The sequence below is a fragment of the Ceratocystis lukuohia genome (genome assembly GCF_044167205.1).
Source record: "Ceratocystis lukuohia strain C4212 chromosome Unknown Supercontig3_pilon, whole genome shotgun sequence".
Classification (NCBI taxonomy): Eukaryota; Fungi; Ascomycota; class Sordariomycetes; order Microascales; family Ceratocystidaceae; genus Ceratocystis; species Ceratocystis lukuohia.
Genome location: NW_027263522.1, coordinates 3,306,077 through 3,509,197, shown reverse-complemented (window position 1 = coordinate 3,509,197; position 203,121 = coordinate 3,306,077). Strand labels below are relative to the sequence as shown.

General features: G+C 49.4%; 40 protein-coding genes across 40 annotated transcripts; 15 read left to right on the top strand and 25 right to left on the bottom strand.

Moving 5' to 3' along the window:
• Nucleotides 1–21,981: 21,981 nt before the first annotated feature.
• On the bottom strand, nt 21,982–24,053 carry HOO65_030889 (carboxylesterase; the record flags this gene model as incomplete). The annotated part of the gene is made up of 6 exons (XM_071001998.1): nt 21,982–22,607; nt 22,676–23,096; nt 23,158–23,347; nt 23,440–23,501; nt 23,564–23,794; nt 23,862–24,053. 6 exons carry the CDS (start codon nt 24,051–24,053, stop codon nt 21,982–21,984), a joined length of 1,722 nt encoding a protein of 573 aa, XP_070860568.1.
• A 3,002-nt stretch (nt 24,054–27,055) lies between these two features.
• On the top strand, nt 27,056–31,454 carry HOO65_030888 (F-box domain-containing protein; the record flags this gene model as incomplete). The annotated part of the gene is made up of 5 exons (XM_071001778.1): nt 27,056–27,276; nt 27,416–29,869; nt 30,379–30,538; nt 30,732–31,337; nt 31,437–31,454. 5 exons carry the CDS (start codon nt 27,056–27,058, stop codon nt 31,452–31,454), a joined length of 3,459 nt encoding a protein of 1,152 aa, XP_070860567.1.
• Nucleotides 31,455–31,778: 324 nt separating this feature from the next.
• Nucleotides 31,779–33,299, bottom strand: HOO65_030887 (uncharacterized protein; the record flags this gene model as incomplete). Its single annotated transcript, XM_071000514.1, has 1 exon — nt 31,779–33,299. One exon carries the CDS (start codon nt 33,297–33,299, stop codon nt 31,779–31,781), a length of 1,521 nt encoding a protein of 506 aa, XP_070860566.1.
• Nucleotides 33,300–38,653: 5,354 nt separating this feature from the next.
• Nucleotides 38,654–41,139, bottom strand: HOO65_030886 (Transcriptional regulatory protein pro1; the record flags this gene model as incomplete). The annotated part of the gene is made up of 2 exons (XM_071001924.1): nt 38,654–40,766; nt 40,910–41,139. 2 exons carry the CDS (start codon nt 41,137–41,139, stop codon nt 38,654–38,656), a joined length of 2,343 nt encoding a protein of 780 aa, XP_070860565.1.
• Nucleotides 41,140–62,355: 21,216 nt separating this feature from the next.
• HOO65_030885 (PH domain-containing protein) lies at nt 62,356–65,710 on the top strand (the record flags this gene model as incomplete). Its single annotated transcript, XM_071001821.1, has 4 exons — nt 62,356–62,411; nt 62,465–62,597; nt 62,649–64,069; nt 64,120–65,710. 4 exons carry the CDS (start codon nt 62,356–62,358, stop codon nt 65,708–65,710), a joined length of 3,201 nt encoding a protein of 1,066 aa, XP_070860564.1.
• An 878-nt stretch (nt 65,711–66,588) lies between these two features.
• Nucleotides 66,589–67,591, bottom strand: HOO65_030884 (mitochondrial 37S ribosomal protein mS42; the record flags this gene model as incomplete). The annotated part of the gene is made up of 3 exons (XM_071002306.1): nt 66,589–66,750; nt 66,792–67,234; nt 67,327–67,591. 3 exons carry the CDS (start codon nt 67,589–67,591, stop codon nt 66,589–66,591), a joined length of 870 nt encoding a protein of 289 aa, XP_070860563.1.
• Nucleotides 67,592–69,099: 1,508 nt separating this feature from the next.
• Nucleotides 69,100–70,484, top strand: HOO65_030883 (Vacuolar membrane protein; the record flags this gene model as incomplete). Its single annotated transcript, XM_071002202.1, has 2 exons — nt 69,100–69,789; nt 69,870–70,484. The coding sequence occupies 2 exons, from the start codon at nt 69,100–69,102 to the stop codon at nt 70,482–70,484; spliced, it is 1,305 nt and encodes a 434-aa protein (XP_070860562.1).
• A 1,335-nt stretch (nt 70,485–71,819) lies between these two features.
• On the bottom strand, nt 71,820–73,720 carry HOO65_030882 (fibroin-3 related protein; the record flags this gene model as incomplete). Its single annotated transcript, XM_071002042.1, has 3 exons — nt 71,820–73,289; nt 73,347–73,410; nt 73,488–73,720. 3 exons carry the CDS (start codon nt 73,718–73,720, stop codon nt 71,820–71,822), a joined length of 1,767 nt encoding a protein of 588 aa, XP_070860561.1.
• A 5,509-nt stretch (nt 73,721–79,229) lies between these two features.
• HOO65_030881 (uncharacterized protein) lies at nt 79,230–79,750 on the bottom strand (the record flags this gene model as incomplete). Its single annotated transcript, XM_071002419.1, has 2 exons — nt 79,230–79,617; nt 79,719–79,750. The coding sequence occupies 2 exons, from the start codon at nt 79,748–79,750 to the stop codon at nt 79,230–79,232; spliced, it is 420 nt and encodes a 139-aa protein (XP_070860560.1).
• A 2,413-nt stretch (nt 79,751–82,163) lies between these two features.
• On the bottom strand, nt 82,164–84,302 carry HOO65_030880 (CCR4-NOT transcription complex; the record flags this gene model as incomplete). Its single annotated transcript, XM_071001979.1, has 3 exons — nt 82,164–82,735; nt 82,950–83,970; nt 84,048–84,302. 3 exons carry the CDS (start codon nt 84,300–84,302, stop codon nt 82,164–82,166), a joined length of 1,848 nt encoding a protein of 615 aa, XP_070860559.1.
• A 1,377-nt stretch (nt 84,303–85,679) lies between these two features.
• Nucleotides 85,680–86,496, top strand: HOO65_030879 (D-tyrosyl-tRNA(Tyr) deacylase; the record flags this gene model as incomplete). The annotated part of the gene is made up of 5 exons (XM_071002360.1): nt 85,680–85,686; nt 85,779–85,960; nt 86,033–86,075; nt 86,189–86,382; nt 86,440–86,496. 5 exons carry the CDS (start codon nt 85,680–85,682, stop codon nt 86,494–86,496), a joined length of 483 nt encoding a protein of 160 aa, XP_070860558.1.
• Nucleotides 86,497–87,132: 636 nt separating this feature from the next.
• On the top strand, nt 87,133–88,359 carry HOO65_030878 (peptidyl-prolyl cis-trans isomerase; the record flags this gene model as incomplete). Its single annotated transcript, XM_071002245.1, has 2 exons — nt 87,133–87,481; nt 87,587–88,359. The coding sequence occupies 2 exons, from the start codon at nt 87,133–87,135 to the stop codon at nt 88,357–88,359; spliced, it is 1,122 nt and encodes a 373-aa protein (XP_070860557.1).
• Nucleotides 88,360–89,037: 678 nt separating this feature from the next.
• On the bottom strand, nt 89,038–93,429 carry HOO65_030877 (Inhibitory regulator protein BUD2/CLA2; the record flags this gene model as incomplete). Its single annotated transcript, XM_071000513.1, has 1 exon — nt 89,038–93,429. The coding sequence occupies one exon, from the start codon at nt 93,427–93,429 to the stop codon at nt 89,038–89,040; it is 4,392 nt and encodes a 1,463-aa protein (XP_070860556.1).
• A 2,560-nt stretch (nt 93,430–95,989) lies between these two features.
• On the top strand, nt 95,990–96,358 carry HOO65_030876 (Protein kinase; the record flags this gene model as incomplete). The annotated part of the gene is made up of 2 exons (XM_071002436.1): nt 95,990–95,992; nt 96,062–96,358. 2 exons carry the CDS (start codon nt 95,990–95,992, stop codon nt 96,356–96,358), a joined length of 300 nt encoding a protein of 99 aa, XP_070860555.1.
• A 376-nt stretch (nt 96,359–96,734) lies between these two features.
• HOO65_030875 (Transporter particle component) lies at nt 96,735–97,510 on the bottom strand (the record flags this gene model as incomplete). The annotated part of the gene is made up of 2 exons (XM_071002372.1): nt 96,735–97,185; nt 97,308–97,510. The coding sequence occupies 2 exons, from the start codon at nt 97,508–97,510 to the stop codon at nt 96,735–96,737; spliced, it is 654 nt and encodes a 217-aa protein (XP_070860554.1).
• Nucleotides 97,511–98,000: 490 nt separating this feature from the next.
• Nucleotides 98,001–99,106, bottom strand: HOO65_030874 (CRAL/TRIO domain-containing protein; the record flags this gene model as incomplete). Its single annotated transcript, XM_071002283.1, has 3 exons — nt 98,001–98,407; nt 98,478–98,958; nt 99,095–99,106. The coding sequence occupies 3 exons, from the start codon at nt 99,104–99,106 to the stop codon at nt 98,001–98,003; spliced, it is 900 nt and encodes a 299-aa protein (XP_070860553.1).
• Nucleotides 99,107–99,839: 733 nt separating this feature from the next.
• On the bottom strand, nt 99,840–101,776 carry HOO65_030873 (Chromatin assembly factor 1 subunit A; the record flags this gene model as incomplete). Its single annotated transcript, XM_071002033.1, has 3 exons — nt 99,840–100,273; nt 100,360–101,550; nt 101,617–101,776. The coding sequence occupies 3 exons, from the start codon at nt 101,774–101,776 to the stop codon at nt 99,840–99,842; spliced, it is 1,785 nt and encodes a 594-aa protein (XP_070860552.1).
• Nucleotides 101,777–103,224: 1,448 nt separating this feature from the next.
• On the bottom strand, nt 103,225–104,436 carry HOO65_030872 (uncharacterized protein; the record flags this gene model as incomplete). Its single annotated transcript, XM_071000512.1, has 1 exon — nt 103,225–104,436. The coding sequence occupies one exon, from the start codon at nt 104,434–104,436 to the stop codon at nt 103,225–103,227; it is 1,212 nt and encodes a 403-aa protein (XP_070860551.1).
• A 10,253-nt stretch (nt 104,437–114,689) lies between these two features.
• On the top strand, nt 114,690–116,669 carry HOO65_030871 (HET-domain-containing protein; the record flags this gene model as incomplete). Its single annotated transcript, XM_071000511.1, has 1 exon — nt 114,690–116,669. The coding sequence occupies one exon, from the start codon at nt 114,690–114,692 to the stop codon at nt 116,667–116,669; it is 1,980 nt and encodes a 659-aa protein (XP_070860550.1).
• Nucleotides 116,670–117,567: 898 nt separating this feature from the next.
• On the top strand, nt 117,568–119,422 carry HOO65_030870 (Vacuolar aminopeptidase 1; the record flags this gene model as incomplete). The annotated part of the gene is made up of 2 exons (XM_071002053.1): nt 117,568–118,035; nt 118,124–119,422. 2 exons carry the CDS (start codon nt 117,568–117,570, stop codon nt 119,420–119,422), a joined length of 1,767 nt encoding a protein of 588 aa, XP_070860549.1.
• Nucleotides 119,423–119,763: 341 nt separating this feature from the next.
• HOO65_030869 (EXS family protein) lies at nt 119,764–123,197 on the bottom strand (the record flags this gene model as incomplete). The annotated part of the gene is made up of 3 exons (XM_071001816.1): nt 119,764–120,870; nt 121,181–123,084; nt 123,158–123,197. The coding sequence occupies 3 exons, from the start codon at nt 123,195–123,197 to the stop codon at nt 119,764–119,766; spliced, it is 3,051 nt and encodes a 1,016-aa protein (XP_070860548.1).
• Nucleotides 123,198–127,305: 4,108 nt separating this feature from the next.
• On the bottom strand, nt 127,306–129,132 carry HOO65_030868 (Platelet-activating factor acetylhydrolase; the record flags this gene model as incomplete). The annotated part of the gene is made up of 3 exons (XM_071002060.1): nt 127,306–128,708; nt 128,782–128,807; nt 128,870–129,132. 3 exons carry the CDS (start codon nt 129,130–129,132, stop codon nt 127,306–127,308), a joined length of 1,692 nt encoding a protein of 563 aa, XP_070860547.1.
• A 2,278-nt stretch (nt 129,133–131,410) lies between these two features.
• On the bottom strand, nt 131,411–132,730 carry HOO65_030867 (uncharacterized protein; the record flags this gene model as incomplete). The annotated part of the gene is made up of 1 exon (XM_071000510.1): nt 131,411–132,730. The coding sequence occupies one exon, from the start codon at nt 132,728–132,730 to the stop codon at nt 131,411–131,413; it is 1,320 nt and encodes a 439-aa protein (XP_070860546.1).
• Nucleotides 132,731–133,333: 603 nt separating this feature from the next.
• Nucleotides 133,334–134,422, top strand: HOO65_030866 (glycoside hydrolase family 18 protein; the record flags this gene model as incomplete). The annotated part of the gene is made up of 1 exon (XM_071000509.1): nt 133,334–134,422. The coding sequence occupies one exon, from the start codon at nt 133,334–133,336 to the stop codon at nt 134,420–134,422; it is 1,089 nt and encodes a 362-aa protein (XP_070860545.1).
• Nucleotides 134,423–134,634: 212 nt separating this feature from the next.
• HOO65_030865 (UbiD family decarboxylase) lies at nt 134,635–138,021 on the bottom strand (the record flags this gene model as incomplete). The annotated part of the gene is made up of 1 exon (XM_071000508.1): nt 134,635–138,021. One exon carries the CDS (start codon nt 138,019–138,021, stop codon nt 134,635–134,637), a length of 3,387 nt encoding a protein of 1,128 aa, XP_070860544.1.
• A 1,655-nt stretch (nt 138,022–139,676) lies between these two features.
• On the bottom strand, nt 139,677–141,674 carry HOO65_030864 (ubiquitin hydrolase; the record flags this gene model as incomplete). Its single annotated transcript, XM_071000507.1, has 1 exon — nt 139,677–141,674. One exon carries the CDS (start codon nt 141,672–141,674, stop codon nt 139,677–139,679), a length of 1,998 nt encoding a protein of 665 aa, XP_070860543.1.
• Nucleotides 141,675–142,671: 997 nt separating this feature from the next.
• Nucleotides 142,672–143,337, top strand: HOO65_030863 (Alb1-domain-containing protein; the record flags this gene model as incomplete). The annotated part of the gene is made up of 2 exons (XM_071002399.1): nt 142,672–142,705; nt 142,769–143,337. The coding sequence occupies 2 exons, from the start codon at nt 142,672–142,674 to the stop codon at nt 143,335–143,337; spliced, it is 603 nt and encodes a 200-aa protein (XP_070860542.1).
• Nucleotides 143,338–143,762: 425 nt separating this feature from the next.
• On the top strand, nt 143,763–145,265 carry HOO65_030862 (micro-fibrillar-associated protein 1; the record flags this gene model as incomplete). The annotated part of the gene is made up of 1 exon (XM_071000506.1): nt 143,763–145,265. One exon carries the CDS (start codon nt 143,763–143,765, stop codon nt 145,263–145,265), a length of 1,503 nt encoding a protein of 500 aa, XP_070860541.1.
• A 173-nt stretch (nt 145,266–145,438) lies between these two features.
• On the bottom strand, nt 145,439–147,690 carry HOO65_030861 (DNA polymerase alpha subunit B; the record flags this gene model as incomplete). The annotated part of the gene is made up of 4 exons (XM_071001958.1): nt 145,439–145,609; nt 145,676–147,002; nt 147,073–147,231; nt 147,326–147,690. The coding sequence occupies 4 exons, from the start codon at nt 147,688–147,690 to the stop codon at nt 145,439–145,441; spliced, it is 2,022 nt and encodes a 673-aa protein (XP_070860540.1).
• Nucleotides 147,691–148,368: 678 nt separating this feature from the next.
• HOO65_030860 (GATA transcription factor) lies at nt 148,369–152,612 on the bottom strand (the record flags this gene model as incomplete). The annotated part of the gene is made up of 3 exons (XM_071001781.1): nt 148,369–149,630; nt 149,691–152,402; nt 152,525–152,612. 3 exons carry the CDS (start codon nt 152,610–152,612, stop codon nt 148,369–148,371), a joined length of 4,062 nt encoding a protein of 1,353 aa, XP_070860539.1.
• A 2,026-nt stretch (nt 152,613–154,638) lies between these two features.
• On the bottom strand, nt 154,639–156,264 carry HOO65_030859 (mitochondrial 37S ribosomal protein mS47; the record flags this gene model as incomplete). Its single annotated transcript, XM_071000505.1, has 1 exon — nt 154,639–156,264. The coding sequence occupies one exon, from the start codon at nt 156,262–156,264 to the stop codon at nt 154,639–154,641; it is 1,626 nt and encodes a 541-aa protein (XP_070860538.1).
• A 665-nt stretch (nt 156,265–156,929) lies between these two features.
• On the top strand, nt 156,930–157,499 carry HOO65_030858 (Small nuclear ribonucleoprotein Sm D2; the record flags this gene model as incomplete). The annotated part of the gene is made up of 4 exons (XM_071002414.1): nt 156,930–156,949; nt 157,020–157,052; nt 157,119–157,376; nt 157,457–157,499. The coding sequence occupies 4 exons, from the start codon at nt 156,930–156,932 to the stop codon at nt 157,497–157,499; spliced, it is 354 nt and encodes a 117-aa protein (XP_070860537.1).
• Nucleotides 157,500–158,107: 608 nt separating this feature from the next.
• Nucleotides 158,108–159,924, bottom strand: HOO65_030857 (Dihydroxyacetone kinase 1; the record flags this gene model as incomplete). Its single annotated transcript, XM_071002066.1, has 2 exons — nt 158,108–158,583; nt 158,649–159,924. The coding sequence occupies 2 exons, from the start codon at nt 159,922–159,924 to the stop codon at nt 158,108–158,110; spliced, it is 1,752 nt and encodes a 583-aa protein (XP_070860536.1).
• A 1,842-nt stretch (nt 159,925–161,766) lies between these two features.
• On the bottom strand, nt 161,767–163,276 carry HOO65_030856 (Mannan endo-1,6-alpha-mannosidase DCW1; the record flags this gene model as incomplete). The annotated part of the gene is made up of 3 exons (XM_071002161.1): nt 161,767–162,950; nt 163,023–163,127; nt 163,189–163,276. 3 exons carry the CDS (start codon nt 163,274–163,276, stop codon nt 161,767–161,769), a joined length of 1,377 nt encoding a protein of 458 aa, XP_070860535.1.
• Nucleotides 163,277–169,286: 6,010 nt separating this feature from the next.
• HOO65_030855 (putative inositol polyphosphate 5-phosphatase) lies at nt 169,287–172,688 on the bottom strand (the record flags this gene model as incomplete). Its single annotated transcript, XM_071000504.1, has 1 exon — nt 169,287–172,688. One exon carries the CDS (start codon nt 172,686–172,688, stop codon nt 169,287–169,289), a length of 3,402 nt encoding a protein of 1,133 aa, XP_070860534.1.
• A 2,972-nt stretch (nt 172,689–175,660) lies between these two features.
• Nucleotides 175,661–176,293, top strand: HOO65_030854 (uncharacterized protein; the record flags this gene model as incomplete). Its single annotated transcript, XM_071002406.1, has 4 exons — nt 175,661–175,669; nt 175,820–175,833; nt 175,963–175,988; nt 176,097–176,293. The coding sequence occupies 4 exons, from the start codon at nt 175,661–175,663 to the stop codon at nt 176,291–176,293; spliced, it is 246 nt and encodes an 81-aa protein (XP_070860533.1).
• Nucleotides 176,294–176,919: 626 nt separating this feature from the next.
• HOO65_030853 (Calcium homeostasis endoplasmic reticulum protein) lies at nt 176,920–178,640 on the top strand (the record flags this gene model as incomplete). The annotated part of the gene is made up of 3 exons (XM_071002090.1): nt 176,920–177,069; nt 177,329–178,094; nt 178,168–178,640. The coding sequence occupies 3 exons, from the start codon at nt 176,920–176,922 to the stop codon at nt 178,638–178,640; spliced, it is 1,389 nt and encodes a 462-aa protein (XP_070860532.1).
• Nucleotides 178,641–180,028: 1,388 nt separating this feature from the next.
• HOO65_030852 (Protein phosphatase 2A regulatory B subunit) lies at nt 180,029–182,459 on the bottom strand (the record flags this gene model as incomplete). Its single annotated transcript, XM_071001932.1, has 5 exons — nt 180,029–180,395; nt 180,445–180,743; nt 180,860–181,819; nt 181,971–182,303; nt 182,436–182,459. 5 exons carry the CDS (start codon nt 182,457–182,459, stop codon nt 180,029–180,031), a joined length of 1,983 nt encoding a protein of 660 aa, XP_070860531.1.
• A 1,536-nt stretch (nt 182,460–183,995) lies between these two features.
• Nucleotides 183,996–186,379, top strand: HOO65_030851 (Transcription factor tau subunit sfc1; the record flags this gene model as incomplete). Its single annotated transcript, XM_071001939.1, has 4 exons — nt 183,996–184,235; nt 184,311–184,647; nt 184,709–184,786; nt 184,848–186,379. 4 exons carry the CDS (start codon nt 183,996–183,998, stop codon nt 186,377–186,379), a joined length of 2,187 nt encoding a protein of 728 aa, XP_070860530.1.
• A 927-nt stretch (nt 186,380–187,306) lies between these two features.
• On the bottom strand, nt 187,307–190,570 carry HOO65_030850 (phosphatidylinositol-specific phospholipase c; the record flags this gene model as incomplete). Its single annotated transcript, XM_071000503.1, has 1 exon — nt 187,307–190,570. One exon carries the CDS (start codon nt 190,568–190,570, stop codon nt 187,307–187,309), a length of 3,264 nt encoding a protein of 1,087 aa, XP_070860529.1.
• Between the last annotated feature and the right edge of the window lie 12,551 nt (nt 190,571–203,121).

Sequence of the window (203,121 nt, the reverse complement as noted above, 5' to 3'; positions counted from 1 at the left end):
GAACCAAACATGAGCGTCGCTCGTTGCCAAATGCAGTGATATTGAGCTACGTGGAGGCATCTTGATTTGCAAGAGGCAATGAGGCGCCAGATGGCTTATTACCCACAACCAAGTCTTCACTTTTGGGATCTATTCTACTGAGTGGGCCTGGGGCGTTGCTTGCAATGTACGGTATATTGGAGCTGGCCAAGCGAGAGCCGGTGCCTTGGGATCTCAGGTGGCAGAAACCCGGGCCCAAGATTTCGTGATAATTATACAGGGACTTTGCAGGCCTAGATGCAAAAAGAGAAACAAGAACACATCTGTAGCTTTGAAATTACACTCGACTGCCCTAGCCCTAGTCAGCAGGTGCATGAAAAACTCTTCACTCCTACATTAGTGAGGTTATGGCTTGTTCCTGGTTACATGCATGCAACGAATATGAATACGGTTGTTGTATGTAAGTACTTTAAGGCAATACTGCAATATAAGGCGTGTATTAATGACAGGCATAGCTCGACTATCTAGCATCGCAGTGCCGGATAAAAGCCATAGTGTGAAACAGGCAAAATTTGGGCCTGGTAACCCGAGCACAACACACACACACGCAAGCTGTGCCCTGCTTTGTCATCTGCTACTCCTCATGTCCGTATTATTGCTATGATCAGCTAATACGAGATGTGATATAGCACTGTCCATGTAGCAGTAATGCTTACTTGTGCTTTTATGTCGAACTGTTGTTGGCTTAGTGCTGCCATGCAACCCTAACCCCACTGGCCCCACCAAATCCGAAACAGCCCCACTCTGGAGCCAATCCACGGGAAAGGCAGGTTTGTCCGTTTTGGGACTTGTCCTTGATACCCGTTACTAGATCTAATTGTCTAACTTCAACTTTGACGGGCCTCATAATCCGGCCTAGACTAGCCCAAAGAGAAAAACCATCCTGCTTGCCAAGATCACCAAAATCCAATGTTCAATATAGCAAGCGGGGTGCTGCTACTAGGACCGGGTTTGGGGGAAGAGGGCTTTTCTGTGTGATGATACCAGGCTCGGGAGTGAGATAAAGGGCCAGGAGGATTGGCAGGAAGAATGGGCTAGGACGGGGACAGGTGAAAATGAGGAGGAACTGGAGAGATTGAGGGTCTGTAGCGTATTAATGTGACGTGGATCAAGCATTCATGAAGGGCGTCAGATTCTTGCCGTATCAAGACAAGTTACGGCCGCTGAACAGAGGGCTGAGCAGTTCAAGCAGACGTCGGGGCGTGGGATCTCAAAGAGAGAAAGCGAGAGAGAGTGTGAGTGAGAAAGAACACGAAAGAAAGAAGGGCTTTGAGGGAAAAGCCAGCAAGGTACGGGGAGCCAGTGCCATAGCATAGACTAAGATTGGACGCATCTATTGCGCCCGCTGCTACCTTGTCGATCACAAACACCGTCTATACTTTTTTGTATGTATGCGTGCAACGTAAATCGCGGGCAAGAGGTGGTCGCCGACACAAAATTCACCAGTCCATCTTTCAATGGCCCGGCTAGAGTTTCTGTCCATTGGGCGAGACGGGGAAAGGGAGGGCTACAACGAGAAGCCCGGGTCTCAAGAACTCGTGCTAGTGTTCTACATGAAAGTCGTATACTACTACGCCTGGCCCATCTCCGAGTTGTGGCCACTCACGAGCACAGCAAGAAGCCAAAGTTCTAGAACTCTGGATTTGCCCATGTTCTAGCTGAACTTGTAAATTTTGAAGGGGTTAAAGGCCTACATTAGCGAGAGCAAGGCGAAGGCTCACTGCGAAGACCTGCCTACCAGTTAGAAAGCGTAGACTGGGGCGCTGATGGTCAAGAGGAGCACGAAAGAAAACAGCTATCCGCAGCTTTGCGGCAAAGTCCATCCATCATCCATCATCCATCCATCCACTGGGCTTGGCCAATATTAAGCAAAAAGCTGAAAGTGCCCAGTAATCTGGCTTGGGATTGTTTGGCGAAGGTCCCAAGGCTGTGGCAATGGGGGTAGACGTTCCTGTCCATCCTGCCTACCAACCAAGCAAATTCAGGGCGCTGATTTGGACCTCCATGTTCTGGCTCCTTGGGAGAATCCTACATACCGGAGATACGGCGAATGGTCCGGGCCTCAGGGTGAGACCCAGGATAATGGCAAGGTGAGACTGGCGTCCCATTATACCTGGGGTGCAGGGAGGGGAGAGGGAGGGCTCTGAGATGCTGTGTACACAATGCTGACGAAAGCGCCGGAGATAAGTGAGGCCTGGGTCTTCTCGCAACGGTGGCGTCCGCACCGATGCTGCTGACTGTGGCGAGGGCTATACCGTTTCTCGCATTGCTTTTTATTGATTTATTACACTTTGCTTGCTGCCATTTTCTTGGTTGCTTGGCTACTTGATCACCTACCCGGCCTGGGTCTGGTTCAGCGTGCAGGAAACGGGTCGTGCGCCACCACAGACAACTTACCCACGATTGTGGTCAGCAGAACAGGGCCTCTGAAAACAGGGTCTATAGAGCGAGGTCCAGGGCCTGGTCGCTACAATCATAGCGGTCAAACAGGGCCTAGCATGCACTAGAATAAGCCACGGTCTGCCCGCTCACCCTCCCGCCTGCCAGACGCAGAAACAAGAAACGAACAGGGCCAAACCCCAACCACAGGGCGAGGTAAGGGGAAATTGCCACTCTCACTTCCAAACTTGCGGTTAGGCTTGATCTCGTTTTGGCAGACGCACTGCCCTAGTCGCCCGGGGAGGCCTGTAAATATAGGGCACGCGCACCAAGCTACAGGGCCCACAGACAATAAACAATGGTATGGTCCCCTCCCAAGATTGCTTCTGCGGGTGTCTTGGTCCTATTCTTTTCTGTTTTCTTTTTTTTTGCTCTCAAGTGGCAGTTGGTTCTGTCCTGGGGGTTCCGCCGAGAAAATCTAGACTCTTCTGCATACACGCGAAAATCTATCCTGGTTGGTATGGCTCTTTGGAGACATCGGATGTCGGTGGCTGCAATGTTTTCTTTTTCGTAGGGAATCTTGAAGCCATCGCGTTGGCGATCTTAACAGCGCAACGTATTGGAAGCACATATGGTATGGTATGGGGTAAATCAGTAGCGATATGCGGGATTACGGCAGCAAATGTCGCAAGTCGGGTTGATTTGAAGTAGCCCGTGCCGTATCATGTTGCCTGGCTTCGTTTTTGGGGTCCTTGATCGGGTTGCATCAACTTCCACAGGCGACCGGAGCCCGGTGAGGATTTGCACTATGCAGGCTTCAACCCCGTTGCCTATTCTGTCTATAGAGGAACTTGGGGCCTTGGCCTGGATATTTTGCCTGCTGATCATCAGGTGGTGGATGAAGAGCAATGGGGAGGGGAGGGGAGGGGATAGCGAACAGGACAGGACTGAAGCATTTCCTCACACTCCCCCCGGCCTCAGGCTTACAAGTGATACATCAACTCATTCATCATCCATCTTTCCACCATCTCTCTGCACTTCCGGTCACTTTTCCTTGCAAGGCATTTTCTTGTCCTTTTTTTTTTTCTTCTTTTCTTTTTCTCATTCCCTCTTGTCTCGAAAGGATCCAACAAGAAGCAGCGGCACTGAAGCCGCCATGAGACTAATGCTACATCGCATCCTAGACCCCAGGCTAAACAAGCCATGAAGATAGACGGTGTGGTATGGTATCAAAAAGGAACGCGTATTGTGAATATAAGATGAGCAAGGTACTAGGTTGGTGACACCATTTCTGTTAAAGCACGATGGGCATGAAAAATGAAAAAAAAAAAAAACTGAAGTCAACGGTGGGCCTTGTGCCTGGCTCATTGATTCCTTCCAAGGAGAGGGGGGGGGGGTGTTGGCTCGTCGTAGCTTGCTCTAGACGGCAGATATTTGCGAAGTTGAACTTGAATATATTTAACGTCGATTTTTGCGAAGGGGAAGAGGAAGAGGAATGAAAGCTTCAGCAAGGGTTCGGCGGGCTTGATCCCAGGTGGCTGGACTAGTCGACAGCACAGGAACAGGAGGCACAACGCCGAATGAACAAAGGCGATGATGCGCCAGAGCAACGACAGCTTGGCCGCACAAAATAAACGCGTGCTTCATAAGGGAGCTGTGACAGGCCCTTTTGGCTACCCGTTCCTGCATTTGATCGTGCTCCGTGGTTCGAGGCCTGTAGACCCTATGTTAAATATGGGCTGGTGTATTTGCAGGCTCGATTATGCGCTGGGCTGTTGGAGGCTACACTGCTTACACCCCATTGCACATAGTGTTATCCGTACATGTGCTCAGAGACCTCTCGAGTGACAATCTCTGCTCCTTCGGCCTGGCAAATCTTTTGCTGCGTTTTGTCACAATCCGAGCCGGTTTTCTTGCCAGCCAGGATCCTTTTGTGCTTGTGCTATCCAATCAGCGGTCAAGACTGCAGCACAGCATGATATTCTCTTCGGGATCTAGTCAGGGGCCCCTGGACACTAAATCCGCTTCTTTTGTTCTTCCTGTCCACACCACTACTTGGACGGCTTGATGTCTTGTGCGAGGCATAAAATGAATTTCGACTGTTGTAGTGGGAATAATTGTGATCTACGCCATTCAAGACGTTGGTCGCATAAATAGGCCAGTAGAATTACTGGATCGAGGAACTTGGAGAGGCCGCACGAAAGATGGATGCTTACCCCCATATGCAGCGCATTTAGGTAGTTGCTCGTGCATGTGCATGTGCATGTGCATACTGACTACAGCAGAGAGAGGGAAGGGCGGGGGCACAGCTAACTTGCTTCTATCAAGGCACCGCCAACGCTTTATCCAGGCAACATGACAAGAGCAACACCAAAACCTTCACACGGCCTGTTCGTGCCGGAGATAAGATCACGATCAAGGCCCAGGCAATGGCCTAGAAGCAAAAAGGAACCATAGAAAAAAAAAAAGAAAAAAAAAGCGGGAAGACCCAGCCAAGGAATAGCTGAACAATGAGGAGCGGGCGATACCATACGGACCGCGACGGGCATCAAAAGAAAAGAAACCCACAAGACAAGCACAATAGCTACTACCACTACGCTACCACTACGGCTACGCTGACGAGGACTGGGTTTCTACGGGAAGTCCTACAACAAAAAAGGGAGAGGCCTCGCTTTCTTCAAACATGTACCTTGCTGCCCTGCACCCGCCTCCGCTTTACTGCGCCCGCCAGGACGCTCGGCAGCCTGAGGCCTTTGTTCTTGAGCCATTGGTGCTAGTACACATTCGTGATAGGCGGCGACTGTGAAAGGCGGTGAGGTTGCAGACCGCATCCTCAAGCTAACCACGTCGAGCACGGCTTGGACCATGGATTTTGGAGAAACAGTAAAGCAGAGACGAGAAAACAGACGCATATTCGCACACAAGTATTCTATCGGTGTAGTCACAGAAGGGCGGCAGCTTTTGTGAGAGGTCGCAAAGGCCACACATATCCTTGTCAAAGAATCAAAAACACCAAGACGCACCAGCCAATATCATATTCTGTATTGCAACGTCCTTCCTTCTCTGATACAAGCTTAGATACCAGCTGTTTAGCGGCCCAGATTAAACTCTCTCCCGTCCCCATGGCGCCTCCCTCTGCGCCCAGGATTCAGTGATCAACACACAGAGCGAAGCTTGGCCTGTCTGACTGACCTTTTGACCTGTCTGGCGGGCGTTTTCTGGCTTCAGAACCTTGATAACAGCCAAGGTAACGCTAAATTGGGACAAATTGCACATTGGCCCAGGACCCATGGGAATGACACTGCTCAAGCTACACATCCCGTCGCACCCGCTGGAGCCCAGCTGATCTGATGGGGGTAAGGGAGTGTGTCTTGTATCGACTGGGCTGGCCATCTCGCATTTCTCTAGCTGATTGGCTTTCCGGACGAGCTTGCTGGAATTACCACAGGCTAACCCTGCGACCCCTTCTCATCTTTTGGTCCTCTTGTACACACCCTTCCATTCTCATACGCACTTATTACCTCACCGGAAGTTACGCCCCGGGAGGGGGGGGGAGAGAAGCGGAGAGGAGAGGAGAGGAGAGGAGACCAGAGGACCGACAGGGAAAGGCCCAGCTGCCGGATTAGGGAAGTATTCTTCTTTCAGAGGCCAGTATAGAGCAAAAGCCTAGACCCCAGCCTGAATAAGCAGACTTAGTCTTCATCGTATCTTGGTACCATTTAGTCCTATATACTCATCTTCGAAGCGGGCTAATTATGAAAGAAATAATCCTATGCCTAGCCTGACCAGGATTGAGCGTGATCCCAACCCTTTCTGCTCTTTGTGGGGTTGAGAGGAATGCCAGGAACAGGAACCCTATGTTGGAAGTACTCTGTTGCCAGCTCCGGTCCACACCAGCGGGCCTTCTGGAAACTTGCCTTTCCACTTAGGGGAGGGAGGGGGGAGGCGAGCAGCACTTCTTGCCCTTTGTAAACTAGCCAGTTCGGGACTCAACTGAAAGGTAGCGCTGTGTGGCTTGACGGAGAATCCGGGTGGCTTTTTCTGTAAGCAGATCAAGTGCTCGGCTTTTGCAGGTCTAAGCAGCCCTTCCTGCTCTTTGCACTCACGACGGGGCTGGCTATGCATAAGATCATAAGTCGCAGACGAATAAACAAGACGTGTGACTTGAACGCTCTTGACAGTTGACGGCACGTGCGCCGGGCCCGAATTATCCTTTCTGGCACTATTGTGCTGCCTTTCACTATGTTTGGTCCCCCTCCTCGCCTAGGGACTCGCTTGCACCTGACGACAAGAACCTTTGGGTATAGAGCATCTTAAAGAGCATGAATGAGAAACACTCCGAGATCCTTTGTGCGTGGAAAGGCCCTGCACAAGTTATATATTTTTTTTCTGCTCCCCTTCATAGCAAGGATATTAATACACGGAAGAATAACAAAGAGGAAGGATAAAAAAAACCCTCATCCTCCCATTGCATTATGTATGGAGGCGGTATGTGTCGAGTGTGCAAGCCTCTGGCCTTTATGTTCGGGCTATATTTTACAGTCCGCGCTAGCTTGCACGCATTATGCTGTGCTCTGCTGTCCGTGTCTGTAGGTTAGTCATAATTCATATTTCTTTCAATCTGTCACGCAAAGGCCAAGGCCAAGTCAATGCAGCAGATGCTAAGGTTTTGCTTCCTTTCCCAGGCCAGGCTTGCTTGCCGTGCGGTGCAGCACCGGGCCGCCTGTTAGTACTTATCCAGGTAGAGGCGGGCACAACGTGTGCGTATGTACGGATAGGCATATACGCCCTGTTTTCCTTGCCCTTCCAGTGCACCTCTATTTATCTATTGGCCTTTGGCAGCATGTCGCATATGCTCATGGGCGACTCAGAAAACTGCAACAGTGCAGACAATGCCCTGCTTGCACACACTTCCTGCCGCGACATTTTGTGACACCCATCCATCCCCTCAACTTTATGATGCTTATCCAGGCTGCTTCCCGGCTGGCTGCCAGCCAGCACAACCCATGAGCACTTCGGTCGGGTCCTCCCAATAGCGGCCGTGTAGCGCAATTTTCTTTTTGATCAGGGCCGTCCCATTCTTTCTCTCACGCTGCTGGGTTACTGGATGGTCAGTGCGAAACTGTTTATGCCACAGGACCTGTTGGCCTGAATAGTAGGTAACAAAAACACCCAGAGGTAGGGATAATGCGAAGCGGTAGCAAATAAGCAATCAAGATCAAGCATGCTCGCTTTGCTCTGTCTAATTATACTGTTACCGTGATAGCGGGTTTGTCTGAGAGAAAGTAGCATTGACAAGCCCAAAAAAAGAGTCAGCATATAACAGTGGTGTCTCAACCCCCAATATTGGTGTGGACATGGTATGGGGTTCTTTACTTTAGGCTTGGGCCAAAGCAGGCCTAGCATGATACAGGCGGTCTTTATTAGCCCATCAATTGCACAGTAATTAGAAGGCAGGCTGTCATTAAATTGGCAGCTCGACTAGAGTTGCCAGGCGCGGGCCCTGTGACAGCCCCTGTAGCAGGCCCTGCCATATGTGGTCAAATAGTGGCGTTATAGTGCACACCACCCATCAGCACACCTGCATAACAGCCCACCCACCCAGAATATCGCTATGCTGCGCTGCCCTCGGCCATCGCAATATCGTCCCCGGCTAAATAGGTAGGTGGCCAGCAACGGGCACCCGACTTCGCCCACCTGCTGATTCCGCCGGTAGTATTGCTAATGTTTTCTCATTGTCACGGCCAGGTCTCTCACAGCCAAGTCTCTGCTGTGGGCTTCGCCCACTCCCACCCTCCTTCTCGTCTCCACACACTGCGCTCTCTGTATCTCCCCATATCTCTCTCTCTCTCTCTCTTTCGGGTACCTCTACCTCTTCTTGTTTGAACAGATTAGGAAATGGCCCGGTCTCGCTACAACTGTGATTTTGCGTGTCTAGGAACGGAAATCCGAGCGCCAAACAAAAAGACGTGGTGCGCACGGACGAGGCCGCAAAGCTCTGCCGTGAGGGGCATGGACCAGATTATATGAAGGCGTGCTATAGGCAACGCTAATAATTCGGCCCAGCGTGACCAGACCCCAGCACACCAGACACTCACGCGTACACACCCTCTGCAATTCCTGTCTGTCTCTCAGTCGTCAATGCTTCTTGTAATAGAATCAGTACGAGCTGCTGCCGGAACTTCGCACAGCCGAGGATCAACGGAGCCATCCCTCTTTCTGTTCTTGCAATATTACCAAGCTGGTAGCGCCCCTACTCGCACCTTTTGTCCATTCCCAGGCGCCGTGGTGTTATTAGTTGTGTCCCATTAACGCATGTGGTGGTGATCTTACTATACCGACCGCCCTTACGATTTTTCCCAGGCAAGAAGGGGAAGCAAAATTCTCCTTTGCGACCGCAAAGGTTACGCTCTTCTCCTTTCCTCTCTAATACTCCGGAGGCTGGGCCGAGGAGAAGACAAGATGGGGAGGCACCACAACTAGAGTGGCCTCGGTAGCAAAACACGGCTATACGGAGGCAGTAGTATTGAAACCAGAGATTCTTCTTTTTATTTCCTTTTTTATTTTCTCCGTGGAAAATAGATGCAACCCCCAATGATCGTAAAGCATTGCCGCAGCAAATCTACAGCTTAGTGGTACGCGAGAACAAACAATCTTGAAATCTTCCGGGCTTGCTTCCCCCTCCAACACATATGCTGCCGATACGGCGCCAGACGATCCGCCGCTGCATAAACGGCCCAGAAAGCCCTCGCTAATACCCATCCATAGATCGCACAAAGTACCAACCAATAACTGGACTGTGGAAGAAGCACGTACAGACTCGAGCCTGGGATGGTCCTGAGGTTGCAGCAGTCTATCTCGCCTATTATCAAAGCTAGCATTTCAGATAACAGGTCACTTTTACAGTGGCCAGATCCCACATTCCTAGCCCATCTCAGCCTTGCCAGCCCAAAACTCTGGTTCTGTAGTAAGGTTGGTTCGAGTCATGCTAACCACTAGTAGTTAGGAGGACCTTTGCCTCGCACTAGATCAAGTTTTAATCGATGGCGTGAGCGAGCCGGCTCAGGGTCTGCTAACCCTTTTCTGTTCTTTAGAAGACACACGCTGGGCGTCTCGGTCTCTTGTGGCCGTCTATCTACTGTTACGTTATTGCTTGCATTTGTCGCCTGCAACTGTAATCTGCCGTAATATACTCTGTAACAGAGCATTGGTCAACTGCTGCTCCTGGCAAGCACTCCACTGATACCTAGCAGCCCTCCCCCCCCAATTTGCATCCCTAGCAACCACTGAAGCTCACGTATTCACCGCCTAGGATCGCACTCAAGGGCGCTCAAACCACACTTAAATCCCACGTACTTGGGTACGACGTGCCCTACGACCATGGCCGTACAAAGCTATACGTATCAATACAATGCAGTGCAGTGCAGTACAATACAGTGCAGTGCAATACAACACAATACAGTGCAATACAACACAATCCAATCCAATACAATCAATACCTATCCGCTCTTTTCTTTGCTGCGGTCCTGCGGCATGGATATCACATGGTAGCAGTGCTGCAACCCTAAATGCCTATAATATTGGTTTTCAGTGGAGTGGGCGACGGAGGAGCTGTTCGTCCTTATGCTTTGACCTACACGATAAGGCTGGACGCTCAGAGCGCAGGGGACACACTGGTATGGTCTCGCTCGTTTCCTTGTTCCATTTTCCTTCGACTTCATTCTTTTTCCTCCGAACTTGATCGTGACCCTTTTGGCCTAGGGCTTTGGCTTCTTTCCACGGCTTCCTTGGATTAATTTAGGCCTTCTTTCCAAGCAACTTCATTTTTCATTTGCGGGGCCGTGTGCAATGCTGTGTTTCATGTTGGCCCAAGAATGCTACTAAGAAGCCCTCGCCCCTCTTCCCAAGAATCCCCAAACCGTCCTTTTTGGACTTCGAGAAGAACTGCGTGGACAAGACCGGGCCAATCAACGATAGCAGGACGAGACGAGACGGCCAGTCTAAGCAGCAGAGAGTTAGCGTGGGACCCATTTCATGGCTAGCGTCGTCGCTTACTTTGGGGTGCTTTGATGGACCGGGAGCGGCCTTAGCTTTCAGGGACTCGTGGGGTTTGGGGGCCTTTGCTGGAATCTCAATTCAGCCTTGGTCGTTTGTGTGCAGTACCAGCTCATCGCAAGACACGAGCAAAAACCTTGCGGGACTCGCGGGACGGCCAGGTCAGGGCCAAAGAGCGACTAGATCCAGTCCGGCGGGTCTACGCTGGCATGGGTGCTGGAGCACCAACTTTTGTAATTGTTCTCGTGATGCTGACATTCGCCTTGTAGTATTGGAGAGTCTTGGTCCTAATTTTCGAGCCTCTGAGCACTGCCTAGGCTCCCGGGGATGATCTGTGGTAAGTTTCCTCTGGATTTCCAAGGCCACGCAAGACGGAGGGAGTCCTTGGATTGAACAAGTTACTGACTTAAGTCCGACTGGTCAGCGTGATCAACCAATGCTCATCCATCCATCCATCCTACCTAACTCTCTGCTATTCTATAGGCAGGCAAGCAGGCAGGAGGAAGCAAGGCCAATTCGAGATACGATACTATGTTTAAAATAAAAAAGAAAACTGCTCTAGTCTAGGGAGGGTGGAAAGTACACATAATTGTGCCAAGCCGGCGCGATCTTCTTGTTCTCTAGTCTTGATGAGAAAAGAAGCCTTGCCTTTGTTGGGATAAGCTCGAACGCTGTCTCGGGGAAAATTCCCTCGTTGTAGACAAGAAAAGATGTGTTGCATCAATAGTCTCTCAGTCTGTATCTATGGCTTCCCCCAGAGCTTCCGTTTCTCGTTCCAGCCTTAGTGTCATCGCCAGATTGGCCTACAGAATGCGTTTTTGCCTTACAGGATCTCCAACACGAGACACAACACAAGGCTCGACCAAAGCAGACGACGAAGACATAGCGTACTCGTACTCCCTGCGTCGATTGAGCGTGCGGCGCCCAGAAACCCCGACACGGACGTAGCGCACCATGGCGCAGCATGGCAATGTCTATCTATCTAGCAATACCAACAGAAGCAGTGCAGCAGCCTGCTTGCAACGTTTTATGCAGGTACAAAGTCTTAGCACCTATGTTCTCTCGCCCCCTCCCCCGTCTTCATGTTCCATGTTTCATCCAACAAAGCCCGAATCGTGATAACGTGGAATCCCATCGCAACATGACCAAAATGGGCTTCGCTATATTAAGAGGAAGGCTGGCCTTGAACAAAGGCCGCGTGAAGGTCGTATTGGGAAGAATGAAAATCAAGTTAGAAGGAAAATTAGAAGGGCGACGGACAGCCAAGAGCCTTAACACGCTGTGATAATAGCTCTACTACAGGGTATGTCGCTACATGATAAACGAGTATATGCAGCTCTGTGAAAGGTTGGAGGTCACGTCGTCGACCTCAGTCCGAAAAGAGAAACGGAGGGGTCCAAGACCACCTGGAAATGGATTCGGCCTGCAGAGTTACCGCGCGAGGGCCTGCATGAAGCTGTGCGTGCAGTGGAGGAGGAGGGCTATGGCACAAGAGGTGAGAGGGACGATTGTTGTTTTTATTTTTGTCATTAGTAATATTCTTTTTTTTTTTTTTAGGGATCCATAAGGGTCTAAAGGTACACGCAATAAATGCAGTGCAGAAAAAGTGGACTGATATCAGTCATGATGTAGGGGTGCTTATTGGTTGTCTTCCCATTAAGGTTAAGTTATTCCAGGGTTGTTGCACTGTACCAAGCTGGTCTTTGCTTCTGAAAGCCTGGCCTCCATACACTAAAGTTTAAGCCAGGTAAGGCCGCGAAGCCTGCTGATCCATGGCTGCCTCTTCCCTATAGCTGCAGAGGGGGGTCTGTTACAGTGGAATCCGCCTTGCTATTGTGCTGTCTGTGGCTGCTAGTGGCTGGGACATGCAGTGCGCAAGTATACAATCCATGCTATACAGCTATACAGGCTCAGGCAAAGACTGGAGATTGCACGGGGGGGAGAGGTGGTGTATAGTCAGCCGATGCTGCAACAACACAAGGCAGCACACATGCAGCAGTGCAGAGACCAGCAAATCCAACAGAACAGCAAACCGACCGACTTTAGCTTCAAACACGCTCTTTTCATGCTATTGCACTACTGCAACGCTTAGACGTTTTCCTGTGAATAAAAGGTTTGGGACTTCGACGCTAGGCAAGATTGAGATATCCAATGGGCTCTCAAAAGAGAAGGGAATCATAAGATACGAGCAAAATAAATAATGTGCCAGCCAGTATTCACCGACGCGTTGCAACGCAACGCAACGCAACGCAACACGACGCAACACAATGCAATGCATGCATGTAAACTTGGATATGAGTAATAGGGGAGGGGGGGGGGATGAGAAGGGATGAGAAGATGTCGCAAGTGCCTATAGCGAAGGAGATCGTGGGGAGTTCCTAGAGCGCCAGTATCACGAGGACACAGGCCAAAGCAAGCAAAATAGGCAGCACGATGCTAGAGCGAGGGAGCTGCCCGGCTAAAAACCAACCAACCGCATTGGTGTGGCATAATAGATAGCACTTATCTACCACGGACCTGTACCTAGCAAGCCCTGACCTGGGCAGGCCGCAACGAGAGGTGTGGATGATGCCCGCACTGGCCTTCTTTTAATCGCCCGATTCTCCGGCTGCCCTCAATCTTGCTGCCTCTCTCATCGACTCGCCGCTCCTAGAAAACGAGGGAGGAAAGTGCACGGGCACGGGAAAGGATGGCATTCAAAGCGCTGCGGCGGGAGCAGCACTCTACGTGGCGATCTAGCGTTCTCTGGCAAAATATCTGTTTTTTTCCTGTTCCTTTTTTTTCAGACTTTTTTTTTTCTCTCTCGCTGGATACTTGGAGCTCGGTTTCCTACTCGTAGATGCCCCATATATTGGACCGAGCTATCCGGCTTTGTAATGCTGTCGTCTTGGTAATGTGGCCTGTGAACAGCTTCTGCTAGGTGACTCCTGTCATGTCGTTTGTTTGTTCCTCGCTTGTGTGCTTGAGCTCGGGGCCACCAGCCCCACTTTCACACAGCTAGTAATGCCTATTGACAGCGGGTCCCCGCCCCGAAGAGACCTAGGGGACGAGGAATTGTTTCTCTTCCATTTCCGTTTTGTTTTTTGGGGTTCCGTATAGTAGCACTATGGCTCGCTACAGGAACAAGAACGCCATGTGTACAGTTTATTTTTGTAGTCATGCAAACTCAATATACCTGGGATGCTTAAGTCTAGGCCTATTGAGGTTGCGCCCCCCCCCCCCCCCCCCCATCACCCCTTTGGGCTATAAGTCCATTAGTTATTGTGCTAAATCTCAGGTATGTCTTAACGACCCGCGTGCTATTAATTATGCAAGATCCACTGCCATAGCACACCGCAGCAAAACCCGGCCTTCTCATATCGAAAAGAGGCACTGCAAGGCTTGAAATGGACGTATTGGGACATCCAACTGCACATCCGCATCCCAATCTTAATCTCATGCAATAGCACACCGCAATAAAGGATTCATTTTTGGAATTGCAGCCCTAGCCTGGCCTGGCCTGACTGGTATCTCGAGCTGCTATAGCGAGCCTCCTGGCTGTTTTCGTTTTCAATGTCCACATAGCTCGCATCGTTTATGGGACGGGGATTCTGATGGTTGGCTTGGTGTGTGACAAGGAGACCAGGGGCGGCTGATGTTTCTTAGCCCTAGGCATAGTATACTAGGAGCTGCTGCTGGTTAGAAAGCGTTGCTGATGCGATCAAAGACCCAAATGTCACAACCGATCCAGGCACACCCTTCATTTCACCAACTAAGGCTTGGGGACATATCGGGCTTTCAGGCACCGACGGAGCTTAATACCAGCTCGCCTGGTAAAGTTCGTATACGGGTTCAGTAGAAGCGATGCAAGCCGTAAAGTCCTATTACAATCCTGCCGAAGGGAGAGAGAACAAAACGGGTAAATGTACGCTCCTTTATATGCTCACTTTGGAAAAGGGTAAAACCCTTACGGTCGCGTATCTGCCGTGAGAGACCTGTGTCCGCCCTTGCTGTGGTTGGGTTGGCATTTGATCGTACAAATGAGATGGTTTCCTTTTGAAATAGGCGAAATCGCCCTTTCTCGAGACTCTCGATGTAAGTTGTCGCCTCCGCGTCCGTCTAGTTTTATCAGGCAAATATAATTAACACAACGCAGTCGCAGTCGCAGATGCCCAAGGGATATAATGCTGCTGTGTGTGTGATGCCAAATAGCAAACAGACGAAAGAAGCTCGTCCCGCTTACTGGTGCTGATGAGACACTCCCGAGCCGGAAGTTGGAGCCTAACCTGAAATGGCCGTAGGAACGACTATGAGCCTCCGCTGACGGAACTGCTATGCCCAAGACGCCTGCATGTGTCCGTGGAGGGGAGAGAACCCAGCATGTGGTGTCTCAACGACTTGTCCCATTTTGTGTGATAGGGATAGGACAGGCAGCAGAAACTGTGATTCGCCAAGTTCATTTCACATCCACCGCTAGCTGAACAAAGAAAAAGACCTTTGCTACGGGAATATAATTCGTTCCGTGTGCTTGTTTGGCAGAAAGGTGACTTATGGCGAAGACAGGTTCTCCATGTTCCATGCCAAATGGAGACCACGATGCGCGGAGGCGGGCCTGGAGTCTCTCTTCCATCACACACTACACTATGCGGGAAGATGAATACGGCCTGTTTGCCCTTCCTGTCACAGTCGCATATCACAAGGGCGCTAGCCTATCAGGACGAAGATGACAGAAAGGTAACAGCAAAATACCGGAACTGAGGCCATGCTTTGCAATTGGACAAATAGCATCAGAACAGCAGGAGAATGGTGTGAAGCATTATAAACATGTCACATGTGACAGCTGCAATATGGGCGGCAGCACAGCAAAAGGGGGGAATATGATAGGACGAAAAAGTCTTTGGGCGGTCCATTGTGCTCATAGTACGGAGCCTACCGTTTATGCTTCTGTTGAACAGCCGTGATAGTGACTTGTGCCTGCTTATGCTTACGACTAATTTGACGACAGTCACAAGTCATTCGCCCGGCTCGTACGCACAAGTACACATCACCCGTCCAATTGCACACTTGTAAATCATGGGTGGGTAGCATAGCGGCAATGCATTGAGGAACAAGTTATGAAGGTGCAGAGGGAAAACAGGAAAGAAGAGAAGAAGAGATTCCAAAAAGAGAAGCTTTAACAGCAATCAGTGATACCAGTCACACGAGGCAAGACGCAATTTCGGCGATACCCTCTCAGTGGTGGGCCAGGCGCCTATCCGCTTTCTGGTTCGACAGGCAAACGCCGTGGCTGAAAAAGCAGAGCAAAGAATGCGAAAAGATCGTGACAATTTCGTTCGGCGTGCCCTATCTCTTGCGCTATCAGTGGAGACACAGCTTTGGGCTGTCTTTTTTATGGGGCCTCTTTTGTGCCGTTTACCGCCGACCCAAAGAAGGAAGAAGGGAAGCTAAATCACACAGCAACACAATTTCCAAGAACAGAAAGAACACCAATAAAAACGCACACAAAATACGCAGACCGCAAACCCTGCGCACAAACCCTCTCACAAACCGAGAGACTGCTCAAATTCATCCGGAAGTTGCACCGTGCTGATGTGGCTGAAGCACCCTCCTTCTCTCTCCCCACATGAGGCCTGCCACTTATCCATTTTCCACACTCAACCTATCAAATATCAAAGTCCCGCAGTATGTGATTGCTCGCTTTGCTTTACTTGGCTTTCTTGTTCCGGGCAAAGCTTATTGACAAGCAGAGGTATGGCACTGTTCTGTGCTCTGGATTGTTTTGTCTATTTCGAGAACAGGGGATGATTTCCGGGCCAGGCGGTGGACCGCCCGTCTAGCTCAGTGGTGCCATTGGCAAGTTGAGTAGACATGAGTGGTCGTTGAGCTGGGCTGGGAGGGAGATGCCGTCAATCTGCTGATGCCGCCCCCCCCCCCCCAAATATGTTGATAGGGCGTTGCCCGTTGTCACTGGGTTATAGGCCACAGTGACAGCAAGGAGGACCGCCTCGCATCTACATCCTGTCTTGGTTCCGGTGCACCGTGTTCATGTCTGTTGGGGCGCGAGGGTGATCGATTTTGGCCCGAGCCAAAGCTAGCCTTGTGGATGAGCCGGACATGGTGCATTGATGGGTAATGTAATTTTCCGTGCTCTGCATCCGGCCCCATTTGCCCGCTCGCACCACGGGACAATAACGGCACGGAGTGGGCGGCAGATACAGGGCACGCGCTGAACATGGAGCCAGGCCCCAGGCAACAATGAAATGAGCGCTGTCTATGGTGATCTAGACCGTACAAACATGTGCGCACACTTTTAGAACCCATAATGTCTTGGCCTGGCTGAAGCAGTAGGGCAAGTTGCCACCACGACTTAGTCGGAGTCTGAGAGCGTACCGAAAATCTACAAAGTCTAGACACTAGTGATGCAGCGCAAAGCCACCGCCGCAGAAGCCAAAGTCGAGGCTAAGATGCTGAAAATAGCACACACATACATGCAACACGCATACACATCACGCAACCACATCTTGGCTAACGCACAGGCTGTGGATATGGGCGTGGAAGAAACAAGACAGACAGGCAGGAGTGTCGGAGGCAAAAAGAAGAAGCCAAAAAAAAACAAAGATACAATTAAACTTGTATCTCTCGCGCCTCTCTACGGGGCAAATCGTCTCGGATCGCAAGGCGTTGAGCCATCCTTTTCCCCCCTTCTCCTTCAAAATTACGAGGATGGGGCCCAGGTACATACATGCAGTTTGATAGAAACGGGCAGACGGGCACGAATTGTCAGACAAGAGACAAGGTCTCAAGCTCTAAGGGCGAAGAACTAAAGACCAAAGGGCAAAATAACTTATACCAGACTAGGCACTGTTGGCGAGTGCTTAGATCACATGAGGGAGGGGCATCATAGCTCAGTGCTTCATATACAGCTTGTACCCCGTATGTACATGTCCTCGTTCACACACCATAAATCGCACGAAAGATACGGCATTTCAACTTCGCAGGATAGAATGACGCCGCCAAGAATGGAATCCCAAACCATCAGGAACTATCGAGCTCTAGATGGACCTGGTCTCTTGCCCGTACTACCAAACCGCTAGACTAACGCCCTTTGATATTATGTGTGTATACACATGAACGCACACATCTCTTACAACTCTCGGCCGTCTTTTTTAGGCGTCCGTTCGCCGTCATGCGCGCGCTGTGTACCATGGGCTTGGCTTTGGCATAGTCTCCTCTCTGACTTATGTCCCAGTCTTAGCACATCCGTCCATCTTACGCCTCTGATAACGAAGATACAGATCTCACGAAGGGCTTCTTGGAGATGGGGGTGAAGAAACTAAGGTCCCAGGAACATGGACGGACCAAGCCAAAGAAGTGAAATCCGCGCTGAGGCGCCAGGCGGGAAGCTCCTTTAGTGTCCTTTTTTCCATTGTTCTTGTTCTAGATGTGGACTTACTTGCTAAGCCCGTGTGGTTTTGTTCTGTTTCATAGTGTCTCTGCTTGGCGTTGAACTCGGTTTAGCCTTTTTAGTTGTAGTCTACCCCCTAGACACGCTCGGTATGCTGCCGGCTTCCGTGGCTTTCTTTGACTTTGACTGCTGGTACTTTTGGAGAATGGGCTTCTGAGTAAGGGAAGCAATTGGGGCCAATAAGTAGCTGGCTTATTAAGACGGATGCCAGCTTACGAGCAAGGGAAAAAGCACTCGTAACTCGGCTAGAATGGCCTATGATATTACAACGCTTGAGTCTGGCCTGGTAGGTCGGCATTTGAAGTCGGGGCTCAAAATCCAGCCGGTGCCGTGATTGCACCCATCCAGATGGAGCTCCAAGAACGGGTGATATTTCATCTGTCCTAATGGGGGCATCAGCCACCAAGGATAGCTTTTGCTTACCCTTTTAGCGGGCGGAAACGATCGAGACCTGCGCTCTCCTGCAGCCTAGAATTTGGCCTGGTGATCGGTGATAAGGGATGCGTATTTGAGTCCGTCGCCGAACAGTAATCTTTAGCTAGACCAAGTCATCCATGGAGATTCCGCAGCATCTAAACTCCGTGAAAGAGAAAAACAGCTCTAGTTGCTAGTCGATGCGGGGGCGCGGGCGGTGGCCACAACCACCGCCTGACTGGTACGGCTAGTCCTCCCAGCTGCGCTCACAGCTGGGGGAGTAGGGGAAATAGAGGGACTTTTACTGTTTTGCTGTAGCTCAACTAGGCGGATATCTGGAGGCCTCGAAAGCCCAAAGCTAATTCGATTGATAGGCTTCGGATACACCCTTAGTGCCGGAGTTTAAGCCATGGCAAGACGCCACCATAACCACAATAAGCTTGTTAATTATGCCGCAGATTGAGAAGCTGACAGCACTGGAATTAGCCCGATATTACATATGCCCATCTAGATCTGGGTAGCCAGAAGTCAAATCGCTTGGAGGAGAAACAGTGTCGGCTCAGGCCGGGCCCAGCAGAACGGGTTTCTCCAATAGCAGGATTCAGTCAGTATCTTTGCATGGGCATGTGGGAGACCCGATTACTCATGATAATGGCCGTTTGTTGCCTAGTCGCGGACTTTGTGAGCGTCTGTGACGTGAAGGCTTTACTTGTTCCGTCCAACCTGAGCATAAGTCGTGAAGGGAAATCATGGGAGCTCTCCCAAGGATCGCTCCATGACGCTGTTGCGATATTTGTCCCTACATAAGGGCGGACCAACATAGACATGCGGTGGGTTTGCCTCTACATTGTCTTTCTACTTGAAGATTCGACACGCGGATAGCTGGTTGTAGCATTGCTTGGCTAGTGTCTAGCAAGCGTCGACACCAGCCACATACTTGAATGGAAGAACGGCGAGCGGCAAGAATCAACAATAGCCCACACAATAAAGGGACGGCCTGTAGCCTATTTTGGCATATCTGCCGACGGGCAATGGGTAAATAAGAGGGAGTAGGACGGGCTGGGCTGCTTGGTTTACGCTCTATATTCTGACAGGCACGCACTAGGATTAAGATGAGGGGAAGAGGGGTGATGATAGAAAATGAGTAGCAGAAATAGGGACAGAAACCAGGCGTAATACTACAAATCTAGAGCCCAGAAAACGCAATCTCGAAATTTAGGCTTTCAGTTTATTTGATGTAGCGGTGGCGTCTCCATCTTGCTCCTCTCAATTTGAGCTCTTTCACCATGTCTTAGTGTGTGTCTCATTCTCCAACGATTTTAGCATCAGTTGCAATCATTATACCCACGGCTATCCAAGCATATAACCTCTATGCCAAAACAGTAGCCGAAAGAAGTGCAGCGCAGCCAACCTTAACTGCCGAGGGGGTGGGAGTTTTGGAACGCCATTTCGGCCATCTTAGCTGCGTTCTTGGTGCTGATTATTTGCGGGCGCCAGCGGACAAGCGAAAGAAGAAGCTTCCTACGGTCTTTATCCTCCGAATTAGTTTGGTTGTGCCTTTGTACCTTGCGCCTAGCTGACATGTCGTCAAAAACCAGGTTGACAGCATGTGACAAGGCCCGCATTGCGGCAAAGCCCTAGAAGCCAAGAAGTTGTAGCTGAGTGAAGCCCACCGCGACCCCTGTGTCGCTCGCCTGTGGCCCTGTAATCTAGCGGCTGTAACCCTGTGACTGACTAGTAGAACGGCTGACCCTAAGGGTTGCTGACCAGAGCTTATCACATACATGTGACAGGTGACAAAATGGCTGTGAGGACACAGATCACAACCAACGGAAGGGAGATAGGAAGACAAGATCGGACAGGTTCGTTCCGTGTGTGATGGCGGACTTTAATTGTCGCCCGTAGCCAGATGTGCGCACATTTACAAACTGAGCTCAGCTGAACAAGGGCGCTATAACGCTCCCGGAAGCAACGTGTCGCAGGCGCAAACTGCAGGCGTCTTTGCGCTATAAACTATCCTTTCCAGGCTGAGAGGCGCCCAAAAAGCCCTACTGAGAGACAGTGAGGACGCTGGCTTTGTCTTAGGCTACTCTAAGCAGTAGTTTTTTGAGACCAGAAAACGAGACTAGACCGCAAGTAAGCAAAGATAAAACGGCATAAAAGCCTATGGAAAATGGGCAAAATAACAAAGATAAGCTTGCGTGCACTTATGTAAATGTATGTGTCTATCAAGAGACCCTGCAGACTTTCTGGTGGTGGGGTGAGTGGGACAGTAGCGGTTTTGGCCTAACCTGTCTTACTTTGGTCGGTGCCCGTGGTCCGTGGAAGACGCCTAGTCTTGAGGCTAAGGCTGAATGAGGTTGGACTATACACTGCGCCAGAAAGCACCCGCTGATCTAGCGCCAAGTAGGATTGCAAATAGAGAGAGACCTAGATCAGAGCTGGACAGCAGTTGGAAGGCAGGAGGAGGGTAGGCCCTATAGTTTTGGCTACTTGCCACTGTGAGCCAGTGCTGATAGCCATAGAGACATGGGAATGATCCTAAAGCAGGCCAAGGCTCTTAGGGATGCCCTAAACTCAATGACTTGTCTCTCCTCACCAGCTGGGGGTTGTCCCAATCGTATCGAGCGGCGCTAGATCTCTAGTATGTGGACTAGTTTATCCATGGTTTAGCCGTCGTATCAGCCACCAATCAACGGATAGACTGTGGCTGCCAAGGGACTTCCCGTGCTTCACACAGCCTCAATACTACTCATTTTTTTGCCTGGTATGGCACCTTTCTTGGCTCCTGGTTGTCTCTCAGCCAAATATGGAATTTTCCCTAGAAGACCAAGCTGGTCAAAACCACTCACACTAATTCTGGCTTTAGCCAAGGTTGGGGAGGGGTGTGCGTGCGTGTGTGTGTGATCAATAAGTTAACGTTCTTTCTTTAGTACACTTCTAGATAGTATCTCCGTTTCATGGCACCGCCCCATCTCCGTATTGCCCCCCCCTCCCCGGATGTCGCAGCAAGCTGGTGTGTCAGACCAAGACACATGATGAAGCAACAACAAAAGATCAGGCACTAAATCAGAGCTGCTGGCGTTATCGTGCTATCGCACTCCACTGCACGCTGCAAAGCCTCCCAATGTAGCTAGACATTCTAGCTTGGCCCCCCCCCCCCCCCGTCTTGGGGGCATGACCATGCACTGTACTATTCAAGCTGTAGGAGTTTAGCTACGATCCATGGAATATCCGGACTGCTTTCTCGGGCTGCCTTCTCGGGCGAGTTCCAAACACTAGGTACAGCATGGAGTATCCAGAGGATCGGCTACCAGCATACCCGGTAACCGTTAGCCACGAGCATTAGCTGTAGCGGACAGCGGCCAGCCTTCGTGGAGCTATAGGGCCATGGGACTAGAGTAACCGAATGCAAGGCGGCCTTACCAAGGGAGAGTGTGTGAGCGAGTGAGAGAGAGACAGATACAGATGAAACTAGGGCGGACGAAATGAAACGAAACGAAACAAAACGAAGTGGTGCCATAGAGAGTTAGCCCCTCTGTGGTCCGAGAAAGCTCACGGTCTACGGCGCTCCTTTGATTCATTATATCTGCAGTCTATTATTATATACAAAGAAGAAAGCTACACGGATACTATATTGCGTCATCAAGTCACGAAAGAAGAGACTCCTTCAACAGCCGATCCCAGTCACTACATCGCGATCGGAAGGTCTGTGTGAGCTCTTCATGTCTGGTGTTGTTTAGCTCTAGAACTAGCCTTGAGGCCTGCTGTCCTGGAACCCACGTATCCCACTCCAGGGCTCCGTCCTCCTTGAGGGTATTTGGGTTTTGCGTCCGCAGAAACGAAATGAGATAAGACATGACTGCGGTCACCATTGGCGCATTGTAGGTAGTATAGCTCTGGGATACGGTCGTAGACATTGATCGAGCGCCAAAGAAAGCAGGCAGGTCAGCCGAGTGTGGTACACCAAAGCCCTGTTTTACCTCGGCCTCATCAGTTACGTTGTAGCGGTACATCCAAAGGGCAGGGCCGTTCATTGTAGCAAGGCTAGAGGCGATGGCATTGCCAGTGACTAAAGACGGGCAGTCAAATATCACGTCCCCATAGGCCAGGCTTGCGGTAGGAAACCACGCGCTGCGACCCTGGATCTCGGGGGCCTGGGGATAGGCTTTGGTGATGGTGTCTGTCCATGAGCTGTTGTAACGGGCCAAGTTATTGGATAAAAAGTTGGTGACCTCTGCTTGAGTTTTAGCATCAACGGCAAATAGAGATCCCTCTATGATTCTCAGGTTAGCCACGGTATCGCAGGTTTAAAAAAACAGGCTTGATCAGTACTCTACTCACCATTCGTCACTGTCCCAATTAGTGTTGGGACTTTGACATAATGCCCAGCCCCGAAGGCCAACATCAAGTCCTCCGAGACGAAGTCTCCGTCAACCGTGGGCGACCAATAGAAGACAGGTATGCCGTTCTTGTTAGGGAAGTTGTAGACCCCGTTGACCTTTTTCTGCAGAGTGTCTACGTCGATATTTCTAAGACATGAAAGAACGTCTGTATGTGATCCGCAGCCTGCAAGCTCTGCAGTCTTGTTGAACTGCCATTCGGACTCTACGACAGTCAGCTCGGTTGGGTAATATGGCGACTCGAGGACTGCTGAGCTGAAGAGCTTGTCATCGCGGCCACCGTAGGCGGTTAGGTGGTGGGCTACTGAGCCACCACCGGCTGAGTGGCCATGAAGCATGACCTTTTCGGGATCCCCACCAAACTAATGAGTGAGTGTTAGCATACCAAGTATACACGAGCCAAGGGAAGAGGAATAAACGTACAGCTTCAATATGCTTCTGCACCCACTCCATAAGGAAGCGCTGGTCCAACAGTCCGGCGTTCAGGGCACCGTCTGCCTTGATCTTTTCGCTGGCTAAGAATCCAAACAAAGACACGCGGTAGTTGAACGTTACCACAATCGCATTGTACCCTGATTTTTCAATGACTTCAGACCCAAGGACATAGGGGGCACTATTCGAGTTGTATCCACCCCCTGTACAAAGAGCCATACGGGGAGTTTTGTCCGAGCCGTGACCTTTCGGGGTGCCCAAACATTCACGAACAGACAGTCTTCACTTTGATCGGCGGGCATTCCGGCGCTGGTACCATAGCATGCCTTGCCAAACTATATGCGTTTTTTTAGAGACAGGAGCCTTTGACATTTGATAGTTTGATTTGTAGACTTACGCCAGTGGCTTTTTGGATGTTAGACATAGTTTCTAGCTCGATGGGCGCTCGCCACCGCAGATCACCTAGAGGCGCCTTGGCATATCGCATACCAGTGAATTGTGCGATACCATTGGGCTGCCATTTCCCTTGATATGTTGTGTAACCAAGGTTGACTACGGGCCCAGCGGAATCATCTCCAAGAAGTGCTTTGTCACCAGCTACTGTCCCACTGGGGACTCCTGTCCCGGACTTGATTCAATCGTTAGTACGAAGCGCGCTGGCAAAAAGGATGTATGCTTGCAACCCTTGGACTTACAGAAATCTTGTCGCCGTCGGATGACGACGTGGCTCTGGAAACAAACACGGCGGTGAGTACAATTGCCGTTATCAAAACTCCCGCAATGCATAGAGCCACGCGCCGATTAGGAACTATCCGTGCAAGCCATCCTTTGCGCGGATTCTTCGTGACGTCACCAGACTTATTAACGCTGAGGTATTCGGGATCCATGGTTCCTGCTAAGAAAAAGAAGAGTAAAATGTAAGGTATAATCTTCTTTTTTTCCAGCCAAGACCTCCCGACATTGGCGCCTGTTCCTCGGATCGGAGAGACAGGAAAAGCGGTAGATACAATCAGCACTGCGGAGGAATGATTGTACTTGCCGCGTGAGACTTGTCGCTGAGAGTCTCCCTCGGTAGGTGAGGCAAAAAACAGGAGGATAAAGCCCAATGGGCAAGGTGCAGATCGCGACCGTTTTAACAGGACAATCCCCAGGTGGTTGTAAGGTTTTGTCGCCATATCTGATCACGTGATTACAGGCATCATCATGTAGTGCTGCCTCCCATGTTGCTATTTTGAGTTTCGAATATGTGCCACCATCACTATTTTTCTCACAACGAGGTGGCAAGGATTTTAATGGGCGGCTGAAGGGCGATGTTTTTACACAGCCAATATCGGTTTGATCTTGTGTGCTTGTTTTAGAGCCCCTATTGAGCCAAAAGGCCCAATCAAAACAGGGGGGGATGGACTTGGCGAGGCATTAGCTCGGGACCGCTCTATGAGGTTGATAATGTACATTGTGCACAGCCAGACGTTTGTCGTGACATGAGAGTAATGCCATAAAAGAGGAAACCAAGCAACGAGGACATGAACGAGGATATGAGGGTATGAGGGTATGAGGATATGAGGATAGGGATAGGAAAGGACCTGGATGAAGGCGCAGTAGCATGGTCTGTTACAGATACAAGAAAAGGAACAGAAGAACAAAGGTCAAAGGTCAAAGGAAAGTGAGGAAAGGAGGCCGGGCGGGATATAACGGACACCGGCTTCTACTACAGCCCACAAAGCAGGCAAATAAAAAGCAGTTGCTATTCTTAGCTACGCGGATATTAACCCTAAAATGTCTGGTTTTAGGCTTAATATGCGATGGCTGAACAATAGACATCTCGGCTCAACAAGATTTTCACTGCCAGATTGAAGCGGTGTGTCTTAGATTAAAACATGATAGGTGCATAGGCAATATTTCCTATCAATATCGCATCAGACGACTACTTGCAAGAGAAAAGGCGGAAGTTTTGTGGAATGCAGTTTAAGGAGGCATGAAAAACGAGGCCTTTAACAGCTATGCGCGTAGTTGGTAGTAGGCTAAAGCTTATCCCTTTGACAACTTTGCCCGGCTCAGGCTGGCTTGAGATGATGAGGCGGCAGATGCTGTGTAGTACTGACGCATATGGATCATGTATATGACGGGTTTGATTGGGGAGACAAAGGGATGGGCCTAAGACAGGTAAGCCGGGTATGAAAGGCAAACGGGAGACAGGATGCGCGTAAGAGATGTACTGAAAGGACGTTGTGGTAGCTGCAGGCCCACCCACCACAAGTTTTGCAAGACTGATTGCAAGCTTTCAAGGTAGGGTTTGTGCAGATTACATTGCAAAGGATTGCAACGATGTTCGCCCTGAAGAGATGGAGTTTTTCTGGTGTTGCAGTTTGCTTGCAGCTGTGCTGTTACAGACAGCGGGAAAAAAAAAGCAAAGGGTGTCACTGTGCAGCAACGACGATGATTTGATTTGGCGAGAGGAGGGAGGGCACTCTAGCCTCTGGGGGTTGCTGGTAAGACGGCTTGTTGGGGGCGAAAGGGAGGAAAGAGGGGAATAGCGATGCAGACATGATGGTTGGTTAGAAGATGCGCAAGAGAGCAAGACAGGAGAGGCGGGCAAGGACAAAGGCAAGCTGTGCTAGGAAGCAGAGGGAGGGCAGGCGTGGGACATGAGCCTGGCTAGGCATATTGTTGGCTGGCGGCCGACTCAATGACTGGGCCTTGATAGTGAAAACTGCCAGTCTTCTTTGGGCCGAGGCGGAGTGGATGTACGTATGGATGGATGGATGGATGCGTGATGTGTAGACAGGTCAGTGTGTATGTATGTGTGATGTATGCGTGTGCGTGTTGTCTGCGTATGATGATGTCTTGTATGCGTATGCTATGCTATGCCTGTGCCTTAGTATTGCCCTCTGTATAGCAGGCAATGCAACGATAGCCAGCACCAGCGCCAGCACCAAAACGCCCGCTTTTGTGTGTGTTTTTTATTTTTTATTTTTTAATTTTTATTTTAATTTTTTTTGGTTGCGCATTCTTGTGCCCGCCATCCTCTGCTTTTTGCCGGGTTGCCTTTTCTCTTTCTTCTTGATCCTATCTCTCTTTTCGCCTTTCCGCTTTCCATCATGTGGTGAATGTGATTGATTTCCATTCTTTCGTTCTTGGGAGGTGATGCGCGTACATCTCTTCCTTTTGCTTCCCTCTCTGGCCTTGTCGTCATCCTCTTAATGCCCTGCTATTACCGGTGATATTTGCTGCTTTATTCTGTGATTTTCTTTCTCTATTTCTCCTCGCTCTTTGTCTGCATGTTAAAAACTGCCTTCTATCTATCTGCATGCGAGATCGTGCAAGGCTAGACCAGGCCTCTCTCTGTTGTTTGTTGATAGTCACATTCTCGGCGTCTGGAAGGGGCGGCCGTTTCCGTTCTCCCTGTTTTCCGACTGTGCCTAGCTATTGTTTGGCCCAAGCCTCTTTTCTGCCTGTTCGTATTTATTCCTTTCCATTCTTCTTCATCTTTTACCTGCGTGTCCCTCTTTGCTATATTGCTCGTCTTGCGGTATCTACATCTCTACTACTAAGCTTTGCTTGCACTGTCCTGATCGCCAGTAGCTTCTTTGTCTTCCTTGCTCTTTGTTGTGCCTTGTTCTTCCCCAACCGCTAAACCAAGCTATGACATTTCTTGTTGTTAGCTTGGTATCTGCAGCGCTCAGCATCTCCAGGTCTTAGGCGATGTTGGTTGCTCTTTGTTATAAGAGCGTCTGGTACTAAAAAAAGACCGATAAACTGGCCTTTCCAACTAACCACGGCATAGTGTTTTGTTGATACTCGCCGTATTGTGCGACGGTGTCAAACTCTCCATCCCATCGCCGTTCTGCATTTCCGTCTTTCCTAAAGCGTCTGGCCATTCTGTTCTGCCATGGACGCAGTGACAGTAGTGACGTATGAGGCCGAGCTTGAGTCAAACTCAGCTCCAGCCCTAGCTTTTATGCCAGCCTCACCCCCAGCCTCATCTTCAGCGCCCTCTTCAGCCTCAGCCTCGCGACGACCTTCTCCCAAACTGCACTCTTCCCGCCAGAAAATCGGGCCCGAAAGTCAAGGCCCAGCCATACATCGTCTTCCTGATGAAATAATCCAGCAGTAAGTGCCCTCTGTCCTCTGTTGTATCCCCAAAATCTGATTTGCACTGATCCATGCCCTGTTCCCGCTGCTCCCGCTACCTATGCCTCTGTAATACAGGCCCTCACCCGCTGACGCAATGCCCTGTATGCGGCTGTAGGATCATCACAGCTGCCGATCCCAACACCTTTGCTTCTCTCTCGCTGCTTAACCGTCGCTGGCATCGCATCTCCCAGCAAGCTTCGCTCTATGCTCTTAAACTGTCGCAATGCCTGTCCTTTGTCGCATCACACGAGTCCTTTTGTCCACACAGTGCGCTAGCCGACGACCTCCCACGATTACGTCGCTTGTTTGCCCTCCAGGCCAAGCAGAACCTTTTTGATGCCTATCTGCGTCCATCCATCACCGAGATAAAGCTCATATCTACCACGTTCGGCTCCGCTTCAGCCCCTGCCGGCGAGGGTCTTCAGTTCTGCCCATCCCCGCAAGGACATAATATTCTGGCCTACAACTCGTCTCGCATCTATGTTATCGATGTCAGAAACCAGGATGCCAAAGTTGTCAGAGAGCTCGCTACGCTTAGACGTCCCCGCTCAGCATGTATCAAGGATGATGGGACGCTGCTGGCCGTGCTTTCTACAGAATCTCAGATCGACATATATGACCTCACTCAGTCTCCGCCAAAACGCAAACAATCGCTGTTCCCAGACAACCCGCCACGAACAATCGCCCTGTCACCCTGTGGAGCAGTTCTGGCCACTGCATATGAGGGAGGCATCGAAGTGCTGGATTTGCATTCTGACGCGCTTGTTACCGGCCGCCGTGCCGTGAAATGCGACACGGTTGACTCCCTCGCTTTTTCTTTCGACAGCACCCAAATTCTCGGCACTACCCTCAACTCCAACTCGGCTCCGCCAAGCACTGTAGTAATCACAGCCCCATACTATGACCCAAGCACTTCTACCGAGGGCAGCAGCAGCTCTTTGTGGACTACGTCGATTCTCTTCCCCAACACTAGCCGGGACTGCAGTCACTCTGTCTTGATACAGCATACCAGCCAAGACGAAGCCGCCTATGCCTTTACTTACGACCGGAATTTTGAAACATTTCGGGCGGTGCGTGTCGATGACTTGCGCAGCAGCACAACCTACTTTACCGGCCCCTTACCGCACCACCAACCGAATGCCGATCCCAAGATCATGCCTTGCACTATTCCCGCGGCCACGTATCACGGTGATCTGGTGTCCTCAGGGTTCTCTGGCCGGGATGTCTGGGTTTACGGCGTGCCTGAAGATTTGGACGCCATACCGCGTTTCCTTTCTAAAACACAGGCCCAGGATCGACCAGGTGGCAGTTTAGGCAGCAAAAACAGCAGCGTGTCTAACCGTTCATCTCCTGGCCCGGCATCGCAGGTCCCGCAATGGCAGAAGCTTTTTGATAAGCACCCTAACCCAAACACTTTTGTGAGAGGCTTCAAGATAGCCGAGCTGCAGGGCGTATCAAATGTCAAATTTGTACAGGGCTTTGGTGGCCCTAACCGCATTCAAGAACGACTCGTGATTGCAGCCCGCAGCGCTACGGTTGATATTGACAAGGACGATGTAAACTTCGTTGATGGCGGCCGAATCATGCTTGTCGACTTTGACTACAGCATGAATAATGGGGTTACAAAGCATATTGAAATTGAACTTGGTGCCCCAGAGGCGGAAGTGCTAGAAGAGGAAGTCCGCGACTTAGATACCGAGGTCGATATAGTGCGGAGGCGTACTGTTGCTAGGAATAATGGAGGCGCACGAAGCTCGCTTCTTCGAATTTCGACAACTCCCGCAACTATAGGCTCTACCCAAGTGTCTCCTACCTTCCTCTCTGCTCCACTAATTGAAGCCTCATTTCGAGATATGGCCGACGACGACGATGATGATCCATTGGTCCCTAGACGTCTCAACGCAGCAGCTCTGTCTCTCTCCAGAGTCGCCTCGCCACATATTGACAACACGCCGTCTCTCGATGCTGATTTATGGGAGGCTCTCGATGCGCCCTACTCTCATCAAAACCCCCGCTCCACAAACACCCTTCGGCGTGCCGCTACGGCTGCTGCTGCGAGTCGTAGACTGCGAGTTGCTACTACACCGCGCGTTACGCATCGTAGAGCTAATGGTCGCTACGAACACCCTCATGAAAGCGATGCCGATAACTGGGTCCCTCCACCTCCCCCGTATCACAAAGATGACCCTGGCTCTGTGCCTAACTTTATGCGCCAGCCAGCTATTACTCCGCTTCCTAACGGAAGCCATACGCAATCTCCAAATAGCGTTGCATTGAATATTCCGACTATCGAGGGAGGAAATACTCCTAGTACAGCAGCTAGATCATCACCCACTGTTGCGTCGATGTCAACCATATCACCGATAGCCTTATCGCACCCACAGGTTGCAGCTGTATCTAGTGTACAGCATATAGTCGGTGATACGACGCCAGTTCAACATCTGCAGCAGTCGCAGTTCGCTGGCGGTCAAAGCCTAACCGGTAGACAGACATCTACCCCGACAACCATGGATGAAGCAAGGATGGCGCCAAGGACTGAAATCTCTGGTACTTCATATCCAAGCCCTAGGTCTGCCAGCACACCGGGACTCCGTAACAGCCAGTCTAGACAGTTCCATGATACGGAGCGCGGAATTACACAAGACCTGAGACTCATGGGCACCAGAATGTCGCTTGATGAGGGGAGAATGCGGCCATACAGCTCGCCTGAGAACAGGCCTTTTGGGTCTAGGCACTCACTCAATTCAAGACCATTTGACCGTGGATTATCACAAGATAGAAGGCTTTTTGGCTCTAGGTTGTCTCTAGACGAACGTTTTGTTTCCACTAGCGACCTTTTTAGGGGCCAACCCCATAGCTCAAGACGCTCGCTTGATGCTAGATCAATGTTCCCCCCAATTGTCACTAGATATAGACCGGCAATCCCTAGCTCTGACACCAGAGCCGTTTCTATTACCAGTCAGACGCGCTCTGTTAGTATGCCTGAACCCTGTTCCTCTATTCCACCTCAATCCCCACCAATGCCTATTGGCTCAAGCACATTTTCGCCGGGTGGAAGTGATGACTATGATCCGCCAGCAGTCTGGATGACACCTCGTTCTGGAACAAGCAGCTTTGCTACATTCACCGAAACTCCAGAGGCGCGCCAGCCTCTGGACCATCAAGCTTTGCTTGGGGAAACATCTACCTCGAGCTCCTCCTCACATCCATCGACCTCCTTAGGACGGACAGTATTGCCGTACTTGAATGTTGATAGCTCGCGATTTAAAATTCCCCGCGTCCCCGTTGCCTCTCGTAGTCTAGTTGAGCCACCTAGAAGCTGGTCCACTATTTTGCCCCCTCTGCCTCCTTATTCGCACTCGTCACATTCACCTCACTCGCGCAGCTATAGTGGGAACTTGCCTATCAGCTCAAGCTCTACGTCAATGCAGTTTACAGTGATGAGCGATATGCCACTGATGTCTACCTCTACGCCTACAGGAAATTTGATTGTACCCGATACTCCTTTGCTCATTAGCACACCGTCAGGAATCACGGGTGGTGCTGATCCTATTAGCCCCTCTGATGTCCAACCTCGGCCCGAAATGCGGATTCATGCGCCTGTTGCACGTCGCCCTCGGCCTAGTGGCCGGCGAGGAGTTGCCCGTCGGCTGGAAGACTCCTTGGAGCCACGTAACTCGTCATCCTCGTCCCGAGACCTGGCTCCTTTACCGATTTTCCCCCCAATACCTAGTCAATCTGAGCAGATGAATCCAGCTTCAGCCCGCCATCTGTCGGCTTGGCTGACGTCGTCATCAAAACTACGAAACAAGTCGGCTACGGCTATACGCCGGACACGGAGCAATGCTAGCCGGGCATCGCGTAGCGCAGCTATAAATGTGCGTGGCCTAAAGCATAAAAAGCAAAAGGAACAGAAGAAGGCATTGAGTACCGCCAGTACGGCGGGTGCGCGACGTAAGAAAAAAAGCCGTGACGCGGATGATGGCAGCGTTGGCACATGGACAGATACAACTCGAGAATTTACGCCATGGGTAGGAGTGAGTGCATCAGATCGTGATGGGAAGAAGTGTTTGGTTATGTGAAACTGGCCCAACATTGAGACAAGGCGACGGTGCTGCTCTACTACAATATTGAAGGAATACGGTCAGATGTAGCCTGTATAGCATATACAGCTGGACCGGCTATACAAGCATGATGCAATTTAGTAAGGATATGTTATTAAAGTAAAAAAGACCCATTGAATAACCAAGCCATACTGGGGCTTCTTGCAACACTAAGGAAAGCTATAATATGATGCCGATAATAACCACGGACTGACAAAAGAAAGGAAAAGCAAAAAGACAAGGGGTATTTCTGACGATGAAAGAAACAAAGGAACCAAAGTAAAGAAAGATTAGATCACGGGGAGAAGCATTTGGTGGGCGATTCTCTGCTGGTAGCAGGAACGAAGCTGGCCGTGCAGGCTAGTCTCGAGGACTTCAGCCCCGATACGGCATATACGGCTGGCCACTCTGTACATTCGGTACGCCAGCTTCATGCATCATAAATGTCATGGTTGTGTCGCGTTGGCTGCTACTGGCCATGCCATCGCTGCGATAGACGCCCAGACCTGGATGCATCTGGGACATGCTTGGACGCAAGGCCACCTTCTGGTCCACCAGACGGATCGTTGGCGTGTTACGGTCTAGCCGATAATTCTGGTGACCTAGAGGCATGTTTTCAGAGTATGGCGGAGTCACTTGCAGCGGCGCAGGGACGAGCGAGTCATGGCTCGCTGCATAGTTTCGCGGGGCATGGGTCATGGCCGCGGGCGGGGCAACAGGTACGGCACCGTGGTGGGCCGAGATAGTTAGCCCGTCCGTCTGGCTAATATTGCCGTGGCCGTGGTCGTTGCGCCGGGCGTAAGTCTCGTAACGCGGCGAGTTGGCTGGCGAGATTCTATCGTCTGCATCGCTGCTGCTACTGCTACTGCCCGACGGCTTGCGGATGAAGTCAGTGCGAAGAAGCCCACCAGTGAGGATTCCCATGGGGTTGCTAATCTGGCTGCCAGACAATGGACCACTGGATTTCGAGCCGTTGCGCGAGTGACCATGTGAATGCAAGTAAGTTGGACTGGTGGAACGGCCGCCCATGAGAGGGGGGTCGCCTGATGCAAGAGCACCGTTGATGGAAATTCGGGGATTCCGTTTGCGGCGGATCCAGAGAAAGATGAATGCAAATAACACGAGGCCACTGATGGCTCCTATTACGCCACCAACGATTTTGCCAGTCGAGGATGAAGACGATGGTGTTGCTGTTGAGGTTGGTGAGGATACAGTCTCAATGCTGGTGGGAGATGGCAAGACGGCAAAGGGCGAGGAGGGATAAATGGGACCGGCGGAGGCGGAGGCGCTCACTGATGAGGTAGGCCGCGGTGAAAGCGACGTGGACGTCATTTCCGATTTTGTGTCGTGAGTGGTTGTGGCCCTGGCCGCGGATGTCGACACGCTTGAGGTGGAGGCTGAAGACGATGATGTCGTGAGCTTGGAACTTGATGAACTCAGGACGATGCCATCGGGCAGCACGGACTGGTCGCTCTTCATGACACACACAGGCATATCAGCGCTGGTCTCGCACTGGTATCCAAAGGGACAGCAGGCCTGGCCACAGGTCGGCAGCTTGTAGTCCAGCAACGTAGTCTTGACAATAGCAGACATGTTGAAGCTGGGGCTTTGCAGGCCGATGTCGCAGACAATGGGCAAGATGCGCTTGCATGTTGAGCCGCCTGGACAGCAGATAGCAGTCGTATTAGCGGCCAGCGCAAGACAGGCATAATTGGTGGGGCAGCAAAAGTTAGAGGGCAGCGATGCCGAGCATGATGTGAGTGAGGCAGCGACACAGGTGTCGGAACGAGTGAATAGACTGGCAGAGGAGGGGGCCGGAGAGAGGGATGTTAATGGAATGGAGGAGGAGAAACCAGCGAGAGCCAGCAGACGGAGAGCCTGTGACGGCCTTGTCATGGCTGGTGAGGATCTGGTGGGAGATCGTGTGGAAGAGGTATGAGAGAGTGGAAGCTGAGTAGAGCTGGAAGAGGATAAACGAATAGAGGACGAACGATATGGTCCAAAATGGCGATCAGGTGGTTGGGCTGAGGGTAGTATCAAAAGACAGGACGGTGTCTTTCTTCCAATGTCTAGACGGGCGAGTGACTGTAACAGGCGAATGGGCGTGAGTATGAGTAATTAGAGAACACAAGTAAAGACAATAATAGTGGTATAATAGCATAGGAAAGAATATAAAACAGACAAAGACGAAAACATCAGAAGGAAATGGAAGGCTAATCTTTTGTCGTCTGTCGTTTTGTCTGTTTGCCTGCCTGTCTGCCGACTTCCATCTCGACTTGTCTAGTTTCACAGACGACCTGCTACAAGCGCCAGGAACTTTTCTTGCCAGCAAGGGCATTTGGGGAGATGCAGGCAGGTCCTGTAGTGGGACAGCCAGACTCCCAGAATAACGACTGCATGGTTCCACCAGCACGCACTGCGCTGCCCCCCGGCAGTGATGGGGATAAGGGCTTTACTGGTCGCGGTGGACGGCTGCGGTTGCCACTTGCTATATCTAGCGTTTCGTCCAGTGTTTGTCGGCAGTTAAGTGCAAAGATTTCTAGCCAAACAAAGGGCTGCCTATGGGGTGGCCTTCAGACCAGAACATGTGGTAGGCTGTGAAAACAAGCAAGCAAGGATGGCCCCATGTCATCCAATCATTTCAAATGAGCCTGAGGCATTAGCTCCTACTGCTATCAGATTAGCATGTGCTACCGGCGTGGAACGGAAAAGCTAGGTGGCTTTCTGTTTATCGTCTTGGTGGGTTTTGGATAGACTCAGACTAGCAATGGCTTTTGGGAAGCCGCCGTGGCTCTCCTCGCTTGTAGGTTTCCTGGGGGTTGTGCCTTTGAGCGCTTGCAAGTCTCGCCGCCCTTGTAGAACGGCGTCAAAGAGAGTCCGTACGATGACATACAGGCATAGACATATAAAAGAACAGAAATAGATGCACAGTCTGTCTGTCGGCCCGCCCCTGGACTGTCTGTCCCACAGTCATACATAATACAAGATATGTGAGCCAGAGGACAGGGACAAGAATAAAGTCTGTCCTGCCGGCACTTCAGCACTTTAGCGCCTCCGTATGCAAATGCAACATGCTATTGGCTAGCAATAGGCCCCACCTGTTTAGGGGTTAAGCCATGGAATGCAGACTAGCTAGGGTTAAGCCATGCAGATTGCCGAAGAGAACAGCGAAGAGGTTTGGTTGGCTGGCGGTTACGGATGAGAGAGTCTTTTTTTGCTACATGAGACAGCCGGTTGTGCTAGGATAGGGTATAGTACAGGGATTAGGACGATGCGAGAAGTTGTTGGAAGAGAAGAGAAGAAGAGAAGGGGGACAGGTAGAGTCCGACTGACGATTTAGTGACCTGTCTCAAATCTGCATAGACCATGAAGACAAGGACATGTTTCCAGCGCAGTCTAGAAAAGAAAGAGAAAGAAAGAAAGAAAGCTATTGAGGAAGAAGATAGACTGTTGGCCCATCGCTCGCCTCTCTAGCTGCCTCTTGCCATATGAAGTGAAGGGGATAAAAGAGAGCCGTCTGCACTCTCATAGAGCAGACAGCCCTGGGCGGTAGGATAGCCTTCTTGACGTCTACGAGTCTGGATGTAAAATCGCAGTATGCTCTTTAACGCCTAGATATTGATAATTTGTACCTGCTGGCAAAAACGAACTTGAATATATCTTACGCACGCCTACCTGCTGGCTTTCCATAATAGCATGATCGCGTGCTCTAGAAAGGGGTGGCCTGGGTGGTGCCGTGTTCCGATACCAATCACGGGCAGGTGTGCATCGGCTTCGAGGTTCTCCTGCGGCTTTTCGGTGTGGGAAGAGGGTTTGGCTTTGCAGCCAGGAGGCTTTCCCGCCAGACGCTTCTAGGCTGCAGTGCAGTGTACCAGGAAGATGCTTTCCCGCAAGCTCCTAGAACTGTGGACAATCACGGCTGGATGGTAACGCCATGGAATTCGTAGATGCCTCTATGGCTAGTCCTGGCTGCCAGGGCATCCCCAGACTCTGCCCTGTCCTGGCCTTTGTAATTGGGCATGCAATACCCTTCTTGCTTTTTCCATGACATTTGGTGCTTGATATGTAGTGGGCCTTTCATCTATCTTCGTGCCCCAGCTAGGTGAGTGCAGATTCTGAACTCGCTCCTTGGCGCCCGCTGGCCTTCGGCCTCAATTTTGTGTCCCTTTCCATCCGAGCTGGAAGCACTTTGCGTAACTTTGCCATTGCTAGATTGTAGCGTAGTTCTAGCAGTGTGTTCTTCATCTAGCGTATGCGAGTGTATGACTTCCCTTCGCGTACCATCCCCCTAGAGGAGTTCGATTAGTGGGAAGCCTGCTGGATGGTTGGGGCATTCCCTTAGTGCCGTGCAATGTATAGATATTAGCCGTATCTGTCCACTTAAAACATGTAGCTAGATATATTGGCTCGCTGCCTGCCCAGTTGGCGGCCACTGTTGCGCTCTTGGTGCCTATGTTAACGGTGAGATTGGCAGACCCCGTGAGGGAGAGTTTCCTATGAGGGCGGTGTCTTCTGCACATACACTCACTCCTATCTCGTTTATGAAGTTTCTGAGCCTTCTGAACAACATTGTTGGCCAGCCTGTTCCCCACCAACTGTCGTTCTATTCTATCCTCTCTAGGTCGACTGCGTCGAAGGCTTCCTCCATGCCGAGCGCGAAAATCAGTATTGCCTTTTTCCGTTCTTGGGCGCCCTCTATCCATAGCTGTCTAGCTACCGCTTTCTTTTCTCCCTAGGCCCTTGCCCAGTGTGGGAGAGGCGAAGTTTGACAATATGAACGTGGTGTCCCGGCTTTGGGATTGACAAGAAGGTGGCTTTCTTGAAGGCATTCAGATGGCATTTGGCTTCTAGGCAGATATGTTGCTTAGTCTTGTTGCAGCCTTGCCCAGTAGCTTCTAGGCTCATTGGAGATACCGTGTGTCTCCCTAGTGCCGTGTTTGCAGGTCTTCATATGGCCACCTCCACTTTCTAGGACAAAAGGGGCCGCCCCGGGATAGGCTCGCGCAATTGTCATTGTGAGCCTGTGTGAGGCTTTGTATGGGCCTCGAGGAGAAGGGCCACAGATTCTGCAGTGCAGGCTCACGCAAGAGCTAAATGCATCTGCCGGCTTCTCCATTGCCCATTAGATTGCGCAAGACACATCTTTCGCTTGCTTGAGTCCTGCCAAAATCTTTCTCGCGAGGGCTTTTGTCGCCTACATGGAGACAGCCCATTGCATTTCCTTCCATTCTCCCATGTACGCGAAATGTTGCGTCGGCCATCTTTCTGTGGTGACTGCTTCTTGTCGTTCTCATATTGGCGTTGCGATCTGCACTTGTCATTCCACCCCACCACTGCTCGAGTTTGCTATTGGGAGATAGATGTGCCTAGCGCCTCTTCCGATACTGCAATCAGTCATCTGCGTTTCCCATACGGCCATTGTTCTCTGTGGCTTTTGTTCAAGAGAGGTGGTTTCTCTTGAGCTTGAGTTGAATATAGTCAACGTTTATGGGAGGTAATTTTTCTCTTTTGAATTTGGATTTAGATACCGGAATCACTAAGATCAATTAACGCGCTTCTTTTTCTCCCTTTTAAGCCCCAATACGAGACGAATTTCCCGCCAAGCCATGCGCAGTGGTAAACCACTGTCGAAACTCACCATGGTGTAGCTGGTTATCACGTTCGACTGTAATCTGTAAGAATGCCATCGAAAGGTCACCGATTCGACTTCGGTTGGTGAGAACACCTCTTTTTTTTTATGGCACTTCAACGATATCACGTGATAATACAGAGACTAGAGCAGCATAGCAACATTGCTGCCATTGACCACCACAACTGCCGTAATGTGTCTCACTTTCACAGGACCTTTTTCTTTGTTTTTTTACACTTCTGTCCACCGCCCCTCCGCCAAATCCGGACTTATCTCCCTCAGGTCCCTCATCCCTTCAAATCTCAATATAAACTGCTTAGACCCCGCCGTCTAGTATGGATTACATTGCTTCTTTTTTTCCCCTGCGTCCTCTTTCTTCATGCTAGCGTGCACGCTTGTTGCGCGATGCCGGCCGGCCTAAGCATGTTCCCGCTGTTGATTCCAAATCATGCGGGGTGGAAAGAGGTGACTCTTCGGCGCATTAGAAAGCAAGGGCGAAAAAGAAGAAAGAAAAGAAGACAAGAACAAAGCAAAGGACACCCATATCCATGCACATCGCTCACTGACTGTCTCACTGTGTGGAGCCTAAGCAATGCAATGCTCCTGTAAGCTGCAAGTTGGGCCACTAAAAGCTACTGTGCAGAGGCAAAGGAGGGGTGTTGGAGGAGTTATATGGAAAGAGTTGGTGCAGGAATGGGACGAGGCGAAGGGGAAGGAGCTGCTCAGTATGCAGCATCTACGAACACTAGCATCCAATAATAAGGTTGCAGTGCGTTCAACGAGAATGTAGTATGCATTGTCGAAATATAGCACCTATAGTAGCAGAGGAGGAGGAGGAGTCACGGGATACGAAGGCTTGGCCTAAAGTACAGACAGACAGACAGACAGACATACACGAGGCTAGGAAAAAGGAAAATAGGAGGAAAAAATATTTTGTAATATTGAGGCGCGCCAAAAGCCAACAGACTTTTCTCATCACGAACAATAACTATGGAAGGAAAAAGAAAAAAAAAAAAAGAATAAAAGAAAAATACCACCCTTGATTCTATCCAGCCAGCCAAGCCTGGTGAACATGATAAACGCCGAGAACCCATCCCTAGAAAGAGACCCCAACAAAAAACAAAACGAAACCAAAAGACAGAAAAGAACCATTGAGATCCGTAGCATTTCGTAGACCTCGTAAGTATAAGAAAGGAAATGTGAAAAAAGGAAGGATAAAGATAGCGGGTATAAGGAAGAGCAGCCAGGCTGAACGTTCGTCCACCAGATACAGAAATGTAGAAGAGAAAACCGGCTCAAGTCTTCCGAGACATTGCTTCTGAGCAGGCGCCGTCTAATTATGAAAACAAAAGGAAAACGAAGAATAGGAATAAAGAATAAGAAGAAAAACAAAAACAAAAACAGACAACGGTTGGTGGTATATAGCCAGAAAACGCCAGAGAAGAGAACGCCGAGCAAAGCAAAAGAAGAACAGAAAAGCGAGGCAGCCATCGTCCTGCAAGATTCGGCGATCGCCGGCCAATCAGGGAAAGACGACAGGAGAGGCAACTACTTCCAGAAGCAGTTGCGCAAAGAAAAAGAAAAGAAGCAAAACACTGCAGTTGCCCCAGACTGCCATCCCCTACATAATGAGCAGGTCCCAGCCCTTGACAGCCATCACATCCCGCCAGTGGATATAGGGCAGGGCCTCGGAGCCATGGGGCCCGCATGTGCCGCTGGCTGCCGACTGAGCCTGGGCCAGCATAGCAGCCTCAGTCTGGCTCCAAACCTCATGCAGGATGACAACAACCTGGCTGATGGCGCCCAGATGGGCCTGCTCGCCCATGGCTCCCATGCGCCCTTCAAACACGGCGCGGAACGAGCTCTGAGGCAAGGCCACCGACCCGCCAACCAGATAGACCCAAGCAAGGCTGCGGTCGTACCCAGGAGGAATGAATTGCAGCACGTTGGTCAGCTTCTCAACCAGGCCAATGCACGACGTCTGGCTGGGTGCGAAGCCAGGCACCAGACTGCACAGATAGATGCGGGCGGCAAGGCGGAAAGCAGCGGTAACGTTGCGCGAGAGCTGCTGTGGCGAAAGAGCGCCCGAGACCGTGTACGGCGACTTGGGAGTGGCTGCCGCTCCGTCGGCCTGCTCAGTCATGGTGATCTGGTCACCGAGCACGTGAACGTGCTGGCAAATGCTAATGTCATCCATGCCGTCGGTCTTGAGGGCTTCTAGGCAGGCGATCTCGCTGATCAGGTACATCACGCGATCCTCGCAGCCCATCAAGTCGCGCAGGCCAAGCGACGAGGCAGGGTGGGCCAGGTGCTTTTCGCGATAGGTGTGGGCGAATGCAGGCGCTTGTCCCTTCATGGTGGCCCCTAGAATGTCGATCCACGACAAGAGCGTTGTGTTGAAGGAAGTAGAAGCGGAAGCAGAGGCAACACTGGCAAACGGCTCATGGGCAGCATCGGATGAGGAAGAGGTGGAAGGAGCACTGCTCTCTTCAGTCTTGATCTCATTGATGGTGCCGTCAGCCTGGGCAGGAAGACCCAGCTTGGATGCTACACTCATAGCCGCCTGTACGTGCTGGTGCCACGGTATGTGGCTGAGTGACTCGTCAATAGTACCCACCACACACTGGAAGAAAACAAGGGCAAGCGTCACATCAAGAACCTCACCATGGGCCTCGTCTTCAGACAGCGCGCGGCACAGCATAGACACAGTTTGGCACAGGTGGTTGGTGATGGCCTCATCTAGCTCAGGGTTTGCGCCCTGAGTAGCCTTGAGGTGCTGAGCAGCAATGGATAGGCAGCAGTGCAAGTAGCACTTGTTGGCTTGCAGAGCCGGCAGGATCAGATCGGTGGCTGATTGTACTTGCTGGCTGCTGTCCAAAATTGGGAAAATGGTAGGCAGGACAGCCTTGATGAAATGGTCCAGCAGCACCTGGTCGTTCTCGTCCAGCTCAACCTCAATGGCCAATGTACTGCAGCTGGTCTGGGAAGGAATGCCACTAATGTCGCCCTCAAAGTTGAAGAAGTTGCAGCCCAGTGCACCTTCGCCCAGACTTTCTTCAGACGACTCGGTGAATACATGTTGTGAAGACTCCCAGTCTGGCCCCAACACGCCGCCGACCTGCGGGGGAGTGTTGAAGCTACTAAAGGTAGACACAGTGGACTCACGCATGGTGGGCACGTCGTCGACAAACATCTGACGTTCCGTCTTGATGTCAATCTCATAGGGTGCATAGCCTGACCCAGTCCCAAACAAAAGCTCGGGGTTGCAGTATGCGGCGCTTGGCTGATTGCCAAACATCACGATGTCTGGCGGGCTGCTGAAGCCAGCAGTGCTAAAGCCAGCCATGGACATCGCTCCTGTGGCGGGATCAGGGACACTGAACTGCGAGTCAATGCTCGACGAGCGGTCCCGATCCATGGGGTCTGAGAATGTAGTGCTAGTAGGCACAGAGTGGCTGAGGAGGGGAGGCGACGAAGTAGTCATGGGAAGCTGGACAGACATAGACATGGGCATAGGCATAGCCATTGGCACAGACATTGAGGAGTCAGGCATTGGGCGGGCAGACTTCTCTGACATCTTCTTGCGCTTGATGATGATCTTGATTTCCTCCTTTTGCTTGCGGCGCATGTCATTGTTACTCCACCACATAGGACGTTTGTATTCGCAGGTCAGGCCGAGATGTTTGCAGGCAGTGCAGAGAGGAGTTCCCTCATCGCATTTCTTGCGCCGCAATCTGCAAGTGTAGCAACCTGTTATATGGGGAGGGAAGAGAGAAGATGTGTGTCAGTAGAAGTCACACGATAAAAGCAGGAGAAAGGGCAAGGGGAGTAGGGAGTAGGAGGAGAGAGAGAGAGTCAAAGCCTACCTGTTCTTGACCGACGATGCATCTGCGTCTTGGACTTGCCATTGCCATTGCCAGTAGCAACACCAGAGCTAGAGGTCTTTGAAGCTTTGGCCTTTGCCGAGGCAGTAGACATAGGAGCAACAGCCATGGCTGGAGCTGAGGCTGAAGCTGAAGAAGAAACTAAGGGTGATGATGACGATAAGGAAGAAGAGAGGGAAGAAGACTTGGTTGTGTGCTTGGTGGGTGCTGAGGCAGAGCGCATGTTGTCAGCGTGCAGGAAAGCGGGTTGGTGATGCTGATGCTGATGGTTGGGGGGTAGCGTCGCCATTTGTATGTCCAGCCTGGATTTGTAGAGAAAACATTTTAACAGTTAATTAATGTATAAGAGACGGACACGACATGAAAATAAGAGGAAAAAAAGAGAAAAAAGAAATGAAGAAAAAAAGCCTTGTCCAACTACAAGCAAAACTTGATAGAGGAGCTTGTCTATGCATGTAGATGAGAGGAAAGGGGAGGGGTGCAAAAAGAGATGGAGGGAACACAGGCAGGGGACCAAGAGCAGAGCAAATCAAAGAAACCGTAAGAGGTCGAGTCTTCACACAGTGCCTGTCGTTCCTATATGGCACTGCAGGGTCTCTTGTTGAACAGCTTAGCTGGCAGAGAGGCAGGGAAGAGAGGAGGGGGAGGGTGATTGGGGGGTGTGGGATGAGAAGGGGTGTGTGGATGAGTGGCTATAACATACATATATTGTTGACCAGGTTGGAGCGTCCTCGAACAGGTCACACTGTATCTTTTGTAAAATGGGCTTTGTCGAGAAGAGACTGTATTAAAGTCGAGCAGGAAATAGCCAACGGGGGAGAGAGGAATAGTGAAAGACAGAAGAGAGAGGATTCTAATCCCAGCTATTGTGTCTAATACAGTGAAAGAAGAGAGCAAATCAGATCATACGGCCTGGGGCGCACTGATTAGAGAAATATATAGAGCAAGGGAATTATAAACGACAATGGATGGAAGAGAAAGCGAGGCCGACAAAAAGGGCTCACAGCTCGCAGAGGTCGGGGCTAGAAGACTCAGGGCAAGCGAACTCGAGGCAAGCCAAGGACAGGCTCTCACTGGTCACTCTCGAAACAGAGGCGAAGTGACGATATGATATCAAGCCAGATAGACGAGGCCAATGAAGCAAGGAGCGAAAATTAGGAAGAATAAACAAATAGAATAAAGATATAGACGGATAGCAAGACCGGCTTGCTGAAAAATAAAGATAGACTAGGGCAGAGGGGGAGCGGCCGATGATAGTAAGACAGACAAGAAACAAACACGGGCGAAGAAGTAAAGAAAGGAGGAAGGAAAAGGGAGAGAGATGGAGATGGAATGGAGACTTCAAGACAGTTCTCGAGATGCAAAGAGAGACCGGCCACAACGACCGCCTTATATTCAGGCTGGCTGTGAGCTAGCTGCCCATCTTAGCCAAAAGCCATGCAGCCCATTCTGGAGTTTGTTTCTTTTCTTAGAACAAGCTCGCATTCTCTGTCAAGTAGAGCCCAGAACCAAAAATAAGCCTATAATGCATACTCACTCCAGCAGGTTCTACTGTTGGTTGATGGGCCAGCCAACAAGCGGGGATTAGGGGAAAGTCGCCATAGACAGAATCCCAGCGCTTACAAGCAGTCATCCGCATTACTTGGTGCAGAAATCTCGAGGCTGCAGCTAAGAAGGTAAGGCCGCATAAGAAGGTTCATATGCGCCCAAGGAAGCCGGGGGGGGATCACTCTGCTAGAACAAGGTCTCAACTCATGCTATGTCCGTATGTCCCCATATTCCTGCTGTCCTGCTGGTGGTGCTATATTTAGAAATATGCAGTTGAGATCTTTTGACTTTAGGTTTTTTCGTGTTTACCCATAGTCTACTGACCCGTGGAGGAAGAAACTAGAAAGAAAGAACAAAAGAAAGAAACTACGAAAGAAGAAAAGAACGAAGGGACGAAAGGGGAGAAGAAACACAGACTGTTCTTCATGCTTGGCGAGCCCTTGCGCTGTTGTTTCCGTAGACTGTCTCTGGCTGCCTGGCTCCCTTGTGCAATCAGCACAGATCTTGTCAATATGGGATACAGTCGAAGTGACGAGGCCCTAGCTCGCCGGCTAGCCTTTTCTGCTTGCTCTCTGGCTCTTTCATTCTCTCCATCTCAGCCCTTGGAATATCGCACTTTCCATCTCCTATGCCTTGTCCAGCTCCGGATCCTCAGCCCCATCTCTTCCTGTCACTGATATTCCTTGACAGGGCTCAAGCGCCAGACGCCGGCCGCACAGTCCTAAGCCTGGGCCACAAGCAAACCAGACATGAGAAAGTGCAAAGCTTGGCTCCAAGCCGGTGTCCAAGAATACAGACCAACTAGGTAGGTGCTGCTGTGTTTTGTTTCCTTGCGGTGTCTACAGCTTGGGCTCTGCTGGTTTCTTCGTCCACGCTGGTTCCGCAGCTTAGCACGCATATCTTATGACATGTATGACAGGAGGACAGACGAAGGCCAGCACGGGATATCCTTGTGTCCGTTTTGGTCTGTGTGGCAATGAGGTTGGCGGTTTCCTATGCAGGGATCCTGCTGCTTGTTAGGGTAGACCCTAAAGACGCTTTCGCAGGGTTATAGGAAAGAGCCAATTATCTTGAACAATGCCTCTTCTCCCCGTCATCTAATCTCGCAGCCAACAGCTGAACTTGGAGGGAAGTTTGTGGCCAAGTTTTGCCGATAATTTCAAGAGCCCTCTGTTAAATTGGCATCGTGATTCCCAAGTGTTCCTGGGGAAGGAGAGAGCGTAAGAGCACTGCCTCGAAGAAAAAAACGAGTCTGCCTTCTAGACAGGCCCTCATGCGATTGATTGCTGTCTCGCATTGGGGCCTGGTTCAACGGGCGGGGAGGCGAGGCGCTGGCAAAAGTCCAATTAGAACAGATCCATCTAGCCTGCATTTACAGCCAGTTAGAAGCCGAGAACGAACTATGCCTGGGATACAGGGGATGACAGAGGAGAAGCAAGGGCAAGGGCAAGGGCAAGGGGAAAGGAGAGAAAGGAAGATGAGGGGGAAGAGGGAGAGGGAGAGGAGGGAAATTATTGCACGATGATGTCAAAAGAAGTCTGGAGGTAGACGAGGTGAGGCAAGCTAAGGGCAGAGATGGGATAAGTGAGAAGCTGCAGCATCCCCGGCCGGTGTCAAGAAACAAGGCGGCCATAGATGTCGTCACAATCGCAACAGGGAAGCTAGCAGCACACTTGACAGAGAAACACACATGCAGTGTAGTAAATAAATGCGCACTACCTACATGCTTGGAGAAGAGCCAGCAAGTAAGCACGGGATCAACCGGCTCTAGCGCAGTGTCTCGTGACCAGGGATCCTGAACAAACTAAAAAGCATCACTTTGCAGGTTTTCTCCTATTTGGCTTTTTCTTTTTCTTTTTTTATTCTTTTTTTTATTCTTTTTTTTTTTTTGCTTAGACGGGAATCCACACCAATAAGCTAACCAGCCAATCACGGTGCCCCAAACAGCCGCACAAAAGTTGGAAATATCGGCTAGCTTGAAGGGGGGGCATTCGAACAGCAACAGGCGAGACAACACAAAAAATAAATCCAAAAGAAAAGTGCGAAAGCGAAAACGGCCAGGCGACTTATTCTTTGTTAGACCGCGTCACACAGCTTCGCCAACATACATTTAGCCAAAATTCTCACGGAATAGGTGGGTGGGGTGTGGTTGGCCAAATGGGCCATGTACTTTGGAGGCGAGATGCATAATAGGTGCAGGTGTAAAATGTGACCTGCCGTCCGTTCATCATGACTAATGGGTACTTTTTGGGTTGTATCTTCTTGCCTTTCAGTCGCTATCCTCGTTGGCCAGTGGTCGGTGTCTTACACACACAACCACCGCCAAGCACCCGAAACAAAGCCACCGCCCGAAACGCAAGCACGTCTTTGCTCCTTTGCCAACTTCACAGCCAACTGCTTGTGAGACGGCTATAGGCTCACATAACCCCCCCAAAACGCGTCGCCATAATAGTTTAGTGGTTAGAATACGTCGTTGTGGTCCTGTCCTTAGGCTCCCCAAGTAGTCCGACGTGACCCATGTTCGATTCATGGTTATGGCAGCATCGCAAGCAAGAAGTGCACATGGCCGTCGCCGCATCGCGAAACGGCCTCTTTTTTTTGGTTTTCTTTTCTTGAGTTAGTTCTCGGCCTCGCTCTCGCTCTCGCTCTCGCCCTCGCCCTCGTCCATCATCATCCCCAATTCTCCCCCTGTCGTGTTATGACATTCCCCTTTTAGCATAGTATCCACCCACGTTCCTCTATCACATACAACCCTATCCTTCAGTGTCACAGTGATATTGGATTCATCTTGCCTACTTGTTGATTGGCCCGTCACTTTTCTCTTCCCTCAGCCTTTTTGTTTCTTGTTTGCCGTTTAAGGATTCGATATTTTCCAGTGTCTCTTCTCTCTTTTCTTCTCTCCTCTCCTCTATAAAAGCCAAGCCCAAAGGCCGGGGAGTACAGCCAGGCGCACGCAAAGTGCAGGCCGCATCGCATCCATTACCATTTGTCCTCTGCCCCTATGTCTCTGTGCAGTTTTGTGGTATTTCCTTCCTCATTGGGATAGCCAATACAAGTCGCCGTCATAATATAGGTGTGATGGCCTGATCAGAACAAAGATATTGTGTGATTGGGGGAAGGGGAGGAGGGGGAGAGAACAGAAAATAAGCAAAGGGTCCTCATGTCTTGCCTTGCCTGGCTTGGCCTTTTTTTTTTTTCTTTCCTGTCAAGAGAACAATGCAAAGTCTCCAAGCCCATTATAACTGTGCTTGCCCTTCCTTACCTGTCAAACTAAAACCAAAATGAAGAACCGGATCTTCTTTCTTTTCTGTTCGCTACTCAACCCTTGGCACTTCGCATTTGCGCAATGGAGACGGGCCACAGCATGCTGCAGGAAAAAATAAAAAAAATAAAAAAATAAAAACCTTTCTGCTCGGCAAACCCTAACTCTCCATGTCTCCACTTCTTTATTCGGATTGACTTGACGAGGGTCTGGAAGGGGGAGTTCAGCTGTGCAAAAGTCCAGCGCTCAGTGCAACCAACGCCCACCATGCTCCACGATCCTATTCTTTCTCTGATCTATTCATCCGCGAGACTAGGATTCTGATATTGACTAGGCATACAGGCTTCCATTATTGGCCAGCTTTGCAGCAGAGCCAAGATGGAGTATGCAGTAATCAAGCCGTCGTTACAGCGTAAGTTGGTCCGGTTACAGGGCCATCCACCACCCACTACCACCTTGCTAGGGCTATAAGAGAAGACAGCAAGCAGCTGGAGGTCTCGAGCCTCTTTATCGCGTCTCCGTTCTTGTCCTTGCTTTCCCTTTCCCTTGCTCGCGAGCAAGCTATTACATCAGACGCAGAGACACAGCACCTGGGTCTGAGTACATCGGCCGGTTTACGTAGTACCGTTGTGGTTTATGGTGTTAGCATGCATATCCAGTTCCATAAAGTGCACAGTTGCGGTCGTGGCTTCAGATCAAGTGGAAGAGTCTTCCGTCTCTTCCCCTCACCATCAGCCCAGCCCAGCCCAGCGCGGACGGGTTCTGGACAGCTAGAATGGCCCGTTGTCAATAGACGACTGCATCCGCCAGGCATGCAATCCCGCCTTCTTTGCCCGCGGTGGCTTCTTTTTTTGAAACATTGAAGCCGTTGTTAACATCAAGATCGACGTCCAGCAGCGTTAGGACGCAAAGCAATAGTCGTTTAAACACCAGCATGGATGATGGCCGTCGCTACCCGCACCCGGTGCAAGGATCATGGGCATTGGGGCAATTTATTAAGAAGACAGGGAAGAAGGGAAAACAATCAAACAGAAGATGCCGGTGGCTTGCTTGCGTTCTCTTTGCTTCATCCGCTGAGGAAAAAGAAAAAAAAAGAAAGAAAAAAAAGAGAAAGAGAAGAGAAGAGAAAGAGAAGAAAAGTCTGTCTTCCACCCCCAGCGCGCGCTGCCGTAACTCATATCACTCATGCTAAGACCCCTCCCTTTCCGCTTTTCCCGCAAGCTTACCCTCGCTGGTGCGCACAGATCAATATCGTAAACAGCATGTTTCGGCGTTGGAAGACGACGATGAGTTGTGCCTCTCTCTTCTGCACACATCTACTGCAGCTTAGACAAAAGGCATCCGAGTGCGTATGGACCAGGCATAGGCATGCCTTTGTACATACGCACACAGAGCAAACACGCATCAGATGTATGTACGCTACGGTCGATATGCTCACAGCAGTGCGCAAGTCTTATAAACTAGCACAGGTCTCGTGACCAACATAAATGTTGTATGCATGATATCCATCGCTTTCTGGCAGGCGGTGTGCATACGTGCGTACGGCAACACAAGTGCCTGCATGTCTTTACACATCAGAGAGAGATCGACGGGAAGAGAGAGGCCAAGATGTTACTAGTGTCTTTCGCTCCTCTCACTCTTTCTTTTCGCTCCCCAACTCGCCCACTCGCTTGTCTTTTATCTCCTCCATCCGCTAACCCACTACGCTTGATCCAAGCTCAACGCCCCAACCGAGCGCCAATGCCAACGAGTCCAGTTCCGGAAGAGTCAAGCCCCCCCCCCCCCCCCCCGGCCGAGAGAGCAAGAGAAGAGGGAATCGGAGGGGGGAAGGGAAAAGAAATGCATAATAAAATTGGTATAAAAAAGATAAGAGAACGCACATCAGACTCAGGGTATTGAATCCTGGCTGGAAAGCTAGGCTGTTACATGGGGAGGGGGGAGGGGGGAGGGGCCTGTTGCACATTGTGTACATGTTAGCCCTCTAAATCCTCCAAGATAGTGGTGTTTGGGCAAAGAACAGACAGGAAGCAAAGCCGCCCGCGCAGCGTCTTTTTGCGAAGCGGGAAGCAGAGGATAGGGCAAAGCATAGAAGAGGGAAAATAGGAAAAGAGACAAACCGCGAGTAGACAGAATCGATATGAGAAACAAAGTTGATGGCTTTGTACTACTACTTGGGGCTAGATTACTTGATTGGCCTGGCTTACGAGGTGAGGTATCTTTGCACAATGCCCTACCGCCTTCTGCAGCTTCTAGGAGACTTCTAGGAGCCCTGCCATGGACAGGACCTGGCCTCGATTGCATATCGAGGGCCGCTACAACACCACTATGCGCATAGTTGGCTAGCAACATTGTCGCGTCACATTATAGCACATCACATCACATCACATCACATAAAATCCTCGCCACGGGCCAACCCTTCCTCAAGTCAGCTCTAGCTTCAAGGCTAAAGAATATCTAAAAAGGCGCTAACTTTTGTTCCTAACGTCACTTGTGTAAGTCAAGTGTAAGCAAGGCGAAGCATATATGTCCATGTAGTCGCGTAAGAACTTGCCAAAAAGACCCTCGTTATAGCAATAAACGAAAGCTAGTCTGCGCGCAGCGAATCATGTCTCCAGGCTTCTTTGTATAAGCTACTGCAGAATCAGATAAGTCCGGTTTGCCCGTCAGTCTTTTTTTTCGGACTTGTCTGTGGACTGCTGATTAGAGGAAATGATTGAAGTGAACTGAGACATTCTAATCTTCTTCAGACTGGCTTGCCTTAGGGTTGTAGGGGAGAGTGTGGAGGGCAGCCAGAACAGCCTGGCCCTGATTCTTGTGCATACAGGTTTCTGCCAGTCCTGTTTTATCGTTTTCTGCTGCGTGCTACCCCCTGCCACGCATAGGGACAAGAACCAAAAGTCTCTTTGTCCAACAAGGCCGTTCAACAAGGCCGCCCAAGTTCCTATTCTAATCTTGGTTAGTGTTCTGCGAGGCTGCCACCCACCGATTTCCCCTTCCATGACTACTGCTGACGCCGTAAGAACTCCTGTCTCATATCCCACATGCAGACCACAGCCTGCAGGCTGCTGCACGCAGATAGTATTCATGTTTCTGCGTGTGAGAGCATCTGGATGTGTGTATCAATGCATGTGAAAGCAAAGGCCACTCAGGCCAGCTTGGCTAGTTAGCTGGCTAGCTAGCTGATGGCTGACATACAGCATTGGACATTTTATCGGAAGGCCAGAGCGCCCACAGGCCAAGGCGGGAGAGCTGGGGACGGACGGGGAGATAACGAAGAGTAGAAGAGTAGAAGAGCGAGAAAAGAAACAGGCCGCCTGGACATGAAAAAAATGGCCTCACGCCGCCTAACCTGGTATGAGTTCTAGAGCTTCAAGCCACAATAATTGAGGAGAAGCACGGTATTTTCCTGCATGGCCTAGTGTGTTGTCTTAAGCCAAGTCTCAAAAAAGAAGAAAAAGAAAAAAAAAAAGGAAAAGAAAAAAAGAAAACGATATATACAGTGCTCTTTACTGTACAGTGCAGGCAAGGTCGAGCGGGGCAGTTGGCTTCGAAGTCATACGTCCGTCCCTCTTCCCCATGTCAAGCCTTGAGCACAGACCATCTTTTGTTTTTATTTCTTATTTTATCCAATTTATCTTGGCTGTACTTCAAACCCCTGCTTTTCTTCCTTCGCTTGTTACTGGCCGTGATCGTCCCCTTCTTGTCCGCTCTCTGTCTTCCCTGTCTTGCAAACTTTGTTCCTTGCTGTTTTCCTCAACTTCTTCATGTTTAGTTAGCTTGATCCTTAGCTCAACAACTCGCTTCGCTGATTTCGAAGAGTCCGCTCTTCTATTTCCTCTCTGGCTCGCTGCCTAGACATACTTCATTTAACATTCCCAAGGCCTAGACTCGCACCCCCAGAGCTCTGCTTGGTGAGTCGACTAGGCTGTCATATAATAGACACCCCGGTCCGGGGATCTCGGCGATTTGTAGGAATAGTAATGGTAGTATTGGTGGTAGTATTGGTGGTAGTATTGGTGGTAGTATTGGTGGTAGTAGTAGCAGTAGTAGTAGCAGTAGTAGTAGCAGCAGTAGCAGTAGCAGTAGTAGTAGCAGTAGCAGTAGCAGTAGCAGCAATAGTAGCACTATCCCTCCATATATCAACGCAGCGGACTACGGATATACATTGCTGCTACACCCACATGTTTTACTCGGATCAGGGTATTTACTCACGGGCTTCAAGTCGATGCGAGCCTGTAGGCGAGAAAAAGAAGCGAAGTGCGGGAGGCCAAGACGAAAAGAACGAGTACACTTTAGGCAAAGCGAGCTGCTGATTTGCCATGCTCATGTTGATCGATTATTATCCAGGGCTGGACCCGGGCTGGGATATAGTGATCCGGAAAGAAACAGAGAGGGGGGGGGGGGGGACTGGACAGTTAGTTGATTTGCTCCAATGTTGCCCTGAAACCTGGGCGTTAGCCTTATTCACTCTGACATGACTGCTTTTCTCATTAAATCAAAGCTGACCTAGACTCGACGAATGGGCGCGGACTGTGCAAGGGGCTGGAAGTGACAATGAACACATGGGGAGATCAATGATGCTGGAATAAGAACAGACACGAAAACAACCTCTAATTCGAGTTTTCACTAGGTCTGCGGCTACAAGTGATTGGCTGGGACCATTTCGTACGTATCATGATATAAAATTACTATGAGCTAAGCCATTAGCTAGGTAAATAGACAAAGGCAAGAACCTATAGGTCCTATGATGCAGTTGCCTTTCGTATTATTGTCAGAGGAATTTTAATTTTGTGTGCGTTTGTGTGTGTGTGTGTTTGCACGAGACGAAGCCCTATTAAGCACATCTAAATCCGGTTGTCAGCTATTATTTCCTTGGCGGTTGATTATCTATCAAGACAAACTTTCGGTGAAAGCTTTTCTTCGCCTAGAAGGCAAGCTGACAACCTGTTTTTTCCCTTTTCGCCCACAAACAAGACATGAGAGACGAGAAACAGCCATCGACACACAGACACACGCAGACAAATTATTTTCAGCATACGTCATATGAAAATCACTTTATAGGCGTTTCCCCCGTTGAGCTGTGCCCCGTTTCATCATTAAGTTCATCACAGCGCGATACTTATGCTCCTACAGCTCGGCAAAATTTCTAATCTCTTCTTCATCACCATTCCATCGGCCGGCCAGTGGGCCTTTTGTACTTCCTATTTTCCATTGTTGTCCTCAGTCTTTCATCCCATGTCAATTTCCGCTCCCTTGCCCTTATCATCTCTTCGCCATCGTCATGCTGCGCTCTGAAATCATAGCTTAACGCACCCTCGCTATCATAGGCGGATGGCTGGGGGGGGGGTTCTCCAAGAGCCCATGCTTGTCTTCACGTCCTGAAAAGACACCTAAGCAATTTATCTCGAGATCCATGCTTTCTCCTCCCTTGCTTCCCTTTTTCGTTTCTTGTTGAACTATGCCACCCATAGCCATGCTAATTTTTTTTCTGACTGTCTGACCTTTCTTTACCCTTGCAACAGGCCCAAAGCCGCTGTCTTCTTACCCCCACTCATGAACTCATCTCCCTGCGATCAAGTTGCAGGGAACTTAGCCCTCTTTAGCAGAGCCAAGTGTTTTTTTCTTTTCTGAAATGTCCTACGGAGACATGGAATCAGCGCCCCGACTTCCTGTATGACTTTTGTGCACAATCAAACCAAGACAAACCTGGCTATCGCCTTTTCCCTCTTAGTTTTTTTTTTCTGGCAGTCTAATTTTGGCATAGGGCTACTTTCTTGTCTTAAATACAGAAGAAACAGCAACACCATCCTTTCCTCTTGGTGAGTGGGTGACTTGCACAACCTTTGCCTAGCCTGGGCCCCACCTCTTCGATATTAATAATACCTTACTCAAGCCATGCCAACCCAAACTTGCAATTGGTTTGGCAGAGACAAAAAAATAATCATAGAAAAAGAAGGGGAAGAGGAAAAATACCTCTTTCTGACCTCACCCCCTTTCCTGGTAATTTGCCTGCTTACACCAGTGGTGCTGCTTACAGCTGCGAGGACGTCGAGGGCTTTTTACCTTTGTCCTTCTTGCTTAGCTTGATCAAAACAGAACAGAGAGGGCTAGTTTCGACACTTAACCGCTACAAGACAAGTGGCCCTGATGACGGCCCTTTTGCACTCTCTAATAGAGCCCGCAACTAAACCTAATGCACATGGAACTTATTCCGGAATAAACTAGGTCCTACTTATCTCTCTAGAAAACAAGCCGGTTAGTCGCTATGTTTTCATCTTTTGTTTTCCATCGCCTTGCATAGTCTAACCCCTCAGTGGAGCTCGCTTTGTGCCCCACAAAGCTTTCTGTCACTGACTCTTGTTATCTGGCTCATACCTAATACCATAAGAGAGCATGAAAAAACCGGCTTTTTGGTGGGTTGCACATAGACACAAAGAAGAAGTCCAAAGCGAAGTGGAGGGGGTGTGGAAACTCCACACCAATTTAGCGGGCGAAAATACGCTGTGCCTTTTGGGGCACGGTTTGGGCAGAAAATACCTGTGGCTTGCAACTGGTTTTCTGAGTACCTCCGCTGTAAAGTAAGCTGCAAAGGAAGTATTACTGCATAGATGCACCTTTATCTCGCCTCCATCTCGCTACAGGCTCTTCCTTTCGGCATTAGAATATTAATAGGCTCTACAGACGCTCTACAGGCGGGAACCAATTCATAGCCACCCTCTGGAATGTGCTATTAACAGGCAGTGCTTCCTCTGTACAGACATGCATGTACAGGTAGATTGTGCTATGCCTGGATACAGTTGTCAGGAATGTTATACACTACAACCTGTAGACAGTGCCACTATCGTTTCCGCTTCCTCTTCCTCCCACCATTTCAATCCCAAGATATATGTTGTGTAATAGAGTTAAGACACGCTTTTGGTTCTTTTGATTCGGCTCGGTTTCTTTCCTGGTAGAGCTGTTCTTGTCTTTCCCTCTAACAAGCCAGCTTTCGTGTCTTGAGAGCGAAATTCTTCTCTTGCGTTTGCCACGTTCCATCAACGGCCACTTATGGCTGCTCCATGGCCTGATGTTTTGGTGCCAGCCTCCACCCTTTAAAGTCTCGTATCGCCATGGCAAGGCGGATCAACATAACCTAACATCCAACCTAACCTCCACTCTCCCCTCTCTCTCCCCTATCATCCCCCATCCCCTCATACTACTCAACTGACCAAAAGGGAGGGGTAGGTTCCTATGAAAAGAAAGTTTCTGTCTTGGCATTGCGAAAGACAAGAAAAGGAAGTCGCTAGTAGCAGCATAGCTATGCTACTAGAAGAAAAAAAGGAAAATGAAAATGAGGTTAGCTCCTTCGAGTGAAGGAGAGCCTTAAGCCGGGGGAGGGGAGGGGAAAGGGGGCCGGGGCCCAGGTCTGTCTAAGACAAAAGAAAGAAAGTTGGGCCACTGTTTCTTGGTTTACTTGATAATCGATATAGACTAGGCTGTATTGATCAAAGGTACTGCTTTGTTACTTGGAAGTCCAGCATGATCAATCTCCTTCTGTCTATCTCTCTTGATTGCCCATTGGCAGCCCCTTCATCTTTCTCTTTATTTCACCACTATCGATATATATCCATACGTACTCATGAGGCCCCCGCCCCTTCGCCCCACTTTCAATTGCCCTCTACCTCCCTTCCGCCCTCCTGTCTGACCGAGGAGCGCTCAAGCCCGCTCGCCAGCCCCTCTATTCTGCTCCCGTCTCTTCCTTCGCCCTCCTTTCGATCCTCCCTTTACCCCCGCCTCATACCCCCACTCCCTTCCCTCCGACGGATACTCACATGTCCGGGCGAAATCCCGCTGCCCGCGAGAACGGCATGCCAAAAAGCCAAGTTAGCTCACCTGCCTCAACACCAAGAGAGGTCGGTATCACTTGTACCTTTCTCTCCAACCCCGTCTTCTCTCCTTCAGCTGCCACCCGTGTACTACATGCCTTCGTATTTTGTAGTCCCGTCTAGATGTTGCACCAGTTTGTCTCTTCCTCTTTCTTTTTTTTTTTTTTTCTTTGTGCTCTATATTTACACATGTGCACCGATAACTGCACATTGCCGTTTGTCATGATACAACATAGTTTACCCTCCCATCCACGTTTATGTGCATGCTCACGTCCCCCGCCATCTATCTGGGTGGCAGTCGTCTCATACAGATTATCAGCCAGGCTGGAAGACACTTTTTGGTATTCTTGCACACACAGTATATTGACAAAAGCAGCCTTTCTAAATCCTATCTTGTGTTCCCAGCTTGAAGTCCCATACGTGTTGCGTTGCTTCTATTTCGTTCGGGAACTCACAGTGATATATATAACCAACCACTCTACGAAAGAGTCATATTAAGCCATCTTGATTGAAAAAGAAAAAAGAGTGGCTGGACTTGGGTCTAGCTAGTAAAGAGGAAGAGAAAAGGATCTTGAGAACTGAGTGGTTGAGATTTTTAGCAGTGTCGCGAGTGAGTGTGGAATGCGCGCATTGAAACTCTGTCTATCTTGTAAGTGGTCTCAGCCATGTTACCCTAACCCTAATGGGGAGCATGATCAACATCAGGTCCTTTACAGCATGGAACTCGCTTGTCACGAAACAGCGAGTTATTGGAAATGGTCGCCTCGGCGGCCTGGGGTTTGCGCAATCTCGAGTTCTAGGGGGACCTTGTTCATAGTCAATACGTTTGATGAAGGGTAAAAAAGTAAGGCTTAAGTTGGGTGTTGGGCATTGAAATGGATACTGTGGTTTGCGACGATGCAAAGTCTATTCCATTCTTTTCTTTCAGCTGCAAAAAAAAAGCCACATACAAGATTGCTTCTTCCCGAGCCCTGTTTGGATTCTCGCATGTTCCCATACCCAGAAGGGAAGCACTTGCAGAGCCATGACTACAAAAAAGGACAGAAAAGCAGGGAAGAAGGGCTCGGACATGGTCTATGGGGAAGCAACCTTGGCATGTCACTGTAAGAGAGAAGTAAGGCATTGAGCTAGAGGAACGGGAGAGGAAAAGGAAAAGGGAAGGGAAAGAAGAACAAGGACGGGGGCCTATAGAGAGCGGATATGCTAGGCATTTGGAATCATTTTCTACCGGGTGCTCGAAGAGCAAGAAGTTGAAGAAAGTCCAGGCTTTGCAGAACTTAATGGACGCTATAACTAGGCAGAAGAAGCCGAGAACAGCAGAAGAAAAGCATGGGACAATGAATGGGAATATGAACGCAGGAACTTGGAGCAGCAGCAGCATAACGCATACAGGCGAAGATGAAGAAGAAGAGAGTGCTGAGATAGCAAGCTAAAAGGATTTGTGCATAGTTGTTTTTTTCTTTTTTCTTTTTTTTTTTTTTCTTTTTCTCAAAAATGAATAGCGGTGAGACTGGGTTGGAGGAATAAATTCCTTGTTCTTCTTCTGATTTACTTGCCATGGCCGACAAGCTTCTCTGCTCGAGTCGAAGAGAACGGGGGGTAGATTGTGCATTTTTGCTCGCTTGCTGTGAACAATGTGATGAGATGAACCTGCAGCAATGCAGCGCAGCCACAGCCTGGCCGAGGCGGCCTGAAAGAAGAGGAGGGAGGGGAGGAGAGAGAGAAATAAAACATGCGAGTTGAGGGAACAAGAAGAAGAAGACGATGACGACCAAGAAGAAGGCTGGGTGGAGGCGAGGCGTGGACGAGGATTTCATTCTATGTCTGCGACCATTTTTGGCGGCTATCACCAAGGCATCTCCAGACAGATGAGTCTCACCTAGCTTTCTTGAGTCTAGTGCTTTTTCTGGCCTGTGTCGTCTTGATGGCAAATGCGCTACGGGAAGGATGGGGGTTGAGCATAATCGTGAACAAGGTCCAGGCATCTTATTATCTACGCTCTTGGCTGGCAGGCGACAGAGACCTGGGTAGAGCCGGATTGGTGCACACTGGCACTAGAGATGTGACTTGCAGCTAGTTATTCTTTCTTTATGTTGTCTGCACGAAAGGCAATGCCACAAATTGTCATAGAAACAATGCAGCATTGCCATTCTTGAGTGTACGTAGCTGGTGTGGGAGTGGCCTTGATAGCAAGTAGCATGGGAATGAGCACATGATGAGCGGCCGATTTTTACCATCCATATTATAGGACGGCACGGAAACAAGCCAGAGCCAATAACAAAGAACATCAGGGCGAATGGGCTATTCTATGTTCCTTTATTTGCTCACGCTTAATCTCTCTGAATGACGCAAGTAAAGGCGGGCAGACTCGACATCCAATCATTGGCATTTTGGCCAGGTTATACGCACCAAAAGGTGGAGGATTAGGAGGCCAGAGAGGGCTGCAGGCGAAAAAAACGAAGACAAGAGTTCTGGAACTTGGGTAGCAAAAAGAGGGAAAAAGAAAAGGCGAGAAGACGGGAATAACTGGAGGGTTAACTGAGAAGAAAAGAGACGAGGTCTACCAGGGGTTATCCTAGTGACCAAGCCAGCTAGGGTTACCCATGGAGCTAGACATCTATAATGGTATCCACTTGGGTAGTGACGTACATAGGTTTTACAGGGGGCTTACTCTGCGTGTAAGTCAACGAGAAATAGATGTGAGGAAATGCTGTAAAACAGGGCAAGAAATATCTGAGGAACAAGACAGTAGGCCAGGTTGGTGAGAAGACACTGATTTTCCGGTTTTCTTCTCCTCCTCCTTCTGCCGGCACTCTGCTATTTTGTTGATTTTTTTGTCACTTTTCTTAAAAATATTCCTTTCTCTTTTGGACTGGTGCTTACTACACATATTGCTGCTATATTTGGCTATTGTGCCTGAAGGGCCTTGCATTCTTATCACCCATTCAAGTCGTCGTCATCTTCCTACCAGTCTTTGCATTGGTATTGGCCCGTTTATCTGCCTGTATAAGTAGAGGGGCAGAGCATTGATCCTAAATAGAGAGCAGGCTTCGCCAAAAATCTACCAACTGCCCAATGACACGCCGATATCAGCCTAGATCTGGCACGGCACGGGAATAAGATAGGGGCAGCAGTAATGATGGATGGCACTTCGCGGTGACATCTGGAAACTAGACAAGCCGTGGTTACTCACAAAAGAGAACATGATCACGAGATAGGATTGCCATGCAGAGACCTTTTTGGGAATAGAGCGAGTGAGCTATTGCCCGCCTCTTGCCATGACTTGTGACCAAGTGATTGATTGTGATTTGGCATCCATACGAGAATCTATAATACTTGAAACATGAGGCAGCGGCCTGACTGGCTTGCAAGAAACAAAAAGGTCGACGGAACGGAAAGGCGGGGTGGGAAAGGGAATGGGAAAGAGCCAACAGCAGCATACTATCCCGGTCGGCTACTAGCAGCATGGCTGAGGCACAGCGGGCTTTTCCTGGCGCTAGAGGTTCAAAAGGCCCCTCTAAAGAGCCCAGGCTGCGATACAGATGTTGGGTGCAGACGCAGGTATGGTCCGATAGATATGACAGTGTGGTGTTGTCAAACAGCCGGACATATCTTGTGTTCTTGTGGAAAGACTACCTACCGCTGGTGGAGGGGGTGGTCTTTTACCTATGTCATGGCATTTGTGGGACGGAGACGAGCAGTCTGGAAAACAGGGTGGCCGACGCCGGGTGTCTTTCTTCTGTGGGCGGATGTTTTCTAGGACGCTGCGAGGTTTCATTGGATCTGGTTGTACATGCCATGCTGATGGCGCTTCTTGAGATTGGCCCAACAATACAGCGCGCTACGGCAGAGTGTACGGCAGAATATTCACTACATTATGTACGCCGATGGGGTTTGGGATGCATACACAGCATAGGCATTTGGGCAAAAGGTGGCAGGGTGGAGAGTAGTCAGTGAGTTGCAAGGAGGCTGTACCCAGCCCAGCCTCAACCAGGTCTTTAGATGAGGAATTTGCTGCTGATACTGCTGCTACCACAGCAGATGTGTACCTACAGCCGCTGCAAGCGATCTGTATACCAGTACCAAGGCCAGAAAAGGGCACCTATGCATCTTGGTGGCTGGCTTGATATGTGGTAGACACAGCAAGCAGCAAGAATGTACACGTGTAAGTATGTATGTACGTACGTTTGTATGTAGGTGCACAGTGGCTTCATACAGGAACTCCAACAACACTGCTGCTGTGTACTGCTTGCATGTAGTCGTCGGGTGTCTCAGTAATGTCTTGGTCTTGGTCTTGGTCTTGGTTCATGATAATTTTGCCAGCGAGAAGATCGCCGTCTCCATGTCTTGATCTTCCTTTGTTTTCTCTGCAGCGCCCTCCTCTTTCTCTCGAGAGAGAGGCACCAAAACAAGATGAGGTCACTCAAGGTGATCAATAGTCAGACTTGCAGAGAGGAAAAAGAGAGGGGTAGAGCCTACATGGACGAGGACAAGGGTGCATGCGTGTGCATATGCCTGTGCTTGTGCTCGTTTAAACGTAGGTGTCCTCGTTCTTCTCATATGCTCGTTCATCTCACCTCACCGTCTTTTTGAGAGAAAAAAAAAAAAAAAAGATCAAGTGCGCTAGAAACTCCCCACTTGATGGCCATACAGATCTTCCTTCAAGTCTGAATATTGTCCAATGTCTAATAATAGAGCTACAGAGAGAGACAGCCAACAGCGTGCATATGTGTGTGTGTGTGTGTGTGTGTGCATGGAGATATGAGAGAAGAAGCGGCACGCGACTTCGAGGAGGAGGAGGAGGAGGAAGCGAGACCTTTTGACTTTTGGTTGGGGGAGGATTGCTGCAGCCAAGAACGTGAAAAGAAAGGCTGATTTCATAGATGGTGCTGTGTTATCTGACATAGGGTTGAAGAACATGGCTAGATAAAGTGCTGTACACTGGTCATTTTACATGATTATTGGGCCAATGGGCAGCCCCTAGGGTAAATGAGGCGATATAATGCTAACATGTGAATATGGAGCGCAGCCAGTCAGAGCCAACGGATGCTGAATTCCAGCCAGGCAAAGGAGCTGCAACAATATGGGCTGTATAGTTAAATAGTTAAATATGTATATGTCAGCTCACTTATAGCTATAATTATCTGTAAGGGTATGGCCTCGCCGGGCAACGTGGACTAGACTCCGGATGAGACACAGTGATGTGATGTGATGGTTAAGGGTGGGAAACAAGCGTACCCCTCTTTTGGATGTGACAGTCTTTGTGTTTGGCAAGAAATATAGAACCCTTTTTTGTTTGTTCTCATGTCAATGGAAATGACAAGTCAGCCCGGGCGACGCTTCCGTGAGCTATAGTGCAATGTGGTTAGGGTTAAGGGCCGAGGGCCATGTAAGTGACCTTCTCTTGCTGCTACTTTGACCCGTATACTTGTGCTCTCTTTACCCCCCCCTCCCCCATTATATTATTAGGTGATATTTTCTTCTCGCTTGGCTTTTTAGATTTCAATACCTGTGTAGAAGTAGAAATAAGAAAATTAATCTCGGCGCTTAGACTGCCATCTTGGTTGGTCAAACAAAGCCTGTCCTGTGATGTTCCTCCCATCTGCAGCCAATCATGTATCTGTATCGAGGACCACACACTTATATTGCAAGATTTATCTTGGCCCCCGTTTTACATCCCCTTCCCTGCTCTCCCATGCTCTTTCCGTCTTCCTGCTCGCGGGCTTTGGCAAGGGTACAAGGAACAATACATTTGCTTGACTTGCAAGAGCACAAGATGCACGCAAGTACGAGCTAGTCTCAACAAGACTGGATATAAGAGAGACAGGATCTGGAGGATAGGCTGGTGCTCTAATCTTAAGTCGTTTTCGTTTTTATTGCCTAGATAGGAAAAGAGGCAAAAAGAGAACAAACGAAGGAGGAGGTCTCTTTGGGGCCATACCCTCTCCATTGCCCAGCCACCTGGTTGATTTGACTTGGTGTTGTCCCTAGGCAGCTCTCATAAGAGATATGGTTTGCTGTGGTGGTCCCAAGGCATGAAGCAAAGCTTGTTCCAGATACCAATCTAGTGCGTGACATATGCGCTAGTCTATGGCCTACTTGTAGAGCCAGCCGGCCATAGAGTCTGAACGAAAGCCAGAGCCGGAGCCAGCCAACCTGTTTGCATATCTGGTCTGGTCTGACACATTCACATTGCATTGCAGGTGGTGAGAAAGAAGATTGAGACAAGGATGCAGAGAGGGCCAAGGAGCAGAGGGGGGGGAACAATGAGGGAAAAAAGGAGGGACAGCAGCTGAGTTGCCATATTGGATGCGAGACTTTCGTGTCTGCATCTGTATCTACGTCCAAATCGTGGAAGATAACATGTGTACAATTGCAAGTAAATCATCCTGATCTATGCACTATGCACACACACACACACACACACATACTAAATGCCGTTCTACTACGTCTGTGAAGCACGGCTATGCCATAAATGCACTACACACACGCAACGCTCTGCATAAAGGTGCAGACATGAGTGCGGAAAAACAAGAATAAAACAGGACAGACAGTCACTGCACAGCCTGCAGACGGAAAGCCAGATCCGCGCGTTGTCTTATTAAAACATTACTTATATTGCGATGGAGCAGGCGAGGGTGGGCTGGTAGGCCCTTGAGTGGTAGGATAGTCGGGGTTGTTTGCGGGTTTAGGACGATGAAGAGCCACAAGGAACCATCACGGTATGATTGGAAGCACCCACCCGGCGGCTGCAGTAGCAATGGATGTAGGGAAGAAACAGCAACAGCCGGGGTGAAGGGGGTGGAGAGGAGGCGAGGAGGGCAGAGCGGAGGATAGGAGGAACAGCGAGGCAACAGTGGGTTAGCTGTAGGCTATATTTGGATAGTAGCCGTGGGCCATCCGACCATTTACGCTCCATTTAACGATGTAGAGCAGCTGAGAAGGCTATGGCAGCATTGCGTGCTGCATCTGTTTGGCCGAGAGCGAGTTGTCTGCTGCCCGTTGTCTTCCTTCCTGTTTTTTTTTTCCCTAGCCTGTGCCGCTTTGCCTGTGCTTGAGTTGCCGTTGTCCTCTTAGGATTGCCATTTTGGTGTTTCTGCAGCTCGAAGATAGGCCGGAGATTGAGCACTTTTGCCTGTTTGTCCTGCCTCGATAATGGCCCTGCCGTCTACTCAGAGCAGCGAATGATGGCTATTGGCTGAAGGGCTGTAAGAGGGCAGGTAAGAAGATGAAGAGGGGGAGATGAGGGGACAGTGACGGGTAGACAAGGGCAGAAGTTGTTGTGCGTGATTAAGGCATAAGTTGAACAAGGAAGACGAGAGAGAGAGAAAGGCGAGGGGGGAGGGGGGAGGGGAGGGAAGGAGAAATTCCTCCCGGATGAGCCATGCGAGAGAGAGAGAGGGATGGCAAAGGCAGCAGAGAACGTTGTTGCCGAAGCTAGGAGGCTGGAGAGAATGGAGCGGATATTGCTCTATTCGCAATCTAAGCAAGCAGCGGATGCAAGAAGCGCGTGAGTTGAAACGAAACAAAGGCAGATATAGAGATAGAGATGCGGAGGCAAAGACAAGGACAGAGAGACAAAGACAGACAGAGTCAGAGACAAAGGCAGAGAACGAGTCCAGAGCGAACTAGGTAATTGCCCAAACTGCTTTGCTTCTGACCAGCCCAACATGGTAAGCGCCGCTGCATGAATTCCTTTTAGCCTTCTTTTTAATTCTTCCAAAAAATAATATTGGTTCTTTCCATTTTCAAAGATGCTCCCAATTTAATTTAATTTATATTATTTTATATAATTTTACACAATTTTACACAATTTTATATCATTTTTTCTACTTCTCGTCTCCCTAGACCCCTGTGCCTTTTCTCTTGCATCTCCATCGCATCTCTCTAAATAAGAGATAAAACAGCTCTCCAGAGCTGCTCTAGTTTGTACGTGTTTTATCTTCTGCAATATATCCCACTACGTATACGCATGTAAGTCTCATACGCCACTATCTCAATAACCACACCCTCTCTCTCTCTCTCTATCTCCTTGTCTCTCCCTCCGTGCCTCGTCCTCGTCCTCGTCTTCTTTCTTCCTCCAGCCTTGGTACCCATGCTTCTTTTTTCTTCTCCTTCTTAGCCGTGTATCACTTATACTCACTTCTACAGCCACTTCTATCCTCTCCTTCCCCTCCCTCTCTCAATACTTAATGTGCTTCATGTCCTCTCTACGCGCCCAAGTCCACAGACATCGGAGTTTATACCTCTTTTTTTCCTGTCTCTTTTTTATTAATCTCTATTTTATTTCCTTTTTTGTTTCTCGTTTCTCGTTTCTTGTGCTCATTAGTTAGGCCTTGCCTTCACTCCAACTTGCCGTGATCTCCCTCACTCCTGTTCGTCCTGTATTAACTGGACATCATCTAGACCCCTCAATCTAAGCTGGCCCCTTCTTTTCCTTGTTATACTCATCTCTCTGCTGCTGCTGCTGCTGCTGCTACTGCTGCTTCGTCTCTTCTGCAGAGGACTCCCGTCTCTACTTGTCTCAACATCTATATCACTAAGCGGTTCATCAAACACATCGTCTCTTCTCTTCCGCTCCAACGTCCTGGTCTTGTTTGTATCTTCTGTTACTATCATCAGTCTGCTTTGCCTCTTATGAGAACCAGTCTGCGCAAATGGTATATCCTCCCCCTTCTTCCCCTCCACATGGCTTTTACTTTACCATCATCGGCTTCTGACAATTCCATCTCTCTCGTTTGCTGTTTGTAGGACTTCCAGCACCATGGCTACCGTCATAGCCATTCCCCCTCTAGCTATGAAATGCTGGAGCGCACCGGAGTCAACAGACATGACCCGTACCTCTCTGTGAATAAAGACGCTTATGTCTCCAGGCGTCCCGAGTCTGTGGTCACCGAGTTCGTTGATGTCGACTGGATTGAGGACTACAATGACATGCCACTAGACCTGGACGACGAAGATGCTTCCAGCGAGTACGGGAACTCGGCTCGTAATAGCTTGGACTCGGTATGATGCTCTCCCCCCCAGCCCTGCTGCTCTCTCTCCTCTTCAGAATAGACACATGCTAATCTTGCCTTCTCTATATCCTTCTCCCTCCCATCACAGGGTAGCAAAAGCATGACTACCGTCTCATCCTATGATGAAGCTTCAACCCCTAGATCAAGTGCCAGCCATGAAACCTTTGCCGCTGTGCACAATGGCCACATGGCTGATACTGAGGTTGTCTCCTTCTATTCCCGCCCTAAAATCTCTATTTCCGCACCCAAGGCCCTTGAGGACTCCGCTGCCCACAGCCAGCCGGTAGAAGGCCCCCGAGGACCTCACTTGTTCCATCTGAACACTTCTTCCTTCCAAACAGAAGACTACGTCCTTTCCTTGTCTCCTCTAACTCCTTTAGCTGAGACCAGGCCAGCAACCACCGATAGCCTCGCCGAGGGGGGAAGAACGGCTTCCTGGCCAGATATTGAGTTCGAAAAGCCCCCTGTGAACACATTTGAAGAGCCAATTCACAGACAGCAGCCACGGATGCAACGACAGATCACTCGAGACTATTTTACCAATGCTGAGCTAGACCCGCTAAGACTGGCCCTCTGGAGCCCGGAAATGGTGGCCCAGTCCATGCTCAATGCTGGTGTCGAGATGAGTGTTGCCCACAAGTTCATTGAGCACGACATCGACGGTTCCATTATGGGCACGCTCAAGTTCCAGGACCTCAAGGAGCTGGGCATTCCGTCATTTGGCATGCGTACTGTGATATGGAACCAAATCAAGGTTTTGTGCTCGCTCAAGCCCACATCTCCTATTCCCTTGACGCCTATCGAGGCTCCTGTCACCGCCATTCCTCAGGGCGTTTTTGGGGGTCGCCGCCACCAGGCAGTAGCTGCCTCTCCTATCTCTGCCGCCTCTCCCACTCTCACAATGAAGCAGTCAGTGCCGTCACGCCGCCCATCGCGGAGACCTCGCACGGGCCGCAATGCTAAGCCAGGGGCAAACGATATCATTTCACCGTTGGACTCCGTTTCCATCGTTGGTATTGAACAAGTCATCCCTAAGCCGCACCGCTGTGAAAAGGGCGAAAAGTGCCGCAAGTTCCGCAGACAGAAGAACTTGATTGAGCAGTTCCGCCGAGAACATCCTGGGGCTATTGAGGTCGATAGCCAACATCTGCTCATCGCTGGCGACCCGGGAAACCCAAACACCGCGCCACGTCTTGACCTTTGCTCGCCCATCACCCCTACAGTTGCGTCCCCTACAGTTGACTTTGGCCCCTCCTCGGTCGACAAAGCGTCTTCAGTAGCTGCACGGCCTACTAGTGATACCGTTCCCTCTGTTGTTGCTTCGTCGGATGTGCTGGGCCCCGGCGCAACTCCCCTGACACAGCCATACCTCCAGGCTGATCTCCTTAACAATGTTAAAAAACGGGATCCCCAGGACAATGTGAAGCAGTTTTTAGACTTCCAGCGGGCCCAAACTCATGGGTCAAGCGAAGTTCCTCCTACCCCCCATTCGAGCTGTTCCCTATGCCAAGCCCCAAGCAGCCCCAGCCCAACCATCGCCTGCGCACCCTTCCTCGGCTTGCCATACCTGGAAAGTCTACTGCACTGCCAACTCAGCAGCATCAGCAGCATCAGCAGCAGCAGCCTCTGGGATACCAGCGACACACTAGCATCGGGAAGAGCGGCCTGTCTCAGGTGACCAATGTTGAGGACTCCCCAGCCAAGCAACAACAGGCATCTGCCAAGGACTCTTCGCAGCCCTCTACAGTTACCAATGCGGCGTTTGTGCCGTACAGCATGGAAAAGGCCTCTCCCCTAGCACAGGAGCTTGCTTCGCCGACCAGTGCTGTCGCGGATCCGTTCCGCTTTGGCACGCCATTTTCTGAGATGGATGTTCCCGTAACACACGTCTCCTCCGGCCCTGTGGCGCGTAGTGTCTCGCAGTCTGTGCCGCCTGAAATGAAGTTGAATCACAGCTATAGCCATGCTTTACCTGTGCGTTCGCAGTCCCGCGCCTCTCACCGCCGCCCTAGCTTTTCCATAATGCCTGCAGTTGACGAGGACCGGGAGATTCCTGCTTTCATGAAGTCGGGTCCCAAGGCTCCATTACCTGCTCGTGGCCCAATGGGTACTGCCACACCGCCGCCTTCGGGCGCTACCCTTAAGGCCCCACCGCGGTTCAACTACCCTTGGTCGCCTGTTGAGCGCAAGATTCCCTTTGAGACCGCCATCCCTCCTGTAGTAAAGTCTGCTACTGTTGCTACCGCTGTCGCTCCTTCTACTACTCCTGCTGCTGCTGTCACTTCTGATGCTACTACCGCTACTACCGGTGTCACAGCTCCTAAAGTGGATGCCAGTAGTTCCAGTGTTCACAGCGCAAGTTCTCATGAGTCCGTGGCCACTACCACAGCTTCTTCTCTCACTTCCGTTTCTTCCACTTCCTCATCATCCAGCTCTACCCCCGCTCCCCCTGCCGAGTCAAGCATCACCCACCAAGGGCCCATGAAGAAGCGCCGTACACACTTTCTCCGTTACGAGTGGCAGGACGGCTTCTTCACCCTCAAGGGCACGCGTTTGGCTATGCACAAGGATTCTGCCAACACACAGCGTACACTTGAGTATGTGGACATTGACGACTATGCAATCGCTTGCTCTTCGTTAGCCTCGCAGAGCAAGCTTGCCGCCAAGTTCAAAGTGGCCAGCATCCGCCGTGGCAGCAAGCCCAAAGACAACGTAGCCAACTTCAGTTTCCAGTTGGTGCCAGCCGAAAAGCAGTCGTCGGGGCATAGCAGCAACAACGGACTTGGCAATGCCACTATGTCGTCTGGTCCCTTCGGAGCCGCTTCAACCAGCCGCTTTAAGAAGCGCCTGAGCAATGGAATCTCCTTCTCTCCGGCGGCCCCTGCCACTCTGGCCAATGCCTCAGCTTCCACCCAAGCGACTGGCGCTGCCGCTCCAGAGCCTGCACCTGCTGGCGCAACAAACGGCACGGGCAAGACGCACCACTTCGCAGTTAAGAATAGAAATCAGCAGATTGGCTGGATGCGTGAGCTGATGTTGGCCAAGGCAATCAAGCAAAAAGGAGAAGGCTTTGAAGTGCGAGTGAACGGCAACGCCATCTAAGACTCCAAGACACTGTTCTCTTTTTTCCTCTTTCAATTCCCTGTTATTGCCTCTGCCTCTGTGGTGTATTGTGTGCGTCGGTCATGTGGTCGCATCTCCTTTCCTTTCACTTTGCTTCTTTTTTATCTTGCCTTTGCTCTCTTCACGGCCTTATCTTTTCTGTTCTAGTCTTTGAACTCACCGTCTTCATGATATCCTCGGCTTTTTTTTTTTTCTTTTCATTTGTCTCGCTTCTTTTGTTCTTTTCTTTCTCGGCTGTGGCCGATTTTCGTGTGTATGAAAAAACTTGTTTATTTTTTTTCTCTTTTTTTTTTTTTTTTTTTTTCTTTTTTCTTTTCTGGCCTTCCTGTTGATACAGCCTAGGGTCACCCCGTTACTTTACTATTCTTCTCTTTCACACTGGAAGCCCCTCTCTTTGCCGACAGACGATTAGTCTACCTACCAAGCAGGCAGGCCCCTCTGGTTATCAACATGTTGTTATAGAGCAGGTTACAGTTACACAAGAGCTCTTGTTCTTGCGTTTCACCTTCATGGTGTATCTCAATGTCTATCTTCGCCAAGTCGATGTAGTCGTTTTAGCATTTTCATGTACATATATAGCTATTCTTAATAGCACTTCATAAGCACACCTTCTTTATCGAAACCTAGCCCTTGACATCTCTATACCTATGTATCATGTGATATGCAGTCAGCTTGTACGTACATGTATGTAGTTTCCTCAACGCGGTCATCTATTGCTCGCCATTATATTGTACAGGAATGCCTTTTTTTGGCATCACACAAGGAACAGAAAAAAAAATACAAATAGCCCTATTGTAAGGCATCGGCTCCAACTCCTCCCGTTATCGCGCCCCCCTGATTACACAATGCTTCAAGCTTTACGCAGTGGCAGACTTGCGCAGCTTGTCAGGGTCTGTGGGCTCGCTGGCTACTCGGACAGTGCCGGCCAGGTGCTCAACCTTGGACCAGTTGATCTTGTGCCACCAGTTCATGCAGTACTGCTTCTTCCCCTCGATGCCGTAGTCCGTCAGCCAAACATGCTCCCAAGTGTTCAGACACAGCAGCGGAGTGACTGCGACACCGCCAGGAGGGACACTTGACTTGGCAGAGGGGCGCGGGTCTGCGTGCTCTCAATAAATGAAGAGGCGCTGTTGTTGGCGCCTAGAGTGTTCATGTCCATAGTCTGGGCACGCCAATGAGCAGTGGGGTATGGCGAGCCGGCAAGGTAAGTGTTCATGACGCGGTATTCGTTCATGGCGGTCTTGACTAGCCACACAAAGCCGGGGCCAAACATAGCCAGCGCCGTACCAATCATCTCGCGGCGCAGATTGTCGATTGTTCCAAAGGACATTTGCAAGTCTGTCTGGAGCTTAATAGGCATCTCGGCCGGGTTGTTGTCCAGCATCTGGAAGAAAATGTGGTTGTTGTGGGCGGCCGAAGCGTAGTTGAAGATGTGGGCGGTTTCGGGATCACGAGCAGTCATGGTGACAATGTTCTTGACCTCCTTGTCGGCGAATTCGGTATCTACAAAGGGATTTCGGGGTCATCAGTAAATGAGACAATCGGTTGCCACCGTACCTACAGGCCAAGGTGGCCTAGGAACTAGAATGACTTACCGTAGACAACATTAGACAGGTGCTCCAGGGTCATGCTCATGTAACGGGTCCAAGCGATGTCAAGAGCACCAGGGGATAGAAACTCTGAAATGCCGTTCTCAATGGCATAGTCCAACTTGGGCACTCTGTGCATGGCGGACACTTCAGAAGTGCTGTGCATAGCTCTCGCCCTAGTGGCGGCAATGAAGGCCGCAGGGCGAGCAGCGGCCAAGGGCCGAGGAAGCAGCGACACAGCGCCTGGTATTCTGAGCGATGAGCGGAACATTGCGAGGGAGCAAAGCGTAGCTGTGTGGCTGGACGAAAGGTTGAGGATCGGTGTGAGCGGCTGCGTGAGATGAGGAGGGGGGGTGGTTTGCTACAGGTACACAGCAGTCATAAATCAAGACAGAGTCAGTATATATCCGGCAATAATGAGCAACACAAGGAGATATACCAGCTAATTGGGGACAGGCGTAGTCAAGACCGCAAATGCTAGCGCGCTCTCGAAGGTGATGTCAACGTCTACCGCTCCGACTGCTATCGTGGAAAAAGCTTTCCGCTAGCCGCCGCCGTTGCTCCATTATCGACGTCTAGAGCCAACCATTTGGTGGGGCAACCAAAATTAAAGACCAAGTAGAAAAAATTAAAATAATACGTACATAAAAAAAAAAAGAATAAACTTGGGCTCTCGCTTAAACTACGCTTAAACAAGGGCCTTGATTTCGGAGAAGGAAAGGAGTAGAAATAGGCCCTTTTTTCAGGGGAGCTTTTAGTACATATAGATGGCATTTAAGCGGCAGAACAAAAAGGGGTAGCCCTGTGAAGGGTCTGTGGGGGGCTCGTAAAGAAACCCAAGTGTCAGAGCTTTTACTTTTGGGGGCGCAGCTTAATTACACAGCAAAGTATAGCAGCTATAGTACCGTATTGCTACATTTTGCACGCTGTATAGCATGCTACTATACGCTATAGAGAATGCAGTATGCTCCATTAGATTCGAAGCCTTCGTAAACGCCATTGTTTCAAACCGGGTTCGCCAGGTCTGGACTATCGCCAAGTCTATTCCTAGCGGGGGTCTATTTCTCTTTGCTTCCTCGCATTCCAAGGGCACAGCAATAAGGCATCCCTTTTTGCCGTGGTATTAATTTCTACGGGGTGTGGCGATCTTGAGTGTCTTCTTTTGTTTCTTGTCCTTTTTTTTTTTTTTCCCCTCCCCCTTTTCCCAGTGTTCTTTCATCGTCGTTGGTCTTCAAGGGCGCTTCAGAGTGTGCATTCTTTCGGCATTCATTCGATTTAAACGCAGCTGTGCTGTGTTGCTCATATTGTTTCTATTGCGGCCCCTGGCGTATCAAATCTCCCGCGCCCGCCTTGGACTCTTTTTGTTTTGCTGTCGAGCTCGTCAGTTAATTGCGGCTCATTCATGGTGGTGGCCGTCGTTCTCGCTTGCTCGTCTAGCCTTGCAGACGCTCATCTCACTCTTGCGATTGATTGACTTATTTGTTGATTGCCCAGTTTCTCCTTCAACTAAACTAGCCTCACCGCTCGTTCTCATTCATCCAGCAAATTTCGCACTTCTTGTTCTCTCTCCCTTCAGAAAGGCAAACAAAAAGATCTAACCTCACTTACTCAGGCTAAGCCTGAAAGCGGATGGGCCCAGGCTTCTTCATACAGTTGACAAAGCTAAAGTCGGCCTTGAATATATATACAAGAGAACCAGGCGCAGTATAAAATAATCACAGACGCACTAAGCAAATGCAGGAGCCTCCGTTTTTACTGCCGCTGGAGGAGGCGATTACTATGACCCTCGGTCTCTCTGATACTGCCTCTGGCACTGCCGCTGCGCCTTCTTCCTTTTCCTCCCCACTGTCTTCTTCTCTCTTAATCACCTCTTCCTCTGCTGTCGCCGCTGCAACGTCAGCGTCCCCGACTCCTCAAGACTTTTCTACAACAGCCTCGCCAGTTTTTTCTCTCAACACTACCACTACCACCACCACCACCACCATTAGCGCTGTCACGACTACTTCCACAACCGCCACTATGGGCCTAAGCATGTCCACCGCCTCCACGATAACTGCTGACATCAGCAGCACCACGACACCCACAGCCTCGTCTACAAACTCTGGCGGCGGCAGCAGTCTACTCATGCAAAAGCCCGGCGACTGCGAACTTCTAGGTTCGTTTGCGCTATTTGTGCAGCTGGCCCTCGGCGCTCTTGCTATGATGTCGCTGGTATGGAAGCGCTATCGTGAGCGGCCACAACGCCCCGTCAAAATTTGGTTCTTTGATGCCAGCAAACAGGTCTTCGGCTCTGTGTTGGTTCACTCAGCCAACGTGTTTATGGCCATGCTCACAAGCGGTCGATTCTCAGTCAAACTGCAACCGAGAACCATGTATCACATGCGTAGTATGCTTATGCGCCGTGACGACGACCCAGAGGCTTATCAGCCTAACCCGTGTTCGTGGTACTTGCTGAACCTCGCAGTAGATGTGAGTTTTTTTCTCCTTTCTTTTACCCCGTTAGACCTCCGCATTGACTAGTTCTAACCACTGTGTTTTTGGTACTACAGACAACCCTTGGAATCCCCATTCTCATTGCCCTGCTCCGTATCTACACCGGTATCGTTGCCAGAACGCCTCTTGGCAAGCCTCGCGAATCCATCCAATCTGGAAACTATGGCTCGCCGCCCAACGCCTGGTGGTGGTTCAAGCAGTCGATAATCTACTTCTGTGGGCTCTTTGGCATGAAGGTCGTTGTTCTCATCATCTTCGTGCTCTTCCCATGGATCGCCCACGTCGGCGACTGGGCCCTCAGCTGGACTGAGGGCAACGAAGAGTTGCAAATCATTTTTGTCATGATGCTCTTCCCGCTCATCATGAACGCCATGCAGTACTACATTATCGATTCCTTTATCAAGAAGCAGGATCCCAACCACCATGCCCATGACTCACTCGGCCGCCATTCACTTGTCCCCAACTCTGACGATGGTGATGATCGCCCCAGTGACGATCTATCGACCGAGAATGAAGAGGATGTTGCCGACCTTAACCTGTCCAAGTCCAGAACTGGCGCTAGCGGCGGTATCAAGACGGACAATGACGAATACGACCCAGCGAAAGACGGCGATACCTCAACCATATTTGGCAGCAGCTCGGACCACAGCCAGAATACATCACCGCTGTAGCATCTTTTTTTCCTCTATACTTGCGAGCCTGTCGTGTCTTGCCTCGCTCTATTATTTTTTTTTCTCTATCGGGGTGGCTTGTGTTCTCTTTCTTGTCTTTGTCTACTTCTCCTGGCTCTCTCTGTCTTTCTTTTATTTCCTGTTGCCTGGCGTTTTCGTGTATAGCTTATTGGGCCACATGTTTCACTACCTCATCGTTATCATTGTCGCTCGGTGTTTATGGCGTTTGGACTTTCTTCTTTTTTTGCCTTGCCGTTTTGCTTTCTATATCAAGCTTACCAAAGACCATTCATCCTGTTGTTTTGCTCGCCCTTTTTTAACCACTAAGCCAAGATTCCTCTCTGCAGCTCAGAAAATAATAAACATGATATTCACAATACATTACACAAATCCATACATCAAGCCTAAAACTTCGGAAAGCTACACTCAACTGGTGATAAGTCAAGCGCTATCTCCTAGATTCCAACGATCCTTGCCTTCCCGCCTCCCATTCCCAGCCCGCATTCATTAGTACTTGACTCCCATTTAACCCCTCGTGCTGCGCCCTGTTTCGGTGTCAAAAAAAAAAAACGAAAAGGAACAATAAAAGATAAAAAAGAAACAGCTACAAGCCTGTCCTTTGATTGTCCCTTTGGAGTGCATATTAATATGTGTGCACATCCTTCTTTTGAAACGTGCCCTGCATCGGTACAAGCAATTGGGCAGCCAATAAACAGCCTGCACGTCTAAGACATGGGATGGGGGGCGGGGGAAGGGGGAGAAAAAGACAAAATAAGCATCTGTTGAGTTGAATGGAATCCTTGGTCTTATTTCCCTCTTCAACAAAGACTTGCCATGCATGCGTTATAGGCTATTGCATGTGACTTCGATATCCACACATCACCATGAATTTCCATTACTCATAGCAATTTAAATACTTGTCCATTATATGTTACAACACTAAACTCCAGAAATACAAGAAAAAAAAATGATAGCAAGTCCATCACATATAATAATAACTGTCAACAAGAAAGGCTAAACGATAACCCAAACAAAAGACTAAGAAACAAATAGCTTGACAACGCGCCAACGCCTTTCCCTTCCCTGTAAGTTGTAAAAAGAAAACAAGATAGAATCATCAAGTATCCCTGACAAGTAAAAAAAATAGAAGTCAATAAGAAAACAAGGCTAGGAGCGGGAGATGCTCGCCCACAAAAAAAAGAGCAAAAAATCCAACAAATCGCGTGCATCGAGTATAAGTTCCAGTATGCAAAGTTTTAGTACAGCGCCAGTGTAGTTAACCGACTTCATGCCCGGTAACTAAATACGCTGGAGAAAGAGGGCAAGGCTAAAGCTCTATTGCGTAGGCCAAGCCGGGCTAGGTCGGTTAGGTGCCGGTGAGGCGTACATTCCCCCGTTCGAATTCTGGCCATGGTTGGCATACAGCTCTTGTGGCGGTGCACTACCTTGACGCTGAACATCATAGCCTGTCATCAAAGGCTGTCTTTGCTGGTTATTCTGAGGTCCAGAAGAAGTTCCTGGGCGAGAGTTACCCGAGTTGAAGTCAAAGCCACCCGCATTTTGCAAGCCGCCAATATCAGTTGAGGCGCCGGTAGGGTTGTATGCAACAAATTTGCCTGGCTGAGATGGCTGCGATGAATAAGCTCCGTTCTGTTGGGCTGCCATGCTACCACCCTGACCACTGTAATCCGCAGCGGGCATCTCAAACACATCTGAGTGACCTCCGTAGGTGTTGACGGGCGTAGTGTGCGTGTTCACCGCACCATAGGCATCGGTTTGCTGTTGTTCATACGGACCCATGTCACGGGCGTTCTGATGGCCATACCCTTGGTCTTGGCTGTACCCAGCATTATTATAGGACGCGTTATGAGACTGGGTAGACTGCTGATAAGAAGGGTTGTCGTAGTGGAACGCGCTCTCTTGGGGAGACGGGAGGGCGTTGTTCGTGCTGTAAACGCTATCATAGGCATTGAAGTTTGAATCGCGAGATTGGTCGTAGCCGAGCTGTTGAGGTTGATGGGAAGAAACAGTCTGGTAGCCATTAGTTTGGCCGTTCTGATATCCGGTGTCGACAGGAGTGTTGTAAGCAGAGTTATTCTGCTGCGAATAAGGATCATTGCCTGGGACTCCATATCCATTCATGCCTCCTTGCTGATTGTTGAATCCGGGAGTACCACGACCAGACTGGTTACCATAGCCAGGAGTGCTGCGGCCTGCTTGGCTACCAAATCCAGGGGTGTTGGAGCGAGCAAACGCGGCTTGGGAGTCATATTGGTTGGCAGGGGGGGCGTTGCGGTAAGTATCAGTGTTTCCACTGGCATTATTGGCACGAGCAGCAAGTCCAGCTGCTCCAGCACCGACTGCACCAGCTGCGCCAAGAGCACCGACAGCAGCGGTGGGAGCAGGAGTTGCAGCAGGTGCAGGTGTAGCAGAAGGGGATGGCTTGTTAAGCTGGTTCATTTCAACACCGCCTTGACCATTGTCGAGGGAGATCTTTTTAGTACCTGCATCATCCCATGTAGGCATCGCTGGCAGTGCATCTTCATTCCCGCTCTTCTTGCCCATATCGAATTCAGCGTACTGGGGAGGGCCACTAGCAGGAAGAGCGGCAGGTGTCGAAACAGCAGGTGTCGAAACAGCGGGTGTCATATTGTAAGTAGGTGCGACATTGGGTGCCTTCATTTGAGGTTGCATTTGATATCCGGCATTTTGGCTGTGGTTGGGAGGTATAAAGGGATCGTCGAGATACTTGTGTTTCCGCTTGTTGTCAGGGCTCTCACAGCAGCCCATGCAGTTACCACAGCACTTAAGGCAGTAACAGCACTCGCAACAACATGAAAGGCCGCAGCAAAGACATCTAACTGCACACCAGACAACACTTAGGATCATGAGGGAGCCAAAAACTATCAATCCAATTACAGGCCATCTAAGTCAAAGTTTAGCTGTTAATAAGCGCACTCTTCCTGTCATGCTCGACTCGTGTGTTTTTTTTTGGGGACTTACTTGCACCAGGACACGCTCATGCAGTTGTCCCAACTAGAAAGGGCGGTTTTTAAATCGTTGACGCTATTAGAAACATCGTTGGCAGTGTTGGAAATATTATCGACGGTATTAGAAAGATCGTCGACGGAGTTAGAAACCTGTCTTCGATTCAGTGCGCTAATGATGCCCTCTGAAATAATTTCCCACGTAGTTCCCCTCAGGCTCCTCGCCATTGCGAGGTCTATGGTAGGCATTGTGTCGACAAGGCGTCTAGTGACGCGTGTGGTAGTAAATAGATAAGGGGCACTTGATTCTCCCGGTTCAAGAAGTTTCTATTGCCAGAATAAAAACTATACGTGGGCTCGATATCTAAACAGAGCGCATATAAAGCTATGTATAGCAAGCAGTAGGCGAAAGAACTCGACGTTGCACTTTCAAGCAAGTGTTTTCCGTTTAAAATGGGATTCTAGTTCCTAGAGGCGATCAGGAACGACGCCCCACGGGCTGAGTATTGGGCTCGATCGTAGTGGTATTGATTTAGGGAGACAACGAGCTGTACTTGACGACACGATAGGAAAACTCGGCGCCAGTAGGAAATATAAAAAAAAAGAAAAGATGCAGGACGACTCGAGTAGCAAGCAGTGAGCCAAGTCCAAGTTGAAGAGAAATTTCAAACAAATGGCTTGTTTGTGTTGGCCAAGTTTCCAATAATAGTACCAGTATAAGTACAGGCAGGAAATAAGCAATGTTACTGGGGACTGAAACTACCACTAAGCGATAGCAACAATTCAGCCCTCTTAGAAGTCAGGTGGAAGGTGAGACAGTGGGTGCTCCGTGCCTTTCTAAGGGCCCCTTGCTCGACCTGTGACAAAGAGGGAAGACAGAAGGCAAGACAGCAAGACTAGTTAGGGAATCGGCGAGCTTAACCAAGCTCGGGCGTATAACAGAGTTATGGTTGGCTGATTAATAGACTGTAGGTGTAAGATATGGCCGAGCTTTTGTGTCGGTGTGTTTTTTTTTTTTTCGATTGTGGCTGGAAGATTGAGAAGAGATATGAAAAATAGGATAGAAGCAATGACAGGAGTCTCTAGGTAAAAGTCGGCAGGGGAAGGTGAATAAAAAGATAATGCTGTGGCAGGCGAGGTAGATGTTCAACAAAGACAATACTGTCGACGAACGTCAAGCCGATGCGAGATTGTTAGGTTTGAGATTGAACACAGCAGGGAGTATTAGAAGCCTAAGTAAGAAGCCGCCTATACCGAGAGTGTGAAGAAGAAACAATGAAGGAAAGGAGTGTAGAGAGCGAAATATAATGATATGATAAAAAGAGAGGAAACAAAGGGGATAGCTCACACAAGGTCAAGCCACCATGAGGTCGGATACACAAAGAGGAAAGATGATGAAAGAAGAAAGAATAACGACACCAAAAAATCAAAAGCGCGCGGACAAAGAGGACCGTAAGAACGAATGAAATTGGGGGATGAAAAGGAGATGGAAAGAGAAGGAGAAGGAGAAGATGGGCATAAGTTTGAAGAGAAAAAAAAGAAGACGGACAGAACAAGAAACAAAACTGGAAGGAGCAAAAAGGTGGAATTCCATACAACAGCGATTAGGCAACTACTTTGCAGGTCCACTTGGAAAGAGCAAGAGCAAGAAAAAGGAATTACGAAACAGAGGAAGACAAGAGCAGTAAGCAGCAGCACACAGCACAGAGAGTAAGAGCAGAGCACACGCAACAAATGCAGGAACCGTTGGCAGGCTGCAACCAAAGAGCCCCGGCCTTGACCCTGTCCATATTTTCCAGATGTATTTCAGTGCCAGCAAAGCATGGAGCGCAATGTGCAAATCTCCTATGTAAGCTCCTGATGCTTACTGACAACAGCAAAATGTACACAAAAACAAATAATTACGTACTACAGGCGTCGTCAACATAGCTATCGTCAAATACATCAGCAAAGGGCTTCGTAATGGATTAAAACGGGGCACTTCCTAGAGTATTTGACGACAATGGAGCCAGCACTAAAACGCGCTACAACTGTTACAGAACTACTAACAAGCACTAAAGAAGCTAAAGTCCGCTAAAAAGCCGGTGGGATAAAAGCCCCTCTAAGCACCCTAGGGTTCTCTTCCTGCTAAGCCTGCTATAGCAAAACTATCACTAGCCCGTCCTTCTAGGTCCTGAGCCCCTGAATCCCCAGCTGCTACCCTAAGCCCGGGTAATATGGGCGTCCGATGCCCCAAAAAAAAAAGGCCCATTCTAGCGAGGGATAAAAGAGGAGCGATAGGAGGCGTAGAGGAAAAGGGAGGAAGCAAAAAAGGATTTTCTTGTCCCCTTTTAGAAAGCTAGCCATTATTGATTATCTTGAGTAAGGCATATCTACTAGTACTTTCAGCAGGATATGAGGCACAACTTTCGGTGGCTTACATCCTAGCCACACTGTCAGCGTCATCTACGCAAGCAACCGGATAGAGGGTGGTCGTTAGCATCAATACCAATTTAGAAGCTCCCCATACTGATTGCCCAGTGTGGTCCATGAAGTGAACTACAAGTCTTTATTATTAGGAGGGAGTAGGGGAAGAAGAGAAGGCTCAATTATGTTATCTCACCCTTAGAAGTCTACAAATAATATGTGGCACTTCTTATATCCAGTGCGTGGTGATAGGTCTACAGGGCGCTCAGGTATTATTATAACTTGCATAATAAACAAAACTGAGCTCTCATTGTTTCCCAAGTCAGAAAAGGAAGAAACACTTACAAGAGGGGCCTTGGTCTTAATCCTGCTTAAATCAAGAAAAAAAAGCACACAGTTTGGAATGCAAACCAACATCTAACACACCTTCATCAAACTCAAGGCGACTAATTCCTATCGAAATGCAGTCCTAGGCTGGGGCCCTGTCAAGAAGGTTAGGGTGCGTTTTCCTGTATTCTTAACTGAGATCAACATGTGAGCTGCCTCACTTCCAGCTGATGAAATACACATCGGAATAGGGATGTCCACTCCATTAAGGGCAGTTAGGGAAATGCAACTTCAATAAAGGTGGCGCAGATCCGGTATAGAAAACCCGACGGGTATGTTGCCCGAAGCTACCATGTTCCTCAGCCTTGGTCCCGTCGCACTTGTTATAATACTCGGCGCTACCTCTTCTCTAAGTAAGCTTCCGAAGAAGCTGTTGATCAAAGGAGCAGTTTATCTTTGCATGAGCATCGAAGGCAAGCAATAGGGCTAAGCTGGTAGTAGGTTGACTAACATCGTCAACGTTGATACTTCTCCAGAAAAACTGATTTATGAGGCTCTTTCAAGCTCTTGTTATTTTAGGAGGGCTGGTCAGACCATGCCTTGGTGCAGCATACGCTCATATGAGCACCATCAGTTGTTCTCGGTCCTCCGAAACAACTACTAGTTGGCCGTAAGTCACTCTGCTAAAACGTTATTTCGGATATAAAGTGGGATGTGAAAGCAATGTCAGGAGCTCAACAACGCCAAAAGTTGTGGAATGTTGATTAGTCGACGCTGCGCGTAGAACCTTACGCTAGTCTAGTCCACTTCGCTGTCTCTATAAAGGCGCAGTTCAAGACATTCTGAGGTATCTTTCAATTACTGCATGTGCCCTTTTTTCCGGGTTGCAATTAGAGAAATGTCTCTAAATGCATACCGCATACGTAGGCGGAGGCTAAGCCCTCAGGATGTGTTCCCATAAAGAGACTAGTTGAGGCCGAGGCGAGTCGAGTATTGCGACAGTAGAACTAACACACTGTGGTCAGCCTAGGCATTCTTTATCATATGTTTCTCATGTTTCGCAACGAGATGTCATACATTATGACCTTCCAGCACCTGAAGGCCCAGCAACAGATGTATATAAGGCAGGGTAAAAAGTTGGTATCGCATCGTAACGCTCATCCGGCTTTGTATGGAGGGTCCCTGCGATTGCAAAGTTACGGATGAGCTCTTCCAAGGGTTAAAAAGACTCTCTGCACTCTCGCTACTAGGTTGAGGGGAACTTTTGGGATCCGCAATGCTGTCAAGCCTCCATGAGAATGTCTTGGGAGATGCTCAACTAACTGATTGAGAAGACAGCAACATTCTTTCGATTAAATTGCAATAAGTGTCTTGGGAGTTGAAAAAGACCTTGGGCTTTTCATTGTCAAGCTTAGTCTGTTTAAGGCCGTTCAAGATGTCCGAAACTGGAGTACGTCATATGGTTTTTGTTGAATACCTGTTGAGAAATCGAAACGCGAAATGGCTGTGAATTCTTGTCTTGAGGCGCAGCCATAGCGGGATGAAAACCCAGCAGAGGATTGTACCATAATGAAGCATAGCTTGATGTTAGCATTTCAAAGGCGACAAATTGCTGATGAAAATCTCCATTTTGATAAGCCACAGTGAATGAACAACCCGAGACTTTTTGAGAAATAGGAATTCGAGAACAAGAGAAAGGCGATGGGGTAGAGAAAACAACGGAAACAAACGCCAGCCCCTTTCATTGAGTAAGAACAGCACAACTTGAATATACGTTCCAGAACGAATAGGTACAAAATTATGATGCACAAGCCATAATTTGTGTGGATAGCGAGTATGAAGCTGAAGATTTGGCAGTCATTGATTGATGATGCCGTGTTCGAATTGGGCAACATGGCGATGGTGATAGTTGATATTGCTGCAGCGTTACAGCACTACTATTTCTCCAACACCTTAGGGTTTTCCAATAGGGCATACCCGGTAGATGCCCGGTTAAATGGGATTGATAAATGAACGTTTCACAGTTGTTCAGGTCTCAGCCACTCTCCACTCTTTCTAGCTCGCAGCTCATACGTAGGTTGTTTCCGCAAACCTGCAACGTTATAGAGGTCCCCCAAAACGTAAAATGTGGCTGGTGCTTCCTTGTATCACGCATGCTTTGCCTCTACTTCTGCCACGTCCATTATGGGTAAAATAGATGACCCCGAATGTAATCTAACATAAACTCCATCATGAATTGAGAGTGAGTCGGAACATGGACTTGGAGGTGGGGATGGCCCTGTTTCCTGATTCCCCTCGTTCCCCCAACATTGTAGTGTTTTGGACTCTTAAAGAAAATAATACTCATTTATAGCCTACATACTATGATACAGATAGGGGACAGGAATAGCTCTTGTTTGTGCCACCCTTCTGTCGCTATTTTGAACTTCCAATAGGCTTATCCGTCGCTAAACACAAGTGACGGAAGAAAAAAGAGGTGGGGGCAGCAGACAGATCAAAAACACATAGATCGAACTTGAAGAAAACGACACCAGTTGAGTGGAATCTACAGGGTCACCAACCCCAACCTCTGGATGGCCCAAGAGTTTTATTGCATAAGAGCAGCCTTGACATGCTAGCTGTGTTTTATGAACTGACAATCATGACCTGCAACTCAAAATAACAATCTACAGGGAGGAAAGCTTGCTTTCTACAAAACACGGCATACTATACTGCACTGTTGTTAGACAGCTAACTAAAACGATGCGTAATGTTACAAGATCAAAAAGGCAAATAGCCATAAAAGGTTTTAAAATGAACGCAAAAAAGGACCACTATGTGTTCTTTGGAGAGAGGGGAATCCAAGACAAAGAGAGACAGAAAATTGTAGAAAGAACAGCTTGACAGTAGATGCTCAAACACCCGCCATTAAATTCGACAAACGCCTCCACTGCACCACGAGTTGCACGTAACCTCGGGTTGGCGTGTCGCTGCCAACGTTACAGTGTAAAAAATAAATTGCGACACCCATCACTGCCATGGCCGCCTACTTTCCTGGAGGAGGACCTGTCGGGGGGGCATAGTCGCCGGTGTAGGTAGGTTGCGGCTGCTGTAGGGGGATGGCTCCAGGCTGGCCCCACGCCTGATTTGGTTGTTGGCCATAGGCGGGCGGGGGCGGGGCATAGTATCCGTTCTGTGGCATGTTTTGGTTATACGGCTGGTGGCCGGGGGGTAGATTCGCGCTGTACTTGGGAAGAGGCGCCATCCAGCCTGTTCCATAGATGGGCCGCCCGCCATGGCGGCGGCGGCGGCGCGAGTTGATGCAGGCGATGAGCATAAAACAGATTATGGAGCAAACAACAATGACTGCGAGAGCGACCCAGCGACCCCAGCTGTGCCAGTTCGAATCATCGCAATCATAAAATCCGTCATTCCTGTAGTAGCAGGTTCTAATGGGAGAAGAAATATGTTAGCTAGGCCAGCCATAGCGACTAGATGAAAGCGTGGGCGACTGATAAAAGAGGGTTGTGCCTACCGTCGTGGCTGGAGTATATTTAGCGATGGCATTGTTATGGGCTTAGTGTAGAGATTAGAGAACTGCGTATCGGGTGTGCCGTCTTCGCCGTCCTTATGGCGAGAGAGAAGCTTATTTAAGCTCAAGAAGGTTCGTCCAGGGTTTAGCGAGAGCTTGGTGCAAAGCTGCCGATAACAGTAGGGGAGTAAATGAAAGGGCGAAAAAGGTTATCGCGGCAGATATTCAAGAGAAAAAGCGACGTGAAGAAAAGGAAAATAAAAATGGCGAGCAAGCCCAGAGTTGAGCGGATGACAAATGAGAACAAGCTCTCAACAAAAAGTCCTAAAGCAACGACTGTTTGATTCCTGGTTGCGTCTTGGAAGAAGCAGCGCCACAGAGATTGGGGAGGGAAATTGTCGCTTTTGTACTCGGACTCAAAGTTTATCGAGAAAGTATAAAGCAATAAAAACGGATAAATATCTTCGTATGCTGCGAGAGATCCAGAGAAGGGCGAGACAACAAAACTACCAACGGAAACGGAAACGGAAATACAGCAAACAAATACGCACTAGGAGACGGGCGGCCTTTGTGGGGCTTTTTATATACCACTTCGTTGGTCAGCACACCCAAAACGAGAGGAAAAGAGGCTAAAAGAAGCTTGTGGAAAACCTACCGCTACTGCCGGATATACACACATATAACAGCCCACAAATTTCTATATCATAGCTCACGTGCGACCAAGTCTTCCAAGGCTGTTTTTGCTCTCCTCTTCTACCTGAATTACACACTCATCCATTTCGTCCGGACCCATAGCTATCCCCCCCCCCTGTTATGTCATGCCATATAACCTACCATACCACTTTATTGCAGTTCACGTTCAAATTCACAACGAAAGCAAATGCCCAACCCCTCTCGTCAACTCAACCTAAGCAGGGATGTGTTGCATGAGTGACGACGACAGCCAAGCAATAGATCCCGCAACAGCAAAACGAACACAGAGATCAAAGTACAGATCACAACCTCATATGCACACCTACCTAGCAGCCTGTAGGGCCGCATCGTAAGCTTCCCTAACCACGTACCTAAGTGTCCTGCCGGACTCAGCGCGCTACCTATAAGCACTTGAGCCAAGCCACACCACATCACGCTTGCTGCATTTTTCGCTTTGTACCTCTGTTCTCCAATCTATCCATCAATCCCAGATCTCATGATTCGTTTGTTCCCCACCAGCCCTCCTCCGCTTCCCCTGCCTCGCCTTCTTCAAGGCTCAGCCAGTTCCTTTACTGTAGAATTCCATGATTTCACTTGTACATTTCGTGAATCTGTGCATTTTTTTTTCCTTTTGTTTCTTCCTCTTACTAAGCCACCACCCCGCTATGCCTTGTTTCATGCTATACATTTCTTCTTCTCGTGCTTGTCTTATCTTCTCGCTTCTGTCTAACTATGCCACTTCGCTCCTATAGCTATCTTCATCCCGCACTCATTTTTGACGTCATTGGTGTGGTAAGCACGTCCTTGTGTTCTCTTGGCAAAATTCACATTTAAACCCTAATGCTAGTATAAAGAACAGCACAGCCACATTCCCCCAAGTCTACGCGCGCTTTCAATGCGACACCCTCACCTCTTTCTTTTTTTTAAGCTTTATTTCTTATGCCCGTGACGACTTGCTTTGCTTCGCTCCCAGCCCCTTTTCTTCTCTCTTCCCCACTGTATCAATCAATGCATGTATAGGAGGAGCTTGGACAACTTTGATTTGTTAACTACCAGCCAGCGTTATAAAGTCGAATCCCAACCATTCACAGGCCCTATACTCGTTTTCAATCATTCATAGAAACACCCACATACAGAGCGAAGAGAAGGACAAAAGCATGTAAGCATTAGAAGAAAAAATGAAAAAAGAACTTGATATTCAGCAACGCGATACTGGAACGGCTGCCTAGTCGAAAAAAAAACTGACTGCCATACGTTTGTGCAAAAGTCTCCCGGCAAGCAAGCAGAGACCCAAGCAAGAAACATTGCTTGGTGTCTGTCATCTTCAGCTTGGTTTATGCCTCGGCTTATTGGGACTCAGACTCTAGGGCCTGAATATAAACTCAGCACTTGTGCTTACTGCACAAGACGGAACGAATAAAAGGCAGGGAAAAAGGAATAGTCAAAAGCAGCAAAAACGAAAATAGAGCGAAAATCTGGCGGTTATGTAAGGTCGGCTTATATGTCGTCTTCAAGGAACTTATAAGTGAACTTGAAATCAGCCTTGCGACGGTTCATCCTATAACACGCAAAAAAGAAGAGAGATAATCATGTTAGTTGATTTGATGATCAATATAGGGAAGGACAATGTGTATATGCAACGGGTGTGGGAAAGAGAAGGGAGGGGAGGAAAAGCAAATTAACTCTCCCAGGGCGACTTGGAGGGAAAATAAGAAATCAAGGTCGTATCCCTTCCCTCCCTGATTGGAAATCAACCTACCATGTGCTCTCGTAATCGAAGAAGCGATATGTGCCCTGCTCGTACTCTTCTGTAATGCTCTTCGGCTCCTCATGACGCTGAAACCACGTCTGGTACTGCTTGTGGAATCTCCATGACTGGTCCTTGAGCGCTCTAGCCGCCATATACTGGTGCATAGTACCCTGGCGGTAGTAAAAGAGGTAAAATAGGGTATCCGTTTCTAGCCGAGAGTATAAACGTGGGTTGTCGAGAATGTCAAGCGGTTGCGTCGGGTAGTTGGTCGACGGCGAGCTCATCGGAATCTCCGGTGTGTAGTGTTTAGCCATTTCACTATCCATGGCTTTTGGTGCTTCGCGATGGCTTGCTTCAAGTAGGCGCTGCGTGGCAGGCGAGTTAGCAGCCATCGGCCGCGCTTTCGTTGCCTCGTAGGTTTCCAGTAAATCTTGGAGAGATGCAGGGAGATGGTAAATTGATTCTTCTTCAACACGACTCGCCGTAGTCGATCCCGTGACATTATTGCTGCTCTTTGTGGACACGCCATTTGTGACTTGTGCCGATTGAGCCGCTGGTGTCTGGGTTGACGTGGGCGCTGACGCAGAAGTAGTAGTAGCGGGAGCCAAAGGTTGTGTGGGCACTTTTGCCGAAGATCCTATCACCGCCGCTGGTGGGGGGGAGGCCGTAGATGAAGTTGCTGCTCAGAAAGATTACGTCACATTAGCATGGTCATATGTCACATATATATATGGCTAGCATCGTGAAAAGGCTATCACAATTTGATGCGCAGAAAGAAAAGTTGCTCTCACCTATTGATGGCTCCACCACATCAGAGACGGGATTAGAAACGCTTGTCACACTCTTGGCCAGCCGTGATGGTACGGTCTTTGGGGTCGACTTAGCGGAGTTGATGCCCTTGGATGATGCTTCAGAGTGGGATTTTGTAGACTCTGCTACGGGGTGGGAAACCGAGACTGCAGGGGAGCTAGTCGCACTTGATTTCAATGGGACCGACCCTGGGGGCGGCGGTAAAGGCGCAATTCCAACGTTATTCTTGTCGTTCGCCGCCGCTGCTGCTGCTGCGGACGCATACTTGAGGCCTTCTCCTGCCAACCGAGTTGGCACAGACGCTGGCTTCATATTGGCAGTTGAAGAAGCAGATGATGATGGTTGCGGCGGATGTAATGTGGCAAGCGTTGGCAATGGTGACTTGAGCTGAGCTGACACTTGTCGTTTGTTGCTCGTTTCCGAATTGCGGTTTTTGCTCCCGGCTTTCAGGCTTTCAATAATAGCTTCACCTGGAGTGGGCCCATCATCCTGTATGGACTGCGTATCTTGTGAGGACCCTTTGTCATTGTCCGCAAGGTTCATGCCAAAATTGTCTTCGTCAGCGTCAAGATGCAGGTCGTCATAGAGTTCTTCGTCTTCTATGAAGTCTGGACTAGAGTTGTCTTGAACGTAATACCGAATAGACTCTTCAAGATCGGTGACTTGTTCTGTCTCAATGCCGCCATTCTCTAGCGACCGGCGTATCAGCTCAAGCTTCCCTTGATGCCATTTATGTCGTTCAATAATCTCTTCAATTTCAGATATCCTTTCGGCTTTGGAGGCGTTGTTTTTGCCGCGTTTTATCGTTGCTGAAAGGCCCTCGCTCTCGACTTCCAAGGCTTCGACTTGCAATTCGAGGGATTCGACCATTTCCCTCAAGAAGGCGCCGGCTTCTTCTTTGGCTTTTTCCTTCGGATCGAGCTTCGCCGCTGCTGATAATCCTTCTTTCGAGTACGCTTTTGTCTTCATAGCCTTTTCAACAGCCTTGAACTTTTCCATTTGCTGTAGTTGTGTGTGAATTGTTAGTTTATCATTTCCGCTTCTTCCTCATAGCATTCAGCGTTCAGGACTTAGCGCACCGTCTCAATCAATTTTCGATGATCCAATAATGGAGTCTTGTCCTTGATGTCGTTGCTAGCGGCCCAAGTCTTGATTTGATCGCGCATGCGTTGTAGCTTCTTGATCTCGCGTTTGAGGTTGTCTTCGAGTTTTTCCTTCTGGGCGGGATTCGTAGATTGTTCTATCTTCTCGTAAATCGCCTCGAATTCTGCAACTCCTTCAGCAACCTTCTTGAAGCATTTATCCACCTCTTGTTGTAACTTTCGGGCGGCCATCGTGATATGAGGGTGTATTGAGCTACTGGCTCAACTCAGGTTTGGTTCGTGGGTTGTGGTTAGGTAGGTTCGAACGAGCTCAGTTTGTGTTGTGTTGGTTATTGGTAAAAGGACACAGCGCCAGACACTTTGGTTGGTACCAGGTTCGGGCTAGTCGGGGGGGGGGGGGGGAGAGAGAGAGGCTCAAGTAAGCAAAGTCTTGTTCTGTTTGTGATGCAAAAAGAGAGTTAGCGAAGGCAAACTAGAAGATCTGGTGATGGTGCTGATAAGTTTGGAATCGGGATCGCAAAAAGGAAGCTAAATAGCTAGAGAAAGAGAAAAAGCTTCTGGGAAGGGAGGGGAGGAGCGTGGCAACTAGCAATTCTCAACAAGACATCACTGTTGCCGAGAGAGGAGGCCATAGACAATGGATGGAGAGCAGCGTACCAATTGCAGGCTAAGATGTGGCGTTAACAGGCACCAAACTTAGCGATACTGTAGCGAATTGACAGGCGGTTGTAGACAGTGTTTGCTCGGGGCGCAAAAGCTTAGTCTCTCCTGGAGATTGCGCCAATGCAATTGAGATTGAATGTCCAAAGGGTAAAGAGTGGTGATGAGAAGAACAACCCCTGTTTGATGAACAGATACTAGAAAGAGAAGACAAGGAAGGTCAAGTCTGAGGAAGACTTGGAGTCAAGTTGTTGAATCACGGCACAACCATTCTAGCCAATCATAGGCTGTGGCGTCAATCACGTGACTGGATAAAGTGTATCTTGAGCAGTCCAAAAAGAGATCATGTTACTGTTTTCAGTGCTCCGTAACATGAAGCCGAAGGTTTAACAGCTTATTGGGCAACGGAAGTGAGAATATTTTATTTGCTATTCATTTTCTGTTCAATTTTCCCTCTTTTTTTACATATTCTGTATGTAACCTTGAATTTCTTTGAGAACACAACAATAGACGCCAGCAAGGTTAAAGGCAAGGCTGCTATTAGTTTTTATTGGTGTGGACTGCGTCTCACAAATTAACAGGTATTTCAGGGATAATTGGTTTGCTATTATTGATTGCCTAACCCTAAAATATACTGTAAGAGCTAAAAAAATATATGTTCAATATTGCATCAACTATTGCGGAAAGTTAGTGGACGATATGTGATATCATAATGACTACCACACCGTACATGAATGAAAACCGACTTTTTTTTACATAGAACAGGCTGGAATAGAGATGCCATGATTGCCCCTAACCCTATATATAGTCCGTGAATTAGTCACCAAAGAGAGCTTGTGCTTAGGGTTAATACATTTTGCTCCGTATTTAATCTCGAGTTTAATCACCACTTAGCGAATCTATGAGCTGAATCAAGCGGAACAACAAAAAGGCAGTTGAAACGACAGCATGAAGGGTAAGCCACGAACCATTGAAAAAGCCCCTACCATACTATGGCGCAACTGGACATACACCTTACTAATTAGCAACACACGCTGGGTCGGATAGCCATTTTGCAAAGGGTGCTTTCAGCATCCGTGACGGTTGACCAGGTCAAGATCTCAGAGATTGGCAAGGGCATTTTAGTGTTTGCAGCAATTGCCCTTGGCGATACTGAAAAGGATGCTGAGACCATGGCCAACAAGATCCTTAAATTCAAGTTATGGGATGATGAAGAAGCTGGGACTAGGGTAGGTAGAGCTGGCTGGATGCAATAGACAGCAGTCAGCAGAAAGAATTGCTGACTTACTTCCTGGCTATAGTGGAAAAAGAACGTGCAGGACATTGGCGGTGAAGTTCTGTGTGGTGAGTAGAGTGACATGATGCAATGCCGTTTAGCCCATACGGAAACTTTGACCACGAACACTTCCATGGCTATTCCTACCCCACGCAGACAAGACTGACACTCTATTTAACAGTGTCTCAATTCACGCTCCTTGCAAAGACAACCAAGGGGACCAAGCCTGACTTTCACGGTGCCTGCCCACCCGAAGCTGCTAGCAAGTTGTACCACTACTTCTTGCAAAAGGTCAAAGACGGCTATGCAGAGGGCAAGGTGAAGAACGGAAAATTCCAAGCCATGATGGAGGTGGGACTAGTTAATGATGGCCCAGTGAGTCAAGTAGAGCAGTGTAAGAATTTTGTGTTGGATGCTAATCAAGATCAACAGGTGACCATCGAGCTGAATGTTGGCAACGATAAGAAGGGGGCCGCAGATAAAGAATAGATCTAGGTATGGGAACGCAGATAAACAGGCAAACGACTACCCGTCATGTCTAACCTAGTAAACCTACGTACTATTTCCTATATAAATATACACGCATAAATCAATGTACGTATGTTCTTCTTACGGAATCAGCAATAACCTTTTCCTTTGTTGCAAATTGGTGCTACCATCAATTCCACCAACCAGATGCCGTACAGCGGGACAATGACAGGCTTAGAATGAGGAAAATGGGGAAGCTGCAAAGCAGTAGAGAGCTTTGATCCACTTCAACCCAGCAGCCATCCTGGCAGGCACCAGAAATTTCCACAAAACAGAATCCAACAGAAGATCAAGGAAAGAACGGATAGCTAGAATCTTCTATGCTGCAAAGCCCAAGCCTGGACGGGAAGCTGTAGCCTCATCCTGAAGACCGATCGTTTTACTGTCTATAAGCCCTTTTTTGCAAGCCTCCATAGCTACTTTTTTTTTCCCTCCCCGATTCTGTATTTTCTGCTTTTATTTTCTCTTTGTATGCCAATTTTGTACTGAAAACTACACAACTCATCCCCTCCATTTCGCTCATTTATTACGGATACAGATCTGATAACCCCACCATCTCTCTTCTACGTAAACACTCACATACATACAAAACACAAAATGACCGAAGACTCCCGTCCCCGCGTCTTCTTCGACATCTCTATTGATGGCGAGGCTGTCGGCCGCATCGTCATGCGCCTGTATTCTGACATAGTGCCTAAGACCACAGAGAACTTCCGCGCTCTCTGCACTGGTGAGAAGGGCGTTGACAGCGAGAGTGGCAAGCCCCTCTGCTACAAGGGCTCGATCTTCCATCGTGTGATCAAGGACTTTATGATTCAGGGTGGCGACTTCACCAAGGGCAATGGAACTGGCGGCAAATCAATCTACGGCGAGACGTTTGACGACGAGTCGTTCGCCAAGACTCACGACCGCCCATTTTTACTTTCTATGGCCAATGCCGGCCCTGGTATGTTGCAGATCCATAACCTACAACGCCTGCCTTTGTGTTTAAAAAATGGAGTTTTTGGCGTGTGACAGAAGCGCTAACCGTGTTGTCCTTGGCTTCACATAGGTACCAATGGATCCCAGTTCTTTATTACTACCAAAAAAGAAGGGTGCAGTCACTTAGACAATAAGCATGTTGTATTCGGCGAGGTCATTGCTGGAAAGTCGATTGTTCGTTCTATCGAGGGCTCTCACACTGACGGCTCCGACCGCCCGACTAAGCCCGTGGAAATTGTCGACTGCGGTGAGCTTAGCGCCGACGAGCCCACGACTAGCAACAGCGATGTTGCTGACCCCTACGGCGACAAGTACAGCGACTACCCCGAAGATAATGATGGTGAGGAGCTTAAGGCTGGCGAAGGATTCAACGTTGCTTCTGAGTGCAAGGGCTTTGGTGGCGCCGCCTTCAAGGCCGGTGATATTGCTGCCGGAATTTCCAAGTACCGGAAGGGCCTGCGCTATTTGGCAGAGGACCCCACCGACTTGGATAATGCCTCCGAAGATGTCAGAGCTTCCTTTGACCTGCTGCGCGTACAGCTTAACAACAACTTGGCACTACTGCTGTCCAAGAAGGAGAAGTGGAATGAGGCCAAGAAGGCTTCATCAGCAGCATTGGGTGTGGCAAGTATCAAGGATGCCGACAAGGCCAAGGCACTGTTCCGCCGCGCCCTGGCGCATAAGGCACTCAAGGACAGCGAGTCAGCACTAGAGGATCTGGTGGCTGCCAACAAGCTGGCACCGACAGACGCCGCGATCACAAACGAACTGAATGCGACACGGGCCAAGATTGCAGCGTATAACGAAAAGCGCAAGGCGGCTTACCGCAAGCTATTTTCGTAGATAGTGTAGCTAATGGGCGGACGAACTACAGATCTCGAGTTTATTTTCGAGTGAATGGAAATGATGTTGATGCCTCTCATAACCTGGCAGCTCCATTCAAATAAAATATACTTTTTTTTTTCAACCCGCAACAGCAGTGGATAGACATATTGACAACAAAAGCAAGATGACTCTATTCATACTCTGTCGAATGGAGATCGTGATAAAATGGTATTCTTTTAAATTCCAAGCCATAGATTGGATGGCCGAGGCCAAGCATATACATGAATAGGAGACAGAGATACTGAATATGTAGAACAGGGAGGCTAACAAGCGGGGAAACGAATAGACAAGCGAATGCAGATTACCGACATGATGTTTGAGAGCGACTAGCAAGGTAGTTAAACGGTAGAGTGGAATAGGGGAGAAGGGGGGAGACAAAACAGAGAAAAAAAAAAAGGAAGGAAAATAAAATACGGCGAGGGGTAAGGCTCAAGAAAATACCAAGGCCTTTCATGGGAAGAGTGATGATGTAGGTAGGTGGGAGGAGAGAGAGGAAGATTGCGCAGGATGAGCGACAGACGCAGGTAGATGGCAACATATGACAGTAAAATATAAGGTAACTTGCAGAAAAAGCATAGCTATAAAAGAAAAGAGGTGGCGAGGGGACGGCGGTAAGGTCCAAGTTTATACCTAGCCTCATTTCGCTTTATTCTTGCCACTCTCTTTTTCAGCCTTTGCTTTGCTGCTTTCTTTTTCAGCCTTTGCCTTTCCAGTATCCTTCTCTTCTCCTGCCTCAGCTTGCGCCTGGCTCCCAGTCTCGCTACCCCTACCCATGCGGATAATACCCGAGAGGATATTGCGAGTGGTTCGTCCGTTACGGGAGCCGCGTAGCGTGCCAATGGGTGACATGGGCGGTGCCGAGCTGGGCCAGCCGCTACCCCGCTGGGCCTGGGTCTGTAGCTGTAGCTGGGCTAGGCTTTGCATGTCAAGACGGCCCAGAGCACCGAAGCCCGTTCCGGAGGCAAGGTCGGCGGCTGCATCGCGAGTAGAGTTGAGGCGACGGCGTGATGAGGCGGTTTCTAGGACATCGCTGCCAGCAGAGCTAGGAGCACGGAGATGCTCGACACTGCGTTCGGTACGGGTCAGAGTCCACATACCGCTAAGGCTGGCGAGAGACGACGTGGATCTGTTTGAAGGGATGTTTGATGACACAACACCAGAAAGCTCGTCCTCGCCGTCGGCAGAGGGTATATCCTCGGTACTTTGCGAATCAGAGGTAGCGGTTGGTTCGCGGAGGAGCTCGGCGTTTTTGAGGCAGGCGGCAGCACGGTGGTGCAATACCTGGCATGTGCTATTAAACAAAGCAATGTCACCGCCAGGCTGGTCAGAGTTGCTAGAAGAGTTCGCATTAGACCACAGCGATACCAGTGTTGCCAGGCTACGCGTAGGGTCTACTAGGTGAGGTAAGACGGGAATTCCTTCGCGGGCGGTGGCACTTAGTCGGTTCATGATGGCTAATGGGGTAGAGTATGAGGGTGGAAGTAGAGGTATGGCCTGGTCAGCGGGAATAGAACACACTTCGTCGACATAAAGTTTGAGTGATGCGCGGCGCGAGTTGAGAAACTTATTCATCGGCTCCATCCACGACTCCTTCTGACCAAACGTCGATAGGTTTGCCATGGCCTGCAGTGCTTTGGCAATGAGGGTAAAGGTGCGCTGAGCACGGGGTTCTGGAAGATCGCGCAGCATGCTAAATAACTTTGGACTCAGAATTGCAGGGCAGATAAAGCGAAGGAACAGAAATCCAGTGACACTAGTGTAGCTAACTGCACGCAGAAAATCACCGTAACGGTCTTCAGCCACGGCTCGAACGTATTTGAGGATATGGCGCATCTCAGTAGGCAGTTGATTAGCAGATTGGGAAATGCATGCCCACACTTCGGTTGTGAGCTTGATGAGCAGCGCCCAGTGACGCTGAATATCGTCGCCAGACTCCAGCTTACTGGGGTCGATTTCGCAGTTTGGGTTCATCTCATTGATCTCAACAATCTTATCACGTAGTACTTCTTCCAAATAGCCTTTCCCTAGTCGGCGCATGTAGCATTCCAAAGCCTGGGTTAAAAGCGAATTCCCACGAAAAAGCAAATTTGCTTCGCCAGCAAGGGACTTGCTCATATCGCGTACCAGCTGTTCGCGATCAATCCCAAAATCAATCGACTCGTTGGATCGTAGACGGCTGCTAAAGCGGTAGTTTTTAACGGGAGCTTGATTGGTGATGCCGTCAATCTCTTCTTCCACGAGAGACATGAGCCACTCATGTACTTTTCCAGACACCTGGAAAATATCCAGAGTAACCTCGGCCAAACGCCGAAGCCCGCCCGGTATTTGGCGCGCGATCTGCGAAGTAAGGCCAGAGGGGAACCGCTGGAGCAGTTCTCTAAGCGACTCATACTCCGAGGCAAGTAGCACAGCCATTTCTTCGTGATGAATTTTGACAAGCATCGTGCCAATAGACTGATTGTTGGCGTTAAGTATTGGTAGCCAGTGTTCGTGCTCGTCTGGTGTTTGCATTTGGTCTATTGGGATGTCTACAGTGCCACACCAGTGCTCGCTTGGCGGGCAGGGCTTGCTAAAGTGTATCTTCTTCTCAACCTCTAGACCATCGATGCGCTTAAGCACTATTGACAATAATGGGGGCGACGGTGGAATATCGGCTAGCACACAATCCTCCCGCCAAAACGGGTTTTTCGTGTTGTGCTTAATAGCGGTTCGGGTGCGGATTTCTCCATCGAGTAGGACCTCCGCAAAGTAGTTCCCCACGACAGACTCGTCGCCAGTGTTGTGTCGCGAATGCCCATGTCCGCTCTTTTCTGAAGCGCCCGCGTGGTCTTTTAGTTTAGCCTCAACGATACGGACCTTGAGAGTACGTTCGATTCGGAATATCTCGCCATGGGTTGAGCTTTCAATATCGGTCACTGGCTCTGGCGGGCCAAGCGATTGCGAATTATAGCGGAAGAGGCGGGGCTGGGCGAAGGCGCGGAGTAGGACGTACCACACGTCGACAAACACGTGGCTTTCAAATGACATGTAGATAGGACGGAAGATGGACAGATGGGTCGATCCGGGAGCGTACATGGGGTAGATGGCAAGACAGAACTCCATGTCATCGAACAAGGTGCAGTCCATGCGTTGGATAGCTGAGCGAGACAACTGGTGAAGATCGATCAGAGTTAAAACAGAAACGTCATTCTCTGCCAAGAGCTGCAGCTCTCCATTGTCCTGCAGCAGACAAGAAACTCTGGCCCACGAGTGATCTTTGTTATTATCCTTGGTTGTTCTAGAGTCGAGCGGCGAGGGACTCTTGAAAATTTCGCGCGGAGATTTAGGGAAGCCCTTGTCCCATACATGAACCTTGGCTACCTTGATAATGCTAGGGGATTTTCCTTGGGAATTGACATTGCGATTCTGGGCTAGTGAAGAGCCACGGCGACGAAGCTCGGGCCGCGAGGAGTTGTGGCTGTTGCTTCCAGCACTACTTCCACCAGAATGCTTGGAAGGGGGGAGGGAAACCTGCTGCCAGCATAAAAGTGCAGCAATCCACAGGTCAACTTCCTCGTCGACACATGGACGGATCAAAATATCCATGAGCGGAAAGCCAGTGATGAGGTCTAGACAGGTTCGGCCATTTTCAGGATCCAGAACAGGAACGATGCGAGACCCGCGCAAATCCGCGCAGAGAGTCAGCACAATGCCTTTAGTATGTCCAGAGTCAAACATGAGGCATCCCTGGTCTTCTTCGATCCAGGAAACTCCCCGATACCACGGGCCTCCAGCTTCCGTCTGGTACTCGATATCTCCGCGCATTCTCCCGCACAGAGTTTTCATAAGTAGCAGTATTTTGTTGGCATTTGTTGTGGCAATAGGAATCGATAAGGAATCTATGCATGGCGGCGTAGTGACTACTGGTGAGGTTGGTCGGGATGAGCTGCGCTTGATACGGCGTTTCGCTGAGGAGCTCTTTTTATCGCGCGACGATGAAGGAGAAGTCGTAGATGTTGAAGGTTGGACAAGTTGCGGTTGCAATTGCGAAGACGACTTGGAGCTCGAAGTTGATTTCGATAGTGGCAGGGATAGCGTAAACGGGAAGGGGCCGGTATGGATTGAGGGGTAGCCTAGAGATTCAGCCCCCGAGCCGGAGGGATGCTGCGGATCATCCTGCATTGACAGTGATGACGAAGATGTTGCCGAAAACGAGCCAACACGGCTACGATGGTCTGCCATGGTGGAGAGACCGCCCAGAGCGGAGGGTTGACGCATAAAAGAGCCATCCAAAGTAGAGGTCCGTTGACGCAACAATTTGTTGCGTGAAGGGATTGGTGGTGGCGGGGTGGATGACGAGACAACAGTCGACAAATGCGGGACCTGGGGTACTATAGAGAGCGAGGATGACGATGATGATGAGGCGGGCGAAGCGGATATTGAAGCTGTGGCAATAGCTGCAGTGGGGGGAACGGCAGCTGGCGGGGCCGCCTCGCCATACGTAGAAGGATATTTGGGCTTGACGTTGGCGTCGGGCAGGGGCGAGGCCTGGAACGACTCGTGGAAAACAATGCCTTGCCGGCGACCGCCCTCAGGGCTCTCATCTCCATTCACCAGAGAGTTTGAGGCGTCCTGGGGGGCAGGGGAATCACTAATGGCGCTGGGGATAACAAGCGGTATCTTGGCCTTGCGTGTAATAGGCGCAATGGGGATGGATGAAGAAGGCGGATGTGGTTGGGCAGAGAGTCTTGACCTTTTACTACTAGGGGAAGCGGTGGCAGCAGCGGTAGAGGTGGTGGAGACAGTGGAGGTAGTAGAGGCAGCGGAGGCAAGGTCTTTGCTAGATGGGGACGTGTTATCGCTGGTGCCTGCGGCGTTTATTATTGTGGTTCGAGACGGGGACGACGAGGTGATGCTGCCGCTATTGCTAGTGATGGTGGTGGTGGTGCCAAATGTCGAGGCGCGGATTGGCACAGGTGATTCACGGTCAGGTTTCTTCGCATGTAAGATACTAGCTTTGAAATTGGCCGTTGGCAGCTTTCCGTCCATGGTATGGCTTTTTTTCAGCCTGGATCGCTGCGGCCATTCGATCGATGGTGGTGGTAGTGGTAGTGGTAGTGGTGATGGTACAGGCAAGACGAGGGCAAGGGCGGGAGCGAGAGCGAAAGCGAAGGTGAGAACAAAGACAAAATAACGAGAGTGAATCCGAAGGCGAATGCGAGGGTGGGGGCAGAACAGACGCAGGAGGAATAGCAACGGCTGGGAAAGTCAATGCAGAAGAGGAGAAAGTCAGAGGAAGAGAAAACGGCTGCAGATGCAGATGCAGCAGTAGACCGCGGCGAGGGTTGGTGGCTCTGGCCAGTTGGTTGTGGGATTGGCTGTGGGATTTAGCATGGGAGAGGGAGCGAGTTGGAAGCTGTGTGTGGATTTTGTTTCTGTTTCTGTTTCTGTTTTTGGTTTTGGCTTTTGTTCTTGCTTTGGCTTTGGCTTTGACTTTGGCTGTGGCTTTGGCTTCGGCTGTGGCCCTGGCTCTGGCCCTGGCTTCGAAGCTTTTAAGGCTCTTGATGCTATGTTCGCTTCTGCTTCTTCTCATTGTTGCTGATGTTGCTCCTGGCTCGAGGCCCGGATGTGACCCTGTGGCCCATTGCTGCACTGGTTTTGGTTGGCGAGACGAGGAGGCCCGTGTTTGATTGCTTGGCTGTCATCTTCTTGGCCTGACAAGCTATGGGCCTTGGTCTTTTAGGCTTTCGTCATCTGGAAAAGAGAGACATGTTTTTGCCCCTGTTGGAGGTGCTGGCTGGTGCATATTTTGAAGGGCCTTTCTTTTGGTTGCTGGTTTTTTTTTTTTTTTTTTTCTTTCTTTCTTTGCCGAGACGAGTAATTGCGGTTTTGGTGTCGCTGCGGATATCACTATCGTCGTCTCTGGCGCTGGTGCTAGGACTAGTGCTAGTTCTGCTAACTTTGATGTCGTCTCCCGCTTCTATTCCCTCCCTACTAGCACTCAAAACCTTGACTTTGCTATTCAGGCTGCCATCGCAATTTACACACAGCCGGCTCGGCTCCCATGGCGATAGTTAGTGGCACGTAAAAGCGATAATAGCGGGGACTTTTGATACAACAACGCTGGTAGGCTTTGAACTTGGATCAAGAGGATACCGATGTCGACATCACGGACACTTTATTCTCTCCTTTTCTGCAGCGCCAAATTTGCTGGTTATTTCTTTTGCTTGGCTGGTTTGCCTCCTGTAATTTCTGGAGATGAATCAGATAAGAGACAGAAGAAAAAAGGAGAACAAAAGAATAGTAAATAAGCGGATGGCTCTGGGCTTCTTCTTGGCCTTGAGCCAAGACATGCAAAGACAAAAACGAACAAGAGGAATAAAAATGAGAGCAGCCACTCCTCTCTTCTGCTGGACCATCTATCGAGAAATTCCCAATCAGGCAATATCTACAACTCGTCTGGGAATGCTGGAAACTTCCACAACAGCAGCCAAACTGGGCAAGCACTCAACGCAGCTAAATTTACGGGAAAGAAGGGAAAACAAACGAGGCAGGAGTTTAGACCTAGTAGAGGCGAATGGAGCACGGACGCTTTCTGATACAAGCAGAGAAAGGGAAGCAAACAATGAGAGCGAGACCCGGCCCAGCCCAGCCCACGTTACAAACAAATACAAGGGCAGACAGGTGAAAGGCTAGCTAGCTAAGGAGAAGTAGCAGCCTGTGGCCTGGCCACTGCTGGTTATATTAGTTCCTGACATACACAGCTTGTTGTTCACGCACATGTATTGTACATACATCATACATCAAGGCGTACACATCACATCGCATGCACCCGTAGCATTTTAAACCCATGGTACACTGCCTTGCTTGCATATGATGCATGCACTACACATACAGAATATATGCAGTCACTGCGCAGGGCCCTTGTTTCCCGAATTGCCTAACCATGCTGTTCTAGCTGTCACAGTCTACAAACGTGCCCCCAAAAACGTAGCACAGAAAATACGGCGAGCTCTTCGTTCGGCTTCAAGTTAGATCTTGCAAAATACAGCCAAGCCACCGCCCCCTCAGAATTCCAGATATCTCGAATGCAAGGCTGCACGGCCAATGTCGACACGTGTAGTGCTGAAGCAGTGAAACACCGAAACACCCTTCGACAGGCCAAGCCACTATTCCATTGTCCCCCCTCATCATAAGATTAGCTCAACTCTTGGTAACGATCCTATCTCGTGTTTCCCTCGGCTCCGCGTTATATATATATATAGCATACATACGCTGATGAGCCCGGCCAATCAGTACTAGCATCCGCATTCAGTTTCGTTTTTCGTCCCCGTTCTGTATTATCTTCTCTGCCTAGCTTCAGCATAGGTCCTTTGGTATCATCATAAACAGCCTGTGTCGGCCTGTGCGTAGGTGGTGCGTGCTGTTGTCCCGAAAGTCGGCAAATCTGTTGCCAGCCGAACCCAGGCTAAATTAATATTAGGGTATATATAGAGCAGGGTTATCAATGGCCTTATCTTATCTTTTATAGGAGATGAAGCTTGGCTTCTACCTACAACTCCTTTCATAGAACAGGCATCAACAAGCAATCTCAGCATCTACTCTCGCAATGGTTTGTTTGTCTAATCCGTTAGCCATGTTTTTGATATTCTTGCTTGCCCTTGTACTGACTCCTATCTAGAATAAAGACGGATGCTTTAATTATGTGCACATGCACCAGCAGCGCAACGCTGACAACTTTGAGGACATGTGCAAAGACAAGCTGCCTGCCGATGAGATCTACGTGCCGCCTCAGCACCAACCCATTAATCCCGAAGACGAAGATGACGTAGTGCCAGACCAGCACGCGGCATTCGGAATCACCAAAGCTACACAGAACGTCAAGGAGACAGCATGGAAAGACTTCGGACTGGGGCGGCTGATGAGCAAGGGCCCAATGTTGGGCAAGACGCCCTCGGTCAAGAACCTTCCCCGGTAGGGCAACTCTGCGAGTTTTCGCCTTACTTGAAAGAATACTTCGGAAGCGATGGCTCCGGAGCGAAATTCTAGTGTGGTTACAGTTAGGCGATGGTCATATCATCAGATACCGTTGTTCAAAGTCAAGCGCTCACATAGACACTGGCAAGGGGCGAGAGAAGATCGGAAACTTTACATCTTCTTAAACCAGCTAAAAGCAAGATGTAGCACAATCAAAGTAAACAAAAACAAAAACAAATGCCAACAAAAATCAAGAAGAAACGCCCAAGATGCTGTCCTTGAACACCATGTGATAAAAGCCCATTTTCGGCACCGCCCTCTCTACCCCCCTTCAGAAACGACACTCTTGTGTGTATATACCGCATAATAAAACCAGACTATTTCTTTTCCAAGTATGTCTCGCGTTCCAGCACCTCAGGCGCAAACTTGATTAGAAATACCGTGCGACCCGGCCACATCTCGCCGTCCTCAGCACGGCCGACACTATGCGCGCCGACCTTTGCAGGGAAATTTGCACCATCGCAGATGCCCTCAACAATACCGGCGACAAAGGCAGCGCAGTTGAGCTGCGACATTTCACGCGGTATACTGATGAACTGGTTCACAAGTGGCTCGTTATCGAAGATCATGTACTCTTCTGGCGTCTCTGGGTTGGCCGATTTCTCTAGCCGGTCGGCCTGCCGCCCGAACAGGTGCTGCCATACTGTCTGCTTGATGAAGGCCAGCAGTGCGATGATTGTCAATGGCCGGGTTTGTGTGCGGGCGGGTTCGCGGAAAAGTAGGAGGTCGAGGAGTTTGAGCCCAATGGAGTGGCCTTGTGTGTTTAATCTGCGGTGGGGGGGGGGCAAGAAGGAGCCCAGGAAATCATGGTGAGCCAGGTGAACTAAATATAATGCACAAAGGCCTTGGGGCGGGGAAGGTTGCTGGCTGGGATACGTGGTATAGCTTACCTCTGCTCTAGATCTTGGATACCGCGTACTCGGCACTGCGCATAGCCCACCATTTCAGAGAACAGGTACGCAAAGCTGGCCTGGCTAAGCTCGTTTGTTCGTGTCCGATTAAGTGGGCGGTTGTAGATAGTCTTGCCGGTGGACGGATACTTGAGGCTGGACTGCTCCTTGCCGGGGCCTTTGCTAGGCTGGAGATTGGACATGATTTTAGGGAGAGGTAGAAAGCGGAAGTATAGACAATCAAACAATAGCGATTCTTTGCGGAGCACTGGGTTCTGGCTGATGCACACGATTGTCGCTAGTGTACCAGGACAATGACGTTGAGCTTGGAGGGTTTGCTTGTGAAGCTTCAATTGCAAAGCCCACCAATCACTGAGGACAAGGCTGCCCCACCCCAGCCCGGTTTGTTTTGAGCTTGACCGCTAAGATCGCCTAGTAGCACTAGGCCCCTGTAATTTTAGGGGGTGGGGGGGGATAGCCGCTAAAGCAGCATCATCGTGAGGCCAGTAGTTCAAAACTCGATCAAGAGAGCAGTGGTGCGGGAGGTACAAGACATTTGAGAATTTTAAAGAAACGCATGAAATTGAATTCTAGATATTTATCCGTAACACATGTTATAACACCCCCAAAATAACCAGGCGTAATTGGTGAGCCCACAGCACCATTTTGCACCGTCTATACAATTGAGACACTCTAAGCAGTAGACGTCTCTTTCTCTGCTTTCACTGCCGTCGTATTCGCATCTGCTTTGGGGTTGTTGGCCTCAGACTTGCCAGCCACCGCCGACCCAGCTGCAAGTGATGCTGCCAGGCCCTTGTCGTCACCGCCAAAAAGGTAGCTCTCGTGCTCGCCGATATGCTTCCCGCCAGCAACCCAACGCTCTTTGCGTGCAGCCTTGCTATCCTGTGTCATCTTCCACAAAGCTGGCCAAAAAACAGAGTGGTCATACTCAAAGTTGAGCTTGCCACCCTCAAACTCGTTCCATAGTTGCTCTTCGGGAACGTACTGGCTCATGACCTCGTTGAACTTGAGCTTGACGACAGTGCGGGGGTCGATAAATGGCGTGATGAGCTTGAAGAAGCCCCAGATGACCCAAGGCACTTGATTAGCGGGCGTATGTTAGTAAAAATTAAGCCTTAGATGCAAGGAGAAGGGCAATTTAGAAAGTACCATTGATGATGAGTGCACGGCCTAGGCGCTCCGGATAGTGCATCTGTAGCATGTTCAGACACTCCTTTGCCAGGCTCAGAGACGGACCACTGCTCTTTTGGCCCTTGGCAGGCTTAAAGTTGATGAGCAAAGCGAGCGTCTCCTGGCCTGGAGGGAGGAGATCTAGCACACGCTCGACCATAAAGGCTAGGTGTTCGACCTGGCGGTGTGAAGCCTGAGTGTTTTGGCGACCGGGGCTCAGATATAGACACGGCCGACACTCCTTGTCGAAGCCATAAATCATCTGTTTGCCTGTCTCGTTCTCGGGCGAGATGTGCTCTGGTGTCAGCTCGTCAAGGCCAAACTCACGACGCCATGTCAATGTGCCCAGGACGCGCTTCTCGGCCTCTTGCTCATTCCACTTGGTTGCGCGCAAGTACCGTTCCAGACACTCGCGTGTCAGCCACATGCGCTCATCGTCAGTCAGTGGGCCAGCCTTGCCCTTGGTAGACGGCACTTCAGCCCAGCCCCCGTGAACGTGCAAGAAGCGATTTGTACTTTGTTTCCTCCTCAGCCGTGAGTGGTGTACGCGGCGAGGGTGTGCAACCCGGGGCCGGTTGGGCTAAGGGCGTCTTGACGACCTGATCCATTGCGAAGGGGCGAAAAGAGAAAGGCGGGAAGGCGAAAAGGCAGAAAAAAAAAGGCAACAAAATTGGGGGCAGAGCTCTGAGGTGAGACGGCGGAGTGAAATCGGTAGACTTGGCCCTGTGAACCGCTGTTTTTATATGAGGCTTGATAAGGGGAGGTAGACGAGCAAAACAAGTGCTGTCAAATCCAAAGTTAGACCCTGTTGGCCAGCTAATCAGCCCCTGTCAGAGGGGGGGAGGGGGGGGGCTCTAGGCTTCTAAGCATGTTGACGGTATTGTCGGATATTACCTGATGCTTAAATCACACCCTCCATCAAAATCAGGAATCGAACCAATTGACACATAAGCAGTGCAACAAAGACAACACAAACACAGCGAGGATTATGCTCAGATACCAAAAGAATTTACATGATATTTACAACTATACGTAGCTCAGGCCTTGCGCTACCAGGCTTGCCGTAATGCCTAGCCCCGCCCAAACACCAGCATTATTGCTGCATATAAATATACAAAAAAGTCACTACAATGAGCAGGTCTAGGATATGCCCTGCAAGGCAAGCAGAGCAGTCTTGCTTTAATGATGAACGCACTATATCTAGCATACAAGTTGGTAACGAGGACAGCCAGTGAGAATGAACTCAAATAAAAGCCGATGTGTAAGCATGAAGTTCGTCTGATCAAACGCCAAATCTCTATCGCCAGTATCGGCCTGATTCTAGAGCGTCTCTTGTCTTGTCTATTCACTGTCCTTGAGAGCCCACTCCTTTGCTCGCCCCACGCCAACCTTGGTAGCCAGTACATCTAGGGCCATTTTGGCTTCTCCCTTGGACAGCCCATCAATTTTGTGGAATAGTACATCGACCAGACCCAGCTTGCTCAGTTTGGCGTTTTCCATAATGACTTTTTTGATTTCCGGCAAGAGTTCAGGCCGTTTAAGTTCTAGCACTTGAAGTGTGCTGGCGGTAGAAGCCTCTGATGTGGCCGATGCAATATTGCTACTAGGTGCCACAAGGGCTTCGAATGCATTTGCTGGTGTATTTGTAGTGGGTGGGGGAGGCATCTTGGAGTTCGTTGTTGTGCCACCAGTTTGTGCCGGTTTGGTTCGGTTTGCTTCAGGTTCCCAGTACTCTGTTGAGAACGGGTTGATGCTCCCGGTGGGAGATAAAGAATCTATATTTGAGCTTGTTAATATGTGAACCGCACGCACGTAAACTTCATTTCAACAGGACAGTTGCAAGGGAAGAAAGCAAACTTACCGAGGACAAACTCCATCCGATATGTATACAACTCTGGCACCGTAGTCTGCCGTTGTCCTGTCTCAAAACAAATGCCTGTACTCTCGGGGTCCATGCTGTTACTGAGCAAACCACGTGCGATTCCTGCATCCTCAGAGTCATCCAAAAATCCATCCATATCATCCTCATCATCAATCTCTTCTTCGTCATCATCAAGATCGACATCCTCGCCCATCTCATCATCTACCCACTCGGCCTCGGAGTCGTAGTCATACGCCACGCTTGGAAATACCCTGTATTTTGGCCGCCGGGCAGCTCGCGCCATGAGTTCACGGCCGTAGGCATACTGCGGGCCCGTCAGGGTACCGCAATATGGAGGGCGTACGTCTGTCGAGAAAAAGAGCGTCTTGATGGGTATCCTCCGTAGTTGAGTGCGCGACACTTGGACGCTTTTGTCATCAAAAGCTTGCTCATGAATAGTCTCGACTAGCTGTTTAACGGGGGGGTATACCACGCCTCGCCTGGGGATTTTGAGTGGGAGGTTGAGGCTTTGTATTGGTCGGAAAGGCACGACTTGGATGTCGGTGCCGCATTTTTTCGAGATGTATTCATCCAATATCTTGGCCTTTGCAGCTCGTGTTTCGGGGTCTAGGGTCTCAACAGCCAGAGGGGCCACACGTACACTCTCTTTGATGAAGAAAGGCTTAAAGGTTTTTCTGTAGTCGTTGACGGTTTCTGACGTAGGTATCGTTGTTTCGGCATTCTTCGCCGGCGTGCCTGTTGCGCTCTTTTCGTTCGTCTTAGTCGGGAGCGGTCGTTTGAAGAATGAGTTAAGCCTTAACTGACTGCGCTCTTTTTTGTCTTTTTCTTCCTGTATCCTACGGTCCTCTTCCTCTTTCTTACGCTTCTTCTCGTCGCGCTCTGCTTGCTTTGCTGCCTTTTCGGCCTCGGCCTTGGCTTTTGAGGCTTGTCTCTCGGCATCTATCTTAGCTTTGGCAGCCGCCTTTTCAGCATCGGCTTTGGCCTTCTCGGCCAGCTTGGCCAATCTGGCTTCCTCCTTCTCCTTCTTCTTAAGAGACTCTTCCTCAAGCTTGGCAGCTTTTTCCGTGGCTGTAAGTCGCTTGCGCTTGTGTTGATGCGTTGTCGAGTCAGTAGCATGCTTTAGGTTATCTGACGGTGGATTCGTGTTTGGTTTTAACGACGGTAGCTTAGCTACTAAGTTTCATTCAAGTTAGCATAAGTTGACAACCAATGCCTTATGATGTTTGTAGCACATACTTTGTGAAGGGCTATCATTATTGGGAGCGTCGAACATGGCGACGTCCTCAGACGCCACGCTAGACAATTCGTCGTCCGAGGAGTACTCGTCATGTGACCGTTTGCGCGAGACATCAACGGCCATCATGTCTTCTGAGCCTTGCAGCTCTAGTAGTGACATGTTTCAAGGCAATGCCTCTTGTCGACGTGGTATTGAAGATAGACTATACTAGCCCCGCTACTAATTTCGAATAGGCCACCAAGTGCCAGCAGTCTAGAATCTAATGGTAGTCGCTAGGAGGATGTAGTGTAGCTCCGGGACGCGTGTCCAGTTACTGAGGTGTTGTTTCGTTTTTTATCGGGGAGGGGGGGAGGCGGGTGAGGCGCAATTCTGGTGCTTTTCCTCTGACATTCGTCGTAGCTTCGTGTCTGTAAATTGACTCCTTTAGTATGTCGTATGGATCATTTAATTGCCAAGAAATAACCAAATCAGGTGCTAGTGCATGGGCAAGAGAAAAGTTGACGAATGCTGGAACAAATCTAGACATATGGCGATAGCGTCTGGTGGTGAAGCCGCGTGCCCAGCAACGCGCCGCGCTGGGTTTAATGGGCTGACTCGGCTAATATGCGGGGATTTATTTACCTGGCTTCCAGCAACCCAGACCATTAACCCAGCGACTCGGTCTTGACTGTAAAGGTTTAGCTTATCCTAGGTTTACAAGGGCTTCAACAAAAATGACATATTCTAATGCAGACTTGTGATGAGCGGTGCAAGTGCACTGGGAAATGGTTGCGATTTATTTGGGCATTGTTTGTTTTTCAGAATTTTCGGATTCAACTTGGGAGCCATTGCATTGGTTATATCTGTTTCACAAGTCTAGTCCATGACCTTAATTCTGGGTGATATGATGATTGTCAACAATGCACATCCCTTCCCCTCATCTTGCTATCCTCCGCTTAATCATCACGTTTTTGCACATCTGGTCAGAATTAGGTATGAAACTTGCAAGAATACAGTAGTTTTTTGATTAGGAAAAAGGCCAAGGCTGGCACAATCTAGTCGCTCTCGATATTGGAAGAGGACATGTAAGTAAGAGTAAAACAAGATAGAAGAAAGCAGAGATCAAAAACGTTGGGCCGGATTGATCTTATAGATTGATTGAACGAAAGAAAACGGCAGGTCGAGCTTGATATAAAACATATGAAAAAAAAAAAGCGAAAGAGTACCTAGGAAAAAGAACCCAAAAAGAACCCAGAAGCATAACCAAGGAACATAAAGAGAGCGAACGACAGCAGGGTATTGTTTGGATGCAAATACGACGCAAAAAAAAAAAGGGAAAAAAAATAGAAACAAAGCGAAGGGACAATGGAGGAGGAAAACGCTCCAAGGCAGCGTAGGAAGTGTGGGGTTACACGTTCAAGTGGTGACAAGGAAAATCGTGTGTCGTTGTGTCATGTATCGTGCGGTGCGGTAATAAATAGCCGTAATAACAGAGGGGTAAATCGGTGGCACAAGATAGGGCAACATGGTCAAAAGTCAAGAATCGTAAAAACGCATTGCCAAGTTTGTGCCAGAAAGTGAGAATCAAGAGGGGCTTCAAAGTCTGCACCAGATGCGGAGCATCATTCTTAGTCGGGATTAGCGATGTAAAGGCGACCAGATGTGAGAGTCATGGTGCGCTCATCGACACTGCCACGACGCTTGAGATCTTCAGTAGTGTTGACGCTCTTTTCCCGCTTTAGCGTGGCGTGCTGCTGTGACTTGGTGGCTAGCTTCGGCATCTCGTCTAACTCGCCCAAATTGTCAGCTTTTTCGCTGCTGCCGCTGTGGGTACTGTGGGCCTTGATGCTAGCAGTTTCGTCACCAAGGCTAACAGCAGCCATGATGACGCTAATGCCTTCGGTCGGCTCTTCCATTAAACTGCCAGCGCGTTCGGGTGTGTTCCCGGGGCTCCAACGTCTGCTATTGAAAGTCCCGGAAGGACGGTAGCTCACGCGACGAGCACTTCCAATGCTATTGCGCCCACTACTGCCAGTGCGGCGGTGGTTCAGACGAAGCGAGTCGTCTTCTTCCCCACTGCTTTCGCCTTCGACTTCAGTGGCACTAAGACGGACCGGAACACCGCCGACACCAACATGATTTTCACTAGCAGTGAACCCGGTAACAGTGGGCTTGCCGTGATGTCTGATTTTAGCAGCCACTTTCCCAGTAGCACTAATGCCCGTACTAGTGCGACCAGTTCCCAGGGAAGAAGAGTAGCGTTGGCCACCAGCGACCTCGAGAGTAGCCCGCATCTTGTCTCGGCGGCGCTGGGCAACGGCATTGGGATCTTCCATCTGAATCATGTCGCTCCACACGGTAGCCTTTTGGCGACGGAGCAGAGCAACATAGCTTGAGTTTTGTTGGGGGTGTATAGAGCTGCCGGATCGGGAAGAAGTCGAGCGTCGCACATCAATAGTAGGCGAAGTGCGGTAAGCTGCAGGAGGCGGCACGGAGGACGAGGTGCTAAAGGTAGCAACCGAGGGAGACCTGCGTGTATGCTGCTGAACATTGGACAACATTGTGTTTTGGGCCTGCTGTTGTTGTTGCTGTTGGTATGGGTACTGCGAGGCTGGTGAAGGCTGGTGAGTTTGGTGGGCCTGGTGGTGAAGCGGCTGTGCCTGCGGCTGTGACTGCTGGTACTGTACAGCGTGGTTGTGCTGCTGTGAAGAGTATGTGGGCTGGGCATACGTGGGTTGAGACAAGTACGACTGACGCTGCTGCTGCTGCTGCTGCTGCTGCTGGGCCGCGGCGGCGGGCTGCTGGTACTGGCCCTGCATCTGGGCAGAATAGTGCTGCATGGGGAGCTGACCCGAGACCATTGAGACCGAGGACGGTCTAGGTCGGGGCGAGCGGGTGAAGGAAGAGGTAGAGGAAGAGGAGATAGCCCGCGAGTGGGAAGGAAGGAAAGAAGCTCGAGACCGAGAAGAAGCGGCAGAGGCGGCAGTATCGGGATAATGACTATTTTGGTGGTGTTGATGATGATCGGGGTGGTATAGATTGGGATGAATAGATGGAGGAATATGTGGTTGTGAAGCTAGCATCTGGAATATCCACAATCAAGAGATGAAAGATAGATGGGATGGAGATAAAAATAAAACCAGCCAAATCAATCAGGCAGTCTCTAGAATGGAGACGTGATCGACCGACTTGAAGCGGAAGATGAAGAGAAAGAAAGAGAAATAAAACCCAAGCCAAAAACCGCAAGCGAAGCAACGCTGCTAGGCCAGGCAGAAGAGCAGGGAGAGAAGAGGAGAGAAGTGCAGTGGCCAGCAGCAGGAGAAGAAAAGAGAGCACAAAATTCTGGGTGGGTGGATGCGGGTGTGGATACAACGGGATAATAAAAGAAGGATGGAAAGAGGGACGAGACGAGACGAGACAAGACAGGATGAATTGCCTGTGGCCTTGAGTAAACAGCACGCCCAGCCAACAACAAAGAAGAAGAAAAATAAGCCAGGAAGAATTGAGAAAGAAAAGTCCGTTCTTTTTTTTTTTTTCACCCTAACAAGGCACAGAGCTCAGTGGAGGGGGACAAAAGCAGTCTGTTGTGAACGGGGTCAGCGGGCTTAGCCTTGTAATTAGGGATGGATAGCGCGCTGTAGCTTGGGCTGCCGTGCTGTGCTGTGCTGTGCTTATAGCGTACTATGGGCTAGAGCACCAACCCTTGAACCCTAGAAATCCGGAAGGAAAGCCGACCTGCCGAGAAGCAAAGCGATGGAGATGAGCAGTCGGCCAGATTCAGCGACGAGGGAAAACAAGAGAGGGGAAGAGGAAAAGCAGCAGCTGGCAATAATAAACAAGAACAGAATAGGAATGACAACGTCGTGGAAAATTGGAGACGTTGAAACAAACCGGAATCAGAACGGCTGCCTGTACACACTGGACGCTAACAAGTATGGCTCTTATTTCCGCACGTCCTGATTATCTGTTCGATGATGACCTTGTGAGAAAGGGATTTTCTGTAGCCGTATTCAAAAGGAGGAGAGAGGAAACAAAAAGAGCTTTTTTAAGATCAAGAACGTCAAAGCCCAGGGAAAACGAATAGAGGACGAGAAAGAAAGGGATCGCCCGTCGCAGGTTTATATATAACAAACGCCAGAGGGGGGGATCAGACTAAAGCGCACGTAGACAGACGCAAGCAGACATCTGTTACACCGAGCAAGAGAGAAAAGATAAAAAAAAGATTTGCCGTCTTCTATTTTTTCTTCTTTCTTCTTTCCTTTGGCCTTGTTTTGGCGTTGCTTGCTAAATTCTTCCCTTGGCTAAGGATGTTCTCAGGATTAGTTCAGCTCGGATGGCCACCTCCGTAAGAAAAGCACACAGGATTCCAAGCAACAGGAAAATGCGGAAAGAATAAGAATAACCAAGGCGAGTTAAAGAAGCTTGTCCATGTGTTACTTCAAGAAGAGAAAGACAGGATACAAAGCAAGCAAGGAAGGGAGGGAGTGCGTTGGATGCTGAAAAGGGCACAGGACCAAGGGGCCAGGAGAGACAAGCACCAGCTGAAGATGATGCAAAGAACGGGTAGATTCTCAACAAGAGGGCACGAGAATGGTCGGGCAGAATTTCAAGGTTTCGGCTGAGATTATATATGTATACACGGGGTGGCCAAGTTAGTCCAAAAGGGGAGAAAGCTCCCCTCATGATGCGGGCCTCCTCCAAGTGACAGAGTGCAGACTTGTCCTTGTTCACTTACAAGCTAAGGCTAGTAAAAAAGCTCGCTCTTGCTACTGGTTCGGCTGTGGCCCTGGGGCTTTGGCCGCTAGCCTGCCAGCAGTGCTGAACTGCCGCTGCTGCCATGTCCATAACACCTATAATTACGTGTGTAAGTACTTGCATCCTGTTCCATTGCTACTACATCGCCATGGCACAGGACTGCATGGTACATGACTAGCAAATTATGGGGACAGGAAATAGCAAACGCAAACGACAAAGCCCCCATCCACACAGCCGAAGCTTGATAAGTGGATAGAGGCAAGTACGGAGGATAGGCCAGCGTGACGCCATAGCAGAAGGCGGGCTTGGGCCAGGAATGGGTTTTAGGTTTTGGGTTTTGTTTGGATTTCTTTTTAGTAAGAGGGAGAAAATGGAATGGGAGCAGAGGGCAAAGCAAAACAAGTAGCAGGATGTAGGAGACGAGCGGGATTATTCGGTGCTTTTGGCCGGCAGATGGTTCGCAGCAGCAGCAGCAGCAGCAGCAGCAGCACAGCACAGCACAGCAGCCAGCTCTAGAGGGTAGTTTGTTACTTGATTGTGCAGGTAGTGGCTGGTTGTACATACCATGCAGAGGGACAGTCTAAGGAGAACAGCAAAACAGGGCCTGGCGAGAGGAAGAAACGTAGCATTCAGACATGAATGGAGAGGCAAAAAAGGCATACAGTTTTGGGAAAGCAAGTAGTGCTTAGTTGGTGGGATGGGATGGGATGGATGGCTCCGTATCACAAAGAAAAAAGCAGACACAGGATGGGCGGAAGAACAACCCTCCAGGTCGAAGTAACCCTCTTTAGCGCCTTCCCTCGCCTTCTTTCACCTTGGCCTGACCCTAAGCCTAAACGGCCGGTAGGGCTCTTTTCTCTTTTCTCCTTCTTTAGCTCTTGCCCTCATGGGTGCATGGGAGATTGCCAGCCCCCGCCCACAGAAAAGAGAAAACAAGCAAGGCAAGTAGTGGGTAGTGGGTGGGCGGAGAAAGTAAGCTAGCCAACCAGCCAATCAAAAAAACCCAAAAAAAATGGCGATAACCCAACCTTTTTTTCTTTTCCCATGATGATGCGATAGTGTGTGATAAGTGAGACTCTTATAGCTGTGATATGTCCACAATCGCCAACAAGACATATCGAGACACGCAAATGCGAGCAAAGGAGAAGGTAACGAGTTCCTTGGCTTTGTCTTTGTCTTGGTTTTCGTCTCAGCCTCTCTCCATGTTCGTGCTCTTTGTCCCCTGTCTCCCAATAGAGTCCAAGCCAAGGAAAACACCGAATCCCGATTACAGCTAATGGCAGCAAGCCGACAAAAAATCTTTCTTTTAATCCCAGTGGCGTTGCTGCCTTCTTCTCCCCATTGCCGTGATCGAGGTCCTACCCTTCCGGCGATGAGAACGTTGAATTTGCATGCTTGGTCTATACACGGCTGACTAAGCCCCCCAAAAGCCGTATCAAAGTCTCGCATATTTTCTCGTTTCGCCAGCGTCACTCGCGCTCTTCTCCTATCTCATTGGTAATTGGTAATTGATACCGACAAGAAATGACACCCCACAGGGTATGCGCTTTCCTGATCGCCGGCTTAGGAAAAGCAAGGAAGAAAACAAGGGAAGAAAATGCTGCTAAAGCTACAGGCTAAGACAGCCCTCTCTGCCAACATGGCTAGCGATTCAGTTCTCCTCTGCTAATGTGCTCTGCCCCCCTCTGCGCTCTTTCTTACTTGCTGTTGTCTTCCCCTCCCTCAATTTGGAGAAGGAGTCGCGCCAAGATCGTTTATAGCACAATGTCCATCCAACACGTGCTTTTGGTCGTTGGTAGTTCTTTGGCTGTCTGTCCTTGAGCACTTTTCTGTGTTGTCGACAATGCTTTGTGGAGAACTGGCTGTTTCACCTCCAAAGAAGTAAAGTTTTTATTATCGTGGCGCTCTGCAGTCTGCCTTGCAGCCAGAGGCCCGGCCAGATATTAGCTACTAAAGAGGGTCACTATAGATGGCGTCGCACAGAGGAAAAGAGAGAAGAGGGACAGTGGAGAAGGTTGTGATCTTTGGTTTACCATCTGTGACTAGAGTTTTGCTAAGGCGTGCTCCCTTCGTCATCGGGGCCACTCGCTGGACCCCTCCCCCCTCGTCTTTTCCTCTTTTCCTGGGCGAGAGAGAAAGCCGCCAAGTCAAGTCAGTTGTCTGACTAGTTGGCCTTCGCGTTTTCTCTGTCTCCGCTTCTTTTTTCTCCTCTCTTCTCTCCTCCTTCAATGACAACATGTCAGAAAGAATTCTCTAGGCGGAAGAAACGGAACATATAGCTCTTGTGCTTTATATCTCTCGCTATTTCTTGATTAAGGACAGCCAACAGCCAACAACCAACAGAAAGCACACAAGTCCGCAGCACAGACGTTCGCCCCATGTTCTCTCATGTGTTTCCATTTGTTTCTCGTATCATGCCCTCTCTCTTTCTCCTCGCCTAATTGAGCCAAAATATCAGAGCCAGAAATCTATGACAAGGAGGCCTCGGGGTCTCGGGACTTCTGTATCCAATTGGGTCGGCGTCATGAAGAAACAGAGACCCCCGGTAACAACAGCTTGGGGCTGAGATAGAATAGGGTCCGGAGATACAAAGCCGGCCTTATTCCTGTCCAGCGAGGCAGTAGAAAAGGCACCACCAAGACAGGGACAGACTAGGTCTAAGTCTACGCCCACGCCCACGCCTTTTCCTCTGCTCTTGCTAGGCGAATAATTTGTTGAACTCTGGTAGAAGTCTTTGTCGTACTATGCCAATGTTATTCCTCCCTTGTATTCCCTTCCCTCCTCTCTTCCTTCTTCCTTTTTCGCTCTCCCCCTCCTCTTCCCCCTCCCCGCCTTTCTTTTTGCCTCCATGTAACCCAATGCCACTGACGTATGTAGCCAAGTGGCACAGCCTTATAAGCCCAGGATTTCCCCTGTCATAGCATTTCTACACATACTAGAAGCTACGCTGTCGCCTATAAGAACCACGAACTAAGCAAGACTAACTAAGAGGGCAAAAAGAGGACGAGAACAAGAAAGAATACTGGTGTCTATCTTCCCCCTTTGCCACCGTTCTCTAGTCCTCGCACCATGTTCAAGTCACCCTCGCATTCGGGTAACCTTACCAGCAGATGCATATAAGCATATAAGCATATATAAGAACGAAGAAATGTCAAAAAAAACCTGACGCTCGTGTCGATAGCACCAAGCTATTCCACTTGCAGGCAGCGTCGGAGGCTTGGGCGAAGTTTTTGCCCTCCCTCCTCACTTGCTCTAGCTTGTTTGCCTTGTTTTTGGGGTACTTTACCGCCGGTCCGATAAGGTTCTGCTGGCTCTTCTCTTCGCTATTGTCCCCTTTTCTTCAATGCCGCTAACCCTACAACGGTATAGTCCTAATCTACTTTGGCTCAAGCCCCCCGAAGTCGTCTATGCAGGGCAAGTTTCTCTTATTTTCTTTTGCGAGCAATGACAAGACAAAAGAGGGAAGAGAACTAGTTATCCGCTAGTCTCCTGTCGTCTAGTGTACCGCCCTGGCCAAAAAAGAAAGAAAAGCAAAGAAAAAATACAGTCCTTCAGAAGAGCCTCTTCCTTCGCCTAGTCTTTTCTCGGCAATGACGTCATCGATATATTTACTTACATGTATGTAAACAAAACAAAGGCATTTCCTTATCTTTGGGTATCGTCACCTACACGCTTTTTTTAACTCTTTTTTTTTTCTTCTTATTTCTTTCGCTTTCCCCCTTTTCGTTCCTTTGCTTATTTCTCTCGTCATAATTCATGCAAGATGCACAAAACATCGAAAATCAGCCAATAATTAGCCTGCTGTCCTTTTTCTTCCTCTCGTCTTCTCCCTGTTCTTGTGCTCAATTTCCTTTGGGAGGGGGCGGAGAGAGTAGAACAAGAGAAGATGGCCCTGGTTCCTGACTGCCACTGACACCTGGTCACTGCATCTTGAAGACTGGAACGAATGAATGCCGTTGTGCCCCGAGCTAAGCCCCTCCCCGTATGCGCTCTCAAGCCCAATGAGCAGTGAAGCGTAGCAGATGCATACGAGGTGAGGGTGTACATTTCCCTGGTCCCGTCTTGGTCAAGCCTAGAAATGCAGGTAGCGCCGATGTACCCCGGGCAGAAGTACATACATCGCGTTACGTCCCCTGTGCACACGGCGCCGGAGATCGATCCCATGCCCATATAGCATGCAAATATTCAAATGCGTGTTACCTAGTTAAAGTAGCCAATTCAATGTAGTGCATCGCACAGCCCAGCACTGGGACTGTTTCACCGTAAAACAACAGCGTGTCAAAGAGTCGAGGGCAGCTAATAAAATTGTGCCGCTCATTTGACTCTTCCCGCGTGCATATTACACTACCACGAAGGAACGAGCACTACTACGTATTTACATACGCAAGCGCGCTGCATATGCTACGGCTTAATGCATCACGTATAGACCGAGTTCCTTCTTCAAGACTTCCGTAATCAGCAGTGTGCGTTACACCAAGATACCGTGTTTTTGAAAAAAGGTGATGGTGAGTGTTGAGATTTTTTGACATTGAACAAGACAAGCAAATGGGAACCTGGGTAGTTCGTATTTTCTGTTGCATAATTGGCGTGGAGAACGAGAAGGATCACGAAGGGTGCAATGACGTCGAAGGGCAGAATCCAACCTGCTATACAAGTCTTGATCTAGTGGTTTTAAAGAGGCAGCTCGCCGGAACCGAGACGAGACAGCCATGATGTATTTGCATGTGCATACATACATGTGCAGCACATGCATGCAATGAGAAAACCCCCGATTCGCATGTAACAATCTCGTCGATATCTGGCCTGCCTCGCTATATCGAATGAGGAGGCTAGAGGCTTTTGGTGCTTGTCAGCTGCAACATTGCATCTCTACATGCAACGTCTACGGGCGGCAGTTTGCAAGCTTGCCCTCTGCGGGCGAGGATATGCACGCTACTGCCCGCTAATCCTTATCCTACCCTTTTCATTCCAGTACTATCTATCCGTCCTTGAAGCGGGAAAACCTGTTCTAGCCTATAAAACAGTCATAGAATAAGGTTAAGGTAGCATTCCATAATAATGCCCCAGCAATGTACGGAGAGTAAGGCAATCAGCCCGAGTTGTGTATTATGCTTCCAAGTGCTGCTTATTGTTTCTGCTGCTATTACCGTAGACAAGGAACAACAACATTCGGGGTGTTCATAATAGAAGTTGCAACTAAGGCCAGCAGTACTGTAGGCGATTGGAACTACAGCGGCTGCTAAACAGTCAGTCAGTACCTTGCATAATTTAGACGGTGCGTCCTGCAGAGGCGGATGCTTGCACGAAAAGTTGAAATTCATTGCATGAACAGGCTGAAGTAAGCCGAAATGGAGGTGTGCTGTTGTTAATTATGGAAAGCTGAAGATTAATATATGAAGCCTATGTTTGTTTGGCAGTAAGAGGCGGACTTGGTTTGATGGGAACTAGTAAATCAAGTCTCATAATGAGTCTGAAAAACGATACCGACTTACCGTAAGCCCAACGCGCACGCAATCTTATCCACAAGCAGACAAATCAAGAAACCTGAAACAAAGACAACGTGATGTGCAATGTGCTGTAGATTTGTCAGGCTAGACATGGTTTTCATAGACCAGGGCTCAATGACCACGAGTTGAGTCTTAGTTTTGACCTGTGGCTATCTGTTTGGCTCTGATAGACACCTCACCTCGGATGCCAATCGCTTTGGTTGTTAGGTGTCTACATATATGGTCTTGGTCTCTGTCCATGCATGCAAAGTAGAAAATAGGGGGTCTTGTGCCTCTTATGACCGGCCACCAACATGGCGAATGCTACGGGGGGAAGGTGGCTTCAGAATGGCTTCAGGGCTTCAAGGCAAAATTGAAGATCATGTCTTGGTCGTAGCTTTTTGTCGCGCGAGTAAGTAATACCCCAGAGGCCCTTTGGTCTGTTTGGATTTACTCACGTTAACTTGTGATCGGCATATGAAGGCAAGTAAAAATGAAGAGGTTAGCTAAGCCTGCAGCCCAGCCCAGCCCAACCGAAGTTTGTCCTGTCTTGTCAACATGACAGGCAAGCCCTAGGGTGGCCAGCCAGCTGAAAATAAGAGGGGAGGCCGAGGACAGGTAGCCTGTGTGGTTGTTGGCTGGAGCGTGGAGTAAGAAGCATGGAGCATGGAGCATGGAAGTCCTGTCAAGAAAACTTTGTAATTTTATCCGACGTCACGTGGTGTACAAACCCTATGGCTCCACCAGCTATCTTGAAAGATATTGCAATTATAGGGTTATGTGTGTTTTCTCTTGTTGAATTCGGACCATCCGTCCCGTCTTTATACCCGATGCAAAAGCACTGTAACTTGAGCTAGAATTAGAATTGCGAGAGGGTGGAAGTAGGATGACATAGAACATCAAGAGCACAAATACAAAAGTAGACAGTAGGCTAAGCACAGCTACATACTAAAAGGCTGGGGGAACAAGGCCAGCCACACGCAAAACAAGCTAGACATACAAGGCTTCACTGATATTTTCTTCGCCAATTCCTTTGTCCTAACTTTTTCTCCGGTCAACACTCGAAATTTCCTCATAGTGAGAATGGCAAATGGCTGGGGTTTCCGCCATTGGTAGTCCATTGTTTGCGTGCTCACAGGACATCATTCATTTCAGCACGGACATTATAGGCGGTGTGATATCTTGTGATATTGGAGTAAGAAAGGGGAGAAATACAAGGCCAGACAGCGAAACTGCTTGATTGCGCCTGAGAGCAACCTCAGATCAGACCCGGGTGATTTTGTGCTTGCGTGATCTTGTTACGCTGTTAAATTGCTTCTATGTAATCTTGTAGCTTGGGTCGATAGAGGTAGAGCCCTTGTGGCTTTTGGGGCGGCAATGAGGGAGAGACAGAGACACACTAAAGACATATCAAATATCAAATCAGGTCTCTCTTGTTCCCCCCTTTCTGCTTTCTTGTCTTGAAGAAATATCCGGGCCTCCTATGAATCGCGAATCTGATTTTGCATGAGAGCTTGGAAGCTTGGAAGCTTGTCGAGATTTGACTGATGGCTATGCTGCATGTTGCAGTCCGACCCCTGACCCTGCCAAGTAGATTACAGATTATTTGATTATTTGATCTTCTTGCTATGCAGTCTCTGTGGGGGGGGGGGGGGGGGCATGGAGAAACCCAGTTTGAACACGAGTGCTGCTCATGAATAGATCTAGCGTTCTTGAATGTGGGGTTGCAATCTTGAGTTCTTGTCGGACACAGACGCTCACACAACAACTGACTGGTCTTCTTGGCTGCAGGCTTGAGTTCGTGCCATATTTAGCTCTAGGCAGACGTTGCTTGATGATTCTACCAGTCCCAGTACCACCACCAACACCAACCCTCCCCTTCTTCGTCCCCCCCCCAGGTACCGCGCCTCCCCCTTGGCCTTACAAGCCCTGTTATTTGATTCTGGCACATCCCGGGATAATCAGACGGGGAATTTAGTTGTACAGACGATTTTACAATGCTGTTCCCTGCTGAGATGAACTGAGAGATGAACCGAACTGAGTGGAAGGTGAACACCAAGCCGAACTGCAAACAAAGGTCCAGCCCAGCCCGCTCAGCCCAGCCACAAGCCAAAATAGCTACCAAACGAGCTCCCCCGCCCCTAGGCTCATGGCTAGTCTTGATTTTCTTTTTTCTTCTTTCTGCTCATCCTTGGCCAGCCCTTGGCTGGGCTGGGTTTTGTCAAAGGGCGGAAAAAGCTGGAAATATTGCGTGGGTCACAGATCCACGACATCAATTCGCAGCAGAGCGTGCGATCCCTTGTTGGCGAGTGCTCCGAGTAGAGGCTTATTTATACTGAGGCAGGCCCTCCTCCATCTTGCCTGCGGGGCGTTTGCTTTGGCCAGGTTCGTGATCTTGCTCCTCTTTGTGCTCTGCTTGCTGTGCTGTTGTGCTGGTTCGTTTCACTTTTTGTTTGACTCGAACAGATTGCCGCTCTTTTTTTGGGGTGTTTTATATTGTGTTTTATTTTCTTCGTCTTTCCTTGATCTGTTTTTTCCTTCATTTATTGCTTCGCTGTCGCTCCTTTCCGTGTCTGTTCTCTGTCTTCCCACTCGCTTTCTCTCCCTTGCGTCGTTGATAAGTTCATGTCAACTCACTCTGATATAATTTGCCTCGACTTGTTACGTGATTCATAAAGCTGTGTTTGCCGCTTTCCCTCGTTCACTGGCCTGAAGAAACGCTGGTCTTTTTTCAAAGATTGTTTGCTCGCCCTTGGAGATTTGTTCTTGCTGCGCCGTACGCTCTCCTTTTGTTCGGCTTATGCACGCTGATAATCCCCTAGACGAGTCTCTATTTTTCTTTTCACGTTATCATGAGGCTTCTCCATACACTTACACTTCGCCTGTCGGAGTTCCCCCAGTCTAGCATTCCCGAATATGCAATTCTCTCTCACGTTAGAGACTCCGACGAGCCCTCTTTACACAGTATCGTCTCAGACACAGCCCACACACACCATGGTTATCGCAAGATTCTGGGAGCCTGCCGCCAGGCCCAACAGGATGGCTACGAATGGATCTGGATTGATACGGTATGCATCGACCAAACATCTCCCTCTGAGGTCTCCGAGGCTGTCAACTCCGTGTATCTGTGGTACGAGGAAGCCGCTGTATGCTATGTCTACCTTGCTGATGTACCTCGATTCTACTTTGGCGACTCGCAATGGTTCGAGCGTGGCTGGACCTTGATTGAGTTGATTGCTCCTCGCGATGTCGAGTTCTATGCTGCTGACTGGACCGAGATTGGCACCAAGAACAGCCTAGAGACCGAGCTGTGCCACATCACTGGCATCCGGGCTGAGGTTTTGCGGGGCACTGCCTCGCCAGCCACATGTAGTGTGGCAGAGCGTCTAAGTTGGGCTGCTCGTCGTTGCACAACGAAGCTTGAAGACGAAGCCTATTGCCTAATGGGTCTTTTTGGCATCAACATGCCTGTGGTCTACGGTGAAGGCCGGAAGGCTTGGACCCGACTGCAGGAGCTAATTCTCCAGAGCACCGAGGACCTTTCCCTTTTAGCATGGTCGCCAAACATTTACAGCAGCGCTGATGACGCCAAGGTCGCTGAGAATTACTCTGGTTGCCTATCGCCAGGTCCTTTTAGCTTTGGCCGCCCTGACCTCGCCACGTTCCTCCCTTCGACAACATTTGGCTTTGACGACACTGACTCCATAATGTACCCTGATGTCACGGCTCTGGAATGGCGCCATGTCCAGCGGCACGTCAGTCGTAGCTCATCCTCAAAATCCAGCCAGTTTGCCTATGATTCGCCCGTCATCAACAACCGCGGTATTGAGCTAACTCTATTGGTTGATCCCTCGGCGGCTGAAACCTCGGCTGGCGATTCTGAGACGGTCGATGATGCAATTGAGACTGAGGTGCTGGCATGGCTGTATACTGATGTTGTGATTAGCGGGAACCTTTCACCAATTCCTATGAGCGATAGCTCCTCCACTATGGCTCGCCGGACAATGATGGTTTGTGTGTGGATGACTGTCTACCGCCCATCCCGCTCTTGGTCTGGCAAGCTATGGGCTCGCCGGACACCAGGCAAGTCGCCTGTTGCCGTGCCTCTCATGTCCCGGGCTCGTTTCCAGCCTAAAAAGATGTTCTTGCAGCGCAGCGCCAACAAACCACAAAGTACCTCATCATGGAAGACGTCCGAATCATGCGACTCCTTGTCGTTTGTTGATGAATCGATATTCCTTTCTGATGCTACCCGCTCGCTCAACATCCGCATGATGAGCGACATGGATACAACCCCGCTCCGCATCGTGTCACATTACCCCGCCAGTGCAAAGCTTAAACATCCGCAGCCAGCAAAAAGCCTTGATGGCTGTCTTGCCAACATACCCGTGACCGACTTCCGTGCCATGACAGACACCGGCCGCCAGGTCAACGCATCGGGCGCACTCAAGTTCTTTCTCATGGGTTCTGACCCAGCAGAGGATGCGCAGTTTGTCGTTATTTTTGGCCAGCGTGAGGACTCGGGCAACGTGTTCTGCCACGTTGAGCAGACTGACATGCCGCAAGATGCCGGCGAGCGGCCGTTCCGCCGTGCCTGGTCACCTGATCTTAAGGGCGGCTCAATATCTGGCGTTGCCGCCGGGGTACATGACGAGCTTACTGACCGCAGCATGTTGTTGCTGGACTGCGGAACAGCAGTGGTCGCCATGGTCAAGAAGCGTCGGGATGGGCGCTTTGGAAAATATGTGCCGACACTGGTGGTGGCATGCCACAAAGACGGCCGCAAGTTCTTCGATGCTGCAGGGCGTGAGTCAGAATGTAGTATGGATTGACCGCTCGACTCAGTCTCTGTTTAGCGACTATTCATGGGTGGATGGGTGCAGCATGTCCGACTTTTGGACTATGAGTGTTTCTTTTTATTCTTTTTCTATTTGATGGCAGTGTATGATTTATGAGCGAGGGACTGGTCGGTGTGGTTGTATGTCTGTCTGGGTTAATGTCACGAGGAAATGACCAGGTGACTGTTTAGGGATATTGGGGCGGCTTAACAAGTCTATCGAAATATTGCGTTGATTTTTTTCTTTTGAGATTTGCATTACTTGCGATTCGAATGCGCACTCTTGTGAAATGTATGGCTGTAAAAAGATGGTGATGACCTCATAAGACTGAGTTGAAAAAAACAGGGGCGCAGTTGCTTCCTCAAACATCCAAGTGTGGTCACACCCGCCACCTAATTTCTGGGTAAAGTGGATCCTCAAGCAAGGTCTATCTGAACGACAATTGGCTGCGTTTGTAAGCTGTCCTTCCAGACCACCCCAATGTCAGGGGCACTTGCGGAATTCAGCAGGAAGGATGGCTAGGAGAAGGAGAAGGCCAATTGCTTTGCGTTTCGTCATAGGCAGCTACGCTCGTTAGTGACGGATCTTGTGCGCTTTCCTTTTATGTCTCATTCCGTTTGCCGCCCCGTTTGGTTGGCTCCTTCTTGCCCTTCTTCAACTGCCATCTCGCTGACGCTTTAATTTCTTTCCCATTTATATCACTGCTACTCCTTCTTTCCCATTACTTTCTCTCTCTTCTTTATTTTCTCATCTTCATCAACTCTGTATTGTGCTCTATCGTTGCGCTGTATTCTCTGTGGATTTATTACGCATCTTATCTAAGAGATCTTGTACCTATTTACAACCCACTACATCGTCGCCTTCATCATCCACTGCCCCTCGCAACGCCATCATGGTTAACAACTACCGCCCCGCTTTGAGCCCTGAGGTTGACATGGCCCGTCTTCGGCAGGAGTTCCACAACAACGAGACTCGCATGTCCACTCCTTGGTTACAGCACCGGCCGTCTATCCACAGCATGATTGCAGCCACAGAACCTTCATATGCGTCTCTTCCCAGTACCGCTACTGCGTACACTATGCAGACTGCGGCTCAACGCGCATTTGTACTTGGAGATCTTTCGCACAGCAAACTTGACAAGAACACCGTGTGCCTTTCTTGCACCTCGCAACTGAACCCCCAGCAACACGCGCGCGTTGTCCCTCAAATGCACGGCCAAGAATGTGTACTTTGTGCTGTCCAGTCCGGCGCTCCCGAGGCGTATACTGAGCCTTTTTGCTCTTTCCTGACAGAAAACCCAACTATATTCCATGCTGTTGAGTACTTTAAGGAAAAGCTTGGAGAAGCTGGCTTCACTGAGGTATGGACGCCTGTCCGGCTTGAGACATTCCACCCCAGGTTACGACATGTTTCATTCAGATGCTAACTATCATAATTTTTCTCTCTAGCTTCCTATGCGTGATAACTGGGAGGGCAAGGTACACCCTGGTGGAAAGTACTGGACCACTCGCAACGGCAGTGCCCTGATTGCTTTCGTTGTTGGCGAGTCCTACAAGCCAGGCAATGGTGTTGGGATGATTGCTGGCCATATTGACGCTCTCACCGCCAAGCTCAAGCCCGTGAGCTCGAAACCGAACCGTGCTGGATACATTGAACTGGGTGTTGCGCCTTACGCTGGAGCTCTGAACCAGACCTGGTGGGATCGTGACCTGAGCATTGGTGGCCGGGTCATTGTTCGTGACCCCACCACTGGCAAGACTGGTATCAAGCTGGTGAAGCTTGGATGGCCTATTGCCCGTGTCCCTACTCTAGCGCCTCACTTTGGTGTTGGTATGATGGGAAATAACAACGCTGAGACCCAGGCTGTTCCCATAATTGGCCTTGACAACTCGGATCTATCTGCTGCTTCACCTCCTGTTCAACCCCTGGGGGGTCCTGGGTCGTTTGCTAGCAAGCAGCCTCCTAAGCTGGTCAAACTAATTTCCAAGGAGCTGGGAATAAGTGATTACAGCCTCATTGTCAACTGGGAACTCGAGCTGTATGACTCTCAGCCTGCTCAGACCGGTGGTATGGACCATGAATTTATCTTCGGTGGTCGCATTGATGATAAGTTGTGTAGTTGGTCTGCTCTTCAGGGCCTAATTGCTGGGGACCACAAGCCATCTGACGGCTATATCAAGCTCGTTGCCTTGTTCGACGATGAAGAAATCGGCTCGCTGCTGCGTCAAGGCGCTAAAGGCAACTTCCTCCCCTTGGTCATTGAGCGTTCCGTTGAGGCGCTTGCCCATGAAGACGAAAAAACCACTTTTGGCCCTGGGATAATTGGCCAGACGTACTCGCGCTCGTTCCTCGTATCAGCCGATGTGACCCACGCCGCCAACCCCAACTTCCTTGGTAGCTACCTCGATGACCATATGGCACGCCTCAATGTCGGTGTTACTATCTGCGCCGATAGTAACGGCCACATGACCACTGATGCCGTGTCTACTAGTGTTCTGACGCGTGTCGGCGAGCTTGCCGGCTGCACTACCCAGACCTTTATGATCCGCAACGACAGCCGCAGCGGCGGTACTGTTGGTCCTACGCTGTCAAGTATGATGGGTGTTAAGTCGGCAGACGCTGGTCTGCCGCAGCTAAGCATGCACTCGGTGCGTGCGACTACCGGCTCGTTAGATCCTGGCCTAGGTGTCAAGTTCTTCAAGGGCTTCTTGGACCTGTGGGAACAGATTGACGGCGAGTGGCATTAATTAGGAGCCGTATATTATTGAGGTCCTTGTGTTGTTTGTGAGATGAAAGATGACCATATATTGACATATTTCTGCTGTTCGGCGGCGGGCTGGGCTGGGCTATACATATAATTACTAACTAGCATTACCAATAATTAAGCTACAGAGAGACTCAAATCACTATCCTTATTTTAGGCTTCACTTTTTTTTTTTGTTACGTGATACGACAGAATCAATTGTAATATGATTATTACATAATATCGAGGGTGGTATCATTCTATACATGGCATCAAAGAAAAGAAACGAAAGAAAAACTAAAGAAAAAAAAAAGAATGAATAGAAACAAACGGCAAAAGCGATATCTAATCTTTTGCTCGGTTGTTGCTTTCAAAGCCCATACTTGACCGAACATTTGCACTGGCAGGAATACCACATTGGGTAGATGGCCCATCGCTTTGGTCCATCTCGTCGTCATCATCATCATCGTAGTAGAATTCATCATCCTCATCGGCGCCACCGCGCATCTCAGGCTCTTCGTCTTCAGGCTTGCGACGCTTCTCGAAGTCCTGGCGATGGGCCTCAGCCATGATGCGTGAGATGGCCATTCCAATAGTGCCAACAGTGCCTGTGGTACCGTTCCTGCGGTGCTGCATGCTACTGCTGCCACCTGCATGCTGCTCAACGTCAGCTGCATTAGGAGCACTAGTCTGAGCACCAGAGGTGTAGACACCATTAGCAGCGATAGTGGTGCCCGATAGGGGACTGGCACCAGACTCAGTGCTGGCGGTGGCAAGATCAGGAGAGCCAAAGTGGTGAGCCTTCTTGCCTGCAGCAGCGGTCATCTCGTCACACAGCTCGATCTTATAAGGAAGAGGGATGTCACGTGAAGCCTTGTATTGGGCAACATTGGAACAATGCTCATTCTCGACACGCAGAAGAGTCCACATGCCACGACGGATGACTTCGGCCATGGCCACACCAAAGGCAATTGCAGCTGAGTGCTGAGTCTGGTTGCGAAGAATGGCGTAAAAGATCCACGAAAAGCGTAGCATGGGGTCTAGTGTCATGATAACATAGTACACCCACTGTTTCTTAAGGCCAAGAATGTCGCGAAGAAGATACTTGCGAGCACCGGGCTGCAATACTGAGAAATCCATAAAAAGATCCCAAATGGCAGTGTAAATACCATTGATGCAGCCAAAAGACACAAATAGAGCGAAGTTGGTGTGAGTACGATCAATACGATACATGGAAAGAGAGATGGCCGCCATGATAGACATGGCATACTTGCCGCAGTTGATCAGATGGGGGAACCAGTTACGGGTATCATAGTAACGGCGAAGGCATTGCAGAGAGCGCCAAATTGGGGGCAGAGCAGCAAGGAAACCCATGATTGGGGAATGGCTTGAGTTGCACACCTCGGGTTGCTTCCAGCTTTTGCTGTATAAGCAAGAGACAAGAGCAATATTCTAGAAAAGCATATATATGGTTAGTGGTAAGGCCAAAAATAATACCCGAGGAGAATATAGAAGAGAGAAGAGAAAAGAGGAAAGAGGAAAGAGAGAGATGGAAATAAACAGGGGAGAAGACCTACGCAAAGAGCGTATGTGAGCGAACAATAGATATCGCCAAGAAAAAAGTCGCGGAATTCGACAGGGTAGAATCCAGCCAAAAGTAGACGCCACTAAAGACAGGGATTAGCAACCTTGTCCTGTCATGCACCGTAATTGTCACGGCACTGCAGATTTAGCAATCTAAATCGGGAACTTGACCACTTACATGGGAATAGACAAACCACTTGCGTGCGCTGGGCCGGAAGATTGGCGCAGGGAAGCAGATGATGAGAAGTGAGATGGCAATCAAGATGATGGGGTAGTAGAGAAACATGCTGGCAGATCCGTAGCGGGAGAAGTTGAGCCACATGAAAAAGCCGAATAGAAGACTCATAAAACTGGGAAACTCAGACATTTGCCGCCAGTCGAGCTGGTGACGGGGATCCAACTCGAAAATAAACTGATAGTTGACCTTGTTGGTAGTCCAAATCCAGCAGTTTGCGCAAAACAAAGAAAATAAGAGTAATATTAGAAAATATCCTCCATATATTTGAAGCAGGTAGTTGGTGTTGGTTCGTATCACAGGATCAGAGTTGGAAAGGAGCTCAACACCATTGACAAGACCCTGAACAGCAAAGACCATGGCGAGGCCAATGAGAAGGCCGTTGCGGAAGACGGTGCCAGAAACATCGTTATTAGACTTCGCAAAACGGCGGAGCTTGCCAGCGGCAATTTTGTGCTGGCCTTTTTCAAAGTATCTAGCGTAAAGATCCTCGACGGCTGAGATGTAGCCCTCGAGGACTTCGCTTTGTACAAACCACGCTTTGTTAACCTTTTCGTTAACATAGCGCAGGGAAGGGCGCATGTGCATGACCTTGTCATACTTTTTGTTAAGCTTTCTAAAGGCCATGCGGTTGAGCAGAGCATAGGCCTTGAGAAGCTCTAGACTGCGGTAGTATTCCTGGAGAGCACGCTTAAGCTTGCGCTTAGCTGTGCGGTAGGGCACTTGGTGACTCTGAGGGCGACGGATGTAATCACGACGAGAGTCTTCACTCATGGATCCCACCTGAGGAGAATTTGCCATGTTGACTAAAGCCCGGGAGTTAGGCCCGGGCCTAGGGTAGGGCACCATGGACTTAAGAGGCTCCATCCACTTAAAGCTGGGTTGGTAAGAACTAACAATGGAGTTTGCAGTGGTGGGGGCAGTAGTAGAAGCGTCGTCAAAGCTGACTGTTGAGCCTTCTCCCGTCAGTTTTTCGCGCTTAGAGCGCTGCTCAGTCATTTCACTGAGGCGACGGGTACGCATCTCATGTAGCTGAGCACGCAGAAGGTCAAGGCGCTTGCCGGCCTGTTCTTCCTTCTCTTTGTAGAAGGCCTCAACCTTGGCTAGCTCATCATCCAGGAAACGGAAGAAAGCACGCTCGCGCTCTTGGGCAAGAAGCAGGCCGTCTAGTTGGCCGGGCTCTCTGGCGCTAACCATGCTAGCGTTTGTGAAGAGGCGGCGCAGAGGGTTGGCACTGGGGGTAGCAGGAGTCCACGTAGATGATCTAGCCGGGGCTGCGGGAATAGCGATCTTCAGACCCATGCGTTTCGGGGGAGAGTCTTGAGACTTGCTCGCCTGTCTGAGGATGCTTCTGCTATTAGACCTCACTACATTCCGGGGCTTCTGGATGGGGGGGTACTCTTCTTCTTCTTCTTCTTCTTCTTCTTCTTCGTCATCTTCGGCAATAGCCGGTTCTGGGAGCCTGAAAGCAGCATGGCGATCAAGAGGACGGCCAGGGACCGGCTCGGTAGAAGAAGGCCTTGAGCTAGAGCCGCCGTTGTCTGGAGCATCGGCTAGGACGCCATGGAAGCTGTCCTTGGAGTTGCGAACTGAGCTTGAGCCAGCTTTGTGGGAGGTGTTTGCTGGCTGAGGCTGGGAGGCAGTGCTGTCAAATGCGGTTGTGCTGGTGAAGGTGTTGGAGCGAACAATGGGTGAAGGACAAGAGTTTCTCCAGGCAGGAGCTTGCCATGGAGCATGCTGGAACGAGCGGGCAGTGGCTGGAGTGTTGTTGACGCGGTTAAGCGAGCGTGTGATGCCTTTGACGAGCTTCTTGCCAGTGCGGTAATCGAGGTACTTGACTCTCCATTCTAATGAGGGCCAGTAAGGTTAGACACGTGGTGAAGGCAGACGGGGCCTGGATTGGGCTCGAGAGAAGCTTACCTGGAACCAAGCTCTGTTCGAGTTCTTTAGCAAACTTCATATCTTCGGGTTCTTTTCTGTCTCTAGTAGATATATGAATAGCAGCGGATAGATAGCAGGCCTGTTGATTTGCTGCGGTGAATCAATAGGCTCGATATGATGATGATGATGATGTGTGAGCCGCCTCGAAAAAACAGAGACGACTATGCAAAAATAATGAAATAAATAGTAAAATAAATATAGAGAGAAATAAAAAGAAAAGAATAGAAGAAAAAGAATGACTAGAAAGACCTCAAGAGCGGTCACGACAAAGACATTGAGTATTCGGATCCTCGTGAGCTAAAGGATGGAACTAATAGGCATACTCGTCCTTGGTGAAGAATAGGTGAAGAACAAGAAAAATTTGTCGAGATAATCTGGCGGAGGGCCCCAAGTATAATAAAGAAGAAGGCAAGAGCAAAGGCTATAACAGGGAAAGCACAACTCGCAACGGAAGGGAGAAAATCGTTAGCGTAAGCGGGAGTCTTTTTTAATTTTTAGTCCTTTTTACCTATTTTATCCAATTTTCTGACGTTTACTAGTACAGGCAACGACAGGGGCCATCCATATACGTCCTGCGTCTGTATATACAATACATATCGTTCTTGCCTTGTTGGACGGGGGGGGGTGTGGATCAGAGTAGATAACTTAAGTAAAAGGTGGATAAAGACAGTCAACCAGCATAATCCTTTTGTCCTACCCCTGCAAAAGGCAGTTAGCCACCGATGATGGGCGGACTCAGAACGTGCTTTCTATTTTTGGCGAGCTCGGACAGAAAAGTATGCCCGTACTGTGCCGTTCAATGCTTATAAGCGCAAGCCCTCCAAGTGCAAGTCCGCAAAGGCCAAGTTTTGCGCCTTGCAGTGAACAAAGACTTTATAGAGCTCACTAGAGCCTTCCTAGAGGCCCTGCTTTAGAAGTTTTAGTAGGTGCGGGTGCAAGTGCAGTTTCCTCAAAAAGCATCCACTCCTGTGCGTCTGCGTGGAGCACTGAAGCGACTTGGAGCAAGAGCGAGCACAGAGCAAGAGCGAGGGGAAGAGCAGGAACAAGAACAAGGACAGAAACAGAAACAGAAGCAAGGACAAACAAATAAAGGCTATCCCTACTGCTACTGCTGCTCGTTGTTCCTCCTCCATAGTTGCAGCTAGCCAAGAATAGGATGCCACTGGCCAACGAAGAGTCCATGCTAGAATACGTGGCAAACTAGCTTGTGTCCATTTCTCGACCGAGGAGCTGCCCTCTTGCCTCTGCAAAGCAGTGATGTGCACTTGCACTTTTGGAAATAGCACTTGTAGACATCTCAGCATTTCAGGACGTAGCTTCCCTTTCTTCGTGCCTGCCCGTGCTGAGCCTGTACTAGTTCTCAATGTATTCCCTTAATTTCGGCGCCTTAATTATCTTATTTTTACTGATCACCGGCCTGTCTCATCACCAAGACAGATGTGCGCCTGTTGTAGGCTTAGATAGCGAGCCGTTCTGTCTTTATGCTGTTGTTTCGGATGCAATCAGCATCTTTCTTGTGTCCTCCTTGCCTCTCACCAACCGAGCCTGGCCTTGTCCCTTCTACCCCTCAGAGGGGGGGACAAGAACAAGCAGGGAGAAGTAGGGGAAAGGGCGGAGAGATGCTCCTTTTTGGTCAGCTTTTCTTGCTGCTCACTCTTTCCTCCTTTCTTTCGCTATCATGGCCCCATGTCATCTTCAAGCTGTAAAAAAGGAAGATCAGAAAGCCAGAAAGAGAAAGAGACGAGAGCTTGGCATTTTGCTGTCTGTCTTGGCACTTCCCAGGGCGTACAATAGAGATACTAGGCAAGTTAGTTAGTGGACTACAGGAGACTTTGACCCACTAGAACACGGGCCATTGTTTATCGGAGAAATACCCAGATACACACTGCGTACTCGGAATACACAGCATGATATTGCATTCCCGACTTGGGCGATATCTCCCCAATTACCGATTCGCTCTTGCACCAGTCGTGACGCTTTATTTTTCCCTATTAGAACCTAGCTGAGCAAGCTAGCCTAGCCCAGCCCAGCCCAGCCCTCTAGGTGCTCCAAACCCCCAAGGCCAGCGCTAGCTTTAGCTGCGCATTAATTAGCCAGCCCCTGTTCTCATTTTCGTTCTCCTCTCCAAGAAATTATATTCGAAGAGTCTAGGTTTTTGTGCCTTTTTCTGCTTCTTTATCCAACCCTATCCAGCCCTTGGCATTCTTTTGTGAGATTAACAAGCTTTTGTTGTGCTTGAGCCAGTCTCCCCTAAGGATAGACGGCGTGGGAAGCGTGCGCCAAGAACGAGGTTTGGTGGTAAAAAGGGCTGCATTTTGCCTGTTTCTTGTTTCTCTACATCTGGCATATCAACCCAAGTTCTGGGCCTCAGTTCTTTGCTATCCGTCTCCTTTTGTCTTGCTCGTCTCTCGATTCTGTCTTGGCATGGTGGCATATGACTGTAAGCCAAGTGGAGTCGCACTGTCCGGAACGGGGTTTGCTTCTATAGCAGCCACCTATCTATTGGCGATTTTATTCTTTTCTCCGCAAGTTGGTGTAGCATATTTCGTAAAGCTTGGCCTCTTTAGCTAGTCTCTCTCTGTTCTGTATTCATATTGGGCCGTTGAATGAGGTCTGTAGGCCGGCTCGACCACAGCTCATATACAGTGCTGTGCTTTCCGTGGAGCTGTGAAGCTTTCGAAGCTGTACGGCCTGCTAAAACGCCGTCCGTGTTCCCAGTGTGTCTGTGGTGTACCCGTGTATCTGTGTAATATTCAGTCTAAGCTTCCTCTGCTTCACAGTATGGGAGCTCAGTGACGCAAAGGCCGTGGTACACTTACGGTCCGGCCTCACCACTGGAGCTACTGCGACTACTTCTGTTACAAATGCTCGTGTTAGTGCTAGGGCCACAGACGCTTCCCCACCACCAAAATGTTTTGGGCAGCGCTAGCGCTGTGCTAGTATCTCTGACGTCGTACAATGCGTAGCACCGAGTCGAATACTGGCCCCAACTCGATTCTCACTTTGTAGTGCCGTGTGGCTCCCTCGCACAGGTGGGGGGAGGGCAGAGCAAGGCAAAGTAAAGAAGAGAGAAAAGTCAGACCCCGGTCATGACTCCGCCAAGACGGCCATAGCCAGCTAGCATGGCTGAATATTGAAGGCAACGAGCTGGTTTTGCCAGGAGGCTTTCCTCATTCTCTCTTGCCCTCATGGTTTGCAGCATGGTTTGCATGTGCATCCGTGTGCGTTGTGCTGCCGTGAGCATTATCGGCCCATTGTCTAAGGGCGTCCTTGCTCTAAGAGGAGAGGCAAAACAAAGAAAGAAAGAAAAGAGAAAAAAAAAAATAGGAAAATACATAAATAGATCAATAGATCAACGGATGAAGAGAGGGGGGGAGCAGGTGTATGTACAGATACAGGCGAATATGGAAGAAAGGGAGTATAATAACCATAATCACAGACATAGCCCTCCCAAGTGGGTAAAAGGCGGCATTTCGATGCCGCTCCCTTCTTCAGCTACGACGCCAGCGACAAAGACAAGGACTGCAGGGGCAGCCTTTCCAGTATACACTGGTATTTCATTAAACAAAAAATCAGCCTCCCTTTAGCGACTTCTTGGACTCTCTGGGTTCTTTATCCATTATGCAGGAGGGCTAATTCTTTTGTTTGATTTTTGCTCTCCTTTGTTCTGTTTCAAGCAAGATCAGCGGTGGTAGATGTCTTGGCCGTATTACGTTAGGGTTCTTTGTTCCAAAGCTTAATAAACATTAAACAACATGGCTCTTGGCTAAAGGCTTGGTATTAGGCCTCAACCCTGTTCATATTCACAGGTGTCTTGATTTTGTTGGTCACAATAAATACCCCGTGTTAGCCATGGCTGGCTGCAGAAGCGAAAACGCTACGGTGGCTTCTTGGACTGAGTATCTCTACCTTGTTCGGGGTGTGCGTGTTGTAGTGATTGCGATCGTGTGAGGTGAAACGCAGCAGTTGAGGTTGCGATCGCAGGGTGTCATGTGATGAGTGATGTGTGTAAGCCTGCAGGCAAATGTCACTTGTTATCAAATCATGCTGATTGACGTCAGGGATGTTCCAGGTAACCCTTAAATGTAGCAGTGGTAACCCTATGTGGGCTAAAGGCAACCTCAACCTCAAACTGAAATCTGCTGTGCCAAGGTCTCCTGCGAAATTTCCAAGTCCCCCTGCCCACCATTTGTGGACGTCGTTGCACTGGTACCCTGATCACTGGCGCTGTTACTCATGGGTTTCGCACCATCAGTTTTCCGCCCAAAGTTTGCGCTCTCGGCCCCCATTCCAAAAATATCCACACGCCCCCACGCTTTGATGGTATCTGGCATGTCAAAGATGGTATTATCATATGATAGCCGAGTGCAGTTATTTTCATGCCCTAGTTCAGGTTCGCCGTCTACAGAGGCTCTTGCTGAGCCGTGACTACTGCTGCGGTTGTTGGCATCTTCCCGTTCATCGTCTACACGGTCTTTTGCCGACGTCTCAGCAACCACCACGCCGTTTTCTCTGAGAACCTGAAGCTGCGCACGTAGATTCAACCGCAAAACTTGCTCTGGGTGGCCAGCCTTGAACATTTTCTTGGTCAGCCACGGAAACAAAACGCAAAAGTCGGACTGGTTCATATGCGCTGATCCGTGGACCCAGAAAAAGCGTGCCGGGTCCATCTTGGCACCAGTTGCTTGATTGACAAAGTCTTCCTGAGAGACAACGCGCTGGCCTGGCCGTTTGGAGACGATACGTGCTGTTGCGTGGAAATGCTCGCTCCATTTGACAAATTGCTCTGAATCTACGGCTAGAATGGCTTTGCCGCCTGGCGCACCCCTGACATTGTCGTAGGCAGGCAGTGGTAGCTCTAGAAGAGCTGTTGTGGATGGGTCAAAGAGCGGCAGACACCACATATCTAGCAGGATGACGACGTTTTCATGCGTAATTTGTGCGCAGAGATTCGAGTCGCGGTGTGGCGTAAAAAGCGGATCCGCCAAGCCCTTAAGGGCGGGAGAGTTAGCATAGTACACGCTCTTGATAAACTGGACTATAGATGCGGCGCCGAAACTATGGCCCATAAAAACCATCTTGCCCGGCCGATGAACGTCCATTTTATCTGCAAACTGACCCAAGCTTCGCGCTGACGTCTTTAGATTGCTGAGTTTTTGCCCACGGTCGATGGCAATGATTAGAGAATGCACAAGTCCCAACTCCCACAGCCGAATCCTGAGCTGTCGGTCACGGGCTTTGAAGGTCCCGGCTGTTACTTCATGGCCTATGTCGAGATAGAGGCGCATTTCTGCTGTGCCCCACCAATTTGGAAAACGCCTGGCTCTAGCGCTGGGGTTACGCACCATGGTGAGGATAGCACTGCCATCGCGATGCTCAGGGCAAAAGACGATAACGCCATGGGAAGCTAGAGAGCCCGCAATGTAAGAATAAGAATTGCGACACCCTGCTAGACCATGTGAGAAGATGGCGGTTGGCCAGCGGCCGTCAGAAGCCAGAGGCGAAGCGAAAGTTGCTGCGTTTTTGTGAGCTGGGATTTTTGTGTAGTGTGTGTGTCTAGGAATATACCTGCATGAAAAAAAGGGCAGTTAGTAGTAGGTTACAACCCAATCTATGAGCCAGCCGACGCCTAGTTATTTTAGGAGAGTCCCCATATTGGATTATTGAATAAACGGACACCATGAAACATACGAAACAATGCTAGCTGCAGCCGGGCCCAGGCCTACGAAACGCGCATAGGCAGAGAGGCTTTGTCGCTGCGGCGATGGAAGCCAATAGACATTTCGGTCTTGAGATTCGGAGGTAGCGGGATAGAAGACACGGACTAGAACCGTACGGATGTCGGAAGCATCGGAAGGGGTGGAAACCGGCGATTCCAATTCAGACACAGGAATTTCGATGTCAATAGAGCCAACTTGGTATGGACCAGTGTAATGGGGAAATGAAGGGATCATGACGTTGTGCAAGCGAAGTATTATTTTGCTGTGGCCCAAGTTTTTTTAATTTTTAATTTTTTTTTTTTGGCAACGCAAAGCATTGGGAGGAAAGAGCAGAAAAAAGACCAAGTACCTGAAGTCGCGATAAGGGCCTAAAAAGGCCTTATCGTGACTTTCCCTATTATTTACAAAACGGGACAATCCTTGTAGGAAAAATAGGTAAAAAAAAAAAGAGGCAAGTAAAGAACAACCAAATAGGAGACAAAAACACATGCTTTGGAGTTGGCGAGCTTGAGCAAAAATAACAATTACTAACACTAGTTTATTTTCCTGCTATCTTGATATCCAGACCAGGCATTTGATTGTCTTTACAACACACACATGCACACACAAAGGATGCGTCGTTACCGTTATAGGGATGGGAATCGGCACTCGCTTGCATCATTGTTTGATTTTCCACCGTTGTAGGCCGATAGCCACTCGTTTCTTGTCTCTCATCCCATGCCACTTAAAAAGGACGAGTACCGCTTTGTAATTGACCTATTGGAATGTCCAACCAACCAGGCCAGATTAGGGATTTCCTAGCCATCGCCCCCCCCCCCAAGATAAAAATCATGGGTTGCGGGAATTCACGTGTACGCGCCTCAAGAGCTTTGCCTCATACTCGATTTTACTACGTGGTACTCATCGTGACCGTACTGGAAAGCAGGCTAAGTCTCCTGCCCAACGCTGTAGCTGTTTTTAGCATCGTCTTATTTGATGTTAGTCTAGTTAGCCAAGTCTCGCCAACAAGGGTATGAGTAGCTCACGACGGGTTACAGTGCGGCGCATTTGGGGCAGCAGTGGCCGCTATTTGTTAGGGTTAATATTATTGCTTGGCAAAAATGAAGAAGACCCAGCCTGCATGTGAGAGAAAGACACTTGAGTTTCTGCTAACTTGCGCTGAGCATGTAAAAAAGATAACATACAACACTGGGTATTCCCGCGTGGTCACCCACCGTAGTACTAGTCCAGCGCTTAGTAGGTTAACTAGGGGAGAGCGGACGGGATCCCGTGCTTTCTACAAGCTATGGTCGTATGTGGAATAAGTGAGGGTATACTGGGCACTATGATGGGATGTTCTAGCAACAGAAGAGGCCAAAAAGATAACTGAACATACAACACCGAGGATTCACATGTGGTCACCCACCATACTACTGGTTCGGCGCTCTGTGGCTTGACTAAGGGGGAGCAGACGGGACCCCGTATTTTCCACAGGCTATGGTCGTATGTCGAAGAAATGACGTCATAAAATGCATTATAAAAGATATGTCTCTGTGATTTTAGTAGATGCGAGATAACAGCATGTAGATGTAATACAATGCAACGACAGACAGCAGGTTTTGGTAGACAAAGTAGACATTAAATCGGCTGTAGGTGTCTGTCTATTAAAAAAAAAGGACGTTGCAACAGTCATGCTTATGGAAGGACAAAACTGCTGTACTTCACCGGGGCTTATCTTCCATGCCGAAAGCCGGCTCCGTAGTCGCCGCGAACGAAAAACACAAGGCAAAAGCTATAGAAACCGACAAGCACGCTCAAGGCTGTGGTAGATAGAGAGCCCTTCCAGGCTCTGATGTCGGAACCTAAAAAGCCGCAGGAGACGCTTGAAATAAATGTGGGCGCAGCTGTTGACTGCTTGGGAGTTCCTCTAGAAGCTGACAGCGGGTGGGTGTTTCTGGATGCGATGTCGTGAAATGATAGCAAATAGACGTCAAGTGATACCGACGTGCATGCATATACCCAAAAAGGACATGAGTTAGCATACCCAAAAAAAAGTCGAATCAATTAGTTTGTAGTTAAAAAAAGACATAGAACACCGGGGATTCACACATGGCTGCCTGCCATAATATTGGTCCAGCGCTTTGTAAGCTAACTAGGGGAGAGCGGATAGAATTCAATACCGTCTACATAATATGCCATGGTTGTACACGGAAGACTCCATGTCATAACCGTAGCACATGAAGCAGTTACTATAGACAAGTAGCAGCTTTTCTACTAGGGAAGTAGCCAAAATAAGAAAGAGCATAGATTGTGGCTATTTTTAGCCGAGCTTGGTTTTTGCACCAGTCTGGACACTATATAGCTGTTGGGGGCTAACCTGGTGGATGACTAGTAAATAATATAGACAGCGTTACTTATATGCTAAACAGGACGGGACAAAACAAGAAAAGAAAACAAGGAGGGGGGTGGGGGGGGGGGGGGGGGACAACAAGGAAACAAACGTCAACGATCCTAATAAAGAACAGCATGCCTATTAGCTCCTAACGCACTGGCTACTGGTGTTCATGGCACTACCGGACTTTTTAGTCTTGAAGCCATGATCAACAGCGTGCCCATTCGGATGGTCTTTCATGAAGGGGTCATTAGAGAAGAGAGCGCTGCTTGCGTCGTCATCGGAGTGCGCCAAAGGGCCGCCATCTGCAAGCTTAGGCGTCTCCTCAAGTCCAAATAGCAAGGAGGCAATAGCAGTAGCGTTGCTATTTCTTGCCTCTTCGTCGTTCATCCCCAGCATAAGAAATCCCTTGAGGCTCTCTGGGCTGGCTTTGTCCGAGAGGATATCATCGAGCTTTCTAGCGGTAGCCTGGCCAAGACTGCTCCTCAGGGCCTTCTGACGGGATCTTGCCTTCTCAACATGCGCATGGTATTTCTCGTACCTGATAAGTCTCTGAATCTCATCGTCTTCAGACTTCCGCTTCTTGAGATCTACGTGGTAGGGCAAGAACTCGGGATCTTGCAGCAAGGCATCGATGTAGAATCTGCGCGAGGACGGCGTTAAGTGCCGGAGGAACTCCGGCGATGCAACAATCGAGGGGTACTTACCTGTGTGTTTGTTAGGCCAACAGTCTTGGCTATCGACAGCCCCGTCTTCATTATTAAAAAAATCAGTATCACTTGCTTCCTGGGAGTCAGTATCACTTGCAAAGCTATCGCTATAGGTATCGTCCTCAGAAACATCTTCCCACTCATCGTCGTCGTCGTCGTCGTCGTCAACAAGACACAACTGATCAGCAGGAGGTATTTCAGACGGCACTATCCGGCGGGCTTTGACATACCAATCAGCCAAAAGCTTTTGCGAATCTTCTTTATTGTGCTTCTTGTTGAGCACAATCGCAGCGAGGCTGTGGAGTTGATTCTCGAGCTTCAAACTCGGGTCGAAGTCATAGGGATGCAGATAGTTTATATCAGCAGATCCAAAGATATCTTCAAGCTCACCCCCATACTTCCTTGAGAGTGCGGCAAGACTGCTTTCGTCGTCGTCATCGTCGTCGCTGCCGCTGCCGCCGCTGTCACTGCCGTATTCTGGCGGTGCTTTGTAACGGATTTTGTGGCTGTCGATAAATAGATCGATCTCAGTGTTGAAAATAGATGCACAAGAGCTGGGCGGGCCCCGGTTTTCAATCCCGGCCAGCAGAGGGATGAAGCACTGGCGGCAGGTAGGGAATTCAGGCTCCTGAGAAATCGCACCGCTGGCATACCGGCATGTGTTGTTTTTACAGTGCACGGTGAGCTTGTTGTGGGTGATGGTTTGCATACAGTGCATGCATGGCACCGGGGAAGCAGTGATTTCGCACATTGAGAAGGATCCAGCAAAGTAGGCCACCAATAGAGATACAAGAGGGAGTTAATTGACATAAATCGCGGAGGGTTTTCTTGATTCGAGAATATCCAAAACGACGATGTGAAGGCAGCGCGGTTAGCTGTTATATATATTGTTTATTTCCTTTGTAACGACTATTCCGAGCCTATCATATTCTCTGGATCATGGCGAAAGAAACACTGCAGCATTTGTTTCATTCTATCATACAACACCAAGGACATTTGCATGCACCGAAACAAAGAATTTGTAGAACAAAGACATGGTTTGAGGATTACATTACACATGCTCAACGAACAGTGTTCTTTGGCGTTCTTCAAGTGTTCCTTTTAGTGGATCCAGAAACAACAGGGTTACCGCATTAGGGTTATCATACACAAGGGGCTTAGCCTAGAAACCTTGTCATTAAACAGAACATCACAAAACAACGACGCTGAAAAAAGAATAGTAGTAAAGAAATTAAACCCACTTGTGCCTCATCTGTGCCTAACCGCAGTATCTTGAACATAGTCTAGTCATTTATCATCTCTATTTCTTCTCCCCCCCTATCTCCCCCCTTCCCTCTTTCCTCTTTCCTCTACGATGTCTGCCTTCCCACCAGCCGCTGGGACACCCCGCGTTGTCGTATACCATCAAACCCAATACCATCAAAAGCGCTATGTCTCTCTCCAGCCCCTTGTATCGACACCAGGCGTTTTCGTTACCCATTTGATTGTCGCTGCCATCCACGTTAACGAAAACCCTGGCCATCTAACCCTGAACGACCACCCACCCACAGACCCACGCTATGACGTGCTATGGCAGGAGTGTGCCCTCCTCCAAGCTTCTGGCACCAAAGTCATGGGCATGCTGGGCGGTGCCGCCAAAGGCACATATGCTCGGCTTTGCGGTGCTGCGGTAGAGACGCCTAGCCCTGCTGGCACTGACGGGAATACATCCGGGAGCGATACCTTCGAGGCCTTCTACCGGCCTCTAGCGGCCTTCATCCGTGCTAAGCGCCTAGACGGACTCGATCTAGATGTCGAAGAGTCGACCTCACTGCCTGGAATCATTCGGCTCATTGACCGCCTGCGAGCTGATTTCGGCACTGCTTTCATTCTAACCTTGGCCCCCGTGGCCCCAGCCTTAATCGACCCCCGAGCTAACCTTAGCGGCTTCAGCTATGCGCAACTAGAGGCGGCACGCGGGCATGAGATTGCCTGGTATAACGCGCAGTTCTATTGTGGCTGGGGCACGCTGGCTGAGCCAATGCAGTACGCGAACATCATTGGCCGTGGCTGGCGGCCTGACCGCATCGTAGCTGGAACCGTGACTAGCCCAAATAACGGCGCGGGCTTTGTTGAGATGGAAGATCTCGCTGCGAGCGTCATCCAACTGTCAGAGGTATACCCGACCTTCGGTGGTGTCATGGGCTGGGAATACTTCAATTCACGACCAGGCGGACTTGAGGCCCCCTGGGAGTGGGCCCAGTGGATGACGTCATTGTTGGGCACCGAGGAGGGGCGAGCCGTAGCCATGATGGAGGCACAAACAAGAAAAGCACAATGGCAGAAAGGCTCGACTAGTGAAGAAAAGAAGAAGAAGAAGAAGAAGGGAAAGAAGAGGATAACCGCACCAGTGCCGACTGAGTTTGAGTACTTTACGGACGGCGAGAAGAATGAGGAGGCGTAGAGGCCGGATTCGTGATTTAGCTAGATATATCTGCATATTACTTGATACTGTTGAATAACAAGCCTCTATTCTATACTAAAGGCTCTTCGTATCTAAAGTCCTTATCGCAAATAATATGAAAATTCCATGTACAACGCCACCCTCCCCTGACCGGATGGTAATACAATTAGAAAAGAAGAAAAACATACACTAGGTCCGGATCATATCCGTCCTCACCGTTTCCGACCTCCACCTCCCCCCGCATTGCCCTTGACGCTCTCCCATGTTTCAGCGTCAATAAGGTCGCCACGAATAAGACTCTGCACTACTAGTTCGTTGCTCATTAGTCGTAGCTTCTTTGTAAGCCCAGCCATCAAAGCTGTCTCGGCCTCGCTCTCAATATCTACCGTGCTCTCACGCTTCTTCCTCCGAGCACCGCCGCCTTTGGCTTTTGAGCCTGCTCTGGCAGACCCATTGGCTTCGAGTAGCTCAGCAGCACTTCCTGTTGGCTCGTCAATGTACACCCAATCAAACGCCTCGTTGCGTGCCTCAGCCTCAGCGAGACTCGCCCGTGCATCGGTTACAGATAAAGCACGTGATACCGTAGCGCCTAGGACATGCATGAGAAAGAGATAGAAGCGTTTCTTTTCTTCCTCACGAGAGCGCTTCATCACGAAGAGAATGCGGTGGCCAGAAAGAAAGTTCAGGCGATGCTGGATCATGGTACTCAGTGTGGTGTTGGTCGGTGGGAACGGGTGCAGGGTACGTGACATCATGGCGTTATCGAAGCATATTGAGGCACCAGGCGTTAGGAGAAACGGCTGCCAAGCTACTACTGTGCCCTTTCGAATGCACTCTTCAACCCAATGGTAGGTTATACATGGGATGCCTAAGGCAAGGGCCTGCATGTACTTGACCTTGCGTGAATATCCATCCGCGATGACTGCAGTAAAGCCATAGTTCTTTGCTGCGGCGGTCAGTACCAGTGGAATTTGCAGCCCCCCAGTACCGCCGATATCAGACCCGGCAGAGGATTTTTGAAACATCTCTTCAAACCCAGCTTCGAGAATCCGCCCGCCAGAAGCAACGAGTTTTTTCTCGATGTCCTTGTTAATACGTACTCGACGCTCGTACTCGTACGCAGGAGAAACAAGCTCACGGGATTGAAAGGTTAGAGCAAAGACCATGTTAGAAAACAGGCTGCTGCTGTCCTGTTCAATGGGGACATACACCCAGCCCTTACTTGATTTCTTGGGTCCCATGTCTATCGTCCGGGCCACATGGGATTCTGTCACAGGCGTGGGCACTCCAGCTTCAGATTCTTTTATTGCTGGAGGCGTTTGGACCAATTCGTCTTCAGAAGAGTCTGGGTCCACAACCCGTGAAACTGTGCTTCTGCGAATCGATCCTTTCCTCTTTTGCTTGTGCTTTGGCTGTGCTTTAGCCGATGTCTCACATTTCTGCTGCAAACTCGTACGAGAACGCACTGAACTGCGCTTCTTTCTGCCAATAGGGGAGCTTGGCATACTTGTGATTTCTGTTGCGTCAGATAGAGGCGTAGACAGGCGACGACTTGAAGGCGCTGGCGATATCGTCCGCATTCTGGGGGCACTACTACCACGCTTAAGTCTAGGTGCCGCTGAAGAGGATGGTCTAACGTCCTCGGGCGGTTCGGATGTCTCGATAATACGATTCGCCTTACCCCTAGGCCGCTTGACCGGCAGTCTGGGTGGGGTATCTTCAGTGACCGTTGGTGCAGGTTCTGGGGTCTCGGAATGAAAGGCGATATTGCCTGACTTGACACTTTCAGCCTCTAACTGCTTCAAACTCTTCTGGCGTTTGCGGGTTGGTTTCGACGTCGTTAAAGCAGCCTTGTCTGTAACTACAGGCTGGCCAGAGAGAGCAGGGAGAGACACAGGCGTAGTTTTACGAGGAGGGTTCGGTTTCAAGCTTCGGCGGGAATATGTAGCTTGGGTTTTCTTGGATGGCTTGGTAGTGACAAATGCGTCGGTATTTTCATCTCCTGAGTTTAGGTTTTCTAGAGAGGCCTTCGAGGCCATGTCATCCTTTATATTTAAGCAGATATCCTGACCTTTGGGCACTGACTCTGTGGTTTCTCGAGGTATTATTGTTGGTCTCTGTGAGGGACTAGATGGTGGAATCTGTGTATCTGGTATATGCCCTCCAATGCTTGTAAGCGGCGATACAGTTGGGCTTTTTAACGAGCGCATTGCTGTGCTCATGTTTGGGTTTATAAGAGGGAGCTTAAGCTTAGAAAATAGGGGTTCATCGTCGGAGTCAGGTGTACGCTTAGGACTTTTAGGCTTTAGCGGGTCGCTTGGAGGAGCAACGATGGTATCCTCTTTATCGTCCGCCTCGTCGGCAGTTTCAGTGTCGTTTTCGGCCAGGGAGCTGACTGATGGTGGAGCAGCGTTGTTAGTTGACTGCCGAGTAGGTGCTGGGCTTGTTTCGGGAACTGCTTCCTTGTGCAGCAGATCCTTTTGCCGCTGTGAAGCGAGGGGCACCGAAGCTGATCTAGAGGCAACGTCAACGCTAGCCTTAATAACAGCCTCGGACGCGGCAGACACCTGGGAGTTTGCTATCACGGTGTTGGCCTCGTCAGAATCAGGTATTATGGCTGCCTCAGTAGCGGCCAGAACACGAGTGTGGGCCGACAGCGACGTAGGCGGGAACGATGATGGCTTGTCAGAGGTATTCTCAGAGCCAACGCTAGATTCAGGCCCAGCAGCAGTGGTAGCAACGGCTACAGCAGCTACAGAATGTGAAGCGCTAATGCAATCTAACTCTCTGTCTGCTTTTCTGCGTTTTTGCGCGGCTAAGTTGCGCCTGATCGTAAGTCGTTCGCTTTCGGAGTCAGAATTATCGGAGACAGCCGCCATGTTTGCTGCTTTACGCTTGAAACTTTGCGGCTGAGGCGTCTGTCGTGCACCCAAGAAGGAATGGTGTTTGCGCATAGGAGCAAGCACTCGGGGTGTTTCAATGGGCGACCCAGGCACGACATAATCATCATTTGCTACACCAAGAGGCGATTGAAAGCCATCGAGAGGTTGGCTCAAAGAGGCCCTTTTTCGAAGCTGTGTCGGCGATGACTGGCACATGGGTACGGGTGAGTTGTTAAAGTCACCCGGGGAAGGCCGCGAGGATGTAGGACTATGCATCTTAATCGCAGACGGCAGCTGGGAATCGGACGCTAGAAATAGCTGCGATGGCCGCATCTCAGATTGTTGTAGGTTCATATGCGCAAAAGGGTTATTGTTACCCTTGGGCGTGACAGGATCACCAAATGGACGGCGACCAAAGGGTGTCGTGCGATGGCCAAGAGAGTTTATCTGAGAGGGAGTCTCAACCGACCGCCAATTTCCCCGAGTAAGCGGTAGTCCCAAGTCGGCAATAGGCGACAACGGATCTGACATAGCCTCTTCAGGGCCATGTCTGTCAATGTTGTTATCGTTTGCGGTTGTGTCTAGGCCAAAGTCAACAGCGCCACTGTCGCCCTTTTCCAGAGAGTCGCTGTGAAAGTCGCCAAGGGAGTCATCTTCGACAGCCCGCTCATAGTCGCGACCGTCGTTGATTTGCGTTGACTCTTGGGATACATCCATTTCAGCGGTTATGGTTGTTTGCGGTGGTCGCGCGTCAGGATGGGGAGATGTCGATGCTGGTGCTAATGCTAAAGGCCGAGGAAGATAAGGCTGATAAGAATCATTGGCATGAGGTGTTATTGATGATGCGGTGGACTTGCAATCATTTTCTAGCTTGCCTGATGGGACAGACGATATCGTGGCTGTGTGTTTGACACCTACACTTGTGATTGTCGTGATATCAATGTTGTGACTGATGTTTTCTTTGTTTGCCAAGGCCTGGAGATTTGGTGTTGTTAGCGTGCGTCTTGGTGGGCTTTAGGCCCTAGCTTAGCGGCATCCACCGCTATGACATTCTACTTTAGTGGTTGCATAACGCTGCAGCCACTGTGACATCTGGACTGCCTGGCTCTGAATTCTTACCTGAGAATGTGCCTCACGATAGCTGCTGTAATGCGAAAATCTGTCTACAGCAGAAGAAACAGCTTTCTTGGTAGCAGTTAAAGCTGATGTTCGATTTATTGCTGCGGAGACAATTGCCTTGGAGGCTCGTGCAGATGAACTGGCCTAGTGTCTACGGTTAGCCAGCTATGAGGAAAACAGACGATGCTGACTGCCCGACAAGATGGGAAGGTGGGATAGGTAGAATGGAGACGAGCGTCTGCTGGCACCCATGCAGAAAATTATATTGTAGAAAACTTCTTATCAAGCTGCCCGTATCTCAGCAAGCAAACAGCCAGGATATGCTCTGATAAGTTCTGGTATCCTGTGTATACATGTCGGGCGAATGGGAAGACGCGAGGTCCATAGATGCAAGGGCATCTAGGGGGCGAGAGAGAGAGAGGAGAGAGGAGAAAAGAACTCACAGTTGACACCGAGAACTCTGCCGCATACATAGCCAGCACATCTTGACTATCGGCCTCGTTTATAGTGGCAGCATGGCTTGTAGATACGGCTGAAGACGTCGAAGAAGAGACCGATGCCGAATTCAAGCCTTCAGGCAAAACGCAGCCAGATGCCATTCTCTACTTAATCAATAACATAGACATTGAGCGGTAGAGTGAACAAAATGGGGGAAGAAATACAAGTTCTAAGCACACATATGGGCTAAGCAAGAATTATCACCAACTAAGTAAACAAATCAAACATTAAAGATCACAACCGCGTTGTGTCATCTACCAATTAGCCTACATTAGGATTAATGCCTTCTGTAGTAGGGGCAACGCGTGGCGTGCGTGTTTTAATACCCTAATGGCGCATGTTAGGGTTGTGTTACAATCGCTTCATCGGGCCCTGGCATGTGATAATGCACAGGGCAGAGGAGACAGGATGATGACGACGACAACGCAATATGTAAACAACCTGGCTTGGCTTATTTTACCCAGCTAGAAATGCTAGCTATTATTGATACTAACATAGTATCAACGCTTCTCCTCCTCCTGGCACGGCCCCCTTCTCTTAGGGGTAAAAAATACCTGGCTTGCACTTTCAAGACGTACATTTTGATGTGAGAAACAATAATAGACAAAAAATGAGAAAGAAAAGAAACACCCTGAGTCCCAAGAAAAGAAAACTCCCGCCCAATGTCTACGCTGTAGTTTCATTCAAACGCCAAACACGCAAAATCACAACATAGAAACAATCCATCCCGTTACCACGATTCACACCCTGAGTCTTCATGCTGCCAGTTCTGTAGGTTCGTCAGAGATTTCTCTGTCAAATGGCCGGTCGATGGCTTCTGTAGTTAGTTCCTTGGGTTCCACGGGGCTTTGGTCTGCTTTCAAGCTGTCTGCCCCCTCTAAAGCAGCCGTCCGGACTGGAACCTCATCCACACAATCGTAGAAAAGCATGAAGGCCCCACCCTGGTTCAGCACGTCGTTCTCGGAGCATTTAGTTACAGTCTCGTCACTGAGACGCCACCAGTCTTCTTGGCTAAACAACTCGCTTTGGTCTATATTTTCTAGCTCGACATCTTGATCGCCTGGGTTTATTTCAGCCATGCGAGACTGCTCAAAAAGCTCGAGTTTGTTCAACCCAGAGTGCTTCCGGTAGCAGACGTAATGACCATTATCATGTCGCCCTTGGTGTGTCACAACCGCACGAAGTTCGTAAATAGGACCAGTCACCTTCGTAAAAGAATGTTCACATGCAGCCATTGAGGCATCGGCCTTGGTGATCCATCGCTCTTCGTCATCAGGGCTCTGGTTCTTCTCGTCAGAATCTCCGTCAGGGGCACTACCAATGCACCAGGGGCCAAGATCCAAGACTACTGGGAAGCGCACTGGTGCTGGGTTCTTCATGAGCATAAATGTGCGTTCGTCGAAAACAGAGCGGTTGATGTGGATCACAAGACTCCGGGGTGGTCGAGCGATAACCATCTGTTTGGTCTTGGTGGAAGAGACTCTGTTTTGTGCGGGGATTTTGCACTTTTCCTTGAGAGTTTTATCATCAAAATCATCATCTTCTAGCGCAGTTTCAACAGCAGCTAGACGGCCAACATGCTCCGAAATTCGATCTTCAGCCATTCCAGAGGCACGGAATTTATCGACTAACAGTGACATGATGCCTTTGTTCTTGAGAAGAGTGCACTTTGCGCAATGAACACCTTCTATGCTTTCAACCGAGGTGTATGCATCTAGCCGTTGATACAGATCACAAGCACCGGGTTCAGTGCCCAGGTTAAGAGTTAAGCAAATGAATGGAATCATGGAAAGACCTTCAGAATAGCCGCATTGCACGCACGCCACCCGCTGAGCAACCAGACCCTCAAGGGGGTTTTTGAAGCCCGTAATACTTGCCATTTCAGAACCATCGACGATCTTAGACCGCACCTTTGCTCGGCTATCGACTTCGAAATCGCGACTGTCTCTTGGTTTCAGACCAAGCGGCTTGTGGGATTTGCTGACGACCTTGAGTAGCTCCTCGTCAATTTCATCCAAAAGCTTCGAGAAGTATTCCTGTGCATCTTGTTGAATGCGGCTGTTCATGCTCTTGAGGATACCGGGTGTCCACAATGTTGTTCCATTATTATTACTGCTGTTCAAATCCGCGACTAGGCCGAGGAGAGACTGTGTTGCCGACGTAGATGGCAATTTAGAGCCATGCCGAGAAGGGCCAGACAGGTATTCGGGGAACGATGCCAGCGAAGAAAGACCTTGCAAAACGCTGTTTTGATAGCATGAGTTATCCCAGTTGCCTAGACCAGGAGGTTTGCATTTTTCAGGCTTGAACGGGGACGGTACAGAAGATAGGCGACGTCGGGCTTGAGTCACGGATGCCATGACGCCCCCAGGTTTATCGAGGCCAAGGATTCGGGAAAGCGCATCGCTTTTGTTGGCGTGGGGCAGCATTAAAGTCATGGGAGTTGTATCAAGGGTGGGATTAAGCCAACGATCGACAGTCTGTAGGAAGAGACCCGGGATAAGGGCCACAACAAGGTGCCAGAAGAGCCGGCGAAGAGTGAACCTATATGTGCCGAGTCGCAAAGGTACGTTTGAGACGCTGTAGAGAAGGCCAATCAGAAGAATCGCGATGGTGGCGACAGTCTGTGGATCGGAAAGGCGATCGATTAGGACTTCGACCTTGTTGCTGGGGCTGGGGCGGGAAAGGCGACTAGCGTAGCTGGTTTGGTCTCGCATACGATGAGGAGAGAAGGAAGAACGTCGAGAATTCATAGCTGGAGTAAAATCAGAGAGAAAGAGCGTGTATGCGTTCCAATTAAGAGCCAGGGAGAAATAGGTTAGGATGGGGGAGGGGAAATGGGCTGGCTGGTTGCAGCTAATCGATAAATCAGAGGTATGAATGAATGAAATCAGGGTTATACGGAGATCGAGGCTAAATCGATGTTGGCGGATGTTTGAGGAATCACGTAGACTCAAGCACTAGTATAAGCTTCTCCGAGTTATAGGCCATGGTGAGGCGCCGGGGCGCGTTCCAGTTGGCTTGTGAATGACGATCTCGAGTGGAAATATCGAAGATGGCTGTTAAACCCGTGGGAGAAAGAGGTAGAAGAGGGGAGGGGAGAGGAGAACGCAAAAGAGATGATTCTAGGAGAATAGGCCAGGCTAGAAGCTACAGGCTTGAGCTAGTTCGGATTTGTAAGGCGGGACAGAAAAAAAAACCGTCTGCCAGATAGCAATTACTTAGGTTGAAGGAGCAGGGTTTGTTTTAGGGACAAGCCTTGAGCTTTTTCGGTAGAATCGCAAAAAGGTTGATGGATATGAATAATGAAAGATTTTTGATATTTATTTCCCAATATCCATGCGAAATACAGACTAGCATCTCCAGAATGCAAGCCACTTAATTACAGGCACAACGTGTATCTAAGCAGAGTACGAGAGGCATGGTAAATGCAAGAATCTTTACAGGAAAGTGCTCCCCAGATCAGTGGGGCAGTTCCACTAATTACATGGACAATTTCTGCTTATTAGAAAGCCCAAGCTAGGCAACTACTATATCTTGGATTGGTGCTACAACGATAAAGGATTATCTCCAATATGTAGCCCGCTTTGCGATAAGATAAGAAAAAAAGGTAAATTTCAACACTATGAAGTCAAGTCCACAGAATCAAGACCTTGTGCGTTTGTAAACGTCCTCTTCTGCTGCCCTAATATAGACAATTAGAAACGGGAGCTTTTCTCTTTTCTTTAACATCTCAAACATCTACAAACGATGTCAAAGGGCGGAATCAAGAAAAAAGACAGAGGTAAGCTATTGATCCCCATGCGGCCCTCATGTGATTCTAGACATTAACGCTTCTTTTTCATAGCGCCTTCGGAGCGATCCCGAGCTGCTCGCCGGGAATTCTCTCCCAGCCTCGATGCCGGCCGTGCCGTACGTGCCCTCAGCCCTGCTGCCCCTGAGAAAGTTGATAGTCGGCCATCTGTCCTAGCGATCCATCACGGTGCTGGAGTAAGCAAAAAGATCAAGTCGGGCCGCAAAGCCGCCAAGTCCTTCAAGCAACGCCGGCGACAAGAGCGTGGCATTGACCGTGCGGAAGCCGTAGCCGACATCACCGCCAACAAAATTGCCCGCAGCGTCGACCACAACAAGTCGGTGCGCTCACGTAACAAGACCTGGGATGAAGTCAACAAGTCCCTCGGTGGCACCAAGACCAAATCCAAGTTTGGCTTTGAGCTGCTTGGCGAGGAGGATGGTGAGAACGATGATATCAAAAATGTCATTGCTGCCCCCACGACTAGTATCTTCTCCAAGGCTGCTATCCTTGGGGATGAGGTTGACATGGATGATGCAGGAGTTACTATCATCACTGATGCAAACGAACCCCCTGTTCCGAATAATGTTAATATCAAAGACGATGACGACGAAATTATGTGAAATCCGGCGTTATCACATTACAGGAAAAGAAAGGTCGATACGATAAAGTGGGACGCATTGTTACGACATGACGGACTGATTTTCATTTAGGCATATCAAATAGGGTTTTTGTTTTATGTCATGCTTGTTTGCTTGGGTCGGCGTTTTAAGGATTATTCTAGCATGCTTTCTAAGGATATTTTCACATGATGTGGAAAAGCTTCTCAATACAAGCTGGTTCAAACCATAGAGATTCACATGCATAGGGTTGCTTAAAAGAATGCCTTAGGGTTTATGTCATATTTTTAGATCCTGAGAGCCCCATTATAATTTCTTTCAGCCTTGTGGTATTTCGTGATTTCATCACTGAATTCCTCAGCCTTCTCTTCGTTCTGCTCAGGGTTGAATTCCTCAAGCACAATCCCCAACTACGCCGCCAGACGACAATGCCTCCTTCACGCATGACCAAAAACCCCGTGCGACCAGCGCGACATCGCGCAGGAAAGGCAACAGGTGCCGATTCGTCCACATCGGATTCTGACTCCGACGAGCACGACAACGAACTTCCCACTGAGCCAGCCTCTAAACCGCCCCCTAAAGCTGCCAGCGCTGCACGGATTGCTACAAATTTGGGAAAAACTAGTATTGAAGACCGCCGACGAGCTGAGGAGACTGAAAAACAAGAACGCCGCCAGGCAGCACAAGAATTAGAAAAGCTTGCTGCTGCTGAGGGTTTCGTAACAGACGACGAGGAGGACAACAAGAGAGAGGGCGATGGTGGCAGCGACGAAGGCGACAGTGATGACGACGACGATGACGAAAGCTCTGAGGAAGAAAGCTCAAGCGAGGATGAAGGGCCAAGACGACTCATGCTCAGACCCAAGTTTATTCCCAAAAGCCAACGCCTAGCCAAAGCTGCCAAAAACGCATCTCAATCTACAGAGGAAACAGCACAACAAGTCGAGGAAGAAGCGCGCAAGAAGGCTGAGGCCAATGCTCTTATCGAAGCCCAGATCCAGAAGGATTTGGCTGCCAAGGCCGTAGGCAAAAAACACTGGGACGATGAAGAAGACCCTGAACTCGAAGTTGACGATACCGATGACGTGGACCCCGAAGCTGAGCTAGCCGCTTTCAAGCTGCGCAAGCTTCAGCGCTACAAGCGTGACCGTGAGGCCATGATTGCACGCGAAAAGGAACTCGAAGAAATCGAACGCCGTCGTAACCTAACCGAAGATGAACGCCGGGCCGAGGACGAGGCGCATCTGGCTAAACAGCAGGAAGAGGTTGATGCTAAGGGCCAGATGTCATACATGCAAAAGTATCATCACAAGGGCGCATTCTATCAGGACCAGGCTGAGACGGCTGGCCTTGCCAACCGAGATCTTATGGGCGCACGGTTCGCTGACGAGATCAAAGACCGATCAATTCTGCCGGAATATCTACAGCGCCGAGACATGACAAAACTTGGCCGCAAGGGCGCGTCCAAATACAAGGACATGCGCTCAGAAAATACAGGCCGCTGGGGAGAGTTAACGGAACGTAGGCCAGGCGAAGGCAATAAAGACACTAACTGGCGCAACCGTGGCGACTTTGGCGGTAATGTTGACGATAGGTTCAAGCCAGATGGTGATTTCCGCGGTGGCCAGGGTGCCAATGCAGTACCGTTAGGACGCAGCCAACGCCAAGTGGGAGATCGCCAGAGAGACCGCAGCCGGAGTCGGAGCCGGAGTCTAGACAGAAACGCGCGTAAAAAACGAGATGTGTCCCACGATCGTGATCGGAAACGACGCAGCAGAAGTAGAAGTCGGGATCGCAGAGATCGATATAGGACTCGGTCAAGGTCACGATCACGGTCACGCTCCAATTCCCCTCGATACCGACGAAAGCGCAACACATCGCGTGATTATGAGAGAAGCAACGACAAGAGAAGGCGGACAGAAGCAGAATAAAAGAATAGAAAACCAAGGAGCCATCTAATAGGGGGCTATTTGTTTATAGACCCGAATGGAATAAAATTCTCAACGGCCTTCCTACCATTAGTCGCACACGGGAATAATGGCATCTATCTAAGAAAAACCCTTCCACCCGCCCTTAAATTAACAAATAGTGAGTCGGGATATGCTTATATACGCACAATCTCAATGCGTGACCGGCTAAAAACACTATGCGACTGCATGGTACCATCCTCATCCTGGGCAGCTTTAGGTGGGTAAATAGCCATTCTAGCATAAGTACCGGCGCCGGCACGCCTTGATAGTGTGCCTGGATTAATCATTAAAACACTTTCGACGACCTGTAACATAATTCTTGCGGTTAGAGTATGAAAATGAGGCCCGAGACGGGAAAAGAGAATATATACCTTGACAAATGGCGGTAGTGTGCTGGGAAGCACCATGACATCCGGTCGCGCGTTCAGCATCTCACCCAGCTTTAGATACGCTGTATCTAACGAAGCACCCTGTGGAATGCCATCCTCTGTGCCTGTCTTCATTAGCACACTGCGATCGGAAGGGGGGAAAAGCGGGAAAAAGTGGCGCTGCTCAAGCAGATATCGACACAACCGACTAGACAGCTGCGAATCATCAGGCCGGCCACCGACCAACTCCTCTCGGCGCAGCTCAAACAAGATATCCTGTGAAGACAGGCCAAAGACAGCCTCATTGATACTAAGTGTCATGGGATTTGTCAGAATACGCGCAGTGCGTGGGAGGCCAAGTTCCTTGCGAACAAAGCTATCTTGAGGCCATGAAACGTGCTTATTAACAGCGTCGCGGATCGATGGAATCAAAACAATGGTGATTTGCGGATTGATGTTGGAAAGCCGCGCGAGATGGGGTGAAATCATGAACTTGAAGGCTGTCGAGAGCGTTGCTGTATCAGGGTCATACGACGCTTCTTCGGGAAGGTCAAAGTCACCGCTGGCAATCATGGGGTGGTCAATGTCGATAAATGGGCCCATTAGGATCAGCGCATCCACCATCTTGTCGCCCGCAACCTTACACAGCTCTGCTAATGGCTCAAAAGCCAAACTGTCATCTGTAGTATATGGGCCACTAGCAATCATAGAGTTCAATGGTAGCGGGTCATCATCGGCATCCATGGCATCAGGATCGCCACGCAGGCGCTGACGATGGGCTTCCAAGGCCTCAGGTGTTGAAGCCGCGTTGGGCAGACTTGGGATTTCCAGGACATGGTTAACTACAAACTCATTTCCAGAAGTATTGGTGCCACGAGCAGCAATGATTTGCCCGGGGAAGAAGCTATAACCACGCAACTTCTTCAAGTTTAGCGGCACTCGTAGGCCATTCCCCATACGGCGAGAAGTCTCTAAAACAACAGAGGCTGCATTCAAGCGGCCTTCAGCCGAGTCATTTGCAATGCGGCCAACGGCCACAATCTCAGAGGTCCCCTGGCTTGCCGGGTTGCCAAAAACTGACAGGTCTAGGCCATGATTCTGTGAGATGATCTCTATAAAATCATCTATCCGGTCATCAAGGATTTCCGATACCTCACTCAGCTTCATGGCCAGAGGCTTGTAGCCAACCTTTTTCTGATCAGATCCTGCAGCCAGTTTTACACGCGCTTCCGGGAATGGGACAATGGGGTATTCGGGATCGGGGAGGGAGGCATTGCCAAAGACTTCCAGCACATCGCCAGATTTTTGGCGATCGCTGAACTTAGAAGGGCTAGGGTGGGGTTAGCAGCAATTTGATAGAAGGAGATGTGACCATTGCGTCCATAAGCTCAGGAACTCACGTAGATGTGCCATTCGGCGACCTTGAATTAGGCGAGTCCTGTCCGTCTTGGTTCTCACTCTTGATCCGCGCCACCGTTGGCGTCTCAAACGCCCGCTTGGCCATCCCCCCAGTCTTGGACAGTTTGTTTGACCCAGGCGTCTGCATTAGCCCTTCCAGCCTAGTTTTTCAAAAGATAGTCAGCCACATCCGCCAAAAAGAAATTGCACACATTCAAGATCATCCAAGCCAACTCTACCCGCCTTTAAACTCACATGCCAAATACATCGCCTGTCCGCACTGGCGCTCTAGGTGTCCCCATAGCACTGCCGCCACTTTGTACATTCCGCCTTGCCGAGCCCGTGACGGCTACCGATGTCTGCATCCGCATGCTCCGCTCTAGAGCATCCTGCACATCACGCTTGAACGACCTCACAGATTCCAATGAGATATTGGCTGACTCGCACTCCATCTTTATACAGAATGACTCCCATTTGTAGAACAGGTCCTCAACCGATAGTTCGTGCAGTCGCATAATCGAGGATAGCTCGGTGATGATGTCGGGCTCTAGTCTCTCCGCATTGGGGAAAAAGGTGGCTAGATCAGCAGCTATAGCTGCAATAGCCGTACTATCAACCATGGTAGTTTAGTTACTGAAGAAAGTTGTTGTGGTTGTGTTTGTGTTTCTATCACAGTACCAGGTTTCGACGGTAACAGGATAGCTGTCTTGGAAACAAAAACGCAGCAACTTGGTGGTGACGAACTAGTATATATTAAGGGTAAGGGTTTCATGGACCCGCGACGCGTGTGCGAGGTCCTTAAGACGCGTCTAGCCAATCAAATCATGCAAGACCGTGAAAAATAAACACTTGCTGTAATTGGCTGTAGCTCGGCTCCACTTTCAACTTACATTTCTCATATCACACGGGAGGTAGGCCTTATTGAAAAAGTTTATAACTTGGGTTGACGTTGGACTATTGATATATTGAATTGAATCTAAGCTAATGCTGTAACTGTAACGTCTCACTAAAAAATGAGGCGCAGTTGGTTGGAAATTCCAAAAAAAATTCATGTGTTCATGAGGAAAAGCATCGCGACAAGCTTAACCAGTTGTTGATGGGCTTGGCTGCCCGTTATTTGACACCAACCAGGAAAAATAAAGATGAAAGATAAAAGAATAAAACCGCTTTGATCCCACTACAGATAACCCCCTAGAATTGGCCTAGGAATAGTTCTGTGTTTCCCATTCCCAGCCCCCCCGATTTTCCATCCTAAAATGCTTGCAAAAAAGAGACTACCCTACTCGAGAAAAGGACTATCACACCGTGGCATCCCCATGTGACGTTTCTAGAGACTTGGTAAGAAGATCTAGATCTTCTTGTGGTAGACTGTGGAGCATATCCACATCGAAGATGGAGTTCCAGTCCTTGTTAGGGGACCATTGGTTGGTTAGGGATTCTAGTGTCGTTGTAGAACCATCACCATTCTGCTGGCGTGAAGACACATCATCGTTGATGGACCGGCTAAACTCAGCGAGTGCAGCATCGATGTCGTTCATAGAGGCTTCAACATGCTTGCCACCAATGGAAAGAACCTTGCGACCAGATTCCCGAGAGATTCTGTTGATTCGAGGACTGCGGCGCAGTGAGGGACTTTCTGCCACGCGCAGTCCGGATATGGCCGAGCTTCTAGGTGTCCGAGACGGGGTCTGGGGCATAGCCTCTGGGCTAGTACGACTATGTTGTGAAGACTTTTCGGATCGAAGAGATCTGGACACACTTCTAGTGACTGGCCTATGACTGGGCGTGGGACGGGAAGGTGTTTTAAATTCAACACCGCTCCTTTCAGGAGGAGGAGGGGTGAATGGACGGTTTATGGTGGATACGGGGCTGCCGTTGCTAAAAAGGGCCTCGATTTCGTCGTCCAATGTTGGCTGACTCGTTGCCAACATTGTTATGGCCTGTTCTTCGGCTCCTATTCTGTTTTCATTGCCAGACTGACTATCCTGAACATATATGTCGATTTGATTAGGGGCTGTGTTTTCAACAGAGCTCTGAGAGGTACCATTATGGGTTTGGGTGGCTTCTTTCTTCACATTGTTGTTGCCTTGACTTGGAAACAACAACCGCTGTGTTTGACCCAGCCCGCTGAAGTCCTCGTTCTCGGGTGTTGGGGCAGCAGTGCTTGGTTGGGACTGATTAGCTGAATCGGAGGCTGAAGGTGCACCATTGACAGACTGGGAGATAGTAGGGCCACTATTAGAGAGTATGGCATCTATAGATGATATCCCCATAATAGTATTGTTGGCAGTCACTGTTCTACTGGCGACTTGAGCCTCTTGAATCGGTGACAGGTTATCGTTGGGCGCCAAGGGGTCAGTCATGATGTTGGATTCGGAAGTGGGAACTGGGTAGTTGGACATGTTGTTCATGGCGAACGAAGCAGAGGCCGTTTTGCGTTTTCTAACGGGGGCCCGGCCAGTGCCTCGTCGTCGACGTTCTTGGCCAAGGCGTTCGGCGTCCTTTTCCCAGCGATCTTTCGGTCTGTGCTTGTTGTTTTTACACAACCAGATACCGCATGCTGTGCATGTATTGTTAGCATGATTAAGACTTGAAAGTCCGCTATTTGGAGAAAACTCACGGTTGCAGAGGAGATTATCTCTCCATTGTGTCTTGTCATCTTCAGGCCCCAGTGCCTTTTTCATTAGTCTGTAGCCTGTCGGGTTTTGGTCGTCATCACGACTTGTGACTTCAATGGCTGTAACTCGCCCTGGCTTGTCCGAGTATTCGTGGTATACTGGCGTTCCCGTACATTCCCGTACAAACACCTTCCTCCAAGTGGGTGTTTCAATGGCACCACAGTTGTTGCAGAAAGGCGGCATTTCGCCGTTTTGAATAGCCTGCTCTAGTCTCTCCTTGATGGCTTGTTTCTTCACGTAGTTTTTGTTGAATCGTGCTGTAGGGGGAGATGTCGTGGCAGCAAGGGGAAGAAGCAGAGTTGCTACATCGCTAGGCGGACAAGGCGCTTCGGAAAATGAGGTGGGGTGAGGTGTTGACGTTGAGGGACTAGGTGCTTTTCTCTTGGATGGCCTGCGACTAGCCGATGTCTTGGTAAGCGGTTGTTGGATGTTGTCAGCATTAGGGGTGACGGCCGGCTGTTGTACCTGCTGTTCCTTGGGGATATCCGTGGGTTGGGTTACGGGAAGGGGCTCCATAATATCTGTTAGAGGCGTCTGGCTTTGTTGGGCATGGATATCAGCCAGGGCTTTATCGAAGCTAATGGCATCACCGAGAGCAAGAAGGGACTCATCTGCCACACTAAACATGTTGATATCAGTGGTGAGATCAAAGTTGAGGTCGGGCATAGTAGTAGCATTGGTGTGATCAGACTGAGAGGTCTCTACGAGTGGTTGGACGTGGGTGTTGGATTGAACTTGGATATCCTTTTCCAGGGAAGGTTGGCTAAGCAGTTGGCCATTGGGAATTTGGGGATGGAGTTGTTGCTGAACAGGAGTTGCATCGCTATCATGTGCTTCGACACGCTGTTGAGCAGGAGTGTTGGGAGTTCCATTATGAGAGCTAGATGGTTCATTGCATACTACTGGGAGTAATAGAGACTGAGTAGTATGGTCAGGACGCTGAGGAGCTGGCTGGAGTCGAGGTAGGAGCATTTTGGGAGCCTGTTGCGGATAATGGGGACGTGGTGGTGGAGGACCAGCAGCCATGACAGCAGGATTGGAGCCGGGAGTGAGAGTACCGGCTCTTTTGCGTTTAGCATGAGAGTTTTCAGAGCCTTTATAGTCTACCGGCTCACCACTGGCGGCACGAAACACATGAACAGGCACTAATTTGTCTCTGCACATGATGTTTGCGGGTTTCCGGCTGCTTGCACGTGGGGTAGTTCTATTGTCCTCGGGGAAATCATCAAGTCCTCCACTCATGAAGCCGGAATCGTTTGTTGACGGAGGCATTGGTGGTAGGATGGGGCTGGACGGCGTAGGACTGGAATGTTGGAGATACTGTGCAGTTCGTGGCATAGGCGGGGAAGATCCAAAGTCAGGCGTACTGGCTTCTGAAAGAGGAGTGGGGGCGCCTGCAGAGAGTTCGTTTGGTGACCGTGCATCTTCATGTTGCACGACTGATAGCTGACTATTGGACTGTTCTTGGTTGAGGGTAGACGTGCGACGAAGTGAGCCTGAAACTCGAGGGCGAATATTATCGCCAAAGGGTACCGGCGTAGGAGCGCGAGGAACATCTTGTAAATGGCCAGTGGCAGAAGGTTCTGGAGTCCCCACAGGGCGGAAGGTGCGGATGGAGCCAGATGTGCTGGCAGCTACTCTCAAAGACTCCGGGACAGAAGAAAAGGGGGAATTTACAGTCTTGGCGACTGCCATGGTTGTGGCTCGCCGTTTTAGAGGAGGGTCATCATCAGTGCCTTCTTCGTATCCTGAGGTGTTGCCATTGGGTTCTGAGGGCGTTGGGTTCTTTCGAGGACGACCACGTGGTCTCCCGGTGGTCCCGCGTTTCCTGGAGGTACGAGATGGTGGCCGATTTGTGGTGGTGTCTATTGGAGTGGCACCTTCTGCTGTGGGCTTTTGCTGAGTACTGGCAGCAGTGTCAACTGGAGTCCCCTGGCGTGATAATTGTCTCTGGGTTGATAGAGAGAATGAGTTTTGGCGACTCAACTGGGAAGCCACGGCTGGAGAAGCCACCCTGCTTGGTACAACCGATGGAGATGGTCCCCGGCTGGTAGTCTCTATGCTTGGAATATGTGACTGTTGAGGTGGAGGCACATGTGGCAGCTGGGCGGTGAGCTGCGGGTTGGATTGCACTAGCATGGCCCATTCGGCGTTTCCAGTTGATGTTGGGGTATTCTCAATAGAAGGCTGAATCTCGCTTGACGCTGCCATAGTGGCTGTTTGTCGCAGTGTGATCAGGGGCACTTTTTGCGATTCCGAAAATTTCATCTTGACCTCGAGAGTGTGTGAGACACCTTTGCCGAACATGGCCAGCATATTCCGCGTAACAAGTCCGGTCACCATGGCCAAGTTGTCGGTACCATTCGCATCCTGACTTTTGACCAGGCCAGAGAGCATGCCGTGGCCGACAAGCGGCGCGTCCGGCTCTGAGTAATCATGGACATAGACAGCGTAGTCGATGGTCGAGTTCGGGTTGGTACAGGCGTTGATGAGCTCTGGGCTGCCCTGTGCTACGGCGCCGAGGCATAGACTCAAGTCAACAACGCCCACTGTGGTTTTTTCATCCAGGTAGAGAGTCTGGACTTGGATGAGCTGAGGCAGCCGGGCCAAGCACCGGGACTGTTCTAGCTTGTCGAATGTGTAATGAACCTTGACTGTTGTTGAGGAGATACGGTCAGCCTCGCACATTTTGCATGGTGATTTCAGAGGGGATTCGCCAAAGGCCGATGGAGGGGGGAAAGATGGGCTCCTAGAGAAGTGGGCGGGAGAGACTTACGGCCCATTTGCTGCACCTTGACGGTCATCTCGCCATCTTGGAAGGGGACCTGGCCGGCAGGCTGCCAGTTGCTAGCCGGAGAAGTCATTTCGAGATGCAGCCTCGAGGGGCAGGCAGGGAAGATGCCAGGATATAATCAGTGGCAGGTTGGGTGCTGGCGATTATGTTCAAGATACAACGGAGAGGAGACAAGACAGAAGTGAGCAGGGAGAATTGGCGACGCTTGATATGGGCGGTCGATTGGAGGAATAAGAAAGAGAGATGCAGAAAGACAGGATCAAGGACCAGGCGCTTTAAGCAGAGAAAAACAAGATACAGACAGCTAAGCTAAAGGATGGATCGGAAAAACAATAGGAAGAAGAGAGAGAAAGGAGGAGAAAAAAGACCTCAGCTAAGGTGATAGAAAACGAGAGCGGAATGAAGAAAAATATCAATATCGCAGCAACGAAGGGGAAAAGAGGCTTCAACGCGGTTCGCGCTGACTTTGCTCTTTTGTGGCTCGTCGCTATGTGAAAAGTAGAGGGACAAGAGGCCTGCTAGCCAAATGTTAGCTTTGGAGGAACGCACAAATAAAGGATCCCCGTTGTCTAGGAGCCCGTGGAGCTGGAACATCGGATACAGAGCGCACGACGCAAAGATGTGAAGATGTAACAAGACTCTATGAGGTGTAATGGGCAGCGCACTGTGGGGTTTACAGCGCGTTATCGAGCTACCAAGGCTGTAATTATAGCAATGAGTAGCAATGAATAGCGATCAACAGGTACCAGTAGCCCCATCGATGCGCCATGTCACAGTGCAAACACAACAGTGTAGCTAGCCTGTCGCACTCATACGCTTAGACAGAACAAAACCAAGCCATCCCAGTCGAGAAAAATCTAGGAACAGATAAAATCCGATTCGCTCTTCTTTTGTTTTGATGTGACGCCGTTGCGCCGCCCCGCAGTGGGTCTTGCGCTACTGAGCAACCACGTACAAGTCACGTGGGGCAGGCTCGACGACAGGCCCAGGAAGGATCCACTCCAGCTGCCCCCCTTCCATTCTTGGAGCTCCCTCAAGAAACTCGTGTGATCTCGCAATGAGCAAGCAAAGCAAACTAGACCCGGCAATGGCAAAGATTGCTGATGACGCTTTACTGCGAGGTCCCGCGGGCGGTGCTTGCCTGCCCTGCATGGAAAGGGAAAGAAGGAATGCTCAAAGGGCAAAGGGTACAAGTTACTTACTGGTATTGACCAGGAACGGAGTATCTTCGGCTGTCTGGGTCTGAATGCTGGTGTTCGTGTGAACAAGGTTGACTTTGATTGATACCTTGGAAATGTGCCTTCTTTGTCGCCTAAACTCGCTCGACTACTGCCGTTCTTTGTTTGCTGGAAAGCGAGAGGAAGTCGAGAGACCAAAGACATGTGGCTGTTGATGTTTCTAGTATTTGAGGGCGGCCCCCGTGCCTTTTATACTTGAGGACCGGCATACAGTTAGTTGACCAAGACGGGTGATACCCAAAACCTGGAGGCTTTGGTCGCTCACTATCAAGCTTGCCTCCATCTTTCCTCTTTCTTCGTTTGGTGCTATGATTACCAGATCGAAGCGAAGCGAACCTTTATTTTTTTCTTTCATTACTGTGTGACTTTTTTTTTTTTCTCTCAGCCCGGTGTTGTTTTTGACTAGTTTCCTAATGTTTTACGCCACTTTTCGTCCAACCTCGTGATGCTTTTCTAACTACTGCTATTTCATTCGTAGATGCATACTTTCGAATTTTTTTTTTTCCTTCCCTCCTTTGCTGCCTGCCATGCATGATAGTTTACCTGGGGACATTCAGCCTTGCATAGCCTTGCGCCATCTTGGTGGTTATGAAGACATGATTTTTTTTTCGGTTATATTTTCTGCAATAAAAACATCTCTATCAAGGCACTAATATAACAAAGCGATCATAACAAACTTGTATTGTACAAAAAATCATGCAGCATCATTGTGCTGCACTGCGAACCTAATCTACACACAACTATCTAGCAAAGCAGAGATAGAACAACCGGCTACGTTGTTAGATCTTAGGCTCTGTCCCCTCAGCGTTCGTTCTTGGGAGGTTCCATAGTCTTGGGATACGGCTTTTGCTTGCTACATCAAGGCTCAACCCACTGTGCGCGGTTGTGCTCGTCTGAGATCACCCGACGGGCAATAATGTCCTTGAGCACAGTCTTGATGCCCTGTCTACGGTTGCGTGACTTGAAGAGCGTGTCAATGACTTCGTCAATTGTCAGATCGGTCGTCTCGATCAATTCACGCACTTCCTTCTCAGTCGGCACACCTAGCTTTGCATGGGGGTACTCATGGTAGTCGCGTGCAGTCACTAGGGGCATCTTTTTGTCGGTAGTCATAAAGTACTTGGAGGAAACGTCCTCCTTGGACTCAGCAATAGCCTCTAGAGACTCGGGCTTCCAAACGGGTGTTCTCTTGGATATCAAGAGTGCATCAACACCCTCGACGAAGTCGTGTGACTGCACAAACTTGCTGGCCATCGCATGTTCGCGCTGGAAGGTCTCGGCGATCGACCAGCTCTTGGAAATGCGCATTTGGCGCAGAGCTACATGAACCGAGGTAGGCGAGCGCTCATACAGTGACCGTAGGGTGCTCTGCGCCCAGTCTTGGGTGGGGCCAGTTTCATTCATCAGAGCTGCAATTATTTCGGCGACGGAATTTCCACTGAAACAGCGGTCGATAGCATTACGCAGTTCACCTGAAAGCACAAAGTCCTCATGGGGCAAGCCGGTAGAAAACTCGTCGATTGTCCGCGAAATTAGAGACAGGCGAGTCGCAAGAGAGTCGTAGTCCTTGAAGCGCAGCTCAGCTAGACGAGCCTCCAGAGAGGGCAACATGGTGGAGTCTAGGTAATGGGTGGCGATTCCAGAATAGAAAACATTGGCACCTTTGAGGCTTTCACTAGTGAGAGCCAGATAAGTACCAATAGCGCCATTCATGCGAGGGAGGAAGAAGGACGCGCCGACGTCAGGGAAGAGGCCGATCTTGGTCTCGGGCATTGCAAAGATGGTGCGCTCTGTAGCTATCCGTAGCGGGGAGTGCACGCTAAGGCCAACGCCACCGCCCATAGTGATGCCGTCCATGAAAGAGACCATGGGCTTCTGGTACGTGGCAATGTAATGATCTAGCTGGTATTCTTTGCGGAAGAAGTTGATGGCGGACTCGACTGACTCCGAGGAGCCGGTTTGAAGCTGTTCAACCATATTTGTGACGTCTCCGCCAGAACAAAGAGCCTTGCCAGACCCTTTGAGCACTACGACGTTGGCCATATCGGAACGTTCCCATTCTACCATGCGCGGCAGGATTTTGTTGATCATGTTGGCGCCAAGGGCGTTGAGCTTCTGGGGACGGTTGAGCTCGATGGTGCGCAGTCCGTAAATACTGTTGAAAATAACATCTTCCGGATCCTTTTTTATGCTGGCAGCAAAATCGTCCAAGATTTCCATGTCTATGTTTTTGTACTGGATATGATGCAACAGGTTAGCTTGCATGCTTCTAAGTGTGACACCAGATGGCTGATCTTGATCGGTGCCTGCCCCGTCTCTCAACAAGACTCCGGACGGTATGATATAGATAGTTACCTTTTGTGAGTAGCTGGCTGTTTGGCCCATAACCTTGGCTTTCAAAGGCATGTTGCAAAAAGTTGACGTGAGATGTGCAGAACGCACAGCTGAGTAACCAGCGCGGCTGCCCAGAAGCTTAAGGAACATGAGTAGAGGTGATGATATGGAGAAGCCCTAGATTATATGATGCGCAACCAAATTGCATCAAAAAGTCCGTAAGACGCGGACTTTTATTGGGATGCGAGAGAGGGAAAAAAAAAAGGCAAACTTGTAGTTGGAGGGCCACAAGGTGCTCTCTATATTCAGGCTATCGGCGTTGTCTGCGTCGTTCTGGATTCGTACAAATGCGGATGGACTTTGCCGGTATGCTGTTACAGCCAATAGGAAGAAAGCGGCTGTACGTTTCGTTCGCCTTATCGGTGCTGGTGAGCTATCGCCTAGTGCCAATGGGCTTGTTGGTCGCCCTTTTGTCGTCACTTGCACCTCGGATTTGTTGGTGAGAAGGCCTTTCTCCAACAGGCCCTTGCAAATCTTGCTTACTGGGCTATTATGTCGTCAAACTTTTGGCCTAATGCATCTTATAAGAAAGCTTGAGTAAAAGAGAGTGCCCCGCTTTTCTCCCTAGCTATTCACCGCCTAGCCCTTTCTGCCGCTTCAGCGCGAAAACCTCCATCCAGACAATCACAGCCTTGCGTAGTCCACTTCAGCCGTGGCCCATTTGTATAGCTTGTAATCTGTATACTTTCTCCAGTGACGCTAAAACCCCCACCTATACTTTGCTACAATCTGCCCTACGCCTTTTCATAAGAACCATGGCCGACACCAAGATCCAGTGAGTAGGCCAATGCTGTTGGTCCACATGAACTTGCCAATGCTAACTAGTCTACCTTTTAACTTTACAGAGAGCTTCTTACCAAGCCTCGCTCAGAACTGACGTGAGTGTCAATGCCCTCCCCACTGCTACCTAGAATTGGCGCTCTAACAACCCCTCTTCTTTTCAGCGAGTACGAGATTGCCCAGTTGGAGGAGCACGAGTTCAGTGCTGGTCCCCTTTCGATTCTACAGACTGCTGTCCGCAGCCACACCCAGGTCCTGATTTCAATCCGCAATAACCGCAAGCTGCTGGCACGTGTCAAGGCTTTCGATAGACACTGCAACATGGTGCTGGAGAACGTCAAGGAGATGTGGACAGAGACGCCGCGGTTGGCCAATGGCAAGAAGGGCCGGCCAGTAAACAAGGACCGATTCATTAGCAAGATGTATGTTGGTTTCGTATCAGCGTGATTTGAGCAGTTTCTATGATGTGTTGCGGATTACTAATTGCCCTTGTGTCTTCTAGGTTCCTTCGCGGTGATAGCGTCATCATGGTTTTGCTTAGCTGAACGATGCCACGACTCTCCTCTCTTCTTTCTTTTCTCTCTTTCACCTGAACAACTCACAAATGATACCGTTTTTCTGTCTCCTTTACGACTCTTGGGGACGCTTGGAAGAAAAAATTACAGAGCTACTTGCGAACCCAACTTGCACTGCCTTCATTATGGAACGAATTATGAGAGTGTTCCACGGGGGAGGGCTTCCCATATTGCTTTCTAACAGCTAGTTGCTCCAAATACATCTCGTGTGGGGGTTGGTGTGTGCGTGTGTGCTTGGGGAAATTTGGATAGCTATACTAGAGGAAACGCGTTTTCTGTGTGGTCATATTCCTCTATTTCCTTTTGGTTTATTTTTTTGTCGCTGGCTTTCTTTCACCTCTCCTGGACTTGTTTCTCCTGTCATTTGTGCTTTGGAATCTGCGAGTATTGCTTTTCTGCTACTAAATAGGCGTTGAAGATTGAACATGGTATCTTGGTCACAAGGCCCGTACTATACATGTGTCCCATGGCCTCTACAGCACCTCTGTTTTGAGGATCTCCTCAGGTTCGGGAAAAGCGCTTGATGAATTATTATATTTACACGTATATGTTTGATTGGCCAATGCTATCCTCCCTCCTTAGTTGGGTGCAATGCCGGCAAGGCCTAGGAAGAACCATGACAAGCCCCAAGCTCCAGGGTCAGGGACACGCTGGTAGCCATCGCCGCCAACATAGACTGAGCGGCCGAGGCCAGGTTTCATGCCCTTGGTGCTTTCAGCACCCTTTCTTGAGGCTTCGGCCGCATCCTTGAGGCTTCCAGAGCCCAAGGTCTCAACAAACGGTTGCAAGGCATCGATTAGTGTGCGGTCGCCGGGGCGTGCAGGAGTGTACTTGGACAAAGCTTCTAAAGACTGCTTCAGAGCAGCACCCCAAACCTGAGGCGTAGCGGGGCCGGCAGGCTGGTTACGCAGGGATGCGGTGAGAGAGTTGAGGAAGATAGCAAAGAGCGCGCCTGAGGTACCATCCATGCTCATTTCAACAACGGGCACGATGCCGGCAAGATCGACAACAGCATCGCCGGTGAGACCAACCTTGTTTATGTGTTCCAAAACGGCTGCGATGTGTTAGCAAAAGCTTTGGCTGATAACTAGTTTTACTCATTTAGTGTGCATGACTTACCCTCAGCACCACGCTTCAGACCAGTGCCGCAGTCGCCGTCGCCTACAATAGTGTCGTACTTGGTGACCTCGGGCTCGGACTCCACTAGCTTGTCAAGACCGCCAACCAAAGCGGCTTTGGCGGTAGCCACATCAATGGTAACACCAGAGGGATTGGTCGAAGTGTTGGTAGTCTTCTCGGATGACTCCAGAGTTGCAGTATTATTAGCTGCCCACGAAGCAGCACTGATAGGGGCAGTCCAGCCGGTAGCTTCGCAGGGGGCGTCCAGAAGGTCAATCATGCTGACACCAGATATGCCAGTGTCAACAGTGTTAAGCAGGGTGACGCTGAAGCCCATGCCGTTCAGACTGGTCATGTAGGTGCCACTCAGAATGCGCTTAGGCTTGATGCCGTACTTTTGTGCCAGTTGGTCAGCAACCACAGTAGTGATTCCACCCATCTCAAGAACACTAACTCCGCCCAGGTTGTTCACCATAAGCACAACATCCTCAGAGTTGACGTCAAGGAAAGCTCTGTCCTTGTCCGTCTGGTCTAGCAGTTGACGCAGCATTTCCGACACAAGCTCAGGAAGCTCAGCTGTCAGGCGGCCTGAGCCGGCCTCATTGTGGATACCCATGCCAAGCTCAATCTCGCCAGGTCCTAGTGCGTCACCCTCGGCTTCAGACGCGCGGCCGGGAACGTGCACATGGTCCAGACTAGCGCCGACAGTAACCAAGTTATCCGCGACAAGTCTTGCTACACGAGCAACATCCTTGAGCGGGCGGCCCGTTGCAGCGAGTGCACCGGAGATCTTGTGCACCAGCACGGTGCCAGCAATACCGCGGCGGCCAACCTTGCCGCCCTTTGCGCGGCCAACGCCAACATCATCGCCGACTACAACCATGTCGACATCGACGCCGGCAGCCCGAGCCTTCTCTACGGCGACAGCAAAGTTGAGCACGTCACCAGTGTAGTTCATGATGGTCACCAGAACGCCCTGCGAGTCGTCGACGCGGGTCTGGATGGCAGCGCGGATCTGTTCGGTGGAAGGCGAGGCGAAGATAGTACCCGCTACAGCAGCCGTCAGCATGCCAGGGCCAACCATTGCACCGAAGCTTGGCTCATGTCCAGACCCGCCACCGCTGACAATAGAAACCTGCTTGGGGGCATTGGAAGGGCGAAGGTAGACGATCTTGCTGGTCTCGTCGACTGCGACTGAGGGGTTCGTCAGCGTCAAGCTGCGCAAAGCAGAGTTGACCAAGACAGTGGGGTCACTGATGAAGTGCTTGTTGGACATGATGAGAAGAAACTGGAGCAAACGGAACTTTTCAACGGCTCATGCGCATGTAGTCTTTCCAAGCAATGGTTCGCAAATGCAGGTAAATATAAATGGGAAGCCTGTCAGATATAAGACGAGGAGAGGGGGTCTAGCACGAGGAAAGGGCAGTAAAAACCGACAAGTAAAAACAGAATAAAATCAACGAGTAGAAGAACTGCGAGGACTCAACCGTCCTTTTATACCTCTGGCCAATGCAACAATTCGTCCTTGCAATGAACTCGGCTTTCCCACTATGCCGCTTTTCCGTCAGCTTGAGCTATGCTTCTGCTTCTGCTTCTAGTCTTGTTTTCTTCTCACTTCTGGCGACTTGGAGAAGCAAAGGCTAGCAACCCCACTTAAAAATGCTATGGGCCAACTCTCGTCTTTTCCCCTCATGAGAAGGCTCGGGTGATAGAGGCATATTACACAGGTCAGCATAGACAGACAGAAGTGCGCCAATTTGCACTTCTGTCTCTTCAACAAGGTCAGTGCTTCTCGTTGACTTGGGGGTGATATGTGATAGGTGCTTGGTGGCCGAAGATTACCTTGACGGAACCTACTCTAAAGCCTAGAGACGGCTCTTCGAAGCAACAGTCTTTGTCCTCCCATTCTACACCACCACTCTGGCTGCCGGGCGGTATCCGTAATGATGGATATGCAATTTGGAACAGGCTCTGAAGCCGTTGCGTGCTGCTTCTAACCCGCTCGTAAACACGCCATCTAACAACGGCCATCAGCATAATCCTACTAACTCCGGCCGAACACGGACACCTACCTTTGATTTGGATGTGAATTGCCTCGTCACAATCACATATATCACACACACAGCACATGCAACGACGCTCCCAACAATAACGCGAAAATCTTACTACGAGCGCAAACACAGCTGACCCCGCGTTCACAATATGGCCTGTGTTTCCCCCACCTGGCAGCATCTGCTTGGCTTTCCGGCCATTGCATTTATTTTCTTATCACTTTTCCTTACCTCTCTTTCCTCTCTCTTCTCCTTCTAGAGGAAAACGAGAAAATGAAGACATGTGCCGCCCAGCTAAGACGGGATACACTACGATATCTCGGGAGATAGATGACTAAATTTGCAGGGCAGCACGGATGCAAAATAGAGCCTCAGCCTCCCGCGTATATCTCGCCGATCAGGCCGTTGAGAGTGCGGGCAATGGGGAGCTCGTCTTACACTATAAGTCTTGACCAAGGCTTTCTGGCTAGCAAGCGGGCTTCGTATCAGAAGAACATTGCTATATATATATATATATAGCTCCTGGAAGACGAATCCGTCCACTCACTGTTACGTCATAACAAGGGGTTAGAGAACAAAAAAAATGCATTGTTTCGTAGTCTGGACTAACACAGAACAGCACAAATGAAATGGCAAACACCTAGAGCATTTGGAGGCTACATGGAAGTGAATATACGTGTCTCTGGATGAAGAGAGGTCAAGGGGAATGAAACTCCTAGCAGATGGAAAGAATAGAAGAGAGGGAAGAGAGAAGCTTGATAAGTGAGAAGAACACTGGGGAAAAGGAAAAGCAATCAAGATACATGGCCGACACAGTTGCCCTGGCCTGAGTGCAAGTCCGTGGGATGGCAGAGGCTAAAAAGAAAAAAAGGTAGGCCAGTAACCAGGCAAATGACGGCGAGACCAGGAATAAAATGAGATAAACCAAGAAGAGAAGACATATTCAATGAAAAGAAGTAACCAAGATAAACCGACACAAGATGGGAGCAAGCAATAAAAAAGAAAAAAAAAGAAGCCAAAAAAAAGAATAAACACGAAACGCATCATCTACAGCACGCCGCGTCGCTTTACATGCTTTCGTAGAAGACAAAGAACATGCCTCCTAGGAGACCGGAAATGACCAGCATGGTCAGGAAGGCCGCACCAACCTTGTCACCTGTGGTAATCTTGGATAGCGTCTTACCATCGGCGTTGGTCGACGAACCACCGGCATCCACATTACCCGTGGACGTACCACCGCTGGCGGCAGAGAGCGGCAAGTGTGATGACGGGTACAGGTTGTACATGACTGCAGCTAGCGATGCCATCTGTTCACCGACACCGTTTATACCGTCAAAGCTGCCTGTGTACCATTTCTGGCCACAAGCAGTGTTATCAATACCCTTGAACCCGTCAGCAGTGCCTGTGCAGGTTGCAGCAGCAGCCTTGCCCGATGCCAAAAGAAGAGGCTGGATGGTGGAAGCAGTAGAGCTGACAAGCTGGGCAGTCTGAGCCATCCAGCGAAGGAGATACGTTTTGAAAGACCGCTGATCGTTGTTGCAGGTTCCGAACGGCTCGCAAGCAGGCTCGTACACAACGTTTTCCCTGAAGAACAGCTCGGTGGTCTTTTTCAGAATACCATTGGTGGCGTCCAGCCAGGTCTGGTCACCAGTGACATTGTACATGTTGGCGGCAGCATGCATGTGAATACCGAAGTTGTAAGACCACAACACCTTGGTCATGTCCTTGCATTCGTCGTCAGTATGGGCACCATCCTCGACTTCCCAGTCGGTGTTGATGAAAAGCAGGTCCTTTTCCCAGTTCCAGATCTTGGCAGCCCAGTCGGAGTAACTAGAGTTACCAGTGTAACGGGCAAGACGTGCAGCAATGTTGAAGAAGCAGCCGTTGGAAATTGTGTTCTTGTAGTTGTATCCAGCGTTGAAGGTGTAAATCTGCCAGCGGAGACCTCCAGAGCAGCTGGCCTCGTCCCAACGAGAAGCATAGTCGTTGAAGACGGCCTGGACCAGAGCAAGCCATTGTGGTTTGTCGGACGGGGGGTTCTCAAATCCGGACTCTGCTGCTGACATGGCCGCAAGAGCCCAGAAGCCTTGATCATCGTTACCGAGTGAACGGGTCTGGTTTTCAGGCATGTAGTTGTTGTCGCCTCCGACCTGATGCATCAGAGCACGCTTGACGGCGTCGTTGTTAGAGGTATCGTTGGTGAGCCACCAGTAGTCGACGAGGGTACCAAACATGGCACCAGCCTCCCACCCTAGCAAACGACAGTGTTAGTTTTTGCGCAACTGGGCCTAAAAGCTGCAGTATGAGCTTTAATTTTACTCACAGTAGTACGGTGACGGCAAATTTCCATCAACATCGCCGGTGTTGTTTCCAGTATAGAACTTAAGCAGGCCATAGGAAATGGTAGACGCAGCATCCAGAACGGATTCTATGGCAAAGAAAATACGTGGTCAGTACAAGAACTGGAATAGAACGGAGGGTCAACATACGAGTATCATCGAAATTAACATCGATGGCTGCCGCAGGCTGTAGCAGCAGACCAGCCATTCCGGCTATGGTTGCTACCGAGAACCTCATGTTGTTTGCGAAGATTTTGGGGTAATTGGAAAGACGGCGGGTGTTCTTTTTTGTGCGAATAAAGATCCAGAATATGCAGGTCAGGACAAGAACAGAACAGAAGCGCGGGTGTTTGTGTAGGTTTATGTCTGTGTATAAAATATCCCGTGGCCCGTGAAGACAATAGTTTCAGATTGATCGAAGATTCGCCGCGTTTCAAGGTTATCGATCGTAGCAGCACCAAAGACAGGAATGCAAATGCAAGCAAGAGAGGTAAAAGAAGATGCCAAGGCGAGTATCAGAGGCGAAAAGAGGCGTCGGTGGGCTGAAAAAGGGCAACACGAAGATACAAAGCTGTGGGCGTGTGTGCGTGTGTGTGTGTGTGGACGGCTCAGGAGGAGAAACGGCGAGAAAGGTCAAGATGTGGCTGATTCTATCGCATTACAAGTGCCAGCGACTGCTTGTTCGGAAGAAGCAACACCTGAATAGGCGGAAGTCGTGATTAATCGATCACGAGGAAATTCGGGGGAAGCGAGTTGACCAGAGTTGGGAGTGCGAGGAGCGTGACCAAAGGCTGTCAAGAAACGAGCGACTTGACAAGGCGTGGAAGGCTAACAAGCAAGGAGAAAGCAAATAGACAGACAGCACGCAGAAAGAAGCAGGAATAAATGAAGCCAGGGAAGAAAACGAAGCGAGGGAAGAGAAAAATAAAAGAAAGAGAAGTTGGAATAATTAAGCCGGGGAACGAAATACAGGAGAAACAAAGAGCGAGAGAGAAAAAAAAAGAATCAATTTAATCAAATACAAAGAACTAAAAAGGGACCCCTGGTTTTGTGGCTAGGTCCTACTATGCCTCACTCTTTTTTTTAGCATTGTAATGCAGAGCAAGCAATACGGGCTTTGAGAACAGGTGCTCGCAAGCGCGGGATTCCCTAACGTTAACCCCCGCTAGCCTGTAAGAGCCGCGTTGTAGCGTGTTGTAGTGCGCTGTAGTGTGCTGTAGCATGCCGAAGCGCGCGCTGCAAGGCACAGTAATGCACTACTATTACACTACACTAACCCACTGTTTCCTCCTTCACTCCCTCGAGCTACGTATTAAGCGTCAGTTGAGCCAAAAACCCAGACTACGAAGGAATGATGGCTATAGTGGCTAGTCCACACAAAGCCGCAACTGTTATAGCGCTTCCATGCCTATAAGGCGAAATGTCCAGGGCCAGCCTTCAACCTAATATGGACCAGCACAAAAACCGCACAAGCTTGTGCCATCGAGGTCTACAACACACTATTGCGACAATCGAGTATCGTTGCTCGCTGGACACCTGTGTTTATGCTCGTCTACCCCGAGCCTGGTAATCAATTTTCTAGCCAGAAAACCACCCGCCATGCCCTTCTCGATCTCTCAAAATGCGAGTGAACTGCACTCAAGCTTGGCATCTCCCTTCCCCTCGCCTAGCTCCTATACCCACCGCAAGCCGCCATATGCCACATAACCACAGAAGCTCTGTCGAAAGCCCCATATCGACATCCGGCCCGTCATGCTTTCAATGCCCATGTTCGATGCGCTCAAACGTTCGATAGACAGACAGACGGCCTTTTTTCCGGCTGGGCCAGCCTGGTCTAGCTTATCTCCCTGTTTTTCATCGACGTATATACAGTACCATGGTTGTTCTATAGAGACTTCGTCGTAGTCAGAAGTCACGTGCCCAGCCCAATCCAGTCTTTGCTAGTTACCAAGATGAAGTCAAGGCCAAGGGAAAGGGAGCCAGGCCTACAGGTTCTACTCTACTTCGTTACTTCTCTAACCGATTCACTTACCAAGTTCTGGCTTTAGACTAGTTTTATGATGGGGTTGTCCCTTACTAGCCCCAATTTAGCTCAGAAATCCAGGGGAAAGCCCTAAAGAGGCTGTGCAGAGCGTTTGGCTGCCAGATCGTCCTCCTTTTCGCGCATGAACGTTGAAGAGCATAGGCTGTCTGTCCTAAGGAAGATCAAACAAGAGTTCTTGCTTGTCCTTGCAGGCTATTGGCTATCAAGAGCCTCTTGGAACTTTGCATGCCTTGCTGTTTGCAACTGGAGAGTAGCAGATTTGACCTGCCTGGCGAATACATCACCGCCACTGAGAAGGAGCTATACCTCGTAGCACCCTTCTCATCTCTTCTCTCTCCTCCCTCCTGCCGTTCCATGCCATGCGTGCCCCAAGTCCCCTGTCTAGCAAATGCCCCCAGGAATGAAGAATAGGGTGATGCAATGCACCTTTTAACCTCCGCTCAGAACACGGAGCAACATTAGCCCATCCAACGCCAAGAAATCTGCTGCTGAGTAGAACAGGCGGACGACAACAGAATGCCCAAGCTTTATTCTTAACTGCAATGAGAAGGAAGACCTGTGGATTACACTGCGTTGGGGGACTCATAGTAACGCCTGCTTCGTCTTCGTATCACTCGCTCAGCTTACGACTCTTCGTCATACAGCACATACATGCGTCTTGCTCCTTCTTTTCTTCTTGTACCTCGATGTCTCTGTCTCCGCATCTGTCTCTGTTTTTTTGTCTCTAGTTCTAGTCCCATCATTTTTCCTGTTCTTTAATTGCCTGCTCTTCTGGTCTGGTTTTCACAGCCACCGGCATGTTCAATCCTGGCCTCCCATGATTCAGCTAAACTAGCATGTTCTCGCACCGCTTACGCAATATGAGGTAATAGGGTCAAGTCCACGGCTACCAACGTCAAACAATAAGCGGGGGCGATGTGCTATTGGGGAGACAGGAGTCCCGGAAATGCGAACATACGAGCTACCATACAAGCACGTAAAACCAAGTCCCGCACAGATTCAAGGCGCAGAGGCGATGGAAGCGGTAGCAGAAGCGGTAGATCGGAACGCCGATGGGCTGGATTAGGCTGATAGGGCGACCTACCAGTAGAGCTACAGTCTTTCAACACCCATAGAACGGCGCAGGGCCAAGCTACGGAGACAGTTAGCAGGATATGCATTTCGTACTCCGAAAGACTGGCCTAAACTGCCTGCACGCCAGCCATCCTGTATATGGAGGGGCCGAGGGGTGGTTTGTGCCATGCTTTAAAGTATAATCAGTCTTTTGTCGTATGGAGCCTAGGGATGCATCTCTCCAACGTTTTACATGACTCCGGCAATCAATGTGGTTAGCACTGTTTCTGAAGATTCCTTATAAGCATGCATCGATCCAGAGATATTTGCAACAGGAAGTCCTAGCATCCGGCGGTATAGGAAGATCGGTCTCATGATTTCAAGAGAAGAATGCAAAATGGTTGAGAGGAGGCGACCTAGAGTATTTGAAAGAAAGCATAGGCACTGAGAAGCAGGCTATCTGCAGAATGACTTGGCTGCACAAGGCCAAATATCTAACTTGATGCCAAGAATCCAAGTAGCGTACATTGCTTCCCAAGCCCAAATCTAATCCTCGACGTAATGAAAGGCAACTAGACACATGCAGTACCAAACTTAATACAGGGGCTTCTCATTATCGACTATTAGATCACGTTCCCTCGTGGTGTTGACAATTGCTTTAGATGCTGGATATTTTTTATCTCGAGCCAGACATTGCAGACACCATCTATGTATGTTGATCTAGAACCCCCAGTTCTTGCAAGCCATGGCTCCTGAGCCCTGGGTTAGCCTAGTCTAGTATTCGCATTGCCCTTAACGGCTAGATGGTAAGCTGACGATACCTCAAAAGCTTGCGAAGAATGGTTTATATCCCCAACAGAAGATGTTGGCATAGAATAATAACCGTAAGTGCACCTCAAACTTGATAAGAAACGCATGGTTTAAATCTTGGCGTAAGCCCCATATCCCAAGCACAGCCTTCTTCAGCTCTTTGCAAATTGTTATACTCTTACTATTCACTAAAGAGTCTCAGCGCTCTCTAGGTGTAGCGCCTAGCACAAGCTCCATATACAAGATCAAATAGTCGTCCTAGGGCACACCCAGTGCCTTGAGTGACTACCTAAGCTCTAGGCGAAGACCTATTCAAAAAACGAAAGCGTTATGGTTTGCAAGTTGCACGAGAAGAATTACGATTGAAGGATAACAGAGGGGATCCCAGCGCTGGGAATTAGGCAAAGTAGGTTGGTAAGTTGACATGCCGAAGATTGTCGAGATGTAAAAAGTGAGAGCAGCAGAAATAACGCCACCCTAAACGGTAAATGTGGCTGGCGCCACACGAGCACCACCACACTTTTATTGATAAATACTGCACCCAGTATAGAAGTTAGAAGAACTACGCTCAACTCGCCTATTCAAATCTCATGGAAGTCCTATAAAAATGCCCAGTTCCCGACTTGTCGTAGTCCGATCTTGCCTTCTATGCGTCCTAACCCGGTCTACATCACATGGAGCAAAGGCCTCGTATAGACTATTCTTATGCATGGCAGATTACCTGGCATGTGTCAGCAAATACCCAGCTCAGCCCGTTGTTAGCTGACGCAACACAAAAAGGCGCTAGCAAAGCAAGAAAGCCAACTAAAAGATCAGTCCATTGTTCAGCTTCTTTCTTTACTAGTATAGAGGGCAATGGGCACAGGATGATATTAGAAGGACAGCTCTGCGTACCACGCCCACTTTTTAAAGATACAGCTGACGTTGCGGTTTCAGCAGAGTATTAGGGTTTGATGAAGAGAAAGTCGGCCGACTGCGCCCGGGACACAACACACTCTTCGATCGAGAGCATCGGTTTGTGTTGGTTGTGGGCTAGCTGCCAACTATCAACTAGGAACCGGTTTCAGCGGCTGTGGATGGGGAAACAGAGGGCGTTGAAAGCAGAGGCAGCGCTGCTACTTTTAGGCTGAAGAGTCCATAGAAGCTAAACCATGGCGGCAAGAGATGGAGTACGTACCTAAATACGTTTTATGCTTTCTCTTCCCTCCTCGTGTCTCTATCTGTTTGGTATTTCTGGTTTATCCCCCAGGCCAAATTCCACTCCTCGTCGTATTACCCTTCCTCAGCTACCAACACAGCCCCCAATCTCACCCTTCCTACCAGAAATTACCGACCCAACCAAGGTTTTTTCCCTTACTCGCCCAGCCCTTGGCCATGGTCGACACGGCCATCCTAACCACAGGAACTCTTGGTATGCTGCTAGACACAGTCCTTGATATACCAAGACTAGGCTCCCATTTTTTGTTTTACAAACATACACTTTCTTCACAGTTATAGTTCATACAGTACTAGGGTTATTCAACAACCAATAAGGGTTGATATGCAAAATGCCATAAACTCCAACTCAAGGTTCTCTCCCATCTATCAGCAAAAGCAAGTCTAATGTCCATCGACGTAGCATGGAAGAAGGAAAAATAAAAGGGATATTTCCCTCCACCGCTAAGTCTCTCTAGAAAAGCCATTTCCCTTTCCACAATGTGCCGGTGCGTAAGAAGAAAAGAAGGAGGAAGAAAAAAAAAGGAAAAATGCATCATCACCCATCGATTGAACTCGAAAAAAAGAACAAAACACCTAACTGTGTAAATCGCGATACACCAAAATTCTAATAATAGGAACAAGGCGCGAAATAGGCGGGAGGGAGGGGGGGAGACGATGATTAAGCATTGAAGAAAGAGAGGCTGATTGTCATCTCTACTTCTCATCAGTCAAGGTAGCGAAAGGAATAAACACGCTGAGCAAAGAAGGCAAAGGAAGTCATGGTGAGATGTTAAGGCCAGGCAAAGTCATAACAGGTAGAACCAGTGATATAGAAACAAGCTAAGAAAGTATGGAGCAGAGAAGGAAGAAGAATGGTAAGCGAGAAGGTGAGAATGAAAGACCAAACATCGTGTTGTCGTGGATTGTCTTTAGTACTGAGACACCGCAGTCTCCCGCGTTCTACTTGGACTGCGATGATCTCTGCGTGCTGAGCGTTGCTGGATGAAGGATTGGCTAGTAACAAGCTCAAATCCACACACGTCCGTCAGGTAAGAAAGTCTGCATGCAAGTAAATGGTTAGACTTTTTTTTATCGCCACTACTAAAGATCTCAAGAGGCTGAGGGGGGGGGACAGGGAAGCTACTCACTTTTCCTCTTCCTCCATGGAGACTCGTATGTCATCTAGAACAGCCGCGCACCTGGCACTTGTCGCAGCCTTGCGGGTGTGGTCAATCTCTTTCACATAAAATTTGAATCGACCGGACACAGGCCTGTGGTCTGATGCGCGGACCTCGTGACGACGATACTCTAGCTGCTGGATACGACCATGGCCACGGTGTAGCAGCCGGTCACACCACGCAGGCGACCGTTTTTTCTCACTGGTGTCGTAGTTGTCGGTGCCAACATCGTACTTGTATGTCGGGGCAAACTCAATCGGCATCTCATGGAATGCACGCAGCTTGAACGACGGATTCCGCCTCTTGGCAACAAGTAGTTGGTCGCGCTCCAGCAGTTTGCCCAAGTTGTCATTCTTGACGGCCATGACCACTGTGTCGCGTGACATAGCATCGATACGGTAGTTCAAGTCTCCATTCCATAAACAAAGCTCATGGTCCATGATCATAGTACCATCGCCACCGCCGACAAAGTGGTCGGGTCGGATGGTTGCGTTGCGCTCAATAGGCAGGATTTGGCCTTCCAATATCGCTGCTACATCGTTGTGGCGGCTATTGGCCTGGGTTTGCCCGGCCGCCAAATGACAGTTGACAAAGCAGAGAGACGAGTCGTCAATCATGAACCGGATCACAATAGCACCCTTGTTTCCATGATAGCCACCCATTCCACGCTTTACGTCGGTCGCATACAAATCATGAATGCGGTCTCGCAGCGAGGCCTTGACAAAAATGCACGTGAAAAGGCCAACCAGCGTTGCTGTGTGGAGGACGTAGTATGGCTGGTTTGAGGGCATGTAATCATCTAGGGACCTCTGAAGAAAGTCTCTCCAATCACGGTATGCATGACTCATGTCTTTCTTATCGTCCTTTTTCTTGGAAGACTTGAATAGGCGCTTGGCAGTAGCTGTTTTGTCCTCAAGGTCAACTAGCTCTTGAAAGCCAAATACCAAAATATCAGGGCAACCGCTGTCCTTGATGAGATTGGTAAAGAACGCGGAGTCCGTCGAGTGCTGGATTTGACTGGGTGTAGAGGCTCCGGCATTCCAGGTCAGGACGTGAACATCTAGCTCGTCAAAGTCGCAGTATTCGGTGTCAACAGACCTCATGTAGTCTTCCGTTGCATCTTCCTTGAGCAGGCCATCCCATGCCCGCAGTTTGTTGTCAGCCCCAAGAGATACCACCTGGAAACGGCCCATGCGATACACACTTGCTGCATCGGGAATCAGTTTGATGACGGGGTTATCATGTGCATGCCACTCCTTCTTCATCGTCCAAGGGGTCGTTGTAACATCGTAGACTGCAATTTTGCCGCTGTTGAAACCAGCCCAAAGCTTATCACTAACACCACCCAGGGTGTTGATTTTAAAGGCATTTAGGCTGACAACTGACAAAAGGGAATAATCTTTACGGGAATAGACACTGACTTTGCCATCACTGTGGCCAAGATAAACCTTGTCAGGATCCGAGCGGATTGTTGCACCAGACACGATTTCGCCAGCACCATCGTAGCACATTGGATTTGGTGTAAGTTGACATTGGGAACTGCCGTCGAGTGTGGGGGCAAAGACATAGACATCCTTTCCGCTGGCATACCACAGCTCGCCACCTATGATCAGCGAAAAGGTATGGCCCCGAGGCAATCGGTACGTGTGACTTGGGCTATTACTCAAGTTTGGCACAGAAGACTTGTCTGGGCCCCAGACCTGAAGAATTCCACTTTCGTCCAAGCTCCAGAGTTGGTTTTGAAATCGAAAGATTTTGATAACTTCATGACGGCCATGTGCGCCAGGTTTGCTGCACACGACGTCTTTTGTGTCCAGGTCGATTTCCTGGATTTCACCAAAGTTTGTGCCTACCCAGAGCTTCGTCCCTTCGTCGTCAGGATTGGCAGCGGGCTTGAATGCAAGAGCTGTGCCTCTGATGCCCTCGGCGTGCGGCAACATCAGCAATTCTGACCCATCGAACATGCTCCAGGCTCTGGTCATGGAGCCCCCACAGGCCACATATTCCCCGCAGACATCGAAAACACGGGCGTCGTATTTCGTCGTGATTTCAGGGATTCCAGGCTTGAGAAATGGTGGCTGGCGATTCACGTTGTAAATATCAGGATATGCGGCGATGATTGTGTTAGGCTCTGTTTGTACAGGGGCAGAAGTAGCCATGACGGCTAGAGGGGCAGAAGAGGTGCTGATGGTTCCGGAATTGCTATTAGTTGTGGCCACAGCTGGAGTGATTCGAGGCGGCGGAGGTAGGTGTGTTTGAGAGGTTGGCGTTCTTGCTTCAGCGCATGTGTGGTTCTCGACAACAGAGTGATGCGACTGGTGGCCTCTCACCGGCGGTCGTTGGAACTGTGACAGTGGGGGTGGATTTTGTATCCGTTGTGTTGCGTCCGAGTTACTTGGAGCGTGTGGCCTGGGGGGTCTTGGGGGCGGTGGCTTTGTTGACATGACTGTATGAGGTCTGCGGGGGGTAAGAGGCGGTGGCTCAATTATGCTCGGTGAGCGGGTTGAAGCGGAAGGGCCAGTGAGTTGTCGCGTAATCATAGGCTTGGGCGTGGCCATATCCTCCCTATCACGGCGTCTTCCGGCAGATGCAGGATGTAGAGGAGGGGGTGGTGGCTCGAAGCTGGAGCCTACGTGAAGGCTCCGAGATCTATTCAGAGTCATGTTTGCTGTAGGTTCCGGCCGTGGTCTTGACGGCATTGGGGGAGGGCCATCATCCTCACCGCCAGCAGCGCTCCCTGGCGGACTACTGAAGGGCGATGTCTTGGGTTTGGCGGGAGCGACCTCGGGGACCTTGTCCAGAGCAGAAAGCCGGCCATTAGAGTCGGAGAGCACCGGCTTAGGGCGCACTGCAGGTTTGTCGGCTCTGTTCACGGGGGGTGGCGGAGGTCGTCGAGTTTCACTTGATCTGCGTGGGGGCGGGGGTGAGGGTGGTTTGGAGCCAGTAGCACGCGGTGTCTTCCGCTGTTCTGGAAATGATTGGTTGGGAGACCGCAGAGGGGTAATTGGGGCGGACGAAGCGTCAGGGTTGAGCAGGTTGGAGGGGTCTGGCAGACCTGTAACACCGGATTTCTTAGGCGGTGACTGGGGCGGCTGGATGTTCACAACGGGTGGCCGTGGAGGGGCTCGAGGGCTAGACGAGCGCATGGGAAGCTCCTGTTGATTGTTGGTGCGTAAAGAAGAAACGGGGAGGGCTTCTCGTAGGCGTGTCGGGGGCGGAAGTAGGTCGTTTGGCTTTGAGTCTCTAGGCCGATCTGGCTTTGCTGTCGGAGACATTGACCGGGGTGGATGAGGTTGCGGAAGATCTTGGACAATGGGAGCCGGGCTAGCGACGGGCGGCGGAGCTGGGGCAGGCTCAAATTTGCCCATGTTTTCGAAGCGAGAGCGTAACGACGACACCGACTTCTAGAGAAAAAAAAAGAGAAGCGTTATTAGCACGAGCAATTTTAAGCTTTGCATGTGATGAAGTGGGAAGCAAAGCGACGAGGGAAAAAAAAAACAATAAGAGAGAGGCCTTACAATGGGTGTGCCGTCCAGCCCTTCATCGTCAACTGCAGCTGAGCTCATGATGACTTGCGTGGGGGAAGACGAATTATGTAGGTCAATGAGTAGAAACAGGCAAACAAAGAGAGGCTCAGGAAATGAGAAAAGCGAATGGACAGGCGGCAAGTGAGGTTATGTGAATGCAAGTTTAAGATAATGCTGCACTGCAGATAGAACGGGTAACAGTAAGGGTAGCGGCAATCCAAGAGCGTAGTATTAAAAAGCGTAGCGGTGGGTGGGATCAAGGCGTGCACATGCTGGTTGCTGTATGGGAATAAGCCCAGTATAGATGAAGAAACAAAGAATGGCAGTTGATAATGGCAGTCGTAGCAGTAGTAGTAATAGAAGTAGCTGGTGTTGGTGGCTGCAGTGGGCGAATACTTTTAGAGATTGTATAATTTCCCCCAACCAAAAGGCAAAGGGTTGCAGATGTTCATATGAATACAAAGAGGCGGCGACATGTGCATTCCAGAGGCGGAACTGTGGCTGAAAAAAAAACAAACGAGAGAAAGAAACAAAGAGAGAACGAGAGAGAATAACAAAACAGGTTGTAGCGGTGGGAGTGTAGATGGATGGTATCGTATGGTATCAGCTAAGTCAATATGGAGAGAGAAAGAGAGGGAAGAGGAAAATAAAAGAGTTGGAATTAGCAGCAAGGCACACAAGGCTGCGACAGGCGGGCAACAACCAAGCCCAGTTTAGAGAGTATATAGACAGAAGGTGTGGGAAGAGGCAGAGACGAAGGCAAAGGCAAAGGCAAAGGCAAAGACAGAGGCAGAGGCAGAAACAGAGGCAGAGGCAGAGAGGCAAAGACAGAGAAGACAGTGGCAGTGGCAGCGACAGAGTAGCAGCGCCAGCAGGGAAGGCAAGAGAAAAAAGACAGGGCAGGCCAGGTCAAGTCTGGGTTAGGGCAGTGCATGAACGCATCAACGAGCCAGAAAACTAGAGCGAGGAGAGCGAGGAGAACAAGCTTCAAGATCCAGAGGTTCCAAGCCAAATGAATAAAAATAGCCAAGGAAAAAAACTAAAGCTGGCCAAGCCAAGTGTCAACTTCCACAGCTGGTCCAGTTGGTCGCCGTCGCGTCGGTTTTGATTACTCTCAAGGCTAAGTTTCAAGTTCAAGCTATGGGGTTGATCTTGTCCACTACACCACACCAGTAGATAGCCAGGTTGTTTACTATTAGTTTGGCGGCACCTATATGGTACTTGTGTGCAGATAGCTTGGAACGCGGAGTCGAAGCATAGCTCCTATATTTTTGGAGGGGGGGGGGGGGGGATTGTCGAGGTGGAGGGAGGGGAGGGGGGAGGTTACAGGGCACTAGGACAGGCAGAACAAGGGCCGATTGTTGATCTTGTTCTTGTCCGCTACGACGAGAAACCAAGCAAGAGGATTGATTTTCTTTGGACTTGCCAATGCAATGCAAGGGTGCAAGAAACAGGAAATTGAAACAGCCATAAAGGATTGGGAAAGAGAATGCTGACGCCAGTAATGAGATGGTAGAATTAGAGAAGATCAGACAGAACACAGTGAGCGATGGATGTGGCAATGGGCGAGAACCGATGTCCCATTACCACGGCCTTTCCTCGTCTTCTCGCCTGCACCTCGTTCCTCCTCGAGTGTCTTTTGCGCGGTCGCTGATGCTGTGGCTTTTAGTGGCTTGGTTCTCATATACACTGTACTTGTGTGCGATAGTGGACGGAGCTGTGCGCTTGACACGACAGCAGGCCACAGAACAGAATGACGCCCGCACCCTGAACCAAGAATCGTAAAAGTCATATAAGACCCCTCCAACAGGACTTTGTTCCCTGGAAAGGGGGAGGGGTCAGTCTTGTCTAGCTTCTCTTCCAACGCTAATTATAAATCTGTTTGAACCTGGCACTAAGGGATGGAGAGTAGAGGGGCACGGCACTAGACAGCATTAGACAGAGGCATTGGCGGACAAAGGGAGAAGCAGAGAGATAGAGGGTTAATGACAGCAAAGCAACAACGAGTGAAGGCGGTGTGGGTGTGGGTAGAGAGCTTTCTATGTGCACCGCAAAAAATTGTGCTGCAAATTCTGCCATGGGCTCTCGTTTGCCAGTGGGGGAAAGCGAAACAAACGCGATGGAAACTCTCTTGAACAACGTCTGAGAATTCCCTAACTAGAGTGTACCCTGCGCTTGTGAGCCACGCCCCCTTCTCTACCCCTTGATCTCATAAACGCGGTGTAGCAACTAGGTTAGACTTGGAGCTAGCTGACGAGCCGCTGTACGTGTTGCCAGCTGCCAACTGCCAAGCGCAGGTCTGCCACCTGTCGGCTCGCCTGCTGCCTGCCTCCCTCCCAGACGCTCGATGGCAAGTTTCCAAAAATATGTTTACACCAGGGAAAGATGTCTCTGCTCTGGGGAAGAAGAGCATCGCCGTTATGTCAATGAGCGCCGTGTTTTTGTAGAGGCCCCTAAAGCAAAAGTCGCAGCAAGCCTTGTCCCCCAGGTACCCTTTACCTGTAAGCTTGCGCAAGTGGATACTTCTCTTTCTTGCACTGTACCATGTACTCTCCTTGCACTGGATTTATGTGTGCAAACACAGACACGATCAGGCCATTCTACAGAATCTATAGAGAATCTATCCCGGGTTTAAATCTTGTCGCCGTTCTCAGGTAAAAAAGTAAAAAAAAAAAAAGAAAAAAAAAATCAACATTTCCCGGCCCGTAGATTTCCATTGGACTAGTTATTTTCCTTCCATCCTTCACTCTTTTTTCCTTTTTTCTTTCCCTTTTTTCCTACATCCCAATACAAATACAGCAACGCCAACCATTATGAACACCGTAAGTATAGCATGAGTTGTATCAGATTTGGTTATTCCCCATCGCAGTGCGATTCTATCTGCTCTGCAGTGTAGCAAGCAGAAGCTGAGCCGGCATTGGAAATGCCACGTATCCGGGATGTGATATTGCTAACTCAAGCGCTCTGTATAGGTAAAATCGTTCTGGTATGTATGAGACTAATGCTAATGCTGCTCACTCACTTGACTCTGTCATGAGAATGATGTCTGTGATTTAGCTTGTATGTATGCACACCAGGTATGCTAACACAAACGTGTATTATGTCATGTCTGCAGGGCTGGATGGGGTGCTCTCTGTGCTGGTACGTTTCGCCTTCCCTTATACCGTCCCTCATGTTCGTCAGCATCGGCTTTTGGCTTTTTATCTCCCTTGTTATGAAGTTGGCATTAACCTAACACCTGCCCTTTAGCTGGCGGTACTGCGTACTATTTTGCCAAGCAGTCGATCAACGCTGATCGCGCGCTCAAGATGGAGGAGCTGCGTAAAAAGAAGCAGCAGATCGAGCAGTTGAGAATGGACGAAGATATGAAAGGCGTAAAGCCCGACAAGGGTCCATACGAAACGCCAAAGCCGTTCAAGAGCCCAAAAGGAGACAGGTTTTCATGACCTTGATGTTATCTCCGTACCAGCTTATTCGTCCTCTCGTGGCTACAGATAGCCCATCTATGCCAGAGAGAATACAAATGGTACAGCAAATGACAGACCACTAGTCTGACTGGGACTATAAGGTCGTTCCCAGAGCGTTGTAGCACGCACATTGTACAATATCATTTAGGGCAGCATGTTATACATAGCTGTCTAGTAAATTTAGCCATCTCAACTTTGAATCACTCTTTTATTTTCCTTTTCCTTTTTCTCTTTTCTATTTTCTTTTTCAAATCGGAACTGCAATTCCTGGCAATCAAGAAACAATTCAGTAGCAGATGGTCCTGGAGAAGATTCTCCCATCATGCAAAGTAGGATAATCTTAAGCCCTAGCCCATCACTCTTCGGATACTACTATCAAAGTTCTCGATTCACGATCATCAGTCATGTCAAAGTGGGTCTAAGGCATTCAAGCTAAAGTGGATCCTTCAGCCTTGTGGGAAAATAGCATCAGCCTCGGCACAACCACCAAGTAGACAACATCGTAGTCAAGATACAATTTTCACACGGACACAAAAAACCTACTCTACTTATAAGGGTAGCGACAACACGCATCAACAAGCTGTGGACCTCAATTCATTTCGAAAATGACATCACACCAGCTGGCTATCACCAAAGCCTCGCTTTCCAGCGCGCTTTTTCGCAAAGACCCAGTGGCTTGTGACCGCAACGACATCGATACCTTCCACAATCTTCTCCACGAAGCCGTGCAACGATGCTCGCCTCCCAATGTTCAGGTTTGAAAACACTCTCCTGCTCTCGCATACATACGCCATCATTCTACTCGAGCCCACACCCTATCACTCCATACCGGAAAAAATGGCTACAAACCTCGCTGTGTGCCAATGCACAAGCAATCTTGATTGCGTGTATGCCGGCCCTAGGCTTTCCCAGGTTTGATGACTATCTTTTCTCGCTTCTTGCGCCACCCGTACCTATAGTGGTTTGACTCCATAGACTAAGCTCTTTTCTATATTCATGTACATCTTGCTCTAGGCCTGCAAAAACTGGATTGCAGAGCACATTGTCCCATCAGCTACACGTATCGCCGCCCTAGGCCGGTTTTTTTGTGCCTACATCGATACTCTTGTCGACCCTACCGCTGAGGCTCCAAAAAAGCCCAAGGCTCGCCGGAAGCGTCTCCATGTCCTATACATCGTCAACGATATTTTGCATCATACCCTGGCCCAATCGCCGGACAACATATTCTTGCAGTCATTTGAATCTAGTCTGAAGCCTCTCTTCGCCAGTGCTGCAGCCGTTGAGAAGAGTACGAAGCATATTAGCAAGTTGAATGAATTGATTCGAATTTGGGAGGAGCGGCAGTATGTTGCTGCAAAGACTATCGATACCCTGCGTGATACTATGACTGGTGCTCTCGCTGATACGTCAGCCCACAACGCCGCTATGGACATTGCACCGGATCCTGTAAAGGGGCCTACTTTGACAAAAGAAGTGCCTTACATGCTTCCTAGTATTCATGGCGATCCCGCAGTCCCATGGTATGACCTACCTGCTTCGACCTGGCTACCCCACATGACGCCTAATTCTACCAAGCCAATGACTCCCTCTATGATCAAGCCCCTCCACATGAACGCCGGCCCTCCTGATAAGGCGCTGGTGGACGCTGTCAAGGGTCTTTTGTCGAATGTGGATCAAATATACGCAAAAGATTGTAGCCTAGACCTCCAGGAGCACACTGACATTAACGAACTAGGCGAAGTCGTGTCCCTGGACGAGATTACTGGCAGTGTGCTGCGAGGTGAGACCTATTACGGCTGGTCACGCGACTTTTGCATCAAGATGAAAGCGCTCCGCACATCTAAATCCAACAGGGGAAGGTCAAGTAATCGATCTGATTCTCGAGGTCGGAGCAGAAGCATCGCCCGTCGCTATAGCTATACACCTAGCCGTAGCCATAGTCGAGGCCGTAGTAGATCATACAGTCGCAGCAACTCCCCGCCTGCATTCAAGCGCCGTCGCATCTCTCGTCCTCGTTCGCGTTCGCTCAGTCGCAGCCGCAGCCGCAGCCGCAGCCACAGTCGCAGCCACAGTCGCAGCCACGGGCGGGATAGTTCGCAGCGACGAAGCCACAGCAGAGGCAGATACGACCAACGCAGTTACACAAATCGCCCAACATCTCGTTCACGTTCCAACTCGCACTTACAGCCGCATCATTCGCACCATAATCGACAAGACCGTAGCCAACACTACGATTCCGCTGTTCCCCAGCCCCAGCCCTTTGCTCAGCCCTCCAATCCAGAACCTTGCCCCCCTTCAATGCCTGTGCCCATCCCTATGCCCATAGACCTTCCTGCAGGCTTCCATGTCCCACCACAGTTCCCTATACATCCAATCCCACAATCCCCACAGGGCATGCCATGGCTACCGCCTCCGCCCCCGCCCCCACCTGGCCAAGGATGGACGCCACCGGCTTTGCGCGGCGGAGCTGGAGGTGATTTCCAGCGGGGTCATTCACAACATCAACGAGCATACCACTCATCTTCGCACCAACCATACCAGAGCCAAAATCAGTATCAAAATCAGCATCACGGTAGCCGTGGGGCGTGGAAAGGGTATCGGGGGGAGCATGGCAGAGGGGGGTATGGACGAGGTCGAGGCAGGCAAAGTTCGAGATGAATGGCGAATTCGGGGGCTATCTTTTAGTTGATAATCTTGATATACGAGAATCTTGTTAAGAAAGGCTTATCCATGATTCAATAATATCCATAATATTACGAATACGTGAAGAAAGAGAAACGGTTTATTACAACGTTCCTAGCATTAGACATGTGCCCCACGGAACAACTACAAAGATCTCCAACTAAAAACAACAAGGACAAGTGCAAGTTTCCGATACGAATAGGCATCAAAGGGACAGATAACAAGATTGAAAGGGAAGAAATAAAGGAGAAAAAAAAAGGGGAAAAAAAAAGAATAAACAGGAGAAAGAATGAAGAAGAAGAAGAAGAAGAAAAAAAAGAGAAGCTAGCTGTCCAAACACATCCAAAGAAGTCATCTTCTCCCAACAAAGAGAACAAGAGAAAAAGGGAAAAAAATAAATGGAAAAGAAGATAAAAAGAAAAAAGAAAAAAGAAAAGGAGGAAACATGACAAATAATTTGGCAGAAAAAAAAAAGCAAGGAAAAAAAAAATCAAATCCCGAGTTCTAGCACATGAAAAAGAAAGGAAAAAAAAAACATATCGCCGGTTTCTCTCTCCTAGTCTTCACGAAAACCCTTCCAAGACAACCAGACAAGAAAGAGGAGGGAGGGTAAAGGGAGAGGGGGAACCTTGACATGAGATAGGCCTGACGTAGCCTAGACTGACAGCACGCTCACCATGGTTCATCTTTCATGTGTATCTCACATGCCTCCTTCCACCACTATCTCTTAAAAACAGAAATATTAACCAGACTCGTTCGACTGTCTTTTTTTTTTCTTTTTTTTTCCTCGCAAATTGCTGGGGTGACCGTTCATTGAGTAAGTAGAGTAAGTAGTAGGATTTAGGAACAAACTGGGCGGGACACCAGCTACATTTTTAAAAGGAAATAGAGGATAAGGAGAATAAGAGACAGGAGGAGAAGAGTAAGTGAGGATGAGATTGGTGTGGGCAAGTTAAGTTCCCTAAAGAGGCGAGCAAAGATGGAAAGAAAAAGGAGAAAAAAAACGAAACAAAGATAAAAGGTATATCACCGCTAACTAAGAGCAGAGCCCTCACCATTCGCTCCATCATCGACAGATGAATGTTCTCTTCTGTCGCCCGAGTCCTGGAGGTTAAGCGAGTCAAGACGCTTCTGGTTTTCCTCCGTGGGGTCACTCTCATCCAACACATCCATTGGTGCAACGAGACGGCCATTGTTAGGGCCCTTAATCTCAAGCAGGCGCTGGTTTGCGAGTTCAGTGACCGAAGCCCACCGCTGTTCACGTAGGGCCTGGCGCATAGGTGCACTTGTCTGTTGCTCGGCATATTGGCGTGAGCATTCGTCAAACAGCACCGAGTTGATATCCATGAACAACTTCATAGCGTTGTACACCATACCATGAATTGTTCTGTTGGAGGTCCTGTTAGTTTACAAACGTGCTTAGTGGAATGGACGACAGTGTGACTTACCGGTTCCAGTGACCTTTAGAGTTTTCGTAGAGAGGCGCAAACATGATGGGCAAGATAATTTCAACGTTATCACCAACCAGGTTGCAAAAGTACTCATTGTTCCAGAAATATAATGCCCTTTCAGCAACCTGGAAGTGCGGGCTTGCAACCGACTTGGCCAGCTGATGAAACAAAGGCTCTTGTACCTTGGCAAACTCGGCAGGGTCCATAACTTCAAAAATGTCTTCAACTTCATTTAGGAACATGACCTCCTTAGTACTATTGACCTTGGGCCAGTAACGCAAAAGACCGACTACAACCTGGAGGTAGAAAAAAAAAGGAAAAGAAAAACAGCAGGTTAGAAAAAAAATTAACAACGGACAAATAGAGCGCAGCCGTATGGAGGAAGACAAGGGAAGTAACAGGGAAAACATACCTCTTCGGTCAATGATGCGTCCTTCTCGAGAAATTGAACAATACAGTAGGCCAGCTGCGGATGATACATGCTCAGGCTCTTTACTTTGTGTAGTGGAAGCAGGACCCGAGTCAAGAAAATCTTATGCTCCTCTTTCAGGGGTAAGGCAAAGCCGTTGATGATGGAACCGAGGATTTCCAACAGCTCGGCAATTCCATTGAAACGCTCAGTCTCATAAGTGAACTGGAAGAAGACATGATTGATGGACTTCCGGATAAACGAACGGAGGTTGAGGAATTTTCCGTAGATACGATGCAGCGTAGTCTTGAGGAAATCACGCTCACGGGGATCCTCTGAGTCGAAGAGATCAAGCAATTGCAGGACAAAGCTATGATCGATGTAAGCCTTGGCGACGTTGGTGTTAAAGTCCTGAGATTCAATAAAGCGCAGGAAGAACTCGTAGACAACCTGGATGTGGGGCCAGGCGACCTCGAGAACAGGCTCGTCCTCTTCGGGATCAAAAGCCTCGCCTTGAGGGTTGACTGGAGGCGGGATTGGGCGGAATAGGTTCTTGGCAAACATTTCAACGACCTTTGGATACATAGGTTCGGTGATGACTTGTCGATTGTTCGCAACATAATCGAGCAGCTCGTGTAGAGCTAATCTTTTGATTTCCTTGGACTTCATGTCTCCCGTGGCATCGTTGAAGTCAAAAATGACATTGCATTGGTCTATCTTTTGCATAAAGAGATCCTGGCGGCGGTTGGGCGGTACTTCGTGAAAGCCGGGTAGCTTTTCGAGCTCTCGGTGGGCCGATATTTCGAAGCGGGACGAATGTTGTCTCTTAGGGGTACGGAGGCCTTCTGGAACAACGTCTTTGGGGGTTTGATGCAGACGGTCAAACATGAGCGATTTTGAGCCTGCCTTTGGCGGAGCGAGGTCGCCGGGCATGGTGTCGACAGCACCGGGAGGAGGAATATGCTGACACGGGGAGAAAAGGTTAGTTGAGGGGGAAAAGGCAATGGTACGGAGATGGAGATAGTTATAAAAGTGGCAGACAACAGCAGACCAGATAAAAGGAAATGAAGCCGAGGGCAGAAGCGAGGAAGAGAGCGGATGATATGATACGCACCATAGGGGAAGGGCTGACTACAACAGTCGGGGGAGCAGTCATATGTCTGGGTGTTGTGGTTGCGCCATTGGCAGGCTGAACACCTGAGTAGGCGGACTGGACGGCGCCATTCTGGGCAGGCGAGCTGGAGGCACCGTGGTCACCGTTGAGACCAGAAGCAGTGTTTGCTACAGCCTGCTTGCTACGCGTGTCGGCCAAATTTGTTGTGGAAGAAGAGGGAGTAACGTTGGGCGATTGACTGACGTCGCGGGTGGAAGACGAGGGGCTAACAGCGCCATCTTTGGCGTCTTTATTCTTCTTGGAGGACTTGCTCGGATCCTTCCCACGGGAAAGCTATTGAGGTGCGGGGGGGGGGCAGAGGGAAAACACATGTCAGCAAACAGTGGATAGTAGTGAGCCTTGAAGACAGGAGGGGGCATGAGACAAGGAAGGAGGGGAGGAGATCAAGATGGCGATATTACTTACTACTCTCTGGCTGAAGCGCTTCATCATGAGCTAAACTGGGAAAGCCCGTCCGGCAATATAAGGCCGACGGAAGCAAAGGATAAGGAAAAAAGGAAAAAGGGCCAAAAAGGAGAAGAAGAAATGAAGAGAATAGAGACGAGTAAACTACAACTTGTTGAGCTGTGGTTCTTGTTGTATGTTTGTGGGGGGGGGGGGGAGAAGGAAGGTCGAGAAGTGCTGTTGTGTGTTGTGGTGGTTGACAGCAAAAAAAAAAACAAGTCAACAGGTTAGAATTGGAATTGGATGCGACTTGGTTTCGACAAGGTACAATAGACAGCGGGACTAGGACGAGACGAGGCTGAAGGTGTCAGTGAGGCAGGGCGGGTTGGCTGGCTGGCTGGCCTTGTTGGATTTAAGAGGAAGGGGAGAGGGGGACAACAGCGTAAGTGAGGGAGCGAGAGAGAGAGAGAGCGAGAGCCAGAACGAGAGAAGAGGAAAAGCTTCAAAAACGGTAAGCCACTGGAAACACCTTGGCAAGCTCAATTATGTTAAGGAACGGGCGTGCAGTAATTAACCGATCAAGAGAAGAACAAGACACACAGCAAAAGAGGCTGTCAAGGTAAGTCGTTGTGAAATGGCCGAGGATGGAAATGAATACAAGAGAATAATTTAGCGACTCGAAGGAATGACGGGCACGGAGCAGCAAATGAGGACTAGGAAAAGAAGTAGGAAAGAAACAAAGAAAGCGAAGCAAGGACATAAACAAAAAAAAAAAAAAAAAAAAAAAAAAGCACAGCTTGCAGTGAGGCGAAACAAAAATAGCCAAGCAACCAAAAACAAGGCAGAGGAGGAGAGGCGCTCTACTGATTGGAAGTAGACGAAACCAACCAATAGGAGGGTAGCAATGGCGGAGGAAAGAGAGGGGTGGACAAAAGCGGCAGGACAGACTAGAAGGCAACCGTCATACTAGGGTTTAGGGTCGGGGATTGCGACGCAGAAAAAGGCAGGGAGAGACAGCAGCACACTGACAGGTAGCTGGTAAAATATGGCGCCAAAAAATATATAATAGTAATTGGCGGAAGCTTTTGTACTTTCGTCCTATATAACTCACTGTTTTGGTCCGAAAGCATTACCCTGGGTGGGCGAAACAAACAAAACAAAGAGCTCCACACAGCTCCAGCACTAAAGCTCTAAATTGGAGAACTTGGTTTGTGCGCTTTGACGGCTGGCTGGTGAAGTGCCGGTTGCCAACAGTAAGTAGAGACTCAGGGGCTGCAGTGAGCCCAACACAGCACAATGGGAATAGTAGGTGACGGTGAAGAGGCGTACGGACTACTAGAAGGCAGTTGAAGCCCGTAGTTAATACTATAAGCTTACAATCTCAGGTAGAATCAGAGGCCAAACAGTCTCGATAGATGTGACAGCTGTCGACATCTGTCACGGCATCTAGCAAACGCTTACGACAGCTGGCAATAATTCAAAGCAAAGCAAGTCCGTTTGCTCTACAAAAGTCTGCTCTCTCAACCGTCTAGCTAGATATTGACATGTCGGGCCTGATTTAGCTGCTTCTTTCATGTTGAGATGTCTTCGCCTGTGCCGCCACACTCCCCCCATGAGGATGCGCCGTCTGTTATGGATGAGCGCGAGTCTAAAGGCTTGTCCTTACCACTCTTTGGGAATGAATATCACTCGGCTCCCGATAGAGGGGCTCCAAGCTACACTATCCAGCCGCGGAGGCTTGGGGCGGTCGAGGTGCCTATGGTTGTGCTCAATATTGAACGAGCGCGGGGTGCCTTTGGCCGCACACCTTCGTTCCCAGATGTAAGGCCTATGTGCCATTAAGATGAAGCATCTAGGTTATGTGTGTGAGACGGGGACTAACAAAAGGACTACTAGATCTTGGAACCCAACAGAAACTCTCTCCAGCTTTACTTGAATCCCGATAGCCCATATATGCCGCCTATCCTATCACACAACGCCTCCACCCACAATGTTCTATTAAAAGTGACAGTTCCAAAGCGGACAGGTCGCAAACGAAGGCGAGGGACTGATGGGCCTTTTGAGGATGCTGGGCAGGCTGTAGTAGAAGACACCCTACCTGAGGCCACAGGGAACAACCGCTCGTATGGTCGCCTAGATCACCCGAAAACTCTGAGAAGACGACTTCAAGATAACGCTGACAGTTATCATGTTGAGGCCGTGGGCATGATAAGACACACACATAGATATAGGGGTACGTATAGCGTGTAAAAAAAAAAAGCACTAGTAATGAATAGGAGACTGACGACTTGTAGGTCTGGCGGATTTTAGTTGGGAAGCCTCGCACTCCGACTTTACAAAGCGATTTTCCCAGGATATCTTAACAGGCGATGGTATGTCATGTTCATCTTTTGAGTCTCCCGGTTTATGTTTCTCACTAACCCCTCATGATAGTTAACAAAATCAAGAACTTCAAGTTCACACCCGGCCTTGACCGCTCAACCAATGCTGACATCATTCCGCCTCCTACATTTACCCATATGACGCTGCCGTTCAACTACAACTATGAGCAGAACCCCTACGTCCGAGCTGTTCGAGACGAGGGCGGTGAGGAACGGGTCATGAATATTACAGCAGCTGTTATGGTTGGCCATTTCGTCAAGCCTACAGTGGAAAACGTGCCCACGGCCCCCCGTATGCCACCTGATCTGACGGACCCCGTCATGGCCGACCTGATGCAGGATTTGGATGTTGCCTTTGCCGAACGGCCCATATGGACGCGCCGTTCACTGCTCAACCGACTCGGCAAAAAGATTAAGACATGGAACGTGTTGAAAAAGTATATCTCCTACACTGCCTACCAATTCAAAGGCGGGCCTTTCAAGGATGCCGTCATTGCGTACGGCGTCGATCCTCGCAAAGACCCCAAATACCGCATCTACCAAACCATGTTCTTCAAGCTGCCCTTTGTGCACAGCGGGACTGACAAGAAAACATGGCATGCCATCCGCAAGGGCCATCAGCTCGTTTATGTCGAAGACAGCTCCACCAGCCACATATTTGATGGCCAGACTTTCTACTCCAACGGAAAATTATGGCAGGTCTGCGACATCACGGACCCAATGTTGGCACATATGTTTTCCGATGCAGCCGTGCGGCCCACGTGTGATATTACAGGCAGCGGCTGGTTTCATCAGGGGTTATGGGCTAAGGCTAAGGCTGTCATGAAGTGCAAACTGCTTGCTATCCGCTTCAACCGTCAGCTTGACGCCGGTGCCTTTGAGATGATCCATGCTACACGTGACGAAACGCCTCCGCCTGGTAGCTACATTAGCATAAAACTCCCATCACTGAACCTAACAGAGGACGAGCTCAAGATCATGCGTGGCAGTCGTTACAAGAACAACACGCGCGCTGTACGCAATAAACAGAACATCACTGTCAAGAACAAGGCTGAGAAGGCCATCACCATGCCGGGCGAGGATGACGAGGAAGACGACGAGGATGAAGGAGAAGACGAGGAAGAGGACGATGATGATGACGGCATGAAGGCTGATAATGACTCGGTGTATGCGTCCGGCAGTTACAGAAAGATGTCTGCCCAGGTGCACTACAGCGCTGGATCCGGCGGGCAGGCGATGGATGTTGATACGGACATGGAAATGCACCAATCGGGCGCCTATCACTCGCCCCAGTCATATCCCTACCCCTATCCCCCCACAAACTATGCTGCGGATTATAGCCGTATGGGAAACAGGACTGGCATGCATGATGAGGACGAGCTCTATGACATCAACGACGAGGAAGAATACAACGACGAAGACGACGACGAAGACGATGAGCAGGACGATGAGCAGGACGATGATAGGGGCGAGGGTGGTAGTGTGGATGGGGAGAGAGAAAACGCCCGAAGCAACTACAAAGACTTTGCTATGCAGATTGACCCTCGGCTACTCCACCCTAGGTCGCCTGACACGGAGGACTAACCAATACAACGACAACACGTCCATGCACTCTGTGGGTGGGAAGATTATCAGTGAGAACTAATTAAATATATATATATTCTACTCAAAAATAGGGGGTATGGTAATGGGAACTTGGGAAACGAAAAGCAAGCAGTGAACAAGACTCAAGAGACAAAGAGAAAAAACGCCAGCCAAACCCTAACAAGACGGGCGTTTAGATGCACATGTAAATCAAACCGAGCCTCAGTAATTCAACGCGAAGCAAGACAAACACCGACAAAGAGCAAGACTAATAGCAGTGAACTAAGAAGGAAATAACGAGACAGAATAAAAAAGAAAGAAGAGAATGGATAAACGAGTCACGTGCGCGATTAATAGGAGACACACACGTACGTACATGAACCCAGTATGCAAGGAAAACAAAGCAGTCATATCATCCAGAAATGACACAGAAGAAATGGAAGTGAAAGGTTAGGGGAGGGAATAGAATAAAATAAATCTTTCTTCCAAATAAATAGTATAGCCAGCATGATGTCAAATCTGGGCTGAAAGGTAACCAAAAGAAAGGAGAAGAAAAAGAAGAAATTCCCGAGTATGTGAAGAAAGTAAAAAGCCGAAGAATGACGATGCAAAAATAGATGTTGAATGATGATGGATATCTGCTTCGTCAACGTGTGTAAAGATCTTTTGGTGCCCCAACGCCAGTGATTTGTGTATAGAAAAGAAAAAAATGAGATGCGGAAAAGCAAGAAGTAGAAAGAAATTAAAGGAAAAAACAAAAGGCAAAAGTCTATAAGTGGTCGTGTCGTAGAAAGAAGGGAACTTTAGGGAAAAGAGATGATAAAAAAAAAAAAAAAGAATGTTTTGCGCCAGGTCGTCATGAAGAAACGAGAGATGTATATGAAAACAAAGATCGACAAGCAGAAAGAGGCAGCTCTAATGCGCGTTTTATTCTTTCTCAGTCGTCGACCGAGGACTAGTTGCTGTGCTGTTGTTGCCGCTGCGTCCAAAGACCTTGCGCAAGCCCGACCGATTTTCTATCTGCGGAGATTCAGAAATGACAGTGATGGGCCGTATGTAGTTGAGACGTATGTGGCAGATAATGTTGGAGAAAAGAAACTGAGCGCCCTTGCGGTCCCACAGAGGCAAAAGACGGTAGCCGTTGTTGAGGTTGATCATTTTGGCCATGTACACCGCGATAGGAGCGGTTTCTTTCGTCGGATAGCTGTTAGTATCAGGCGAGAGCTTGACGCTGAAACGGATGAAGACAAGCTCTTCGTGGCGCGTTGTGAGCTCAATCTGGAAGGCGGTTTGGAAGCGAGGGTCGTAGCCATTGTCGCTAATAATGCGGGTGCGGTGCTTCTGGGTGGCAACCATGTCTTCCTTGACCAGATAGTCGGCATTGGTCTTATACCTGGGATCGCTAGCATGAAATACTTCGATTTCCACATAGGGGTTCATGACACGAACACCAGGGGGGCAGATGAGCTGCTGGACTGAAATCACATTTAACGTCATGCTGATTTCCTTGCGCTCATGATGGTTAGGCGGCTGAGTATGCGAGGGGATCTCCTGTTGGAGCAGAGAGGGGGGCTTCAGAACATAGCCAGTCCCATCGTTGCCCCCGGAGAACATGGCACGGTTGAGCTGCATACCGAGATCAAAGGTTTGCCAGTTAAGGGCAGCCATCTGTACACCGCGGCGCCAATAGACTATGGGGTCAAAATTGTTGGACGTGACTCGGAACTGGCTCGGATAGACACGCATGAGATAATTGCGATTGTGCGTCTCCATAGCGCGCTTGAGATCCTTCGTGCGGCTACACTTCTCGAAGCTGTCTTCCTTGAATGAGAAGATGTGGTTGAAAGCCTTGGCTTCGGGGGACTCGAAGCCACGGAACTTCACACCAGTGCAGTAGACTCCCAGATCGCCTAAAACCTTGACAGTTTTGTTTTCAGTGCTGGTTTCCGAAGAGCTGTCTGACTCATGGGATAAGTTGTAGTACGATCCAATGTCTAGACCGCGGCCGGACATAGGCATTGTCTTGGCCCGACCAACGGGCTGAAGAACAGGGCTGGGCGGCATCGAGTGTGACGGGGTCATGGTGATTTCGCCAAGAGGGTGGGAGGGGGAGCTGGAGGTCAGACTGTTGCCGCGCCGGCGCGTCTTGATATCAATTCCCTGGCGATGATCGTCTTTGACAACAGGCTTTTTAACCTTGATGATAATGCGGCCCATGAGCTCCTCGGGGGAGGGAAGTGTGTGGGACATGGGATCAAGGGGCTCAGTAACAAGAAGGGGGCCAAAAATATCTTTCATTATTTGGACCATGCGAGCTTGCTGAGTAGGATTTGTGTGTACCTCAAGCGAGATCCAGAGCGGGTACGGGGAAGCGTAAAACGCCCACTTGTTGATACTAGTGATGCAGCTCTCAAAGGAGACAGCAGAAGTCAATGTGCGGCCATGAAGCACCTGGGGGGTTCCGTTAGGGCCATCCCAGCAGTCAATCTCCACGCAGCGGCAGCCTCCAATCAGGGCGGAGATGTACCCTTCAACGCTAGAGGAGCCTGCAATTTGACGACCGAGCAGATAGGTATTGTGCGAGCTAGAGATGAAGTAGCGATTCATAGGCTGGTCCATTGTAGCAGGTTCGGGCTTTTTCAGGGTAACGTTGTGTTTTGAGCGCAGGAAGTTGTACATGCTGATTTCCGTGAAGCGCAAGCTGTTTTGGCGAGTGGTGGCATATGTCTTGAAAACGCCGTTCCAGTATTTCTCGAATGGGCCATCAACCCTCTCGCGCTGGCAGTTGCGGATAAAATCAAAAAACTCTGGTCTGGTCATTCCAAGCTTTTGTTTTTCCGGGTCTGTGATCACCTCGCGGTAGATGTAGCTGACGGGGTTTTGCGCGCGGATCAGGTCCAAGAGTTCCCGGAATTGATGGTAGGTTATGTTAGCCGCCTTTTCAGTGTCGCAAAGCTCAAAGTAGACAAATAGCTGGCGGCGAGGTACATGGATGTGCAGCACGCGGCAGAGCTTCTCGATGTTGTCGAAGGGCAGGGCAAAAACCTCGAGCTCGTTTGTGTCGGTAACCCCAAGGGAGGCAGCCTCCTTTATCCAGATATCAGCAACAGCACGCTCGTTGAACGACATCAATAAAACCATCTCCTGCTCGCGGTGGCGCATGATTGAGGCAAGTGTTAGGGCCCATTCATTCAGTGTCTTTGCACTTTGGAAGACCATGTGGATGATCTTGGTTCTGGACTTTTCCATTGAGCAAATCAATGTCAGCCACACATCAGCATCTGCAGGCGTAGCACCAAGCTCGGTGCGATACTGGTCCGTGTCGGAGCCATAGCGGACTTGGTCAATGTTGTCAATGGGGATGACTCTACGCTTCTTACTCTCTCCTACATATATAATGGCGCCTGATTGGGGGTCGGCAGAAAAGGATACTTTTTTGCGTCTCTTTTTGGATACTTTGTGCGCAGAGACGCCTTCAACGAGATGCTGGGGATAAACAGAGGAGAACTTGGAAGGTTCGCCAGGGTTTTCGTAAATCGCCTCAGGATCAGATATAGAGTCCTCAGTGTCACTGGGGTAGCAACTATCTTTATCGGTGACGCTGCGGTTTAGGTGAGGCGAGCTAGCACGACCACTGGCGTTGCGAGCCAGGGCAGGGCCAAGACTCGTTTCTCTGCTAGATGCTGGAACGGACGAGTTGCGGCTACGAAAGGTTTTGGTACGATTTGAGAAGCGACGGATAAGCTTGTTTTGCTCAGGTTGATTCTTAGCAGAAACTGCGTGGCAATAGGTATTACAGGTCTGGTAAGAAGGGTAAGGCGGTGGGGCCTGAAAGCGGGCTGCAGAGGAGCTCGATGATGCAGCAGAAGAGGTAGTTGACGGCACGGGTGTTAGCGAAGCCATAGAAGGCGGCGACGGCGACGGCTTCGGACTAGACACCGGCGAGTGGCCATTTAGGCGCGGAGCTTCTGAAAGGGGCGCAATAGAAAGCACATCCTTCTCCTCAGAGCAGACAGTGGGCTTTAGCTCTGGCGAGATTGATGGGGAGCTGTCGCATGACGTATTTGTTGTGGTGAATGAAGACGTAAAGGTAGACTCGGCTTGGGTAGAAGGCCGCGAGCTTGAAGCGCTTGAAGGCACTTGGACCAGTCCGAAGTGCGGCAGTGAAGGGGGTATTGAATCTGAGAGCATTGTGAAGGTAAGGGAAGGCGGATGGATAGATTAGAAGTGATATTTTTGGTAGGCACAGCTCGCAGAGCTGAAGACTACAAAGGAGTGGATTTGCCAGAAGTAAAAGAAAAAAAAATGAGTGCGTTCAGGCTGTTATAAATGGCATGGCATCATGTGAGAGTTAAGGAAGGACAGTGAGGGAGGGGGGGTGGGAGGGGTGGACTGAGGTGTAGAGGACCGCAAATGATAGAGAGGAAAGGAAAGCAGAAGGCGCCGGGATTTGGATGGCCTGGTGTACAGAATATGCGAGGCGTAGTTGTAGCCGGATTTCCAGGTGAATTGTAAGATAATAACTGTGTATGCTTGACGAATGCCGGCTATGACGGAACGATGACGATCAAGTCGATGCAACACCTCGAGATTGGCGGTGAGATGGATGCATAGAGGTGTTGGGTTGATTCCTTTTTTCTCGCGATAGGGTGTGTATAAGAGGGAGAAAGAAGAAGATGGACAGCAGGAGAGAGAAAGAGGAGAATGAAGAAAGGGAGAGATAGTCGTCAAGACTTGATGCTACTGGTGGTACTGAAGTGCGAAAGTGACGAAAGAAATCCTTCAGCGCGCATCTGTCATAGCAGCTGAAAAGAGAGAGAAAAGAATAATAATAATAACCGAAAAAACAAGACCAAAGGGAAAGAAAAGGGAAGGGAAAATAGAGTGGTATAATGCGTGGGAAAGGTTGAAGGGTCGTTGAGGAGGAAAAAAAATATAGAAAAAAAGGACCAGGACCGTTGTCTTATACGAATGCGTCACGAAGGTGATACACAAGCAAGCACAAGGAGAATGAAAGAACGAAGAAGGGCTCTAGTCAAAACGCAATAGCAGGCCGGCAAGAGAAAGGCAGCAAATATAAATCCGTCTGTAGGAAGGGAAAAGCCGAGCAACAAGAAAAAGGTGTGAGGATAAGCTTGGTCAGGCCAGAGGAAAAAAGAGAAAATCAAAAAAGCCCACACAGACAGGCGACCAGAGGTAAGGGGGGGGGGGGGGGGAAGGGGAACAAAAGAAGACGAGAGAAAAGAAAAAAAGGTAAAAATAAAATAAAATAAGAAAATAGAAAAGTAGGGCCAATATAGGGGAAGACTTTTTCCTGCTCCAAAGGGCTTGCTTGTCTGAGCTTAGCTTAGCATACAGCAAAAAGTAATGCTAGCTTGTTTATGGAAGTGAGCTCTAATAAAGGTGGCAAAGGCGAGACGTGATTAGGTTAGGCGGCCTAGGTGAAACGAACAGGCAGGAACCCTGATGACGGACAGAGCAAGCCAGAAAGGCCAGACAAAGCAGAGCAGAGCAGAGCAGAGCAGAGCAGAGCAAAGCAGAGCAGAGCAGAGCAGAGCAGAGCAAAGCACAGCACAGCACAGCACAGCACAGCAAAGCACAGCAAAGCACAGCAAAGCAGAACAGGACAAAAAGACAGCAAGGCCAAAGGAAGGTAATAAAGAGGAAGAAAAAAGACACGACAGCCTCAAATACCCACAGGCCCAATCAGATACAAACGGAGATGGAAAGGCTTCGAAATGGATCGAACAGGAAGATAATGGAAATGATAAGACGAGTTCTCATGTGTGGAAAGAGCAGTTACGGGACTCTATATATACATATGGAAATGCACAGTAACTCGAATGTGTACCCATGGGATGGGCAGGTGCAAACGCAAGTCCATGCGATATGGACGCAACTGCTATGACTTCGCTTTCCTTTGCTTAGTGCCGACGCCAGCTATCAGGGAAAGAAGAAAATACGGGAATTAAGCAGGAATTAAAAGAACTCAGTAAGGCAACTACTGCTCCCATCACTTTACATCTTGTCTTGTCTTCATGTACGTGGTGCAGAGAAAATTGCAATTACCAGGGAAGGAGACGAAAAAAAGAAGAAAACGATAAAAAAAAAGATAAATCATGCCGGGTTTATTGATTGCAATTTCAGCGTCAGCGCAAGTGACTAGAGCCCCATCAGCATCACATTCGCCGTATTTTTCTAGCAAAATATAACCAGCGAAAAAGAAAAAGGTACAGCAGGTTGCCAATGTCTCACTGTCAGCCCAAAGCTGCAAAGGAAAGCTCCAAGAAACAAAGGAGCTAAGGAGATGGCGGGCATAGGTCAAAAAACAGCGAAGGGGGGGGGGGGAGGGAAGAGGGAAGAGCCAACAAGAAAACAAAAAAACAAGAAAGGGGAGCTCTTGTACACACTTCTTCTTCGCCTGCTCTTTTCTTGGCCCCTCTGCCCACAGACAGAAAGAGACAACAAGCCAGCCAGCCATCCAGCCAGCCCACACCCACAGACACATACACAGACAGCATAATTGTGTGTAAACGGCATCGCAAAGGCAATGAGTGACTGAGCGCCTTTACGACTTTACGACTCTGTTCTATTCCGCTTTCCGGCGCGTAAACTACATCCGTGTTCACGTCTTTTGGGGAAACGCCCATAAGATACCCAGCGAGCCCCCATCCCGCCCCAATTCCAGCTCCTGAGCCCAGCGGTTATAAATCACGTACTGCAAGCTCTGTATGTATCAAACCCACACAAATAGCTTACAGCACTGCACACTTTTTTTCTCTGTAGTCAGTGGGAAGAGCAAGGTTCAGTCAAAATTCCGTCAAATGTATGATGATACCAGGGGGGGGGGGGGGAGGCAGTAACTTGGAGGGGGGTGAAAATAAGGACCACTAACGGAGTGGGCGTCAAAAAGGGGGGGTGGATATTTATGCTGGGTTAAGTCATTGACGAGTGACAGTAAGGTTGATGCAGCGGCGCGACATGCGCAAGACAGAATGCGGTAGAGAGGCACCGACGGGAATACGCAGCGAAACAATGACCCTCTATCTAAGCTCTGCTTGCTCCGGCTCCCATCTCTAGACGACATCACACTATAGCTCGCTGGGCTGGAAACCGCCCTCTCCCCCCCCACTGAGGCTCCCCTGTAGCAGCTCCGGCAACTCAAGAAATACAGGGGGCATCAGAGCGAGGCAACATTACTGATACAGGGGCCCCTCTCCCAGCGGCATTCGACTTCTCCAAATTCTGAAGGGGTAGGGGGAAGCCCCCTTCCTCCCTGGCTGGCTTTTTTTTCTTGTTTTCTTTTCTCGGATTGTTGTCTCATTATTCTTTAAATTTTCTGCGAATTTTCCCCATTTGTTCTGAGCCGGCAGTAGTGGCCTAATAGGCCCAAAGGAGGCTAGCAAAGCCGTGATGCTATGTGCTATAGCCCTTTCTACATAGGGCACATCGCATATTGCATATCCTGCCCTCTACAAGTTCGAGAATTGCATCCCTCACTCGCTCTTCATTGCATCACCCGTCATCGAGGCCGGCAAGTGGACGGGCCATGTCGCAAAGATAGAAGGTCTGGAAAACACACGGCCCCATCCTTGCTTATTCGGTATACCGACGGGTTAATACATATCACCCCATATCATATGCTCTACAAATAAACCAAAACACCAACGAATATGGAATCTAGTGACAAAACATCTGGCTATTTAGACCAGCGAGAAGTCACAGGTCACAGAAGCTCACCCCCCCCCCCCCCCCCCATAGCCACACAACCCACGGCACGGCACAACCAAGTCATGTTAATCCGGGAACATGAGCTTTGGGGGCTTGGACTCGGCCTTCCATCCGAATAAAAAGAAACAGCAAGGGAAAAAAAAGCTTCATTCGTCATCCAAGACTGCGTCACGGACGTCTTGCTGCCACTAGGTGCTCTGAGGGTGTCAAGACCTGTAACACGGCAAAGTCCACCAAGGCTATATATATAAGACTTGGGCAGCAGGTGGCACACGCCCTTCCCATCCACTATAGGCAAAAACCAAATCGTGCAGGTTTCCTGTTTGCCTAGCCGTGAAGAGCGAAAAAAAAAAAGAGGCCAGTGGAACAAGTTTCAACCCAGAATAACCAAGATTATCTCTTGTCTATGCCGATGGCTATTGTTGTAGTTGTTTTAGATGTTAGTGTTTTGGCAGAATGCTATTTCTGGGTGTTTGCATGTTTGACATTCTCTAAAGGAATAGAACAGAAACCTAGGGCTGGGTTCTACAAGACTCACCTCAAATCAAGCTTGGTTGGTGCCTGCACACGTATAATTGGCTCGTCTTGGCCACTATCAGTATTGGCTTCCCTCCCAGACTCCTGATTTCCTTTTTTTGGTCCGTCATGTGACGTATTGAGCAGCAAAAGGATCAGGATCCTAAAAAGAATGGAAACATTGTAGAAACAGGTTTTTTTTTGCTGCCAGAATTGAGGAAAGGTGGCGGCGGCGGCGGCGACGAAGAAGAGAGGGCATGGGATGCACGTGACAGTGTTTCCCCTCGTGAACCCTAACCCTAGTGTGTGTAGATACACATGTTTCAAGGCCGGATTTTGGCATGGGACAAGGAGCTGTGCCTTTCTGTCTCATGAGCCTCCTGCGGTGAGCCATCTACAGCTGACGGGAGAAGAAAGACGGCCAAAAATAAACCACGGGCATATCGACTTGCTCTGACGTGGAACAGCCATGCCTCAGCCCACAAGCCTACTTAGTCTCATACAGAATCTGCGCTTTTACGCCTGAATGGCTTCTGCACGCTCTGCGCCTCGTTGCTTTTGTTGTGCACGCACACTTTACAAGAAAGCAGCAACAGCCCCTCTCCAGTTGGGTTGACAAAGGGGGAAACAAGAAGATTATGGAGAAGAACGAGCACAGGTCTGAGCCCACTTGCAATCGCGGTCAAAGAACGAGAGGGTCTGAGTGTTGCATTTTGCAGATATATCTTTTAATTTTTTTTTTTTTCCTTCTTCCCTTCTTTTGTTCTTGCGCTCTTCTATTTTGCCGTCTGTGTGGTGGGCTTAACCAAACAAGGAAATCCTCATAAGCAGGCCAGAAAGGCGAATCAAAGTGCAAACACAAAGCTTGATGGCAGTAGGTAGGTTTGGCTTGGAGTCGGTGGCACATATTGCCTTGCCCGCGCTCTGTGCCGTCTGTGTGCATGTCCGTCGACGTCACTGTTATTGGGGGTATTATTAAGGTGATTGATTAGCTGAGAGAAAAAGGGAGAAAGGAAAGGGAATTTCCCAACAACAAACAAGAACAAAGAGAATATTTGGGCCGAACGGATCGACCTTGGTCCGGTGGGATGGGAAGAGGACCACGGCTGAGCGAGCCCACCAACCTGCGGTCTTTTTCTCACTCAGTTTTTTGTTCATTCTTTTTCTTCTCTTCACCCTCGCAAACAGGAGCCATTCAAGCATCTAGCTCGCTTGATTAAAAAAAGAAGAAGGAAAAAAAAAAAAAAAAAAAAAAAAGCATAAAAAATTCACCAAAAAGCCATACAGGAAGATTATCCATGATCAATCTTGTCCCAAACCCTCGCTGTCGATCATTACAAGAAGTTCCGTCACAACGGAACCGCCCTTGTCCTTTATTTTCTTTTGTTGGTTGTCTTCCCGTTCCAAAACCGTGTTGCTGGTACATTGGGCCAAACGAGGAAGAAGAAAAAGAAATAAAACAAGGAAAATAAAAAAGGCACAAGGGGGACGCCTGGTTAGTTAATGGCGAAGAAGGTTTTTCTTTCTTTCTTTTTCTTTCCCCCTCCTCTCCTTAGTTCTAATAGGCCCTATCCAAGGCATGCATGAAACATCTACACGTCTTTGACAGCTACCAACAAAACTTCATGTTTTCCTCCTCTGCTACAGAAAGACGCATTCCTCTGGCCCTGATTTGCAGTGTTTTTGTTTGCCTCACGACTCACCTCCTTTCCCACAGTGCCGGATGAATGGCCAAAGTGAAATACGGGCTCTCCTTTTTCACTACCCTTGCTAGAAGTGTCGTTCCAACAAATGACGTAATTTGTTGGTTGGAGAAAAGCAACGGTTTGGGTAAGCTGAAAAGGGTAATGATAATACAAGAGAGGAGCGCAAAATAAACCACGACAACACTGATTGCATGTGGGCTGTATTCGGCCTGAATTTCTGTTTTCTGTTGCTGCTGCATTTTGTCTTGCCCATGGGAGGAAAATAATGAAAAAAAAAAGAATGCTATCAAAGTATCGTATAGGGAGGGAGGCTTCGATAGCTTCAACCCCCTATCCATGGAACCCTTGCTTCCTATTGTCTAGCCTGCCCGTTTGAGCCAACCATAGGTATCAGGTCTCCAGATGGGGCGTTAGTACACATGCATTCGAGTCTGCCCCGCGTCACAGTTTCTTTAAGTATACTTGAGGCAGCCTATCACCGACGGCCAGTCAGTCTCTTGGCCTATTCGCACATATGTACTTTCGTAAAGTTACAAATGACACAACGTAGCACGGCGGGGGGGGGGGGGGTTGTTCTCTTCCCTCTCTCGGTCAGCTGTGCACATGTACAGATATATGGTTACAGGCCCCCATGCATCTGGCTAGATAGTTGGCTGGTTAGACGTATAAACAAACTGATCGCCAAGATGAGAGGAGGGGCTATTCGATATGAGACGCCCAAAATCATACTTACATCAGACCACGGACAGTGAATAATTGCACACAAAGAGATCCAGTGTTACTCGGGCTTGTGGGATTAAAAAAAAAAAAAAAAAAAAACAGCAGCGATAGCAACGATAACAACATGCCACCAGACCACTGGATATTTTCCGCAGGCCCATTGTTTCCGTGCTTACTTTCTGTAACGTATGCACACATACATGATTCGCTTTCCTGTCTTCAAGTTACTACTAGCCTGACTGACTCGGGCCAAAAACAGGGCGAAGACAAAAAATAACAAGCGCCCTGTTTGAACAGAAATCATTTCTAAGCTAAGCTTACTGGTTGTTGTTGTTCCTTCTAGAAGAAAAAAGGCAGGAGCAAGCCTTGTCGGCCCGATTCTGCCTCGAGTCCGAGTCTTCTTCCATTTATAACAGCGCCTTCCACTCGGCTTCAAGTAGCTGCCTTTTTATAGCCAGCTCAGATGGCAATAACTAAATGCTGTACAACTTTCAGCGATCCATGACAACCACTAGGCTGATTAATAGAGAAGTCAGCGACTTCACCTGACAAGTTTTGCTGGATGCTTAAATAAACAGCTTGCTACGGCCACTGCTACTGGTATTGCTTTTTTCCCTTTTTTTGTAGGGTTATTACACTTTTGGCATGTCCTTTTTTAATGATGTGAAACGAAAAAGGGCACATCGCTTGGAATCCCGTTTTCTCCCTGCCTACCCCATCATACAGTAATAGTTGCCCCGTCTGCCCCTCCCTCTTCTTTCTACCGCATACGCTTTTGATTTGATGTTGTCATGGTGCTTCTACCGACGCACATCACCTGCTATTCGTGGGAGAATAGGGCGCTTTTACCCTGATGCCATAAATATTTCGATGCTCCCCGTTTGCCTCATTCAGCACGTTGCTGGCAATGTAAATGCATATGCATGCAGCCAAGGATGTTGTCTTGTCTTTAGATATAAATGTGTACATAGTGCATGCATTCTGTAAAGGAGGAGGGGTACAGAGAGAGAGAGACGATGAGTAATAGGGACGAAAAGACCCCGCCCCAGCAGCAACAGCGGCCACATCATTGTAAAGGCCAAATCCTATGATGCATGTAGTGGAATTCTTCGTCAAGCGCGGCTTCATATGGTCATTGATGCTCCAAGATCAGGGCCAAAAGCATGTTGTTGGTTTGCCAACTTCGATCTCTGCCCTACAACGCAGCTCCTGCCATCTCTTTTCTCACATTTTTCATAGGCTCTGAAGTAGAAGGACTCTCACTTTCTCTTGTCTCACTTTCTCTTGTCTCCTGGCCAAGGGGGGCCGGTGGCTTCTTCTTTTCTCATCTTTGGATAGGCCCAATCAGGTAAACGGAAAGAAGAAGAAAAGAGACAGAAAAGTAAGCGAGAAGGAACCATCTCAACGCAAGACGGCCCAGTCTAGGAAGGGGAGAAGAGTAAACAAGATGTGGCAGAAAGAGGGAGAGGGAGGGAGAGAGTGAGAGAGAGAAGAATGTAGAAGCATACATAAACACATGCATATGTTGGTGCATATTGCACATCCGCCGTGCAAGTCAGGCTGAAAACCCAGCTATTCAGGCAACGGAGAAAACTTTGCAGCCTTCATGAAACTTGTTAGAGCAAGCTCAATGAAATCATTGCAGCTAGCTTTCCAACAGTCACACCGTCTTGTTGTCTCTATTTTCCCATAGTTCTGTCAAGGGTTCCGATGAAAAGAGAAAGAAGATAAAGTAGAGCAGGGTAAAGCCAAGGGGCAGAACCTAGAATATTGCGCCATTGCTTGGCTGATATTAGACTCAAAGAACGAAGATGGAGGCTAGGAACCAACAGTATGAGCAGCAAAGAAGACAACCCCATACTGCGCTTTGCGTGCGTGTGTGACGAAGCCGGACTTTGCAAATATAAGCTCCGTTGGCCGATAGGATGTCTTTCTTAGCTTGTTCTTTTTCAATTCTGGCCAGTCGCTTGCTTGATCTTGTTCTCGTCTCCTTTCTTTTCTCTTCACCTCCTCCTCTCTTTCTTTCTTCCTCTCCCCCCCCGCCAATTCCGCCTCGTCTATCTTTTCTCATCCCCAACCTTCTTCCCCCTTCAATAACGCAAATCTGGGGCCTTGCCCTCTTTCATTACCGTAGGGTGTGAACGCAGGCTAACCTTATGCCCTATCTATAACTAAGAAAACAAACAAAAGGACATCACGAGGACAAGATAAATTTCCTTTGGCACTTTTCTCTTTTCCCCTTTCTCCCTCAATGTCGTCTCTTTCTATGCCTCCTGTTCTCTTTTTTTTTCTTTCACTTTTTTATTCCCCTGTGGTTTTGCTCGTCTGCTACACGTTATCGTGCGTTGTGATATCTTTGGATTTTCCAGGTTGCAGATAAACCCTGACTCCATCTTCTTGCCCATCGCCGAATCCTAGAAAAGCAAAGACAGGGCAAGGGCAGATGGAGGGCTTGTTATGTGTTCTATGTTCATATTGTGGTATGTGCATTGTGAAACAACCTCTTCAACTTCATCGCTGCAACCTTGTTGTCAGGAGGTGAAGTCTACATACATCGTATTCAGGAAAAGAATATGCACCGAGCGGAACGAGACGTGGCATGAGCCTCGAGACTAGCCGGCCGGGCTGGCTTTTCTTGGATAGACAAGACCAAGAGCATGTCATGTACCTTTTGCCGCCGGTTGCAGTGCCGTGTCTATCTATATCTTGTTTTGATATTAGAACACAACCCAGGGGCTATACAAGCAAGCACGCCTATGTAGCACACAGCTTCCTAAGCAAGGGCAAACTGGATGGCCTCCTGACACGTTCTGATTTAGGTATAGCATGGCATACACACATATTTGGGGATGCCGGTTGTCGTCGTTAAAGGGATAAGGGGTGCCACTGTGTGATGTAAACTTACATTTCTTTGCTGCCTATGGTCTGCACCACCAGCCGTCACCCACACTACTGCACAATGACATGATGGATCAGATGACTTTTCCTTTGGTTTCCATTCCCATTTTGCGGTCTTGTTTACGTTATTATTCCTATCCAACTTTACAGCCCTGATACGTTGTGTTCTTCCAAATGTCCATTTTGAGTTTGTCCATATCCATCTTAGTGTAGTTTACTCTCCCATATCACACCGCTAGTTTATGGCCGCCTCACACCCTAAGTTGCAAGGGTTGCTTGTTATTTATCGCCTGTAAAGAGAAAATAAAAGCACATGGCTGGCTGGGCAATGGCCAAAGTCTCCGGAGAGAAGGAAGCCCCCGAATGGAGAGAGTAAGAGAGAAAGCCAATAGTTGTGTATGACCTCATTCTAGGAGATGTGATCTATGGGTTTCCCATGCACCTTACCTGTTGAAGTTGACCAAAAAAGGGGGGGGGGGGCATCAGTAAGAATCCAGCGTTAGCAGTGTTTATGTAATTGTATGTAACTACGTACAGCTGGTTGTAGGCACGTATTACATTTCCGTTGTCGCCTCACTGCTTACCCCTCTCTATCTGTACGTGCATTTTATAGTACTTCCCTTGTCTTTGATACAGGTTATCTTTTGTTTGCCCGACGACGATCTTGAACTTACCCAAACAAACAAACTTAGTACGTAAAAACAAGAAGTGCATGAATTGATGATCTACTCTGACCTAAAGCAGGCAGCAGAGCAGAACCTAGCCCTTCGTAAAAGTCCCAAGACTGATAACCCAAGGCGGTGAAAAAGGGAAGGAAGCAACCAGGCAAGTGTGAAACTTCCCCCTCAGATCAACTTACATCAGCAACGGCAGGAAGGAGCCCTAAAAGAAACTGGCAATTTCCCCAGGCTTTGCGAGTCCTCGGAAGGCCCAATTAACTAACCAACCAATTCTACCGAGAGTAGTTGCCAAGCCAAGCCAATCAAGCAAAGCGGCGAACGGGGCGCTGACGTCTTATTCTTTTGTTCTTTTGTTCTCTTCTTTCCTTTAGAGTGGATTTTTCGTGGCAGGTGTGAGCTTGGTTCCTTCCAAGACCCCCCTTTAGTAGAAACTCGGGGGTAATTGGTCGGCTGGGTCCCACTAATAAGGCCTATAGTGCGGGCTTCTTGTCCGGGGGGGGGGGGGGGAGTTTAATAGGCTGGCAGGGGAAGCTTTGGTGTAAGTCGTATATGTGCTTAAATGGCCAAGGTATCTACTATAGAGAGCAGGTGTGTCTGTAATATTTGCGTGCTGGCTATCACACACGCACAATACGGGCGCACTCTATAAATCAGCAAATGCGCAATAATCTGCCGTCTTCTCGCTATGATCTATGGATTGCGAGGGATACTACATTCTAGGAATATGAGTGCTGTTCGTACATAAAAACCCAGTCATCGACACTTTGGTTCCGTAATACGCATCTATGTATATACATGTGTCTATTCATGCCTGTTGCTATTCCCGTAGCCGCAACTGCAGCTATATGTGCAGTGCAAGTTGCAAATGCAAGTGCAAGTGCAGTTTTACCCGGCGGCTTGTACTTGCTACAGTGCCAGATTACACAGCAAGTCTTTCTCCCTTCCTCGCTTCCTCCCTCTTTCTCGCTTTCTCTCGCTCCCTCTCTTTCTCCATTCTCCCTCCTTTCTTTCCCTCTGGCTTCCTCTTGTAGTGTAGGCTTGGCCCGGCAATTTCTTCGCCTCTTAGTGATACATACGTAAGGTGTAGCTACAGGACAGGTGGGTTGCAAGCGGGGCATTCCACATGGAGTAAATAAAAAAGTAGAGCCTCGGCCTAGAAACTAACGCACCGTAAAACAGCAGCACAGAGCGGCTGGTGTTAGCACTGTGGTATTGCCAGTGGCTACTTGTGTACGTTTGTCTCACTTGATTAAGTAAAAATGAGTGTGTGCGGGAGAGGCATAGCGAGCGAATTTGTGTCATAGGAAGACTCCGATGTATTGTCCTCTTACTGCTTGCTGTCTTTTGCTGACCGTGTCTTTGCCTGGATCACCCATACAACCACTCAAAGGCACACTTGCTCTCCATGCCACTAGCAAGGCAGTGTATAAGATTATAGCACACATTTCCATTTAGCCTTCTCTTTGCTCATTCTATTCTTAGCACGTGTACCAAGTAGCACATGCCTGGCCAAAGGTACAAAGTAGATACATGCTATCTATAATATAAACGTTTTATGGTGTGCGGTGTGCAGTAGTACCATTATCTACCTACACACAATATGCAACATGCAAGGTTGTTTTCTTTCCTTCTCAGCAGGGAAAACAAGCCGATTTCCTAATTTGGAAGTAGACAGACTTACACGAGATGTACAGGGCATAGGATATCATGGCGTGTATTGTCGAGAGCTTGCTTACTCTTCTCGATATGTAAAGATGGATAAATTAATCTCTGCTCCATGTACACGTATTTCTAATACAAAAGCTTTCTTACGGGCTGTTTCTTCGCCTGCTCTTGCAGGCTTAGGTGGAATTGAAACTGACCGTAGCCTAGCTTCCGCCTAGCTTGGCCTAGCTCGTAACGCCCGAGTTCGCCTTCCTTACTTGCTCCCGCTCTGGGTAGGCTGTTGAGACTGGCTAATTTAGTAGTCGGATGGGACAATGGCAATAGCACGGCCCTAAAATCGGTCGTATCGCTGATAGGACATGTGAAATGTATGCCTCTCGTCGCGTTACGTATTGACTTACATCGACGACAGGGCAATGCGAGACAACGCAAGACAACACAAGACAACACAAGACAACGCAAGACACAGACACAGCGGCCCGGCGGTTTGAGTATGTTTAGTGTTGGCACTATAGGGGCCTCCCTTCCCAATTCAGGCGAGGCCTAGAAGTTCAATGAGACTGCTGGCGTGTCATAGCCAAGGAGCAAGATCGTCAGGAAGCTAAAAAGAGAACAACAGACGATCGAGTCCTTTCTTTTTCCACATGAACGACTGTTTTAGTACAGCATGGAACAATGCCCTCCTCTCTGCCGCTCACGGCAGCAAGCCCTAAGCTCCTCGCTTGCCTAAAAGCCCGTCCCGCGTCTCACGTTAAATACGGGTGTATAGATTTTGTCTCTCTCTCCCTCTCCCTCTCCCAGAAGGTGTTTAATCTTGGCAGGAGCG